General features: G+C 35.7%; 3 protein-coding genes and 1 long non-coding RNA gene across 9 annotated transcripts; 3 read left to right on the forward strand and 1 right to left on the reverse strand.

The window, feature by feature from the left end:
* Positions 1-37,356: 37,356 nt before the first annotated feature.
* Positions 37,357-64,356, forward strand: LOC149805332 (retinol dehydrogenase 7-like). Its single transcript, XM_089949257.1, has 7 exons — positions 37,357-37,380; positions 39,231-39,450; positions 52,100-52,300; positions 55,885-56,037; positions 59,059-59,252; positions 61,892-62,131; positions 62,774-64,356. Exons 1-7 carry the CDS (start codon positions 37,378-37,380, stop codon positions 62,918-62,920), a joined length of 1,158 nt encoding a protein of 385 aa, XP_089805383.1. The 5' UTR covers positions 37,357-37,377; the 3' UTR covers positions 62,921-64,356.
* Positions 64,357-74,398: 10,042 nt separating this feature from the next.
* On the reverse strand, positions 74,399-138,217 carry LOC149805333 (transcription factor YY2-like). Of its 6 annotated transcripts, none has more exons than XM_089949259.1 (10): positions 137,732-138,217; positions 124,063-124,213; positions 121,074-121,145; positions 112,341-112,386; positions 111,678-111,836; positions 107,520-107,689; positions 98,978-99,007; positions 95,374-95,403; positions 84,366-84,420; positions 74,399-75,639 (listed from the first exon to the last, which is right to left on the reverse strand). In XM_089949259.1, the coding sequence occupies exons 1-9, from the start codon at positions 138,204-138,206 to the stop codon at positions 84,381-84,383; spliced, it is 1,173 nt and encodes a 390-aa protein (XP_089805385.1). In that variant the 5' UTR covers positions 138,207-138,217; the 3' UTR covers positions 74,399-75,639; positions 84,366-84,380. The 6 variants fall into 6 exon arrangements, with proteins under 6 accessions (XP_089805385.1, XP_089805384.1, XP_089805417.1 ...); XM_089949258.1 differs by having other exon boundaries at positions 112,341-112,398; XM_089949291.1 differs by lacking the exon at positions 121,074-121,145 and having other exon boundaries at positions 112,341-112,398.
* LOC149805334 (uncharacterized) lies at positions 121,904-129,999 on the forward strand. Its single transcript, XR_016418933.1, has 2 exons — positions 121,904-122,032; positions 129,597-129,999. It is a non-coding gene; the product is annotated as an uncharacterized LOC149805334 (long non-coding RNA).
* A 114-nt stretch (positions 138,218-138,331) lies between the features above and the next one.
* On the forward strand, positions 138,332-207,753 carry LOC149805335 (sphingolipid delta(4)-desaturase DES1-like). The gene is made up of 3 exons (XM_089949300.1): positions 138,332-138,548; positions 155,121-155,863; positions 196,287-207,753. The coding sequence occupies exons 1-3, from the start codon at positions 138,467-138,469 to the stop codon at positions 196,473-196,475; spliced, it is 1,014 nt and encodes a 337-aa protein (XP_089805426.1). The 5' UTR covers positions 138,332-138,466; the 3' UTR covers positions 196,476-207,753.
* The last annotated feature ends 4,823 nt before the right edge of the window (positions 207,754-212,576 follow it).

Here is a 212,576-nt window from a genome sequence, read left to right on the forward strand (position 1 = left end):
AAGTCAAAGTCAAAATCAAGTAAAAAAAAAGCAACACGGAGGTGATATTGCAGCAAAATTAGGAAAACTACCTGGAACTCCGTGGGCTAAATACCCAGGAGAAAAACATCTTCCAGAATATAGTTACTGCGGTCCTGGAACCCGACTTGATATCAGACTTGATGACCAAGATCAACCAAAACCAGGTGAGTATCCGATAAACGCTATTGATAAGGCGTGTCATGCTCATGATGTAGCTTATAAAAGTAAAAATCTACAAGATAGGCATCTCGCAGATGTGAAATTAATTGACGCGTTAAATTCCATCACTGATAAATCTCTCAAGGAAAAATTAGCTAGCTGGTTAATAAAATCCGAGATGAAAGGTAAATTAGCGTTAGGTGCTGGTAATTAATTATAAATGGAGTCGATTTATTATTCCCCAAAAGAATATTGGAGGGATAGCGCAGCAATTAGTAAGCTCGCTGAAGCAGCAAAAGTTACGCGCGTTACTGCTAAAAATTGGTTATCCAAACAGGCAATATGGCAAATTTACCAACCACCGCCTAAACAAATTCACTTTGCGCATTTCAGTGTCAGTGTTCCTAATGAAGTTTACCAGGCTGACATATTATTTCTACCACATGATACCATTAAAATCCGAAGACGTCAAATAACATATAAATACGTGCTAACTGTAGTTGATGTTGCAAGTAGATACAAAGATGCGGAACCGTTAACGACTAAAACAGCATCTGAAGTAGCCAATGCTTTTGAACGAATTTATCAACGAGGACCTCTACGATGGCCACATCTATTACAAGTTGATCCTGGCAAAGAATTTCAGGGTGCAGTATCATCGCTGATGAAACAACATAATACCAAAATACGACGAGGACATACTGAAATTCACCGTGATCAGGCAATTGTTGAGCGATTTAATCGAACACTTGCTGAGCGGTTATTTGGATATCAATACGTGAAGGATTTCCTTTCAGGACAAGAGATCATGCGAATGGGTCGCAAGATTACCAAGCGTGATAGCTGCATTAAATAATGAAATAACTCAAACAACCAATATGAAACCTATTAATGCAATTACCAAAAAACATATACCACAACGACGTGATTTTTCAGCACAACCAATACTGGGTGATGTCACTGTGAGATATTTATATGAACCAGGTGAACTTGAAAATGTAAAAAAAGAGCGACTGATCCTATCTGGAGTATCAATACACACAAGATATCTAACATAACTAGATCTACTGGTAGACCAGCAATCTATAGACTGGATTCAACTGCTCCTCAACGTGGGTTTACACGTGAACAATTAGAAGTAATTCCCGAAGACACACAATTACCACCCAAATCACTTAACTAGCGCCTCTACGCCGGTTGCACTCGAGACAGGTCAGCATCACATTTTCTCGTGTATGACCACGGCTGTTATCTTTTCTATCTACAGTAAATTGTCTAGGGTGTTTATCCGAATACTGCATCAACATTATACAATTACAGCTTGCACAGTGATTATTCTGCTGTTGTTTCAGTGTCATGATAAATTCAACATCAAGGTCAAATTCTCGATTATTTTTTTTGTCACTTTGTTTATAACCGGCTAATTTTTTTCTGATTATATCACTGTTGTTTTCATTATTAATTTCATCAGCCATTGACTCATCCAAGACAATCCTTCGCAGTTGAGATATTCTTCTGACTCTGGACACAGCCAAATAAACTAAGTTTGACCTCTCGATTCGATCATCAACGATCCAAACAACTATATCAGAGATAATTAGTCCTTGAGATGAATGAATCGTCATTGCGTATCCTAGCGTCCACGGGGATTTATCGGCGCGCAGTATCTTCAACAACATTGACATCAACTGCAACAATATCATTTAATACGAGATTCTGTTTCTCGGTCTGTCCTGGTATATCAATGTCGATATTCTGTAACCGCGTATCAGCTGGTCTATAACACAATGGCACTGGCAGTGTTGGAAATTTTTTCTTGTGTAATTGAAATAACTGCTGTTGAAGTGCGTCTCTGACTATCTTTCTACTTGCCACCATCAAATCGTTTGGTCTCCACGTTTTCCAAAAGTCATTCAAGGAAGTTTCTGAAATTATTTCACGCATAATTTCACAATGAATTTTATTCGGTTGCAGTCTGATTAATGTTTTAAATTCCTTTAATTCTGCATCGAGAGATCTATGATCATCAGTCACTACTTCGTAATAATCAACAAAATTCTTCAACCAATCGTGCGGAGATGGTCCAACAAACGGAGGTGGCTGACCGTGACCGCTGCACATTATCACAGCTGTATTTTTTGTTAATAACCAATCGAGAAATGTTTTTAATGTTTCTAACGGTACCATACATATTTCATCCCAGGTAATAACCTTTGGAATATATTTCTCCCCCATTCGATCTGAAGTCCACACACCACCGCTGTATTTGAAAAAGCTGTGATAAGTACTAGAATTGACTCCTCGTTGTTTCATCTCCCGCGTGAGTCTGTGTGTTGGTGTTAGCACGATTATATCCGATTTTCCACGAAATAATTCGATTACTCGAGTTTTCTTACCAGAGCCTCCCGCCCCGTTCAAATAAACGGTTTTGTGTCCGGATACTGGATCGTACACAGATGGTGCATTCAACATTTCTGATAATTCTGATTTACAATAATTATTTTTAACATCAGCGGATTCACAATAGCAATGTAACATTTCTTTTGCTTGTGAAACGAGCCAGTAATTCTAAATATTTTTTTATCGATATAAAATGAATCCGTAGCAACTCTAACTGCAGTGTCAGGAAATCTATTTATCATCGATAGTAAATTTATAGAAACATAAGCGAGCATCGAAGATCTTAGATGTGTGTACTGAGGCGATTCTCCATCAATGTAACTAACAATTGTACCCAACTTTGTTCCGTCAGACAAGTAAGCGTCCTCCCGATTACAAAGTATATCTCTCGCAGTGGCATCATTAATTATAAAATTTAATTCAACATCATCCATAATCAGTCGTGAGTGATGTCATTTATGATCATATGCACCACCCTGAGTAAATTTGCCGATTATTCTTCTACCGAGATCTTTTGCTGTTTTTTCACTGTTGCTAAGTTTAATCTTAAGAATATTGACAATGACATCCGCGGGTAGATCTGGATATTCCTGTTTATATTCTTCGATGACTTCATCGAGACTGATACGCTCCGGTGTTGGTAACCAAACCGAAGTCGTCTGTTTTCGGTACGATATGATCGCTTCACTGACAACCAACGATATCAATATTTTACTATCAAGCATATATCGTAATAACACTATTGGCGCCCAACGTTTCTCCGAAAAATGTCTGCCAAACCAGCACGGATGAAGATTCATGTGAATTCAAACGACGTTACACGAGCAAACCCTGTCAGGGAAAAATCGGGTAATGGACCATTAATTGATACTCTTACCATCTCATGACGAGGATTGCCAAACCTCGCAAAATATCCGGCGCATTCGCCTACCCCAAGAAAACTTCCAGGATAACACGCGGTCATGTCCACGGAAATCATCTCGCTGATATTATACTTGGTGTTCCACAAACCGCCGTGTCCGTATTCGATACAACTATACTGGACATCTTCAAGGAACTCAGCGTGTGTTGGTCTCCATGAATTTTTTTCTCTCGCGGCATGGGCATAAATTGACGGGATTGTAAAACAATTAGTTAATAATTGCTCAGTATTTTCTGAATATTTCTGTGCAAGTTTTCTCATTTCTTCATGGAGAGATTCTTTACGATATAATTCGCCGTTAGGTCTTACAAATTGATCATACTCGCCTTCTTCGGAACTTTTAAACAACCATACTGACACAGGGTCGTTTTTGCTTATTCGGCTAATAGCATCAAATATTCCACTCCAAAAGCTCTCTGACGAGTAATATCTCACAACACGATTTCGTGGAAATATTGTTACCGCGGAGGTCCAAGCGTGAGCGTTGTGGTCAATAATTTCAATTGGTGCTCCTCTTGATTTACTATCTGATTCATATATAACCTCTCCTGTTAACGTTTTTACTATCATTGGAAAATTTAATTTAATTGATAACTCAGCGACATCGTTTACTGACGCTCCTGTATCCTTAACCGATTCAGCCCACTTCGCTATTTTTTCACGTCGCAGATCAGTTAAACCGTTTCCACGCTTCGCATTTTTAAAATATTCTATTACTCGCTCGGCTACACAATTCAACTTTGAAAATCTCATCGGAGCAAGATCATTAATGTTGGGTCTATCATTTAGCTGATAGATTCCATAAATGACCGCGGTCACAGGATACGCTCGAGCGTAATATGGTTTATCAATTCCAGTCAGCATTCCTGGTTTGGAATCTTTACTTAACAGAGCGGTTTTTCCAATAGCAAGGACAGGGTCACGTTTGTCACGAATAATCCACGTATCGGAATCCGCCTGCACAATAAACTTTATTCTGAAATGGTATTTCTGATTGAGGTAATCGATGATTGTTTTCGTTCGTGTGTCGTTCATTGTAGCGTCCTTGACATCGTCGTGGTGTATAATTTTGAACGTAGACCACACGTGAGATGCCCCATCATCACGAAATTCTTTTTTGGCATCTCCGATAATATCAAACAGATCAGTCAGAGCTCGCCTTCGCGAATCAGGGGTTAGTCTGTCAAGATCAAATCTAGAAGCTTTCCGGGGTTTGATTGCAGATAATCTCTCAAACTCCTCCATCCTCCATATTATATTTAAGACAAATACTTAAATAAGAAATATTATATATATATATATATATATATATATATATATATATATATATATATATATATATATATATATATATATATATATATATATATATATATATATATATATATATATATATATATATATATATATATATAATGAATCAATGCAAGTGGTTTAAATTGGGATCTGTAACTGTTTGTAACAAATCATGCAGAAAAGAATTCTGCGGGGAACATTCCCAAAACATCCGAAGGGGGGGGGGGTTCAGGACCAGTACCGTGTCTGCAATGTGGTATTGGGGTCAGGGGTAAAACACAGTTATGCGCGGGTTGCGGCGGGAAAAGATACCGCGAACTTAAGCGATATTATAACAAAAAAAAAATAAATAAAAATGATGTGCTGAAATGTGAGCGCGATTATATAACTAAGTTCTCAGACAAATATAAATTAGACAAATTACATTGTTATATAAAATGACCCAGGAATGTGTCCGACACCCCATCATCAAGAATTACGAAGTGTCACGTAAATGTGAAATTAGAAATTGCAGGTTGAAAAAAACAGCTGGTTCTGTTAATAATTCTGGTTATCTAATGTTTAGTGTTTGGGGCAAGAAAAATTATCTCTATCATCGTTTTGCGTTTGAGGTATTTAACGGAGTGATTGAAGATGGTCTTGTGATCGATCATATAGATAAAAATAAGTTTAATAATTCTTTATCCAATCTGAGAATCGTCACACAGAGCGAAAATTCTGCACGAGGAGGTACTGGTAAATTTGTAAAAATTCCCAGAGTTGTCAGATCTCTCAACATAAGCATCGGTGAAGAAAAAATATTTAAGTCAATGGGCGCGGCTAGCAAGTATTTTGATATTCGCTCGATGTCAGTCAAACGTGTTGCAGAAAATATAATCAACTCAACGTTTTTGTATAAATTTAATATCTGGATTTTATTTCGTTATGTAGATGCAGATAACGGAGATAACTCTGCAGCGGCTGTGTAAAAGTCAAAGATGCAGTTATCCCCTTGACTCGTCAAGGTCATTACCTGTAAATACATTATCCAGCAAGCAGAACTGTATACAATTTTTTTTTACACAGCCAATTGTATGCACACTAGCAGCAGTCTATTTTCACCTGCGTTTGACTGTCAGTCCAGGTAAATGTTTCATCAAGGAGATTGCACAACACATATCATTACCTGTAAAGGTAATATACATTATCCAGCGGCGGGCAGAACTGTATATAGTTTTTCACAGCCAATTGTAACCGTCTTATTGTATACACACTAGCAGCAGTCTATTTTCACCTACGTTTGATAAAATCAACAACTGTCAGTCCAGGCAAATATTATTTTCACAAAATCTAATTTAGAACTTAAAATCTAATTCAGAACTTAAAATATAGTTCAGAACTTCAGCAGTTTAGAATTCAGCTGTAGCTCTGTCAATAGTTACCTGCATGATGTTTTTTAAATCTTATATCCTCAGATCAGACCGTAGTGTAGTGGTTAGTTCAGCCGACTCTCGTCCCTGACTTGTCACTGCCTTCAGATCGAATCTCGCAACGGACATTATGTCGACGGTGCCAATAAATATGGATTTAATAAGTGGGAGCCCCAGCAAAGGTCCTTTATGTACATATCCTCCTCCACGTTAAATCGTGGGGGTGACGTTTTATCACCCCTGGGATTTAATCGGGGGTGGGGTGGGGTGGGTGGGTATGTACATGAAAACACAGACAGCCTTCTGAATACTCTAACATTTCGCCTAGTGTTTCTTGTCTTAAATCAAGAAGGTGGTTAGATTGGTCTGTTTGTTTGAAATTTATTCTTGATAACAGTGGATTATAACACTGCAGATAAACCTGATTGATCGGCTCTTGCACAATCAGATATCCAGGTGGGTCTTTCGGGGTGAACGAATAAAGAACAAATCCTTGCTGGGCTTGATTTGATACTGTCGTGTCCATGCTGTAGCTGCCATCGATTACATCACACACAAGATTGACAGAGACCACATTAGTTATATTTACAATTTCCGGGGATACATGTCGGCCTGTCCCTTCGTGGTCATTGTTGTGCCGGAGAATAGTTGCCGGTGGTAGTGTTTTTTTTTTGTCCTGTGCGAGTATGTCATCAAAGAACTCATCAATGGGGTCAGTAACGGATTTTTTTAGTTCGTCTGCATTGTACCCGGGAAATTTAAAATTCGGCAGCGTAGCTTCTGTCAGCGAGTATTCCCTTAAGAAAAGTTGTTTATAGTGACTGTCAGTTATTATTATCCGAATTACATACTGGTGAAAATAGTCCATATCGGATACGAGCTGATTTAATATTTCGATTCGTGAAATAATTTCGCTGCGTGAACTAGTTATATTAAAAAGATGTTCTTGGAAACTTTGCCGTAGTCGCCTTTGTTGTTTTTTTATGTTCGTGATTAATAACTTTAAATTCTCCAATAATTTCATCTAGGGTAATAAAAATATATGAGAATCTTTCTACTCCTCCAGGAATTTGTTCAGAAGTAACAAACCTAAAAAACCACTCACCACTATCCTTCTTACCTTGGAAACTAAAATTACCATTATCCATTGCAATTTTTAGCTTATCCAAACGATATTTGTACGATGGGGTAATTTCGTGGTATGAAGTCTTATCCGTGACATAGTCAGACTTTTTCGGTTCTGGTGGTATCGGTGGTGTTGGTGGTGGTATTTCAGGCCATCCTAACACTGTTCTGATCGAACTCTGATATATATCCACAGCGTAGTCTGGAGTGCTTATTTCGATCGCAGAAGACAGGGTTGGTTCATGAACGGTTATTTTTATCTTGGATTCTTTTCCTGTGATATTTTTTATTCGACGTTGTAATTCCTGATTGATTTCTTCGATTTGATAAGACCCGGTTGGTATCCCAATGACATTCCTGTCGGGTGTACCATCTTCTTTATTTTTATGTGCAAACACGAACGAATTATTCGCTAGTAATTCACCAAATGATTTTGATCTGATATTGGGCCAACTGTGATATACTCGTAATTATGCTAGTGCGATTTCTTTCACGGGGATTGCAGTTGGAAAATTAATACTAAATTCAGGGTTAGTCCAACTTACCGTTATCATTGAAATTCTCTTGGGGCTTGTATTTTCGACTGTGTCGAGCAGAGCTCGATGAAGTAATTCTGTCATTATTTATCTTTGTTGTTTTTAAATGGCGGGTGCAGTCTTCGTATATCTTAACCATTAACGCGAATTCGGAATCTGATATTGTTGTGTCATCGATGCTTGATAATATCAACGACGATAATTTTGAGTATGCGGCTGTGGCTGTGTTTAGTTGTATGACGTAATCGTACAATTTTGTGCTCGTGCACGAAGATATTTTTTTCGCGATTATATTAAAAATCGCAGCCGCGGCAGTTGATGAGGAAACGATTGTTACTGTGATTGTTACCGGTGTTAACGCTGATAATACTACTCCGGTGGATGCAACTAACGCGGATACTGAGTATACTAACGCATCCAGGATGACTGCTCGTCGTTTATATTTTTTTACTTTTATGTTGTATTTGTCGATGAGGGTTTTTAACTCTGATTGCCATTCGCGTACTTGATTGCATCTATATTGTTGCGCATCTAATGTTGTCGTTGATGCTGTTGTCGTTGACTCTGTTAACGGAGTCATTTATTATTTTACGCAGTAACCAACTGAGGTGTTACAGCTACAAATTCCAAACACCACTAATAAGATGTTGCTTCTAATGTCTTATCGGCTGCTTCCAGTATAAATTCTTCTTCGGTTCTGCTATTTATTATTACAGTCACAACCCTGGAAATTTATCGGTGGAATATCGCCAGGGATATTTTGTGAAAATCTCAAATTTGGAGCACTGAACACAGACAGTCTATACACACCAGTAACTGTTGCGGCGTGTTTGATAGTATTATTTTGTTTAGACCATGTTGCAAATCCAGATGATACCGTGTACACTATGTTGCTAAAATGCCCGGGAGTAACTCCAGGTGGCATTTTAATCAAACTGGTTTTGTTAACAATCTCAGGAATCCCACTTACGATATCTTGCTGTGTTTGTTTGATCGTGTCAATGTTGGTTTTGATATCAGAAAGATTTATGTCAACGGTGAGCGGAGTGCCGAAGAATCCTTCTGCGGTTTCATTAATTTTTTGAAAGTTTCTAGGAAGTCTTGAAAACGCGTTTACGTGAACGTCATACTCAGCCCGCAGCGTGGATAATTTACTGTCTACGTTGTCGACGTATAATTTTTTTGCGGCGCCGTTGTCAGATTTTGGAGTTGTTACAGCTACTATTTTGTTCCCGTTCATGTTGAGTTCACCTGTCATTGTGTCGCCAGTGTTTTTTAAACGATTTGATAATAACGCTTCTAGGGTTGCGAAATGCGCGTCAACATATTGTTTGTTTGAGGCATCTTCCGGGGATGTTGGATTTCTTAACACTGTTATCTTGTTTCCGTTCATGCTGAGTTCACCTGTCATTGTGTCACCGGTATTTTTTAAGCGATTTGATACAACTTTTTTCATCTCGTCTCTGATGGTTGTAAACGATACACTTGAATCCCTGATTTTTCCGCTGTCATTAAACACAGGGATGTTATCCTGGGTAGCTCCGAGAACCCTGCGAACTATGTCATTCCATTTGATATAACTGGTTTTTAGTTTTCCGTATCGGTCCTGAAAAAATAACAACCTCATCTGGGTCTATCCCGGATAACGTTAAAAGATTGTCGATTTCATCTTTGGTCGCATATTTTGATAAATCTACCTCACCGCGTTTTTTTATGTTTGCTTCGATGAGAGATCTTCCGTAAATATCTACCATTATTCTCTTAAGGATTGTTTAAATCGACCCGCGGTATACTCGTGCACGACTTTGTGAGGTGGTTTGGTTGATTTTGATATCGCGTCAAGTACATTTAATACTTCACGGCCACATATCGGTGGATCAGTTAGTGTTTGTGTTGGTAGCGTTGAATACCAGACTGGAATGGGAACACTTTGTACGTATTTGAGGAATTCGACTGGCGGTGCTAACCCATACGAATCGAAATAGATAATTCCACGAGGATCGATCGCGTAAGCAACCCAGTGAGTTCCTGGACCATCACTGTTATCGAGATTAATAATTCCGGTTTCTGGATTATTCGGTTGTTGTGGTAACTGATCTCTCATAAAGACGCCTTTGAAATTTTTTATATTCAATTGTTTAGCAGCATCGAGCAAATCAAAATTTGACATCGGTGTCAAAACCGTTTTGGGTACCATGAAGGCGGAGTTCCTGGAAGTCTTAGACCCCGTCCTTTTTTGTATCCTTTTCCAGTTGCTTTCTTTAATGCCATCCCAGCAGCTGTTTCAACAGCTCCCAACGCGGCTGCTTTTGCGACAGCTGGGGCAGCAGCAGCTATCAGTACTGATATTGCTGCGAGAAGAGGAAATATACCACCGGTTTTAACCATATCCTTGATAGCTTTTGGAGCGAAATCAAGTTGAACTCCGGTTTTTGCTTGTTTTGCTTTATTGAAATGTTTTAGTTGGGTTTTAGTCAGCGATAACTTGTTTGGACCGCCGCTATCGATTTGATCGTTCTTTTAGTGTTATCGTTGCCCCACATGCTTTTGTGTTTTTTGATTGTAATTTTTTTATCTGACCAGAAGTCAAAGTGACATTAACGTGATTATATGACATTTTATGATAAACGCGATTGATCTAATTGTCTACCATATTATTAACGTTACATGTTTTCCACTGGTGCATCAACGAGTCTCATTCGGCCACTAACACCTTCAAGTAACATTGCCTTATCATTGAGTATGACCGCGATTGCTTTGCAGGGATCATAAGCGGCTGGCGGACCAGCCACGATTATTGGTAGGGCGCCGATATGAGCTCGAAAGTATATATCGACGACAGACTGCTTGGATAATTCGAGATGCTCCAACGGGAAGTAATAAATCGGATACAGATTTATAAAATCAGACTGTGATATCTGCGTCCCAGTATCTATATTTGTGTTACGCACCAAGAATGTCAGCCAACGATGATACGATACGCACGCGCTACATGATTTTGTGTAAAATTTAGTGATATATCTTCGGATGGTTCTTGTTGCCCATTTATTCTCAGCGAAACCTCGGTAACGTCGATTTACCACCTTGATTCATAAAATAAAGTAATCGCGATTCTTCCGTGATCGATGGAGTTAATACCGACATCCACAGTGAAAGTTTTGTTATCTTTACTCTGCCAGCAAGAGCAGCATCAGCAGCAGCATCAGCATCAACAATACCAGTTCCTCGCCAGATCGCATCATTATCACTTTCTTTTCTGTAAAGCACAACTGTGTGTTTAACTCCAAAGATAACCCTCCTAAAATCTCTACAAAATCCAAAGATATGCGACAGCGGAATGGCACAAGAAAACATCCTATTATTTCCTAACAACATTGCTCTGCGTGTTGCAAATCCTAAGTTGTAAGTCGCGCTAACACTCATAACTACCGGCCCCATATCCGCGTTAGCGTTAGCGTCAGAGGTTTTTTTGGTGTTCCTATATTATACTGAATATGATCAGCGCTGTCGGCAATATCTTAGCAAACATCATTGATGGACCAGCCGATCTTATAAAATCGTCAGAGTATCTTGCTAGACCAATTATTGTTGTAGCAATATCAACATCACTTTGAATCGATTCGGTATTTTTTTCCATTAATCATGTAAGTGGTGCTACTAAACAATGCCATAATTCCATTATTGACAAAACCAACTCGGTCATTGGCGCCGTAGTTAACACCACTCACCATTGTAAGTTCACCCTCTAATTCAATAAAAGCCTCATGAGGTAGAAAATATCTACTTGTATCATGAACTTGAAGTTCGATACGCCCTCGTTGATTTGGTTCTTTTGCATCATAGGAATAAAATTGATAATCACGCACAGAGTAATCTCGCTCGACCGGCTCATCTATGTTAAATGCTGGGTCGGATATACGTTTGAACATTTTATACTATTGCGTGTATTTCCAAATGGTGATTATCTTCGTCGAACACGAAGTCCACTTCCTGCTATCAATGTCGCTATTATATTTTTTGTGCGTCAGATTCTAACGCTGCTAGTTTTTGATTTGCAGCTTGATTTATCACCTTACTGACATCCGCGCCCATTATTTCCGTACTCTGTAATTTCACCGGTGCTGATTTTCGTCTTATTAATCGCGTTAGTCTTTCTTTGATTGCCGAGAGCGCCTTGCCAGCAGCGCTAACAATTGCACCAGGAGCTTTTTCGGAAACCACGTTAATGGCTTTCATCGATAATTGTTTTGCAAGAGGACCAAATTTTGGTGCTAACCCTGCAAATAATCGTTGAGTCACATCGCCAAGTCCGTCTCCGTAAGCTGCTCTATAGATCGGTAATCGTGAATTTACTGCTCTGATCTGCACAGGTGCATGTCTGTTATATATGACCATTATGCTATTTACCATTGTTTAATCGCTGTAATCATCAACAAGTTCATCAACGAGTTCTCGGTAAATACTAGCATCCATGACACCACCTTGAAACAATCGCCGACAGATATCAGCTGCTTCATTAATTATTTCTGGTGAGTTATTCCCAGCGCGTTTTCCTCCTATGAGAACTTCTAACCGCGAAACGTCATTAAAAATACTATCAGGACAGGGAATAAAACCACTTCCCAAACCACTGCCAGTAGCACCGGGTGGTTTTCGTTGTCGTTCTTCTTCGACCTTTTTCATAAATTTCAAGTATTTGGGATCATTTGGGTCAACAGGTAATCCTTTAGCGGCAAAATATACTGCAGCAGGCCACTGCTCACGTGTTACTTTTCCAAGATACTCAGGTTTTAAATAAAGCTCATACTTATATCCCGCAGCAATAGCGATTAAAAAGTCTTTTGAAGGTCCTCGAAAATTTTCTATAGAGAAATCGTGAAACATCTCTTCGGGATTTGATGGTAATCCGGACCAGAATTGTTGTTGTTCTGTTTGCTGTGGAGACGAAGAAGATAGATATAAAGAAAAATCATCTTGGTCTTCAGATGTGGGAGAAGGTATATAACGGTGCGGAACAACAATATCAGTTTTTTTTTCTCTCTTTCCTTTCTTTTTTCTTTTGTTCTCGTATTTCTCGTTGCTGTCCCCTCCTTTCTGCCAGCGATATTCGTCGATATTCTCTTTCTTCTTCTTGTCGTTCTTCTTGATACTTATTATAATCCTTTATCCACTGCGAATAAATTTTATAATCAGTACTATCCCTGTCTATTTTTTCATCATTTCGATTTATTTTATACAACCAATCAGCCCACCTTTTATCTACTTTAATATGTTCAGGTTTTAAAATATCACCCCTGGTATTAAATCTTTCGATAGCAAACTCACTAAATTTGATTATTTCCCGGCGGGTTTTTGTCTTAGAAGTTTGAATTTCTTTTAGACCCGCTTCAGTAAATTTCTCCCTAAAATCAACTCCCTTTTTTCCCTTTTTTGGTTCTCCAACAGCACCTTCAGGTTGAGGTTCGACCGCAGCCATTTTTCAGCAGTTTCTTTTAATACCTGAATAAGACTTTCTTGTTTCTCACCTGGTTCCTTTTTAGGTCCCCTGATAGCAGTTAAAACATCTCCAGTAACCGCGGTAATAGGTTTAAACAACTGTTCCGTTTCCGCTGCGTACTCAACTTGTGCTTCCTGTCGCGATTGCACATTTTTTTTTTGAAATCCTCTTTTACAGGGATATATTTTTTAAGTGCTTTATCTCGCTCTCTAGCTAGTCTAGCTGTGTAAGATTCCGAATGTACCATTATTTGGTATAGCAATTTTTAATTCAGAGCAGCAGGGAGGGCGACGCTCTCAACGCGTCACCGACACTATCGCGTATTTTCTTAAGTTGCATCGAAGAAAAAAAAAACCTATCAGCGATAACAGGTAAGCCAATTTGTCATCGACGGAGTTGTCTTACGTTGAGTATCGCATTTTTTAAAACGATTTTTGCGACGCCCCAGGAAGTCGTATTTTGCGAAAATACAGGTGAACCAATTAGACTCTGTTCGCCCTCCCTGCTGCTGTTTTGTAACAAAACTTTCTGCTAATATGTTTATCAAGCGACAACAGGTTGCGGTTCGATGGAAGAATTACAATTCAGGACGGCAAAAACGAAAATAGTGTTTTATAGAAGTAGAAATCACCCACAGACACATTTGGCACCTTAAAGGGTATATTTGGATATGTTTGTGTTTGAATTGTATAAGGGAGATAATGATTGTGCTGAAGTCGATCCATTCGGTCTCGCTGGATAGTTTCGTATTTTGACACCGTAATTTTTAAGGTAGAAGGCATGAACCTAATTATCACAAGCCTAGCATTTATAAATTCACACATAAACTAAATCTATAATGTGGTCTAGATTTACTCTGAGTTAGGCTTGGAAATAGGTTGGCTTGTTGGTGACTGCCTGTCACAGTTAGATGAGCATTGGAGATCAAATGCGTAACCTGGACTGCAAAATGAGCTGCCGACTTGGCTTACGTATTTATGTGTGTCTGCTACAGAGGTAAATATCTAAAAATCTAGATGGTTGAGGGGTGATGAAAAGTATGCTAATTTGTTATAGTACTAGTGAACTTTATTCATGCATAAGGCACATACTGATTCTTTTAGCTGCCTTGACACAGAACAATATTCAAAATAGCTATTTCTTGTCAAAAATGAATGTAAAATTTAGGGGTTGGTGGCAGTGTTGGTTCAGTATAAAAACCACCAGTTGCATCAGGAATTAACCTGATTACTGCAATCCAAATCTCACATGTATGCTTTCTACAAAAATCATTAGTTTGTTTTTATTTGTATCTTCAGTGTAAAAGTATTCTCATTTTTCTGTAATTGGTCATTGTCGGATGAAACTTCACCAGATAAACTGTCCAGTGAGACCTTCTTGTGTTACTCGTTGCACTTCATTGATGGCGTAGGAATTAGAGAGTGGTATGGAATGTTAGTTTTTTCTATCAGGGGATGATATGGAAGTCATAAGGTGACAGGGAAATTAGTTTTGTTTAAAAGAATTTAAGTCTCTTTTTATATCCATTCTTTTACATTTCACCTTACGGGGTCAATACATGACTGGGTGTTGGTCACTACAAACAGTGTGTTAGATACTAGGTCTAGTTTTAACATTACATTTCCCATCAATCCCCCAGAGAGCCCCCCCCCCCACGTGTTTAACATTACATTTTCCCTTGTAACCATTGTGGTCCATAAAGCAAACCTATAAACATTTTTAACAATATAACTTCCCCTTGTCGCTATAATCCTCAAAATGGCGCCTTCTATCGATAAACCTTCAGACGTTGGATGTAAGGAGAGAAATTGGTAGGAATGTTCACACAAACAAGTTATCATACTTACATACTATGACTCACTAAAAGTAAATATAGCGAGAAGAGAAGGAGGGGTGCATTGCTTGTTTCAACAAAGTTGCGACATTGTTGCAGGTCAGTCTTCCTGCCAGTATATAAAACTAGGATCGGAATAATACCTTTTACCTGTCAAGTTCTTCATATACAAGCTAAATATAGAATAATACCTATGAGTTTGTTGGCACATGGTCCATATAGCTATCCCCTCGTCACCAGACTGCCCCATAATGCTAAATCAACCTAACGTTTCGAAAATTACATCTTTCCTTGTCGCCAAATAAACCCAAATTAAACCTTTGGACATTTCTAACGTTGCGTACCCCGTGTTGCCATACAGACACATCATGTTAAGCCTATGGACATTTTTCAAATATTGATTTCCCATCTTGTCCATAGAAAGACCCATCATGCTAAACCAATGGACATTTTATAACATTACCATTTCCCTTTTCGCAATATACACCAGTACTTATAAACTTTTAGACATTTCTAATACCTTTCAGCATCCTGTAAATTTAAGTAAATATAACATACTGAAAAGACAGCCATCGTCGAGTGTACCTTTTATGTTCTGAAGATAAGATAGATAAATGTATTAAATTGTAAACATTACAATGTACTGTTTTCCTTCATGTTTATAGTGTACACGTATCTCTGAATTTTCTTTCAATTTATTTTTTCTTTTGGCAAATACCGTTCAGTGATATTTAGTCGCGGTTAACAAGCATCTGTAATTCTGACCCCTTTCGTACACTATAGAAAGCTAATACAACTGTTTGGTTGCAGGACAGTCGAGACGTGTCTCCGAAAGACAGCAGCTAGTGGTTGCCAATCTTTCGACAGTAAACTGTTCACTGTGCCAAAACCATGTTACAAATTATAGAATTAATTAATCCTTAACAAGGAAAGTTCAGTACGTCAAAATGAATGTGATGGCCTGTCAGAGTCACGGATAATAATAGAAACATTTCATATACCGAGACTCTGAATCTGCCGTTTCATTGGATTTAGAATACGTAAACTAACTGTAAACTATTAGGGGCTAAATTTGCAAAGAGATTTTATAATAATCCTTCAATAATTTTAAGAAATTAAAAGAATGAAACATGAAACCATAAATGAAAAATAGTAACAGACCCATAGCTATACGTGAACTCTTATCAACGTTAACTTCGCAAGCCCTGGAAAAGTAATTATGCATCCGAAAGATCAGACCATGATATCCCTTATTCTGACTTTTATTGTCAATTAAAACTTATTGAAATTTGTAGTGTTTTATCTTTTAAGCTAAAGTGTTTATTCTAATTACAAATTTTCAACAAAAAAAAGAAACGATGTTTGATGGGTTTAACGCGATTTATTATCGTGGGATAGGCTAAAAATGGTTCGAACCCCGGCCGAGTCATACCAAAGACTTACAAAAATGGTACTAACAGCTGCCTCGCTTTAAGAGGTTAGTGTTAGGACTGGTCGGCCTGGTGTCAGCATAATGTGACTGAGTGGGAGATCATGCTACATGTCTGCGGCATGATGCCCCAGTATTAGATATCACTATAAACTGTCACACTGCTTACATCGTAGCGATATGACTGAAAAATTGTTAAAGCTACGTTAACAATCTAAATCACACACACACTTTTCGTATCTCGGTCTAGCCATCTCAGACCAATCGTCTCAGTAGTGGTGTCCACGTGCTGCGGACTACTTTATCAAGGAACGCAACCATTGTTGTATTATGCTTGGCCTGATGGAGCTATTTTCCGATCAAACAAACACTAACACTTTGGGACATTTAACAAAATAATTTTTTGGAGGAGAGAAAAAAATAACTAACAAAAAGAAGATTAGAAAGAAAACGATAAAGATAAGATAAAACAAAAATGGACTACCCACTGGGTACCTATTCCATATATACAGTACGCGTTTTGGACGATGGAAGTTTCACAAATGATGCTAAACATGAACTAGTAATTTCATAAAATTCACCAAAGCATGAGTCAGGGGACCTTTCCTTTCTTTTAGATGACTGAGAAACACATGAAATAAATGTGTCTACGAAACCGAACCAACTTTTGTCGGAAAAAATAACAAAATCATGAGTGGAAATAAAAAAACATTGAAACGGTCAAAGAGAGCAGATTTACAGAAGTGGACGAACAATATGTCACAAATTTTGTTTTAGAGCATGAAAATGTGAATGCCAAACGCAAGACATTGGAACACATAAACTACTAGAAGAATATCTTGAGAAAAACAATGCGACGCGGCCTATACATGAAGTGCCGGCATCTGCCCTGAACAGCATTCTCTCAAGATTTTTCCTTTCAATTCGTCAGAATGATGGAAGTGAATACGAGCCGACAACATTGAAAGGTAAAAAAAGAGCCTACATATTGACTGATAACACACAAATGAATATAAAAAATAATGTACGAGCAAATAAAATTATACATAGCGCAACTGATATGCTTTCAATTTGTTAAAACATAAATGAATTTTTGAATGAGTGCAAGAATAAATAACTAATTACCCAAAAATATTATGTAATGAACAAGAATTGGATTCATAGTTTTAATAGGTAAATTACCGTATAAATTAAAGAACTTGACTGATAAAGCAATTTAGGCCCTCCCCAACATGGATGAAAAATGATAAGAGAGAGAGAGAGAGAGAGAGAGAGAGAGAGAGATATTTTACCCTATGTACATGGCTTTTTATGATTAATTATTATTTATTATAGGTATGATGGGAAGTTTTGAACGATATCTGAGACGAAACAGATACGATTGCAGCTTGGTTTATGGCCCTGAATTTTATTAAGAAAGGAGGCTCATAAAAGTAAACAAAAATATTTGAAGAAGAAAGGAAAAGGAAACAAACCCAAAACTGCTGATGCCGTAACTGATGATGACATAAAAAAATCACTGAATACTCGCTTTTGGGCCCCAGCACACCGTAAAGTTTACTGAACACTTTATGGTTTAATAATGCTTTGCACTTTGGAGTCGGGGAGGGGGAGAAGAACACATAAACATAAAGTAGGGAGACGTATCATTAAAACAAGATTGCGAACTTAAATTAGAATATTTAGAGTTTAACGTGAGACAGACGAAGACGAGGACAAGGGAGAATATAACAAATGACGAGAAATGAAAAACCAAGGCTGTACGCTAACCCTCTATTTCCAGATAGATGTCCGGTAACAATCTACAAATGTTTTATGAACAAACGTACAGGTAATATTTTAACCCTGCCCATCCATTTTAACTTTCCCCTGCAACTTACGTGCACCTGGGCCAAATGAGCAACGGTTTTTACGTGCACCAGTTGGTGCCCGAACGCTTAACTCTCTAATTAAAAACAAATGGCTATGAAAGTAAACTTGCCCGATTTGGCTTCTAAACGCATTACAAACTCTAGCGTGAGAAAATATATATGTCAGAAACTAACAGAAAACAATGTTCCAGACACTCAGGCTATAAACATCACTGGCCACAAAAATCCCAAGTCTCTGAACAACTACACAAAACTTAGTAACAGCCAGAAATGTGTTATGTCAACATCCTTTCTTCTAATTTTGTTAAATATCCCCATTGTACCTTAGTTGAATCAAACATGTGCGTGCAATTTTTGATGACAAATAATGCACTTACCAACCAGAGGGAATAATTTATCCGTCCACACGTTATTCCATAAACAAATTTCCCTGTAGCAGATCCTTCCACTACTAATAGCAACAACCGCCATATTTCCAAAACAGAAAACATAACTTTTCCAAGAAATCGTGAACTTGAAACTTTATCACATGGTTATCAACTAGGGTCTGTATTTGGAGGGTCTTTCATACAGGATGGTAATTTTACAATCAATATTAATTACAGTACAAGTATGTCACAAATAGTTTCACCACCTCCAAAGAGAAGGGGAGTTATATACGATGATAGTGACTCGGATCTCTAATTACCCGTGAATAACCCAAGCACGGACACTCATGCTACATGTAACTTTTCGTCATAATAACCTATACATTAAAGTATATATATGGGCCCAGTATTGTTTAATTCTTTACAGTATAATTTATTAATTGGAACTAATGAAAATAAATCTTTGTTTTGGTAATAAATATTACCTATTTACTGTTAATTTCATACAACATTCATATATTAAATGTGATAATACCTCAGTACTATGCAACGTTTTATGTTGTTATTTTTTTGGCTGTCGCATAAAATCTGTGTACTTCGGATTACACGGTCACGCATCAGTCCTCATTAACATATTTGTATTAATGCACCGCATGTAAACATTTGCGCGTGAACTATATTGCACAAGTGAGAAGATCATTTTTACTTTAAAGGAAATTATTGGGTGAGAAAAGAATCTACGTTAGGGTTTGCGCCTAGACAAGGAAATCTCAGTCGCGGGGTTACACTATATGTCTCCCCTTCGGCAAGCCTCGAGAGGAGACAAATAATGTAACCCCTTGACTGGGATTTCCTTGTCTCGGTGCGAACCCCACCATAGATTCTATTAGTAGCTAACCACCTTCTTTCTAGTTTTGATAATGGTCCTCACTATTATCGACCTGTCGGTAACATTTGACATAATAAACCACGATATGTTACTTCACCGTCTCCAGAACGCATTAGGTATTCATGATAAAGTCTTACTATGGTTCAATTCTACTTAGTTAACAGGGCACAAATTGTATCTGCAAATGCAAAACATTCCAGCCCAGATCTATAGTTTGGTGTTTCTCAAGGCTATGTTCTCGGCCCCGCTCACAAGTGTCATAGGTCGACATCCGTTGTCTCACCAAATTGTATATTGATGACACTCAGATATACCAATCTAGTTGACGTTGAGGCTACCATTCAAAGCGTGGAAAGGAGCATTTCCGATGTGAAGTCATGGGTGACTTGTATCAAACTGCAGATGAATGATGATAAAACTGAAGCCATCCTGATCACCACGCAAAGACTTTCTCATTCACATCATTTACCTCAAACAAAATGTATCAGCAATACCAATATTAAATTCATACAGTCAGGTACAAAACCTTGGTGCCACTCTTGTCAGTACGCTCTCATTACACCAACATGTAATGAACATATGCTAGACTGCATATGTCTAGCTGAGATGCATCGTGTTATTTCGCAATTTTCTTTCGGATGATCCGCTAAAAACGTGTTTGTTCTTTAGTACTTTAAAACTGGAGTATTATAATTCACGTCTATCGGGTTCGTCTCAGTATCTACTATAGGAACTTCAAAAAGTTAGAAACACGGCTGCTTGGATAATCCTTAGAGTACTCAGAACTGAGCACAACTACCCCTTCCTCTGTAACCTTCACTGGCTGTCCGTTCGATCCAGAATCAAACAAAAATCTGTTCACTATGCAACATTTCGTTGACTAGCTCCAGTCTAATATACCTATCTGACCTCACCCATGTGTAAACCCCATCTAGAAACTTACGCTCCTTTTCCGACACTCATATTATATTTGTTCCCACTGTTAGAATGAAGTCAAGTGAACAACATTCTTGTGCGCACCAGTGCCCAGCTAAGTGGAAAGTATTCCTTATAGATCTTAGGCACAAGGACAGTGTGGAACTCATTCGAGGGCGCTCTTAAAACTCATCTATTTCGACCACAAGAACAGACTTAAAGGCTTAACAATGTTTACATTTTTAATTATTGTCAGAATGTTTTTTTTTTGTAATTTCGTAGCGTTTGCTTTTCTAATCTTGTCTTTGTATATGTTTTTTTTTTATATAATCCAGTCGTTGTGTATAATCTTGTGTGTCATATAATATTGTATAGCGTCAAGAGCTTCCAAAGATTAGGCGCTGTACTAAGTCCAGATTATTATTATTATTATTATTATTATTATCATTTGCAAGCGGGTGACGCTACCCACGGTCCAATATGTAAAAATCTTGCACAAAGTCCCCTCTTCTTGCAAGAGGTGTGGGTTGGCGGATTGTGCATTCTTTGGTTCTCGTTATCTAGAGGTTGACCGCCCTCGATATTATTGCCCGGTTCGAGTAAATATAAATTTAAGTGGTGAAACTTATAGGTGGAATAGATAGAGATCTGAGCAGAGATATAGAACATATCAACACGAGCCCCCGTATATGAGACAAATGTCAGCAGGCGAAAATCAAGTTACGTATGAGGCAGGAGGGACACAGGATAGTTTTTTAAGCTGACTTGACCTTCGGTCAATTGATATTTAAAAATTCGAGCATAAATATATTTACTGATAACCAAAAGAAGAAAAAAAAAGGAAAAGAATTTATCCGTACCTTTGTACATTGTTGAAGAGAAAAACTTTCTAAAGCAAAGCACATGAATTCAAACATTAACACAAGCATTTATTGGTGTAAACGAAAGAGGCATGTGCAGTCACTGTAGAAGACGTTTGAATGAGATTCGGAAGTAAATTCCATGATTTTTGTTTAGAGCAATGAACTCCAAATGAAATTATAGTCTGAGGTCGAAATCGCGCGAATTTTGCATTTCGAAATTACAAATTAAATTACTATAAGACACGAGTTAGGAAATAAATACTACTTGTATATATTTCATTTATTCCTTCCAAATAAGTGCAACTCTTATAGACAACCCACCCATCTTGGACAAGTAACATTATACCCTCTCCCCCCCCCCCCTTCTCGGGGCGAATCCTTATAATCACATGGGAGTGCCATTACGGCGATAATGTTTGGATTATAAATAAGCTGTTCAGCGTCTCGCGTGAGAGTACACACAGGGTGATGGTTTTAATTCGGAAATGAAGCCCTAAAGCTGAAAGTCAAACAAAATCCAGACACGATTAAGGTAATTTGGTTCTTACATTGGTCTCCATGTAAGAAATGTGGCCCAACTCTTACGCCTGTGTATGCAGTGTATATATTGTAATGTATGACGAAGAATGGGAAGTAACTGCATTCGTAATGCTCAGAATCGACACACGATCTCAATAAACCCCTATTTGCACAGAAGCTGACGTAGAAGAAAGGTGAAGAAGCCTGGTTTGATCGACTGTATCTACTTACGAGTACTACCACCGTGCAACAGGGTAAGACTCTCTCTCTCTCTCTCTCTCTCTCTCTCTCTCTCACACACACACACACGCTCATTCACACATACACACGCGTGCACAATTACATTGACACATACAATGCTGGATTCTCGTTAAAAATAAATTGTCGGTATATATTATTAAAAAAAAAAACAACAATCTAGCGTGATATAGAAACGAAATTTTACAGGTAATGAAAGGACGCACTCTTTTATTTCGCACATGTCAAACAACATGTATACCATCGTTATATAAAGAGATTTTACCTAAAGAATAGTATGTCCCCATAGCATTATTTGATTTACACCTGTAGTTGAAACTATAAATCTAGGTTAGCTATATGGCTGTATTGCTAAATAATCAATGTAAGCCATCATACATAGTAATTCATCAAGCATATAACGATTTTCTGGTCTAGCGCACTATTTTCCGCGTTTCAGAGGTAAAGAATGATATACCTACAGCTACAGTGTTGTGGATGGTCTAGAATGATATTTGTAAGCGTTTTATAGGTGTCTGGATGGACAAAAGGATTTTATATATATATATATATATATATATATATATATATATATATATATATATATATATATATATATATATATATATATAATTGACAGGTTTTAGAGGGTAAATAATGATATGCATATAGTGTTTTAGATGGTCAAAGGATGATATACCCTTAGCTATTTCTCAGGCCATTGAATGAGGTACATATAGTGTTTCTAAGTACCTGTTAGAGTTATTTTAATATTTTAATTTGTAACACACACACACACACACACACACACACACGCGTATTTTGTAACTTTGTGCCAAGCCTGCGAACAGCTTGGAATACCCAAAAAAATGTGTAATCGTGAATGCATTCGAGTTACCTTTCACGCCACACCCCAAACGCACCCGCTCTCTCCCCTCCCCACGCATAAAAAATTCCCAAGAAAAACAGCCACAACATCACTATAATGTTGTCTGTATGTGATACCTGCCTTAAATTCTACTTTGTAGAAGCACCGGTATTAGAATCCGGAAACTAAAAGACGACTGTGGTCAATGTTAGATTGTACTCATTTGAAAACTACATTATGTTTGATATCGTTTGAGATTATTGTGGATTTGGTGAAATATTTGTTAAGATCTGCTCTTCTACCAAGTCCAGTGCTGACCTATATAAATTCCACCATGAGTAACTGCTGATACTGCAGGATTATCAGTCAAGTCAGCGATATTATCAACACACATCAGTTTACCACGTATTTCTAAAATGTTTTATGTAGCCAACTATAGCCATCTCATTCTCATGTTTCAGTAATATTTTTCTCCCCCTAATCCATATGCATATTTATCTACAGGAAGGTATATACAATCATATCAATCCATTTCCGGCCAGTAAATTCGACAAAATATTCATCTAATTTTTATTTCATGTTTTTCAGATCTAGCTTCGAAAACATCTTTTTTCCCCCTTTATTATTTCAATTAACTAATTCGTTTAATGTTTCTTTAATGTCTTTGCACAGTTTTAGACTTTTGATCGTTTCAGTAATTTGTTCCATAATATGTTTCGCATGTTACTCATCTTAACTTGTAGCCATTTCGATGGCTTTTGTAACAAGTGTTGATTAAATTTACGCCCGAATCAGCAAAATATCTCAAGTATCTTTTTGGATACCCAACTTTCTTTTCTGGAGGGGGACATATAAACTGACCTGTATTCTAATCTTACTGGCGCTCAACAATATCTACTCCAGACTAGTTGCCACCCCCACCACGTAATAAAACTTCTTCCTTTCGCTGTGTGCGTTTGTACCAAGCTTTAACACTGCCACCGAAGAGCTCAAGGGACATCTTACACAGAGAGAATACAAAAGGACCTTCGCCGAGAAGGCTATTGACAAACTTGAGCAATTGATAATGAGTCCTCCTGAAATATAAAACCATTAAAACCAGCAAGCGTGTCCTCTTCGTGCTAACTTTCCACTTTGATTACCCAAATATAACATCATTCAGGAGCATTGGCACCGTCAGAACTTTTGAAGGGTATATTTCAATACGTTCCTATGGTTGCTTACAGTAGACCTAAAATGTCAAGGACCCTCTGGTACGTGCCAGGATAACTTCAAAAAGACTACAGATTCAGGTATACGCCGCTACAAAGGCCGAATTTGGAAACATATGCATAGTAGTTCAAAAAGTCGACAATGGCAGTTAGCTACTCGATCAATCTGAAGTTAGGATGTCGAACCATCAAATGCAATCTATCTTCTCATATGCAAGATCTTTGACACTCAACATGTTAGCGGAACTGCTGATTTCAGAAATCGAAATAATTATCACAAAAGCCACATTCGCAACAAACAAACAAAAATCAATGTGAAAGTTGATAACCACTACAACTCGACTGGACATTTAATAGGGTACCTCGAGACGAGTATATCGAGATGAGTACCTCTTGATGCTACCGACTGATATTAAACCAGGAGTGGACCGACTTAGAAAGCACACGTAAGCACCGATACAGGATACTACAAATGTTATTTTTTCTTTTCTTATCTGGGCCTAACTGATAAAATTCTAACATTCCAGTTGTAGATAAAATTAGAGCCAATCATCAGTTGTTCGCGCCTACGCAATTTTTTCGATAATAGTTTTGTTGGTAGTTAGATATCGCTTTTTCCGTTAATTATGTCATATTTTGATACCCGCATCCAAGGATACATAATTCATACAAGTTTCTAATCAGAGACACTGGTTCATAAATTCTCAACTGATTCTTCTGTTCTCACAAAAATACATAATGCAAATTATCACCACTTTCATTTGTTCTAAGTATGGTAGCCGTTTTATTGGTAAATATCCATACATTTCTTCTCGGTAATCTTTTTGATGAATGTCGGTAAAATTTAAACAGTTCTTGTTATATTGTTACTGGATCACAATTTTCTCCTCACTTTTGTTATTACCATGTGTTTTTGGCAGTTTATTTAAATTGCTAATTGTATACCTATTTTTCGCTCATTATTTAGTATCAGCATTTCTCGAAAATCTTTTGTTCGAAATTTCGAACAAACTGACTATTTTTCAATAACTTTTAAAGAGGAAAGGCTTTAAACAAATATTAATTAAATATTATTAGAATAAGAGAAACAAATCAAACAAAATTACAATATATATATATATATATATATATATATATATATATATATATATATATATATATATATATATATATATATATATATATATATATATATATATATATTAAAATTACATATTAAGAGAAAATATTTTGTAAAATATTTAAATCAAACCAAACTTGATCTAAGTGGTAACAATTTACTTCAAATACCATCAGAAATATCAATATATTATTTTCTTATATGACCTAGATTTGAGGGGAGACAATACCAGGAGGCATAGGCAACTTAATCAGTATACAAATACTTATACTACGTGACAAAATATACAAATGATACGACCAGAAATGTCAATATTGACAAATACTTGACGCTAGCAGTAATATATTATGAACACCCAAACATAATCAATTTACAGAACAATATAATAAATTTAATTTTTTAAATAATTTCAGGGGAATTCCACCTGTGTTAGTTAAACCATATAATTTACAGAAGTTATATAATAGATAAAAATCACAATAATGTGTTGAAAAATGAATCAGTTTACGAGAAATTAGAGTATGGTTTAATAAATTAGAATAAATTCCACCAGAGACAGATAGTTAACATCTGTAAATTCTCCCTCTTAGTAAGAAGGGTGGTTAATTGGATTTGGCAGTCCTTATCTAGGGAATGACCTACCTCGATTGCATACCCTGGTGGGAGTGGAAAGATATAATACCAACAGAGAACTGAGCATGACTATTGGGAAAAAATAATGCAATACGAGGCCCCTTACACAAGAAAAATAATAAAATTTATTAAATAACAATTAATATCGGTAACTCCACTTGAATCTAAGTTATGTCAACAGAGTTTAATAGCAGTGTCTAAGTTGGATTCGTTTCATCATAATAACGAGTGGTGAAAAGAGCGCAGCGTCCACGAATAATTGCACCACCTTAATCTCGTGACCCGTGTATCACGTCTGCTATTCTCTAGTCTTCCTGTTCTGAACGCTTCATCTGTTCTGGATTTCCTTGTCTTTTATTCTGAACACGTCATCTATTTCCGGACTTCCGACTTCCTTCTTCGGACTGTCCTCTCTTTCCCAGAAAGACGTTTCCTTAAAGGACAAAATTACCCCATGATCTCTATACGTATCACTTTCTATACGTACATACAATTCCATCACTTAAGTTACTCAGAAGCATAACTACTATCCGAACACTGCATAAATTTATTCTGAACTTATTCGATAGATTGTCCCTCTCGCTTCATAGCGACCGATCATAATTTACCACGTGATCGGTGTATCTAACATTACCGTATCTCTTTACCTACGCTACCACATGCTTGATTGTTAGTGTAGAAAATCTACAAAATTATAGCTCACATCAATCTCTAACTTACAAGATTATTTAAACATTACAAAATCAGACTTAAATATGCTATTATCGTTAGCTCACGATAATGAGTATCGTCCTAACAGACAAAGGAAATTATTTCATACAACTATATGAAATCCTACCCATATGAAAATTTGGATAGCATGGAATCGTCAATTCTATCGATGAACTTATAACTGTAAAACTAAAGAGATAAATTGCATAACAACTCTAGCATCAACAGATTTCCATTAAATGGAATTAACGATACATAATATGGATCCTAGTCATATCAAACACATTTGCATAAAACAAGCAATCAAAAATAGAAAATTACGTGGAAAATTAAAATTGCGTACCTTAATGCTGTTCTCTTTCAGAAATTGTACGTCCTAGCACTAAACCCTGTCTTTTCTTACAACACGGCCACCTGATCATCTTTTCTTGTTTAACGAGGAAAGCACTATTCTTTTTAGGCTTCCTTGGATCCAAACTTCTGCTCTCACACGATTTCGGACTTGAGAATTTCGACCAGGGTCGTCACTTTAAATTCACATTACTTCCAAAGTGTACGCCTTAATTTACTCTGATCAATCGTACGCAGCGGTTCCTAAATTTCCGAAGATAATCATTTCTTTCGTCAGATTTTGTATAGCCTAGAATCCCTGAACTACGTTGCATATCAATTTCCCTTTGAAAATGATAATTTGACATGGGTTCCTGTCAAGCGGTTATGGTTGGCGGCTCAAATGTTTACTTTCTCAGGAGAGAGTTGCAATGTCCTGGTCAATTCTCAATGAATCATAAATGCTGCCTTTCAAGTTTAACACTGACATGGGAGGGAGGAAAGAAGAAAGGTCGAAGTGATCCTTCACGAAGACTTTTCTGGATTAAATCTGAGATTTATTTAATTAATCCTGTGGCTCAAGAGTACACTGACATGGTGTTTGGAAGAAAATACAATTTTATTGTTTCCAAATAAAAATTTTACACCAACAATGGATATATATATATATATATATATATATATATATATATATATATATATATATATATATATATATATATATATATATATATATATATATATATATTACATGTTTTGACCTAATTCTAAGTTGTGGGCATAGACAGGAAGAAAGCGAGACGAACTATCAATTCGGTTTAAAACTTTTGATAAAGATGTTATATTCAGGTTGAGTTATACATGGATATTCTAAAGGCAAGAAATCAAGAGAATGGTGTAGCGTGATATATATACGGTCAACAACAACAACAACAACAAAAATAATAATAATAATAATAATAATAATAATAATAATAATAATGATAACAATAATAATAATAATAAATGAAATTACTTGGTTACATATTATCGAAAAAATTGCCTGGAAAGTGTCACCCCATACTAGGTGCATCTGTAGTTTTAAAAAGACAGCCATTCTCAGTGCTACCCAAATCTCTTGAAAAGAGACTTTTCAAGTTGAGAATTTTGAGTGAGTGTGGAGCAGTGTAATTATAAACACTCATTCCTTTACTGATGTGATTTTGTGTGTGTGTTGATGGGCTTGCGTACGTTTGTGTGGATAGTAGAGTGTTGTTTTTCCCCTTCCTTCTGTGTGGATAGTAGAGTGTGTGGTGTTTTGCGTTCGCGTACGTTTGTGTGGAGAGTAGATATTGTATTTTGTTTTTCTCCTTGCCGTGTGTGGATAGTATATTTGTGGTTTGCTTTTTCTCCTCACGTCTGTGTTGATAGTATATTTGCGATTTTTTTTCCTTCTCCTTCCTGTGTGTGGATAGTATATGTGTGATTCGTTTTTGCTCCTCACCTCTGTGTTGATATTATATTTGTGTTTTTTTTTTCTTCTCCTTACCTCTGTGTTGGTATTATATTTGTGGTTTTTTTTCTTCTTCCCGTGTGTAAATAGTAAAATGGTGGTTAGTTGTTTTTCCTTTCCGTGTGTAGATAGTATATTTTGGTTTTTTGATAATATATAATAGTTTTTATCTTTCCTTCTGTATGGATAGTATATAATATGTGAAGTGAGTGTAAGGGGTGTTTTCCTTCACGTTGTTGCTTGACATATATAAAGTCAAAGCGTTCGTCATTCGTGCCATTCAACATTGAATAAACGAAGATGGCAATAGAGTTGTTCAGCAAAGTGAAGGACAGTTGGTACTGGATGATGGATGTAGCATATGTGGTGGAAAGGCTTGAGAAAGAATGGAAGTATCCAGGTAGCCTAGACTTTTTGACCTGTTTGAAATTAGCGAGAGGTCTGGTAGAAGGTATGATAGAGGAGGAAGTGAAAAAATTAAGAAGGTTAATTACACCAAAATATGTGAGAGTGGGTAGCTTGAAGGAGGCACTTGATAATGTCATCAAAGTCAGGTGCTTTCTAGAAGACACATTGCATAGGACAGAGTGGTCAATTGTGAAGTAGGGACTAGACCAGCTAAAGAAAGAAGAAGAAATGATGCGAAAGGTGCTGGAAATAGAGTTGAAAAAGATTAAAGTTACCTCTGCAAAGGAGAGAAACGAAAAAGAAAACACAAAGTACAAAGAACATACAAAGAAAAAGAGGAGTTTGAAAGAATGAATAAGAACTGGATGAAGGTGCAGGAGAAACTTAGATCCATGAGACATCCTGACTGGATGCCAGAAATGAAAAAGAAAAAGAAAGGAATCATTGAGAAAGTGAGGAAATGGTGGAAGAACTGGAGTAAATAGAAGAAGAAAAACCCAAATGCCCCTTTCAGGGCCACTCATATGCCTCGAAAAGATTTGCTTTCTTGCCTAATTTGTTTTAGTTAGTTGTATGGTTATTTGTGTTTGTATGATGTATGTTGTATGAGTTATACATCTAGAAAAGATTTGTTTTCTTGCCTATTTTTTTAAGCTGTTTGTATAGTTGTCTATGTTTGTATGTTGTATGTGTTATAAATGTCTCTGTCCCGCCAGTCCCGTTCCCGCCAAGCGTTCTAGGTTTTTCCCGTGACGTCACCTCACCTGTTCCTACAATTGTTGCAACATTTTTACCAATCTTCAGTACCGTGACGTCACCTCACCTGTTCCATTCCTATTGTCCTTATACAACAACCTCACTTTCCTTTCACGCTATATAGACCCACTATTCCCCTGTTCAATTCCTTTGAGGCTAGAGTGTCCCAGGGTGTGCTAAAAAGCCTTGAGGCTAGAGTGTCCCAGGGTGTGCTAAAAAAACCTTGAGGCTAGAGTTTCCGGGGGGGGGGGCCTGTAATGTATTTTCCTATTGAGGCTAGGGTATCCCGCTGCACTACTACCGTGTTAGCGCTGTGAAATATGTTAATGTACGACAACAGTATGTTAAAGAATTCGTTCAACGATGAAGTAAGCCTCCATATGACTCCAATTTCTGTATGTATTCATGTTCAAACTGACAAAAGTTTTATGACCGCTCCGGTGGCCTAGTGGTTAGAGCGTCCGCCTCGGACGCGGGATGTCGTGGCTTCGATCCCCGGCCGAGTCATACCAAAGACCAACAAAAATGGTAGTAACAGTTGCCTTGCTTGGCGCTCAGCATTAAGAGGTTGGTATTAGGACTGGTTGGTCTGGTGTCAGGATAATGTGACTAAGTGGGCGATCATCTTACATGTCTGCGATATGATGCCCCAGTTCTAGGCATCACTATAAACTGCCACACTGCAGACTTCGTAGCGATATGACTGAAAAATTGTTAAAGCTATGTTAGAAAGCCGAATCACACACAAACACATACAAAACTTTAATAATGATCTGAAGGAAAGCATCAAGTTCTATGGCATAAATAATTACTCATAGGAAAACGTGTTCGACATACTACAACTAATTTAAACGACACATTGACATTTCAAAGATGAGCTGAACGACACACCGATAAAAGAATTTTTATTTTCGTTTTGGACTGATCAAGAAGAAAAGAATGTTTGCAAACAATTAAGCAATGCGTGATCAAGACGAATTTTGAATTAGTTATTTACTGGGGTTGTTTATTTAACCTTGATGCCTTTTGAGCGCGTAATGATAAAGGTTTTTGGTGATAACGCAATCACTAACCTTACGGCTGTTTAATCTGATGCCTTTAAACAAAGAATTAAATTTCAAAACAGTGCATACAAATTAAACCAAATTTTAATATATACTTAAATATTTCTGTGGGCAATAAATTGTGCTGGAATGGTATAACTGAATTAAAACACGTAAAATACCAAACACCAGTTAGAAATTGTTACTAAGTTAGAACAGCTTGTTAGACCTGAAATAGACTTAACTATAAGAAGATCAAAGAGACTTGACTGTAAGAAGATCAAAGAGACTTGACTATAAGAAGATTAAAGAGACTTGACTATAAGAAGATCAAAGAGACTTGACTATAAGAAGATTAAAGAGACTTGACTATAAGAAGATCAAAGAGACTTGACTATAAGAAGATCAAATTGACTTGACTATAAGAAGATCAAATTGACTTGACTATAAGAAGATCAAATTGACTTGACTATAAGAAGATTATGAAAAAATCCCGGTGTCCCAAGGTGTACATATTATAAATATATAGGGAGTTTCGTAAACCATTTCCCTTTAGATATCGCTTATAAAATCTTCATGCAATGATATTCATTCTGCTGCAACTTTTGAAAGAAAATGGTAAAAATGAGCATGCTGATAAAGCATATATATGTATGGTACAGACTTTAAAATATATCAATTTATGGTTTTCCAAGGTTTGTTTTATAACGTAATGTTTTGACTGTTAAACTCAGTGAATGAAATAGAAATATGGAAGCATATAAAACATATTGGCTTGTGCGAAAATTTAGAACGCAGATTGAAACTAATACTTTTATCTCCTACTTAAAGAACACAATTAGTAACTTTTCCCTCCTTATTTCAACGATGACAAAGTTAGGAAAGAAGCAAATGATTGATTCTACGAAGCTAACCAGCTGCTCTTTGCTTCCTATCGGTTTGGAAGGAGAGAAAACAGATGGCTTAATTGCATGAACGATATTTGCACTTTCAGACCTTTCTTTCTTTAACATGTACCATTAACTAGCTGAGTTTGATGGTAAATTCTCAAATAACTTCTAACGGACCATATGCAAAAAACGGAATAAAAATCCATATGTCTTAGGAATTTTGCAATCTCCGTGACAGACTTCCGTGTTGACGTAATCTCTTCGGCATCAACATTATGTATATATTTCATTATAAAACAGAACTTTCTATATTAAACGTTCAATAAATATTTTTTAGTTTGCATTGATAGCACAACAAGTTCTGAAAGCTTATTTATAATACTGGGAAAACAAAAAAATCAGGAATGGACCACTGACCGTGCATGGGCAGCATCTAACACTTGCATATACTGGTTTCAATACTGAACCCAGGTTCACAGAGGAGCAAAGCAAGTCTAGTACCGCTACGCTAATCGTAAATCTGTAGCTCAGTCTTTTCTCACAACCCATTTATCTCAGTAAATAAATAAATATAAAAAATAAAATAAATAAAATAAAATAAAATAAAATAAATAAATAAATAAATAAATAAATAAATAAATAAATAAATAAATAAATAAACAAAAATAAATAAATAAATAACAAATTTAATAAATAAATAAATAAATTAATAAATAAATGTTTACTCTCCTGGAAATGCAAATGTTGAACTTAACACATAAAAAGTCATCGAGCACCGGTTCTCCACATCTGCCATTCTCTGTTAAATCTATGAATGTGACAAATGTAACAACAATACTAAATGCAATGTGTAATACATCTGATAAAACTTGTAAGTAACTTCTTTAAAACCAACTGTTCTAATAATTCAGATCACAAATGATGTATGTATGTTTATGTATGTATGTATGTATGTATGTATGTATGTATGTATGTATGTATGTAAATGGTTTAAGGAAACATTCATCATGGTAATACAGTGTCGCGTTCAAGTTACGTAGCGAAATAGGTAAACATACAAAATTGTCTTTTGGAAGATAACCCTTCCCAATAAAAGTTAATTTACACTCCTCTAAGGTAAAGCTATAAAAGCCTAAGATAATCTAACAAATCTTAAAAATGCATAAAAGCAAGATAAAAGTCAAAAAGGTAAATCCTTACAGTGACACATGTTTCATAAATGGAATAATAAAGATTAGAATACATAACAAAACCGGATGTAAATACAGCAGAAGTGGCATTTTTACGATTGCAATCCGATATTGTTTTGAGAATATATATCAAATTTTGAGATTTACTCATGCCCAAGGTAAATTCTAAGATAGAACTATTTTCCCCAATTTACCGTCCCAAAATAAATGTAAGAGGATCCTATTGTTACAAACGTCTTTAAAAAGACATGACGCAGGCCGTGTTGTCTTCGTCCGTCCGTCCGTTAGCACAAACTTATTATCTCTAATCCTCCTAAACTACTTAGATTTCCGTGAAACTTTCAAAGCAAATACATTCCCTAGTCTAACTGGTTCTAGTTGAAAATGCTGCTCCTCGCACATTTCATATGGCCGCCACAACGGCCAGATTGAAAATCTTGTAATCACTACTCCTCCTTCATGGATTGTCAAATCAACATGGGTTTTTTACTGAAAGACTTCTTGTAAGTAGAAACCGACCTGATCTGATGGCCGCCACAGCTTGAAAATCTTCATATCGTAACTAATATTGAATAGAAAGTCATATTCACCAAAAGACTCCGTAAGATGCCTAGTTGATGCTAAATGAAAACAGCACTGACATGGAGTCTAATATGTGCAGCTAAAACTACTTCTTATATTGTTTTGTTCGTCCTAAGTTTAAACTGGTGCTGATCTGATCTCAAACACATGGCCGTCTTGAAACTCTTGATTTCGCTGCTCTTCTTAAAGGAAAAGTCACTTTGACATGTGGTTTTCATCAACAGAGTTCTTTTTATGTGTGCAAGGTCCTAACTGATAATCACCAACCCTCAATATGACTATCATGGTGGCCATCTTGAAAATAGTGTCGTCCCTACTCCTCCCAAGTGGGAATTAAAAGTATTGGTCGTTTAAAAATCACGTGCACCATCAGACTCCTTGGTCATAAATGAAAATGATGCCAGGTGCATATATAGTATTGTTGCTATAACGGTTGTTGTGAAATTCTTTTTGTCACTACTCGCCCTGAAGGGATATTCATTATGACGTGTGGTTGTGACCAAAAGACTTATACTGCTGCCTAATTTTCCATTGAAGAAAATGGTGCCAATCTGACATCCATTATGTCCATCACAACACTTAATCTGAAACTCTTGTTATCGCTGAAGAATATCGGAGACGGTTTCAACACGCAACAGTTAAAATGAAGAAAGGGCCATATCTTGAATTCCTGGAAATCTTTTCTCCCAGTACAGCATCGGTCCTTCCAAGAGACTCTTGTTTTGTTTAACGTGCACTCTTTCTGTGGGTTCATGATGGTCTGGGTACATTTTGGGGTTTAAATATACAATGCGAATTAAAAGTATTGGTCGTTTAAAAATCATGAAACGTTACTGATTCCAGTAGTGGAAGTGGTCAACTGTTTCTTGAACCCGCATATTATAGCCCTACTAGCAAATAAAGTCATAGGAAGGTGATGTCACTAGTTATTTAGCATCAGCCCTAGGGGTTATTCCGTATGGTCAGAATATATCCCCTGGTGTAAATTTTGGTCACATATAGCTAGTTAATGTTTTCATACCCTGCAACTATATATGTTCTTATATGGTGGGGAGCTCATTAGTTTCTGAATTCTTACTTGTAACCAAAGGGTTAAGCTCCAAGGTTGAGGGATCATCTACAAGGCAAACGAAGGCCATATCTTTGAATTCATCTTTTCATTCCTAGCAACTGCATATATAATTGGCTAGCGATCTGGGCGATATCTTGACTCAGTACCTTGCTCCGTGCAGCGCAAAGGTTCATTAGAAAGGTTGTTGTGCGAGCTGTACGAAACAAAAATGATGTGTTCTTTATGGTTTTATTGTTGGACAATGGTCAAGATAACCCACTTTATAATATGTATTCCATTTTCGTGATCTAACGCCCGTTTCTAATACCCAGTCATACTAAATCGTTGCAGGAAGTTGATCTTGGCTTAAATTAACTATTGTATGTTTTTGGAATTTTGCGATGAAAAGTCAAGACCTCAGTGAGTCGCCATGGTCATAAAAATAATTGCGAATAAACATAGCGAAGTTTTTTTTTATCGGTTGAACTTTATAACATTATGTAATAACCTCTTTTGTGTGGCGGTCAGATATTGAATAATCCATTCATTGATTAACTTACTAGTAATCTATTAATACAATATCTAATCACGTGAGTGAAAGAACTCTTTGGAAACGAGATATCTAAGCAACAGAGATTAAAAGAGTGGGAAAAAAAAAGGAATTGGAATTATTTTCGTAAGACTATAACGATTTAAATGGATTATCACATTGGCTCTCACTTAGAACACTTGTAAATAATTTATAAGATAAAAATGAAATGGGTCCATTTTCCTAATTTACTGAACATGCATAATATCATATATCGTCTTCAAGTTCCTTTGTTCTTCCGGACATTGTATCTATTCCTTCAGCTACCACACACATGAATATCTGCCATGATTGACCATCCATAGAATCAAAGATGTCCACTCTCTTGCCCAAAAGGATATGATGTAATGAGTCATTGTCCTGTCATAAAAGCCAGTGTGAGTCTTGAATGTCTATTGCATCTATTATTTTTTCAAACATGGGATTACGTTCATCGTTTAGGGCTTGGTAGTACATATATGTATGTATGTATGTATGTATGTATGTATGTATGTATGTATGTATGTATGTATGTGTATGTATGTATGTATGCATGCATGCATGCATGCATGTATGTATGTATGCAGGACCGAATCAGGTCAAACCTGAAAGGGCCCCCAAAGCAAATGCCAATGTGTCTATTTAGTCAAAGTTTGCATAATACCCAATAAATGTGCGTAAGAAAAAAACGATCGTCAAATTTAAAGTGACAAGTGACTTGACGCATGTGTGCTTGTATTTTTGTTTTAGCGGCAGGGGTCCGGGTCCAAAAAACCCGCTCCCCAGCGTTCCATCCTTGCATGTATGCAATATCTTCGTGTATCTGTTTCTGACCTTGGATTATATGGTACTTACGTACTTGTTTCGGGTCACTGCGTCCACATTGTGAAGTGAGTAAAAATAGCTTAATCCAGTTTTCAGTTAAGTGCTCGTAACCCAGATATCGGGCTGTATACTGATGTTTATACCTTGCACAGCGAGGTAATGTTTTGTGAATGCAAATTTTTTAAGAATTAACACCTGACAAGAAATGACAAATGGAAGGATAAATGAGAAACACTTGCGTGTCTGCACTGGAATTTGCGATCGGTAGAATTCTTAGGTAAGATACCATTCGATCACTGTAATTTTGTGTTCTTGGTTCAGTTTAAGTTCTGGTTTGTGTATTGCCAACGACGACAGTGGTGGGGGTATATAATTTTAGTCTTGTCCGTCAAATCGTCCTTGACAACTTATTAAAGTTTTGAGTTAAAGCCCCAATTCCCCGTTAATCATAAATTTCACCATTCTTCCAATATGAAGTTTGGAAGGAAGGAAATTATATTTTAAAAGAGCTATCTGACACGAACAGTTATGAAGAAATCAAGATGTTAGATTTTTCACGACGTTCAAATAATCAGTTTAGAATTAAGAGGTGACACCGGTATATTCAGTCAACGAAGTCACTTGTAATTCCGTTCTTGCTGGAGTACTATAAAAACTCGTAATGAGATACATTCGACAATTTCCGTTAGTGACTAATGTAATAACAACAACATTCACACGTTGAATCAATAGAGAATGAAGAGAGGCAATTTCGTTTTTTAAAGCGGATCTGAGAAGGAAAATGTCTGCATTAGATACAAATAAGACTCATTTGAATAGTGGTGATCAGCTGGTGCGATCGAATACTTTGAAGGGCGAACTTGGGCTGAAGACAATTTGACACAGCGTATTGTTGGCTCTTTATGTGTGCACTGGTGACATCATCAAATCTTTTTGTTCCAGCTTTCGACTGAAATCAGTTGATCCACGGATGTCGCCAATCAACATCGGATTAATTGGAACACATGTGAAAAATGGCGAGGTTTTTCAGTTCGAGGGAGATATTAAATGGCTTAATGTGATGAAATGTCGATATCGTCTGGTTTTAATGGAACCCAGCAATGTTTAGGACCAATGTAAAATTCATTATTATTCGGATGATTTGGCATGTAATACTTTTTGCGCGTAATGGCGGCATTACAGACACGTGTGGGAGTATCCTTGTTCCATGATCACGTTGCATATATCTTTGTTGACTGTTTCTGCACTATCTGATGATTCGAAAACCTGTTAAACAAAAATATTGTGAAATAACGCAACTATTGAAAATAAGAGTAGGATATCCATCATTTCAGCATTATACAGTATCTCATAATAATACTTGATAATACTCATCAAATAACAGTGGAGATATTCTGTTATGCATATCAATGGTAAATGGTATGATCGAACTGTCCCTCCCTATAACGTGAACCACGTACACTTAAGAATTCTGATCAGACAATGTATAATTCTCGAAGTCAATATCACTATGTCTGCTTAGATATCATTATCATTATCATATATTTCACTTTGTTCTGCTTCTCTGTGTAATATGTTTCTTCTTATTGGAAACTTCCGTGTGCGCCCTTTTTAAACGAAATCCAAATTGGGAGTGGCTTTTACTGTTATACAATTGTTCTGTATACTCCATGTTTTAAACAGAGTTTCATATTTATTTTTCGGATAATATCTCCAAATGATAAACATGTATGTCCACAGACAAAAGCCACTCATGAAAACTCAGGATGTCCGTTCAGGTTGCTCTTGTTGTTTTGTTCAGTACAGCTAAACAATAGGTAGTCGAAAATATATACAAAGCACGCACTTAAGAGTTACAGATAATGGCTTTTGTGTGCAAACGGCCTGTGTTTATAGGCAGATCTACCACAGATCATAAAGAATTCGGACTTAAGTGTATAGTCACTGCATAAATGTGGCTGTAGACCAAGTGGCTTTTATCGTGAAATCCGTATTTTATTAATCAGCAAAATTTGTATAGAAATTGCTACAATAATTTAATTTTGTAATGTATATTTGATTTAATTTATATTTGACTTAATTTAAGTGTTTGTTCGTTGGTTTTAAGTTTTTATTCCATTACATGTTATTGTAATCTAACTTTATTTACTGGATTTGATATTTTCCAGAAAATCATTTTAGTTCTATTTGACCTAACTGTTTTTCATAAACAGCTAATAATAGAAACTCTGCATCTAATGCTGACCTAGTTCCTGATCTTGATTCGAAATCAGTAAGAGCTGAAGTCAACAACTTTTGAATTTTTAAAAAATTCTTTCTCACAGTAAGATTCATAAGTGAAATCGAAGCCATACTTGGAGTGCGTGACAAATAACATGTATCAATTAGGTATTTCCAGTGGACTGACCCACATCCGGGCATCTGTTTTGCGCCATAGCGAAATTTATTGTTAATGTTTTGAGAAATGATTGTCATTATTGCCATAACACTTGAGAAGTTAAAATGTGTTATGTTGTGACCAGTTTTTGGGGCTAATTATTCTGTTTTCTTCAAATTATATGGATTCCAAGTGATTATTTCTCCCTGGAAATACTTGTGCTCTAAATTAATTCTTGGACAAAGACAGTTATCGAAATTTACAAAGAATCCAAACATTGGAATATTATTTTATGCGATTCAACAAAGAACTGTTGACACATCAGTACTACGCTGAATACATCATACGTCATCGCCTTCCATTTTGGATTTCATCGGGATTCAAACTCAGTTTCATTAGGACTTTTTATTACTAGGACTTCTATTTTTTAATTCTTGGATTTTTCTTGGATTATTTTTGGATTTGATTCGTAACACCGTAAGTTCTTATTCTCATTTTTACCTTGTTTTTCTAGGGAAATAAATTATTTTTTAAATTTTACAAAACTTGTTGTCTTCACTCTTTTCTTGTTAAGTTTTATAAGAGCTCAAACATAACAAAATTTAAAGACAGAGGAAAATCTGTCAAAGGTGGATGTTGTCTTTTTCTAAAACAGTTTAGCATGGTACTTACAATTTCCAGAAGTCTCAGAGACAAAGTCACATACCTTTTAAAGTTCGCTTCAAGCAAATATTCTTATGATGAATTCAAAGTGAAATCATGCGGTTCATGACACTTTGTTGGCACAAATGTGTTGAAAACTTTCCGCAAAACACCGTCTGTTGGATGGTCAAAGAACACGGCATCTATGTTTTCCGTTAATTCTGTCATTTGTTTGTCTTTTAGATTGAGGTAGACATGTCTCTTGGACGATTCCTATGGAGCTATTTCTTTGAGGCAGTAGCGTTCTTCGTCGCGTTTCTTGTCTTTGCCTACCGAGCGACCACGTGGAACTTCATAGCCGGTGTAGGACTCCTTTATCTTTTACTGAGAATTCTTCGTAAGACGAGTAAATGGAGAATCAGTCAGGACAGGAAAGCTGTATTTATCACAGGATGTGACACAGGTAATATGCGACCACGAAAAGCAGCAGGGAGCGTGAAAAAACCACTTTTTAGAAGAGCCCATTCGCGAAAATAAATCTTCCTACAAATTTGAGAATGCAAGGTCAATAACCCCAAACAGAAACTTATAACCGACCGAGACTTTTCTAATTGGGTTATTTTTTGACGTTTTTGTATGTATGTTCGTTTACCGCCTGGTCACTCACTGTTGTTCGTCACTCTCCCTGCTGCTGCGTCTCTCAACCAAAAATGTTATCAAGATCTACACGATACCTCGACCGAGGATCATGTAAATTTATCGTGATAAATCCGTGTGGGCTAGCTTGCGCTTCTGAAAAAAAGTTTATGAATTGAATCATATCAATGTCCCCTGAACACCAAGTCTGATGAAAGTTTCGCAGAGTATGTGTATCGACTCCATTAAACATAACTAAAAGATTACAAATATCTCTAATCGTTTTAGGTACTTGTGTATACCGCTGAGTCAAATAAATCACGTCTGTGTTTTTATGCCAGCCTCTGGAAAATATCCACTTTAGGTTTTTTGTTTGTCCCGCATTACACCGTCGTACACTACAAAATTTTTAATAAATCCATCGAGGTCATCTACAGATGTGGCTTCATCAATATCGGTGATAAATTCAATCACGTCTTCATCCACCTCCTCCGATTTCATTTCATCGTCCTTCCCCTCCTTCGATTTCGCTGTTTCGTTTAGATCTTTAAAGACATCGTATCATCACTGATCGTCCATGGATGGCGCCACCAAATACAACCTTTCCCAATTGAGCCATCTCATCATCAGATTAGGCAACGATTGCGTCTTACCAGACCCAGACAGACCTATGATAATTTCTCCGATAGAATTTGGTAGCCTAGGATGATGCTTGACTTGCTCTTGCTTTCCTGTCGCTGAGAAATCAATGACGGCCATGTTGTACAAATATAATAAGTAACATGAATTTATATTGTGTTCGATGCAGAGCCCCTACCAACACAAGTGGATTAATAACAATAATGACGAGGAATAAAAAGCGTGCACTTACAGGCAAGTGTATAAAATGTAGTATAAAAATAGAAATTAGTTTTTAATAAAACAAGTGGAGATTTTGCTACTTCGCTGAGAAAATTACCAGGAACTCCATTGTCTGAGTACCCAGGATTAAAACACCTGCCATGATATAGTTATTGTAATCCCAGAACCCGACTTGATATCCGACTTGGCGAACGAGACCAATCAAGAACTGGAGAGTATCCAATAAATGCGTTTGATCAAGCAAGCCACGTTCATGATGTGAAGTTGATTCACTCGTTAAATTCCATAAAAATAAATCTGTCAGAGAAAAATTTGCTAATAGTTTTTAGTAAGATTTGTGACGAGATGTAAACTAGTGCTAGGAACTGGTAATTAGTCGGTCGATTTTTATGATAATAATGGAAACGATTTATTATAGCCCAAGAGAAGATTGGAGTAGTAGAGCAGGGATTAGTAAACTTGCTGATGCAGCAAGTGACGCACGTTCTGTTGCCGCAGATTGGTTAGCATGACAGGCAAAAGGGAAAATAACTACCACCACTTAAAACATTCAGTACGCACATTTTGATGTTAGCGCTCCAAATGAAGTTCATCAAGCACATATTTTGTTTTTACCACACAATCCATTAGAACGGGTAGAAGTTAATCGGGCACATAAAAATACGCGTTGACTGTCGTTGACGTTGCAAGTATGTGTAAAGAAGCAGAGTCGCTATCAACTAAAATAGCAACTGAAGTTGCATCTGCTTTTGAACGAATTTATCATCAAGGACCCGGACCACAATGTGTTCTACGATGGCCACAGCTGCTACAGGTTGATGCTGGCAAAGAATTTCTTGGTACAGTAACGTCGATGATGAAACAACATAACGTCAACATCAGAGGATGGCACACCCCAATACATCGCTATCAGGCAGTCATTGAGCGATTTAATCGAACACTTGCAGGGCGATTGTTTGGATATCAATATGCGCAGGACATATCCCTCAGCAAAGTTTAAAAGGACATGAGATCTCGTGAATAGGTTGCAAGACTACTAAGTATGATAGCTGCGTTAAATAATGAAATATTACTCGTGCGACTTCGATGAAACCCAATAGATACACATAACCTCTGACCTGCTAGAATGTCATTTGGCATTCTAGGTGCTCATTTGTTGTATGTATGTATGTATGTATGTATGTATGTATACCTCTGGATCTTATAGAATATTGTTTGGTAATCAAGGGGTTCAACTGGGTTTTGTGTCATCCATAGAATTAAGATCATATATAATGTAAATATATGTTGTGTAAATATTTCGAATTATCATCTTGACCTGCTAGAATATCGTTTGGTAATCTAGGGCTTCAGCTGGGAGTTGTGTATGTATATATTGTGTAAATATTTTCTTTTATTATTTCAAACAGATATTTATCATATAATGAATTTCGAAAATATTAATGCTATTATTTCTGTGATTAAAAATTATATGATGAAGGTATACAACATTTCAAATAAACTTGATCCTGGAAAAATTATTTGTGATTTTGAATCCCTGCAGAAACAAAGATATCAGGGTAGATATACATTACCAGCCAAGTACCGGTTCATTAAATTAATCCAACGTTAATAATACAGTCCTTGGCGACCGTCCACGATATACAAGTTAAACAATTCGTTTTCCTCGCACACGCATGTGAGAAAATTAAATCAGAATTGTCTCGCAAATACGAAACAAAATTTTTTTGAATGCGCTTGTAAGACAGTTGATAGATATTATGTCGATGAGGAAGTCATTGTACAAAAGCGGTGACAACGTCACCGGTGAAAGCGCTGTCACTAGTGACTGTTGTGATTGTGAAAGTGAAAGTAGTGATAACATCACTGGTTACAGATAAACAAAGTGAAAGTATGAATCTGGTGACAACATCGATAACGAAGTCATTTGGGAAAAATTCATTTCTGACTATAGTAAAAGATAAAAATGTTTTTGGGTTCTGAATCAGAATATTCAGAACCAGATTATACTATTTATTTTTTATTCTGATAATATTTTTTAAGTTTATCAAATTTAAGACAAGAATGTGCATACTCGACATTTGATCTCTATTGCACACAATCTTAATATGTTCTCATTGCAGTTGATTTAACTGTTCCTGCGTTAACAAAATTTTTCATCGCCGTATTCATCAACAAGTATATTAACACTAAATTTTTCTGCCTTGAATTTGTCAATGGGGAATAGTGTCAAGATTGTTCTGGCGGCACTTTGGAGTACCTCATTGTTGTATACAAAACTCTCACGTGTTAGTACATTATATAATACCACATAAATAATTGTTTGTGTGTACGCTCATAGAGCGTCATCGTAGACTAAGAAACATATTTCCAAAATCTGAAGATCTACGAACGTGCATGCAGATTTATTTTTATAAATTTCCCTCGCAAATCAAATAGGTATCCGGTCTGGTCAGTAAGTTTGATAAACTGGATTAACAAGTTCTAACATAATAAAAAATCCGGGGTGGGTGGGGGCTTTTGAGGGGTAAACGTATATAAAATATATCCCTACTGGGCCTGACTGGATTTTTCAAGATCTACGTGATAGCTGCCATCAATTGCATCACATACAAGATTGACTGCGATCGTTTATGTGATATTGACAACATCTGGTGATATATGACGACCTCCACCGTATGGATTATTGTTGTGTCTGAGAATGTTTGCCGCTATGGCTATTTTTCTCCATTCGGCGACGACCTGTGGATAGTATTCATCGATTATGTCACTGATTGCCGTCAGCAGCTTGGGAAAATCAAGCTCGGGTAATGAAAGATATACATCTCGAAATAATTCTTCTCTAATCGCATAGTGGTTCAGAAATAAATGTTTCAAATCATCGTCAGAAATCAGGTTTTTAAAATAATGTTATTAATATTATGATAGTCTGGTCTAACCTGGTTTAGATGTTGTATCGTTTCAATGATCTGTTGACTTGTATCATCGCTGTAATGTTGTATGATGCTGGACATTTTTTGTAGATCAGTGAATATCCGAACGCATTCAGGCCTGATTGCGTCGCCGAATGATTTAATGAACTCTACATTGTCGATTAAATTAATATCCTTGTCAAAACTGTGAAGTGGGTGTGACAGAGTAAGCTTTTCACCATCAGACGCGATAATATATTCCCCCTGTGTATATAAATATAACCATGGATGAAATCTTCGATATCATATAAGCTTTAAAATATTCGTTTCATAGTAAAGAAATAATCATGATGAGGTTGTAGTAATTAAGGTTCTTGAGGTATTTATGGCCACCATAACACAGATCTAATCAATAACTGATATATCGATGGCTTATTACAGCGAATGTATTTCTATCGCGGCTGATAATGTTGGTTCACGAACAGTTATTGCAAATTTGAATTGTTTCTTGTAAAAGATTTGATTCTGCGTTGGAATTCATCGTTTATCTGTTCGATTTGATAACTGCCTGTATATATACTCACAAAATTCTAATCTTATGTTCCATCGGATTTATTTTTATACGCAAATGCCATTGATTTATTTGCATATAACCCACCGAATGATTTTGATTTAATATTTGGCCAACTATGATATACTCGTAATTGTGCTAGTTATATTCCCTTCGCTGGAATTGCAGTTGGAAAGCTAATGCTGAACTCAGGATTAGTTGAGCTTGCTGACATCATCAAGGTTTGCAACGGAGTTGTATTAGCTACGTTCTGTTGTAGTAATTGTGACGATCTTTGATCGTTTGACGGCATTATTATTATTAAACCCTGATTCTAAATTCCGATATTTTTAAACCGGTTTTTTAAACCGGGGTTTATTGTTTTTCGTAGATTCTGACAGTCATTGCCTCATGGTAAATCTTAATCATTTCTGTGAACTCGTGATCTGATATTATTCCATCGCTGAGACATGATGATATGAACGAAGATACTTTGGAAAATGCTAGCATTGCTGTATGAAACTTTATTACACACTCGTGTAATTTATTAACCGCGCACGTGGATAGATTTTTGTGATGACATTAAGAATACCAGCAATTCCTGTTGCAATTAAAACACGAATTAATATCACTGGTGATCTCACATATGCTGACAATGCGCCGATGACCATCACTGTTCCAGCGATGACGACAGATGCAGAGTATACAATTATATCAGCAACAACGACAAGTCTGCGGCATTTCTTTTTTGTTTCACTGTATAATCGTCGATGATATTTTTTTCAGTTGGACATGCCACGAACACACTTGCTCATATCTGAAATGTTGAACATCGACTGGGGAGTTCATTATATTTTAAGTAGGTGGTAGTTAGCGATTAATTCAAGACACAAATAGTACAAGAAGCCTTAGTCTTTTTCTTCGGGTTCCACCACAAATGTCTGATTGTCGTTTTGCTCCAGTACTATTAACATAGGTCCAGAGGATCCAGTTAGTGGATAACGAAGTGAAATTGTAAATGTTGTAAATGTTGTAGTGCCGAGTATTGAAAATATGTATATGCCGGTAACCTCAGCGCGATGTTTGATGGATTTATTGAGTGGTGACCATAATGCTGATCCAGACGCTAATGTATGTACTACACCATCAGTAATCTATTTATTTCAGAAAGCTTAATGTCAATAACTGCTGGACCCAAACTTAATGGTTCTATTTGTGTTTTATACGAAAATTTGTAAAAGCGGTCACATGATTACATGTTCACATTTGAATGATATCAGTCCATCACTGAGTCCAACTAACGAGTTCCTCATCGGGATGTTGCTATTGTCGACTTATTTCTTCGCTGTAGCGTCATAGCTTGATTCTGGTTCTTCAAGACAAGTAATCTTATTATTAGCCATATTGAGGAAACCAGTCATTGTATCATCGGCGCTTAGTAAACGATCATTGATATCAGTTCGGAACGTATAGTTGTTGCTATCTATCTTTTTGCTGCCACATCATCGTCTTATCTTGGTTCTCTCACATTGTATTTTTACTAATGTTGAGATCGCCATACATAATATCTCCAATTCCTCTGATACCTCCTGTAATCTCTCTCATGAGTGTTAAAAACTGATTCCTCCGAGTTTTTAATTTTACCATTTTTATTAAACACCACTAAGTTATCTTCGGTCGCATATGGAACTCGCAGAATAATATCTGTCAACCGGATATTGCTAGTATTTAATCGTGAAAAACAACCACTTCACTTTGGTCCACATTTGCGAGACTCAAGAGACCAGCGAGTTCATTCTTGACCTGGGTCAATGGTTGCATATTTGGATAAGTCACCTTGAGTTTTGCCCTGAGTCTTACTCAGAGTAGATCTTCCGTAAATATCTACCATTGCATATTCACTAAGACCTGTTTGAAACGTTGGACGACGTGGTATACTCGTACACGACTTTATGACGGTGTCGGGGACCTTGACATAGCGTCGAGTACAGCTATTAATTCACGGACACATATTGGCGGATAGGTTATTGTCTGTGCTGATGATGTTGAAAACAAGATTGTATTTTTTTGAAGTCCACCGACATATTTTAAAAATTCTTTTAGTGGCGCCAACCCATACGAATCAAAATAAACAAACCCATTGGGATCAATCGCGTATGCGACCCAATGAGTACCTGGACCAGAACTTCCATCGAGATTAATGATACTGGTTTCAACATTGTTTGGCAGTTTGGGTAATTGATCCCGCATAAAATACCTCTGAAGTTTCTGATATTTCATCGCTTAGCAGCAGCAAGTAAATCAAAATTGGACATAGGATGGAGACGCTTTTTGTCTAACGATGTGTCCCGGGAAGTCTTAGGCCTCGACCGTACCACGAATTGTTAGTTCCTGGCAGTGTAAGACCTTTCCCTGTGGATTTGTTTTGGAACTCTCGATTCCGTGACCTGTTGCTTTCTTTAGTGCCATCCCAGCATCAGTTCCAACAGCACCAAGTGCAGCTGCTTTTGCATCAGCTGGGGTTTCAGCGGCTATGAACGCTAGCATAGCTGCAAGAAGTGGAAATATACCACCCGTCTTGACTGCGTCATTAACGGCATACGCAGGAAGATTAAGTCTAACGACGGTCTTTGATCGTTTGGCGTCATTTAAGTGCTTGAGTTGACATTCAGTCAGTGATATTTTATTTGGACCACCTGCGATCTGTTCTGATTTCAGTTTTATTTTTATATCACAGATCACTTTTGATTCTGATTGCAGCTTTTAATCTGACCAGGAGTCAGAGTAACATTAATATGATGCAATGCCATTATAATATCAGGATTGATTTAATTACATATTTTCTACTTGGGCATCAATGACTCATTCGTCCACCAACACCTTCAAGTAGCATTGTTTTATTTGAGAGTATAACAGCGATTGGTCTATAATCAGTAACACCGGCTTGTAGTGCACTTACTCGAGCTCGAAGTTATATGACAACGACTGACTGTCTAAGCAAATCTAGATGTTTCAGCGAGAAGTAATAGATCGGATACAGCGTCGAGAAATTCCGCTCAGATATTTGCAAACCAGAATCTAAATTCTGATCAAGCCCCATGAATGTCATCAAACAATGATAAGCACGTGCAACGTGATTATATTCAAAATCCAGCAACACTTCTTCAGACAGTTCCTGATGTCCATTTATCCTCAAAGAAACTTCACTAATCCCAAGTACGTCAAATACCATGTGATTTCGTATTTGAGAAACCCGTCGTCGGATACCTTGAAAAGCTATAAATACATGTCGTGGTGCTAAAACTTCCTGATGTGATGCGATCTGCCATGCAAACGTGTCAACAGTTGTACTCGTGGTCGAGTCTGTAGTCATTCTCAACCACGATAGCGTTGATTAGCCGCCGATGTCCATAAAAGAGAGCAGCCGTTGTTCATCAGCGAGTGATGATCACATTACTGGCATCTACAACGAAGGTTTTGTCAGTGTCACATTTCCATGAAGTGCCGCAGTTTCATCCGCATTAGCACCTTCAGTGTGGCAGATAGCATTGTCGTCCGTGGATTTTCGAACGTGAGCAACTGTATGTTTTGTCCCGAAGAAAACTTTTCTAAGTTTCTGCAGAAACCAAAGATAAATGGCAGTGGTATTGCACAGCTAAATCTTCAATGAGCATCGATTTGATTTTTACATGCTGCAAATCCCAGATTAAAATTTGCATCTACAAAGTATAAATCTTCAACGTCGACGTCGGCAGCTTCAGCGTGATATTTTGGTCTCCGAAAAGTATACGGTCAACCTTCAGCGTGATCAGTTATACATTTTGTTTTGCAAATAGTGTACAGCAGACCGTGAATAATCATCGCTGTATCGCGATATCCCCAATATCTTCGTAGCAACATCAACGTCATTATGACAAACCTAATTGCATAACCATCAATAATACATCGTGCACTGTTAAATAATGCCACAATTTCGTTATTAATAAACCCACCCTGCGCATCACAATAAGGATTACAATCGTTTTGCACAAGTCTACTTGAATTTAAATGAATGCCTCGGCGGGAAGAAAAATCTGCTTGTATCTTGAACTTGTAGTTCGATTCGACTACGTTGGTTTTGGTTCTCCTGTTTCATAAGAATAATATTGATAATCACGCACATATTCATCCTTGAGAACTGGTGCGTCCATGCCAAATGCTTGATCAGATATACGTTTGAATATCTTTATTATACTTGCTATCATTTAACACGAAGACCACTTCCTGATATTAAACTTGCAGTTATATTTTCTTTTCTTTTTCTGACACGAATACGCCAGCCAACTCTGTTAGTTTCTTTATTTGCAGCTTGATTTATTATTTTATTAATATTTGCAGGCATCACTTCAGTGCTGGGTAATTTTACTGATTCCGGTTTTCGTCATATTAATCGTGCTAGTATATACTTGATTGTTGAGAATGCTTCACCGGCAATATCACCAACAGCACCAATACCTTCATCACGAGCAACGTCAATAGCTTTCTTTCCCAATTGCTTTGCGAACGGTATTGCTTTTGGGTCTATCTTTCTAAATAGACCCTGAACAACATCACCGAGTCCATCTCCGTAGATCACGTTGTATGTTAGTAATCGCGAATTTATCACCCTGACCATTACAGGTCAACGTTGAGCATTATATAAGATCATCATATTTTCTTGCCACTGATCTAATTGTATACCCTCAATCACTGTGGTAATCATCAACGATTTTATAAATGAGGGACCGATAAACATTAATGTCCATGATACCGCCTGTAAATAATCTCTGACAAATAGCAGCTGCTTCATTAATGATTTCTGGGTAATTATTACCAGCTTGTTTTCCGCCAATCAAAATTTCTAGTCTTTCAACATCGGCAAGGACGTTATTGGGGCATTTATCAAGGCCACCGTTGGACAAACCACTTCGAGGTTTTTTCTTTACTGGTTATTGTAGATACTCATCGATTTTCTTCTTAAGACGTTCTTGGTTTCTGTTGCTATTTCTTTTATACGTTTTTGTTTGACTTGTTGTAGTTGAGATAATTCTTCTTCTGCTTCACAGCTTTTGTCAGTAGCAAGACCATTTCCAGTGGCAATGGGGCCAGGATCTAGATCTTTTTTCCTACTTGTTGTTGAGTCTGCTTTTTTCCTACATGTTCTTAAGGTTGATTTTCTGTCTACTCTTGCTTTCTCATATTGTTGCTTCATTTCTTCTTCACTTTGTCTCATTTTGTGTCATTTTCATTCAGCATACTCACCTACTGCTTGTTTAAAATTGTCAAACTGATTAATATCTTCCTCAGATCTGATCTGCGAAGTCTCAGTAGCGACACGATATACATCTCTTATGTTACGTGTTTAGCCTCGAATAAACAGTAACACAAGAAAGAGTGAAAACAACAAGTTTTAAAAAATATAACAAATAATTTATTTCCCTGTAAACAAATACTGTAAAAATGAAGGGGAAAAAATGTGAGAACTTACGGTTTCCAGAATCAAATCCAAAAATAGTACAAGAATAATCCACGAATAAAATTTTTGAAGTCCTAATATTGAAATGTTCTAATGATTTCAAGTTCAAGTCCCGACGAAGAAACCAAGATGGAAGGCGATGACGTATGCTGTAGCCTGTACTGTGTTGACGTCTACAGTTCCTTGTAGAAATATATTACTTAATCCTCCGGTCTTGGAAATCCAAATAAAATTTTCAAGAAAGTTCTTCTTCAAGAGTTCTGTAAGAATACAATAATATTTCCAGAAACGAATTAATCTTCTAGAGTCCAAGTAATCTGAAGAAAAATTAACATTTAACTCAAAATCTAAAAACTTCAATGCTTGTTACAACAGAATAAAACAACTTGACATCAAGTGTTTAAAAACCCGGACTCTGAGATATCTCTCTCTCTCTCTCTCTCCAAACATCACTATTAATACTATATATTTCGCAATTTCGGAAATGCCTAATTGCGAAATAGAGGATGACGTGATCATGTTTACATGTAAAAGTCACATAGCTCCTGTATGCCCTTGATAAGAACCACTCATTTTACTTCTAGAAAACGTTGTTTACTTGACCCTCAATCAAGGCCAGGAACTAAGTCAAAAATAGAAACAAGTGTTTCTGTTATTAGTTATCTAAGAAAAAAACTCAGGTCAAACTGAATTTTCTGGAAAATATCAAATTCCTAGTAAACAAAATATAATTCATTGACATGTAAAGAAAAAAAAGACTCCAAAACCCACAAACAATCAAGTCAAATCAAACACAACTTAAATAAAATACAAATTAAATCAAATATACATAACACATCCTAGACCCAATCGGCAGCTTTTAGAGTTTTAACATATTCGCGTTTTACATATATATATATCTATCACGATATCCCAAACGCAGCAATATTAATTATTTGGTCTGGGTCATGGATAGCGGCAATACCTTTGGGCGTAAATGTATCTATTATCTTGGTTCTAGCTTTTGGCGGTTCAAGTTGTGGTTGAACTTCAGGTTGTGGTTAAGGAGGTTGCTTGGGTGGAGGTTGAGCTGCTTGAAGACGTCCAACAATATCAATAGGCAATGTCTCAAGAGCTTTTCGTGCTGCCTCAGTTGCTGTTATAATTTTCTTGGTTGGTTTGACAATAGATTTTAATAACTGTTCTGTACCTTCTGTAAATTCTACCTGAGACACCTGAGGCGCTTGTAGTTGTTGTTTGACAGAATCACGGACGGGGAGATATTTCTTAAATGCCTCTAATCGCTGTCGAGATAGTTTAGATGTGTGAGATTCCGTAGTTAGCGTTATTATTGATATAATAATGATTTAATTCCACCACTTTTCTTACCCTTATATCATGCAGAGAGAGTGACGACCATCAGTGAGGGTCTGGGTAAGTAAACGAAAACGAAACACAAACTTCAAAAATAAAATAGCCCAATTTGAGAAGTCTCGGTCAGTTAAAAGCTTCGGTTTGACATCATTGACCTTGTATTTTCAAATTTGTAGGAAGCTTTATTTTTGCGAATGGACTCTTCTAAAAACTGGTATGTTCACCCTCCCTGATGCTCGAAAAAATATTGAGTTTAAAATCAAGTTGATGTGTAAACCGTTTGCATACTTGTGTGTATCTTACATGAATCTGACGTTCCTACGTTAAAATGGACCAAGAGTTAAAAATGACCCAGAAAAATGCACATAAATCTTTAAATGAAAATCTTGGGGGTATTGTAGTTTTTTTTAAACCTTTATCGGGTAATATTTAGCTAAACTAGTCATATATCAAGAGAGCCCATGGGGTGATATATTGTGTGGTCCGTCAGTCCGTTACCATAAAGACTGCCAGTGACGTTTTTTCGTAGATAACTAATAATAGAAACACTTGTTTCTATTTTTGACTTAGTTCCTGACCTTCCTTGATTGAGGGTCAAGTAAACAACGTTTTCTAGAAGTAAAATGATTGGATTTTATCAAGGACATACAGGAGCTATGTGACTTTTATATTAACCAAAGGTCGAAAATAGCCAAGAGTGAGGACGGTCCAGAATAAAAATGGCGTCACTCCGACATCCATTATGACCGTCACAACGTCCATAGTGATAACATATTTGTTGAAGGTAATATCAGAGGCTTCAAATAACTTTTAGCAATTGATTCATTCAAAGTTTAAACTTATATCACGTTCACAAATATATAGCAATTGCGATATAGCAAATCCCAGAGAAGATGGTTAGAAGGGTTAGGGGTGTACTCATAACGGCTCAGACTGAATTACTTGAATTTACAGGTGCTTTTCATCTGATCATAGTGCAAGAGACTTGTACCGAGAAATGTATGTGACACAAATAAGTTGAACCCTCACATCCCTACGGTATTTAGTGCTCATCATCATCGTCATCATCATCATCATCATCATCATCATCATCATCATCATCATCATCGTCATCATCATCATTATCATCATCCTCTTCTTCTTCTTCTTCTTCTTCTTCTTCTTCTTCTTCTTCTTCTTCTATTTCTACTACGACTACTATTTAATCTTCATGGTCATGTTGATCGTCATCTTCTGTTTCTTATTCTTACTAGACTATAGCAAAAATGTCCATTTCGCTGCATGTCTTTCAATTGTTTGTATGCAGGTTTTGGATACCATCTTGCTGAACGTTTAGCAACGAAGACCTTCAAAGTGTTCGCCGGTTGCTTACTACTAGACGGGGAGGGGTCCAAGAAATTAGCAGCACACGAATCCAACAGAATCCAGATATTGCCATTAGATGTCACTAGGGACGACAGTGTACAGGCAGCTTTGGAATTTGTTCAGCAAAACTTGGATGAAACGGGTATTATTTTATAGTAGGCAGCCTAGCTAAAAGAGTTATTGTGGGGAAATTGTGTTGTTGGTTGATTGGTTGGTTGTAGCTCGCGGATCTCGACCATTTCACGAAAGCTTCTGGTAACGGTCTGCGAGGGTCATCATTGTGATTACAGAATCCGAATGTTCAGTTTTCATGATTCTGTGGTCAGACTTATTTACAATACTTCTTTCATAATCTTGCAAAATGTTGGTATTCCAATCCAACTTTTGTCATTTTGTTGAAAAAAATAATCATGCAAATTACTTTACCGTCCTCATGATTTTTCATTCGCTTCATTTGCGGTTTTCTTTTAGCTTTTTGTTTCATAGCTTTTATATTCAACTTTTGGAAATGTGGAAAACAGATGTCACATCCATCCTTTAATAAGGGACGCGACCGGTCGCCTTTGCCAATTCAAGTTTCCTGTCTCTGTCTGGTCATGGTAACCTTGCGTAAAAGTTCAACACTAACCCAGCGTCAATCTTTAGAGATCAAATACAAGGCCGCGGTAATATTCCCAAGACAGGTAGATTATAGTTTATACATGACTCTATAGCTGGGGCTTAGCAATCGTGACACAGAAATATCAAACATGTCAGCGTTGACGAAACCAGGTATATAACCATTAAAACAACTAATGCTGCATATACGACAGTTTAATTTAATTCTCCAGTCTATTTCATTGCAAACAATGAAAATCTTAATGATATTTGAGAATTCATATTTAATAGGTAAATTTTTGTAGAACTAACCATCACCAATCATTTGGCGATTAAATAAAAAAAGGTTTGGATAAAATCACTCATTCGTTATATCAATGACTCATCCCTTTATGCAGCATTGCTTTTGAGTAAAATTAGTAATTAAAATATTGGGTTTTGTTTCAATAAATGTATTACCTAAATTAATTACTATCATTGCTCATATTTAACTATTACAAAATATAACATAAAATGTATGAAATCAACCTTAACATGATGATGATGATGATGATGATGATGATGATGGCAAATATAAGTACAACTAGCTATTGCCGTCTTAAGACGGGAGTGATGAAAAATATTTCAAGATAAAAATTTAAAACGTAATTTGTAAAAAAAAATGGAGATGAGCCAGTTAGCAAGCAAGTTTGAACATAAAAATACAAAAAGGTTTTAAAAAATTGTGATGCCGCCGCCAGTTTTGAATCGCGACTTCTTGTTTGGCAGCCGTGACCCACAGAAGGTCAAATGTGGGTGTTTTTGTATCAGATAATCCTCAGTAATAATAAGAATGATAATAATAATAATAAAAATTAATAATAATAATAATAATAATAATAATAATAATAATAATAATTTTATTATTATTGTTGTTGCTGTTATTGATGATTTATTATCACTATATTAATACTAGCGACATCTCGCTTTGCAACATATTATTATTATTATTATTATTATTATTATTATTATTGAGTTGGTCATTTATCACTATTATACAGTGGCGGCTCAAGTAGTTGGGGCTGGGAGAGGGAAATTGCCGCAGGCACCATGCGACGGGGGCACCATCGGGATTTTTTGGGTAGTTCCTGCACCTAAAATTTTCATAGCATTTTCACATTCACTTTAGTGTAATGGGGGCAGGGAATTCTTCACATACCTTATGGGGATGGGGAGGGAAAGGGGCATGGAAGAGGGAGAATATCAACTTAAATAAAAACTGTTCTCTATGGCAAATTAGGAGCGCCTCTAAAGAACATTGACCCCTGGTGCCCCAATAAAGAACATTGCCCCCAGTCGCCTCGTTAGGGGCGCCACTAAAGAACATCGTCCCCAGAAGCCTTGAGTACTCCAGCCACTGTTATTATATTGTTATGATTCTTGTAGTGTTTCAAAGTAATAATAATAATAATAATAATAATGCTTATCATTGTTATAATCGTTCTGATATTTGTAGTATTGATATTAGTATAAGAAGCAGATAATGGTGGTGATTGTTATCATAATCATGATATTATCATTAATAATAATAATAATAATAATAATAATAATAATAATAATAATAATAATAATAATATTATTATTATTATTATTATTATTATTATTATTATTATTATTTCATGAAAAGGTCATAAATCAGTTTAACACCAATATCATACTGGTCATGTATAACTGTCGTTTTTGGCAGAAGAAACATATTATCTCATTTTCTTCTTTACATTTACATCTACCCAGAAAGTTTTTTGTATATATTCTCAACATTTGCATTTCAGTACTGACATTGGCATAGCAACCGTCCAACATCTTGATGATGTTATGGTGGGGCTTTGGATGAGGGTGGGGTGGGGAGCCTGGACCAGTGGGGGCTCAACATTTCCATCAAACAACGTTTTTTGGGTGGGATGGGGTTCTCAGAATTAAGCTTTTCGTGGTTGGGATGGGGCCAGCATTTCTTGTTACGCCAATGAGTACCAAAAGTTTCATTGTGTCTAAATCCAAATAAATTGCGTGTTGCTAAAATAATATATTCCTAGACAAACTTAGAGTGAAATTCTTGTCATAGGTCAGTTTGTATTCTTTGGAGACTCTGAACTGCAAACAAAGCAACGTGCCATGGGTCACAAATTTCACGTTTCGGGACTCACACTGCGGTCCAAATAAACACAGACAATGACACCTTGTTCTTATATCCTTAAAAATATTTTTTTTTAGTTCAAATCCAGATAAACAATGCATGCATCCAAGCAATGAATCAACACCAAAAAAGGGCATAAACAAATAAATAGATGCGGACTATTCCGTGATTACTGACCAGAAAGCAATAACTGTGATTGGAGTTCAGAATTTGGTTCTTGATATCTGATCGGAGTTTGGAATTTGGTTCTTGATAAATTTCTTTGCACTGAAGAAATGAAGAGTCTGAGATGAGAAATGGGAGAAAGTTATTCTGCAAGGTAGAATAATATAAAAATATTCTTAACTAACTGTAAACAAGGGACATAATTCACAAAAAAAGAAAATAATATATATATATATATATATATATATATATATATATATATATATATATATATATATATATATATATATATTATTTTCTTTCTTTGTGAATTATGTCCCTTGTTTACAATTAGTTAAGAATATTTTTATATTATTCTACCTTGCAGAATAACTTAAATGGTAAAAGTATAAACTAATATCATAAAAATAAGTTTACTAATTCTTTAAAAATGAAAGCGCATTTGACATTAATTCTCTTTATAATATGATTAATTATGTATAAAATACTTGATAGTAAGTATTATGCACGCCATAATTTTTAAATTGAGTTTTGATGAAATATTTAACATTTGTCAAGAATGTATCAAGATATAATATTTTGAAAAAAATTTATTTATTTATTTTCTATATCTTTAATAAGTGTGCATGATACATAATAGAAATATTGATAAAACTGTTTATCTCTATTTTGTCATAAATTATATATATATATATATATATATATATATATATATATATATATATATATATATATATATATATATATATATATATATATATATATATATATATATTCTTGTTTTTCTTCAGAGTTATGGGGTCTGGTGAACAACGCCGGTATTTACGCGCACGGTGAAGTGGAACTGAGTTCTATAGATGCTTTCAAGAAATGTGCTGAGGTCAATTTGTATGGATTGATCCGTGTCACCAAGGCTTTTTTGCCTCTCATAAGAAAATCGAAGGGTAATGTAACTGTACTAACTGCGAAAAATTAATCGGAGACTTTGAGATTTTGATTGGGGTGGAGAATTTGTATGGATAAGTAGGTTAATGATAATGGAAATTCTTCCGTCCATAATATTTTAACTGCTGCATTTCACTCATTCGGAATCCACGTTGCTCATGTTTGTGAAGTTACCTACTATGACACTACTTTATATGAAAGCAAATTTGTTTCCATTGCTTTCATTGCCACCACAACAATCACCAAAACTTTCGTCGTCATCATCATAATCATTATCATCGTCATTTAGTTGTTTTCTTCCAACTTCCAATAAGACATTGATGTCATTCTTTTGTTAAAACTTTTTTCATTCATTCTGATGTCGGGTGGTGGTAGTTATCGTTGGTGCAGTCCGTCTGATGCAATAATTTTGTTGTAAAGAGGTTGATCGATCTTTCTCCAAGTTGGTTAGGAGTGTTGCCTTTATATCTGTAAGAGTGAATCCAATGCTAATCAACCAAAACGATATATCCACTAGTCCTGCAACATAATTATATGTTAGACTGAATCGAATGCTAATCAACCAAAACAATACCTCCACTACTCCTGCAAAATAATTATCGGTTCATCTGGCCTTCTTCGTTGTCATTTATTTGTCCTCCAGTCAACTAAAGTAATGTGCATATACAGGGTGGTGTACAATAGTTGCTTAATACGACTGCACAGTAATTAAAATAAATTAATACATTGAGAAATTAATTCCTGCACTCTCACTATGAACATGTATTCGTATCCTACAGAATGGCTGGAAGATATTGTTCCACGGATTAAAACATTAACGAGTCTCTCATAGTAAGACTTCAGGGTTTTTGTTTTACAAATTAAAGAAAAAATTACTGGACCAGCAAGATGTGTGTGTGTGTGTGTGTGTGTGATAAATAGCTAATTTGTGTGGACTTAAATTACATTATTAGATGCATAACACAGAGCATTAAACTTCATGTACATAAAGTTGACCAATATTGAAATTGTTTCTGCTGGCATCATAACACTATCTTATGCGATTAAGGCTGTTGTGAAGTAATTGAATTATTACAGTATTTGAATATGAATTAGTGTATTGTATATTACGGGATTTTAGACAGATATTAACTGTTGGGGGTGGGGGACTCGGGGGTTGAGTGATCTAAAGCTCTTGCTTTTGGCGATCATGACCATCTTACCTCTGTCTGCATGAATTCGAATCTGGGAGTCGGCCTATGTGGAAAGCTTGCCAGCAGCTTTCCGTGGGGTCAGTGGTTCTTCCCGTGATTTTTCCGGGTTCTTCCTCCACCATTTATTCTGGCCGCCATGTATGGCCTATCATGAACTGAAAAATGACGTTAAACCCGATAACAACAACAACAACAACAAGAACAACATTAATCGTTGCATAGGAAACCAAAAATGCGTTGAAAAGTACGAGTTCGTGAACTATTTTATCGGCAACAATCGTTGCACAATTAAGTAGCTCTTGGTAGTCTCTAACCCAAAGTCAGTAATGGTTCATACAGTCCATCGAACGATAATTTAGATTGTGGCCTATCCTTTAACTGACCATTTGTTCTTTAGCATACAGCATGAATATGTGTCGAATGATGTATGGTAATTGACTTTTACGTTTTTTTCTCAGACATTTAATTTAATAAAAAGTTTAAAATGTTTGAGGACTGTATCAGTTAATGCTAAGATGTGTGTGTGTGTGTGTGTGATTTAGATTTTTAACGTAGCTTTAACAATTTTCCGGTCATATCGATACGAATATCGCAGTGTGGCAGTTTATAGTGATGTCTAGCACTGGGGCATCATGCTACAGACATGTAGCATGATGTCCCACCCAGTCACATTATCCTGACACCAAGCCGACCAGTCCTGACACTAACCTGTTCATGCTGAGCGCCTAGCGAGGCAGCTTTTGGTACCATTTTTATAAGTCTTTGTTTATGACTCGGCCGGGGTTCGAACCTACGACCGCCCGCATCCGGGACGGACAATCTAGCCACTAGGCCACCGGAGCGGTTGATGCTACGATGTACAGTTAGTTTGATTTGTGAAGAATTCGATGCCGGGTTTTGACGTGCTATGGTGCATGTGAGTTTAACTCAGTCCAGGCTGTGGTGTTTGTTTTAATGTTGTCGAGTTGGTTTTGGTCATCTCACCAATTTGTAAATAATAAGTCGACACCAATAAGTAACATAAAGATGAACATCGACATGTCACAAATAATATCTTTCCCACTTTTGGCTCTTCGTGTTGCTCAACTTTTTTAAAGTAATTTTCGTTTAATTTCCTCCTCCATTTGTAGAAGATTCTTGTCTGTTTGTTCGATTTCCTTTCGCTATTGAAATTTCCTTTTGTGACATGTAGTAGTTAATCAATGAAACTATTTTCTTTCTTTGCAGAATCCATTTGTCTGCAGTTTAAGTTTGATAATTCCATCCATCTCATTAAAGTTGTTTTTTTTTAATTATTTCCAAATGTTGATTTAAATTCCACGTGGTCATTGTTGAATGGGAGATTTAGGGACACTATCTAAGCATGATTATATATGTTATAAAAATGTAACTAATTACTACAAGATATTACTAACTGACTGTCGTAAAGTGTTGCTAATTCTCATTGAATGTCACCAATGGATACCAAAAGCAACTAAAAGTCATTAAGCAGAGTTCCGAAATATGTAGACTGTAGTATGACAGTGTGCAAGTTTGATGTCTTAATTACTGTGTCAAAGTTACAAGGTAACGGTTTTATTTAAACACTGGGTGTAACGGGTTATTCCAGCCTTTGCCATCCTCCGTATCGTGGTCGTTATACATCCGATACTTAGTCGAAGGGTGGATGGACGTAGCGGCTGACGATTCGCTCGGTTCCTGTATCTTGCTTACTTACTAGACAGTAATTAAAATGTGCTGTCGTATTGAATTTTCTTTGTATCTATTTCCATGTCTACTTATCCATTTCTCTGCATCTTTCTAGTTATAGTTATCTGTCTCACACAGGTCGGATTGTGAACATGTCCAGCGCCAGCGGACTTCATTCTTGGCCTTGCAGCTCCCCTTATAATGCCTCAAAGTACGGCGTAGAGAGCGTTAGCGACTCCTTACGGGCTGAGATGAGAAGATTTGGAGTTAAAGTCATCCTAATTGAACCAGCCATGTTCGGAGGCAACACTAGTATACACAATGAAAGTAATGTAAGTCAATTAAGGTCTATTTTAAACAGGAACTTTACATAACAAATCTTAGAATGTTGTGTAATAATGTAATTTCATTGGTCTATATTGAACAACACTCAAAAAATGTTAAGTATTTTTGAGCCTGTTTGAGGCTCACATAGCCAGGAGATTAACCCTAAATGAAAAGCACGAGTTCCCCCCTCTGGATGGGATGATTGTCCATCACAGATTAACAACAACCCGCAACGCGAGGCCCAAGGTCAGGTACCCATTCAAGACTGGATCGATAGGAGAAAACTAAAGCTTAAAACAAACGTGGTCATGTAGGCGCATTTTTTCATCTTAAATTAAATAATAATTGTTCTAAATTGTAATGCATACATAATGTAACCCCAAAGTATATTTAATTCTAACTGTTGAATGCTCTGCACCTTAAATGTCATTAACAACTTCCAAAAGCAAATTATTGATCGCTATGGACTTTTACAGTGCCAGCAAGGTACTAAAACTGCGTCGAGAAAAGAGGACGTCGGGTCCAATCATAACAAATAAAAGGATAGTATGTAGTTTATTTATTCAACACGCGCATCTTTCATTCTGATAGCGCGCAACATACAATACAGTTTGTACAAGTTAACACTTTTAGGTTGAACTCGTCCAAAAATGCCCAAGTACTTTAACATTGATTTTGCTGTATATTTTTCTCGCGGCGCGTCTATAATGACCTTCCCATGAATATGGCTGTATGAGGATCGAAATAAAGTGTGGGTGTGTGTGATTTGGTTTTCTAACGTAGCTTTAACAGCTTTTCAATCATATCGGTGCTATGTCCGCAGTGTGTGGCAGTTTAAAGTGATGTCTAGCGCTGGGGCATCATGCCGCAGACATGTAGCATGATGTCACACCCAGTCACATTATCCTGACACCAGGCCGACCAGTCCTAACAATCACCTCTTAATGCAGAGCGCCAAGCGAGGCAGCTGTTAGTACCATTTTTGTAAGTCTTTGGTAAGACTCGGCCGGGGATCAAACCCACGACCTCCCGCATCTAAGGTGGACGCTCTAACCACTAGGCCACCGGAGCGGTATGAAAAGTAGAGAGAATTAAACATGATATAATAGCATACCCAGAGACTGAGGGAGGGATAAATATCAACATCCATTCATTAGGTATATTAAGATAAGATGGGTTAAATATTTCTGGAAAACGAGGATGGAGCGTGCAAGAACCTAGTCACTACAACTATATTCAGTAGTCTTTAGGACATTTGATTATATAGCATCATGTCCCACCTAGTCATAATATCCTGACACCAGTACGACCAGTTCTAACACTAACCCCTTAATGCTGAGCACCAAGCGAGGCAGTTGTTAGTAGCATTTTTGTAAGTCTTTGGTATGAGCTGTCGAAATAAAGTAAATAATAGCTGTTTAAATGTGTGTGTGTGTGTGTGTGTGTGTGTGTGTGTAATCAGATTATAAAAAGGACACCCATCATCAAAATAGTCAATGTTGAACGGAATGACTTTTTTTAGGTTAAGTGAATCAATTCATTTTATACTTTGATAAGACGAATTTTGTAGGTTGTCACGGGCCGTACGTTTCTGCTATATTAAATTACCCCACAATATAATGCAAGAACGGCCGGATCCGGTCTGCGGGACGTCATTTGCCCGGCTTAGGTTAAAATGTGAAATTGTGTCTTTTTCATGGCATGACGTTTGTCTTCTGTCCATCTTGGCATTAAGATTGTAGAATAACTCCTTATTTCATCAAAGCCCATTTATTTCTTGGAATCAGTAGGCCACGAGTCATTGCTACAGGAAACTTTGTTTGATCAATCTTCATTTCAAATGTTGTTTTTATCAGTGTTCATTCTAATGTAATAAACCTTTGAGATTCTTCCCCAGTAATCAGTTTCACGTTTTATCTCGATCGTATGTAGTATTTACGTTAAATGAAACAATGGCATATCGATGAATACCCAGTGTGGCACATACAAAAGTAGAACTTTATCACAATGTTGGAGTCTATGCTCGTTCAGGGACCTTTTCTTTAATCATATATTTTCAAGACTTTTAAACTTGGGGGAAAATATTTCCCAAAGGTGCACATAATTAATGTAACTAAGACAGCTCATGTGTACATATTAATGTAACAAGACTACTCATGCGTACATATTAATGTAACAAGACAACCCATGCGTATATATTAATGTAATAAGACAACCCATGCGTATATATTAATGTAACAAGAAAACTCATGTGTATATATTAATGTAACAAGACAACTCATGCGTATATATTAATGTAACAAGACAACCCATGCGTATATATTAATGTAATAAGAAAAGACATGCCTACATATTAATGAAAAAAGACGAAACCGTACATGTTACGGTAGTTTGCTGTTTTTTGTGTGGTAAGAATTCGTGGAAACGTTGCATTTGAGCAATGATATAGAGTAAGAATACACGAACCGCACAGATGCAAAGCTATCTTTTAAAGATAAACGGGAGCAGAATTGGATGGTCTAATTTAATCCAGTTTACTGATTTGTTTTTCAATGCATGAAGTATATCATTAGACTACCAATGTTAGACTGAGTCAAGTCCAATTTTCAAGCCATGATCGCATAAACATGTTAATCTTTTGCAGAGTAGACGCTATATGCATGAAATTGACGAATTTTGGAAAACTGCATCGACTGATATTAAACAGACGTACACTAAGTCGTATATGTTGAGACAGGTTGAGTTGATACTGGGATTGAGAGGAAAATTGGCCGCTAAATCAATCAACCCTGTGATTGATGCAATGGAGGATGGGCTGACCAACACAAAACCAAAGTTTAGATATTTAATACATGGAGGACCTTGGCCCATCGACCCTATTGCTGTGAGTAATTTAGGAGCATACAGTGTGGCTGGAAAGTCAGATAGGAAATAGATAATCACACTATTTGTAAGAACGAATTTTCATGTCGCATGCGAAATTCGTGGAAACGCGAGAAAATTATCCTTTAAAATACGAATATAAATAACACAGACAACAAAGGTATTTCTATTGTCATCGGAGGTAAACGAACAGAAACGTCATTATCATCTTATTTTGATCTGAGTTTCATAATGATTACCTTTTTCTATATCAAGTCGTTACCAAAGATTTTTCATTAGTCAATTATACTTGTATCAAGACATTTTGGTTTAGCTGCGGATTTTTAACATCTTGACATAAGACGAAATAGTCAATGTTTGGCTCCATATTAACCTGGCTAACTCAACATTTTTTTTCGTAGTGCTTTGAAATATTAAACCCAATCATTTTTAACAAATGTTTGATGAAGTGCCATATGAATGTCACAAAACGTGTTTTTATGATGGTATCAAGAGGAAGTATAATGCATAGAATGATTTATCTATAGCCATGGTCCTCAACCTGTCAGTTCTCGAACAATATTTGCCGACGTTTCAGCGCCAGCATGACTTGTACAGATAAATATAAATTCTCTTATTCTTGATTGCATCCTATTTTCTCCAGGTATTTGCACAGATATTTCCGTTTGTTCCCGAGTTCTTGATGGACTGGATTGTCTGCAGGCTGACCATGCTGCATAAACTGCCCTCGGAAAGCATACCCAAAGATGATCATCAAGTGAATCAAGAACAAAACCCACGTGCAACTTAGCAAAACTTAGGCAACTGATCCGGTGAAGTCAATAATGTGCCATTCCCTTACTCAAGTCTGTTGCAGGAAGAAATAAATGAAAGCCTCACGAATGTATGCAGAGAAATCTAGTGAATAAATGCGTACAAGACATTCCATCGCAACGGAATTTTAATAGGATGGTAGAAGAAGTTTTATCGAAATTGTGCACCAACGAGCAGCTCTTAAAGTTATCAATAAACACAAGTTTAGATCCATAGTTTCTTGAAATTCTACAAAACGAACAAGTACTTCGTATAACATGCTTCCTGCAACATATGCCATTTGTGTAAATTATTGTAGCGGGTGAGAAATTTCTGCTGTGTTGGTGAAATAAGTAGATCTAAAGTAGGTAGCTGACGAATTATTTGGATCGTAATCAGATTATCCATATCGGTTGTTTATTTTATTTTTATAGAAATTTCTTTTACATTTTTAAAACGGATCGACAGAGGAGGATAAATACAGTTCTTGACGACACTGAAAGCACACGACATTTTACTTTGTCTCGTCCCCGAAATCAAGCTATGCTAGAAATTGTTTCGTCGGCGTCAAAAGTTTGTGTTAGGAGTTCATGAGGATCCTTTACTCTCACTCGAGGCTTGTCTTGACAGGTCAGGTACAGAATGTTGTGATGCGCCTCTTTTGCCTTATTGTACTCAGCTTATGTTGCAATTTTAATCAGACCGCAGATTATCTACATTTTGAGATTTCCGCATTCCGTTGGGTTTTTCCATTTTGAGCGAGAGTTTTAATCGCTAAATATCTCTTAGTGTTATTATTATTATTATTATTATTATTATCCCCTCACCTTTCGAGATGCGCAGAGGTAGTGTGATCAAGCCCGTCTGTGCGTAGTAAGTACGAGTGTATATGGCGTATAATACCTCTGAACTCCCAATGCACCGTTTAAGCTAAATTCATAAAACTTGGTTCAGTAATAGTCCTATGAGGGTAGATTGGAATTTGGATCTCCCCGATAGTGGAATTACTCGACAAGTAAGCGAGCTTTAACGTTAATTTCAAAGGTCTTCCAAGTTGTCTAACGCGTTGGAGAACCGGCTTGTTTGGTCAATGACCCAAGTATCAATAGGCCTACATGTCAGACTAAGGATGCTAGTAGTGAAGATGATGATGATGATGATGATGGGATAATCAATAGCATCACAAAAAACTATCATGTTCACTTAACACGTGCAAATGCATGTTAAGTTTTTAGTAATACACATACCAAAAATTACACTTTTTCATTCAATTTATTATTTCTCCATTTTTGATAAATTCTAATATCTTATTCTGAAAGCATTGTATTTTAAGATTTTATTTTAAATGACATTATGTGAAGTATATGTCAATGTCTTTTTGTAGATATTGCTGTCATATTGAATCTCTTCGTTTGCATAAATTAATGCATTGAACACATTTCATTACTTCGTCTTTAGCATCTGTGATTACTCTTGTAATCAACCAACCAACCAGCCAATCAATCAATCAATCGATCGATCGATCGATCTATCTTTATTTCCTCCACAAGGAAAGTTCATTTGCAAATATAGAGAATATGAAAGAAAGAGAAAAATGTAACAATTTACATTGATGATTTCGGAAAACATTCTAGAAAGGCAATGAGTTAACAAACTAAAACAGATGAGGAAAAAACAAATGGAACATCAATATCCAGGAATACACGCCAGCATTCAAAATGGCATATAATCGTTGCTCATAACTCTCAGCAAATTGTATTCTGGCAATATGAGCCCTTTAATGATAATGGTTTTGCTTTTAAAAAAATGAGGTATGCATAGCGGTTTTGGTAGGAGCTGATCTGGGAAGTTTTGCTTTCGACTGAAGTTTGGTCGTCGGGCTAAGAAGTACACGTGTAATAAATACAAGGACGAAAAACTGGAATGAACAGATCAGAAAATGATCTAGTTGTGTTTTTGTTTTTGCTTGTAAGACAAAGAGTTCTAGCAACTGTGAATAGTTATTACTTCGGTTAAATTATATGTGCAGTTCAAGTCCGGACTTGTCAAACACATACCAGTCAAAGTCGTTGGCAGTTTGTCTTGTTAACATATACGATGTGAGTAGTTTTATGGGAGTATATGGGGCATGAGGAATTTAACATTGAAACGGTAGTCTGGAGTATATGGGGAATTGAACATTGGAACGGTAGTCTGGAGTATATTGGGAATTTAACATTGGAACGGTAGTCTGGAGTATATGGGGAATTTAACATGAGAACGGTAGTCTGGACCAGTAGTCTGAAGCATATGGGAAATTTAACACGGGAATGATAGTCTGAAGAATATGGGAAATTTAACACGGGAATGATAGTCTGAAGAATATGGGAAATTTCACACGGGAATGATAGTCTGAAGAATAGGGGAAATTTAACACGGGAATGATAGTCTGAAGAATAGGGGAAATTTAACACGGGAATGATAGTCTGAAGAATATGGGAAATTTAACACGGGAATGGTAGTCTGAAGAATATGGGAAATTTAACACGGGAATGATAGTCTGAAGAATATGGGAAATTTAACACGGGAATGGTAGTCTGAAGAATATGGGAAATTTAACCCGAAATCGTAGTCTGAAGCATATGAAGAATTCAACATAGAAATGGTAGTCTGGGACATCAAGGGAATTGAACATAGGGTTTGTCTATGTCCGAAACAGCTCTAGAAATACAGAGTCAGGTGGGACTATCTGAGACATATTGGAAATGGAATGTTGAGAGTCTGATCTACAGTCCAAACACCTGCCTAATTTTAATAATGATTTTCTGAAAAGAATGAACATATTAGATGACAACAAATGTACTTTCTGTAAGAGTGAAAATGAAAGTATTGAGCATCTCTTTTATGATTGCAGTATTACTTCACAGTTTTGGTACCACTTTATTGAAATTTTTGCACCCTTTTGCCCAAATATTGTACATTTGTCCAAAAAGAAACATTCTTAGGAAGTGAACAACTGGACAGTTTGTGTAATTTCCTGCTTATTTTGGCAAAACATTATTCATACTTGCAGATTCAATATGAAAAATCCTTCAATTTTTTCTTTTAAGCAAATAGTTGAAAAATACACTGCTAAGGTAAATAAAAAAGAGGACCAATTTCTTCAAAAATGGACCTCAATAATGAACACGAAACTTGTATGTGACTTGATGGCAAACAGGAACAAAATACTATAATATCACAAAGTCCATGTCACCTAGAATGTGTGCCATATGCATGTATGAATGCGTGTGTGCGTTTTTCTTTTTCTGCAGATTATATTTATTATCCCTAGATTATCTGATAACCAGAAATGTTTGATTGTAAGGTGACCTTGGGATGTTTCACCGACCCAGTGGTCAACCTATTACGGGGTTAATAAAAAATAATAATAATAAAATGTTGTTAGCGATGATATAGTAAGAAAAAAATTAGCTAGTTATAAACAATGTAATAAAAAAACAAAACAAGCGCGACTTTGATCTTGACGCTGAATTTATCATGAAATTAAAACAACAACAGAATAATCAGTGTGCGAGCTGTAACACAGTAATGTTGTGGAGCAATATTCTTAATAATCCAAGACAATTTACCGTAGATAGAAAAGATAGTAGTCTTGGTCATACACGCGAAAATGTGATGCTGACCTGTCTTGAATGTAATCGACGTAGGGGGGTTGGCACCTTACAAAAGTGATCGCGGTGGTCATTGTGTATCCTCGGGAATTACTTGCAATTGCTCACGTCTAAAGCCACGTTGAGGAGCAGTTAAATCTAATCTGTATATTGCAGGTCTACCCGTTGATCTTACTATGCTGGAAATTGTATGTGTAGTTACACTCCAAATAGGATCAGTCGCTCTTTTTTTTATCACCTTCAAGCTCACCAGGTTCATATAAATATCTTACAGTAACATTACCTAGCACTGGTTATTTTGAAAAATCGCGTCGTTGTATTGGTATATGTTTTTTTTTGTGATCGCACTAATACATTTCATATCAGTTGCACGAGTAATTTCATTATTTAATGCAGCTATCACACTCGGTAATCTTGCAACCCATTCACGAGGTCTTGTCTTTCTGAAGTATTTCCTTCGCGTATTGATATCCAAATAACGCTCAGCAAGCGTTCGATTCAATCGTTCAACAATTGCCTGATCACGATGAATTGCGGTATGTCCTCGTCGTATTTTGCGGTTCTGTTGTTTCATCAACGACGATACTGCACCCTGAAATTCTTTGCCAGGATCAACCTGTAGCAGCTGTGGCCATCGTAGACCACCTTGTGGTCCAGATCCTCGCCGATAAATTCGTTCAAACGCAGAAGCTACTTCGGTTGCTGTTTTAGTTAATAACGGCTCTGCTTCTTTATATCTACTTGCAACGTCAACGACAGTTAACGCGTATTTGTATGCGTATTGATGTCAACCAATTTTAATAGTATCGCATGGTAAAAATAATATAACCGCCTGATGAACTTCATTTGGAACGCTGACATCAAAATGTGCGTCTCGATTCGTTTAGACGGCAGTAGATAAATTTGCCATATTGCCTGTCGTGCTAACCATTTTTTCAGCAGCAACACGTGTAACATTTGCTGCATCAGCGAGTTTACTAATCGCTGCTCCACCCTTCCAATATCCTTTTGGGCTATAATAAGTTGATTCCATTATAATATTAATCGGTTGATTAATTACCGGCCCGGGAAACTCAGTTTCCTAATACTAGTTTACCTTTCATCGCAGATCTTACTAACCAATTAGCAAATGATTCTCTGAAAGATTTATTTGTTATAGAATTTAATGCATGAATTAATTTCACATCTGCAATATGTCGTTGTTGCAAATCTTTATTTTTACAAGCTACATCATGAGTATGACATCTTGATCAATAGCATTTACTGGATACTCACCAGACCTTGGTTGGTCTTGGTTATCGAGTCTGATATCAAGTCTGGTACCAGGACGGCAATAGTTATATCATTGAAGATGTTTTGTCTCCTGGATATTTAGCTCATGGAATTCCTGGTAATTTTACCAACGACGTAGCGATATCACCACCTGTCTTCTTGGAAATAATTTTTTTTGGTACCACATCGTTCACACTTGCCTGTAACCACACGTCTTTTATTTTTTTGTTGTTATATTTGTTAGTCCACTTGTGGGGGTAGGTACTCTACATCGAACACAATATATATCCATATTATTTATTATATTTCTACAACATGGATGTAACTGACTTCTCAGCGACAAAAAAAAAAAAAAAATTAACCAGCGTTACCAAATTATATTCGAATGACAATAATTGGGCCGTCCGGGTCTGGTAAAACACAATTGTTAATTAATTTGATAATGAGATGGATCAAATGGGATAAGTTGTATTTAGTATCTCCGTCAGTTGATGATCAGCGATGCTACGAAGTGCTTAAAGATTTTAATGAAAAGGCAAGATTGTTAAATGAAAACGGCGATGATATTATTGATATTGTAACTTATATCGGTGAAACACCGCCTGTAGATGGTCTTGATGGATTTATTAACAATTTAGTTGTATAGGATGATGTGATGCTGGATAAACAGTCAAATCCAGCTAGAATATTTTCTCGAGGCAGGCATAAAAACACAGGCGTGATTTATGTTACTCAACGGTATACGCAAATACCAAAAGTGATCAGAGACAATTGTAATATTCTATTGTATTTAATGGAGTTGATATGCATACGTTACGAAATATTCACCAGATCTGGAGTAGCGGTGATATGGATATAATTAAATTAAAAAATGTCTTTTCGCAAGCACAGTCAACCACATACCGATTAATAGCAATACATTTAAACGACCCCCGATCACGATATCGTATTGGCCTTGACATTTTTTTTTGGATGAGACTGAAAAGTATAGCAGCAGAGAGGGCGCGACCACAAATAAGTGTCACGGCGGGTAAACGCGCGTGCATGCTTGCTAAAAAACAACGACGACAAAAATACAGTAACAAAAAAAACTAACCCGGTAGAGAAACTCTCGGTTGGTTAGAGGCTTCGGTTTGACGTTATTGACCCTTTTTTGTCGTTTTCGTAGAAGGCTTTAGTTTCAAAAAAGGACATTCTAAAAATTAGTGGGTTCGCTCTCTCTGTTGCTTTTGTCGAAACCCCATTCTATATAGTTTTAGGATTAGAGCAGCGTGCCAAAAGGTGTCAAAGGCCTTTGAAGTATCAGTTTTGGGAAAAGGCAGCATAGGCAGAACCATCACATTCAGAGCTGCAATTAATGATCCACGATGATTAAAAGAAACCCTAAGGCAGCTTGATTTTTTTAAATAAAAGTCCCGCTATTATGGATTAGGAAATATGGTTTCCTTCGTCACCAAGACGTTATTAATGTTTCCTTGCACAATGTTCTGAAATAATTTGTATAGCAGTGGTAATGGGAATACTGCCAATAACTATCGGGATCATCTGTTTTTCGCCGTTCCCTTTGTAGATGGGAACGGTAAGACCTTTTCTCGGCATACTTGGTATATACTCGTGTTTCAATTATGGGAATTTTTTTTTTTTTTTTTTTTTTTTAAATTATTATTATTTAAATGAGAACCACAACAGATAAGGCATTCATTGTGAAGGTGATCACTTGACACATTACCTTACACAACTCAAACTGTACAATTTACGTAGCCTTTTTTAAATTTATATCTATTGTATTCTATTTGAATACTTTCTCGCCTTATCGATTATTTCATTTTAACAAAAGAAGTAGCGTCTCAGATTTATACCATTCGATTGCGTGTTGTAGATTTATTTTAAAACAAACTTTCTGTAACTATATCAAGGCATACAGAAGGGATTTGACACCATGTTTAAGAAACAAAGAAACTTTTAATATTTTAATTCAAAATTAGAAAATAAAATAATGCAATACTTATAATTTGAACATCGGCAATTGTCACCAGAATATTCTGTCCAAAATAATAATAATTTTGGACACACAAAATACTACCCGTGTTTTCACGACTCACGATATGTCGGCCTAGCTTTGAAAAGACGTATTATTTGTGCATCGGGCTATGGAAATAAAATGTATTACTTTGGACTCTTTCTGTCAGCATTTCAGCAAGTAATTAGGTCTTGTTTATATCCGGTTTTACAAAATCCAATTCAACAATGCCAATAAATGGCAAGGGATATTAAGCAAGCTGAACCGATCTTGGAAAATATTAGTATAATTTCAACACTAAGCTATTATGCTGAAGAGAAACAACAACGAACGTCTCGCATATTGAAAAAAAAAATGCAAAAGAATTTAGAAACAGATTATACGCCGAGAATCCGTTCGAGCGGCAAATTGACAAGTTGGATGGCAGAAGGTAAATTAGATGTGGGACAACTTTTGGAAAATAAGAAACTTGGATTAAGAGACGGTATCGTTCTATCTTTTAAATAATGAATTAATTTGTATGATTCTAAAAGATGAATATCAAATAGGTTTTTCTGGGTTACAAGTGCAAGAAGGTCATGGATTGGGTCTTCATGCTGACATTTAGATATCAAATTTTCATATGCACTTAGAGTAGAAATGTATACGTTTTTGAACACTTTATGAATATCAGTTTCCTTAATTAATGGACGATCTTTCTTTCTTGATACAAATTAGATTTTCGACCGAAAACAACACGTGACTCAATGTTCACAGAAATGACGCACCGTTGCGAATCTCTCTCTCTCTCTCTCTCTCTCTCTCTCTCTCTCTCTCTCTCTCTCTCTCTATATATATATATATATATATATATATATATATATATATATATATATATATATATATATATATATACCTTATGTTACTTTGATATTAAGTGCGAAGCCAATGATTGCAGGCCTCTCATACGCACCGGTAAGGGAATCATACATTGGTTCAGAACGGGCTAGTTACCATTCTTTGTGTAATTCAAGACCCAGACTTTCGACTACTTCAGTATTTGTTTACCGCTTTAGTTTAAGTATCTGGACATTTAAAAAAAAAATATGTTGTCCATGTGTTGAATAGGGTTTACAAGGAGTCTGAGTAGGTTGGCGCCGATCGCATGGTTCGCCAGTTGCTGACAGCTATTCTAAGACCGTCCCTGATACGAAGTATAATGCATTCAGTATCCTGATACTCTAGCTATACAAGGTAAAGACTTCTAACTTTGGAACATGACTGGAGTTTGTTTAATTATAAACACAGCAGTATCGAATCTCTATCCATTCCCTTCAGATGAAGTCGATTGGGTGCAGTTAACGAGTGACAAGAAAGTTTGTTTTGTCGGGTTTAGCGCTATTTTTCAGAACATGGTAGGCTATATTTGGCGGCCAGTATAATTAGTGGAGGAAGAATCCGGGAAGAACCATATATCCTTGGGAAGCTAAAGCAAGCTTTCTCACGTCGGTCGAGCCGAAACTAAAATCCACGCGGATATGGCGAGATGAGTGTGATCTGTTAAGGCAACTGCTTTTGGCCACTCGGCTAACCGGGCCGCAGCATGCCCCCACCCCTCTTATATACAGCATATTTTACTGTGCTTAAGTTCGACTTTTATTATTTAACTATTTCCACAATACTTAGATCTAATTTGGTCACTTTCATAAAAAGCATTTTATGAAGAACTTCTTAAGAAATACTTTTTTATGACACTTGAGATGATCTTAGTCAAAGCCATCGTTACTTAGGAACAGCTTTTATCCTATGCATTTCATTAGGATTGTGGCCGCGTGGTAACGGCAGTAAATTGGATTCGGAATAATTTCATCGGAAACATTCATCACTCTTCTTTGGAAATGAGCCAACAGTACTATTTACATTTATGTTGAAGTGCTCTTGCGAGGAAATAAACTAATACCAGGGACATATGTGTTATGTGTCTCTGATAATATCAATTAAAGAAATCACGGATAATTTAGGAGACAACAGTCAAACTCCCATTTTCTCTGCTCTCTATTACCTAGAATTAAAAATCAAAATTTTCTTTTCTAATTTGGAAGAGACGGCAACAATAAGGATAAGAAAAGTGTTTATTCGTTTAACTTCCATGTCCTCGTTATTTGGGTAAACAAAAAAGAAAATTTTAACTTTCCACACAAAATATCTTCATTACATGCATGAATTCTTTTAAATGAACATTCGCACGATCAACAGTGTGTGCGCTTATACTAATAAACAGTACTCTCGTGACCTCCGCTATCCAGTTTTCTGTGGAGCAGCAACGAGTGTCACATGCATTTAATTTTATTTTTTTTTAATAAAAGAAAAGGTCATATGCGTACAACGGTTGCAGATTTATACGCCGATGTGTACAACCAGTCGGAGTTTTGGGGATTAAAAAATTTCCTGTTCATTGTTATTACAAAGTTTCGAGCAGTTCTTAAGTAAACGCAAGATCCCCCCACGCCTTTCAAGGAACTCTTGTCGTTTTGCAATAGCTGTTCGGCATCAAGTTTGAAAACGCGATGAAACATGATGCACACAGCTTAATGCACACGTACATTTCAAGTCGGGGCAGAGTTTGTTGTGCCGATAATGGACCATCGTGAATACAGAAAATGTCAGATGCACTATAGAAAAACATTCGATAGTTACATAGCGGACAATTAGGGTTTGAATTCAGAATTATTTGGCCATCAGTTTCTTCCAAGTGATTGACGATAAATTAATTTGTTCACATACTCATACTGTCTTGACTGGATACTCAATTTTCTCTGCTCAGTACTAACTTTCTGTACTCCATACTATCTTTTTCTCGACTTGAAATCATGCTTTTCTCAACTTGACAGCTGCTGGAATGTAGTAAACCTCAAAAGAACAAAAATTAGATCCGAAACAGCGGTGCAGAACTTACCTTCAGCCAAACTTATCACTCGATTCCCTGGTCATTACTTTTTTTTATAATCAAAGTGACCGATTTTCATAAATCGTTTAATAAATAAAATAATCAAAATAATTAAAAAGAATTGAGCAGAGAAAAGTTTTTGGACAGCCATTCTAGCTGAAGCGTAGGATATCCATCAACATTGTTTTCATTTCAGAATTTACGAAATAATACGGAAATGAGATTTTCAACAAGCCAAAACAAGGAAACCACCGAGATCTTCATCCAATGGAGCTGGTTGAGGTGTCTGACTCGTATCCATAAGGTTGTGGGTTCGATTTCCCATTGAGCTACGCATTAGTAAGTTCCCGATGATACAGGCTTTGCTATACCGTTACCTTAAGGTGATGTTGCTTTTAACGCGTCTGGAAATCAAATTAGAGGTCAACAGCCGCTGAATTCACAGGTGTTCTGTTCAAACTGGGTTTACTACTACAAAAAAGGCGTGTTGAAAAAATTTAGCGCAATGGATCATTAGAAAAGGGATTATACTTACCGGTTGGATGCAAAGGTTAGTCAAAATAAAGTTATTAGTAGCGAGCTGCCCGATAACCCACTGAATTAAAAAGTTATTGCTCCAGCACGAATGCCGTTTTCGCACAGTTGTTCTCCGCCACCAGATGTCAAGAACAAAACCAAAACGGATAACTTGATGGTCTAATCCTTCTGAAAATACGGGGTGGTGGGAAAAAAAGACAGAAAAAAAATGGATCGGAAAGGTTTCAGTGCCTCTTGGACACAGAAAAAGATTTTTTTTCCCCGAGTGATTACAGCAACCGATTAACAAGACCTATGACCTTGGAGTCGGAAAGGGCCTACTGTCTTTCGTTTCAGACTTTCTAGAACATTCCATCTAACGGGATGATGACATGTTATGTATTAATACTATTAAAATTAAGTTACCGTGCCTTAGTTATTCGTTTTGTTACTCTACTTGCGATGCATCTGCACACCAAATATCATGATATTTAGGGTGTGATGAACAAATAAGGATTCTATGAATCACGAATGATACATCCCAGGGTTTTTTCTTTTTGAAGACATCTATAGAAAAACAATTCTTGATGCCACTGATGCTACTGGTCGATTTATTTTTGTCTTGTCCATGAAAACAAGTGAAATCTAGTGCTATTTGTTCGTCGACCTTTACACGAGTTGTTCATAACAATTTAATTATGATAATTTGCTAAAATTGGTGGCAACCTAGCTTTGGTACGATCGAGATATTCTTCTGAGATATACCCACCTACAAATTTTCTTATGTACGTGGAAATAGGTCCAGGATACTGAGGGTTAACAATAAACAGTAGAATCTACAAATGTCACTCTAGCATGAAAATGACATCATAATAACCTACTTTCAATGGACGAGATGCTCTGCCCCCGAGATTCAGCCAAATGCTAATTATCACGTGTGTAAGCGAAACAGAGGGTATAAGAAATGAATAAACAAATAAACATTCACACAACCACACAAACATATGTATGAACATTTCATCAAAAAGGCAATTATGACTCATCCCCCTACTTTGTTGCATGGAGATAATTAAAAGACAGACAATAATGTTCAGTCATTTCATTTAATATCTGAACGAATTCCACAATATTTTTTAAACATTACTGTACAACTGAAATATAATACATGTACATCAGATTCATTATTGCTCTAAAACAATCACACATAAATCCCCATACTTATGTACATAGTACATTACATGAATGTACATAGTACATTTTTGTCATGTAAATCGGTCCACAGCAAGCTTAAAACTTGCCATATAAATAAATGTATACTAATATTAATACAAGATAGAATAACCAGACCTGCTACATTGTGCCATTAGACCCGAGTGTATGCTGTAACGTTTCTGTATGCATGACTGTCCTTGCGAAAAGACCTGTATATCAAAACCATGTTGACATGCTCCAACACTTGAACAGATTAAAGGAGCTTGTTCCTGTCAGGGTAAGCTGTTATATATGCTGACAGTCGACTAAATATACTGAGGAATTAAATCCTATAAAACTGAAGCTATAGACAGATTCATATTATCAATAACGAAACAGCTACGATTTTCAACTTTTCCCTCCAAAAATGTAATGTTCTTTCAATGATGAAAAAATGTCTCTTTCACAAGTAAAAATCTGTCTACTGGTGTTGCTGTTGTTGTTGTGGGTTTAACACCATTTTTCAGCACATGGCAGCCAGATTAACTGGTGGATGAAGAAGCAACGAAAGGATGCTCTGAAAATGTCAATATATATGACTCAATCATTCCTAATGCAATGTGTCAAGCTAGTGTTGAATCTCCAAAAACTAGATCTCAAGCTGTATAGAAGAATTAATAATTCCTCCACAGATTTACAAAAACGATATTTCAGACTGATACTTGGCATGATCTTTGTTCAACAGTCATTCCATACACATGGTTTCTTTGTAAATGCAGCTGCTCTTTAATTAATAGGTAAACAACAAAGGGCTGTAACATAAATTTTCCCTGGAACAACTGCCAGTGAAAAAACACACGAACTGATGTAAAAAAGTGTGATGTAGACAGATCAAAGAGATTGTACATGTGAAACAATATCCACTCAAGTTCAATGGCAATGATGGACCTTTCCTAAAGATTCCGGAGGACAAAAACAAAGTTACTGAACTTTTCATTATTCATAATAAATTAGCATAAACTCCATTGTTATGACAAGCTGGTACTAACATCCTTTAAAGAACAGGTCCATTTGTGAATCATGAATCTACTGTGATATCCAACTTTCTTGATGAAACATGACAAAATCCTTTCCTCATCCTGCAAACAGAAAATAAAAGTTCATAGATTAAGAACGATATTTGCAGTAGCTGAAGTCATAGTGCCAAATGTTAGAATGTGAACTATGATTTGAGTTTTCTAATCTGCATGTATTAAATATGTGGAAACTCCCCACCCCTAAAAATACTGACTTATAAGTGGTCAACAGCACTGTGAGCAGATTACCAATCAACCTCCACCACTAATTAATATTCAGTTGATACAGATTACATTGGTATCACTCACCAGGTCAGTAATGTAGACCAACAAACCATTCAGATAATAATACTGAGCACCTATCCATGATCATGGATGATTTGGATGAACCTTTCCCAAGTCCATCAGTTTAATATATGGGTTTCAATTGACTAGAACCCTATTTCTTGTAGATGAAAACATTTGGTTTACTTCAGTCTAATATTTCATCTTGCCTTAAATTTCCAACATTCCAATATCATTGAATTTCTCAAAACTAATTTTTGGAAAATGGAAGGAATAAACATAAACATGCTATCAGCAATAAATATTAGGTCATACACAAATAATGGCAGGCTCTTGTCAAGGAGATCCTCTCGCATCTTATTTGGTTACCATTAAATGTGGATGCATTGATGACATATCTTCAACATCAGTAAATATGCATAATCAATATGCTGATTATTTTTATTCTTGTTGTTGCATTTATATTTTCTCTCAATGTAACCTTGAATATCTTGTTTAATTTTTTAAAAATTATTATTTGAACTTGGTTGTATGCATACAAAATCAAAACCTATCTGGACTGGAGATGGTTCAGGTTAGAAAACAATATATTTTCTAATAAAAGAGCATGTCCAGATATAGACCTAAACTGGTCTTCTTTTAACTTTACATTGCTTAGCATCAATGTTTATCTTTAGGTCTACAATAAAAGGAATGAAATTAATTAAAAGACAAACCTAATAGCTGCAAAGAGAATACTGACAGAATGGAGTTGGAGACTATCTCAGTAACTGGAAAGGTGTACTTTGTTTTGCCCATATCATAAATCTTTTATCAGCACTTAGAAATTCAATTTCACAATGTAAAAAAAATGTAGCTGCACTTGATTTCAGTTTTTGTATTGGGAGGTAAACCAGGACTAAGTGTGACTTAAATTAATTCATTCATTAGGCATGTAAGATAAGTTAAGGGATATACGTTCAAAATTTATTCAATATCCACTGTTCCCATTATTTTTTAAAGAAAAATTTCCAGGACATTTCTAGGGTTAATTTCATTTTTTCAAGGTTCACACATGACCGTTATGATATTGTAGCTTAGAAGATGTGCATTTTCCAAACGAAAAGATACTTCTATTTTAAGACTCTAACAAAACATCTGAATCAGACATATGACCATGTACTAAAAACCAAAAAATGCATTATAAGAAACAAGCCTATTGAAAGTTCATACAGATTTGTATGTTAAAGTCATTTCAATTTACAGAATAAAAGTGTATGCTTCACTTTGCTGAACTGCATTATAAGAATAAACAATAAAAGAATTAACTGAAATCAGTTGTTTACCTTTGAAAATTTTAATTGGAAAAAATCAGAATAATCAGTTTTAAATCAAGATAGCAAGTATAACACCTATTAAAGGACATAGCAATTAATTAAGGAAAACAAATGTTATTTGTGTCAGCAAATTCAAAAACTATATACAAGGATCTGGTACATGTACTATTTGCAACCTATCTGCATCATATGCAAAATACAAAGTAAACATTTCCTATTACTGCAATAAAAAAACAAAAACAAATGCAAAGTATTAGAATCTTATCTGATAAAGAAAAATGTTTTAACCCTGAAATATGTGCAAATAAAACCAACTAACAACATTTTTCAAAAAACCTGAACTTCTAAAGACAATTTTGGTGGTAGTCCATCACTTAACAAGACTTAATTGCAAAATGGTTGACTTAAATTTAGACAAAAAGGCTTTCAAAATTATAAATTACTGGTTAAAAAAACATTGAATTTTCTGTAAAATCCACTTATGTCTGCTTGTAATCTGATAAATCAGTCTCCAAACCTGTATTCTCATAGAGACTATAACATTTCTTAAAATTTACCTTTAATACAATATATATACTAACATGTGGGCTAGTTAAAAATTGACACCAATATTTCAAGTAACATGTCACAGAGCGTAATAATTTAACATCTGTGTTTAGCTCAATGTTTTGACATTTTAGACTATGTCAGATCTGACTTACTACGCTATGTATAAGGAATGGTGTGTATTTCCAATGTTACTGCGGGTCTTGGCAATATGCAAGTGAAACACACTAAATGGAATACTGTCCTCTCATTGGTCTGCAGTACGAGGTTATCAGCTGATGAAGCATGTCATTTTGGCCTACCAAAAGGTTGGTAGATTTCTAAATATTTTGCAATGTTTGGTAGTAAAATTCACCGCAAAGGCATGTTGCCAAGGTTACTATTGACAAATGTTTAACAAAGTTTTCCCCTTTACTAAGTACTAAATAATATACAGATAATACATTTTCGCTAACTTAAAATATCAAAACAGAAACTGGTGATGGTAAGCTGTGTAATTTATCTCTTAAATTCTCTGAGATCATGCACTACAGACATGTTGGCTTGTTGTGATGCTAGAATGGTCTTCATACCTTCTGCATGAGAAAATACAATGATTTGGAGCTATCTGTGGAATAACCAGTCTACTTGAGTATAATCAACTGAGTGTTTGGATTGCCTATATAAATATGTCTACAGCAAGCATACAAACGATCCTTACTGCAACCTCCAATTATTATGGTCAGAACTCGATAAATTTAACTCATGATCAGCTCAGTTACAACTCAATCAAGTAAATGTTTTTGCCATCCAGAGTTGCCAAAAAATTCCCGACTTTCATCAACATTTGAGAATTCAAGGACTTTTCACAGTTGGGATAAATGTATTTTTTGGTCATGACTTTTTCAAGAATTTCCATTCAATTGCAAATCCTGAATGTATGTGTAAATTTATCTTTTTTTTAAAAAATTTGAATTAAGGGAAAAGAAAATTGAAGAATGCAGTAACCTCATCAAAAACCTTCTCTGATGGAAAGTGATTTTGACAAAATCTTATCAGAAGGAAGATCCCAAGTCCAAATGAATATTTATTAAAGAATAAAAATGGTCCTTCCTGGACTATTCTATCAATACCAGACCAGTCACCTTGAGTGTAATGAAAATCAAGATGATAAAAAAAAAAAAAAAAAAAAAAAACAGGTTTAGGAGACAATAAACATGATCAGTGTTTGCGACCATATACTTGCAAAAACTATGCAAAAGAATTGACATCTCCACTGTCTTGTTCTATTTGCTTAACATGATAAATGTATGTTACAGCCCTAGCATGAAGATCTATCATTTTTCCATTTTCATCTTTCATGCTGATATTTACTGTTAATCAATTCATACAGTAAATATTAGCATAAAAGACGAAAAGGGAAAAAATGATAGATTTTCACCATATGATTAAATTGCTCTTTTTTTTAAGGAGGTGCAGCCAATGTGAATCAAAAGATATGGGTGGGGTGTTTTTAAAAATCTGGATTTTTTTAAAACAAAAATTAGGGACTAGCCCAAATAAATTGGGATAAGTGGCAGGTCAGAATACATCTCCTAGAAAGAAGCTGACATTTTTTTTGTAATGATGATCAGGGAAATTGAAAACCTTTTGAAATGACGAAACAAAAACTACAGTTCATTTTACACGTTTCTCATCAAATTTTCATGTCTGTATCTCAAAATGTAGCAAAAATAACAGAATTTGTTTTGTGCATAAATGATTTAGCCATAATTCATATCAACTTAACGTGCAACCAATTCATTTGATACATGCTGAAAAAGTGGTCTGTATGTTATCCATGTTTGGCCACAAGTTGTGGTCAAGTCCCTTTTTGATACAGCGCTGAGCCCTGCAGGAACCATTGTGTGCCACAGGTAAACAACACTATCTATAGCTATTTAGAGGATCTCAAATGGGTAATGATATATTGAATTTATGAAACAAGTTCAATAATGTCCAACTTATGCGAGCCTTGGCGAGCAAAAGCTGGACATTATTCAACAAGTTTCATAAGTTTAATATCATTACATATTGAGATTCTTTTTATCAGTTTTTATTTCAGTGGAAATCATTTAGATAGAAAGAAGAACGAATAATTTCATTCATCCTGACATACAGTGTACCTTTCATTTGTTGTGCATAAAATACAGTCCCAAACAAAGTTGAACTAGTAAAAGTAGATTGCACTTTTTTACAAACTATAAATCGAAGAAAAAGCTTCCAGCCGAATAAACAGAACATTTTAAAATGGCAAAATTATTTTCAAAACAGAATGATAAATGCGATGTGATGCTGTTAGATATGGTACACAGTAGGCCTAGAGTACATTTTACCCTAGAATGTCCTTTTCAGAACAAAACATTACATTGTTGCGATTTTCATGTGAAATAGGATTACTGGATGCAGAAATTCCCACATTTACTGCAATGCATATATGACCAGATATTTGCAGTATTTGACTGTAACAGCAGACTGCAAAGAAGTTTCTTTTTGAGTCAGATTTGCATCCCATATACACTGCGCAAAGATCAGCTGTGGTTGGATCAAGTTCTGTCAGTTAAGAGACCCATTTATGTCCAAATTCTTCTGTGAACAGAGGTGAGTTTATTTACTTCTGTAAGTTAACATTTATACTACGCTTGTATATGCAGTGGATTCTATATCTATGTTACAGATATACTGACTCTTCCCCACCCTGCCATCAAATAAGCAATACCCTTAGTTTTGCTTCTTACTGTTGTTCTTGTTTTGTAGTTTTATGCCACTTTTCTCATTATGATATTGTTATACATGAAATAACAAACCTCTGTGGGGATAACATATCCATATTCAGACAGCCAAAATAATTATTCCTTAATTCCTTTTGCGAGTAGAGTTAAAAAACTGCTGCCAAAAATGTTCATTCAAAACAAAAGATTCATGAAGGCGGGGTTAAAAATGTTTTTCCATGATCCCAGCCAATCATTAAAGAGGATACTGTACAATAATTTCATGGGCTTATTTGGACCAATCAGAATCACATAAAGTGATATTTTAACATGTGGTAATATCAAAAATATGAAACTGCACATACTGTAGGAAAACTATACCTACTATGTGATAACATTTAATCTGCATTCTAATTGTGCTTAAAATGTCAACAAAGAAAAAATAGAATAAAAAGAACCGAAGACTGCTTAAAATTTAGTGTAATCAACCTTTGAATATAAAGAAAACCAGTCAGTAGCTTTGGAAGACAATAATAATAATAATAATAATAATGATAATGAACATTGTCCTGCTGATCTATTTCACTTGTTTCAGATATAATCTTAAACTATAAAAATAATTACAGAAGCTTGACTTCAGCATATAATTTGTGATTTTTGTAAACAATTCATTTATTTTAATCCATGTATTTATTTTCAACAAACATAATACATCAGCCATAGAGTCGCTTAACAAGATTTATCAAGCGGATAAGAGGAAGGAGAATACTCATAATTCTAGAAGAAAAGTTGGACAAACTGTTCATGATTTGGTGGTCAGAACAATCCATGATCTTTACTGTGAGAGAAAACCAGCATCACTTTGTGGTTTACAAGTGATCTTGAGATGAAAGTACACTGACGTTCCAAAGACAATCCTTTATAAAAGTGTGGAGAACAGGTTTTAGGTAAAAAGCCTAAACAGAAAAAACCCAAGTACATCAACTATTTCAACGGGTCATATTTTGGTTTTTAATTGGTCAAGTGATTATGATATTATAGTATAATGTAAAGATATGAATAAAAGTCATAGCCTTGAAATACAGCATTGACAGATTATCGTTCATGTGTGTGTGCACAACTAGGAAATATAACCTGAAGGGACGAGATTTGCTGTAGCCAAATCAAAGCCTCAATCTTAAACCTTTAGGGCTTGATTTCATTATTCTGTATAAAGATGGGGGAGAAACATTTGTTTGGCTCAACACATATCCAATTGATGGCATACAAGTCTGATGTCACAATCTTCTTGTAAAATCACCTACCCTCCAATGTAAGATAAATTTAACCAGCTTATGGTACAATATTTGGATTTCTTGAGGATACGGGCAAGAAAATTATGTATCAAACTGCATAACTTAGTTAAATAATCAAGCTCATTTTTAGTGCTTGATTATTGAATGGTGACAACTATATTGATAAAAATTTTACTATGATGTAATTTCTTTTGTGACAGTAAATATAACTAGATCCTGCAAAATTTCTTCCAAAAGACCACTGAACATGCTGAAGCAACTATGCATATTTTACTGCCAAACTTGTCCTTGCCTGGAGCAAACTTCTAAGTTACACCTAATGGGGTGGGCGATGACCCCCCCCCACGTCTTTATACATATATACACACATATACACAGTGTGACCCTGCTATAGCACACTCCATTATAACACGAATTCCAATATAACACGGTTGTGGCGTGGCTCCCGAAATTTCATATACACATATTTTTCTTGTGCATAAAAAAATTCTTTCTAAAAAGTACGAAAAAAAACCCATAAAAAGTTTATCATTTTGGGAAAGAGATCGCGTATGAATAATACAAGATGATGGTGGTTTGGCTCCTGAAATTTTATATGTATTATACACGAAAATGTATTTTTTTCTTCTTAAAAGTACGATAAAAAAAAAACTGCTTAAAAAGTTTATTCTGAGATTGCGTAGGTCTTCGCCAATGTCGCAAACTTGGATTGTTTTTCCTTATTGGCTGCAAAACATACCATGTGGCGTTTTTTTATTGGCGACATTGTTGGCTGTTTAAACTTTTATATACAACCATTGGCTTGGAGTGCAGAAATTCAGAGGCCCCATGAAAGAAAGCCGCAAACTGGATATAAAATGCACTGAAATTTATATATTGTTACATAAACAAATTCTTTGTCCATATTGACAAACCATCTAAACAGTGCATTGTTATATCATAATCCGCTTATCTTAACATTTAGCACGAGTTCTGTATGTTGTGAAATATCCGCTTTTTTGTTGTTGACATTTCTGGTAACAGAGATCAACCAGACGAGGCTCACTAGTAATTAATACATTTACAAAGACTGACATTTGTATGTGGATGATAAGTAAAATTCCTCTTCTTTTCACTCAGAATTAAATCTTTCAGAACACTCACATTTTCTGTAATAATCCCTGTCATCAGAACACCTGCATCTCTATCGCCCACTGACCCTTTGTTAATTTTCAGACGCATGCGTGGAAGGCAGCAACACGCTGCTACCACAAATGTAAAAAAACAAAAACATCTTACTTATTGGTTTATTCAATAGGCATGGAGGGACAGTAACTAGAATAGTCCAAACAACGGCCAATTCCTTTTTAAAAATGTACCCAGTTATAATAGTTTGCTGAAATTTCAAAGGAAACAGATTATCTTTGAAGCACCGACTGTTATGAAAACGAACTCAGCAAATGGAAATAATACCAGTCTCAATCATGCAATGCAATTATTTGATGTTGCCGCCACATTAAGAAATGGGCATTTGTTTGGTTCTCCAAAGCTGTCCGTTAGCGGTGACTTCAATAGCGCATGCACCCTTCATCAAAGAAAGCCGACTACAATCTTTCAATAACAGCAAGGAACTTTTCTGCAAAGGAAGTCAGTACCAAACTTAAATAAAAGTGATGGAATCTGATGGATTTTTGCATTTTCCAATGCGGCTGGAACACATTAACCATGCTGTGAAAGTTTCCTTTTTGTAGGGAAAAAGTTTATGCTTACAAACGCTACCAACAGTGGCTTAAAACGCAAACTTTTACCGACTTGGAATGTACTGAAAAGTAAATGTGCTTCGTCATTCGTTACGTGATTGTGCTATGTTTTTCCACTGAATTCAGACCAGCATGACCTGTTACAAAATTAATGTATATTTTAAAGCTCTGTGTGTGCATATTTTCAATGGAATCACTTGTATTGTGGATTCAATGTATATGATAAGGTTCGCAGATGAGTACACGGTGTTGATACTCTATTCATCCTATAGATTATACATTTATATATAAACATGATTCACGTATATGTACCAATTCATGGTTCTCTAAATAAAGTAAACTATTATATATGAAACTATTATATATGTCTTCTCTGTTTTCACTACAGGTGTATTTCTCATTTAATATACATCAATTTAAGATGGTAACTGTGCCGATGAAGCACATATTTTACCGGCCGCATTTATTACCTACACATCCCCACAATTTTTTTTGGGTACATTTTCTTCAGCTAACTGACCTGGTTGCTTATAACACAGTTTGGTCTATAACGCGGGCTAGTTCTATGGCACCCAAGTACTGTATTACAGCGGGGTCACAATGTGTGTGTGTGTGTGTGTGTGTGTGTGTGTGTATATATATATATATATATATATATATATATATATATATATATATACATATACAGAGTCCGAGTCCATGTCACCAGGTGTTCGGATGGCACGGTTCAAATAAGTATCAGCCAAACAATGTGTGTAAGCCATGAGAGTAACTGTTTGTCACCTGCCAGTATTGCTATATTATGACAGTAAATTGTCATTTGCTTAAGTCTAATAACAACCGCGTTTTGCTTTGGACTACAAATATCTTGTTGTTTACCTATTCATTTCCAATTCACTGCTCTTCATATGCATATCCTATTAACATGGCCTCCCTGAAAATGAAAAGAAAGGTTCATTAGATTGACAATTATCAAGATGGAGGGAGATATGAAGCTTTCTTCCTTTATATGTTTATACTAATACTCTTGCAAATAAAATGCATCTCAGAACAACTTTCAATTCTAATTTATATAGACAAATATAAAGATAAATTTAGAATTTATGAGCTTCATTATCAGATTCATGACATTAATATTCTTCCGATCAGAGGTTATTCTGCAGATTCTTTTCCATGCCCACATTTTAAGAATGGAAATGTACAATAGTTTGTGCAATATGTTTTACTGTTTGCATGCATGCTTTAAATACTTTATGACTGCTCATTAGCATAGGAAAACAAAAAGCAATCAATGATTACATAGCTCAGATTGGCAAAATTGTTAGTAATCTCCAGCAGCCATTATCATCCAGAAAATAAATTCAGATAGCGATCTTAACCAAGAAAATGTTAGCCCCTTTCCTAAAAATGTTCTTGTTCTTCAATTTTTTTCCTATCTTAATTGTAGAACTTACTGTTAACAGCACTACTGTGTGCTGATGTGCCATTAAACCATATACATATATTCATGCATATTTCCTGTGTCAGGACATAAAGGACATGCGTGTGTGTGTGATCTGGATTTTTAACGTAGCTTTAACAATTTTTCAGTCATATCACTACGATGTCTGCAGTGTGACAGCTTATAGAGATGTCTAGCACTGGGGCAACATTCCGCAGACATGTAGCATGATGTCCCACCCAGTCACATTATCCTGACATCAGGCCGACCAGTCCTAACACTAACCTCTCAATGCTGAGTGCCAAGCAAGGCAGCTGTTAGTACCATTTTTGTAAGTCTTTGGTACGACTCTGCCGGGGTTCTAACCCACGACCTACCACATCCGTGGCGGACACTCTAACCACTAGGTCGCCGGAGTGGTCCATAAAAGACATAAAACAATAAAATACAACATTCCTTTCTATGGTATCATAGTAGAAGTACCATAATGTATAAATTCATAGATTTATTTTGTGGGCTAAATAACAAACTGCTCTTAAAAGTCTTGTAAACCAAGGGTCAGAAGTTCAAGAGCTGCCCAGGCCATGGGAAAGGCACTTAACTCACATTTCCCTTACATGATACAGCAAACAAATGCATTCAAAGTGCTGTTAAAAACAACCTATGAACTAATGAACAAAATCTGCTTCAAAAGATATTATCACTGTCCACACCATGAAGTCATGTACTAGATGAAAGTAAAGGCTTTGAGTAACACTGGAGTGGCTGCTAGTATCAGAAGGCTAGCTTGTGTAATTAGGCATAAAACAGGTGTTCACATTTCAAATAACTGACGGATTAGGCAGTTGTTCAAACTCACTGAGATCACAAGGCAGTTGGTTTTTATGACAGACCTTTGATGATTATGGAATGAAAAGAACCTTCCTGAGGCCATCGATTCAAGTAATATACCTTTATATATAACATGCCTTGCTCATTTAACAAAAGTTCAATTTGCATACTTGGAGTGGTCACTGCTGATATGCTCCAGTGACTGTTGAAGGCAGGGTGAAGTCGCTGTTTGGTTAAGAAAAATATGGCAGCTGGCTACAGGAGACAGATGACTGCAGATTACATGATATGTATACAGTAAATTTACACCACCATTCTCCCTGGGAGTGGGGAATTTGAATGGCCAGTGTGACCGAGGAACTCCAGTTACCATTAGGACAGGTTTGAGTGCATATCACCAGTACTGAAACTGGTCCAGATAACCAGATCAATTCAACATGCTCAGCACCCACATTTACTTCACAAGACATGGCCATTTTCACTTTGGGCATTAACTGTACTTTATCAACTGAAGAATTAGCCAATAAGGAGAATTCCATCCTATGCTTTATTAGATATATCTGACATGAACCATTGTTTAACCTATGAGAACTGGTAGAATTATTGTTTACTGATCCAACAGATTTTTTCAGGGTTAGTGAACTAGTTATCTATTGGCAAATTTACTGATCTCTGATTAGCATTAATTTTGAACCCTGTCCAACATGTCAATCATCCACCAGCTTTGCTGAAGGTAGATGGTCAATAATTGAAAATATGTACAGAAACCATAATTTTTTCAGTTATAAAGACCTTTTACCTATTGATTTCAAGTTTTTTTTTTACCACAGTGCAAGTCATCCATAAAACATGGTCTATGATTGTGATGTAGAACTTTTTTTGGTGCAAAAACCTTTTTTCTTTCTTTCTTCAGTCACAGTGACTTTGATATTTGTGATAATGACACCTGTAACTCCGTAAGCTTTAATAGGTAATACCCTGCTGCAAGCCATCCAGAAAGTTTGGTAACTGTAGATGGTGGAAACTTAAGGTATTGTGCAGAGGTCATTTTTCTTCATTCAGTAACACTGATCTTAAGTATAAATCCCAAAACTAACAGGATTCTTTTTTTTACCCAAGCACAGAACATCCATATAATTTGGTAACTTTAGACAGAGCTTAATGAGAATTATTGTGCACAAATGAAGTAGGTCACAAATAGATGTAAGGACACCAAAATAACATAGTATGCACACTTTATGGTGGTCATATAAAAAGGAATAAACCAGTTTTTAAACAACATAAAATCAAACTTGACTTAATAGAACTGGGGCCCTGGATGGCCAAGTGGTCTAATGTGCTTGATATTACTAATCAATGCATTCTCACTTCTGAGTGGGTTGAGGTTCTGGCTCAGAAAACGATTGCCAGTAGCTTCCTATGGGTCAATGTTTATTATTGGGGCCTTCCCAGGTTCTTCCTTCACCAGATATACTGGCTGCAATGTATAGCATATCCTGCACTGAGAAATGGAGTTAAACCCAAAACAACATCATAATGAAACATTAAAGGATATGGCCCTTGAAAAAATTGTATCAGCTGTAGTTATTGGAAACATGACAGATGCATTTCAAAATATTCTCTGTGCCTAAGAAATTATCTGCAGTGAAACTCAATTTACTGTGATCAACTCCAGTGCAAACCTTGATCCTACCAAACATAATAATTTGAAACTATAGGTACTAAGAAACTTACTTGAAAAACTTGGTAGAAAAAAATTCTTATATTGTGCAATACAAGCCTTTCTTAATATGCATTCTTTACTGTATATAATGAAGTTCTTGCTCTGGTTTTTTGTCCAGAAAAAGAATATTTTTTGGTCGTGAATGTTTAAAAACTGATATTTTTGATAGATGTCTCTTATATGATTATCTGCTGGCTTTTGAAAATCCAAACACTAATAAAATATTTATAACTATTGCTGCTGCTTCTGTTAATAAAAACGATGAATTCAACTCCACCCACCTACTGGTACTTCCATCTGCCAGTCAACAAGTTATTAGACATTCTACAAAGACCACAGACATGGTAATGTGTGAAATAGTCCACAATTATGCCTGAGGCAATAATGCTTGTCACGTTTACCTGAGACAACCAAAAAAAGTTGTGATATAAACATGTCTATATTCAAGATATCATAGCTTTATCATTTTTGATCTGATTTTTGTGAAAATGTTCATAATAAAACCGAAAATTAATTTTTATAAAATGGAAATCGTTGACAACATGCCAAGGAGTGGGCATGGTCATCTCAGTTTGAGGGATAGTGTCAATTTTTTTCCTAAGGCATTAAGAATGTAAAACCATGTTTCCCCCTGCCTGACACGTATCCATTATTTTTGTTCATTTCACTATGTACTACAAGGTTCTGCAATGCAAGCAGTTCAAAGATGTATCTAAATTTGTTCATCAGGGGTCATGTTACCAGACGAAGCGGGCAAATAAGTTGCCTCAAAATGTAAACTTTGCCTTCTTCTGTTACAAAAGCGAAAACGACTTTGCCCCAGGGTTTTTTTTGGGGGGGGGCGGGGGAGACAAGAACTGACTGTAGCTTACAACTTTTGAGATGCTTCCTCACTGTAGTCAGTAAATTCTGACTGTTGTGTTGTAGCCCAAGGCAAAATGTATATATGCGGTGTTGATAACAATTACTCCAACAAACTCATGCACATTCACAGATGTGTTTTAATAGCTAACTGATCATTAACCCTTCCCCGAGCAATATATCAATACTCGATTTTCCAAGTTAGGCCTACTGTACTGTAGCCTTGTATTTGATGATGAAAACATACCAACTTCTTTTTCGAAATTTAAACAATATATTTTTTTAAGAATATAACCGTCGACTAGCACTTTCTAATTTAATTATTTTAAATGAAAATTTTAACCGCCATGTTTGTGTTATTTTCTTTATAAAATTAGTTTGAAACCATAATTCATATTGTAATGCCAGATATCGATGTGTCAATGAAATACCACTTCATTAGCTTATGTTTTTATACATAATTTGGAACAAAGATTAGAGAAAATATATTATTCAATGAAAGCAGTCTAAATATTATGTGATATAAGATTTAGCCTATATATTTAATCATGTAGGTCGGAAACACAAGATAATTCTATGTTGTGGAATGCTGTAAGGTCATGGTTGTTTACTGAAATCAATCATTTTTGTCAAAAAAAGAAACAGATACTAAAGCGAATTCTATTTAACCAATGCATGCCATTACTACTTCATACATGCCAACCCCTGACGAGGAAAAATTGTAATCCAAGTGGACAAAAAGAGTAATTCGAGCAGAAAAAGAGCAATCCACATATAACATAATAAAAATTAAATGAGCTTATGTACAAAATGATTTATTTATCCATCTGGACTTTTAGCATCAATTACTGCTTCAAGTTTTCGTATATAATGCTTTGAGCTTTAAAAAGCAACAGACTCTCATACTGCTTTTCAAAACACGTTGTACCAGCTGAGACTATGAATGTTTTCACAGCAGCAAAGCACCAAGTGCTGGATTACAGAGCCTGGATCTGAATTCAGTTTTACTTTTGTTAACAATACTGAACAATCTCTCACAGTCAGCATTAGAATGGTAAAGAACCAATATTCCTTTCATAACCTGACAAAGAGAAAATTATATCTTCCAGTTATTGTGTCTTTTAGCTGGGAAATAAATGAAAAAAATCAACTCTGTCTGCATGAAGTACATCGTCAGATAGAGTATCAACTTGATACTTCAGGAGTTCTCCTAATTTATCAGCAGCCTTTCCTGCAGCATGGTGCATCATATGACAGAGACAGCCTGATATGTACAATGATGGAGACTTTTTTCAAAATATAGAATGCAACTCCTTTATTAATTCCAGTCATCACTGATGCAGTATCAGCTGAAAACCCCACACATTTCTGCCAAATTATATTTATTCAAAGCATTATCAAGCAAATAAAAAATGTTTTCTCTAGTGGAATCTACTGTTAACTCTGGTAATGAAAGAAGAGCACCCTGACTTTGACCTTTTCATTGTCAAAGTCTCTTACACAGACTGGGTAACACTTTTTGTCATAATCACTACTGTCTGTTGCAATACTAAACGGTACAATCTTCATGGCTTCTGCAATTTTAAGTGAAGTATCTTCTGCTAAACACCTAACAATATTAGATGATTCTGTTCTTGCACATGCATATTTTCTGCAATTTTGGAATCAGGAAATATTCGTTTGAACAAAGGACCAATGTAGTCTTCTACCGCTTGGGGTAGTCCGTGTTTTATTAGGAAATCAGTAGATAATGCCTCTGCATTTATAAAATTGGTGTCCACAATTTAGTTCTGCTGTAAAAACAGAAGTTATCTTAGTATTGGAGTTAATAAAACAAGCTAATTCAAGGTTTCTGTTTTAACACCATGACCAATATTAAAATCCTTTCCACACAGCCAGCAAGGGATGTGAAGCTGCTCTAGAATGTAACGCTGTATTGTGTAATTCATGTATTCATCTCTGAATCAGTTTTTCCTCTTTTCCTAATCCATCTGTGAAATTATTTGAAAAATAGTTTTGCTCTAACACACGCATCGACGAGAATAAATCTGACTTGACTTTTAGCGCCAAATACCTAGACTTGTTCTGTACCAGATATGAATTAAAACTAAGAATCTGCGAGCAAAGATTAAAAGACAGAAAACCAGTCTGTTCTCTCCTAAGCCCTACAGATGCTATAAATAGAAACCGAGGTCAAAAGTGGAAACCAGCATGTTTCTTGGAAATAGGGGCTACTGCTATAAATAGAACATAATACTGTTAGGAAAGTACATGCAAGTTTCCGGACAAGCATACTCTTATGTCGTAGTTACATATAAGTCGTCTTTTCTAGAATACGGCCTGTGGGATTAATGGGATGTTAATAAAAATGAGAAAACAAATAACAAATTATTAATTTTCTGGTTAGGGGATATAGCGAAAATGCGTAATCCGAATACAGTTACGCGTAAGGCGTAATTTTGTGAAAAAAAGCATAATGATTACACCAAAAGTTGTTGTTGCTGTAGGGTTTAACACCATTTTTCAGCACACGATAGCTATACATGGCGGCCAGCAGTAAAGGTGGGGGAAGAACCAGGGAAAATACCCTGAAAGAACCACCAACCCACAAGAAGCTACTGGCAAGCTTTCTCACATACCCATATAGACTTGTACAAAATGTGTTGATAATAAACATACAACACAGATTTTTCAACTTGAAAATGAAGTACTTCTTAAAATTAATGCTAAATGCATACTGAGAAATAGAGGACACAATTAAAGTAAGAGAAAGTACACACACACACACACACACAAAAACATATTGTGCTTCTTACTTTGCTTTCATTTTACTCTCTCTCTCTACAGGGCCAATGGGAGATACATATATATATATATATATATATATATATATATATATATATATATATATATATATCCCTGAGGAACAAGCTGAACAACACTTTTTAATTGTATTTTAAAAAAAATTGTTTGAACAAGAACTAGGAAAGACCTGGGCATTTCTTACTTCAGGTAATCACAGAAAGAAACATTGTAAATTCCTCAAAGAAGACAATTATAGGGCAATTAAAAATAGGCATTGAAAATATGATTGGTTGAATAATGTTGCCAGTCTCATCACCCTTACATTGATTATAAAGAAAAAGAACTGTTCATGAGTCTCTGAATATCTAAAGAAATTATTTTAAATAAAATGCCCTTCACTAATGGTCATCTCCCATCTACAACCTCTCCCTGCTATACAATCTTTAAAACAGCCAGTCAGATGTTGCTTTTAAAAAGTAACTTTTTAAAACAAAATGTTTTGCAGATGTGCAAGGGCATACAATACAATTCAGCAGTAAAGGCAGTCAATAGCCAACTATTGCCTTTGGAATATGGTCTTATGCATGTGGCTTTTAGGAAGCCACACTTAAGAGAAAGGGTGACAATGACCATACCATCTACCAAATTTGACAGCAATCCACAAAATATTGCATGATAAATTGCGTTCATAAGATTCCATCTTACAATGCATTTGATGCAGGACAAAAAGTGAATAAATCTAAGACTGAAAGAGCACATTAATTTGTTGAAAGGCACATATTCTGATCATAAAAATTTCACTAAGATCGAATAACTCAACTGAAAAACTGAGACTAGTAAAAACAGGCAATAACTCAAACTGTAATCTGTCCATATGCATGTGTTTTCACATGATTGTCATAAGCTGAATGTCAAAAAGGCCAATAGCTACTACAAACACTGCAGGATATGTGCATCTTCAAGCGATGCCAAAACTATTTACAATATTTCATGGCAATACATAAAAAAAATGGTGGACTAACTGCTCTACTGAAACGGTAACATACACATTAAGCATTAAGATGATAATAACAGAAGCACCAGGTGGCCGAGTGTTCTAAAGCACACGCATTTACCAATCACTGTCATCTGTCATCATGGGTTCGAGTCTCGGGCTCAACCAGTAAGGTTATGTGTGAAAGCTTGCTAGTAGCTTCCCATGGGTCGATGTAATCCAACTATAGTTTTTGTCTGATATTGTCATATTCCTCATGAGTAAGTTTTTTTCTCCTTTTGACTGTTTTGTTATTTTAAGCTCCTGGTGGCTACTTGATATCCAAATACCACCATGTTGATGTTGGTCACTGAAAGCAGCATGTAATATTAGAAGACATCGCATAGACACTGAAGTCTTTATTTGGAGTTATAAGCATCTAGTAAATACAGATTAAAACTTTAGTTATTTATCTGTTTGTATTCATCCAGTCTTGAGTGATCATCAGAAATAATTCATCATTTTTTATTTCTTACTTTGTTTGTAAAATATCTTTTACCATCATAAAATATAAAATGTTTAGTTTAAATGTGCATATGTCTAAAATTCCAACTGGCCAGGCAAACCGGGTACACATATTTTCCCTCATGTAAATGGCTGCCAATGGGAAGGTAGGTCTGTGGCAATTTCACAAGCTATATGGCATTTGACATGCATGCCGACACAGAGTATGGATGACAATAGGTTAAACTTAAGTGTCTGCACCTTAAACAAGAGCCGGCTTTAAAGGTTTATTACTTGTATTAATACCTAAATGCTGTACAAAAGCCATTTAAGAAAGACTATTTTCATCTGCCGATTATCTCACTGTGACTGATGCTATTCATATATATATATATATATATATATATATATATATATATATATATATATATATATATATAGAGAGAGAGAGAGAGAGAGAGAGAGAGAGAGAGAATTATAAATATACCCCAGACAGAACAGAAAGCGCTATCCCTGGACTCTATAGGAGAATTCTTGATAACATTAGGCAGAATTAATATTTAATACAAATAATACTATCATACAGGTCAGAGAATTTTTAATTCATACTCTATGGAGATTCGAACCCAGGTCTGCGGATAAACAGTACCCATCACCTTGTCTGCACACACCAGCCCATATTCCATCATGACTAAGCACACATCATCAAAAAATGATGCTAATTAATTAGTGTTCTATACTCTTGTGTGTAGCAGACACACTCGCATGACGACCTAGTAATTAATTCTCATCTATCTACATAGTCACTTTGGATAACTATGAAAGAAATCAAGGTATATAAGATTAAATATTGAGAATTATAAATTATACAGATCTCACTTGGTGTGTATTGGTGTATATAGATCACACTTGGTGTATATTTATAATTCTCTATAATTAATCCTATATACCTTTTATTTTCTTTCATAGGAATCTGGAATGACTGTAGATAGATGCCAGGTTTTGCAAGCATGCCTCTTCTTTCCAATGCCATCAGTTTCCATTACATGAAGATTCATTGATGAATTTAAACCTTTGACCAATCAGAATACTCTTCACAAGAGTCGTGTGCTAACTAATGTATTGAATGAATAATTTACAAGGGTCATTGCAAAATGGGACCAGACAGACCATCTTTTTAAAAAACTGGATTGGAGATGATCAGGAGAAAGTGGAATTTCACTTTAAAATGGAGAAAAATCATATCCGATATACATACATGCACACACACACACCAGAAAGAAACAAATGTCTTTAAAGAGTACATTATAAATAAAAAACAGGGAATGAAGATCACAAAGTGGGGCAAACAAATCTTAGATGTAAGCAACATTACACATACAAAAAGTTGATACTGAAAACAACTAATTAAGCATTGTCAGATAATTTACTACCTGACCGGAATTCATTCTAATAGAAAAAGCCCATGATTTCAACAAGCGAATTCTTCATGCTGCTGAATGTCAGTTTCAGAATACTCAAGAATGTATGAGTGGTGGTAAGTGATTCTTTATAGCAAGATAAAGCTAGTTTAATTTTTCAATAATATAAAGCAAAACTGTTTTAATAAATTTGCAAAATATGACACATTCCATTTTTGTTTACTAAAATGGAGCTAAAGTGACATATCTGGGAATCTGCACGATGCTCCATAAGCTGATGTCAGATCCTACACTAAAGCATGTACACTATCTAAAAATCTGTGTATCGAAAGATGTTAAAATAGATCATCAGCATGTAATGCTAATTCTTGGCTATATCAGAAGTCATGCAGACGAGATTCTTAAAGATTGGATTTTCTCATCGTAAAGGAAATCTCCAAAGAAATCAGAAGCATTTTTGTGGATTAAATGATCTATACACTGCAACAAAAAACCAGCACAAAGTCCCAATTCAACATGTTAAATTATAAGTAGTATATTTAAATGGGAGCCAAGTGCCTTGTTAGTACTAACTACTACAATAATCCTGGTATATTAGGTGATGTAACAAATATGAGCCAGCATTCACAAAGCTCTTTGAACAAGGTCAGCACAGTGTTTGTTAAACTGAAATCTACACGAATCATTAACACACTAACATTTCTGATGAGGCCTAAAATTTAAGAGCAAGAATGACATAAAACCAGGATGGTAAATAGATAAGAAAATACTTAATACAGTCTGATCTTGTTAATCTGGTGCAAAATATTAACACTGAAACATTACATTAACACTAGTGCCACCTGACTGAGTTTTAGTTCTCGACATTCATCAACTAAAGCTAAATTATATATATATTCCCCACATCCTCTTTAACTGTAACCAACAGAATATTTTTTATTAATATGTCCCAACACAAAAAGATTTGCTATAAAAAAAAAACAACAAAGTATAAAATATTACTCTATTTGATATTTTATAAACATCTTTGATCCCCTCCAAAAGAGAGAACCCCCCCCCCAAAAAAAACCCCAGAGTGAATAATATTCATATTGCTTATGGTTACCATACTGACAAATAAAAGTTCACTCGGCAATACAGGAGATATGATAATAAACAGATGGCAGAATTTACAATATGGTGATAATTTGTTCGAATCAATCCAGTATCAAATAAACAGCTGGATAAATGAAAACCAGATTAACAAGACTTCACTGTATCATGCCCATAACAAGTCAAAAGCACATTGGAAATTTAAAAGCTTTGTGAATACAGGATTTAGTTCCTACCATGGTTGGCCAGCATCCCCAACGCCACCCCTGGAAAAGATAGATGGAGAAGTCCATAGAAGAGGTTCGATTAAAATATACAAGAATCTTTCATAAAATGGACTACAAAGGGTTTACTCTGCCAATGAAATGAAATCCTGTGTGTGAAAGACATCCTTCAACTCTATATATAACAGACAAACCACACATACTTTAATACAATGCTTGATTTCATTACAACTGGTGTATTTCTATTCACTCTAAGTTTATTAGTGTCTAAAAACATGGCTTTTATAATTATAGTCTGAATACTGCCTTGAAACATATAGCACTGTAATTATTATTATTGCTTGTAAACATAATCTGGCCTTGCACTGCTTATTTTACCTACATGTAATAAGCAATTTGATAAATAGTGTTCACTTTGAAAAAGTACAGAAAAACTTAAAATTTATCTCCAGGGATAATGGATCAGTGAAGTTTGTTAAAACAACGTTGTTAAAGGCAGTAATAAAGACAAGTAGTACATAGTATATACATTTTTCTAAAGCAAGCAGATTGTTGTTCAATCAGGAACTTTGTTCCAAACATATTTCTGCTGAACAGGTTCTACTTTCAATTTCACGTGGAAATTCATATTTCTGCCAATAAGCAGAGTCATGTCCTAAAGACAAGTATGTAATGGTAGAAAGCAAGTGATGTTACATACAGATGATATCCTCTTTGCTTGTGTATAAAATGCATGTCCAACAGACTTACTCTGCATTAGCGGGTTATTTCCCTTGTGCAAATCACAAGACGATTTCATCATATTTTCACTCTACTGTATGCAACTGAACTCCTGTCTCTAAGTATGCAGTTGGTGTCTAATGGAAAAGTATGAATCTCAATTAGTTCCAATTTGCAGGACTATTTTTGGAGGCTGAGGTACAGAGATGCCCCATCTCTTGAATTGGAAATGTTTTAAAGTGAAACAAGCACTTTTGGCAATTTTTAATACATAAGCTTTTTGGTGTTCTAATATTTTATCCTTCATCACTCCTGCAATTGTTCCAATTTCTTTTCAATTTTTTTCTTCATTTTTCCTTTATAGCAGATTAAATATTACTATCATAAGCATCAGTGTATTATGCATATCAAAATTAATTATATAACTGCCTTGTGCAGAGAAGTTGCCTTTATTTGTAGTGGTGGCAGTAGCACTAGACTAATAGTAGTTGTTACTGTGCTCTTTAAACACCACCCCATCCCCAGCATTTTCAGAAAAAGTCCTTGTAAAGAGACTGAAAATCTGCAGCCAATAAACTTATCTTCTTATTCATCAGCCAAATTATCGATTTAGGCTGCATTATAGTAATTATTACTTAAGGTGATACCAGAATAAAAGTGTTTCATAATCATACAGTGCTTTTAGTTAGTCTCACATCAAATTGAAGTTTTTCTTCTGTTCTAAATGATAGGAATCTTTTGCAGCATATTTACCAAGTATGTATACACAAGTCAACAAACCAGAATACTGAACACTAAAACTTATATTCCTTTTTCAATAAAAAAACAACAACAAACAAATAGGAAATAGAATACAATAAAAAATATCATTCAGTCCATAAAAAGAAAAGTTTTGATGAAAAAGTCATTCATCATTTTACTTCAGAACATGGGACTCCAAGCATACCTGATGAATCATGGGCTCTATGTTCAAAATTAAGCAATTCAAAGCATAAAATGTGTGTACTGGTCACGATGCAGTATGCACTTTCAACTATCCAAACAGCTAGTTACTATGAAAATAAAGGAACTGACTGCTTGCTTTTCAGCTTTTTGATAATGTAAATACACAGGAGAGAACCAATAAAGAAAGAATATATATCCGTTGCTATGAAAATAGAGCTGTCTGCTTGCTTTTAGCTCTTCAATGATGCACATACACTAGAGAATCAGAACATATTATTTCTAAATGCATCCACAGGCAATGGCAAAGCTTCTGTATGATCAAGATGATATCTAAAAAGGGAAAAGGTAACACAATGGTTCTAATCAGAAACGGGCTATAAATATTAATGGAATGTGGGAAAGATTTGGGTAAATAGGATTTTGAACTTACAATGGATATTTCAAAATAAAATTTTGGGACACCAATGGACACTAAGGCTGCCAGAGAACTCTAATTTATAAGCACTATCATCCACGAGGTGTTTTAATTATGCTGCTTTTTTCTATAAATATAATTTAGTGGAGTTAGTTAAGAATCCCGGATTAAAAATTGGTGCAGAAAGCTCAAATGAAGCTCACATTGATAATGATTGAAAACAGTCAACACCTGATTGAATAATTCTTTAGTCATCCTTTTTAGATTGACATGACAGTTCGAGATACATTAGTTTGGTTTGGAGTTTTATGGCACAGCAACACAGTAGGTTATTTAGAGCTAAGGCAATTGGATTGCCTACCACAAAGATGCACAATGGCTGCTGACCCAGTGGTATGATCTAAATAGGTACATGCTTGGTCATCCGTCGGGCATGCCAACCACTGAACCAACACTACTTGTACCACCATTAGTCACCTCTTAAGACATGCAGGAGGGCACACTGGGCATATTTCTATATCCCTGAGCCCACAGTAGGTAACATGCAGGATTGAAAGAACATAATAAGACTAAGGAATACACAACATGTTAGATAGATGTATAAACAAAGAATATTCATTTTTGTTCTTCTTAAATATGGATGGAGCATAGTGAAGCAAAATTCCAACTTTCGCTGAACTGATCAAGCAGTCAATCAATCAACCAACCTATGATACAAACTGATGTAATAATCAAACACTAAGGAGAGATAAATAATGAAAGGCCACTTGTTATGGCCCTTAATAGTAGTGGTTTGACTAAAAAACATTTTATAATAATGCCTGATTGGAATCTTTGAACATAAATAAAAATTTGAGAATGTCATATATGAGTGAAACAAGACTATGCACACTCCTGCATCGATGATATTTACAAAAGTGGCTAGTCAGCATAAAAAACATGATGCCATCAGAAACTAAGATTCACCACATAATTACATAAATAGTGTTTACATATTTTAAAATTAGCTTTTAGGTCCAAAAAAAAGTGGGTTACAAGTCATGTGCTGAATATGTTTTCAACAATGTATACTCATGGCACATTTGTAAAACCCGTTTCAATAATGCATAAATATATTATCTAGCACATCTTACAAGCACAACAGATTATATAGGCACCATTTGTAATGGTGTCATGTTATATTTTTGGATTACCAGCCTGCACATTAACTGGAGAAGGCCTATTCTAAATAGAAAAGACCCTGATCTGCAAGCAGATAAAGCACGACTGATCAGGTTCTCTGCCAATAAATTAGACCCTGATCTGCAAGCAGATAAAGCATGAATAATCAGGTTCTTTGCCAATAAATTAGGCCATGATCTGCTTGTGCATTAGACTAATGCAGACCTTGGTCTATGCTCTTTGCATTTGTATGTGCAGTATCCATTGATAAATAGAGCAGTATAATCTACTAGGAAATCAAAAAGAGCAAAAAATATTCATATGGCTATGGTTGATCATTACTTGTAGTGTGTGCCAAATAACTATGATACTTACTGTGTTGGAATCTGATAAGCTGTTTGGTTCCTGAAAGAGAAATAGGCCCGTGAATTCTTTCAATCCAGTTTTTAGTTTTTAAAAAACCCCAAAACAACAAGATGCCCATGTGGGCCTGAGATTGCTCACTGGTTGATATCTGCCCAATGGATGGCCAAGTGCAGCTGGCTGGGAAATCTGGGTCAGAATGATGCTTTCCTCTGGAATTTCTTCCAATGCGGTTGATTGCATAGGTCATGAAAACAACTGTTGCAAGCTTCTCTAGTTTTATTACTCTTCATCCATATTTTCTGCTGATCAGTATAATTTGTCCAATACTAAAAAGACCATTATACAGGTTAAAGTTGCTTAAATTCTGTTTGGCAGTTTTTTTAATCTGATAAAGCTGTAAAAATGTTGTTGTCTAACTTTTATTTGTTGGATTTGCATCACTGTACCAATCTGAATGTCCTTTATGCCAGGATGCATTCTCTCAAATGTGGTAAAATTCAGCTGTATGGGTTTCAAGAAGACTGTTATTAGTAAAATAATGATTGCCATACTTGATAACAGAGCTGCATCATTTGTATGGAGTTGAAAGGTCTTAATGCCAAGACTCTTTCTACATTGACTGGTAAAGTTCCTTCAAAGTTTTTATATTTTCTAAAAGCAGCAGAATTATCTGATGGTGGCTTGGCATCATTTCCAGCCAGGATGTATTTTTGTCAAGTTTGATCAAATTTTATCCACAAGTTTTTTTTTTTAAACATTCAACGTTATTCTATTTTTAGTAATGGTGGCCATATTCGAACATGAATATGACTCATTTATATAAACTTTAGAGCCCTCTATGTTCTGTGTGTGTGTGTGTGTGATCTGGATTTTTAATATAGCTTTAACAATTTTTCAGTCATATCACTACGATATCTGCAGTGTGACAGTTTATAGTGATGTCTACCACTGGGGCATCATGTTGCACACATGAAGCATGATGTCCCACCCAGTCACATTAACCTGACACCAGGCAGACCAGTCTTAACACTAATCTCTTAATGCTGAGCACCAAGCGAGGCAGCTGTACCATTTGTGTAAGTCTTTGGTATGACTTGGCCGGGGATCGAACCCACAACCTCCAGCATCCAAGGCGGATGCTCTAACCACTAGGCCACCGGAGTGGTCATGTTCTAAGTTCTGTTAAGTGGTTTTAGATAAGTCCTTAAAAAAAATTGCTAATTTGCAGCCATATTTAAAAGTGGATTAGTATCCTTTGTACAAATTATAAAGATCTTTATACCAGGAGTTTTTTCTGATCAAAATTTCTTCAGCAGTTTTGAAGGAGTCATTTTTTAAGTAAGTTATTTTTTTCCCCTTCATCTTGTATTGTTAGTAATGGCTGATGATCAGCATCATTTCTACAAACTTGAAAGGTTTCCATTTAAAATTTCATCATGCCAAGCTTTATGCGCAATTAGATCAAATTCTGTTCAGCAGTTTTTGAGAAATGGTTTAAAGGATTATTATTATTTTTAGTAACAGAGGCCATGTTTGAAGGAGGATCAGCATCATTTGTACAAATCACTCAGCATCAATGCTGCTAAGTATGCACCTCTGCTATCTGGGATTTACATAACAATTTTAGACATTATCCCTATGCCAGCCAGCTCAGTGAATATGTAACAAAATGGTTCCAAACATATGACCCTTTACTATGTTTTGTTGTGGTGACTTGCTAAGGCTAATCTATTTCTTGGTTGTAATTTGAACTAAATAAATTTCTTTGTTATAACATCTTAGGATGTGTTTGGAGCACTTCAGTTCTGGATGAGCACTATTTTTGCATGCTGTAATTTCAGAGGCAATAAATTTAGCATGTAGTTTGCAATCCCATAATGCCTAAGTATAAGTGATAGGATTTGAAAAACACCAGAACATATGAAGTTTCTGGTACATACTTAAATGCCCTTCATGCGAGAATGGTGCTTCAAATTTGGATGAAAATTGGCCAGGTCATTGTTTTCAGAAGTTCACAATCGCAATTGTTAATGGATATGATAACACCAAAGGCCATACCATAAGCTCATTCGGCCTTTGGCCAGGTGTAATAATAATGATTTGAAAAAAAAGATTTGTGGCTATTTACAATTTTAAGTGTCTATTATACAGTAAAAATGTGAACTTTCCAATTCAGAGACACTTGAAAACGAGAATATTTTGGACAATTATTTTATTCTTCCTGTCACATTTTCAAATTCAATCAGTATCTTCAGTAATTTTATTTATTAAAATTATACTTTTTTCTTTATCTTAAAGACCGAGATGGTAAAACTATAAAAGGGGGCAAATTTTCAGTAAGTCCAACTTACATGCGATCAAGAAAAGTCGCCCTTTATCAGGACCCAAGGCTGTCTGGAGAGAGGGCTTAATATAATGCAATCCCTAGCACCCCACACAAGATCAACAAAATATGTCTTAGGTCTTTCACAATGCACTTGATGTAAGTAGATAACAATGCTCCATATGCTTTACCAATCATAGCTCATGCATTCCCTATGCTACCTACCATCTTAAGCAAACAAATCAGTTTAAATTCTAGCCCTTAAATATTAGTGCAAAAAGAGAGCTACATCTGTGTCAGAAAACATATGCCCATCTAAGGATAAAACAACTAAGTTAAAAAAAAAATTGCCCCAAGAATCTAAACAACTGCTATACTCCGATCATCTGGACAAGAATACCAATATACCTATCAAACTTCATCCATTTTACATGAGTGAAGGTTTTCATAAAAAAGTAAGTCACAAAAAGTGAAAGAAATTGTAAAAAATTGAACACAGTTTTAATGTCCATCTACAAAAGCTTTCACATTAATGGTCGTGTGATTGTCCAAACCAGTGAAGTGAAAAAGAGTTTGTCTGAGCAGCAAGTAACTTTTGGGTGTTACAGTCAGACAAAAATAATGAGGAAAACATTTTATAAATTTTAACTGAAATCATACAAAAGAGTAAATTCTTGTTCCATACTATTTTGCATGTAAACGTTATTATAATTAAAATACTTCTGCAACAATGTTAAATTCTTTACACAAAAAAAAGGCCTCTTAAATCCACCATGTTTTGGCTGATTTGCTCGCACGTGAGCGGAAGGGTAAAAGCTGGAGTTCTTTTTTTTTGCTTAATGGACCCATCATTTTCGTAAGGAGACCACTCTTTATTCCAAATGCCCATCTTATCCTACTTATTGTAAAGGTTTGCCTGTCTGTGTGCAGTTCAGACTGGTCTGCTATAGATCTGAGGCCAAAAGGTCTAAAATCCGGACACAAAATCAGGCTAATTTTAGGTGAGGAAAAAAAAAAAAAAAAAAAGTGGGTAAAAAAAATGAGGTTTTCCTCTCTCTATTTTGTAATGCAACTAGAACGTCCAGATTATTTGGTATCATTGTAGAGCTACATCTGACTACCTTTCTGTACCACTCCCTATAGTGTATCATACATGACCTTGATGCTTCAGAGCTTGGCAGTAGGCTACTACCTCCTTACACGTAAACATGGTACCAAAGGTTAATGAGTTAAGTCTGCCGTCTTGGTTCATTCTTCATTCCAATCCAATAATACTTGCACTTCATTTCTGTTTTAAGCGTAAAATATATGTACAACATTAAACTATTTAAAACAGACAATTCAACTAGTCTCTGTAATCCAAACTAGCTGATTTTTAAGTATTAATATCACAAGCATAGAGGAGTTTCATTTTGTCGAAAAAGTAGCTTGATCTTGATGAGGATTACTCACTTTTCAGTTTGGGGACTTATAATTAAAGCTCTTGCTTATTTTTGGTTATTTTTTTTTATTGTGCAAAAGTTGTTTTTTAATTTTTTTGTCCACCTTCCCCCAACATTATTTGTTATTTATAGCACAATTTCTAATCAAATACAAATTTATTTATGCCTTGAAGTTTTTACTAATTTAGACGTTTTTCCCCCCTGCTATATCTATGATCTTTCTGTATTCTAGTTGCTTAAATATAGATCTAAAAACTGAAAATATTACTAACTAAATCACATGTCATGATGCTTTGCTACTACTTCTTTCTTTTCATACTGACCCAAGTAAAGAAACTGGTCTCGGCAGGTAGTCTCTGCAATGACTTAACCAACAGGGCAACTTATTTTTTTTTTATAAAAGTTGAGCCCTGTATACATATGGACATGTATAAGCCTGACAAATTTTATATATCTATGTTAAGTGGTTTTGTATAACTCTGCTAACAAGTTTCTCAGGATAGGCAAACCTATCAATAGACAAATCAAAATCATGATGCAGAGGGGAATAAAATCTTGGCAAATATCAAGTAACAGTTGTAATTTGATCATTATTTGCCCTAGTTTTACCACTGAACACAATGAATCATGTGCCTAGATATAAAAGGTAATAAAAAAGACTGGGCAGCTTGACCTTTCATTGTGGGCCACATACTAACATTCATTAAACTCCCTGTGAAAAATTCATGGATGTAGAATAGGGTAGCTGCACTCTCCTGCATGTCTTAAGGGGTGACTGATGAAGGCAGGAAATGTGGTGGCTCAGTGGAAAATGTGCAGACTCATAACCAAAATGGCATCAGTTTGAATCCTATAAATGGATTAGCTTAAGTGTAGTGTGTCCTTTAGCATCACTCCAACTGAATCGTCACTAAGTAACCTATTTGTGCTGTTGTGCCATAAAACACCAAACCCAATAAGTACAATAGTAAGTTTACAAGAATACATATTTTTTAATCAACCTGAGCTCAGTGAAGTTTGTACTAATGGGTATATGTAAATGTAAAAGCATTAAGCCATATTCGTCATCTCTGAGCACGGAAATTTCAATTACAAATATTTCTATTACTTCATTTTGAAAAGGAAATATTGCAACAAAATGTTTCTTTGAGAATACTTACCCAATAACATTAACATTGGAAATAAACTCTGCTACCTCTTGCATCCAGCCCTCCGGAAAATATCACTAGTTTTTTAAACAAAGGGAAGAAACTTTTCCTGATTATATCCCATTTCCACCACTAGGTGGCCCATCCATTTACTAGATGTTATTCAAGTTAAGCTCAAGTGAACAAAACAACAAGGAGGGATTTTACAGTAATGTGATCTAATACATATTCTCAGAGAATCATAATTTACCATAAAATATCTGTTCTTAATTGAATTCATTACCCTATCACATTAACTTTTGGCAAAGAGACAGCTGGCATATGCAACCTATTTGACTACAGTCCGTAACAATAAGGTACGACTGAAAGTCATGTGCAACATGATGTCAACACACAGCTATAAACAAGTTATAAATCCTCATCTGGACAGAGACACTTGAACAATCAGTTTCAACAGTTTAAAAAAAAAAGAAGTTATTTTATCTTGTACATATTATAAGATAGGATTTACAAATATGTACACTGTTAAACTATTTTTAAAATAAGTACAGACTGGATGCACCAAAGGGGCATGCAATTCACTTACTATGCATGCTGATGCTAGGACTCTCAAAAAAAAATGATTTTTAACATAGTTAAGTTATAGAATGGGGCTCAAATTTGTCAGAGTTAAGTTATATCATTAAACCAGGAAAGGTTTCATTTTGATAGTCCATAATGGATGTCCAAGTGGTACCATTTTCATTTAGGATCAACATGACCATGGGATGAATGCAGGTGCAAAATTTCATGGCAGTCCTCAGTGGATCCCCAATGGTGCAATACTGTGCCAAAAATCCCCTTGGTGTCAGAACCGGGGGTTCAGAACGAGTAAAACACAAATCTTGGCATCAAATCTGGGGGTTAAATTAAACATTTTGGGATATTTGATGCACAGATGAAGGTAAAAAGAAACACTAGATGCTCCAAGAAGATTAGGTGAAGAAGCAATGACAAATATTGTTAATGGATGGTTGGTTGATGTAGAATAGGCTATCCTATAAGCTTCTCTGGTCCAACTCGGGCAGAGATAAAAGTAATGTTATCAATGTCTTTAAGTAATCTTAAATATTATTACATTACCAACTTTACAGGTGGATAGGTAGAATCAATGATGAATTATGATGAATTTATGAGGAGGTGATGCTGATGTATTGAAATGAATAACATCCAGTATAAGAGTGGCCATTTAGCATCAAAGGGAGATAATCTGGAAGAGTTTCTTCATTTTGTCTATAATACCTAGACAGGAAAGGCCAAGTTTTTCATCCTTGTGAGAAGGCTGGGTTCAAGAGGACATGAAGTTTATTTCTTAAAATTCAGGTAATGTGATCAGATTAATGTATTTGATGGAGAACAGAGCTATGTGAAATCAGACAGTTTGATGCTTGGGGTCTGTCTCTATCTAGATCAGGCTCCCTTGTTATGCTAATGGAGTTGCCTATCAGGCCAGTCCCTAAAAAGCTTATTTAATTTGCCTGAAAGGAACCCTGAGCCTGCTGATGAAATACATCATCTTCATTCAGATGCTGTCGAAAGACACTGGTGAATTATTAATACTCATTCCTGTTAGAACTCCATCTGTATGTTCCATCACCTTATGAATATAATTGGCTGAAATGTATCGAAAGCTATACATTTTGTATACAAAGTTCAGCATGTAACCTGAATGGTGAACAGTATTATTTCTGTTTTGCATTATTTCATTGGTTATCTCTGATTAGTGCTCACTTATATTGCATACATAATGATAAGCTGTTCTGCACTTATGTCAACTTTGTAATGGATTGCTGGTTAAATATATAGCTGCCAACCCTCCAGGCTCGCAATTAGAGAAAATAGGGAATATTTGTTGGAACAAATGTTTAGCATGGTCTCCAGCTGATAAAGGTAGATTGAGTTCAACAAGAAAACTCACAAACAATGCTTCAGCGTTGGTAGCTTGCAGGTCTTCCGTCGATGGCTAAGAATATTCCAGAGCTGAAATCTGCTGCGAGTTCTTAATTTTCCCAACCTCTATGTGCTTTTTGCTACCAATGTGTTTCCTCACATAGTCTCTGCCACCATGCCCAATGCTAAAATCTGTGGCACACTGCGTGCAAAAAACATGATGTATATCGGTGTTTGGTAGCTGAATGCACTGCCAATTTTTGGTCTATTCCAAACTAAACTTCACTTTTTGTGTAGTACAGTTCTTTTTCCTTGTTGGTGAAGACATTTTCAAGATGCAATGCGAATGGTAATTCAAATCAGTGTTTGTGGTGCATGCATGGAGCAAAATTCCGGTTAGGCCCCAATTTCTCTCAAAAGCATTTGTAAAACTTTTCTTATACATATAGAGTAAAATATGCTAAAATGATTGCTACTGGGCAAACTGCAACAATCAGCTACAGTTCCACTAATATCGCGATCAGCAGTACTGGACCGTTCTGGCAACTGCCGATATCACGACTAGCACTTAACGAAAAATCAGTTATTTTATTAAGGATTTAAAATAATTGAGAATTCATGATGTTTTTGCATGTGGCGTGAGGGTTAGCAGCTATGTAAATATATCAAAACAATACCCTTGTGATTGACAATGAGCTAAACTTGAAGAACAGCGACATATTAAAGATCCCAACATGATATTCCTTCACCCTGAAGGAACTGTGATCATTATAGTTTAATTCATTTAGTTCAAGGAGTTGATTCTACTGATATTAAGTGTTTTCTGTAAATGTGACATAATCACAATATGTCAGCATGAACAATGTAATAGCAAAAAACCGAAGCTAGTATTTTTTAAACTAATTGATACAAAAAATAAATGCCTCTCCAATATCGTAGCTTTCAACTTTGATCAAGAAACATGGTAATTTCTGCAGAATTCAGACAACAAAACTAATCCTTGGTCCCCAAATAGTTTTTAATCGTCTAACAGATCATGACTGTTCATCGAGCTAAAGGAAGTTCTCAAGACACAGAGATCACCAATAGCAGAGGTGTATACCAAAATTACTTAGAATTCCATGCTCCAAGGATGCAGAAATTGTAAAAGTGTAGTATATCTCATTACCTGCGAGTCCCTCTACAGCAGAATGTGACAAAAGATTTAGCATTAGTAGCAATAACACAACTATAATGGACCAACAATAAAACTTTTTGGGTGGGGATTGATGTGCTAAAATAATTGTAACAAAATATATTATTGTCAGGTGAATGGATTTTAAGTAATGGAGAGTGATTTTTTTAAAGCCACTTGCACTGGGCCTGTGTATGAAAAAATTCTTTGAGCACTTGCGAAACATACATCCACATCTGTATGTTATTTCAACATAAATAAACAGCACAGTGTGAACATTTATTCTCCTTGAAATGCTTTGAAATTATGTCTTGTTGATGCCTCTTTTGATTATGTGTATAGGAATGTATAATTTGAATATTTAAAATTCATAAAGGATGATAAATTATAAAAGGTCAATATACAACAAGCAGTATGAATTTTTAGTTTTAGCTGAAATTCTTCAGATCATCCCATGATCAAACCCTTCAATGGTTAACTCGGAATACAATGCAAGATTAATCAAGTTATATATATAATATATCACAATACTCACTTTGCTTTTGCATGTGTCAGAATATGTGATTTGAGATTTGTGGACTGTGCAAATTTTTTATTGCATCCATCAAATGGACAGACATAGGGCCTGTCTCCAGTGTGAATCCGGACATGTGTTCGCAAATTGAAATCCAGGGAAAACCTCTTGCCACAGCCTTCAAATGTACACTGAAAAGTAGACAAGACCAATTCTGTATAAAATGCAAAATATTAAAAGAGTAAAGAAATATGTCAAAGTTTCTTACAAGTCTGAAGTCTTAAATCTTTTTAAGTTAACAATGAGTCAGAAGCATCCTTACATGGGAACAAACCTGAGGTACATAATAAAGACTCCTGTTAATTTGCATCTTATCCAGATCTGGTTGCATTGGTGGCAAACATCATTATGTAAGTGAACCCTGGCAGTCTGTGTCATTGCCTCAAATGCAAAGTTTCATCTCTGTATTAAATTTCTTACAAATGATAAGATTATGAATTTATGTAACATTTCTTTCTTAAACATTTCTGCTGATAGTGCAACCAGACAAATGATTTGACCTTTTTATTTAGCACCTGCTGATAAAACATTTAGAGGTTCCATACTGACCTATTTGGGTTGTTACTAAGCAAAAGGCAAGGTATAGCATGCAGATCATCATTTCCTCTGTGGACAGTTCTTTCAGAAATATTTTTGGGGATTTACAACAGCCAATAAAGACTCTCAAAAAATTGAAATAAAAAAAGTTAAAGCTGAAGTAGAAATTTCAGCTGCCTACTACTTATAAAAATACTGCAATAATCACTGTACTGGTAATGTACTAGAATACTTGCACTAAACAGAAATGTACCACAATATACGGATATACCCATAAAAAGCATACCCCTAATCTCTGGGTTCTCAATAACTAGCCTCAGGGTTCTCCATATGATTTTGGAAGCTGCAGTGCAGTACTCCTTCATGGAAAAAGTTGCAGGCCCTGCCCTAAAACTGGGAGTTCCAATAAAGACAATTTTAACCCCATGTAATAATTCAGAATCTGTGTACTACTGCTTCATCGGACTGACAATGCTCATTCATTGTGAAATATTTAGAAATTGGCCAAATAGCAAAATTCTGGTTGCCTGACTTATCCTGTATTTTCCCCTCTGGACCCAATACCTGCTTTGGGAGAAAAAACAAACCAAATTCAATATAAAAAATAATAAATAAAAAAAAAGAATGATCGATGGTTGATTAAAAGTTTAATTCGGAATGCAAATGAGGTTGTTTTCTCACTAACCAGAAACAAATTTTCATTGAGGCTTAAAATGCATGTGTTCCAAACATTATGCACAGATTTATAAAATGATGGATTTAAACTGTTGCTTAATATTTATCAGGGTGTCAAATCACACATGCATGTAATTAGTATTTTGATCAAAATATTCATCTGGAACCAATAGTCTTAAGTTCCTTGTCTAGTAAGATATATCCCTTACCTTCCAACAAGACCTTCTCAGTAAGGCGGTCTAAATTTTTCTGTGAGTTAGACCAGTTTTCAGTAAGGTGTAATTCCTTGGTATTGTCAAGGTAGAAAACACATTTTAGAAGTTCAGTAGTGTGATTTGAGACTGATGCAGTGATGGTAACCATCATGTTCAACTAAAAGGTTCGTAAAGTACACTTAGATCTTAAATACTCCCAGTACAGTTTCACAAACTGCAGTTCCAAACCCTATGATGCACACTAGCTTCTTGCCATCTCACAACTTGACATAATTGTTCCCTTTTTTTCACCAATTTCAATGTTGTGAGGCATATCGTCTCTCCTGCCATGGGACATAATCAAAACAACACATGATAACCAATAAACATAACTGTTGCCCTTCCTGCTTTCTTTTCCCCTCCAAGAATCTGAATATTCCTTTCTCTTCATCTGTACTGACTACCAAAACATTTTGAGAGGCTTCTTGTACCTTTTGTAATGAACATACATAGCTTCTTGGATGCCATTTTTAGATAATCCTTTAAGCAAAAGCTGATCATTTAGAAGTTTTGCATAAAAAAATATGTGCAGTTTAAAGCATCTGACGTACTCCTGTCAAGCTAGTTTAGTTCCCTGACCAACTCCATCAACCTAATATGAAACCTGGATATGAAACAAACACAGACAAGCCAGCATCTAGATTTTACTGCAAGAAGCATACTTCCTCAATTTGTTTTTATTCCTTAAGTCTCTATTTTAAGAGTCATTTCTGTATGACTTGTGATCAAATCGTAAGTGTTGACCTGTCTGCTAATCTATGTGGCTTTATATAATCTTTACACAAACGATAGAACTTTGAGAGCTTGTATACTTCTATGCCAATTTTGGATTTCCAGAAAACCTTGAAACCAATGACCATCAGTTTTCTGAAACTGTACATCATATAAATATATATTATGTAGAAAAGGTTTAAAATCTAATGCGGCAAGAATTGCAATTAAATCAATACATACATTTAAGCATGAAGCATTTTTTATACTCAAAAAGTGAAGGTAAAATAACGAATTAAAAAGAAACTATTATTGTGAATAAAACTAACTCTTATAAATGTGTATTGATTCATTTTGAATTATATGAATACACTTATGGGTTCTTTGTTTTTTTAATATTTAAATCCTTCTCTTTTTCACTAAGAAAAACCCATTTTCCCATCTGGACCTCAACCTGGGATAATGGCTCAAACTGTCAAAGGCTACAAAGCTCAGAGTTTAACACTTCTAACCATTTACCTCATACGGTCTATAGCTATGTACGCAGCGATATATATGTACCAAAATCATACAGTGCAGTGTGCTATAAACAAAACACTACCTATTCCACTCGATACAGATAGGCCTGCCAGTTAAATTTATAGTAGTGTGTTGTATGTTAAGCTCCACATCAATTTTAACTACTTTACCTTTCTGGTACACATCTATTTCCAATAGAATGGTTGAAGAGTAAAATCTTATCTTTACAGCTGTATAATTTTTTTTCACTGAAGAATTTTGTATTGCTTCTTGCGAGAACTCATTCACCGCCAAGCCAATGAAGCAGTGTGATCAATCATACACAAAATTTCTAAACCTCAAAATCAACCAGTTCTTAGTCTATGTCTACATCATTAAATCATCAGAATCAAAATGTTGTCTACATCAACATCAGAGCCTATATCTGACTTAGTTTAGCTTTCATAGTCATGACTCTGATCATTCAAACTCAAGAGAGCACTGAATGAAAATTTCAGCCTCTATTTTGGAGAATGGAGCTTCTGACTCAGTTACTTTACATAACAGATTACGACTAGATCTTAAATTGCAACCATATGATTTGACATAATGGTCATTTACCAACGCCTGTATTATCTAATAGAGGGTTTTCCCTGAAGTGGTGCAACAAAAACCAGCTTGAAATGGTTTATGTTTACGGTAGGCACTCAAATATGTTGCTATGCAGATCATGCGAAGGCATCTAAACATGCTTGCAGGTAGAGTTATCTACTACAGATTCCATGAGAATGGAGCAGAGGTATCTAAAGATGCTTATGAGGTAAAGGGTCAACATACAATCTGAAAATTGTACTGAATCTTTCAACCTTTCTTTTTCTTACATGGCAAATATTTTGATAGACAAATCAACTTGTTCCAACACCAAGTTATAAGTACTGTCTTAAGAGAGCTCAGCTTGAATGAACACCAATACCAACAATTAACACCTGACCAACATATGTTTTTTTTTTCTGATTTCAAATGAAATCCTGACTCAAGAATCTAAAGGTTTCTTTATTAAGTGCAAGCCATTAAGTTTGGTTAGAAACTTACTCCTGAAAAAAAATTATTCTGAAACACCCATTATTCTTTGAAACACAAATACAATGCCCTTTTGCCCCCAAAACTGATATCTTTCCTACTTACCTCGCGTGCAAGCTATCCAAAAAGTCTAGTAACATAGATGGCAGAAAACTCCGAGCTATTTTGCATGAACTAAACTGGTAATGGATTAATGGGTGCAAAGATAACTTCAGAATGTAATATTCTCTATCTCATGGCAGGCAAATAAAATGTGTGGGGGTAATATAGGAAAGTTAAAAAGACAAGTGAAACATATCCTTTACTCACAGAAAATAACAGATTAAAATGTTTCAGATAATCAGGGCTACACTATACTACTTACCTGAAAGGGTTTCTCTCCTGTGTGAACAAGCTGATGCCGCTTTAATTTTGAACTCTCCACAAAAGCTTTGCCGCATTCAGCACATACATGCACTCTAGGACCATGTGTATGAAGATGTTTTCTCATAGCAGAATTGTCTCTGAACATTTTGTTACAGCCCTGAAATGCATATGAAACACTGAAATCTCATTTGTCTTAAAAGGTCTGTACTTCCTTTATCTCGATTTTATTATTTACTTATGTTTTACTCAAATTTATCAAAATACTTTTCAAAAGTGTACCAGACTTTCTTTGCTCCCCCTGTAAAATTTACTTTCCTTTGCTCACCTGGAAAAAAACAAACATGCTCCTGTTTTTACACAAAAAAGTCCAAGCATATTATTAGCAGATATCACTGCATCATTTTTTTTGTACAGTCCAGAGAATATGTTCTTACTCATGACTTGAAACATTTTGTTCCAAGAAAAATGGAAGGATATATTACACAATTATTAACACAAGTGGGTACCAAGCTCATGAGATCATGAGAGAGAGAGAGAGAGAGAGAAAGAGAGAGAGAACAAACAAAACTACATTTCTTCACATGATACAACAATCAGAAAAGGTAACTTCTCATCCTGATCATGCACAAAGAAACCAAACAACTCCCAAACAAACACTAACCTTGTGGGGACAGGGAACTGTTCTTGGGACATCATCTGATGGTTTTCTGGGTTTAATCCTGTAAATAAAAAGCATCTTGATCAAAAGGATAGATTACTCATCTGAGTAAAAATACTTGAAGCAAATCGGGTTTAATATTGACTTTTAATCTTAATCTTTTACTTTAAATTTTTTCATCATTTTTGTCCTATTCAACTAGAAGGAAGTCATTGATTATCTTTTAAACAAAGAAGGACTTTAAAGACCCTTAAAAACTCATGAATAACCAAATCTCTCTACCGTACCAATACCTGCTTCCAGGACTTCATGTGTTATCTATCTACATTTTGAAAAATTGAACATCTGCAGCCTAATCACAAATAAGTAATGTGTTGATCAAATGATCATTTTAGCTGTGCTGATATTTACAATGAAAAAATTCAGTGGTTAAATGACCCCCAGATGCACATGTTTTCATTGTACGAGTACATCTGAAGAACACGACCCAACAGCTTGGCGGCAAGTTCAAAGACTTGACTAGCAAGCAGAGTGGTGACAAAATATACCAATATTTACAATGACTGAATTCAGAGGCTGAAAGACCCAAATGATGTACTTTGTGTAAGAGTACAGCAAATGAACAACTTTACCTTTCATTATTGTGTTCATTTCCAAGTGTAGCCGAATAAGCAGTGCATGTGACCTCGAAATCAAGACATGCTGAGTTAGACAAAATGCTGTCTGCAAATTTGGATAAGTGTTTCGGGGCTAATTGGCGAAGATTGTAATGAGATTCAACAGAGTGCTAGAAACTGCTAGAACTGATATTTTTCATGGAATACTATGTTACTGTATGATGCTTAGCTTAGTGCATGGAGTGAGACGTTTCCTTGGCCTGACATAATTCTCTCTCACTTTAATGGACAAACAAGAGTTATATGCCAGTGGCGTAAAGAAGTTAGAAAATTAAACTCAATGGCAACCACTGGTTCTACTCATCTGGAAATTTAGCCACTTCAGGTGGGGGACTACAACGTTTGCTGGTGGGAGTCCTGTTTTTTTTTCCAAAATAGGAGTCCTGGACTCCTAGTTTTAAAATTCCTAGCGAGTCCTCTGTCAGACCAGGTCCTCTGTTTTGCAAGGCATAAATGCTTTGAAAACATCTTATTACCAATTTCATATCTCACTTACACTTGGAAATCATTACGATGTTATCTTCAAAACAGTTCCTGCAGATGCAAAAGACTGCTGTGGCCACAAGTACTGGTAGTTTTTAGTAATGAAGGAAAACTACTGAAACCATCCAGTGCCATTCTAGAATTTTTTAAAACTTACACTAGATGGTAAAACTGTGCAGTTTGAAATCTGCACCATAGCTGATTCTTTGCAAATTTTATTTATTCCATCGGCACCTTCATTCACTGATTAAATATCTTTGCATAAAATGAGAAATTTCAAATTTGCTCCCCAAAAACAATTTAAGGAGAGATGCTTGCCAGGATTTTATCTTAAGGGAGACCTCCCTCTTTGTCAAAGAAAACTGGGGGGTTGAAAATGTGGGTGAGGAAGAAATGGACATAGTTCAATATTTACCTAAACTTTAATATATGTCTCTCTTTTATCCTGCTCCACTTTCTTAGAACTCTGCTGAAATGAACATCTTTGAAAGATGTCACTTCTAGTTGTATAAGCATTCAGCTGTTAATTATTTCTGAGCATGCCCTGTTCCTTATCTATGTATGAATATTGTTCTGTGCTTCCTTCTGAAGGGGAATATACATAGTCAGCTTTGTCAGCTTGAATATGTTGGCAAACTCATCTTTATGAGTGTTATGTATAATATTCCACATCTCACAGATACATGTATCATCTTTTGGATACATCTGCACCAAAATAGGATTTTTCACTAACATAAATTTACTTTGCTACCGTAAATCAATACTTTACTGACTTCTAGGCCAGATTTCTTAGCTGTTCCATAATGCTGTATTAGGGTTTTTAGTTCATCAAAGCAACAGTCTGCTTGTGCAGACAGAGGTATTGAAATAAATATCTTTGCTTCTCAATTTTATTTTTTTTCATCACATTTTTATTCAGTTTATCTTAAGCCTGATATAGAAACATGTATATGGTTGTGTAGCAAATGGTCTACAAGGCTAAATTGATTTTTTTTAAAAAAAAATGAAAATTGCGTGATACTTTTAAATTTTCTGTATGAGGCTCAGCATTATGACCTTTCTACTTTTCAAAATACAGCTGAAAGGGAGACTGACCATCATGCCATCTATTTTTGTCCATCCAACATGTACATCTGACTTGTATTTAACACCATTTTAGGGATTAAAGTCACTCACTGGTATCTCCATTAACACTTTTTGTTATATCAAATAATCCCACATGCTTCATAATTTTCAAAATTATCATCATCATCATCAATATCACCAACCAGTATCTGCCAAACAAAACTGTAACAAACCATACTGGGAATCATATTTTGGGTTTTCTAGATAGCCCTTATTTTAAAAACACATATGTAAAACTTCCATCATGAAAGGCTCAATCTACACCATAATGCTTATTCCTGGGCATGTTGTGCCAATCAAATTTAGTTTAACAACCATTCATGTAATGCTTGAAGAACCCAGATGCGCAAACAGCTGCCTACCCAAAAAAAACAGATGTCGTGACAAAAACAGTTAAATAAAAATTACATGCTTCACCAAGCACATTTTCATACGCAGGACTTTCAATTAATTTGCAAGAATTTTCTCCAAGTGTATGAATTCACACATAAAAAGTTCGATATTCCAAACTGATGCATCAACAGTAAACATTATGTTCATCTGAGAATTTTATAAAGTACACAAACACCTTATTTACCTCTAGTACAGTTACACAAATTTCAGTTCCAAACCTATGCAGTTTAATGGCTTGTTACCTCTCAACTTGACGTAATTCTTGGAATTTTTGTCTTCACTTCACATGATGGCAATCATGTCTCCCGCCATGTGACATACTCATATTTTGATGTCCAATAAATTTCATTGTGTCCCTTCCTGCTTCTGCTTAGAACAATCTGAACATTCCTCTTTATTCTTCCGTACTGATTATTAAAACCTTTCAAAAGGCTTAATTTTCCTTCTGTCTTTAACACATATAAGTAGCTGGACACCATTTTAAAAAAAACTCTATAATCAACAATTTCATCATGTCCACGCTTTGCATGGAAAAACGTGAAGTTTAAAGCATCTGAGGTACTACTATAAAGTTAATCTAATTCTCAGGTATTTTAAGGATCATTTTTGTAAGACTTACGGCAAAATCCTAAGGGTTAGCACGTCTGCATATGTGTTGACAAATTCTAATAATAATCTTAATAATAAGACAATGATGCCTCTGAGTTAAGTTTTAATTGCGTGATGGAGGAGATTGAAAGGTTCTAGAATAGTCCAGCAACTTCCCATTGGTTGGGCTAGATAACATGTATAGGCAATTTTGAAGCAAAATGAGTATTAAGATCCATCACGGTGGGTATATTGTGAAATATAGTCGCAATAGAAGGTGTATATAAGGAGGGAACAGATCAATCAGATTTAATCTGATTTGGAGTCATCCTCATTTCTTGTGTTTCTGACATAAGTCTGCAGACATGTTATGTTGTACTTAGATTTTATTCGAGAGGAAAAACATTTGTTTGGACTGTTCAGTGGAAGCAGAAAGTACTCAGTATTTGTTTTGTAATATTATTTTGGAACTGATGTAAATTACTGAAAGGAGTTCTGGATGACAGCATGTTTATGTCACAGTTCTTAGCAGACCAGAACATTTGTTGCTTTGAAATTTATACATAAGTTTTCATTCTTTGGGACTCTCATAATAGTGTAAGTTCTTCTCACATTTTCATTTATAACACTGATAATTAAATTGTTAAATTTTACAAAACTTTATTTTACTTCTTTCTGTTACTTAGTTTATGACCATAGAGTCGTACTACATTTAGAGGGCTGACCTTTGCTATGTATTAACAAGATTCATAATACACAGCCTATGACACGATACATTATTGATGCACATATAAACTGTATTGTTTTTTCATCTTTAGAAGGTGTCTCAGTGGTACGGTGATGCTGTTGTATGTGTTACTGGGGTCATTCTACCAGATGAAGTGGGCGACTAAGTCATCTCAAATTTAAACTTTGCTTTCTTCTGTTAGAAAAGCAAAACAGCATTTTGATTTTTGAGCTGTATATTGAGTGAAACTAGTTTATGACTTGAGATGCTGCCATGACATAAACAGGTATTTCAGTGTAGCTCATGGTTCATGGATGGCGCTGATTAAAATTAAAATAGTAGTCAACAAAATTTGCCAAACTCAACACTTTGTCACCACTTTAAAAAACTTTTTAAAAGCAAGGAGGCATCATTTTTCAAAGTCAATTAAAGCAGCAAGCATATATGCCAACCCCAAGAGTGGTTTAAGTGTACCTGTTGCTGATGTAAGTGTCCAAAACATGCAATCTGAGCATACAAAGTCTAATCTATATATTACATGCCAAAGTTACCGTACACTGAATGAAGAAAAAGTATACTGTTTCTGCTACTTACATGGTTCTGCAGCTGGTCAATCAAAAATGGGCAAATCTTTGTGGATTAGAACCAAAATACAAATAAACATACTGACAAATTATTTATAATCAACACTCACTTGAACGGGTATGATATGCAATTTGCAACTCTGACAAAGCCCAGAGAGAACCCAGGGTGTTGTGTTGTAGTCCAAGCAAAATGTATGGCATAAATCAAAGAGCTTCTGTTAATATCAACTGCGCTGACAAAAGAACTCTAACACATTCACAGGCATGTGTTTACAGTTTTAATAGCTGACCCATCAGAAAGCCTTTCTCGAGCAAGTTATTAATGCCTGATTTCTACAAATTATCATGGGATGATGAAAACATACCAACTAATGTTTCAAAACTCAAGCATCAATATGAAAATAAAAAATAAAAAATAACTATTTTTTTGGTGATTTTAACTGATGTAACAGTTCAAAACCATATATAAACCTGTCATGGGGCAATAATGGCAGACATCAGTGTTAATAGGAAGTATTTCTTCATTTAATTGTGCCTTACTTAAGCACTGGCAAATAAATTATGGAAAATATACCATACATTGAAAGCAATAAATATTAAATGATAGAAGATTCAGACTAAAATATTATTACATAGGTCAGAAATGTATGGGACAATGCTATGTTGTGGTATTCAAAAAGATGTACAGCAAGTGTCATACAGACAACATCAGTTATTTATCAAACAAGAATTGACCAATAAGTTGCAAATGCACTGAACTATTGCTCTCATAACTTTCATTTGTAGAAATATCCAAGATGGTCCAAATTGACTGTGGTTTCTTTTTTGTGTGAGAAATTTCTGGATAACAAAATGTGCCATGTTTCTGTACATTACTGCATTGTGATACGTCCAATGTATTTTTTTGTTTGCAGAAATAGCCAAGGTGATCTGAGTGCTTACTTTCCCAATTCTCTCAGCTCCCTGAGGCAGTTAACAAATGAACTTAATTAGAATCTGAGCAGTGATTCTGAAGTAATACTGATCATTTTTTTGATAAATGAATATGCAGTTTAGTCATAATACTCACGAAGGAATAGAAAACTGCAATTTTTAAAATACTGATTTTATCAAAACATTTGAACAAAGAACTGTTACAAATTTATTTTACACAAATTATTATCTTCATACGAAGATAACATTCCAGCTGAATTATCTTTGAGCAGATAAATAAAACCACATGACTGACAAGTATATGGAACCATGCTCCTGATAAATTTTAGAACATTTCAATATGATACTACTCAATTAATGCCAATGAGTATGAAACTTCTTTTATAAAAGGTTCCGATATTAATTGTCCTCCATTCTGAATGTTTTATAATACAGTTGTATCCCACAATTTCTTACCAGTGGTTTAGTCTTACTCCTATTCACTCTGGTTTCCAATACCTTAAAACAGCATGTGTACTTTTTCATTTTTGGACTCTTTTAACTCCTTTATTTAGCATTTATATATAATGCATGCTTCTATTACATAAATACCTGTAATTTAATTCATCCATTGATCCTTTATTTCATGAAAAACAGTCAGTCAAAGTCTGTCACTTCCATCTTGTATCAATGTCAAGGTCAGTCTTGCATATTCTTAAAGTAAATGCTCACCATTTAAAGTGAGTTTTAACAAGTAATAAATATTTACATTTTAACTCTTAACCAGTTCCATATTAATCATAATATTTATCTGGGATTATGGATAATATACGATTCATAGAAAAGTCTAAATATTATCTGATAAAATTTTTATTCTAAAACTAAACATTTTCTGGACCAGAAACACTTAGCACAAAGCTATTTTGTGGAATCTGAGAAGTACTGTAAGGTCAAGGTTGTGTTCTTAAATCACTTATTTGTGAAAAAAGCAAATAATATCTAACCAATGCATGACATTATTACAAGTACCTAATCAAATATTAATGCATAAATTTGCAATATTATTATTTATTGATCGTCGCTCTGAAACTATAAAATGAGAGGTCATATTAAGAAATTAACTGTTTCTAAAAATAGATGCACCCATATGGAATGTACAGTACCATATTTGTTCTCTGCAGAGTGTCCATTCAGGTGGGAAGGATCTAGTTCATTCATAAATCCACTTTAATACTTCAATTCATCGTCAATGAATAATTACGATCATGTTTTATCAGCAACAATGAAATTAAACATCCAAGTTTTGTTGTTATTAAATGATTGGTCCATTACTATGGATTATGTGACCTTGTCTTTATGACTTTGCATGAGCACAATATATTGCAATCAATTCTACATCAGGGTAAATTACAAATAGCAATGAATATTTACTCAACTGCCACAAGAACAAGGATTTTTTTTCTACTTTTCAAAACTTCACCAAACGATTATTGTCTACTTCTGAATTAAGTCCATAAGCATTGAGTTGGAAGTTCAGATTAATCACCTGTAACTTTTGGGACTACTGTGGTCTGAATCTTAGAACACTATAGTAATAGGATACCTGTGCATGTGCTATTATGTACATGTTATAATGGTTATTTCAGACTAGATCAGAAGTATTTCATGTGCCAATTTCTAGCAAAGTGTAAACAAAAAATTAAAATCTTGTTTAAGTGGCAGCTGATTAAGTATTTGAACCTATTTCTAATTACAATACTGTAATCTAGAAACTCCTGTACTTGGGTGAAAACGTAATTGTAGTTTTATTTTTCATATCTGACAATTATTTAACTGTTCTCGATCTAAGATTTTTAATGAGTTCCCAGTTCCAGTTAAAGATCAAGAATAAACCTGGTTCGAGTTTGATTTAAACAATTAATCTACATCTGTGCACACAAACTGATGCTAAACAGGGATGGGGCCGTTACGACATACTGGATATCTGAAACAATCTTAATATCACTCACCATTCCATTGAGTAATGTTAAACAATCAGTCAAGATTACATTAGTCTGCTTAGTGTGAAGACGAAAGTTTCAGGGGAGTATTTTCTATATTGTTTGTACATTTGATAGAACAATTACAGCATTGTTAAATAGGAAATCCTATCTTTTAAAATTAATTACAATATTTTCTGTTGTGCTTTTATGAAGTCACAAGGCCAAAACATAACACATCTTCAAGTACAAATACAGTGTATATAAGTAAAGTACATTCATATAATGTAAATTTCTTGCCTTGCTCCACTTCTCCTTATTTTGATCAAATTGAGAAGTCCTTTCTCCCTAAAATTCAAGTCTAGCTTGAACCATAAGATACATTTGATCTACTGACTGACAGACTCCTGAACTACATCAACAATAATGAAAGCTCAACTTGCAAATGAGACTGTCATTGTAAAGACTTATTTACAGGCCAAATTGTTTCAAGAATGGATATTTTCAATCACATAGTTATGTCTCCTGTAGTCATCATTTGAAAAAAAAGGTTAAAAACTGTACATGTGTGGTTAAATTTCAGTAAACTGATACTGCTTTTCGAACAATTTATATGGCTAATCATTCCAGACAAAGGAGCTTTTTTCATTCCAAACATACCTTAACAGAAATCTTGTACATTTATGTCATTAACAATTATAAGCAGTTATCCTGAAATCAGCAACTTGCCTCAAATCAATCTAAGACAAGCTGACTTTTGATAGGCTGCAATCTTGATTAGATCAGAAAGTCTGCCAGACAGTTTTACTGGCCAGTATGATGACAATGGAAAAGCCTATTCATCCATTGCCTGTATCTACATTAGGACTTTAAAGTTAGAAAATCCTATATACTTACAAATATTATTACTGTAACTTATAAAAAGTTCAAATATAAGTAGTTCTTCATTATTTATCAAAACTTGCATACATAATAAGCATTCACATTATCACATCTGCATGAGAGGATACCAGATTGACCTAGACTACAGGATGGAAGTGACAGACTGTGACAAAGTATCATGTGATATAAATGACTGATAGATGGATGAAATTGCAGGGCCTTTATATAACAACAGCATGGGGTACATAAAAGCTCTAAATAAAGGTGCTGTTATATGTACTGTGATGAGATTTAAATATAAAACTTGCAGAACATAAATCATTACGAACTGAACAAGACCTCTCTCTCCCTCTCTCATTATTTTGGACCTGCCCGTGGGAAAGTACCTAGCAAACTTGAGCTTGCCCGAGCCGAATTTGAGCTTGTCCTGGGCGTCGGGCAAGTGGATTTGTCCAGCCCTGAATGTGCAAAAAAGATAAAAAGGAAACAAAAAATAAGCTGTTTATTTGTAAAATAAATATAATACAAATTCAAGAAAACATCTCATATTTTAATTTACATTACTTTTTTTAAAAACTTTCGTGGTTATTATATTGTACTATATTTGGGCAAGCTCAAATCTCCCAAGGCAAGTTTATTTTCCAGTCTGCTCGTCTGTCTTTAAATTTTTCGTCAAGCCCTGAAGTCTAGGATATGCACTAATTCAAACATTTAAATTTTAGTACCAAATACATCACATGATAAAACCATATTTAATCTATTACCTACTAATGATCTTGACCTTTGAGTTACTGACCTCACTATTCTAAGGTGGAGATCTTGGTCAAGTTTCATCAACATATTTGTGCGGGGTTACAAAGTGATGGTCTTGATAAGGAAACATGGGTGGGGGAGGTAATGACTATAAATACATGAGACACTGACAAATCAAGATATATAAAGGGTTAAAGTTTCATTCAAATATATTCATTTGTTAAAAAGTTACACCTGAACATGAATAGAGGATAATGATTTATATTTTCCCTTGCATGATGCTGGGGGCAAGGCTTTGGTATGTGACACTGTCTAGTCATCAGTAGATGATTAATGTTTCATTATAATATCAACAGTGGATCAAAGTTTGTTTCCAAAAATAGATATAAATCTTAGTTACATTTTCCCTTCCTGGGTCCTTCACCTTGTGATTGGGATTTAAGCAATAGTAAGCAATACATCTATTTATAATATGCCACTGGCTTAATCGTATTTGCCTATATTCCAAGTCTGACCACATTCAGATCAGAAATATGGCCTCAAGAGTGGAAGCAAGCTCAATCAGATTCAACACCACCTCATTATATGAAAGGTAACTTTATGATATATGTCCCAGATTTCAAGTCTGAACAAAACTGGCTCAGAAATATGACACAGAAAGCAGAAAAAGTCTGTTAATCAGATGTAAGACTGCATCATTTAATATGCATGGCACTTGTTCACATTCAAAATCTATATGATCTTGAAAACATACGGTTATAACTTACATTCAAGTTTGATCAAATGCGATCAGAAATAAAGCAAATACAAACGATTTTCTAAACTCAATCATCGAAGTTAGGATATGATACACAATAATCAGAAACTGAAACTGCTGTCACAACTGTTGATGAAACTTCTATTTCTGTAGATAATGATTTCCTAAACTCAATCATCGAAGTTAGGATATGATACACATATATGACTTACAATTTTAATCTCTATAGTGGTGCAGAAGATCTATATTAAACTGATATTTACTCCAACTTGCCACTGAAAATAAGTTAAACCCCTTTCAATACAAAACAGATTTTCCTACTATCCATACATTATGGGATTTCACAATTACATCATATCTTAATGTATCATAACAATTAAACAAACTTGTTTTTTTTCTTATCAGACATTTAAATATTCATTGCATAACATTCAAATACACAGTTTCATCAAACATTTGTGGGCAGCTGCAAACCTTGTCATATTGAACAAATAATTACGTAATGAAGCAGTGTCCCCCCAACCAGCAAGCCCAGGAGAACGCTATAAGCCAAAATGACAGTACCCCATAAACAGAACAAATCCCCATATCATAATGGAGGACAATGGAACAAAAATGTTCCCCCGTTAGCTCAATCAAAGTACAAAACTGATGACGACCTAGTATGCACATTTATGACACATCGTATGTAATTTTTTGACAATTTGCACAATACCTGTTCATTTCACAGCCCACAACACATATGTACATATGGATTTTGCAGACTTTTCCATACTATCATACAAATTTAGGCCTTTGCCAAAAACAATCGTTTTACTTGTACAAATTATAATGTATTTATCAGATGGGAATGAACAGTGTCTGAATTTTAAATCTGCATTATAAATAGTATATGGGAAATTCATCACAATCTTGATCCCTAACACATTATCAAGCATTACAGAGGACAAAACAGAAATAAAACAAAACTAATTCAGAATCAGTTCTCCGTGAAACTTCCCTGAAAACTTAGTCCGATTTTGTTTTTTAAGTAAGGGCAATATATTTCTTAGTCTATTTTCCAACTTGAATTTTTCCACCAGCTTTAAGAAATGTATCTCATGTTCAAAATTTGTTTATACATACTATTCAAAAGTATTACTCATTGTGAAAGTTGGGTGTTTGGAAAACGAATGCATCTTATTATCTAGATTAATGACTGTACACTGCTGCATTCATTTGGAAGTCAAAAAGACCAATAAACAATACCACTTATAAAAATTGTGAGTGTATAGTCATTGTCAATATGCATATCTTCATGTGATGACCAAATCTGTTTACCTTTTACCAAGTTTCATGGGAATCCATACAAAACTGAGCAAGTTGCACACACAAGACTATTAAGGGCAGACAGGATGATTATATACCCCTACTTTGTACATTGTGGCATTAAAAAGTTAAATAACTTTGGAACTTACTACAGAAAATAAATCAGCTGTGGCAGTCAATTTCAAACTTACGTTGAAAATCAATATATCAGATAAACAGCCATTATAAATGTCAGGTAAAAAAAAATATATTTGCTTCCCGTAACCCTATTTTAATGGTCAAAATGATAACACTGTTTATCATGTATGTGACAAAGAAAAATTTACAGCAAAACCTCAACCATGCCTAGTTGTTCACCTCCAAATCAGTAACTGTGACACTAACCAACACATGCTGGACAACAAAAACTAGTAATTATAAAATAGTAGTATGTATCTTCTTATCATGTTTTTATACACCGCTTTGAGAATCATTGCTAATTTTTGGCATCTCTCTTATTTACTAAATACCTTTGTATAAAGCTAATTGCATATTTTTTTAAAAAGCTGGCAAGTTACCTGGCAAATTCTGCCAGTTGTTTTGGGTCACTGAGGTCCAATCCTGGGATACCACCAGGTGGCAATTTTTTCCCAGTCATGTACTCTGTAAAATCAGCATCTGTTTCTGATACACTGGAGTCTTCCTCCAGTTTTACCTTGTCATCTGCTCCTGAAACAAATTTAATCATTAAAATTACCTGGGAAATGGCAATCTATTCTAAATTTTTTTAAAAATAATTAATCCATTAGCTGAATTTTTGAAAAATTTAACAAATGCAGTTAAATGTCTTAATTTACAGAAAGGAATTAAAACTAAATGTTTGGGACTCACATGCATTCGTGTTTTTTATAATATGCCTCTAAAACAACATTGCAAAATTCTGCCTTAGTTACACAATGGGCCATTATTGGAAAATTCTAATGAGTGCAAAACTAGTGAACTGTCTAATGAGTGCACCCAGATCTGGTGTTTCACACACCTGACAAAACCAACCACTGGCAGCTTCGAATACCACATTTGACTCAATTAGACAAAAGTAAAGTCTTAAAAACAAACATTTTGTACACAGTCATCCTTGTACTATGCAGCAAAATGTGCAACGTTCGCACAAGTTAAATAAAATTCAAGGTGATTTTCAATAATGTTGCTTGTTGATATTTCAATCATAAATGGTATAAACTAGGAAGTGCCACAGGGTGCAAAGTAATCTATCTTGTATGGCTATGTCCCCAATAATTGCAGAAATATGCAAGTGGATATATGGCTTTCCCAATCACTGGAATATTCAATCAGTTTTGCAGGATTCATGAAAGTACAGGGTTCAATCAATCAGTTTATGTACCACTAGTGTAATAAAAACACAAGTACCCACTTCAAAAAATCCTGATGTACCGGAGTAATGCATAAATACTGTATGTGATGCAATCCCAGTACTTGAATTTTAGTTCCATAAATAATTTGTATCAGTGAAATGCCCACCAACTGCATTTGACTTATGGCAGGATGACATGAGCAAGTTGCCACATATGCACTCAATTTCTCAGTCCAGGTGGATATCATACATGCAAGTAATCCAAAATAAAAAATGCAAATGCCCATTGTTTAAATCTTTTTGGTGAGCACAATTATCTACACATCTGAAGCAATGTTGTGCTCAGGATCCTAAGGACAGGGACACTGTCTTCCACCATCCAAATTTGGGGGATACATTTTAAAAGGACAAAAGAAAATCAGAGCATAATGTACGAAATGTGATATTATTTGCTTTGGCACTTTTGCCACCTAAACTATATTGCATGCAGTGCACTCATATTTTCCTTTGACATTTATATTACTGCAATAAACATTTCATATGTGCTCAAGTAACTAAAGAAAACATGAACATGTCTGAATATCTGGTTAACATGCAATGAGCTGTACCATGGATTTGGTTTTGGTGTTTTATTAACCTCTGGAGGTTTATCTCGTTTTCATGATGTAGCTTGTATATCTTTTCTAAGATGTAGTTTTGGGTGTGTGGAGGCTAAAATTATTTTAATGATCTAATTAATACTTACCTTTTGCTATTGTTTAGCTTACATTTTCTTGAGAGAAAATACACTTAAATATGTGATGAGAATTCATCCTCACTTGGGAGTGACTCGAGAAAGTTGTTAAGTCCAACCAGTAGTGATCTTGCCCATACAGTAATGTGAGAACACCATAAGGAAGCTTTCATCACAACCTCCATAACAAAGAAAGCTAGGTAAGTTCAAGAGGAAGAAAAGACTCGAACCTCCTGGAGTTTAATCTTCATAAATGAAAGGTACCTTGAGTAAGGGACTGATATGCTCTCTTTATAGTGAGAGTTATCCATCTCAAAACAGAGTACCTTCACCAATAATGATTTTTATTTTCCAGATTTTAAGGAAAAATTGACAATTTTCAGGAGTCATTTTTAAAATGTATTTGCATAGAATAGATGTAAATGTATTTGCACATGAACTGCAAAATTATGTAAGTTAATATTGTTTATCCTCTACATAGCTGATTTCACAATAAATCACATGCAAATAAAATTTAAATTACTTCAAATGTAGCAAAAGAATTGCAGTTAGCTATAACATCTCAAGTGTTCTTCCCAGGACATTTTACCACAATGGTCCTGCTACATTATCATTTTATCTTGCAATGCCTTTGAACCTGCAAGTACAATATGTAATTGTGTCTCTGTTCTTTTGTTTCTTGCTATCCTTATAAAAATGTATCTGTTAAATAAACATCCTGTTACCTAATCCAAGACCCACTACTCAAAGGACACATGTCCTTATATCTTGTTGGGTAGTTAATTAAAATAATCAGGGATAATTATTTACTTCATGTCTTATACCAAGCTTACCTATCACTGAAGCACAACTTTTAAAGGAGATTTTATCTTTGCCCTGACATAGCCATGTGAATGTTTAGCAACAATTGTGTTATATACATATTTCAATCATTTTCGCTACCAGCTAAAATGTAAAATATATTAAAGTTATACAGTTTGTTGTGAAAAAATGCACACACCACCTTACAAAGGAAAATACAATTAATGAGCACCTGACTAGTTCCATGTTGGCTAAGATTGGTGTCACTGATGAAGATTCTGATTAAGATCGAGTTTCCCATATTACTAAATTCAAATCTACTTAGTTATCAACAGGTGAGATAGTGGTGGTGGCAGATGTCAAAATTTTAGGAACTTTCTACCGGGTAACCGTCAATCCTAGTGCTTGGTTACCCAGGCACCTGATCACAGGGAAATTGTATTAAATGTGAACCTGAACTTTGTTGTAGGTTCACACACATGCCACCCCCAACTCCCCTGAGATGTATAAGCATAATTTATTACTAATATAAGTGATAAAAAGTCTAATCTGAGCATAAAAAGAGCAATCTAAATACATGGTTCCCACGCTTTTCTAAATATAAATTTCCAGGTCTCTTCCAGGATGAAATTAATTTTTTCAATGTCAACATATGACCATTACTGAATGGAATTAAAGAACATTTTGGATTATAAAATATGCATTTTCCAAATCTGAAGATGTTTCTCTTTCAAGACTCTCCAAAACATATGTCAGACGAGATAATCATGTACAAAACCACAAAATGAGTCACACAAAACAAATTCGACTATATTCCTATGGCAATAGTCACGTGATATCAACAACTTTTTTATGTTGTTGTACAAAATTTCAACTATAATAAACGCCTGATACTTTTTGTAAAATCCATAAAGAATATATAATTCTCAACATATTTATTTCGAGAACAACTTCAAGAAACTTTGGCCTGTCTGAGTCATCAAGCAGAGTAGTCTGCTTTGTATTCTCCCTGCATGAGAGAGCACGTCAACGTGGTAGTCACGTGATACAACAAAACTCCAGAAGTTGGTCTCGGAATAAATAAAGAGAACTTTGTGCTCTTTCGTTTTTGTATTTTTATTACAACCACGACCGAACCCATGACCTCACACATCCGAGGTGCATGCTCTAACCACTAGGCCACCGGAGTGGTGAAACAAAAAGTCTACAGACGAATCTAATCCACTGAGCGTTTGGATTGTCTCAACAAATTTATTTATGGCAAGCATTCAAATGATCCATACTGCAATCTCCTAATATTCTGGTTAGAGCTCAACAAATTTAACTCACAATCAGTTCAGTTATGACTCAGTTACATAATTGTTTCAGATATCAAGTTGTGGAGGAAAATTCCCAGGTTTTTCCAGATATTCATCAATATTTGCAAAATTCACAGACTTTTCATGATCGATAAAAATTTTATCATTTCTCCCGACTTTTTCCAGATAAGGTGGGAACCCTATAAATATTACATGCCATAATTAGAGAAAACTGTATTTTTATTTTTGCTACTTACCTGGATCTGATGTTAAAATTTTTGTCATAAATCCATGTGGATTAGTAGCTAATACAAGAGTACAGACACAAATGAACTTGACAAATTATTTATGCATAACACTCACTTTAACAAGTCTACATCAACTGTTGCAAATAGTCGTACAGTCCACAAATGATGACTATAGTAGTGTCCTTGACCTGCCATGGTTCATACCTTAATGAGTCAGAGTCAACATGTTTTTATGTTAAGCAAAATCCCTCTCCTTTAAAATTTTTCAGCCATATTATAACATCCATCAGTCACATCGATACAGCCCTTCTTTTAAATATATATAAAAAATCATTTATTTTCAATTTAGACTGATCCACTACTTACGTTGTTTCAAAATAGTATGAATCTATGACAAGTGATTTCACATTCAAGAATTCTGTCAGTTTTCTTGGAACTGTTTATTAATGCAAAAATTACCATGATTACACATGCGGTCAATTTTAATTAGATTTTTGTTCAGTGCTTTAAATAACAAAGATTTCTCTTACAGTGAAATATTTCAGTGAAAAATTTCATTTTGTAAAGTTGTCAGTTTCATTCATTTTTTTCCTAACATGGTATAAGAAGTGCATGTTACAATTTGCCGTGACAAAAATATGTCTTGGATTTCCCACTAATAAAAAAAAAAAAAATGAGTCTAGTAAACAAAAATGTGAACAGTGGCCCTGACTTGAACAGCTAATACTTGCTCCTGGGACACAATCTTGAGGCAAAAATGGACACAGTTAAACCAGACATTTACATTGTGCTTTCTTTACTTGAATAGTAGCTCATATTTAAATTTTATTTTGTCAAATATTTCTTCATCAGTACTTACTGTCACTGTCGACAAAATATACTGAACTAATTAATGTCATAAGGAACTCAAAACAAGTGTGTTTAAGTTACAAGAAACATGGCACACAAACCAATGACAGGCATGAAGTTAGGACAGTCAAGCTTTAAATATCAGTGTTGATTCTTAAACAAGTCAAACAAGAAAGGAGAGAAGTGCTCTCCCTTGTATCATTATATAGTACATGTATGACATGTAAATCGTAAACAGTCATTAAGAACCCTTATGATGATAAATAAATGCGGACATGACACGAGTCTCGAATTGTAATCGTTATTCCGTGTCTTGATCAGAACTTTTAACAGGTACCAGGTTGTTCTTTTTATTACCCAGGTAAGTATTAATGGGTGGGTACCCAAGTACCTGATGGCATCTTTAGGTGGTGGTATAATTCCTTTGACACCATTACAATTCTTGCTTTTATAGTTGTTGAGTTGTGATTGTTGTCACTTATAAATTTCTGGCAAGGAAATAAAGTTGCATTTTATCCAAAAATTGCTCTTATATTTACAAGTGTGTAGTATGCTGAGCAAAAGAAAAATAGTTTCATCAATAATCTTTAACCTGAGAGCTGCCCTATTTTCCTAAGAAAAAGAAGCAATTTTTTAATCTTCCAAAATTACGTTTTGAAATCATGTATTAATCCCTAATTTACACCTGAAATATTTATTATTTAACAAAGAACTAGTCTGCAATTGGAATATATTACATGATAAATTAAGTGGTGGTATTTTTAATTGGTAACATTGCTGCCTTGATATGTAGAATCTTTATATTTGTCAGAATTGCTGAAATGGTGTTGGTGCACCATGAAAATGCAGTCAACCAATCAACTTATGAAAGACACAGGCAAGACATCATTCACTACAGGCATTATGGTTTGGCTTCATCGATAAACAACATACTCTATGGCAACAGTGAAGTCATCTAAAAAGATAATATTTATGACATGGGGATTTTGCAGACCCTAGAGTGCTCCATCTCAGAAAGAATTTACATGATTTTGGCACTAAGATGACAGTGACACACTTAAGTCTGGATTATGGTCTGCAGCAATACAATGCTACCTGCATGACCTGTAGGTTTTAGAAAACTGGTAACCTGGCTCAACTTTTGTACTGTTTAAAACTATTGCTTCAATGTGGTTGTCTTTACAATGCATCAAATAAAAAGTTCAGCGTTTTTATCTCCTTTTTTGTGATGTCATCATTTGTAGCAGCATTTACAACTATATGCACTTTAGGGGGCGCTCACCAAATAATATGTACTTTAGAAAGAGTGACGTATGTAAGGTGAAGTAGTTTTCATTTAAAACATGCACATTGGAGAGAATGTTGGCATACCTATATGCTACAGTAATGTAATGTGGATGATATTTCTTTGGATATTGTACTTTTGGAAATTTTACATGATTTAAGCACACCGCTAACTAAAATGACTGCTCCCTTGTGTTAAAAAATCAGCCTGAATTAGTCTAAAGTACACTATACATAGCAGCTATTAAAATAGGGAAAATGAATTTTGCCAGACTAGACAATACCAGCTTCTGGATGTGAAATGAATAAATTACCAAATATGTAAAATGTAAAAAAAGGTTATCGGCCCTTTTTTATACAATTTACCTCTGAAGTTCAGGAAGTAAAAATGACCAAGTAGAGCTAGCACTTTTTTGAAAGGTTCACATTTAAAGTAAGGCCAAGCTGTATACTCTATAACCCATAGTACACACATCAATCATACATCAAAATAAAGTGAATTAAAGGTTCTTTTAATCATATGTAAGATATACAAGGTCTTTTTTAAATAGCCAGTATAACCAGTGAGGAAAGCTGGGGAAATTCTTTTTCTTTAAAATCTTAACCTATGCAAAATGCGAAACTGTACAGCACCACCTTAGCTGCAGGCTCTACTAAATGGCTGTAGTTACAAAGGTCTAAATAAAGGTTAATGGTGTCTATTTGTTTTTTGCTGTAGTCATTCAAAGCCGTATCAAACTGCCTATTTTGTTGGAAAGTTATGGTTGTTGGTCATGTTCTGCTGCCTGTCACTCACATCAGTGCATTTATATAATAAAATCTATCTGTACATGATGGTTATGGTTATAAATGACAGGTGGTCACTAAAGACAGACTTTACCATACTTCTTGTTACTGTGCAACATCTACCCTTTTCAGAAGATGTGTACTGCTTTGCATATTGTATCAGCAAGCACCCCCACCATATCCTATTATGTATGTTTTATGATGTATGTACTGCATAATTTATCAAGCTCTTTGACAATATCAGGGGCATTCCATTAAAGAGTGAGTTTTCAAAATAGGCAGGGGGTCTGGAGGACCTCCCCCAATGGGAATAAAGTGTTTTTCTAAAGAAGCTGTGAATAGACAGGTATTTCGCTCAACTCCCAGCTGAGAAGGGATCCCTACAATATGTTACAACAAACTTTTTTTATTCTATTTTAAACAAAGGTCAAACAAGTGCATTCCTAGCAAGATTTCTATCATCATAACTTCTCTGATGTGGAATCAATCATGTGTCATGCAAACACTCCAAAAAGTGCAGAACTGGAACTGGAAAAGGGCAAGCATTATGTTTAGACTGCAGGGGAGCAGAAATCCATTTTCTGAGTAGGAAATGTGTTCTTACTGATGAGCAACTTTTGCAAGGTGTATACTGAAATTTACTGATTGGGATATAACCAATGGAAGCAAAGAGTACTGGTTTAGGTGATATCACTTGATGGAGACATGAGAACAAATTTCATTGACTTGAAATAAGGCTTTCCCAAGGTATTTTTTAATTTTGAACAAACTGCTGGATTTCTTGAAATTATTATGTGCTACTACAGAGGTCTCACTAGGATTTTAAAACTAGGAGTCCAGTTCTCCCATTTTGGTAAAAATAGGAGTCCCACCATCAAAAGTTGCAGTCCCTTCTTTCCTACAGAATCAACACAGACGTGAGTGCATCTATTTTTAGATGGAGAGGTTTTCGTAATGTAATCACTCACTTTAATATAGCTTCATTACAACAGTCCACTGACAGGATTGCATATTTATCTATGTCCTTGTAGTAATTTTAGGCAATGGTTAAATAGTATCTGATTTGTTGTCTTTTCCCCCGTTAATTTTGCAAATATATATCAAGTCTGAAAACAGCTTAGACCTTAACGCACATCTTGTGAATTCCACAACATAGCATTGTCCCATACGTTTCTGACCTATATAATTTGCATTTTAAAGTTAAATCTTTAATAAGATAATACCTTGGCATTGCTTTCAATGATTTGTATATTTTTCTGAAAATATTTGCCTGATGATTTATGAAAACAGACAACCTAATAAACTGGTACATCCCATACTTAGCGAAGTCCGCCATTATTTCCCCTAAGGCCTACTGGTTCACTTACAGTTTCAAACTAATTTTAAGACGAAATAGTGTGCAAGAGGCAGTTAATACATATCCAGATCACCGATTCTGATCTTAAAACACATGTTTGTATGTTTTATCATCAAAGGATATCATGCAGGAAATTGATAGTTGCTACCTTACTCGGAAAAGGGTTAATGGTCAATCAGCTATCAAAACATATGATTGTGAATAGGCAAGAGTTTGTTTGTCAACGTAATTGATATAAAAAACTAGGCCTAGCTACTGATGTCTTGATGAATACATTTCGCTATAACATTAGAACTAACTGGGCTAAGGCGAGGGGCATTTTAAAAAAAAAGTATGGTCAGTCAATATACCTCTTAAACTGCTCTTGTTCGTCCATCAGAGTGATACTGAATTTTGTCAGTCCAATTAAGGACTTATTCCAAACACTAAGCTAGGCATCACACACTTTCTTACACTTAGCTACTGTCCTATCCAAACTATCAATCCTAGCAGCTTTAGCACTCTTCTGAACCTCGTTACAATCTTCGTAAGTTTGCCGTTTAACCCAAAAATACTTATCCAAATTTACGAATGGCATTTTGTCTAAGTCTCAACATGTCTTGATTCTAAGGTCACGTGCACCACTTATTCTGATACATTCGGAAATGAACATAATAACGAAAGCTAAAGTTGTTTATTTGACGTGCTTTTATAAATGACCGCATTTACATCTCTGGGTCTTTCTGACTCTGAATTCAATCACTGTAAATATAAGTACATTTTACTACCTGGCCAACAGTCACAGCCTTTGAACCTGCCGCCCAGCTATTGCATAATGTTCTTTGTGATGTACTCTCATAATGGCAACATGTATGTACATCAAGGGGTCTTTCAGTCACTTAATTCTGTCATTGTAAATATCAGCACAGCTAACTGATCAACACATTTTCCCACAAAGCAGGTGGCTGAAGCAGACTGGCAAATCTTTGAATTTTACCGCACACCTTTTACATGCGTACGGAGGACTCCTGCCTCAGTGATTTTCTGTGTCCCACGTCAAAAATTGGCATCCAATACCCGTAATTAAGTGTTTCCGAGATCTCTGTACTATGATGAATTTTACCAGGATTGCATGTGAATAGATTATTTCCTTATAAAGTTATATGTCAAACGATGAAAAGCTGAATGAAAAGGCAACAAAAAGGGCTAAAATTAAACTGGACTATGACAGGAAATACAAAAATAAAAGAAAATGGAAATTCAAAGATTCTTGGCTGCTGCAAGAGTTCCTTGGCTTGTGGTAAATGAAGAACAAAAAATAGCATATCGTAATATATGCAAGAGATAACCCTTGACTGAGACAAAACCAGTGCACTGTTTGCAGGACAGACTATCACAAGAAATGACATTGAAAATACACCAAAAAGGTGCAAAGCACAACATATGTCTTTTAAAATTTGATAACGAAGAGACCAAGTCTGAGAAAAAAATGTTATGGGTGATTTAGACAGTAATCAATATATACAATGTAGGCTAAATCAAGTGTTACAAATCCAAGAAACTATTTGACACACCATATGCTATAGCAAAGGAGACAAAAACTTTGTTTTCAGACCACAACTTTTTTGGTGGGATTCAAATAGAAAAAGAGAGTTAATCTTGGAAATGATCACATCAACAGAGCTGCATGCTTACATATCATCAATAGTATAACTGACATCATAACGAAAAATGTGAGGGATAAAATATTTAAAGCTAAATTCATATCTACCCTTTCAGATATTTGTACTCATCCAGCAGTTGAAGATTGAGAATACATTCTTGGTAGATTTGTAGACCCTGGCCAAGAAAGTCCAAAAATAACACGAGCTGAAATATCCAGTATATTTTACATGTCACATCCATACTGCATGCATTCAAATGGTGCAGTATAATAAAAGTAAGCATATTAACACATTAACCCCTGGAGTTTTTTGTTTTTTTCGCATGAAATTTGAGTAGGAAACAAATTTTGAAGGCTATTTCTGAATCCATCCTAATACCTCAACTTCCAGGTGGTTTTCCAATAACCTAATGCCTAGTTGTGTTAGATACATTGTTTTTCATTGGCTATTTGGATCACGCATGAGCAGAAGGGTAAAAGTTGGATTATTTGTTTGCTTAACCCTTTACCTCATAGAGCATAATTACAAAGTGCAGTGCGCTATAAACAGAACACATTACTTTGTTGACTCTAAACGCATATGGTTGCCTGTGAACTGTTAAGCAATGTAATGTATGTTACGTTTAGCAGCAATTTTAACCATTTTAGGTACACATCTATTATATGTGGAAAAATTTAAGAGTAAAGTCCGATTGTTATAGCTGTGTAATTATTTATCATGGAAGAATTTTTTATGTGCTTTAAAATCTGGAGAGAACTCGTTCACCATCATGTCAGTGAGGCTGTGTGACCAACCGTAGCTGCCATTTCTCATACTCGAAATTTACAAGTTTTTCGTCTGTGTCTACATCATTAAGTCATCTGAATTTGATAATTTATAAAAACTAATTGCTGCCTACATCAATATCAGAGCCTTTACCTAGGTTACTGAATCTTTCATAGTTGTGATTCTAATCATGAAAACTTCGTTAAGTACTGAATGAAATCCACGACTGCCATTTTGGAGAGTGGAGAATATGACCCAGTTACTTTAAACAGCAGATATTGACCAGTGCATAAACAGTGACCACGTGATCTGACATAATTGTCATTCGCAGAAATGAATGTAGTATCTAATAAGGGGTTTTCCCCGAAGGTGGCGCTACAAAAACTGCTTAAAATGGCTGATGTTTACAGCTGACATCAAAAGGCGCTTCATGCAACTTTTGTAGAGGCGTCAAAAGGCGCTTCGATGTGACTTTTGTAGAGGCATCCAAAGACGGTTGCATGAGGTAAAGGGTTAACAGATCCATTATTTTTTTATCGAAACCACTCTTTATTCCAAATGTCCATCTTATCCTACCTTTTGCAAAGGTTCATCTGTCTGTTTGCAGTTCATACCTTTCTGCCCAAGACCAAAATGTCTCAAATATGGACACAAAATCAGATTCCGACCAGGGGCGATTTTTGGGTGGGAAACAATCGGGTCAATCTGTATTTTGTAGTGCAACTAGAAACTCCAGATTATTTGGTATCATTGTAGAGCTACATCTGTCTACCCTTCTATAATACCACCGACTTTAGTATATCATACATGACCTTGATGCTATGGAACTCGGCAGTAGGCTACAACCTCCGGACACATAAACTTGTCGCCAGGGGTAAATGTATTAACAATCACATCTTCCACTATTATTTTAGATCTAAAACTATGGACAAGTGGGACCTTTATAAACTTTATAATTTACTTGACAGTAGACTTAATTTTGATAATGTTTCTGCACCCTTGATTGATATCAATTAACAAAACATACTACTGTATTCTCACACCAACCGATTTGATTGTATGCCCCTATTGGTTTTCAAAACAGAAGGCATCAAGAATATTAAAAAAAAGCACAAAACTCAGGTCACTTCACTGACTGATTTATAGCTTCTAACCCAATTACCAACAGGGGTCCCAAACACTGACAACTTGTTGGCACTTCAAATCCAACAGGTGCTTCTTTAGCAATATGGCTGCCATATTTGCTTGGACCAGTCTATGTTTTCAAGCAACAAATGTGACGTATTTCACCGTCTTTGAAAATCTAAAAAATTTGGTACATTTTGGATTTACATCTCCTTGAACACATGTATACAAGATTTTCTCTTATTTTTTTGTTCAGTTTGTTTTAGAAATATTAAGACTAAACATTGCAAATATTGGAGGAAGACAACAGTTTTTAATGAAAGACTATTCTAGAAACATGAAATGAACAGTGAACAGTCTGTTACAGCGAGAGCTTGCGTTTGCATTCAAATATTAATGTTTTGACAATGTTAGGGATCAAATGGTGAGAACTGGGTTTAGAAATGATAAATTAATGTATGAAATGACCAAATTGTTATCATTTTTTTATATCCTGAATGAATAAACAAATGGGAGGGTGTGCTAATACTTAAGGCTTGATTGGATATCTCTTCTCCAACAGAATATGGCTATGAATGACAAAAACTTTAAAACTAATTCTCTCAGAATTCATGGACTTTACACAGCATTTCATTTACAAATAAGCAATCAGTTTCAACTAGAACTCCTGTATCATCTAACATTCTGCTGTTGTTGAGCAGTAATACAAGGTCTTTTCTGAAAATTAGTTCATAGAACCATGGTAAATGGGTTTGGAAAATTGTATTTTGACCTACCTGGTTTCTGTTTAGCATAAAACCACATTAATTTCATAAACTTAGCTCTTCATTTTCTTGTAACCTCTTAGTGATAATATGCAACAGCAGGGCAGAATTGTTAAAAAATGAGGATGCAGATGGTTGCACCTGAGTGAATAAATAATGGCGGTCTAAGGCTAGCATCTCAAAGTGTAGAATGCACCTGACACACTATTATTTATTAACGAGCTCAGACTTTAATTTATTTTGTGGAAACCATTTTTAATCTTTCTATCTATCTGACCTTGACCTTTTTAAATTTTAGCATTAACATTTTTTTAACTCAAAGTGCAAGCCATCCACCAAGTTTGATTAAGGTAAAAGGTGTGAAATTATAGATCATAACTGGAAAATGAAAACAAAAATAAACAAAGGTCATACGTACAGACGGATGTACAACATGCCTTTTTGTGGCCAGGAGTCAACATGTTTATAAAAGACAGATAAAGTCGATTAAGTTCAATTATTTCCGTCTTTTCTTTTTGGGTATGCGAGTTTATGACCTTGAATTGTAATACTGACACTGTCTGCAGCACGGTACATGTACACTGAACTGAGAGCCATTAGCCTGCCTACTCACATGATACGTCACTGGGGCGACCGGAGAACAAATAGCAAAACCCGCCCGCCATATTGGATTTTCAACATATTCAATACAAACAAGAAAATATCCATGTACTGCGTATTTATTCGTTTAAAATAAAAATTAACCACGCAAGACGAAGGAATATAATTCAAGGAAATGTTATGATGCATTTTTTTACTTTAAAATTCCAAACTCACTGCCTCATGGCTGAACATTTTGAGTCGTATCTGTGCAAATGGCTACCGTCCGCCATTTGTACAAACTAGCCGCCATCTTCATATAACATGGCGGCGCCCATGAATTTCATGATGGCCGACAGCAAAACCAAAACAAACGAATAAAACACTATAATTTTGACCTAAATGACATGACAGATGGCAGAAAGTTTGTGCGGACGATAGAAAACTTGGATAGCGAAAGGGCACCACCTGTGTCTGACGTCACAAGTCGATCGTGACCTTCTTAGAACAACTTTATTGACAATACCAAAATGACGCTCATTTACAGCTCTGTTGATAAGAAATTAGCCTTAATACATACACGATACAATTTTTTAAGGTCGAAACAAATTAATACGAATCATTTGTACAAATAAGATTATACCTGTAGCCCACATTGTGACGGAAAATTCTCCTTCTAAAGTTTTGATCTGAACTTGCTTTTGCTCCCATTTCTTGGTCGATGTTGGAGTATCTAAACTCAGTTCTGGCACTAATCCTGAGGGTGACAAAATTCTGTTGGACTTATTTCCCTTCTTTTTCCCACCTTTTCCTTTCCGTGAAGGTATAATATCTTCAGTAGAAATTTCTATTTCGGGGGCTGGAACGGGGATAGTGTCATACACGAGGTTAGGGTCCCCCACAACTTCCTCACGAGTCTGAAGCACAATTTCTTCCTGTGCAGGCTCTGGTAATGGTTGCAGAGCAATCATTGGTTGTACCTCCACAGTGTCATCTGAGGTTTCAACAGTTTCTATCGGTAAATCCACCGGAACCGATTCCACCTCTACCTCCTGAATCTCCACTTCAGAACCTATGACTGACGCCATATTGAATCCTGCTTGAATGGCGGAAATCATTGCTGGGGGTACTATGCGAGTCACATGACCACTGTCAATTTTTTTTTTTTCTTCTTCTTCGTACTCATGAATATTCATTTCGCAATTTTGCGTGACGTCAGATCGAACGATTTCCGTAACGTTCACGCCGGCATTTTACAGTCATTGTCAGCTGAGTAGGACAGAAAGAGCATTGCTGGTAGTAGTGTTTATCTTTCATAAAGGATATAGCGCCTTGTCTTTAAAAAGGTTTAAAGCATAAGTGATCCATAATTTGTACCATGGGTGCACATGTTTCAAGGACTGATTATGAATGGGTGTACACGGAAGAACCACATGCATCAAGACGGAAAGAGATATTAGGTAAGTTTGTTCCTTCCTTCATCCTGTCTATTTTAAATGGAAGCATCAGATGGTGGGTTCATGTATTGTAATGTAAGGGGCACCGTTGTGGGGGGGGGGGGGTCGTCGGAGAACGCGAATAATAATAATAATATAAACATTGCTATTACAATACTGAAATTTATTGTAGGATATGTTGTCAGTAGACAAACGTGTTGTTAGCTACTACTTTATTTTTTTTAAAAAAGATTATTTTCTGACATTTGCTGTTGCCACAACAAGAAAAAAGTAAATTAAAAATAAAAAATAAAAATGCAGAGAATAACTGATACATATCGCCCGCTTCTTTGCAGTTTATTGGTCGCCAGATCGTTGATCCAACGAGTTCGAATATTTGGGGAGAAGCCCCAGTGCAAAGATTTGGTCAGTTAAAATAATGAAGTGTATATACAATATTGTTGTGTAGATTTGTTTAATTCCATCATTTTTTGTATATATGACACATTCTTGAAATTTGCTTAATTCATATTTTAATGGTATTTAACTTGTCAGCCATTTCCATTTGACTAATACTCAAAAAGAACAGCAACGTATACATTAATTATTACAGCTGGGTAACACGGAACATTTTTTAAAACGGCTAGCATACCGCAGTTATATTAGGGAGCAAGATTTGAATGTTCAAGGGTAGGAGTCTGGTACTTTTCTGTTTTTAATTTCCGTCTGTCGGTAGGTGGAAAAACTCACACTGATTTATAGCAGAATAATGCTATCTCCATTATATTATTTGAAGAAGTAAAAACAAAATATTCTTAAAATAAAATCTCATCTGAATAGTCCACCCAACCCCGAAAATTAAATGGTACTGTACACGAGTTGCTTAAATTGTCGTAAATGTTGTAATGAAAAGACGGTAACTAACTTGAAGTGATTAATCTTACACATTAGCCGACACCATGCGACAGACATTGTACTGGCATTAGAGAGCATATTGATAAACAGTGTTGACACTGAAGCCTGCAATTTACTAGCTAAACCATTGATGTAATATGCAGGCAACTTGGAGAATGCCAACATTTGGGTAAGATATTTATCAGAGGCCTAGTAAATATAAAACATACCTAGTACTGAACAAATGATAAAATTAAATTGTGGACTTAAGGAATTAGGAAAAATTAAATGTGCTTTGCTGAAAAGCTCAGGATGATTACGAAGAATTGTATCTATTTCACACATTTGCATATGCTGCTAGAAAACTTTAAAGTTATTTTTGCTTGTTTTAAATCCGATTTTTTGTCTTCAAAAGTTGGCTTTGACCCAAACATATTTTATAGCATGCGGTTTGACTGTCACGTGTTTGTTTTTGTTTTAGTGCTATGGCTTACTACCGAAATAACGGTCTTGTATAGCGTGTTCCGATGTCGACCGACATCGGAATGAGTAGGCACACACTTGGCAGCCCACCCATATCGACACTCTTCCATTTATTTATGTGTAATTAACTTACTTACTGTGCTGCCTTTATCCTGGCGGAATGAAAATATGACACTTGCAAATGGACGCATTTTCATGTTCCGTTGACATACATTTGAAATTGTTGCAATGCGACGGTAGTCGAGGTATGCCGAAGTATGTTTGAGTAGGTTCGTGTGGGGAATATGTCTTTTGAGCGAAACGAAACGATGCTTACAGTTCCAATATGTATAATATATTTTCATTCGTTTCGTTAAAGAATAATATTTCAACTTAACCCGATTCGGCATTCTCGGCTTTCATTGCTTTCCATCCAACTGAAATGTTGGCCAACGAAACTTGAAAACAGGTCCATTTCTTTTGTGAGAACTTGAATTTATTAGAGAAAAGACACCAGAGTAAGTAAAGTTTGACAATAACATTATAACTTATTTGTAGAAAAGCGTCGTTGTTAGTTGCCAGTTGTGTGTGATATTTCTAAAAATTAGACTTTCGTTACACTGTTAGCCGAAACCAAAACACGTTACACAGCGCCGTTAGTTAAGAAGTATGGCTAATACCACACCCCCCCCCAAAAAAATATCGGGTGATGTGTCTTACCTTATAAGACTAGCCATTTGACCACCACGATAATATACGTAACATGTATCAAACATGCGATTTGAAACTTATATTTGTAATGTGCCAAAAATTAATGTGATAATACAGATGTTATGTCAAAAAAGATAATAATTTTAACAAATATTTGGGTCATAAAGAATTTCAAAACAAACTGAAGGGTGTGTGAATACTATATATGATTAATTATAGCGTGCTTTCCCGCCAGTTTGTCCCCCTCCCCCATTTAAAGACGAAAACTTAAGATGAAAATTGACAATTTCATTAATCAGTCTGTAATTTCTCACGTGATTGTCATTGACATCTTGTTTGCAGTTTGAAACCAAACGGGAAATGTCGATGTAAAAAACTCCATATTACGCTGTCTTTTTCCGGTTCCTATAACAGTCCATTTTCTGTAGAAACTTAACGCCATTATTCAGCACACGATGGGCTATATACGTGGTGGCCAGTATTAATGGTGGAGGGAAAACTCCGGAAAGAACCACGAACCCACGAGAAGCTACTAGCAAGCTTACTCACATATCCACATTGGCCGAATCCGAGTCTCGAACCCACGCAGACAGAGTTGAGATGGCAGTGATCCGTAACGGAGTGCGCTTTAGACCACTCGGGGCTCCAGCCCATGTTTGTGTTTGTAAGGAAAATAGTTCAGTTACAAACGTGAAGAAGACGCCATTGTTAGAGACCTCCTGACATCGACCAGGTCAGAAATTATCAACTGATAAATGAAATGAATATGTTATGTGCATTTTTTTTTATGTCACCGATGCGTTATGGGTTTTATGATGGTGGGTTTACAGACGCTTGGAGGGGTAGGTGTAAATAATGCAGATATTAGATATGTTATATAAAAGTTTGTATACTGCAAGATTCATGCATTTTTATATGCTTTGATTAAATATGAATGAATAGAGTGCTTTTACAGTGAATGACCTCTGACCCTACGTAAAGGGACATCACTCGCAGAAAACTTAAATGGCCAGTGGAGACTCGTTGGTTAGCGTGCCGGACTCGAGATGTATAGGGTGCGGGGTGGAATCCTTCATGTAATCAGGGATGGTCAGCTACTGAGGTGTGGCTTTGGGCATGGCAGTTTACATCATTGATCTCAGGACTAAGTAATTTACCGATGTTGCTACGCCGTAAAGCACCAAAACCAAATTCTGAAATAAAGGCTTATATAGATATAAGCAAGTATATGAATCAGCACAGCAATGAAATATTCAGCCTAAATGGGACCTTTAACCACTGTAGACAGGTGATGTTTACACAGATGACACTGGGGCCCCGAGTGGCCAAGTTGTCTAAAGCGCTGTCCGTTACGGATCACTGCCATCTCACCTCTGTCTGCGTGGGTTCGAGTCTCGGATTCAGCCAATGTGGGTATGTGACAAAGCTTGCCAGTAGCTTCTCGTGGGTCGGTGGTTCTTTCCGGGGTTTTTCCGGGTTCTTCCTCCACCATTAATACTGGCCGCCATGTATAGCCTATCGTGTGCTGAAAAATGGCGTTAAACCCTACAACAACAACAACATAGATGACACTTATATAAGGTCTTTTGGGGGGTGTCTGAAGGTGTTCTTAAGATAGAGGTGATCTTATTGCATTGAAGCAATCACCCCCTCCCAATCTTCACACGGATGGATAAAGTAGTATTACATGCGAGTGGGGAGGGAGATAAACTATGAAGTTTATTTTTGGAGTTCTTTATAAACACATTTGCTTCTTGATGACCTGTAATTCAGTCCCGAGTTGGACTTTTTGAGCGGATGGTCTGATAGAATTTGTAATTTGTTTTGTTTCAGATGAATATGTCATACAAGGTTTTACAGAGTTTAGAAATAATAACATACTAGATGATTTAACCACCTATACGTTTGTATCATCGGATCCATTCATCAGTCTTACCTCGTTTCAGTCAACTATATAAATGTTGTATTTGTGTTCCCATGTTTATTTTAATTTTGAAGGTTTAACTGGATTTTTTTTAGAAAGCGGATTGAGTAGATACTCAACTATCAGCACTTTAGGGAAGAAGAAAGATAAAATATAACTTTTATACACGTAAATATAATGAATAGCATTCACTGCACTTCGCCTCCAACTCATTTCGTCCGTAACAGTACACCGATTCGTATAAAAACATGTTCGCACGTGCAATATCAAACGTTTAGTAGCGCTTGGTTTACGAAAAACGCGCACTTCAAAAGAAGGAAGATTTAATTTGGGACTGACCATTAAATTTTCGATGGAGTCGGGTGGACTGCGATTGTTTAGGGGAACTTTTCGGGTCCCAGAATAGCGTGGAAAATGCTATTGATTTATTATATTAGATTTTTCACACAATGTATCTTAAACTTAAAGATAAAAATTATCCTGGTTTAAAAGATCCCACCCCATTGGTGCCATAATCAGTTTGTTAGGAAATAAAATGCTGTTCTGGAAGGTATTGACGAACCGAATGTATTATACGCAGCAGATTTTTTTCCGCATTTCAAATTTTGCACCGGATATTAAAGTTATGCCCTTTGGCAACGGGTTAACATCTAACGTGTACTCGAGCAATGCACATTGACCTACATGTATTAACTGAGCAGTTCGTGACAGTATGTCCATGGCGTACCAGTTTAACAAGTCCTTGGCAGTAGAACACGCGTCATATAGCTGATCTACACTTAAGCCTCGATGTCAGAATGCTATAAAGTATTTTACATCATGAAATTCTCTATTGACGCGTACCTTGTTTGATATAGATATTGAATTTACACGCCAGAAATGAGATGCAGTTGAATGGAGCATATAAGTGTATGTACAGGGCACATCAGCACAGTCGTGGATATAGTGTGCCGCTAACGTGGGTATGTGAGAAAGTCTTGCCACTAGCTTCTTGAGGGTTTGTTGTTCTTCTCCGGGTCTTCCTGGGTTCATCTTCCACCAGATATACTGGTCTTCGTGTAATCTATAATTTGCTCAAAATAGCGTTAAACCACTCAAAATCACAAGCCGAGTAAGTTTAAGTACCCCCTCCCCCAGTCACTGAGGCACATAAGAAATAAAAAAAGGGTGAAACATTTAAGGGCAAGGCTATTTATTTTTTGAAACCTAACTCTTTCTAATTCATTTAAAATATCCAAAGATCATTTCGGCTTTACGTCACCGGATAAATCCCAAGGCATTCAGGGTCGACTCAAAGGCGTGCAAAAGACCAAACGTATTCGCTAAAATCGGTACGTCTTCAGATTGATGTAAAACTGCACGTATTGGTTAGCAGAAAATACATAAAACTCGCCATTAGGAAAATACACTTTAAGCAGCTGGTGTTTTCTTAGGACAATAACGAGCTAATAATCCTCGGAGAGGACTGTTGTCTCAAGTTCATGTAAAAGTCTTACTAGTGTTGGTATGTAATGTGTTCAGTATACCTGAAGAGTTGTGATCTTAATGCCATTTTTCATAACATGACAGTCTATACATGGCGGGAGGTATACAGGTGAAGGAAGAACCAGGAAAAAATCACAGGGGTGAACCACATACCCACAAGTTATTGACTTGCTTTCTCACATACCCACTTTATTGAGGATGAGACTCGAACCGACGCGGACATAGGTGAGGTGATAGTGATCGGTAGAGGCGACTACTCGGCCACCCGGGGTGCCATATTAGAGGATGCACCATTGTGTAAGTACAGAGGAAACCAAAGTGGGCACATGGATAAGTTTCGTCTTCAGAGGTCACTTCGCTTACATAAGTGTTTTTGAATAGTTACGTTGTCTCTCTTTAAGTAATACCAGGGTCGAAGCTAGGGAGAAAATCGATCGCATTTGTGGCTCTTTAGTCTATCATCTCTCCTTACCACGCCCAAAAAAAGAAAGTTCACCCCACCCCTCGTCATTTCTTCTTAGATCCCGATCAAATGTTAGAAGTTTTATGTGTCGTAGTAAATTTTGGTACTGCTGTAGTTTGATGATTGTAGGTACCTTGTCTAGGTCAAATCAGATATTCAATCCTAAAGGTCACCAGGAGGTCTCCACGTAAGGCGAGAGATTTGATTTTAATCAGATTAATGAATGGTACAACTTATATTGCTATCCACAGAATTCCCACTTAAAATTCATGCTTGATCTTTCATTAGAAAAGAGACCCCCTCAACAAAACAGAAAAAGTTTGAATTTATTATTTTTTGAAGTTCAGTCGGAAGTGTTCTATGACTTTTAAGTTGACATGTCCAGGTCTACTTTGTAATTGTATCTATCCAGACAGCTTTGCTCGAATCCTTTTGTGGTTATTTGTCATCTTTCTGTTTGGTGATTAAAATAGCGTGAAAGAGGAAATAGTTTCTGTTAGGCCCAAAAAAATGTTTCCGGTTGGCTTATCGTCCCTGTTTTTTATTGCGAACCTAGCACTCCGTAAAAAAAAAAATAAAAAAATCCCGACATTGGTTTGTGAATCTAATTGAGCTGGATATATATATATATATATATATATATATATATATATATATATATATATATATATATATATATAGTTTTTACTTTAAAAAAGAAAACAACCTACCCTAATTTTAAAACAAGTGCAGTAAGTTGCCCCCCATTTTGGGGGCCCCGAGTGGCTGAGTGGTCTAAAGCGCTTTCCCTTACGGATCACTGCCATCTCACCTCTGTCTGCGTGGGTTCGAGTCTCGGATTCGGCCAATGTGGATATGTGAGAAAGCTTGCCAGTAGCTTCTCGTGGGTCGGTGGTTCTTTCTGGAGTTTTCCCGGGTTCTTACTCCACCAATAATACTGGCCGCCATGTATAGCATATCGTATGCTGAAAAATAGCGTTAAACCCAACAACAACACGCCATTTTTCTTCTGTTGGCTTATACTGAGATGTGAGGAAGTCCAGATAAACCTGGGCCCCGGGTGGCCGACTGATCTAAGGCGCCCGCCCTTTTTGATCACTGCCATCTCACCTCTGTCCACGTGGGTTCGAGTCTCGGCTCGGCCAGCGTGGGTTTGTGAGAAAGCTTGCCAGTAGGTTTCCACGGGTCGGTGGTACTTCTGGGGTGTTTCCGGTTCTTACCCCACCAGTTATACTTGCCGCAATGTATAACCTATCATATGCGGAAACATGACGTTAAACCCATAAAAACCAAACCTAACCTGATAAACCATTTTTTTGGTCTAGACAGAAATTATTGTTTGGTTTTGGTTTCCTTTTTGTTTTTTTTTCGGGCCCGTTGGTGGGGGTGTAGTTAGATTTAAAGGACATTTTTAACATTACATTAATAAAATGACAGCTATTAAACAAGATATGATTGGCTGATTTCAGCATGATCGATATTTATTTACGGCATGGTGTTATTTTCACCTGTATATTGAAACAAAATTAAATGTCCTTTAGAATTTCACGGAATTTCTATATGCATATCAACTAGAAACAGTGGCCGACCGGAAGAAAATTTCGGTTAAGCATTGTCTCATTTGAATACCTCTTATTCTTTTTTTTTAAATAACATTAATTTCCCTGTCGGCATACCGATCTTAGACATTTTGTCTTGTACATTCTTAAATCGTATCAATCTACCTAGACGTTGCCGAACATAAAGATTCTTCCTGTCGGTAACGTACTGCAATTTATTTATTTTCCCTTTGCATCCTGGCGGTTGCTGGCAGTTTGAGTTTGGGCGTGGGACCGGCAGTTTAAATAAGAAACTTTATTTTATGTTTGATAATTTAAACAATAACATTAGCTGCATTCTGACAAAAAGGCAACTAATGTAGTAAAATGAACAGGTTAGTCATTTTTAGAACAGGAATTGAATGGATATATTTTAAGGTGTACTATTGCATAAATCGTTAAAAAAATAGTTTACTTTCGTAATCGTTTTCTGTTTGATTTTGAAGTGTAAAAAATAAAATTTAGTTTATGTTCACTCATAAAGCTGAAAAATCACGTTTAAAGATTGAACTTGGACGTACATAGGACTTTCGTCTTTAATAAAAAAAAAAAAAAGAGTTTACGCACGCGTAACATGATCACGCGACAAATACAGTTAGTTGTTATTTTGGGTTAAAAGCCATTTTTCAGCAAATGATAGGTTATACATGGCGACCGGTATATCTGGTTAATGAGGAACCCGGAAGAAAAACCGACCCTATGGAAGCAACTGGCAATTTGTTTTCTTCACACACACACGCTGGCCAAGCCTGAGATTCGAACTCGCTCAAACAGGTAAGATGTCGGTGATTGGTAAAGACGCGCTCCCTAAACAACTCCGTCACATGGGGACCCAAATCAAAATAGTAATCTAAGGCGTACACGGCATGAGAGTGGGTGTTTTATACTTTCACGTTAATTTATGTAATAATAAAAAACTGTGCTGCTGTCGCCAATCTCTCTCTCTCTCTCTCTCTCTCTCTCTCTCTCTCTCTCGGATGAGTCCAGTATCAGTTTATTTAAATCAGGGGTCTCAAACACGCGGAACCGCTCCGGTGGCCTAGTGGTTAGAGCGTCCGCCTCGGATACGGCAGGTCGTGGGTTCGATCCTCGGCCGAGTCATACCAAAGACTTACAAAAATGGTACTGACAGCTGCCTCGCTTGGCGCTCAGCATTAAGAGGTTAGTGTTATGACTGGTCAGCCTGGTGTCAGGATAATGTGTCTGGTTGGGACATCATGCTACATGTCTGCGGCATGATGCCCCAGTGCTAGACATCACTATAAACTGTCACACTGTAGACATCGTAGCGATATGACTGAAAAATTGTTAAAGCTACGTTAAAAATCCAAACCACACACACACACACACGCGGGACGCATGTGGCCCGCCAAGCATTATCCTGTGGCTCGCAAAATGATTGGCCTCACAAGGTGTCATGAGCTATGACAAAGGTGGTGCGTCCCTTGGGTCATCGAAAATGCCCTCATGCGGCCCTCAGGGTGCAATAATACAAGTTTAATATTAATAAGTGAAGTTGTAAATGAGTTTTTGTTGAACAGGGCAGATGGGTTATAAACTATATCATAGGCCTAAATATAGTTATTTCAGATGTTATGGTATTTATATATAAGTCTTAGAAAAGAAGATACATTTATATTTAAATTTTCTAAATTCTCTTGATAAATTTGATAATTGTATGTCTTTGATAGAGGAGTACATCTTTACTGTTAAATGTAGGGGCTGTGAATCTGGTTAAATATGGGGTATTAGGTTACAGTGCTAGCCGAGGCAATGTGAAACAATGTAGTCCTTATAGTGATAGGTGTGTTTGTATTTTTAACGTAGCTTTAACAATTGTTCAGTTATACCGCTACGTTGTTTACAGTGTGGCAGTTTATAGTGATGTCTAGACTGGGGCATCATGCCATAGACGTGTAAGCATGATGTCCCACCCAGTCACATTATCCTAACACCAGGCCGACCAGTCCTAACACAAACCTCATCATGCTGAGCGCCTAGCGAGGCAGTTGGTCGTAGCATTTTGTATTTCTTTGGTATGACTCGGCCGGGGTTAGAACCCGCGACCTCCCGCATCTGATGAGGCCACTAGGCCACCCGAGCGTTTTATTGTGATAGTATGTGTCTTTATAAATTTACTAAAAATCATTTTTAGCAAGTTTACCTGAAAACTCGAACATTTAAATTAGTGACCATTTGTTGGGAAGTTCGAATCTCTTTTAGTAAGTATAAAGTGATTAAAATAGAGTTGGGTAGCTTCAGTTTAATTTGGAATTAAAAAGATCATAATGATAAGGCTTACAAGAAACTTTTTACTTAATATTATATGTTTGGAAATTCTAATATACTTTATCAAATGCAGATTCGTGTGTGTGTGTGTGGAGATTGAGTATATAGCTTTATTTGGTTATATAACTGAGATTTTGTTAATTTTGGTGTGTAAACGAGTTAGATAAAGGGTCTGCAACTAACACAGTCAGACCATAAGTTAGCTCTAGAAAGGGTCTTCAGGCAATGCTCTCTTGAGTCTGCTAGGAATGTTTGCAAGTCATGGGTCAAACAAGTTGCAGCGAGTCAGTATAACAGCTTGAGGATTTCATTAAATGTAGCAAAGAAAAGCATTATCCGTGTGACTAATTCCCCTTTGCGCAGTTACATCAGAATAGGCGCTCCGACATACAGGTGGCAAATTAAATCCCCATTGTTGCTAACTTAATGACATGAAAGTATAAACGAAACTATTTTGAACAGGTCTTAACTCTTGTCCTTTCCAAAAATTGAAGTGTATTATCAAGGGTATATTAAACACACTTCAAAAGATTCACGTTTGGTTTACTGGGCTTAGATTGATATATCAGTTTTAAAAACTAGTAAGCTGCAGGTTTAGCTTGATTAAGAGATTATTCAGTCGGATGCATTAAACTCAAGGACTGTACATTTAATATTTAGGGGTGGGGGGGGGTCTGGAATATTTTCTCCAACAAAACTACAACATACTGGTCAACAGATAGCTTGAAACACATCGTGTTTTAATATGTGGGAAAGAAATTGTTGTATCCAGTTATTTTAGTTGAGGTAATTGAGAATAAAATCTGGTTTGAAAGAAAATCCACCCACCCCCGCCAAAATAAATGGTTGATCCCTTAGCAGACTAGTTTCTAGTTTTCCATATATACAGCAGTTGTACAAAATGTATTAAAAAAAATGTATTTGTAAAGTTTGACTTAAGTTACCATAATAGTTTTAAAAATATTGAACAGGTTTCCGTCTGGTTGGTGTTAAAGATGTTTTATTGCTATAGAGGCAATATGAAAGAACTAACTAAAACATGACACATGTAGCATTTTCTGAAAGTTTGAGAACATTAAATGAAGGGTTTTAAAGGTGGGAAATTGTTTTTCATTAGGCTGTCATGGGGACCAAAATGCACACAATTTGTAGGGGAGAAATGTATTTTCTTCCTGCTTGGTATCAAGTTTTAATGGTTGCTGTGGACGCTGTCTAAAATTGAACTTGCCTTAAAGTACTTCTGTAATGTTTAACCTAATAAAGCATTTCTTTAGATGTCTTAATATATGTTTAATCTGATTTTTTTAAAATTGAAATTCAATTTCTGTTACTTCAAAGTTCCTGCGGGACAGATGATAAATGAATGATGTGTGATACTGTGTTATGTCTCGATCTCTTTGAAGCTCCAGCAGTTGGAACACTTATCATATTCTTAGCCTATTTCACAAATATGTTCATGTGAGAAGTTCTTTGGTACCAACATTTGTCTCATGTTGAAATTAATGGAAAGTTATTTTAAGTAAAGCAGCGAGGTTGCATTGGTTTCCCGTTTATATATTACTACAATACAAGCCACATGGTTCATGTAGGCATTGAACACCTAATTTTTCAGTAATGGATGTCATTTGTTAGAATTTGATTCTCCATACCTTTAAGTGGCAAGTAGTATTCACTTCATCTGGATTCGTATACATCCATATTCCTATGGAAGATCATTATTTAGACGAATACGGGAAAATCAATGTTAAACTACGTAGACATCTTTGGACGAAATGAACCTAAAGGTGTGATCCATTACAATCTGGATTGAATGTTGCGTGCTGTGATGTCACAATGAAAGCTACGCATATTGTTAAATAAATTCATACTACCTTATATCGTGACGATTCCACTCGACACGCTCTTATTTTGATCCAAGTGTATGTAGTACGTGACCACCCTTGTAAAAGTCATAGCGATAAATAATATTCGCCTGGAAGTTTCTTGGTGACAGTTAAGGTGCAGCGCATTTAATAATCAGGATTAAATAGACTTTGGTTAAAGAAAATTAGTGTTAAATTTAAAAGAACAATTTATGTTTAATTTAAAATGAGTAATTGCTCATACATGACCCATGTGACTTGTACTATAAACCTCTAGTGCTTTAGTTACATACACTTGAGATAGATAAAAAATTTCCTGACAAAGGCGGCCAACATAACTCAAAGCACACAGTTTCACATTAATGTATCATGGGTTGATGGTAAATACATGTAGAAAAACTCTCTCAAGCTCTACAACTTTGATCTTGAAGATGGAAGCAAACCAATGAGATTTGACACAGTCTCGATGCTTTATGTAACAAAAGTACCAATCTTGTGCTGAAAAATGGCGTTAAACCATACAACAACAAAAGTACCACATGGCACTTTATACTTATATGCCTATCTTGTACCCTTTTTCTTACCAGGGACCTTGAACTTAGAGCTACAAACCTGCAAATTGCAATGTTCTTAGCTTGACATTGAAAAATGACAGAGAACATGGTATCCAGCAGTCTCTGTATCATACATTTACATTATTCCTAACGTCCGCCTCGGATGTTAGAGGTCGTGGGTTCGATACCCGGCTGAGTTATACCAAAGACTTACAAAAATGGTGCTAACAGCTGCCTCGCTTGGCGCTCAGCATTAAGAGGTTAGTGTTAGGACTGGTCGGCCTGGTGTCAGGATAATGACTGGGTGGGACATCACTATAAACTGTCTCAGACCAACTTTTATATTACTACATAACATGCTTAAGATATTTAGATTTTAAAAAATTAAAACTGTCCGAGATGTTGGTCTCATCTCAAGAGTCATATATATAATTTTGAAACCACTGTGTAAATTAAAAGACTACTCCAAATCTTATTCCAAAGTTTCAAGCCTGCATCTTTAATGGTGTTGGAGATATACTACATTACAAATGGAATGATAGATGGACAAAGTGGCAAGAAGAAATAATCTACTTTCAATTTTAATTATGAAAAGGTTTAAAACGCTATCAAAACGTTTATAAAATTTTTTTAATTGGTTGACAAAGTACACCTTGTATTATACAGCTTTACCTGAAATGCGAAACACAAAACAAATTTACATGTTTTTTTGGTACATAATAATATGACTAAAAACTTCACACATTACTATTTGCTACATCAGCAAGACTCTTACTTTAATTTTTCAATACTGACTTTACTTTTATAACAACTACTAGAAACCCATTATTTTCCATCTGCCGTATTAATATGATGTTCCAGTTGTCTTCAATTTTCTGTCAGTCGAATGGGGAACATGTTTAACAACACCGTTTATTTTGAAGACAAGACGTCGACCCAAACAACATAAATATATGGATATACGTCTTCCATTGTAGGTCTAGGTACCAACTAGAATTCCTAGATCATTAATAATCCGTAGTTTGTAGAATGGTTTTGAAACGCCCCTCAACTTACTTGAAATCATTTTCCATATAGTTTGGAAGCGTTTAGCTTGTTTGTAATGTCGTCTGTTTCGTCTTTGTCCGTGTGCTTGATCACTAATACCATCTGCACAAGCGGATTTTCCACAAAATACATTTTTCTTCAAACATGCGATCACTCCGGTGTCGTAGTGGTCAGAGCATCCGCCTAAGGTGCGGGAGGTCGCGGGTTTTAACCCCGTCGAGTGATGCCAAGGACTTGTAAAAAATTGGTACTAGCAGCTGCCTCGCTAGGCGCTCAGCATTAATATATTATTGCTAGAAATGGTCAACTCGTTGTCAGGATAATTTGACTGGGACATCACTATATAAGCTGCCATACTGCAGACATCATAGTGATATGACGGATTTTTTTTTTTTTTTTTAAGCCACGTTAGAAATCCAAATCGCACACTCACACACACCTCTGAGATGCATGTCATCGCCTTTCTTAAGTTTACATGGAATTATGAGCTTCTACGATAACAGGTGTAGTTAAAATATGTATTATGCCTGTGTGCTATATATATATATATATATATATATATATATATATATATATATATATATATATATATATATATAAGTCCAAATATTTGACATGTACTTTATAAGCCAGAAGGTCTTTAAAAAAACACAGAATGACAAAACTCCTTTTGAGTTTTCTGGGATATTATATATTTTTTCATATGCAGTCTCCATTAAAACATTTTACATACTGCGGTACGCAATCCAGTAGCGACTAGGGGAAGGTCAGATGATATGGTTGAGCATCAGACTCGTGACCTAAACAGCTCACAGGCTGCGACGAGTCGGCTGGGCAAGAAGATTTTCAATCTTTAGCTCATGTTAAAATGCATATAAATAACCGACAAATCAGATTAGCTGTAGGGGAAGTTTAAGTAAGTGTTCGATATAAATTCATATAGCAGGTCAACATTCTTTGGTAACAAGCAAGACTTAAACTTTGTATATACATGATCGGAATTTATTGAACGGTAGCGATATATATCTGACGAATCGAATTCAGCGATGGCTCGACTTGCATTGCTTTTTTTATTATTAAATTTTTGCCTCTGACGCTTGAACACGACAAGGATCTGGAATATCGTCCTTGCAAGTTTCCTATCGTCATTTCAATATAACCCAGAGCTTACCACCCACCCACTCTGCACTCCACTACAAATCTCACTACTTATGGGATAGATCTCTCTCTGTGGGATGAAGTACTGGGTCGAGCTCTGTGTAACTACTACAGCAGTATGGTTTTTGACAAAAAATACGAGTCAGTTGCATTGCGCTCTGGCACATATTTTATAAGCTTACCACTCCATTACCAATTTCTCTCCCATTATGGGATAGATCTCTGTGGGTTGAAGTACTGTCTGTGTCGAGCTCCGTGTAACTCAGTACTAATATTAGTACCCCTACTCCTACTACCTCGTGGAGGGGGTACTAACATGAGCATATATGTCAATGGAGCAAAAGTGATTCACACCCGGCGCTCTTTTAGCCTAATATCAACAATTTGAACATATTCCTTGCATATAATGCAATAAATTGAGTCATCCTCTTATTCAATACCGGAAGATCGCAAATCATTGTAGAAATAGTTGTAAAATCTCGTTTACCTTTTTTATCCGATATTTTCGTTTATATCATCCGCCATATTAGTTCAAATAATGATTACTTCCGTTTTCAGCCTCGTTTGTTTGTGTGCATATTATTTGGAAACGTAAGCAGATCGTAGTAAAAATAAGGTGCAGTTTGAGTCAGAAATTCTGCACATTAAAAATAAATACGGTTTGTCGGCAACTTTGAAATTCAACCAAGAAGCCATTATTCGTCACTTGATTGTTAATAACATAGCGTAGAATATCCAAATATGGTCTGGCAAGCCTTATATAGAAAAGGGGTCACAGCGAGAATCTCGCGTTATCTGTCATGGCGGATACGACGAGGTTAGTGTAACCATGCAGAATTATTCTATCGTATAAGGGCTTAATAAATTCAAAATAAGCCAAATTTCTTTCACAACATGATTATACTTATGTAGTAGATTTTTACACATGTTGTTTTTCTGACTTTAGTGATGATACTTTTTTGCTCCATTATATGATATGGGATCATTTCGTAGCCTCAACCACAACAAATCAAGTTGAGGCTACGACATCGTAGCTATATGTAACTATTACAGCAGCATGTTTTTTTTTTTAAATAAAAAATTACGATAGAATTGCACTCAGCCACATATTTTATAAGTTTATGACAAGATCAGCTGACATAAGTGCAAATATGGCGATATGGTGGCGTTGAAACGGTTTAGAATTCTTCATTATTATATTCTATTGTCAGAGAGTCTTTTCATCGCCTTTTCTTCGCCTCCGAGTCGTTGTCATAGGATACTTGGACATTTGGATATATTCCTGTAATTTGCAGAGCCCCAGAAGCAGTCGCTACTGCATTTGTCTATTTGTCACATTAGAATGAGCGATTCATTTGTTAAATGGCAGCGATTCAACAAAAAAATATTTAAAAAATATCTGTTCCACTCTTAGGCCAAGGAATAAACAGGATTTCCATTGCATCAGCCTGCTTTCGGTGTTTTAAACCTTTGAACATAAGTAATCCCCCTCATCCTCAAACAAAGTATGGTGTTAAAATAAAATTACATTTATCAGTTTTCCACACGCAAAAAAGCTTAAATGGAGAGCTTCTTGGTCGCTTCTTCGTCAATTCTTCCAAGTCGTGTACTACTCCTACTAATACCACTACTATTACCTTAATAGGCCGGTTACGCCGTACTGCACAACGCATGAGTTGACTAATGATTATTTTTGGCGGGTTTGGTATTGTACAGCTCTGAAACAAGTATGTTATTTAGTCCCGCTTCTATTGGTGTACAATGCCCCAAAGAAAAACCGTGGTTGCCGGTCTGAGCTAATATAATGGGATGATTCAAAAGCGCACCTTTCAGTCTCGAGTCTGTCGCGCTTCTAATTTTGCACGTGGCCACAGGCAGGCATGAGGCGCCGTAGCGGAAAAAAATCTGGTCCAGTTTTAATGTCATATAGCCATAATTCGTATTTCACGTGTTGTATCAAAAAATGCTTGTCCTGTAAGTTTCATTTTCTAGATCGAGATTTTATATTGCATCTGTTAAATTAAACAGTAGTGGTTGAAATTATATATATATATATATATATATATATATATATATATATATATATATATATATATATATATATATATATATATATATATATATGAGTAATTTTTTTTCCTCGTTGCAGAGAAGTACCCCCAGATAAAACAGCTGATGGGCTACGATCAGAACTTAAAGTACAGCGTAACACTTCTAGTCATTATGCAGATAATTACCAGCTACTTACTCAGAGATTCCTCATGGCCCACCATTTTGATAACATCTTACGTCTTTGGCGGAGTCATCAACCATGCACTGTGTCTTGCCATTCATGAGATTGCGCACAATTTAGCATTTGGTCATTCCCGACCTCTTGCCAACAGACTTCTGGGCATTTTCGCTAACTTACCTGTCGGTCTTCCTCACTCCATCTCCTTCAAGAAGTACCACTTGGAACACCACCGATATCAAGGAGACGAAAAGATCGATATGGATATACCATCACGACTGGAAGCAAAGCTGTTTTGTACCACGTTCACCAAATTGATATGGGTTATTCTGCAGCCGTTCTTTTACGCTTTTCGTCCATTGTTTTTGAGACCGAAGTCTATAACCTCGCTAGAAATCGTTAATGGTTTAGTCCAGTTTTCATTTGACTTCCTCATATGGTATTTCTTTGGAATGAAATCCTTGCTGTATTTCATCTTAGGAACTTTTTTGGCGCTGGGCCTCCATCCAGTAGCGGGCCACTTTATCTCGGAACATTACATGTTCTTGAAAGGGTACGAGACGTATTCGTATTATGGTCCTTTGAATTACCTGACTTACAACGTGGGATACCACAATGAACACCACGACTTCCCTAATATTCCTGGATCAAGACTTGCAGAGGTTGGTATAATGATCGGGTCCTGCTTTCATAAAACGTCTAAACTTTGAGTACAGTCTCAACTCGAGAGTTTTACATGCCGATTATATGTAAACTACAATAGAACAAGTTCGTTCAACACGAGTTCTAAAAGAAGTTAGTTATCATGGGCGTAATATTGAGATAGGGACCTTTCGTTTGATTTTATTTGAATATTGAAATTTTACAGAGAGGCTGAGTTTCGAGTTGAGTATGTACTCAATTAAGTTTCATGAAAGTCAAGCCAAGCCAAGTGACTTAGGTCACAATCAGTTCTTTCTCATTTTATTTTTAGCATAATGAATACCAAGTAATAGGACCGAGTCTTGTATGGTTTTCGATGCCGTGTGGCAAATACTTTGAAAAGTTAAAAGTGGCATTTATTTTAACTAGTGCGATCAGGATAATTTGCTTTTTCAGCGATTAACTCTCTTTCAAAGAACAAATTTTTCTTGTATATTTTAAGCCCAGGACCATATTATGAAAGAGAGGAGGTTTCTTTTCGCCATTTACTAACGCAGCATTAGGATTTTGTCGAGAAAATATGTATTATCGTCGTATATTAAAAAAATCGTAATATTTGAGCCCACGTTGGTAAGTAAAGTGGATTCGTATATCAGGAATTTTGACAAGAAACAACTTAAATCGGACATTGCCCAATCAAGCTAGAGGTTGTCTTTGCGTCTTTCATGCACAGCAGTAACTTTATAGTATAATACTTTACTGTAAGACACGGGCAAGTACATAACAGTGATCTGCATGTGAAGCTTGACTCCTAATTGGCCCTCTGTCGGATGTCATTTGGCAACAGAAAGTGACAAATTAATCTACTTGTGTGTACACAAGATTGCCCAATATTTGTTCTCTTCTTACACCTTAAATTAGAAACCTAACTTTCATCTTCTCGATCAGTCATAACAATATGATAATGCATACGTCGCATACGGTACATATCGCACCTACCCACTAGTAACCGACCGGTTTTGAACCTCTGCCTTCAGATTAAATCAAAACGTGTTCCACAGTGCATGAACTCGGGCGCCATGTTTGACGTACCGAAATTAAAACAGATTTCGTTTGACGGTGAAATTGATGTACGATGTGATTTTGTGGGATAGGTATCAAATGCATACAAACAGCTGGTGCTTGGCATGCTGCCTTAAGGACTTCGTTACAAGCTGTTTTACTGGAAGCTGAACAGTGTGCATATCCTTAGGCAATGTTTAATTAATTTACATCATACTAGTATTTATTTGCCCATCTTGGGACTTTTTTCTCACAGGATCGTTATTGGTATTTTGATTTTAGGATAACGATCCACATTGCATTGTACCGATACCTTTTCCAAACGAAAAAGATTTTGCTAGATAAGTTTACATTTACCAGGTCAAATAAACCTTTCTTTTACAGTTGTCAGCCCATGTACTAATTTTGAATTCTGGTTACTCAGATATTTTAATGTCGTCGGCATCCGTCGCTTCATACCTCGATAAAAGCCATTTGTATATTTGAAAGATTTCATACACCTATAATGGAATTGAATTGACACTAGTCCATGATATCAGTATAATTAATAATTCAGTATTTCCAAGCGAAAAGCAACCGTCGTGTCATCACCTATTCCCACATGATAAAGCTATAGAGTGTACCGCTAATTAGTGAAACCGTCTTTTAATGAATTACATAATATGAATAATTTCGCGACAACCCAATGTAATCAGTGACCTTTTAACATGAACAATATTATAATGGGACTTAAAATGAGGTGGTATCGTACATGTGTATTCATAACGTAGTAACGTCATTGCCAATTCCTATCAACAGCAACGACAACAACAATAATAATAATGTTAATATAATTTTCTAAGGATAATAACGTTTGGTTATGAATCAGTCAGTTCTCGATAATAATATAAATATAACGATAAATATAACGTATGTATAGATATAACTCTACTTAACGACCGTGTCCGACGTACGTGTAGTTTTAGAATATACATACATTAGATTGAAACAAACGTAAGATGTACATGTTGGGAGAAAGGAAGGTGGTGGAGGTATCCAAGGTATGTATCTGAATCTGTTTGAGATTTGGCATATTCAGGGCACGTGTAGATGTCTCAATCTGTCAGAGATTTGGCATATTCAGGGTAGGTATTTCAATCTGTTTGAGATTTGGCATGATCAACCAGGTATCACAATCTGTTTTAGATTCGGCATAAGCAGAGAGAAGAAATTTGCTCTTAAAAGAATCGTGTTGGTATTTGTTTGGAATTATATTTCATATTACTGCAGCAGAATAGGTAAAAGATGTTCGTACATAATCGTTCTGAATTTAGACAGCTGAAGATTAGAGTGCTAAATAGACCGCACAGTGTGTGAATGGGTATCTATAGCTGCAATATAGAGATCATTGATATATTATTGAGCCCTGCTATGAAACGATTTATATATCAAAATAGCTTTAAAAGTGCTTTACTCTATAACTAAAAGGTAACTATAGTAAATTAACGAATAAATGAGAGAATGACTTGTCATTTCTAATAATAACTCGAGTGGCTTGTTTTTGGATTTAATTATTGGTATTTAAAATATCCATAAAACTTCAAGAACAGACACACGGACACAACATTTGTCAACGGATTGTTGGCTTTACTGACAAGGACATGTTATATTTCGAATCGTCGATGAAAGCTGCCGTTTAATCCAGTGAATTAATTCTTCATAACTCGTTCGTCATTGTTCGTTCCTCAATTATTTGGTTTCAGAAGTCATGATTTTGCTAGTTAAATTAAAATAGTTAACGATATTTAAACATTTAATATGCTACAAAGAAGTACGTGTGTCTGCTGTTGTGGCCTTCACGACTGATTTAGATGTCGTCATCGCTGTACCAAACCGGGTTGCAAAATATATGGAGACACCCTTCAGAGCTTATGTACCTTCGAGAGAGTGAAATGTCTACGGTGAAGTCGTTACAACATGCTCACTTGAGAGAATTGCGGCTTACTTTTTGTTACTTTAATGTACTATAGCAGAAACGTCTTTGGATATTGTACTTTTGGAAATGATACATGATCTAAGCACACGGCTAACAAAAATGGCTTTTCCCATGTGCTCAGAACAGCAACCTGAAATATTTAAAGTACACTATCTTTAGCAGTTATTAAAATGGGGAAACGAATTTTGCCAGATTAGGCAATAACAGTTTTTGAAAGTGCAATGAACATATTTAAAAATATTTAAAAACGAAAAGTTATCAGCTTGTTTTTTCTAACAGTTTACCTTTTAAGTTCAGAAAGTGAAAATGATCAAGCGGAGCAAGCAGTTTTTTGTTGTTTGTTTGTAAGTGCACGTCTGAAATAAGCCCAGGCTGTATACTCTGTAATCGAAATTAGACTCATGAGTCATATACTAAAATAAAGGGAATTAAAATTCTTGTACCTATAAGATATACAATGTCGTTTTTAAGTAGCTAGCATAAACAATGAGGAAAACTTAGACAATTTCATATATATATATATATATATATATATATATATATATATATATATATATATATATATTGAAGCTAACCGTTTAAAAATGGGGCACAAAGTTGTCACATTATTGAATTGAAAAGTACTACTAAATCTGAACAAGCCGTCCACATTGTCTGTTTTTTTGCCACGCAAACTTTTCCGTATGACCGCTGAACAACACAGTTGGAGCAGCAATGATTGAGTTATTAGCATGTTGGACTCTCGACCAAAGAGGTGAGTGTTGGAATACAACCACTGGATCAGTCCGGGTGGGATACCGTGCTATGTTCTTGTGGAATGCACTTTTCATTGATTGCATCGGAACTAAATAACCTACATTTTTGTTGTTGTTGAGTTTAATTATAAATAAATTATAATTATAATTATAATTTAACAAAACTACATTTGTTGCGGTGTACCGTAGAATACCAAACCAAATCGGACTCCAATCTAAACACACACGGCCATGCTACAAATGTTGGGGGGGGGGGGGCACACCATCGAAGTACTACAGTATCATGCATTGCATGCATATACATGTGGTGTGTACTTATTTACCAAATGATATATAATTTGCACATCACACACCATCATAACGATCCGACTGAGATGACTTAATTCTTGGCCGAAACATGGCAAAAAAATTTTCAAGCATTAACTTCCTAGAGACAATTATTTCATTTATTTTGTGAGGATACGTCCATTAGGGAAGCAAAATGATTTTGATATGGTTATAAATTGTCTTGCTTACTTTAAGCATACGACCATGTTCTCGTCAATTTTCTGGAGATTTATTCTTTTTATTCTACATAGATCGAAGAATATCCCAGATTGATTTCGGTACAAATCCACGCGCTTTTTATTGCTACTCCGAAACGTTTTGGAGGATTTCCATAATTTCATAAAACTTTACACATTCATCCCACGGTCTAGCTGATCATAAACACCGTGGACCACATGTACCGAAAATGCTCAGTTCGTGGGCCATGTATTATTGTAAATATACTATAATTATAAAACACTTTTTTTTTGTATGAACGCGGGCGATAAACAAACCCATTGAACACATTTGACCCGCGGACCTGCATTTGGATCACTCTTGATTGTAATCGGTTGATCTGATTAGCTGTCGGTAGGACATAGGTACGGGCTTGTTGCAACATAGGTATGTCGTGTCAACTCGCCGTCAGAATTCACAAATTAAATTTCTAGTAATTTCTCTGATGTCAGCCAGCAGCAGTGATCGATAGATAAATGTTTGACGAGTCAGTACAGGTAAATCATGCCTTGTCTTGATTTTTTAAATTGTTGGTACCGACGCATATTTTTTTCAACATAGAATTTGACCAAACATAACATAAAATATTCTGGCATAGAGGACATCGGAGTTTGTATCAGCTGATACGTATCCACGATGAAATACGATCGTCATTCCTAAGTATTGAATTAAAAAATTGAAATGACTTCTTTTCCAAAACAGCAAAAGAAACTTTTTAGCGACACTCGACATAAAATAGCCTGGCAGGAAGACCTAAATCCGATTGAAAATCCAAACATATACTGACACATATTATGTACCGAAGTATATGTAGACCGGCAGATGAATTCCTTCCTTTAAGGCATAAAGACCCCCCCCCTTTTTTTTTTCTCGTTCTTTCTTGTACATCATGGAGATCTGATGATGACAGTTTCCTTAATTTGGCTGACAGTCTGCTTCGCGTGATTGACATCTCTATACTCGGTCGTGTATGCATCGACAGAAATAAATAGAAGGTACTCTTTCGTCTCTCAGACACAGAGCTCTGGAAGATAGAGATAAACAAAACGCCACTTGTGTGGATGACGTATTACGCTTGCCAATCGTTGGACATAATAACCTTGTGAGGCTAAATGCATTTATTGTTAAATTGACTGTTTTCCAACTTTTAGGGGCGGGGGATGAATTGCTATAAACGGTGGTAGGTGATATAAGTCGAGGATTCAAAGACTGTCTGAAATGTGTATTTTTTTCCCAGCCAACTTGATGAATAGTTTGTTGAAATTATAGGTGATCTTGACAACGGCATAATCAAAGGTTCAGTCTGTAATGGGTGTCAAAACCCGTCTATATCTGGATGGGGTCCAAAACTTTCAGCGTAACCGCCGTACCAGTGCTGTCCAAACTCGATCACTTGTATCCTTTTACACCCTTATTACATGATTACAACGGCAACATTTAAAATTGCCTTTAGTTATTTTCCCATGCGTATAACTTTCCATTTTTACATGATGCGAATACAGTGAATTAATACATGCAGGCAGACGGTTAAACTTAAGTCAGTCATCATAGTAGTCGATCATGCAGAGACCTCCCTCGTTTTCATGTTTAATTCTGCTTGTCATAAACCAGAAGAGCTTATCGGATAGCCTTTGTCCGTCTCTGTTCTGTCAGGACGCAATATTGTGTTATCGTTTCTCCTCATCAGCTACATGGAGGATTGCTGTGTTATGTATATTTGATTTAATTATATCTGATCAAATATATTTTTATTTCAATTAAGTTGTTTCTTTGTGAATTTTAATTTTTTTTATTACATGCTATTGTAATGTACATTTATTCACTAGAGATACTTTTTTCCAGAAAATATTTGACCTTGACTGTTTTAATAAACACAAGGTGTTGACCTAGATCCTGACCTTGATTCAAAATTAGTAGCAACCACGTAAATAAGTTCTATTTTGATTTTAAAATGATTGGTTTTTGTCGATGTCATGATGAGACTATTGATTTAAGAAAGAAAAAAATTATTTCTTAGAGTAGAATGATTGGTTTTCGTCAGGGCCACGCTGGGTGTACGTGATCTTTAGCAATTAAATAATTTCGACGATGTTCTGGACCATGATCACGTGCCCCGCCCCCCCCCCCCCGCTTTTTTTTGGCGTTTTAGAATACGATATAACCTTTGTTTTGGAGAGATATTCTCATTAGTTGGGCTTTTTCCTTTAAACTGGAAAGTGTTGTGTCGTTTGGAGTTATTTCGAATTACTTGGATTCAAAAGGATTAATTCTTTTTTCCTGGAAAATGCGTGTGCTCGTATGAAATTGTTGAACAAGGACAGCTTTTATAAAATATTTATTCAGACTTCCAAAACGGAGTGATATATCTTGTTTCGACAAGGAACTTTTGACTTCAACACTACAGATTACAGCATACGTCATGGTCTTCCATCTTAGATTCTTCGTTGGGACTCGAACTTTAAATCATTTGAACATTTTGTTATTAGGACTTCAAAAATTTTATTCGTGGATTATTCTTGGATTATTTTTGGATTTGATTCTTAAAACCGTAAGTTCAGATTTTTACATTTTTACAGAATTTTTCCAGGGAATTAAATTATTGTATTTTTCAAAGCAAGTTGTTTTCACTCTTTCTTGTGTTACTGTTTATTCGAGCCTAAATACGTAACATAAGCGCTGTAAAACTTTATAAAACATTCATCACAGTGTATATAGTTCGTCCTGATTGAAAATAATGCCGCTTAGACATCTAATATGGCCTTCACAGCAGTCATCTTGAAAATTTTGCTATCGCTGCTACACCTAAATGGATGGTCATATTAACGCGAGTTTGTCACTAAAAGACTTCTTCTGTTTTCTTGGTCATAAGTGAAAATGGTGCTGATCTCACATCCAGTATCATCGCCATGGCAGCCATTTTGAGAATATGGTTTTCGTTATACCTCCAAAACGGAAAGCCATGTCGACATGGGGATTTCACAAGATGACTTTTTATGGTGTTTGTTTAATGCTAATGAAACTGATGACGCTCTGACATATTGAAAATCTTGTTATCACTCAAGAATATCAGAGATGGTACAATGCTCAGCATGACCGCTCCGGTGGCCTAGAGCAAACTCCCGAATCCGAGGCGGACGCTCTAACAACTTAAGCCACCGGAGCGTTCGCATACAGAATTATTAAACACCGAGCATGCGTATAATGTACATTCACAGTGCTCTTGTTATTCTCTTGTATTTTATGTTCTAACACAGTTAGCTATGGCTATGGCGACATGTTGGATTGTCACATCCAAAGTTGTCAGCAATGCACATTATCTTGATACATACCGCTATTGCTACTTTCATGTTAATTTCGTGAACTTTGTTTATTACCATTCAGAAAACTTGAAAGTAATACACTATGGTGTTATGCCATTATTTATGAAGTGTGAAAAGTTTAATTCGATTTTTAACGTTGTCTTATCCATATACAGGATTGAAAAACGCAAAATAATGATTCGTCTAGCTCATACATTTTAACGAAAAGTGTGTACTGTAGTCGTGCTGTTCTATAGTAAGGTTTTGCTTCTGATTTTTAATGTTGCATATACGATATTTTAAAGCGAAAAAATGTAATACCTTCAGATCATCGTGTTTATTTTACTGATATAGCGGGAGTTCACAGGGAACGGAAGACTGGATTGAAAACACTACATGTGTTGTAAATATTTTTCCTTTTTTTTTTCTTTACACCCTTTCAGGTTTGGATGGCCTTGGATTGTAGGGACTGGGGTACTAGTAATTCGTTCTTTTAGGAGTGTTGTTTAACTCACCTGGCTTGATTTCTGATTATTATGTAATAAACATATGAATGGCATGTCATTTGTCTTGCTAAGAATTCTACGTCCTAAAAAGTGTATGCGTTGTGCTAAAACTTCTGTCTGTCACAGTCGAGTCCAGCAAAGCATTATTTAACAACAGCAGTCAGTGGAACGTTAAATTTGGTCAAAATTGTGAGCTTATGTATTTGACATGATAGGCCGATATTTTCTTAGCTTTTCTTGAGAAGCACAAGCACTTGTCAGCCTAATTATTGGGTGTCGGTATTGTGACACGCTCTGTCGCGAAACGTTCGTCGGTTTGTCTGTATGTCCGTAATTATATCCTTGTAAAGCGAGCGGTGATAATTCACTTTTTACTTGAGTTGCACATATAGTAATTGTCTTCACGAGGGTATAATTTTGCCCTCCTCTAGAGAGACTAGTCCCGTCCTTAACGTTTTTAATACTACATTCACAGTTTTATTTTATGCTAAACATTTTACATGCAGTTGTAGCAGGAAGACAAAATATGTAACAGCTTTAGGGTTCTAAACTCCGAGCGTTGGGGTGGGGGCATCTATGTAATAAAAAGCGAAGACGCTACGTTTTGAAAAAAAGTGTTTGAATACTGCATTTTCAATCTCGGCATAAAGTTTTTTTTTTTTTATTAGATCAAGCAGGAAAACGGGGTTTTAATACCAGTATTAGTGTGACCGTGATCATCAGATTAATCGTGCCATAGTACTTAGCAAAAGGAAATCGTCAGAAGCATTTAATATGTCATCTGTCAAACTTCTGTGACAAATAGTGTGCATCCTAATTAATCAGATCCGATTTATAGTTAAATCACCAGAAGGTCTATCTCTGCTGGTCTGCAAACGATTAATTTTCTCATTGGTCACAACATGTCGGGCTTAAAAACTGGAGACAGATGAATGCACATGATTCCAGTGTGCTAATTGTCTTCATACTAAAACTTCCAGGTTGCCGGTGGGATACGTGGTTTTTAATGTCATGCCGTATGATCGTATAAATTAATGGATTAAACCAGGTTGCGGGCCGGATCCGGACTGCGGGCTGTATTTTGCCCACCCCTATACTAAATGGGTGAAAGGGAAACATACCATGTCGGGGTTAAAATTAAGTGGTACTTATCTATTTTATAAAGATCTGGTCTGGTTTTCTACCCAAGTCTTTGCATCATGTCTAGTAAATTGGCCGTGTCATCGAATCAAATACTAGCGCAGTGCCGAAGGATGGATATACATGCAGAACTGACGCTCCGGTGGCCGTGTGGCTAGAGCGTCATCATTTGATGTGGGAGGTCGCGTGTTCGAACCCCAGCAGTCATACCAAAGAGTTATAAAAAAATGTTACTTGCAGCTGCCTCGCTTGGCTCTCAGCATTAAGAGGTTAGTGATAGGACTGGTCGGTCTGGTGTCAGGATAATGTGACTGGGTGGGACATCATGCTACATGTCTGCGGCATGATGCCCCAGTGCTGGACATCACTATAAACTGCCACACTGCAGTCATCTTAGTGATATGACTGGAAAATTGTGAAAGTTACGTTAAAAATCCAAAACAGGCACACACATACACGCATAACTTGGCTTAGAACAACAATCTCATGACGCGTCAAGTAAAACCCCAGATTTAAATGGAAACGAGAATTCGGAGTAGCAAAATTGCTGCCATGTCCTGTAATTACCGTAAGTACTAGCTTTTAGGTTTGGTCCAACTACAAACTGAATAGACCCATATCTGCTGTCGCAAAATAGGCAAGCAGATATCTGTCTGTGCAGTTTGTGAGGATTAATCAGTAGAACCAACAGCCACCCTGATCTGTCAGTGCATTACGCGGCGGCAAATCTGGGTCTCTGTTTTGCAGTTGCACCCGACTTATCAGGGAGTACAGAATACACTAGCCCTCCTTTTGTGTGTGTGTGTGTGTGTGGGGGGGAGGTTTGAGGTTGGGGTGAAAGAGTGCTCGTAGTTGAAACGAAAATATCAACTTGAAAACGACTGAAATGCTATACATTTATGAAAAGTTACACGTTGTTTGCGAGTGGGAGATCTGTTGCTTAAAGAAGCCAGATCTGTTTTGCGGACATGCTTTAATGCCAACGTTGCGGTGTTATAACTGCATGTGAATATTTAGTCTCCATAACTAGCCTTTGTAAGTAGAAGCTTGTTGTTGTTGTGGGGTTTAACGCCATTTTTCAGCACACGATAGGCTATACATGGCGGCCAGTATTAATGGTAGAGGAAGAACCCAGGAAATCCCCGGAAAGAACCACCGACCCTCGAGAAGCTACTGGCAAGCTTTCTCACATACCCACATTGGCCGAATCCAAGACTCGATCCCACGCAGATAGAATTGAGATGGCAGTGATCCGTAACGGAGAGCGCTTTAGACCACTCGGGTCCCCCTAGAAGCTTGTATTATTCTATTTAAATATAGTCAGATTTTGTATTTGCGCTGTTATCAGTTTTGCAGTATATTAAGGTGCTCTATATTACCGGTTTAAACGTTTAGCATTGTATATTTTCCGGTGTTACATATCATGGTTCTCTTTCAGTGTCGGTTCTTCGGTAGTTTCCATCAGTACGGAATGTACAGAAACTTCACAGTAATCCTGTCTGGAATATAACGATTATAAATGTCATGTTTTTTCACGACAAAATAATTTTTTCCCCAATAAACAATTGCATTAATCACATATAATTATATTAATGATCCATTCACTCTAAGTTTCACGACGCATGTTACGTATGCCAACGTGGTAGCTAAACGGGATGCGCTGGACAGATGCAACTTGTTGAAAAATTATAGATTAAAAGAAATGTCATTCTTAATAATTTACTAGCTTGTTTTTTATGTGTTAAGTACGTCTGTTCCATTGTATGATTGCCGATGTTTCTTTCACTTTCAGGAGAGCAGTTTTGTTCTATTCGAATAAAGTCCACTTGGTATTTTCTCATTTTTTTTAGTACGAGCGTTTTATGCTTACTTGCTAACTTTTATAAATTTCCTGCACGGGTGTTGGCATCCTGGTTCAAGTTTTCCTGGCTTCCTACTCCAAGTTTTTATGGCAAATATACCAGCAGTGTTACTATTGAATTGTAGGCTTCGTTGTCAACACTTCCTATTGTTATTAACAAGCTCTCTATGTTAAGACTATTTCATTTACCGGGTGTCAGCTATAGTGTTAGCGTAATCATCTAATTTGAGTTGCAACTGTTAGATTTTTTTGTTTTATTTTTTTTTACCTCAAGATTTCAAATAATATAATGAATAAAATATCGTGTTATTTTCGCTATAAATCAGAGCAAGATATTTTTCCATCAATTTTTTTAAATGGTATCATGTCCCTCCCTCGTTCATTAAATTATTGGTCCCGACTATAATTACGGTATACCGAAGCACGTATTGCAGTATGTTCAGAAATACCACGGTATACAGCTGTTCAAAATTTTTTGTGATACCTAACTTTACACTATATATATTATATCATTCCAACATACGTGCATGGCGGTTTTGGAAGTGTGAGAATAAAACAATTTGATATATCAATATTATCGGTATTATCAAATTGTAGCATTAATCCCTGTTGAAACAGAACACCATTGCATTCAGCAGATGTCGGCTTCGGCTTTGTACTTCTGACGCATGCACTTGGATATGAACTGGTGATGCATGTATGTAATGAAGCATCGCTCCAAAGGAAGTGAAACGCGTCGTAAATTACCTACGTATTAGTCAGTCCCGGTGACATAGACTCTGCTCTCTCCCTCTCTCTCTCTGTCTGGATGAAGTCATACTTGACTATTAAACAACGGCTGTCTCCATGGATAAAGTCACATGTGACTATTAAACAACGGGTGGTGCTCAGTCAAGAATATAAGAAATAAGGTAGCGGTAAGGACGGGTAGAAAAATAACAATAGGAAAGGTGGAAAAAAGTGAAAAAGTGTGTATCTACGTTTTCATCCATTCATTCTCGGAGCAATCTGGCTTCCATGGTGGCGAAGATGGAATGTACCTCACCAAACACGGACCTGAAAATCACTATGTCTTGCTTGTAGCTTCCGCTGGTATGTCTACTGGGTTACTCGCTCTATTGAATAACGTGGTCAGCTGGACCTTAGTTCGCATGGACTTGAGCGATTCATACTGGCGAATATTCACCAGGGCACTGACGCTGATAGTATTTCTATATCTGTGTGTGGTCTGTCTAGCAGCCCCCATCTGAGCCATCTTTATATCGTTTATCAGGTCTTAGTTATGCGGGTTCCACAGGTTGAGCGGTACAGTGCTTAAAGTCAGGTAACATAAGCGAGACATATGCTGAGTTATTGAGTTCCGCTTTGATGATTTGTAGGTTGCAGCGCAAGAAAGCATTGTTGCAGTTCCATTTGTTCACCATCTAGTATATCGGGCGTTTCCAAGACAGGACCTTGGAGAATTCCACCCCAAGATACTTTGTTGCATACTTAGTGGCTAGACTGAACCCAACAAGGGTGTAGTTCGACATGATTCGAGATTTCTTCATGTAAGCTCAAATGATGCTACATTTTTCAGGATGGAAGGACATGCCCTAAGTTTTTTTTTTTTTTTTCAGAGGGTAAATTTGTTCAGGTATTCTTGTAGGATCTTGCAGTCTTTCGGGGCGTTGGTTTCCCGGTAGACTAAACAATCGAATACAAGTAGCCTTGCTGACTATGACTTGTTCAAACATTTTGCAGCAGATACATGTACGGAAGACAGGTCGATAGTTGCTGGCCTTAGATCTTTCTCTATTTTTGAAGAGATCCGTGACAGTTGCTGTTTTCCACACAACGGGGAATGAATATGTGGAGAGACATTTCTGGTAAATATGTTTCAGATATGGTGCACACTCTTCGGATAGATCTTTTAGCATCCTTGCTCGAATCATGTCTGATCCTGTGGCCAACAGTGGCTTAAACTTTCGCAATGAGCTGTATGTAGGAGCCTTCTGTAGTAGTAACTTGGATGTCAGGCGTAGATGGATAAGGATCTCTGTATGGGCTGGACGTGTCATTCTTGTCCACTCATGTGAAGACAGACTGGTTATGTCGATTCTGTGTGTTGGTATTGTCGGATGCCTCTAAATGAATTTTCCCGTGTGCCTTGACACACCACAGTTGTTTCTCCATGCAGACTTAATGTACCTCCTAATACGTTCTGTTTGCTAAGTTGGTGGTTTTTATCGGAGTTTCCAGCTTCGATTAGGTTTGAAATACATCTCCAGTAGGCCTGCCTTTCACAGCGTTGGGATCTTGACTATGTTTCTTGGTAATGTTGCCTATATCTGTCGTTTCCTTTTGTTTTCTGTCATGCTAGCAATTTGTTCGGTCTTTTTTGTTGGCCTTTAATGAATCCGTCTGTCGGAGGCTTGTTCTTCTTGTTTCCAGATATGGTTCTGGATGATATGAATTTGTCTATGAATCATTTTATCTGCTCAAATCATTTGATATATGCTCAGTATAGATTTATAAAAAGAAGTACCTTTTATGCCTTTTGTTTGTACGATTCAACTCCATATATGTGACCCCCGCCTTTAGAATAAAAGTGACGTTGTCTCTGCGTTTCCGTCATCAAACACGTTATTGTTTCCGCTCTGTAACTTTGAAGCAGTTTGAGATTAATGAATAAAACTAGGTATACTTAAATATCGTCGTTAGAAATTGTGTCGGGTAGTAAATGTGTGTGTGTGTGTGTGTGTGTGTGTGTGTGTCTGGATAGGTCCAGTCTTCAAGATCATGGTCACTGCTCAGTTATTTAAATTTTCTATTACATCACCCTTTCCCTTCCTATCGATAACGTTAAAGTTGTTTTAGTTTAAGGAATGAAACTTGTTAATATTTCTTCATCATCACCAAATGTGTGTCACGTTTTCATGGTCACTGCCCACTGTTTTAGCCATAGCTTGAAAACCGTTCGAGTTAAGGAGAAATAAGGTTGATTGAAAAAGTATTATTGAATCAAGGAGAAGTATCCTGGATGTTTTGTTTGATTTGTGTTTTAGGAAAATGAATATATTGACTGGCTTGAGACAAATTTCATTAAATCGAATTGCGATTGAAATTATGTGTGTTATCTTGCTAACTCTGCATGCTGTAACTAATAAGGCATCTAGTGCGTACGATTTGTTATCAGTAAATCTTCGAAAAATTTGTGTCATTCAGATCAGAACGGCCTTTGCCGTTGACCCTTACCTGATAAGAGTCTCTGTCAGATCGAATGCAATTCATATACATATTTATTTATGTCATTAATTGAAGTGGGATCAAGTTAATCTTTGAAAATATGTATGTAAATTTTTAACCCATGTCAGCGTTGGCATATCCCAGCAAAGAAATGATCCCGACAAGTATCGTTACTAAGCAGTGATAAAGACGGGTAGTATGTTTTCGAAATCTGGCGGGGATGATAATAAATATCTGTGTTTGTAAGGCATTTTATATATATATATATATATATATATATATATATATATATATATATATATATATATATATATATATATATATGTGTGTGTGTGTGTGTGTGAATTGAAGAAAAGCAATTTGTAGTAACGAAGCATTGTCATTTTTTAGTGTATACTTTCTTTGTTTCTACATTAATATTGAAATCATTCACGATGTATTTTTCATTACTGTCAAAAATAACGTTTCTCTCTTCGTAAAGGAATGTATTTCCACTTAAATATTAAATTTATTTATGTCATAAGAAACCACACAAAAATGTTACCGCACGAGCCCAGTTTTCAAGATATTTTAGTGTTAGTAATTGTATTATTTCTCAGTAAAATAAACTCTTGTGAATTCATCAAAACCGAAACCTCGGTATTCGGGAATCCGTTCAGGATGGAATTTTTGTGTTAGTCCAGAAAATTTCCTCCTTTAAAGTCATCACCCACCTGTAAACTGAAACCTCTCAACCCCGAATACGGAAACAAATGTAAATCCCACTTTTCGATTTTATGCTGAGATAAGCCACATAAAATCGAAACTCATTATCAACTTGGAAACGTATTTTAGCTGCTCAATTCCTGACAAACTCAAACAGATTAATTACCTTTAGTAGGTACTGTAGTTGCCTGATCTGTGAGATAAAAACCCGAAATATGTTCAAAGAGCAGGCGAGATCAAAATCGTACTCGACATGGCGCGCCATTAGGGCTGACGGTATGTTAAGCTCAAGTCTTCGCACGATACAAAAGAGGAGCGAAATTTTTAATAACTAAATTCTTTGAGGAAAGCCATTTAAGAAAGACTGATGATATTCATTTGTATGCATGATCAGTAGAACATTGTTTGCTTGTATTTTGTTTGTTGAGTTTTTAGTTTTGTTTTTTAAATTAAATATCAGGGCTTTATTAACCAGGCATGTGGCCTCAAGTTTGATGCTTTGCCGAGGGAGACCAATAAAGCTGTATTTTAGAAGTCAGATTGACTTAGTGACATAACCTTAAGGTTTAGACCTTGCATAGATTATTACAACTTTGTGATTGCTAACGATGAGTGTTGTTTGGCTACTGCACATGAAATGGAGTCCTTAACTCAATGCACATTAGTTAAAGACAAGTGTAAGAAAGAGAGAAAAAAAAAACATATATATGGGGGTACGGGGGCCAAGTCCTTTTAAGGTAACTATCCCCTATGGGTAGTTTTCATTGCCCCCGCCACTCCATATTAAGTCCCAATAACTATCACTTGGCTGCATGCCCTCATTGTTGATACAATATAGCTGCTAATTTCATATAGTGTCTTTTTTTGTGAAATTTCCATCTAAATATAGTACATTTTGGTTTTTATAGGGATGAGTTTTCCTAATTTCATGTATGACTTTTAAATGGTCATTATGTGTTTTTGCACATTGCGTCATAACATGAATTTTTGAAAATGGTCCTGTTTTGCATAGTGGACATCTCGGCGGTACTCTGACCATACGCCGTCTCACTGCCGCCTCTCCTGTCAACCACGCATTATGCATGTCTTTGAATTTTCAAAGATCCTAATTTTGTCCAATTTCGCCATGCCCTATCCGAATCTACGTATATATTTTCTTTTTCTACTGTGCTCTTGATATTTTTTGTTACCTCATCTCTTGTCCAATTATATGTTAAAATGTCCTCCTTTTCCCAAAGCTCTTTTTTATCCCTATATTTTAAAACTAATTCTTTAACATTTCTGAACTTCCTTGGAATTTCCAGTTGTTTGACTAATTTATTATTTTTGTATATGTCCTTCCTATTTCTTATTGAGAATCCATAACGGTATAAATAAATACCTTCCCATGGACTCCTCGGTTCTGCTCTTAGTCTCTTGAACCTATTTAAAATATTACTGGCTTTAATAAGTATAGGGTTGGGGAGTGCCAACCCCCCTCCCTTCTAGCCTTGTACAATGTTTCTTTATTTATATAATGTAATATGAAGTCCCATATATAGTCTGTTATAGTTTTATCTATTGTATTCAAAATTCCATTGCTAATATCAGTGGATTTTAAAACGTAATTCATGTGGACATACATATATGTTTTCGCTACTTGTACTTTTTCCATCAGACAAAGTGGCGTTAGGGCCCAGATTTCCACATTTTTCCCAGTTGCTTCTTTTATTTTCCTACAGTTTTCCTTTTCTGCGTTTTCTCCAAAAAATATTCCCAATACCTTAACCTGTTTCTTGATCAGGTTTCTGGTAAACCTGGATGGTTCCCTCTCCAGTTCCCTGTTTTAAGTATTTCAGTTTTTTCATGATTAATTTGTGATCCTGACGTTTTACTAAATTTTTCAAATTCTTTGGTCAGGTGTTTAAAGGAACTCGGGTCCTTTATAAAGTTTGTACAATCGTCGGCGTGTTGCAACATTTTGATTTCTTCCTTTATGTTCGGTACTTTTATACCTTCAATATCTTTATTGAGTTTGATGCTTATGCTTAGAATTTCAATGGCTATTACATATAATAGCATAGATAGCGACACCCTTGCCTCACTGATCTTTTAATTTCAAATTTAACTGTCTTTGCTCCATTTACCTGCACTCTTGAAGTTATTTTATTGTACAGGATTTTAGTCCATTTTTGGAAGTTATTTCCAAAACCAAATTTCTCTAGTACTTTTTGTACAAAGTTATGTTCCAATCTATCAAAGGCTTTTTCTTGATCAAAAAGTACCATGGCAGCTTTTTGACCGCTTTCGTTTATATGTTCAATAATAGTTTTTATGCTAAGTATATTATGTTGTATGTCCCTACCTTTGGGTTCACATGTTTGATTTTTATTTATTATCTTCCCCATTTCCTTTTTTATCCTATTCGCTAAAATTTTACTTAATATTTTATAGTCAGTATTTAGGAGGGAGATGGGCCTCCAGTTTTTAAGATCTTCCCTATCTCCCTTCCCTTTATATAGTAGTGTAATTATCCCTTCCCTCATACTCTCGGAAATAACATCATTTCTGACAACTCACCACAAAATTTCGTATAGAAATCCGTGGTGAGTCCATCTCCACCTGGGGATATCCCTTTTGTAAGGCTTCGGATACTTTCCACTATTTCTTCTTGAAACCGTCACATAAGCCCTTATGTTCTGTTGATATCATCTCGCACTGGATATCTTTTAGGTATTCATCAATTTTATTTTCTTCTAATCCTTGTGATGTATATAATTGGGTATAATAATCTTCAATATATTTAAGTATTTCATATTTATCAGATGTTTTTATACCATTAATTTTCAAGCCATCCATAATTCTTTCCCCCTCCCCCTCCTAATTTCTTCTCGCCTATATAGCCCTTCTTCTTTTTTGTATATGTGTGTAAATTTCCCAGCTCTTATTTCTTTGCCCCTGATTTTTTCTTCATTTATTTTATCTAATCTGTCATTGAGTTTTTTCCCTAGTTCTATTGAGTTAATTTGTTTTAATTGTGATTCAGTGGCTTCCTGATTTAAGTTTCATACTTCTCATTTGTGCGAATTTAATAGCTATACTTTTTATTTTATTTTTCAAAATATCCCACTCCTTGATTATGTCCTGATTCCTATAATCCACCATTTTTTTATTTCGTTTTTAATTTCAAAGATAAAATTTGGATCTTCTAAACGTTTATTGTTAAATTTCCAAGTCCTTTTGTTTTTATTTTGTACAGTTAGTTTAATGTGTATAAGTTTATGGTCTGAAATCTTGAAATCTAAAATCCATGCTTCTTTATACATTTTCTCATCATAATTAGTACATAAAAACTTATCAATCCTACTCCCTTTGTTATGTTTATATTCAAATGTATATTCTTTCCTTGGCATATTTAGAAGGCGGTAAATATCAGTAAGTTTATGTTTATTTATAAAATCTTTCATTATCAGTTTGCACTTTAGATCATTTGTCGTTAAATCTCCTTCCCTGTCTATATTGTCTCCTACCCAATTGTAATCCCCTCCTAATATTACATCTTCCATATTATACATCTCTAAGTATTTCGATCATCCCCTAATAAATTCATGTTTACAGTAATTGGTTGCAGGTATATATATATATATTTATGAAATGTATTTTCCCAAATTTTATATGTATCATCCTACCTCAAAATTCCTTTCCTTCTTCTAGCCTTTCCCAGTTATAGCCCGGTTTATTTTTAATTAAAATGGCTACGCCCGCTTTTACATCTTCCCCTTCATAGTCATTTTTAAAAAAAAATCCATTTAAATGACTTTCACAAAAGGCTTTTACATCATCTGTGAAAACCGTTATGGGTTTCTTGAAAAAACAAGATGTCATATTTTAGATTTTTGCTGAATTTTAAAATTTTTTCCTTATTTATACCATTAACATTAATGGATAAAACTTGGAAGTTCAATCCTTCCATTTCTATTCCTCCAGGTTGTCGCATTAATGGTCATACTATTTGATTTGTTTTAGGATTTATAATTATTTGATTTGATTATAGGTTTCAGGTGGGGGTGTTGGCCCCACTTCCCCATAGTGCTGTTAGTATTGTTAGGCGAGGTTTCCACCCCCATTGTGTCACTTTCTGTCTGGTTTGTTGTTTGTTCCGATTTTTCCGTTCCATCTTCAGTGTTTTCAGTATTTTCATACCTTATTGTGCTCATTGTCTCATCTGTTCTCTCATATTCTGAGTTTGTTTCTGATTTCCCTTCATCAGTTCCGTTATTTTCTTGCTCACTTTCTATCTCACTTGTGTCCGTTTCTGTTTCTTGATTTTCTCTCTTCTTTTTGAGTGTGTTACTTTTTTTCCCTGTCTCATTCCCCTTGTTTAATGTTGATTCTGTTTGTTCTTTTTCTCTCTCTTCCTCCTTTTCTTGTGGTGATTCTATTCCGGATTCTGCTTTTCTTAACTACCCCCTCCTTTGCTGGGGTCATTGCTCTTCCTGTCCTGTTTGGGCTTAATATCTGTTGCCATTCAGGAGTTGTCTGTGTTTCCTGTATATCAGTTACATCATTTTCTGGAAGGGATTGTATTGTTTCTGTTTCCTTGCTTCCTTCATTCTCTTCGATAATTTGCTTGATAATCTTCATTATTTGTTCCTGGTACTGTTGAGACTGTTGTTGTTGTTGTTGTGTCTCTACACTCTGGATGTTTCTTCTTGGTGAAGCTGCCTTACTTGCATATGTCGCCGAATTTGCCGTATTCACTGTTGTTGGGCCTATGCCTGGACACTCTCGTGGGCCATGCCCAGTCTGTAGGCATTTTGGACAGCTTCTATCTTTCTCCGATCCTTTATACCAGCTTTTTAACTTGAAACCTAGCACGTAAAAGTGGATAGGGATTTTTTTTGCATCTTCCCTGTTGACGTATAATACCCGGTTTCCAGATTTTATCGGAGCAAAACCCCAGACCATTGCCATTTTGTGTGTTATAATTTTCACACTGAATTTTTTCTCTACTTTCTGGATGAGTTCTTCATTATTTACCTCCAATGGTAGTCCCATTATATGTATTTCTATTGTTTTTGGTTCTATGTGTCTAATAAAGGGTTCTGTGTCCATCCCCGTTGCAGGCACACCCTTGATTTCCACTTCACTGAAATTTAGTAGGGCAATTTGGTTTTTGGGGTAAAATGACATATTTGTTTATACCCACGTGTTGAATCCCATCTATATTCCCAATATCTACTCCATTGTATTGAGCGCCATTAGTACTTCTCCCGGCCTGGGCATTGATGCTGACAACCCAAAATCTAATGTTTGACACCCTGCTGGGTGACTAACTATTAGTCTGTTTTCTTCCACCCTGGTGCGGAAAAAATTATTATGTCTGGACCCTCTCGGTACGGCCCTAGCCGACATCGTGTCAGTATCCATTATGTCCCAAATTGTTATGTGAGTAAATTTCACAATTGAAGGTCGCACACCACTGTTTTGTTTATTACTACAGATTAGTCAATATTTTGGGATTTAGAGGTGGTGAGGCCTATCAAAGGTTACTATCGATTTGTCTTTCATGCACAGTTAGAGACAAATATTTGTCTCTCATAAAGCCAAATAGGTCATATGACCTAGAGAGTACAAATGTGAAAAAAAAATACAAGGTGCCTACTAGTCCCAATCAGGGTACTAGCACGCAAATGCTATCAAAGTTTACGTAATTGTATAATAATCCATAAAAGAGAATGTATTAATATATATAGAGTTCATCACAAGCAAACATGTGTCCTGAGCTGCTAATCCGAGGTGACTTTTTCGGATTTACGACACAGTCAACACATCACACTGAGAAAACATTCACTGTACTAGATATGCTTGACCATGTTCCTGGTGTGTAACCTTTCATTCAATACATGCCTTAAAAAATTAGTTCATTTTTGTGCACTTTTTCACAGACAAGTCCTTGAATTACTCTTCTCTCATCCTCATCACAGAAGCGCTTATAAAAAGACTTTTTTGCATCTGTAAAAATCTCAGTAAACCAAAAATTTCTCAGAACTGTAAAAAATTGGGTCCCAGATGTATTTACTATTAAAGGGTTTCACTGTATTTAAAGTTTGCACACAGGTAAATAAACTGCATTGAAAATATTTCACTATCAAATTACCGATGCAAACAGTATTTTAAAAAAAGTCTCAGTATACCTCCCTGTGTATTTGTACTCACTCCCCTTCCAATTTAAAAGAAAAAGAAAAACGAAAAGCATAAATGAGATTTTTAAAAAACTGCAGTTTATTCATTGATGTATAATGTCAAACTTGATTATGATCAGAGGATCTCTAATACCACTATGATCTGCGCATTTCATACTAAACAGAAGTTTACAATACACGCCAGTCATTTCCAGTTTTGAACAAGTCCATTTTCAGCAAAGGGCAGTTACCAAAGAGACTGAACTACATCAGTGTGTTATTGGAGGGAAATAGATTTGCCCTAGTGTAGTATGGAAAGTCCGTTCAGCATGAAACGCACAGAAGATGACCGTATTAGGGCCTGTCAGATTAGAAATTAGAAATCAATGAAGTGACTAAGTTTAGTTTTGTGCTTTTTGTATTTTAATCACATTAAATATTTTTGTTATTGAAATTTGTGGGGAGGTGAGGGTTACAGACGGGGATTTATGTGAAGTTTTAGATTATTCTTTTGATTATATATAATAACATTATTTCATGTAACATTGTGGGTTTGTTTTGTTAAGCACAATTTCGAACTGCTCTGCATACCTGGAAAATAATGAAAACTATCTTAATATAAACAAATGTAAATATCACATTTAAATCCAAGACGAAACTTTATAATATTTAACATGGTTCAGCTCAGCTTGGCCTTTGGTCCGGTTCAATCAGCCTGTAATTTGGGCCCAATAGGCCTAATCAGCATGAGCCTGTTACCGGAACCAATCTGCCTGATTGACCTTTATTGAGTCATCTCATATATCTGTTTACTGTATTCAACATTTGTATCAACTACTGATTCTTCATGTGTTTATTTTCCCAGTGTGTTGGACTTGTGTTATCAACTACAGATTGTTCATGTGTTGACTTTTCCTGGACAGTGTATTGGGCTTGTGTTGTACATTGACTTTCATTACACTTTGAACTCTGGGAAACATGGGTAGCAGATACCGTATCTGCTGCTATGCTATCAAACAGATTGCTCAGTACATTTGTCTAGGAAGATAATCTGAAATAATCATTGTGGTGTCTGAAGACTATGTCTCTTGTCATATATCAGTATCTCCAATTAAATTGTTCACAAGGAAGTCAAGACATTTGAGGATACAATTATTTTCTCTATATTCACCACGTTTATAATATAATGCTGCTTTTTCGCCTGTATCCAAATCCAGACAACTTGTATGTTAATCAAAAGTATCTTCCTCAACAAAGTTAGTTCAGTTCTTGTCACAGGTTATCCTGCATTTTTTGCAGAGGCTTAACTGTAAATATAGCAACATGGCATACGTCAGAAAATTTGCTTTAGGGACAGTATCATTGCCTGTTTTCACACTGTGTACTACAGCTAACTACACAGTCATACTATAATCCTCATATTCTTAAGCATAAACAGTTTCATTTAAACCAGGACTGAGAATTACTACATCCAAGCCAGATGTTTTAGCTCGTACTAGATGTAAATGTGGTTCATTTGGGGAATCACACAAGAAAGGGTTATCCGTTTTATGTACATTATTTTATATGAACCAGTCTAGTTCTATGTGCTGACAGCTAGCACTTACAGAGCTGAATTTAAATAAATCTCAGCCAATTTGGCCATGTATGACTACTTAAAAGTAAATACATACATGGCATACTAATTGTTTATATATTATGCCTGTTGAAAAAGGCATCCCTGGTAGCACCAGGTGGCACTGGAATCAAGAACAAACACATTCTCAGTTAAATTCTGCAAATGTATTTATGTTGGGCTGTCCAAATAGGCTGGTTATATATTAGCCCACAGATTTTAATTGTAATAACTGTACTTAGCTAAAATTGACCTAGAATTTAGTGCACAGAGTGTAACTTGAGGGATAGAGAAGTTTCAATAAAAATGTACGAGTTACCCTTAGATAACTTAGTGATGTTATTAATTTTCCAACATGATATGGTAATTATAATTGGTTTAGATGGGTCAAAAAGATCAGATTTGTAATTATACAGTATTTTCTTAAGGTCTTTTTGAAGCCAAATAAAAAGTCCCATACATTGAGCCATTTTCAGGCAGTCTGTCCCTGGTGACTACTTCTTACAGGTGGGTTACCGGTGGAACAGTCTTCACCTACATCCTCCCAATTTCAGTGCTAGGCTTGCTGCTCTTATTCCAGCCCTTCAGCTTAGTTATGCTTCATGGAGCCTCACAGGACCCCACTGACTACTTGTTGGGAAGTGCCTGCCGAATATTTTTTTCATTTAAAAAGGCAGATTTTTAAGTCTAAGTAAACATTTGTATGGTGTGCATACATAACAAATGCATTTTTTTTATGACTATAACAATCTCACATTGTACAATATAGGTGGCCAGTGACTTTTAAGCCAACACTATCTGGCTATTAAAGGAGACCAGAAACCAATGGAAATATAGAATAATAATACAAGTACTATAGCAGAAAACCTTATTCTGAAGTATCATCTGCGACCGTATTGCCAATATTTAAATATTGGCCTATCTTCTAGGAGCTGAATTTCCGTGACCTCGTATGCAAAATTTCCGCGCCTATTCAGTTACTTTTGGGCTGTGACATCATAGTAGCGACTCCAGCAGCCCAAGTGGTAGTTGCCAGAGTTAATGACAATACCGTTTTGCGTTGTTTACGGGTGTAATAGAACATTAAGAAAAGCCTGTGGACAACATTTTTCCGAAAGATGAAGGCATAATGAAAGAATGGATACATTGTTACAAACAAGTCGATTTCAAAGCAACAACATACAGCACTCTGTGCTCGTTACATTTCTCAAAGGAATGTTACGAGACGGATCATGAAAATGCTACTTGATTACCAAATGATGCCTATTTTGTTGTTACTTACGATGCCATGGACTTCATTTTAATAGTTCAAATCTGCAGTCACAAGTTACCGTACATGTGGCAACTGTTTTTCACATGTTTTTTGCCCCACCTTCTTTCCTTAGGTTTAAGTCTTAATGCATGTAACACTGTTTACTGAATAAAATATTTATTCAGAATTAGTTCTGTGGGGACACATAACTCTGCATGCTATATTTTGTTTTATTCCTTGTAATTTAATCATGGTAATTAAACTTTACATATACTGTAGAGGAATGTCAGGTGTTTACTGGCCGAGTTTCTTTGGCGAAAATTGAGATGCAATTTTGTTTGCAGAGTGATTATTCATTTAAGCCAATTGGTAACAATTTTATTTTTAATTTTTTTTAACTATAGTACTGTTGTAGTTGTTTAAAAACATCTGAAATTTACTTGAATAATGGTTAATCTTCACGTTCTACTTACTGAAGGAAAAAAAAAAGACAAAAACTGTTGTGTGATATTAATTATTTCGTCCAGTGCTGGATTTAGACGTGTGTTCATGTGATTTGAATTATTAACGTAGTTTTAACAATTTTTCAGTCATATCGCTATGATGTCTGCAGTGTGGCAGTTTAGACTGGATTGCATACGTTATATCTATTTTTAAATGGTTTGGAGTTGTGTTTTTTTATTCTGACAAATGAAAATTGACAGACATAATATAATAATCGGGACTTCGCTGCAAAAAATTGGGAGATGTTACGAGATCGGGCGGTAGAGGAAATACCCCCAAAATCGGGAGGTTTTTCTCCTGACTTGAGAGTTGACAGGTATGAACTGTCCGGGCTTGTGGAATTTCATTCAGGACTTGAGTTTATTTAAGTCACCAGCCCGGGGACTGTGCCAAAAAAATTTCTTTTAGCACTGACCAGTACAGTACATAAACTGTTATATCAGACTGCAGATTCAACTTTTGAATGTGCAACCCAAATGTGCTCTCCTCCTGTCTGCCTTGCTCGCCAATGTTTGTTTGTATTGGAGGACTGGCTAGTAATGCGTCACGGTACCACGTGATCTGTCGTCTCATCAAAACTCAGAAAAACTCGGCAATTTACAGAATCGTGGTATCTTCCACGCAATATAATCACTACCCGCTTACGATGTTTAATTTATAAACATTGCAGTCGAATTAAAATCTGTAGAGAATTACATACGTAAAAGGAAAAGTTTGATTTCTAGTCTCCTTTAAACACTTTCATTCCATCATTCGTCACTTGCCTTGTTGTCCCAATTATTATAAAATTGTTATATTTAGTGGGAAATTTAAAATATTTCTAGAATAATTCCAAATTAACTCTTTTTTTAAGCATTTTACACCTGCTAAAAGAGCTACATTATTTCACAACAAAAGGTCACAAAACTAAATGTTTGACTATAGAGGCAAATTTGCTGTCAGAGAGTTCTTGTAAGTCTTCAAACACCATTCCCACTAATATTTAGTTTCTTTGTTTTACTGGGCTTTAGGACCACAACAGTGGCCTCAGTGGTTAGAGCATCTCCCTTGGATGTCATGGGTTTGAACCCAAGCCAAGTCATACCAAAGACTTATAAAATGGTACTAGCATCTGCCTCATTTATCATTCAGTATTAAGCGGCATGCGTTACAATAATATTCAGCATTGTGTCAGGATAATGTTACCATATCTCTTTACCTATGCTACCACATGCTATATTACTATTGCATACAATTCACAAAATTCTAGCTCACAGCAATCCATAACTTAGAAGATTATTTGAACATTACAAAATCAGATATAAATATGTGATTATCGTTAACTTATGATGATCAGTATCATCATAACAGACAAAGAAAATTATTTCATATAACCCTATGAAATCCTACACATATGAAAACTTGGATAGCATGCATTCATCAACACTATCAATGAACTAGCAACTGTAAACTTAAAGAGATAAATTGCATAACAACTCTAGCATCAACAGATTTCCATGAAATTGAATAACAATACATAATATGAATCCTAGTAACATCAAACACATTTGCATAAAACAAACATTCAAAAAATAGAAAATTATGATGGAAAATTAAAAATGCATACCTTAATGCTGTTCTCTCTCTAAATCCTGTCTTTTTTTTACAAGACAGCCACCTGGTCCCCTTTTCTTGTTTAACGAGGAAAGCACTATTCTTTTTAGGTGTCCTCAGTACCACTTCTCTTTCAGGATTTCATACTAAAGAATTATGACTAAGGTCGTCACTTTAAATTTACATTACTTCTTATTTTTCTCTGGCCAGTCGTAAGCAGCGTTTCCTAACTTATCCCAAGATGATCATTTCTTCTGTCAGATTTGAGACAGCATAGAATTTGTGAAGGATGAGGTATATCAATTTCCTTTGAAAATGATAATTTGATATGGGTTTCTATCACACGGTTAATGTGTTTAGGCTCAAATAAACTGACACAAGAAAGAGTAAAAATAACAAGCTTTGAAAAATATAATAAATAATTTATTTCCCAGGAAAAAATACTGTAAAAATTGGGAGAAAAGACTTACACATTCAAGAATCAGATCAAAAAAATAATCCAAGAATAATCCATGAATAAAGTTTTTGAAGTCCTAATAATGAAATGTTCTAATGATTTCAAGTTCGAGTTCTAACTAAGAATCCAAGATGGAAGGTGATGAAATATGCTGTAACCTGTACTATGTTGAAGTCTACAATTCCTTGTAGAAACACAATAATTAATCCTCTGGTTTTGGAAATCCAAATAAAATTTTTAAGAAATGTCATTGTCAAGAATTCTGCATGAGCATAATAATATTTCCAGAGAAACAAACTAATCTTTTAGAGTCGAAATAATCTGAAGAAAAATTCACATATAACTCAAAAACTCAAAATCTCAATACTGTGTGCAACAAGAAAACAACTTGACATCAAATGTTTAAAAGCCCCAAAACTCTAAGATCTCTCTCCAAACATCACTATTAATACTAAGTATTTCAAATTTTGAAAATGCCTAATTGCGAAATAGAGGATCATGTGATCATATTTACATGTAAAATCACGTAGACCCTGTATGTTCTTGATAAGACCCAATCATTTTGCTCCGAGAAAAACTTGTTTACTTGACCCTCAATCCAGACCAGGAACTAAGTCAAAAATAGAAACAGTTTTTCTGTTATTAGGTATTCATGGAAAGATTCAGGTAAAACTGAATTTTCTGGAAAATAGAAAATTCCAAAATCACAAACAATAAAATCAAATAAATTACAAATTAAATCAGCTATAAATTAAATCAAATATACATAACACATACATACATACAAACATACATTAATTAATTAATTAATTAATTAATCAATTAGACAAAACCAGTGTAAAATACAATTATATTATTGAGTGGAATTTTTAACCGATAAATTAACAACTCAATTTTGTCCATCTTCATGTAATCGATAGAAATCCATAATGCTTGACATTTTAAATCAATTTATATGATAAATCCATGAATTCTTTTTAGGGCAAACTAAAATAACACCCAGAATGATCCAATTCACAATATCCCATAACATGTTTATTTCACACTGGTTACAATAAAAAGAACTAGAAGTGTTTCACAGTATCCATTAAATGTCACTGTCTAGTGTTAATGGATAAAAAGTCAAAGAATTCATCCTCATCAATGTTCTGAAATCCTCCATCGTTGTCTTATCGTAAATATTGTCCTACTCCAGTCCATCATCTTTACTGTCATATATAGGTGCTTATGTGGAGACTGACCTTGGACCCTGTCACAGGGGCCTGTACCTGTCAGTGACAGAGGGCTAAAGCATTCTTCCTGTAACGCTGACAAAAAACTTAATTTTCGTTGTAACAAGCCCCAGCAGGCTATGGAAGTTGCACTTTGGTTATACAGTCTGTGAAATCTATTAAAGAATGCAAATGAACCGGTGTCAGTTGTTATTTTGTGGCTCAATCATTATCACATGGGAAAACAAAGAAGGTTTTGCCTTTACAAACCAAGGGCTTGTTGGTCTATGAGCCCTGGCAGATAACTTGAGAAGTATCAGTTGGGAATTAGATCGGTCTTGTAGAAAAGGAAAATATAAATAAAATCAAAGCTTTCATCGCATCTAACACAGTGTTTATACAGCAAAACATAAACTGTATTGCAAATAAAATTTGTTACAACTTGCACAAAAATGGAAGCTATATACTTACTAGTAAACACCCACAGAAACAACATTGATGAACACTTTGCTTTGAGGTGGGTAATATTTAATTTACCAGTAATGTTTTCATATTATTTAAATCCAAATAAATGTAGATACAATTATCGTGTAATGAATATTGTCATGAAATGGATAAAGACAGTGCATACCATTAATGCATTTCTGGCTGAGAATAATGGCTTGAAAAGGTAAAAATATCTGAAATGACAGTAATTGTACATACTGCAGACATCCTAAGTTTCCAATATTACTTCTAGATTGAGCAAATTTTTATATGTTGCGCTTAGAATGACCTATTCTCAGCAAGAATAGAAATTTTTATGAAAGTAATCAGCTTATAAGTGATCATTTACGGTAAAAAAATTACTTATAACAGACTACCTACATGTTGTCTTTGATCCTGATTTGGCCTTTTCTGACATTTTAGATGGGATGCATGAAATTCATCATGGTCGCTATGCCCTACGTTTTGCATTGCATGAATGTTTTACAAATGTCTTATTACCAACTTCATGTCTTTACATAAATTTGGAAGTCATTAACTTCAAAGGGAAGAAATAATGCTTTAGTGCAGTTTCCTTGTGCTGACAAACCAACTCCCTTATTACTTTCTGCAGATTCAGAACAGGCACACATTTCTGTCAGTGAAGGGGCCCCGAGTGGCCAAGTGGTCCTAAGCACTCACCGTTACAGATCACTGCCATCTCACCTCTATCTGCGTTGGTTTGAGTCGCGGGTTCGGCCTATGTGGGTATGTGAGAAAGCTTGCCAGTAGCTTCTTGTGGTGGTTCTTTCTGGGGGTTTTCCGGGTTCTTCCTCCACCATTAATACTGCCCACTATTTATAGCCTATCTTGTGCTGAAAAATGGTGTTAAACCCCAGAACAACAACAACGACAAGAACAACTGTCAGTGAAAAAGGAAAACTATTAATCACAGATTACATATTGGTACGTATATCAGTATCAAGGAGACATTCCAAACTTATTCCTATGTACAATTTATGTTCTTTATTGTCATTTCATAGCCACCTTCCTATGAAATTTCTTTCTTGCTTGGTATCTACTTGGACGAGTTTGGGGCCACGAGTGGCCGAGTGGTGTAAAGCACTCACCATTACGGATCACAGCCATCTCACCTCTGTCTGCGGGAGTTCGAGTATCAGCCTCGGCTAACGTTAGTACGTGAGAAAGCCTGCCAGTAGCATCTCATGGGTCGGTGGTTCTTCTCGGGGTTTTCCAGGGTTCTTCCTCCACCAATTATACTGACTGCCATGTATAGCCTATCCTGTGCTGAAAAATGGCGTTAAAAAAAAAAAACCCTGCTTGGATGAGTTTTGATACTTTACTTCTGGAGTGTTACCTGTCACCTGGTAATTAAGCTGCATTCAGTCCTGATTGGTTGTAACAGAGTGAAATTTGTAAGATGTCAACACATCATGGAGCTAATCTTGTCATGGTCAGGGTGACACGTAACAATTAACAATGATGAATGGGCTAAGCCTGCTGTTGTTGTTGTGGGGTTTAACGCCATTTTTCAGCACGCGATAGGCTATACATGGCGGCCAGTATTAATGGTGGAGGAAGAACCCGGGAAAACGCCGGAAAGAACCACCGACCCACGAGAAGCTACTGGCAAGCTTTCTCACATACCCACATTGGCTGAATCCTAGACTCGAACCGCCGCAGACAGAGGTGAGATGGCAGTGATCCGTAACGAAGAGCGCTTTAGACCACACGGCCACTCGGGGCCCCGGCTAAGCCTGCAATAATTTGTTTGCCTGCAATGGATTTGATGCTCCTGCTGGGGCACCCTTGATTTTTACTTTGAGATAATGGTAGTCATAGACAAGGCCAGGTCACAGAAAAAATGTCAGCTGAAATAATCCTGAGACAAGTTTGTGCCATAAAATGAGATTTTCCAGAAATAGTTATTAAGAAAGCATGCAAATGTGATGTGGTATTCAAACTTGGAAAGAAGTGGGTTAAATCTTGGTGGTAAGATACAATTAATCCTGACTGACTAAGCTAAATAAGGGGGTGTTTTTCCCAGACAAACTTCAGTGTTTTGAGTATTCTACCTCAAAAGTTTAGTTAGTCTAGGTTTCTGTGGGAAGTGTTTTTTCTTGTTAAAATTGTTTAAGGAATGGGTGCTTGGGCAATTGGAGTTTGATTATACTTGATTTCATGATTAAATTTATTTTATTGGTATAACAGAATGGCTTATCACATTTCTTACAAATTTGGTAATCTACTTCTAAGAGAAAGTGAATCATTCAAATATCATGTTTAATATCATTTTGTTTATGTAATTGATTAAATTGTTATATTTTATATACAGAGGTTCATGTTGTTCTAATCTATATCTCTTCTCAAATCTCTTTTATTACATCCATTAATTTTGTATTTTATTATTTACTCGATCCAGGCTATAACACCTTGGTCGATCATTGCATAAATGATGATAACCAAACCAAACCACTGCTATATGACAAGTAGAGTAACAGATAGTTATTGTTTCCTGCGGACTGAAATAAACAGTAACCAGCAATCATTATTGTATTTAGCATATAAACTGCATGATGTACAATAAGAGTTCAAATTTGATGCAATTAATGTAAACTTGGCACAGAATCAGCGAGGGTGGAAGGGGCAGATTTAAAACATTTTGAGTTTGTGGAAGATGAGAGTGTTGTCCATTGTTTTTCTTGTTTATATACAGAAATAAGTGCCCGTGCCTGCAACAGATCTTTCAAATGAATTCTTGATTTAAAGAGTAAAAAAAGCAAATGACTAAACTTGCCATATTTGCCATACATGACCAACAAATGAGCTCAAATGACCAATGGTCAGTATGTACATAGGTTGTCCATAATTATCCTGTTTTTTCAAGTGTTTAAATACTCAGCAGACACAAGACTTAGCAACATAATAGGTGTGTGAAAGCTTATCTAATGGACTTGTGAAAGCTTAGAACAGGGTCTATACTTCTATCCTGGAGTTCAGATAGATAGTAAACTTTACACTAACAAATTCCTCACACCATGACCTGTTCTCTTTAACAATGTGGTTTTGTGTCAATACAGATTAGACATTTTGAACAAAATAATGGTGTAGCCTAGATGATTATAAAGACAAACGATACAAGCAAGACATTGTAAATTTATTTTCTTCTTTCAAGACATGTTTGAGGACCTGATTAAATAAAACTTTACATTCAATTCAAGCTTGACTGAAAATGCCAAATGTCAAATAGGTGTTACTTATTTTCAGTGTAGTAGGTCTTCTTGTTATAAAAAAAATAAATAATTTTTAAAGCAGCTGAGTGGCATAAGATAGTGTTGTTTATTAAAATAATAGTTCTCTGAAAGAAAATATTATTTTTATAAATCAATAGTTTGATGAAAATCAGTGAAGTATGTAAGGATGATACTAAACCTGAAAAAAGGAGCCAAAACAATTCAGTACATTAAGAAATGATGTATATCCATGTTTTTTTATTTGTAACAACTGTTTATACATGTACCCCCTTTGAATATGTTTATAATAAATTTAAAAAAATATCTGCCTGTGAAGAAATGTTTTATTACAGCCCTTCAAATTTCATGATCCCTGATATATACTAACGTTTTTGACTGCTCTGGTGGCCTATTGGTTAGAGCATCCACCTTGGATGAGGGAGGTCGTGGATTCGATCCCCAGCCGAGTCATGCCAAAGATTTACAAAATGGTACTAACAGCTGCCTCGCTTGGTGCTCAGCATTAAGAGGTTGGTGTTAGGGCTGGTCAGCCTGGTGTCAGGATAATGTGACTGGGTGGGACATCATGCCACATGTCTGCAACATGATGCCCCAGTGCTAGGTATCACTAGAAACTGCCAGACTGCGAAATCATGGTGCCGTCACTGAAAAATTGTTAAAGCTACTTTAAAAAACCCAGATCACACACACACACACACACACACACACACACAATCTTTTTTATGTTGTTTTTGACAAAGCAATAATTTATGACATGCTAATTGGAGTGAGAAAATTAAGAAACATTTTTAAAAAATAAGCAGTGCTCGATGGTTGTTAAAAAAATTAGTCTTCAAGGACTAAATCATTATAAAAACAACTAAAAATAAGAACTGATAAAAACTATTGAATTATAACAGTTAGAAATTAGATTGCATGTACTGTAACAGTTATTAAAATTAAAATAAAAAGACTAATGCTGCTAAAAACTAAAAGATTGTGAAAGGATATAAAAAAAAGTTGTTTGCATAGGTCAGACTTATAGGTCATTACCTCCCATGTCTGCAGTACCCAGCAAGTACCGCCACAAAGAATTAGTCATTGAATCTTGTTTGGCAGACTGGTTCTGACCAGGAGAGTACCCAGCAAGTACCGCCACAAAGAATTAGTCATTGAATCTTGTTTGGCAGACTGGTTCTGACCAGGAGAGTACCCAGCAAGTACCGCCACAAAGAATTAGCCATTGAATCTTGTTTGGCAGACTGGTTCTGACCAGGAGAGTACCCAGCAAGTACCGCCACAAAGAATTAGTCATTGAATCTTGTTTGGCAGACTGGTTCTGACCAGGAGAGCAGAAATTCTGCAATGCAATACCTCAGTTCAGGTATGCATCATGGAAGGATGATAAAATCACTATTTCATCATGCATATCAGAGTTGAAGTCTTTTATTGCAGAATGTGGCAAACAGGAAACCTTAATGAAGCCTGCCAGATCTTTGTTCTCACCACAGGGAGATCCAAAATATTATCATGCCAAAAGTTAATGTGAGATTTATTTTAACATGGTTTGAGAGACACCTTGGTGCCATACCATGCTGTGCACAATTTTATAAACTTCAAAACACGATGTTTCAAAATTCTTTTTAAATGGGGTGTTGATAATTCTGCCCACTTGTACATCTGAACTGATTGCATCAGTGCCTCGGGTCCCTATCTTCAAGGTAAAGGTTCATGGTTAATCCAAGTTAGGTTCATTAGTTTGTCCTTGGCTAAACACTACTTGAACCAAAAGGATATAACCTTCATAGTGTTGCTGTCCAATTCACACCAACCTAACTTTGGAGTGGGGCACATTTTAAAGTAGGGTCTTGTCTTCATTCATAAGGGTACAGTCAATGCTAGTTACCATATCAGATTGTAACTGTACAGGTGTATTATTTCACTTGCTACATTCATGCATGGTCACTAACAGAGCATGTGATATGTTACCAAATTCATGTTACTATCATCAACACAAAGGTTACAGGCTTCATTACTCAACACTAAGGTTACAGGTGTCATGGATAATTTTTCCATATCTACAGCTCTTTATCAGTAACTGTTGGAGAGAGCAGCACAAGTCTGTAGTTGTACATCTTGTATCCATGCCCTGGGGTCCTGTCTTCAAGGCAAAGGTATTTGATCAATATCTTTCTGTCCACCTTCTGCCACCAGTTTAATTCAGACCATTCCCAATATGTACAGTAACACAGTCATGATCTGATGTCAGTTCAAGGTCACAAGTCATTGTGTCAGACTTGAAACACTTAGATAACAAGATGGAATGTACTTTATATGTGTACATGACTTACCACAGTTACACTCAGTACTAGTGCTGGCAATCAATTGAATCATTGATGATCATTTCATTAAAACAGATCAACAGTCAGTCTTAATCAGCTGGGAATATTTCTTTATTTTTGTTATGGAAAATGTCATTTTCTAATACTTGGAAAGTTTCTCCATGTCCCTTCATTTGTGAAGTTATCGCCATTGCCAGGTTACCTCATTTACTACCATTATCGTATACTAATAATTATCAACAACCAATAAAGTATTTGTCTCAAGTGTCAGTTAGGGTTTCTGAAAAAGTCATTTTTGAAAAACAGCTGTTTACTGTTTTCAATTTTCAAAAAACAGCTGTTAACAGCTGTTTTTACTGTTTTTTTCCATATTTTCACTAATTTTACAGTCAATAGCTTATTTTTGTGATGAACACCATTTTATTATGTATCTTTCGTGATAAGTTCTAAATCAATACATTTTTACTTCTTATAATAATATTTCAAGAATACAAGTGCATTAAGCGACTTGGCTGAGAGACGCAATCTTAGTTTTGCACAAAAATTCGTACAGACCGAAAAAACTCTTTCAACGTCCGTTAATGTCGGTTTAATGGATAGAATTGCTTTGTACAATTTCTGGAGATTTTCAGTGCGCTGGCCAGGGTTCATGAAGAGCGTGAATTTGGACTTGAGCCATTTGAAACTGTCTTGCCCTCCGACTGCAATTGATGATCCATCTTTTTGAAGCAACAAATTCAATTCATCTTGAAGAGACAAGTTCACACTTTCAGCATCATTTGACGACTGTTCGACATCTTCTACATCGTTGACTTCAAATAGACGAGACGCTAGATTTCCTGCGAAATTTAGCGTAGTTTTTGATGGGACGACAGATGGATCTTTGAGACTGCGCAGGAGGTTCATGACATCATTGTTCAATCTCTCTTCAACGCGACACTTCAAATTTTCCATGAGCTTGGTACTAATGTCATTATTCAGGTTAGAGAGCTTGTTGAACATGAATTCTAAAATTGTGTCAGAACTCATCAACGTCGCGTCTTCTTGACTTAGATTCTCAACAGTAAGTTTCACAGGTTCCATTGCCTTTAGAAGAGTTTTGAGAGCGTCAAAATCCAATGTCTCAATGTCCGTTAGAAACAGTTAAACAGCTAGAAAAAAAAACAGCTGTTTACTGTTTTTTGATTTTGGACAAAAAACAGCTGTTTTACTGTTACTGTTAAACAGTTACCAGAAACCCTAGTGTCAGTCATTGGTCTTTCATATGTACTTGCTTATAATTCTAGTCCAACTGCAAACAACAATAATCCTGATAAGCTGTAGGAAAATGCACCTGCATATCAGGATCTATGTTGATTGTTCTCCTAATTACTGCAAACAATCTGCATAGACCCAGATCTGTTGGCACATTATGCTATTGCAAATCCTTGTCTGTGCAGTTTGCATTTGGACTCATAAGTGAATACAGCAGAAATAAAAATAAACATGATGTGTCACAGTGCCATGTAGACATTAAAATTAAATTCATAAGAAACATTTTCTGAAGATGTCTGTAGTCATTTAAAAATAATTGATGATTGAAAATCATCATCAAAAGCTTGGTAGTTTTGCTTTTCTGTCGTGATCTTTGATTACTAACTTTTTCCACTTTTGCATCTAGTACTAATATTAGCACTCCTACCTTAATAGAGGAATTATCCAAATGTCAGTCAAGGCTACATATTAGAGTGATTAGGCATCCAGTCCTAGGATGTGTTGTCACATTCAAAATTCATGATCTGATCTTGTATTGTCTGACTTTGTATGTTCACACTTCTTGCAGCAGTTGAATGGCAATATCTCCACTGCTAATGCAATGGTTGAATTGTAATATCTTCACTGCTAGCAGTGGTTGAATGGTGATATCTCCACTGCTTGCAATGATTGAATGGTGATATCTCCACTGCTTGCAATGTGCATTGGTTGAATGGCATTATCTCCACTGCTTAGGATGATTTAATGGAGATATCTCCACTGCTTCCAGTGGTTGAATGGTGATATCTTCACTGCTAGCAGTGGTTGAATGGTGATATATCCACTGCTTGCAATGGTTGAATGGTGATATCTTCACTGCTAGCAGTGGTTGAATGGTGGTATCTCAACTGCTTGCAGTGACTGAATGGTGATATCTCCACTGCTTGCAGTGGTTGAATGGTGGTATCTCCACTGCTTGCAATGGTTGAATGGTGATATCTCCACTGCTTGCAATGGTTGAATGGTGGTATCTCCACTGCTTGCAATGGTTGAATGGTGGTATCTCCACTGCTTGCAATGGTTGAATGGTGGTATCTCAACTGCTTGCAGTGACTGAATGGTGATATCTCCACTGCTTGCAATGGTTGAATGGTGGTATCTCCACTACTTGCAATGGTTGAATGGTGGTATCTCCACTGCTTGCAATGGTTGAATGGTGATATCTCCACTGCTTGCAATGGTTGAATGGTGGTATCTCCACTGCTTGCAATGGTTGAATGGTGGTATCTCAACTGCATGCAGTGACTGAATGGTGATATCTCCACTGCTTGCAATGGTTGAATGGTGGTATCTCCACTACTTGCAATGGTTGAATGGTGGTATCTCCACTGCTTGCAATGGTTGAATGGTGGTATCTCCACTACTTGCAATGGTTGAATGTTGGTATCTCAACTGCTTGCAGTGGTTGAATGGTGATATCTCCACTGCTTGCAATGGTTGAATGGTGGTATCTCCACTGCTTGCAATGGTTGAATGGTGGTATCTCCACTGCTTGCAATGGTTGAATGGTGGTATCTCAACTGCTTGCAGTGACTGAATGGTGATATCTCCACTGCTTGCAATGGTTGAATGATGGTATCTCCACTACTTGCAATGGTTGAATGGTGGTATCTCCACTGCTTGCAATGGTTGAATGGTGGTATCTCCACTACTTGCAGTGGTTGAATGGTGGTATCTCAACTGCTTGCAGTGGTTGAATGGTGATATCTCCACTGCTTGCAATGGTTGAATGGTGGTATCTCCACTGCTTGCAGTGGTTGAATGGTGGTATCTCCACTGCTTGCAATGGTTGAATGGTGGTATCTCCACTGCTTGCAGTGGTTGAATGGTGATATCTCCACTGCTTGCAATGGTTGAATGGTGATATCTCCACTGCCTGCAATGGTTGAATGGTGGTATCTCCACTGCTTGCAATGGTTGAATGGTGGTATCTCAACTGCTTGCATGACTGAATGGTGATATCTCCACTACTTGCAATGGTTGAATGGTGGTATCTCCACTACTTGCAATGGTTGAATGGTGATATCTCCACTGCTTGCAGTGACTGAATGGTGATATCTCCACTGCTTGCAATGGTTGAATGGTGGTATCTCCACTACTTGCAATGGTTGAATGGTGGTATCTCAACTGCTTGCAGTGACTGAATGGTGATATCTCCACTGCTTGCAATGGTTGAATGGTGGTATCTCCACTACTTGCAATGGTTGAATGGTGATATCTCCACTGCTTGCAATGGTTGAATGGTGGTATCTCCACTGCTTGCAATGGTTGAATGGTGGTATCTCCACTGCTTGCAATGGTTGAATGGTGGTATCTCCACTACTTGAAATGGTTGAATAGTGATTTAGTCCTGTAAAATCAGTTCTGAAAAGCTTTGTGGCATGATTGTGAAAACTCCCACTCAAAATAGACAAATTTATGTAGCTTTTTTATCTAGATGTAAATGACTGGATTAGATTTTCCAGCCATTTCAGGAATACTTAATTTTTTAAATTTTTTTCAAATGTCTTGGAACATTCAGGCTGAATTGGGCAAAAACACATGACATAGGCACATGATATTTAGTAGGCTAATTTGTATTTATATTGTAATAACCTTATTAGATTTTAAGGCAATTTCTGTTTTTTTTTTAAAAATAATTTTTAACATTTTTAAAAACTTTTTTGATGACATTTTTCTGCATGATACAGCAAAAACCAATGCAGGTAGGAAAAAAAATCACTTATTACATTTTGTGTGCATATTTGTAACAACACATAACTGATCTGGTAATGATTTTCATGCCATTATAGCAACCTTTTAATTTTTTATCAATTTTGGAAGTCTCGGGACATTTTGGTTGGCATAGGGGGCAGACATGTTCTACAGTTACAAACCTAGTTTATTTCACCATAATTAATAGTGGACAAAGACTAATTGAATTTACTTTTTGAACTGTTAAGTTGGTCTAATGTGTTCATTATCTAAAGAAAAATATACTGCTACTGGTATTTGTCTTCCATGTATATTATAATTCTTGCAGGCTGCAAGTCAAAATTACAAAAATAGATCCAGTATACCATATATACTCATGTATAAGACGAGTCCAATGGCAAACTGCACAGACTCAGATATACAAACCTATATGGCAGATTAGGATCTTTATTGTTTGCAGTTTTACTCGACATATAAGTATGGACAGTAAGTCTTGGTGTTTTTTGGACAAATCTTATTTTATTCAGCATAATACTGCATGTTTTTTAGTGATCTGACACTGATAATTTTTGCATTCATATCCCTGATACCTTCCTTCCTTCCTAAGGTTACATTAAGGAGGTTTACTTAAATCTCAGTATATAGTCATGATCTTTAGGTAAAATGTGTCATCCATGTCATAGAAATGGATTTAAAGGGAATTTAGTGGATTCAATCAGATACCCTTTATCCCCATTAAAGCAGTAAACTTGTCATCCATGTCACAGAAATGGATTTAAAGGTCATTTAGGGGATTCAGTCGGATCCCTTTATCTCCCATTAAAGCAGCAAACTTGTCATCCATGTCACAGAATGGGTTTAAAGGAAATTTAGGGGATTCAGTCAGATACCCTTTATCTCCATTAAAGCAGTAAACTTGTCATCCATGTCACAGAAATGGATTTAAAGGAAATTTAGGGATTCAATCAGATACCCTTTATCTCCCATTAAAGCAGTAAACTTGTCAACCATGTCACAGAATGGGTTTAAAGGGAATTTAGGGGATTCAGTCAGATACCCTTTATCCCCGTTAAAGCAGTAAACTTGTCACTGAAGAACAGAAATGGATTTAAAGGTCATTTAGGGGATTCAGTCAGACCCTTTATCTCCCATTAAAGCAGTAAACTTGTCATCCATGTCACAGAAATGGATTTAAAGGAAATTATGGGGATTCAATCAGATACCCTTTATCACCATTAAAGCAGTAAACTTGTCATCCATGTCACAGAATGGGTTTAAAGGACATTTAGGGGATTCAGTCAGATACCCTTTATCCCCATTAAAGCAGAAAACTTGTCATCCTTGTCACAGAAATGGGTTTAAAGGGCATTTAGGGGATTCAATCAGATACCCTTTATCCCCATTAAAGCAGTAAAACTTGTCATCCATGTCACAGAATGGGTTTAAAGGACATTTAGGGGATTCAGTCAGATACCCTTTACCCCCCATTAAAGCAGAAAACTTGTCATCCTTGTCACAGAAATGGGTTTAAAGGGCATTTAGGGGATTCAATCAGATACCCTTTATCCCCATTAAAGCAGTAAAACTTGTCATCCATGTCACAGAATGGGTTTAAAGGACATTTAGGGGATTCAGTCAGATACCCTTTATCCCCATTAAAGCAGTAAACTTGTCATCCATGTCACAGAATGGGTTTAAAGGACATTTAGGAGATTCAGTCAGATACCCTTTACCCCCCATTAAAGCAGAAAACTTGTCATCCTTGTCACAGAAATGGGTTTAAAGGTCATTTAGGGGATTCAATCAGATACCCTTTATCCCCATTAAAGCAGTAAACTTGTCATCCATGTCACAGAATGGGTTTAAAGGACATTTAGGGGATTCAGTCAGATACCCTTTACCCCCCATTAAAGCAGAAAACTTGTCATCCTTGTCACAGAAATGGGTTTAAAGGTCATTTAGGGGATTCAGTCAGATACCCTTTACCCCCCCCCCCCCCCCATTAAAGCAGCAAACTTGTCATCCATGTCACAGAAATGGGTTTAAAGGGCATTTAGGGGATTCAGTCAGATACCCTTTATCTCCCATGAAAGCAGTAAACTTGTCAGTGAAGAACAGGTATAGTAGACTGTTAAGAACTGACCATTAATTTCTCACCATTGAATTTATTAGAAAAAATTATGTTCAACCCGTATTATTAAGAAGACATGAAACAATTCGAAACTTATCTATCAAACTCTACTGGAGTTCGGAAGTGTTAGACCTTAATCATATTGTATGTTTATTTGATATGTGAACATGACATTTTGGATAATGCATCATTTCTGTGCTTTTTGTTCTCTAATGTATTTCTGTCTTTTACATCCATTTATCACCATTAGATTCAGAGGTAATAGACTGATAATACATGTAATGAGGCATCATTCTATTTTAGAAGTATTTTTAGAAAGGTTATTAATCATGTAAATATATTTTTATCAAGGGAAAGAAAATAATGTGAGTCATATCTTTAATTTTGATTACAGGTAAAGAAGATTGCTCCTGAGTACTACGATAAGCTACCCCAGCATACTTCATGGGTGAAGGTCATTTGGGACTTCATCACTGACCCTGCCATTGGTCCATATGCAAGAGTCCTCCGTAAAAGCAAGGAAGGTCCCACTTCTGATGATACAACAAAAATTCAAGAAGGGAAGGAACTTAAATCTGGATAGGACATTTAAGTTTGATGTCATTTAGACCTGCATGAGTAGAATTCAGAATGTTAGTTTTCATGAATCTGGGTTCAATCTTATGGCAAAAAAAATATTTATTAGTGTATATGTGTTTTCATGTCAATTTCAGAAGGTCAGAAAAGCTTTAGTGTGGCATGACCCTGCATATAAAAATCACTCCTGTTTGAACATTAAACATTGAAGCTTTTCATTGGTTCCCTTTAAACCAGGCTTTCATTTTTGCCATTTGAATCAAAATGACAGGCATACATCTCTGATACTTGACTTTTAATATTTTATTTTTGTATTGACAAGTTAGATTGCAAGGTTGAGTAGTTTTTGTAAGATTAGAGTTTTCCATAATGAAGAAAGTTCTTTAATCAGATGTTCTTGTCTTTCATAGAAGAAGAGTTTCTGTACCTCATGTTTTCAAAATTAAAAGAAATTTAATTTCTAACAATACTGTCTCCAAACTCTTAGCATCACCTGAGTCTAATCATGCCATCTCACCTCAGCCCACATAGGTTTGAATCTTGGTCTTTGCCAATGTGAATATGTGAGAAAGCTTGTAAATAGCTTCCAAGAGGTATGTGGTTTTTACTAGGGGTTTCCCAGGTTCTTCCTCCAGCAGTTATACTGGTCATCATGTATAGCCTATTATGTACAGAAAAATGACATTAAACCCACAAGAACAAGATAGCCTCGGGATGATTTTTAAAATGTAGCAGTGTCACATTTCTCCTCAAAGTCCAGTATGTATTTGGAAAATTGTATACCAAAGTTTGGAAACAGAGTCAAGTGAAGGAAAAACTAAAGTTTGAAAACTGCAAGACTGGTATATGGAAAACTAGAGATGAAAGTATGAGAACTGTGAGTCAGAAACCAGAAACTGAAGGTTCTGGATGCAGGAACTCAAAATTCAGTGATTGATGTCCTTTGATGACTTTTTTAGTCTTGTCTTCAATAACCAAGATGTGTTTGGATTAAGTCGCCACTTAAATTGGTAATATCTTTGATAGGAGACCTGTATTTGTTTAGTCAACAGAGTTTTTTCAGAAGTTCGATTATATTTTTTGGGTGTCTTATCTTTACTGTTTGAAAGTCAAAAATAAGTACTTGCATTCATGGTTACTTTATTATGCCAAAAGGGCTATACAATTTGGAGATTAAGCATGTATTCTTATATTTGAAATAAGCATGGTTATAAATGTTGTTCTTGTGTATAATTTTATATGCAATTCAACATTGAAAAGTATCATTATTTAGCTGTTTTAAAAATTAGGTATGTATGCCTGTCAACCTCATTAGTACAATATTACATTAATATAGTTGCCTGCAAAAACAAAGGATAGCAGAAAGAAGCAGGCAGAATCAGAACAAGGTCAGTTTAACAGTTGCACTAATTACTTAATCAGAAACAAAACAGTCTTCAGAAGAGTAACTTCTACATCTAAGACATCGTTTCTGTTTTACTTAAATTATTTGTGCTTTTGTTTTCAATACCAGAATCCAAGATTGGCTTTTTTGCTTAATTTGCAAATACTTATTTTAATTGTGTGCTGACAATCCACTGTTTATGATAATTTTACTAATATTCGATCGTTTCCAGACTTTTGAGAATATTAGGCATTACTTGTATTGTAAATTAGTATTTTATCAGCTAATATGTATTTAGTATTTATTTTTAAATCATCAAGTGACTAGTCAGTCTCATTATGTTGATCATTGCATGTTACAGAAAGTTTGTACTGACCATTTTCCACATTATGCCAGTATAATTGCCACTGATGTACACCACTCTACACACTGTGCAATATCAAGGTGTTATAGGTGTAGCCATTGCTAGGCATCAGCTGTGGTGAACTTGATTGATTAATGACAGGTGGAGTTACCACTGGCAGTATAGATTAGCCAGTTAGTGCCAGCAGAGTTGAGGGCCATTTACATCAGGTGGGTATTGTGTAACAGATGTGACAGTCCAACTGTACTGGTCAAGATCCAGCCCAACTCACATGTAACATGGTCAATGCACTGTTTAATGCTCATCCAAGTGTAAGTGGCATATAGGAGTCTGTGACATTTATTCAACCTGCATATTCAAGCAAACATCATAGATTCTGATCAGCAAGTGCTTTTGGTGTCATGTCATATGTTGGTGAATATTCTAATAACCTGGCTGACCATAGTGTCCATTCTTGAGCAAACAAATCCCTGTCAAGGTTAACTATATTTTATTAATCTTGTCACATGGATTTATTTAACAAACAAATTACAGCTGATAAATACAAGATCATTTGTGACCTTTTTGTCAGGGCATATGTTTGATATTACTGATTTGGACTTTGTGCAAAAAAAAAAGCAGTTTGAAAATATTTCCCTGAAATTAAGATATAGTTTTTTCAGAAGGCTGTAATACTATTATGATAAGGAGCCCTGTCGTGTAATTAAAAATGAAGAAAATGACACCTGTTGAAGCAATACCAGGCTTAAAAAGCGCATTGAAATAGGTGGCATGTCACTAAATGCTACCATACTGGAATCGTAATTGTGTTCTGTATTGTTAATGCACCCAGTTTAATAAGGCCAATTCCTATTAAAGTTATGATTATTCCCCAAAATAGAACAATAATCGTCAAATACAGTAGACTTGTACTTATCAAAGTGAGTTGACAGAGCACATGCACATGGTCTTTAGATCAAAACAACCATTAGGCATCTTAATCTCCTTGTATGCCAAGCTCTGACATCTAACCTGCACATGATACATATCTTGTCTGCTAAAGGGAAGCCAACACAAAACTTTGAAGGGCTTATGACAGCACCTGAGTATGTATGTTTGTGATGGTTTAAAAAGGGCTAAACTTGGACAAGGTGTGGGGATTATGTCCTGTTTTTCATTTTGCTGGAGGGATTTTGTCCAAGGGCGGTCTTTATCTTGGTTTTTTCTGTACTGTATTTGGTAGTGCCTGATTAAGAAAGAGCACAGTGGGGGCAGCCATTTTGTGTTTACTGCTAGACTCATGTCATCAAATTTCTCCACAGAATTTAAAGTGATCTTATTATTCTTTGATAGCTCTGTGAAATATCATTGTTTAGGACGGAAATTAAAATGGTCTCAGATTTTGTATATTTTCTTAAAAAGTTGTAATAATATCTTCACTGACTCACTTATTTGGATTTTTTTCATGCTGAAAGCAAACTTATTATGTCTGATTTTATTTAACAGCTAAGTGAATATCATATGAAAAGGTACATATTTCTACATGTTCTACTAAATTAAATTATATTTGGAATCAGCCAAATAAATTTTCTGTAGATTGCTCTTCATTTGTTAAATCTTATTTCTGATTTAAGAGCAACCATCCCGAGTCTTCAAGATATGCAAAAATGTTACTTTAAAATATCCCAAATCTCTTATGTCACAACTGTTAAATGCATAGCGTTTGCTTTGTTTTATGCATTTCTTCATGTTTTATTCATTCTGGTAATATTTTGGTATCTTTTAAAAGCTGAATAAATTTTATGCTGAAGACACATTTTTCAAACACTTATTTTAATTTTAAGAGCAGTATTCAGGGTTGTAACAGACACGTGCAATTCGTCTTTGAAAAAACTTAAACTAAATTTCTGTCATCTGGCAAAAACACTTAACTGTTCTAATTCATGCATTTCATCATGCTTTATTAAATCAGTTAATATTATTATCAACTGAAAGCTAGATAAATTTTCACTTGATGCAAAACGTTTTAAACACCTTGTTTTAAATTTAAGGGCAGTATCCATTATCTGAAAGTAACTATAAAATGACTGTCCATGATCTAAAAAATATTTCTGTTTTGATTTATGTATTTTTCTTTTAATTCATGACTTGATTTAATTTTAGTTAAAACCTGTATGAATTTTCAGTAAACTGCTCATTTCTTATCGAAGCTTATTGTTTATTTGTTACACACATTTTCAGATGTTAGAATCATAACCCTGAAACACTTTCATCAATCCCAGTTCTAATGATAAGAAAAATACCGCTGCTTCTTGATTTTCATAGAAGCATAGGTTTTATTTACATTAAAATAAAACATTTTTTAATGTTATCCTTAATTTTCCTGTAGACCTATCATTGACAGCTGTTCTCAGTTTGTCGGATTATCAGTTCATAATGATCTTAGAAACATTTATCTTGTCCTAAATTTTGTGTTTGTAGCTGATACATTTTTTAAAAATGATTTCAGAGTTGTTGGCATAGTTTATACATCTCATGCCAACATACAAGTTTAAATGGTCTAGAATTCTTACATCTTTATAGTGATCAGTGGTATTTGCTCCAAAGGTACGTTATTTGATACTGCTTCATTGTTATCATGAGTTATATGCTATAAAACCCAGATTTGTTCAAAAGTTGTTAGTGGAAATCAGATGTTTTTATGTCACTAACTTGCTGGCACTTTGGCCCCCCCCCCCCCTTTCCTATTAAACTGGTTGTATAATTAGAGATACCCACATATTTAATGCGATTTTTTTATATTTGTACTAATGCTGGAAAAAAGTGCTAGGGTCAACAATGAGAAACGGAAGCACATTTTTGTTGGCCTTACCTCGATATTCTTTTTTCATTGTCAGTGCCCTATTTGCATATGAAAAGGCAGCCATATGCTGTAGCAGATGTAGCTGCCTTTTATTGTGAATTTCTGCTATGTATTTCCCATTTTATGTTTCCCGAGTTTGGTTAAAATGTCATAGCCATTTAAAAATAAATTGATTTTTGTCATTTGTATTTATGTGTACATTTTATGAATTGATGACAGTAAATGTAGTTTTCACTTGTTAAAAATGAAAAAAATGCCATCCAAATTAAGCATTAATTCTGGCTGTGACTTCAGTTATTTTCATGGGATTTTGTATTTTTGCCATAATTACATTTTTGTTAGTGCTTAAATTAGCACCCATATTGATGTCACACTACTCACAGATAACAAAATGAGGCCAGTAAAACATTTTTAGATTAAAATAATTTCATAACTCACTAAATTGCAGTGCCAGTATTACATTTATTTTATGTATGCTGATGATATATTTAATCAATTTTCTGGACAAAGTTGATTTTTCCATTGATTCATGATAGTTACAATGTACCTATACTGAGATTTAATAAACGAGGTTTAATTCATTAATTAAGGGAAAAAAAATTTGATTTATTTCTTGGGCTCTTGAAGGTCTTTGTTTTGTATTTTTCACTGGTGATTTATAAATAACAGCTTAGCTTTATTGATTTGTTAATTACTGATAAAATGTAATGTACTATTTTTGTGTGTGTTTATTGATAATCAGTGTTCATGTCTTTACTAGTCATTGATCTACTTGCCATCTGTTTTCAATGAGTTATATCCAGTTTTTTGAAGTATTCCATTTAGTCAGTTTTTTTTGTAATGCTTATAGTCTTACCGAAGGAGCCATTTTGTTACAAAACATCTAAAATTATATTTTTTTTAAAACAGATAACTGACTTCCCTATTTTACAGTAGTTATTTTGTTTAAATTTTTTTAAATGATTTGTGTAGAGGAATATACTACCAGGTCAAATTGGCAGCTCTGATAATGGAACGGTACCATATGTACTTGCTTATAAGTCAAGTCCAGCTGCACACTGCTAAGATCCATATCTTCCATTGCATAATGCACTGGCAGATCTGGGTCTGTACAGTTTGTTAGGTGAATTCAGTAGAACAAATAACAAACCCTAATATGCAAGTGCATTGTGCTAGGGAAGATTAGTCTCTTTGTTGTTTAAAGTTTGACTTATAAGTGAATATATGGTATTAATAGGCTCACTGTAACATTGACAACGAAGTAATGTCGCAATCGTCTGTGATACAGATAGACAGTATTACAAAAATCATTTCCATCTCATTGCATATATCTGTGTTGTAACGTTAGTAGAATATTGTTCCATTATAATAGGTACCATATGTACTTGCTTGTAAGGCAAGCCAACTGTAAACTGTACAAACCCAGATCTGCTATCACATAATGCAGTTTTTTTAGGAGTATTCATAGAACCAAACAATGTAGACCCAGATCTGAAGGAGCATTATGCTATCGCAAATCATGATCTCAGTTGTTTGCAATTTGACTCGATTTATAAGCGAGTACATACAGCAACAAATAGAGTAGTCAACCAAGTGTGTGTTTCTTTAAAGGTTTTCATTATTATGTACATTATTGAGGCTGCCAATTTGACCTTGTGTAAAAAGAAAGTTACAATAAGTAAGTGCATTAGCTTTTACTTGTGGTTGTTTTAAATTCAAATCTGTGAAATAATGTACATACTAGTTATGTGTTTTTTTTAAGGAAGACTATGAGCAACAATTAAAAAGATGGATACCTATAAAACAGCAGTAAAGAAAAAGATCAAAATGAAATAGTATATTTCTTTATTTTCAGATAATGTTATTTCTATCAATGAGAGAATTTGAAAATGCTACAGTATAAATGTACATATTATTTATGTTGACACTGAGCTTTTCAGAGAGATAGTTTAATGAAATGCTTTCCCAATAACATTGTTCTCCAAAAAAAAGGAGAGATCAAATGTTTAGCTGTTATTGCTATTTACTAAATGCTGACAATGCTCTTTTCGCTGTCATTACTGCAATATTGACCAGGTGATTTTCTGATTTAATGGTTTTAAAATTTGGGACAACTTTTTCATAAACTATATTTGTATATAGGAAGTGTACAGTGCCTGTATTAAGTAGGGGTTGATTTATTTTCAGCAAAGAGCACAAACATCACATGAATTGAAAACATATTGTCTACAGACATGTATATGTATATGTTTCATGGCACCAGATTAAATCTGTGCCAATATCTTTGATAAAATTGACAGAATTTGGAACTGTCACCTTTTTTTCAATATACAGATTGAAGGCTGCACTGCTCTTTTTAAACAAGTTTCCCCAGACCTCATGGGAATCGCTCCACTTAGTTCTGAAGCCCCTACCATTTTTATGTCTGCCACAAAGCAGAACATAATATGTTCTGATCTCCATCTATCCATCCATTTGTCTCTCTGTCTCACAAATTTGGGGTCTTCATCAACTACATTTACCAGACTTTGTTGATGATGTACACTTAGAGTAAGGAAGAACCCTCTAGAGAGAGTTTAATGAATTGCTTTCTTGATTAAAATATCACGCAAGAGTTAAGGTCACTCAGATTGAAAGAAAAAATTTTGCCACAAAATAACTTGAGTTGCCCAAAATCGGCAGCAGTTGAATCATCTCTGGCACTTGGGATAAGTAATATAGACTAATGATTTTTTATTTGGAAAGTCTATCGTCCAGGTCATTGTGACAGAAGGATTAAAAAAGGTTTCTGCACAATAGCATGGTTCTACATTACATCCTTCCCACCAAGTTTTTTTTAATAGGTTGCAGTTTGAGCAAGGAAGAAACCTATTGATTTGTGTGTCAGAGGTCAAGGTCACTAACTGGAAGAATGAAAATGGTTTCCACTCAATAACATTAGTTCTACAGCATATACCTGAACCAACTTTCTGGTCGGCTATGTGCTTAGTGTAAGGAAGAAGCCTATTGGTTTTGGGACGAAAATTCTGGTCACTGCACAGAAATGTCAGTTATCTAAATAGAGCGGTATATTAGACATGGGTTGGTTGTATAATGTGCTGTTCATGGTCCTCTAATATGATTGTTTGGCTGTATACATATTTGTAAAATGTTGGGAGAAAAAAAATAAAAGGCACAAATTTGGCAGTGGTCAGCTTCCTACAGTGAAGACCTGAATGGTTTTGACTGTTATTTATACAAGATATTTCATCAGAGTAGCTAGATATGGATTTTACACACCCAATTCCAGATTAAAGCCAGTTTTTAATCAGCAGCATTAATTAAGCATTAAGCCATTACCAGAGTATATAAGTATATATTCTGAGTGTTTTAAAGTAACAGCAATGATGCCTGAATTACTGAAAAATAAATATTGCCTTTTTGTCTGTATTAGCTTGCTAGTGTCATTTGAGACAAATGCCAGTGAGCTTATGTTCTGGCTTTTTGTCCGTATTAGCTTGTTAGTGTCATTGGGACAAATGGGACAAATGCCAATGAGCTTGTGGCCTGGCTTTTTGTCTGTATTAGTTTGTTAGTGCCATTGGGACAAATGCCAATGAGCTTATGGTCAGGCTTTTTGTCTGCTGTGCATTGTCTGTAAACACTTGCTTGTGAACACTGTAGAGACTTTATTTTGATCTGATTTATATCAGAATTGATGTGTAAGCCTATATCATCAAGACCTTGGAGGAATTCAGTGAATAGCAACATCCTCACATATTAATGAGGTTATGAGCTCTATAATGACAATATTTTGTTTTATATCAAATTCATTATGTATGCTAATATCATCATGACTTTGGATGTGTACACTTATGAACAAAATCCATGCATACTGACTGGACGATCTTGCATGAGTTGGCTGAGGTTGTTGACATTTCAAAAACCATATTTATTGTATGATTTTAGTCAGGTTTCATTTGTAAACTTGTGAACACTCTAGACACCATATTTCTTATCAGATCTGCATCACATTTCAAGCTCTTTAGTGATTTTAATTATGAGCAACATCTACACACATTAATTAGGTGATTTTGCATCTGATTGGCTGAGCTTTTGGGGCCCAGTAGGGGTGAGGACAGGCCTAGTAATCCATGCTGACTGCACAGATTAACTCCCCTTACAATGACAAGTGTACTTTGGTTGGATTATGATCAGCTTGAAAATTATGTGTCTGACCCTTCTCCACGGGTACAGTACGAGATCAGGGAAGAATGCTAGCGGTGTCACTGACTAGTTCCTTTTAAGCAGAGAAAGCAATTCTTTGTGTTTGGTCTAGAAACAAAGAGACAATTGACACCAACATTTCTTTCTCCACAGCAGTTTCAGTATGTGTGTGAATTTGCATTCAGAAGCTGACATATAAAAAAATACCAGGTGAATGAGATCAGTCCTTCTTGGTCCTCTTGTTGAATAATATTTTACATATTAGGATTTTTAAAGTAGCATTCTTTATCTCAAAATTCTTGGGAGGAAAGTAAGAAAATAATGTTATGGTGTCTTGCCAGTTCTTGTCAGTAATACAAACATGTCCCATTGTAGAATCAGCTTTCAGTTTATTTTCAACACATAAACAGTAAGTTAGTTTACAGTTTTATCTTAAAAAGAAACTACCAGTTCAGTGATCTTGCACAAATCATTTGCTATGTAGGCTGTATCTAAAACTAGCCTGACTGGAGTGGAGGTCCTCATCATGATGAACCAGTTTGTATCATCTACCTTTGATGTGCTGTAATACATTTGAGTGGTCTGTTTTATTGCAGTAAGTAGAATTCCTTTACACATTTATATCTAATATCTTGGTAATGACAATCATTTCAGGCTGCACCATTCTGGAAATTACATAACTTGAATCAGTCTAAATTTGTCCCAAACAATTGGATCTTAAAATAATGCTAAGAAGGGAAGAAATGCAATAGCTATGACAAATTTGTTGCTTATTTAATTTTTAAATGTACATGTATATACTTTGCTTTATATGACTTGTACATGTAATAAACTAATGGTCTTTGAATATTTTACTAATTTGTCTACAGTTTTGCACATGTGTATCTGCAAAGTTAACAAGATGCATTCATTTGTGTTTACAAGTTATGATGATCATTGCTTTTAAAACTTGCATTAAAAAGTCGTTGACAACATGGAACGACTCCAGATTTCAAACTGTATGATTTTTGAGAACCACGATGAGAACAAGTTGCAGAGTTGACATCCATAACATTTATTTGTATCTCCATAATTCATGGGTATTATCTTATTAAACCCCTACCATGATTGCACAGTGTGCACATTTGTCAAGTTTGGTAATTCTACCATGATTTTGAGAAAATGTATAGTCATGGAAAGTTGAATTTAATTTTTTTTAGACCAAATTCAAATTTGTGTTCAACACATTTTAAATTTCATGAGTAAGTTAGTGATGCAATAATTAAAATTGTCCCTGCTGAACATTCAGCATTACTAGTATGAACATTTAGGGGTCACACTGCCAGGCAAAATGGAACAAAATAGCTGCTACCGTCTATGAAAAGGGAAGTTGACTTAACATTGCCGCAAAAAAACTTGTTCAGAATAGGTTTCACGTTTGAGTATTATTCCTGTCTATGTCCTATCAGAAAAGCTTGAATTGAGTTTAGTATTTTATTTCAGGGTTCAATGAAAAATTTGTAGCCAATACTCTAACTAGTTGTTTCACTTCAGGTTCACATGACCTTTCTTCATGGTATCTATGTTGTAAATCATTCAGTATATTATGTTTGTTAAGTTAGATGGAACTATGTGGCCAACTTTACGTAAAATGCATACAAATGAAATCTGTAGTTTCTGCATCACTTTTTATTACTTTTTGTAACCAAATGGCAGGCATTGGCTTTAGACAAATCAGTAGAAATTGGCCTTTGACCATTCCATAGGCATTGGCTTTTGACCTTTCTGTAGGCATTGACTTTAGACCAGTGAGTAGGTTTAGCTTTAGAACAATTGCAAGGCATTAGGTTTTTTTACCAGTCTTTTAAAGAGGCATTGGCTTTAAACCATTTGTAGGCACTGGCTTTTGTCCAGTCGATAAGCATTGGCTTAAGACAAATTGGTAGGCATTGGTTTTAGACCAATGGATAGGCATTGGTTTTAGACCAGTCAATAGATGTTGGCTTTAGACAAATTGGTAGGTATTGGTTTTTTACCAATGGGTGGGCATGTCATTTGATAAGTCATATTTAGAAAAGATCAAGGAGTAAATTGTTTAAAATGTTTAGCCCAGTGTGACTCCTGAATGCTGGGAAAAAACTGTCACACATTAACTTAACTTTGTGTTCCGGTTCCCATAGTTTGGACCCTAAGGGAAAAGAGGTTTAGGTAGTCATTTCATGGCTTACTTAGAAAAAAGGCAGAGATAGGCTGTTTTGATTCTACAGCCTTATATGTGTATAAATATATAGTCAGAATTCACAGCATTAACATTACAGTATTGTTATTATGCTATTTATGTATGTGTTCATATCCAATATGTATTCTCTAATTTTTGTGATGTTTTATAACAAAGAAACACACTAGTCAGACTTGAATTGTATTCAGAAATTTTGTTCCTTTTTTCTTTTATGTTCCTTTTATATGATAGATTTGATGACAATTAAATGTTAATTTCATAACTTGTTGAAGCTTGGTGTGTCTTCAATGAACTGATTATTTGTGCAGATCGTTATGAAAGGGTGTTCAGATTTGTTACACTCGGTCACTGTGTCCATCATTTCATTTATAGCTTTAATTTCCTTACTATATTGCATAGGTATTTGAATGTTACATAAACAGAGATTTGTGTTAAATAACTGACTTCAAAAAGTAATGTAAATTTTTAAGAATGTACATTCATTGCAAGCATACTGAAATACTTTGGGCCCTTGCCATAATGTACCCCAGTATAATGCAGTCTTGTAAGTAAGACATGCATAGACATGGGTCCCATTAGATGTGATTTGATGTGCCCCATTATACAAGACAACATCAGTTTAATGTGGTAGTATTGAAGGGGGGTGGGGGATATAGCGACAATGGGAAAATACATTACAGACCCACCCTCCTTGGGCCTGTATAGCGACATAACTTTTCAGCAGACCCTGGGTACCTTTAGCGACAATGAGAATTTAACATGGGGAATATTGGGCTTGTATACCGACAAGGGAAAGTTGGGTTCTTGTATAGGGACAGTAAGAATGGAACAGGCGAGGTGACGTCACGGTACTGGACATTGGTAACAATGTGGCAAGGGTCTGACCAGAATACGCACTACTCTAGGTAGAGACTAATTCAGTAGATATATAGATAGACATATACAACACACATACATAAATTGATGAACATCAATCTATCACACCTAAACTATAAAATCAACTAAAAAAAGTTTAGGCAAGATAGTACATTTTTGGAGGCAAACATAAAAAAATATAAAATCGACAAAAAAATATTTTAGGCGAGAGAGTAACTTTTTTTGGAGGCAAACATAAAACATAAAATCGACTAAAATTTTCTTTACGCAAGAGTAACATTTTTGGAGGCAAACATAAAATATAAAATCGACTATAAATTTGTTAGGCATAAGGGCAAATCGTTTCGAGACATTGGAGTGGCCCTGAAAAGGGCCTTTGGTTTTATTCTTCTTTGTCTTCTAATCTCTTCTTTTTCACCACCAACTTATTTTCTCTCCTACGTTCTTTTTTCTTCACTTTCTCCGTCTCCTGTTTCCCCTCCTCTTTTTGCCTTTTTTCGTTGTCTTCTTTTTGGATTATTTCATTCCACTCTGTTATGATGAATTCCTCCAGCAGCCCAAGGTCGTTTACAGCCGCTTGCAGTGTCTTCATCACGCCAATCTGGTTCGAAGTCATTTTATATTCAAGGTTGAATGGGGCGAATTTCATTTGATTGTTTAGATTAATGACGTGTTCGCCCATTAGGGCATGTACTTCGGTTTAATGCCTGCACCGCAGGCTGATAATTATTCCTGCGGGAAGGAATTTGAGCCATATCCCTCAGGCGTAATACACTCAACGAGTGTTGTTAATTTAGCCTTAGGTCGTGGGACTAAATGTCTCTAAAGACCCGAATGTAGGGCCCTTATGAGTGGAAATGGACCCAGCACACACTCATGTTTAAATAAGAATTTCTCAGTCTGTCTACTGAGCCAGGTGTTTACCAAAGCAGTATGTGACGCCCGTTGCGATTTTTTTGTCGTAACTATGACGTCACATCAGGACACGTAGGTTTAGATGGGTGGAAATGGTTCCACTCATCTCCATCGTGGTACAGGAAGTCCGGAAGAGGCAAGAAAGGAGTGGTACCCGGCAGCAGGCGCAAACGCGCAGAGCCCTGAAACGCCAGCCCGTATTTAACAAAATCTAGTCCAGTTATTAAATGGACAATAAAAATACCAATAATGTGTAAGCCACCTGTGCAAATTATTCGAATAAAATGAGTCAATAATATCAAAATTGATTCATTAATAAAGTTAGAATTTAGTGTACAGAGTGTACATACAATAAACTAATTAAAAACCAATCAGTAAAGTCTAAACTTAAATTATATCACGCATAATAACAATTGGAGAATAAAAATTTTGATGGCGATAACAAAACGGATCAAATTAGAATATTAAAATAGAGATGCTATCAAAAACAGTTTCCCAGCCAAAATGGAAACCGCTTGATTCACTTTGGTAATTCTGGCAGGTAGCTCGACCTTTTCCATGTCGAGATAAAACCTGGGGTCATCAGAAGGTAAGGCAGCACCTGGTTCACAGCGCTGCTATCATCAGTCCACCATGAATCAGCCTGCACCACTCTTTAAGTTACAGCCACACAAAAAAACTCGTCTGAGGGTCCACCCGACCATTGGACTGCTAACATCCCAGATGGTAATTTACTTGCATACTGGAGAGTAAAGTTTCCTTTTAACTACAGCAGCACCCTCCTCTATTATTCAATATGAGGAGACTCGTTGAGACGCAGGTATCACCGGACGCGTCTTTCTTCTTCCACAATTATGTGGGTCCCTGTGTCTGCACATGCAGCATGTTATCCAATGCACCCACATGTTACTCCGTCACAGTACCAGCATGGGCTCAAATGTTAGTCCCTCGATGTCGCCAAAGTGAACTGCTATTATTCCTTCAGGCAGGAGGCTTCTCCCAGTGAAGTAATTCTGCAGCAGTCTTCGCTATCCACGGCTACGCTTCTTCAGATAAATTCAGCAACAGACAAACAACATAATTACGGTTACAACACTAGAAAGCCTTAATTGTTCTATAAAAAAGAAATGCATTAAAAAATAAAATTAAAGATTGACGATGACTAACCAACAAAACCAAATTTAACAAAGGTAATGACGTGTAGATATACCTCTCAGTTTGAGAAGGTATGCGGATGCAATCTGCCATGTACCAACAACTTGAGAAAAGTTATAAGCAGAGAGAAACCTCAATTCAAAATTCTTATTTTTTAAAATTAATTCTGTTTCTTATTTGTTTTTTGGAACATACCTAAACACTAGTCAAGGGTGGAACAGGGAAAATACACATAAAAGCTTTGATATTTATGAAAAATTGAGGGGATATTACTAACGTTCTTAACCAGCTCTGTATGATGGGACTGGTCTCTGGGATATCCACAAATAAAAGAAATACAGATTTCTATTAACGCTGCAAGTATGTGCATGTATTGAAAAATGGTAAAATAATTGGATAGATGTTTTCTTGTGACACATAAAGTGAAGAGGGTGTGCAAGTGTCAAAAGCTAAAGTCATATAACTTGTACGGTTTGTAAACTTCCACTTTGGAAAATGTGAAGTATCACAAGTTATTATCACAAACAGAAGTGGAACATAGTGGCTTGACAGTTGTTGTTTATATACATCCACTACACATAGCGGCCTGACAGTTGTTGTTTATATACATCCACTACACATAGTGGCCTGACAGTTGTTGTTTATATACATCCACTACACATAGTGGCCTGACAGTTGTTGTTTATATACATCCACTACACATAGTGGTTTGACAGTTGTTGTTTATATACATCCACTACACATAGTGGCCTGACAGTTGTTGTTTATATACATCCACTACACATAGCGGCCTGACAGTTGTTGTTTATATACATCCACTACACATAGTGGCCTGACAGTTGTTGTTTATATACATCCACTACACATAGTGGCCTGACAGTTGTTGTTTATATACATCCACTACACATAGTGGTTTGACAGTTGTTGTTTATATACATCCACTACACATAGTGGCCTGACAGTTGTTGTTTATATACATCCACTACACATAGTGGCCTGACAGTTGTTGTTTATATACATCCACTACACATAGTGGCCTGACAGTTGTTGTTTATATTCATCCACTACACATAGTGGCGTGACAGTTGTTGTTTATATACATCCACTACACATAGTGGTTTGACAGTGGTTATTTATATACATCCACTACACATAGTGGCCTGACAGTTGTTGTTTATATACATCCACTACACATAGTGGTTTGACAGTTGTTGTTTATATACATCCACTACACATAGTGGCCTGACAGTTGTTTGTATACATCCACTACACATAGTGGTTTGACAGTTGTTGTTTATATGCATCCACTACACATAGTGGCCTGACAGTTGTTGTTTATATACATCCAATACACATAGTGGTTTGACAGTTGTTGTTTATATACATCCACTACACATAGTGGCCTGACAGTTGTTGTTTATATACATCCACTACACTTCACAACTTGCTCTTTTTGGTCTTAGGAAAGATTACCTTTGTAGGTGCAGCAACTGTGGTAAGAGCAAGAGGAGACGTCGTCGCTGCTGTCGAATAAGGGTATTTTTTTTTATTTAAATGTGATTGGTATTTTTAAAAATATCAAATGAAGAAACACGGGTGTTAAATCAGGGTTAGTAGACACTGGGGTCAATGACAAAGTAGAATTGACAGAGAATGCGACATCGTTGCCGAGTAGCTTGGCTTTCTTTAGTACGTACTTGTCCTAATGGCACAGTACCGTCTCTAGCACTTTTGTTGACGTCAACTGTCTGTTTTTTCTTACAACCTTTCTCTTTCGTGGTAGTTTTTGAATCAAAAGGATGTCAACTTCCAAGTCACAGAAGATAGAAAGACACCGAAAAAGACAGAGATATTTAAAAGAAAGACTCACGGAAAGACTAGAGACTCCAAAAAGAAAATTATGTTGGATGGATACAAAACATGTATTCAATTACATACACGAGCTCTACGACCAGTGCTTTGGTCTAAGCATTGTCCATTTAATACATAACAATTGGACATGATACAAACATATTTACAAGTTATGTACATATTCATCTTTATATCCCAATGCAAAGTACTTTACACATTTCTCATTCCTCAACAAGTTTCATTTTATAAACTCCCAAATCCCATTTACACCATGATCTCTCCATACTTCAGAGTCCT

Source organism: Sinohyriopsis cumingii, chromosome 2 (assembly GCF_028554795.1).
Source record: "Sinohyriopsis cumingii isolate HCF-2022 chromosome 2, ASM2855479v2, whole genome shotgun sequence".
Classification (NCBI taxonomy): Eukaryota; Metazoa; Mollusca; class Bivalvia; order Unionida; family Unionidae; genus Sinohyriopsis; species Sinohyriopsis cumingii.

What these genes read in the sequence shown, in the direction of transcription:
- LOC149805332 (XM_089949257.1), top strand. An exon ending in GCAAAACTTGGATGAAACGG is followed by an intron (nt 52,301 to 55,884) that starts GTATTATTTTAT and finishes GTTTTTCTTCAG; the next exon opens with AGTTATGGGGTCTGGTGAAC. An exon ending in GGCCCATCGACCCTATTGCT is followed by an intron (nt 62,132 to 62,773) that starts GTGAGTAATTTA and finishes TATTTTCTCCAG; the next exon opens with GTATTTGCACAGATATTTCC.
- LOC149805333 (XM_089949258.1), bottom strand. Translation starts at nt 138,206, where the DNA reads ATGATTTCCGCCATTCAAGCAGGATTCAATATGGCGTCAGTCATAGGT. An exon ending in GGCAAGCTCAAGTTTGCTAG is followed by an intron (nt 112,399 to 121,073) that starts GTACTTTCCCAC and finishes TTTTATTTACAG; the next exon opens with GATTAAACCCAGAAAACCAT. An exon ending in CTGACACATGCAAAAGCAAA is followed by an intron (nt 99,008 to 107,519) that starts GTGAGTATTGTG and finishes TTTCTCTTTCAG; the next exon opens with GAACCAAACAGCTTATCAGA.
- LOC149805335 (XM_089949300.1), top strand. Translation starts at nt 138,467, where the DNA reads ATGGGTGCACATGTTTCAAGGACTGATTATGAATGGGTGTACACGGAA. An exon ending in AAGACGGAAAGAGATATTAG is followed by an intron (nt 138,549 to 155,120) that starts GTAAGTTTGTTC and finishes TCCTCGTTGCAG; the next exon opens with AGAAGTACCCCCAGATAAAA. An exon ending in CTGGATCAAGACTTGCAGAG is followed by an intron (nt 155,864 to 196,286) that starts GTTGGTATAATG and finishes TTTTGATTACAG; the next exon opens with GTAAAGAAGATTGCTCCTGA.